Source organism: Periplaneta americana, chromosome 9 (genome assembly GCF_040183065.1).
Source record: "Periplaneta americana isolate PAMFEO1 chromosome 9, P.americana_PAMFEO1_priV1, whole genome shotgun sequence".
Taxonomy (NCBI): Eukaryota; Metazoa; Arthropoda; class Insecta; order Blattodea; family Blattidae; genus Periplaneta; species Periplaneta americana.
Genome location: NC_091125.1, coordinates 162,275,269 through 162,541,362, shown reverse-complemented (window position 1 = coordinate 162,541,362; position 266,094 = coordinate 162,275,269). Strand labels below are relative to the sequence as shown.

Here is a 266,094-nt window from a genome sequence, read left to right as displayed (position 1 = left end):
TTCTGTCTCTTACAATATCTGTAGTGTTGTGCTTTGTTATTTTACTTCTGTCCATAAGACAATAATATTTCTATTGATATTTTCCATTTTGAGATTGAGCTGTATTAAAAAAAATTACATCTTTGAATGTTACGTAAAATTGCAAAACTACTTCTTTTCCGTTTCTTTAATATGTGTGCCCTCATAATCTTTTGTGACGTAAAATGGACATTTTCAGATATAAAATATTCTTCAAGGATAGATTTATAAGCAAAATATGAGAATTATTGTCTTCCTCCGACGAGTTTAGCACTGGGACCTGAAGTATTCTTGCCATCGGTGCGGGGGGGTTACAGGTAGATTCTTTTGTTGCTACAGCCAAGCTGATCTGAGCGGAGTGGGAAGTATTAATCGTCCAAAAATATGCAGTCTTCAGTTTGTAGGAGTGTGTGAATATTTCATATACATATTGTTTACCTAGGCCTATATGGTTTTGTTATTAATATATTAAATACATTGTTGCAATTTTTGCTCAAACAACTCCCTGATGTTAGCTATGTTAATATTATATGAATTACTCATGTTAAATATTTCACCGTTACAAGTCATTTTAAGGAAATATGCTGTGGAAAATTTTTGGTTTTATTCTATTGGAATTTTAGAATATGTGTGATTGGTATCGTGAAAAACAGATTCCTATAATGTCATGCGATTGTTGGTGATATCTTAAAATACAAATTAAGTAGTTTTACTTCTCAAGTGAGTTCAGCAGTACAGTATATTTAAATTGATTACAAATTTAATTCAATTCTACTAATCACTAAATTTTATAGTATGATTCTTCTTTTCATTTATATTATTGTAGTTTTATTATGAATTTTCTTTTTATTTATTTTATTGTATTTGTATTTCTGGTGGTGTGATGGCCTTAACTTCACCAGAATAAATAAATAAACAGACAAAGAAATAAATAACATTTTCTACAATACAATACTTTCCACATAAAATCCAGATGTTTGAGATGGGCAGGACATGTAGCACGTATGGGCGAATCCAGAAATGCATATAGAGTGTTAGTTGGGAGGCCGGAGGGAAAAAGACCTTTGGGGAGGCCGAGACGTAGATGGGAAGATAATATTAAAATGGATTTGAGGGAGGTGGGATATGATGGTAGAGACTGGATTAATCTTGCTCTTGCTGGCTTATGTGAGGGCGGCAATGAACCTCTGGGTTCCTTAAAAGCCAGTAAGTAAGTAAGTACAATACTTTCCTTCTCTGAACACGTAAGTACGAATGGCTGTATCCCTATCTCGCCAAAAATACGTTGGAAAACTAATAGGCATACTGCTCTCGTAAATTGGGTGAATGTTTTCAGTATGATTGCACTTCCTTCCAGACTGCCGCTGTCACTGTTCCCTCCCACTCCAGTACCGCGCTAGACTAGTCGGAACCGCATTCCTCTCAGCACTAAACTCCTCAGAGGATGACAGTACTTTCATTTGTGTTGCAATAGCAGAGGAGAAGCAAAATTAATTGACATGGCATCCATGTTATAGTGAACAATAATTGTGATTTATTATAGTGTACATTTTAAAACATTTATGTTGTGCTTACTTGCATAATATTTGTTTTGAGTACATGTCCAGACTCTAGTCATGTCTGAATGAATGCCATGAAACATATTCAGATTAAGTACTTCTGATTTGAAGACCGATGGATGATGTTAGAATTATATTAGTTCTTTGTACACCCAGATCCTTTAATAAGTGAAGTTGCTTTCATAGATTTCTGTGAAATTCAGTTTCGTATATGGTCTGTGCCATTGCCATAGTCCCCCCTCCCCAAGATCAAAAAGTGGCTTTCTTCAGATTACCCTCTGCTGCATGTGTCGAACTTTCACAACATATTGAAGGAATATAGCATGAAATGGGTTCTGAAATGTTTCGCTATTATGCAGAATTTCCATCCTCAGAGCGTTACAGTGATTCAGACGAGACGAATTTGGATGACGATTTATAATATGTACCAAGTAATGAAGAAATGAGTGATTGTGAGTGTAGTAGTGACAATAATGATGTGAGAAGTTAAACTGCGGGATTACATGATAATTTTATTATGGCTTGAAGTATTCAGATACTACTGTTCGATATTTGTGTTTTATTGTATGTAAGCAGAAAATTAAAACTATACGAGGGGTACAATATTTCATGTTAAAACTTTTTGTGAATATGCTAATATTTATGCTTGGACACCTGAGCCATTAAGGGCAAACCACCGAAAGGAAATACATTGATTGCTTTGGAACTGTGTTTGATCAGATTGTAAATAAGTTTGCTGTTTCGGTATTTAAGCAGTTGTGGAAAAATGACAGAAAAGAAAAAAATAGAATGTATGAAGAATTCCGGGAATGATATTTGGCTAGCAGGGGATGGACAATACGACTCACATGGATATTCTGCCTATGACACACACTGCCATGAATTTGCGAACAGGTACTAAAGTGGACTTCCAACTAGTGCAAAAGAGTATGATAAAGGGCGAGTTAGAGAGACCTATATGCTCCGAAGAATCTTCGTGGCCTTGGTTTATTTAATGCTGAATGGGAAGTACACCTCCAACACTATAACATTGCCAGAAGTATTCTAAAAATAAATGACGAACATCTCCATTTCTGCAGGAATCTTGAAACTGAAAACAAGAAGCTCTTTCACAATTAAACATTCCCAACAATGCAGAAGCACATTCGATGACAGGACGAAGTTTAAGATCTGAGTTACGGCGGAGGTCGTTTAATAATTGGTGTCGTCTTCCACAAAAAGGCAAAGGAGTGGCAACTTACAGTGAAAATCCAAAAAACAACTCTTGGATTAGTAATAGAAGAGGGATATCATCCTCAGAGTGGACCAATGCCATAAAGATGTCCACAAACATCGCAGCAGTACGATCGGTGCCAGGTCGTTCCTTTCAAGATCAAAACTGTCGTCATCCAGGATGCAGCGAAGTAGAAACCCTTGGACATGTTTTGGGTTATTGCCCTGAAGGAGAACTACTGAGGAACAATCGCCACCATAAAGTGAGAAGCTCCATCGCAACCACTCTTAGGGAGGCAAAGTGGGAGGTTTATGAAGAAGTGCACTGCTTGGCTGAGAATGAGTCAACGAGAAGAGCAGACATTATAGCCATCGATCGCCGGAATCAAAGAAGCCTCATTCTTGACCCCACTGTCCGTTTTGAGAAGGGTGATCAACAAACCAATAACGTTAACGATGAAAAGAAGTCTATTTACAATCCATGTATTCCTCACTTCAGTGAGAGAGACAAAATGAATATTAATACATGGAAAGTGAAAGGACTTCTTTTTGGCGCTAGGGGAACTTCATTTAAGTTAACCAAAACCATTTTCCTTTCTCTTAAATTTTCTAATGAAGACATTAACAAAATTTGTCTAATGGTATTGAGAGATTCAGTATCCATTTTACACAATCACTTGTAGAATACTATGTAATTTTTTTTTTTACTTCATTTCATTACTCTTCATCTCATGTTTCTCCGAAATCAAATTGTACTTTATTTTTAAATTTATCATTGTTCTGTATTCTTTCCGCAATCATATTGTATTTTTAATTTAACCTCTGCTTTGTATTCTGGATCCTAGTGGTCAACTGTAGATTTCGGCCAGATGTCCCAAATTGTGGAATTTGTGTGAGAAATTACTAAACAGGTTGATGGAGGAAGAAAACTGTCTTATACAGATATTTCTCATAGGTAGACATTGAAGTGTCAAAAGTTTAATCAGATCTCAGTACCCCAGTATAGAACACGCCTTTCATGTATGGCATATGTCGAAAACTTAATGAAGAAAATTAAAAGTGTAGAGAAAAAGTATCCTGGACTCCAAGAATGGAAGAATAGCATTAATAATCAGTTATGGTGGGCAGCAGAGCTGTGTAATGGAAATGATTCCTTACTGATTGATAAATTCGCATCACTGCTGCATCTTATCAAAAACGAAGCCATAATTTTACTATATCTACATTTCACGACAACAATCACCTGTATTGCAGTCATTAATAAACTAGCAGACAGGCTATGGCTAACAAGAAAGACAGGTTACAGCACGAATCGGAGTCACATGGTTATCTTGGTCTAGTCATGCCCATCATGACAATTGCCTAATATAAATACATGTTCAAAGTTCTAAAAAACAAAGGAATTGCTCTATTAAACCCATGAACTGAACAAGATCTTTGAGCCATCCACTAAAATGATGGAGTGAGACCATAACAGGCCACCAGGCTTAATACGTGATCAGAAGAAGATGAAACTCACGTTAAATGTGCATTTATATATAAAACTTGTTCAAGTTGGCCATGTTATGACTAAGAATGTGATGTTGCACCATAGTCTGTCTTTCTCATTAACCAAGCAGACAGACTCAATGACGTCACGCTGCAGCGAAATAGGAACAAAACTGCTGGAAGGATCGATGGCTGTCATGGCAACTGTATAAGTTGTTGTCTGTGCTATCCTAGCAAAATTTTGCGAAATTTCCGTACTTCCATCTCGTTCAAAGGAAAGAGAGCATAAACAATTTATTTCTTGAACCAGTAGTAATAACTGGTCCGTTGACATGTTCACTCATAAGCCATTAACATATTGTTTTTACGTTGTGCTCATTACAAACAATACAGCAGAACACACCGCCATGACACAACAGTGCACGATGTCATTCGTCTGCTAATTCCCGCCCTATACAAGAACCAATCAGATTCACTGATGGATACTGCCACCACCTCTGCAAGCTGATGACACCGGTGGAACATCAGTGACGCCATTGGTGAAATTCAGAACACCATGATGCCATCAGATTGCTCAGCGCTGAGATTCGGAATATGCTCTTATGAATGTATTTTTTAACCTAATGGAGCCACGTTTTCACTGAATGCCTCGTAATTAATACCACCATTAGAATTTATGACTGATTCAATTTATAGTCTTGTATTGTGTTCCCCTTCAAGGACAGTTAGCATTACTCGAAATAAATATTCATTAGGTATAGCTTGTATTTCTTGGGTAGTATTTGTTTGTATTAGTGAAACCCATTCTTTTTATAATTCCAGAAAGTTATTTATAAATGAATTTGTGACTTCGTAAATACATCAATAAAATAGAAACAGTATGAAGTTTCACTGTATAATTTATTGAACAAAATTTATAGACTTGGTTTTTATAAATTTCGTAAACAAGATTCAAAGCAAGTTCTGTGAAATTCACAGAACAGTGCCTTTCCAGCAATACTGACACGTCTTATAATAACTACTAAGTATGCATGCAGAATTTTCCCTTATTCTTCCAGTGCTTTCAATTTCTTTATTCACTACATTCTTGGTCTTTCTTTATTGATAATCTTGACCATGTGTGTGTAATGTAGATGACTCATGTGCTGCACATTTTCAGGATATTTTATATTTATTTTCTCCGAGTATTGCAGAATTTGAAAGTAACAAAAAGAGAGAGAGAGAGAATTGAAAGAATAAAAACAAATGAAAATTGCTAACAGCACATTGTTTGTAAAAAAATATTTTCACATTAAACAAAACAATCAGCGTAAAAGATTTCCTACACACATTTTTAATCTAGATTTAAATTGCTTACAATCTATGCAAAAACTGTTGATCTTGCTAGAAGATTTCCTATTAATGGCATGATTTAGTTCTTCACTTATTAAGTGTTCTTATCTTAAGATTTAAGTAATATACTTCAGTCTGGCTGTAAGAGTGTTTTAAGTAATAAATGAATTGCCACAGATATAATGAAAGCAGAATAATAATAAAAATAATTATGTTTATGATGATGATGGAATAATAATAATAACAGTTTGTATCAGGCAAATTTAATCAAGTTGGTTGGCATTCTAGATAAAATGTGTATTGAACACAAATGATATTGGTGATATTCACTCCAGTTCATAACTGAACCTTGGGTTGTTAAATGAAATAATGCACTGTGTTGACTGAAAGCTATGAATAATGTATAGAATATTTTATCTTTTATTACTTTAGTGTTTTGAAATTAAAAAGAAAAAAATATATATCATACATTTTGTTTGTCTGCTTTGTTAAAGTTAATTATATACACATAGGTAAGATGTTTTAAGTTCTTTTAATTGTATAGACTGGAATAAGACTTTTGCTCATGTTCTTTTTTCTTAAGTTATTGGTGTTAAGGGTAGTTGGAAAGTTTCAGTTGATATTGAAATTGATCATGAATGTTTATAAACAAACATGAATAATAAAAGACGTTGATGAATACACTTACTGTTGAGAACTCTGATTGCCTCGTGACTGCCTTCCTTTTGCTTTCCCTGCCCTTTCTTGGTTCCATAAACTGGGGTTACTTTGAACACAGAGAAAACTTTGACCATTTTTTCAGAAAATCATATTTAGGTTTCTACATGCTGCACTTGTTATAGATGGAGGTAAATTTGGTATGAGAATGATTTTATGATAATTTACCTCCATCTATAACAAATGCAGCATGTAGAAACCTAAATATTGTGACAGTCGGGAGTCGATCGCGTCCCACAGAGGTCTGGGGCACACGAGAAAATGAGCAATGCAGCAAAGGTTGTGGCCACTCGGGTCTGGAGGGGGCAGACGTAAGAGGGGGCACGAGGTGGTGGCGCAGATGCAACAAAGGGTGAGGGGGAAGTAAGCAGCTGGTGACAGGGGAAAAATCCAGAGAGGTCTGGATAGGCGTCGTCATCTCGACATCTGAAGATTGTTCGCGAGATCGTAGCTTCTCGTAGCTATGGTTTGGTTATAAAAGAAGAGACGCGAGTGAACTTGAGCAGTTTAGTGTTGTTGTAATCGTTGGACAGCAAGCCAGCCAGTCTTGTGTAGCAGTGAAGCCAGCTTCGAGACCGGAGTTCGACTTGAGTTGTGTCCATAACTGTGGAGCCGGAAGCCCTGAGTTGAGTGCAGTGGACCGCAGTTGGGGGACCTGAGTTCGAAGTTCAGCGGATTGTCTCTGAAGTTCTGGGGTTCGAGATACTGTGAACTCGAGTGACTGAGCTAGAAGAACTAGCCAAGGCAAACGAACTGTGAACTGAGAACTGACAGTTCTGATTTGTGAATAGTGCTTTGTGAACATTAGTTAAAATTAGCAGTACATTGTTGTTCTCAATAATTCAAGTAAATTTTCATTGTCGTCTGTGGAGTGCAATAACGAATACTGTGTTACTGTGTGGAGTGGAAATCCCATTGTTGACAGAAGCAGAATTAAATTGTAGAAAGTGATTATTATTGGTGTGAGGATAAAATTACATTATTGTTTTGTAATAAAAGTTACAATATGATTTTCTGAAAAAATGGTCATAGTTTCCTCTGTGTTCAAAGTAACCCCAGTTTACGGTATTAAGTGAGCAGTAGTTTGTAGTTCAGTCTGTTAATCTGGGAATATCCAATACTAACTGCCATGTTCTGGTGATGTTGGCTTCTGAATGGGCTAGTCTGGATAAGGAGTGGATCAGGACAGCACGTTTGCACATCTCCTTTTTATGTTAGGTTAGGTTCTTTTCAAACTGAAATGACGAGTGAAGATTTTGTCACAGTTAAAATTACTCTAACCTAACCTAACCTAACCTAACCGTTTAATATGCATATGTTTTTTTAACAAAGCAGGGATATCCAGATTGTATATTTTAAATTCTTACATATTTTTCAAGATACTCAAGAACACTGGAAATATAAGATAAAATACTTTCAAAGCTCCTTTTTATGTTATGTTATGTTAGGTTAGGTTAGGTTAGAGTAATTTTAACTGTGACAAAATCTTCACTTGTCATTTCAGTTTGAAAAAAACCTAACATAACATAAAAAGGAGATGTGCAAACGTGCTGTCCTGATCCACTCCTGTCTGGATATTCCTAGTCATAAAAGTGGAGAGATTTCAATCATTTGATTGGAGGTCGATCCCTGGGAAAAATAACCAAACTGTAGAAGAGGAATCCTGCTTGCGTATTTTAAAATCTCTTGTGCTTCTTCTAATGGTGACTCACGTGCTTCCATTTCTAAGACTGCAATTCTTGGTATTTTTTGGAGTAGAAGAAAATGAGAAGGAACATACGAGAAGATAATAGGAGTGTGTTGGAATGGATTTGAGCGACGGTCAAATTTGGGAAGCATTTAGAATAGGGAGAGGGAATCAAAATCGAAATACAGAAGTTTGGCCTTTATTAGTTAAATTCAAGAGCAAGATGATGAATAGGATTGTGAGAAACAGGGAACACTTCCATTAGAATTGACAATGACTGGGTATGAAGTAAGGAGCCGAAGACATGTTTTGGCAGTGGCGTAGCATGAAATTTTGAGCAGGGGAAGCTAACTCAAGTTGTCTTTCGTGCACATATGAGAAAACGTATTACAAAAATATAGTCTTAAAATAAATAGTAGTCAATGTCAAGTTAGCAGTCCGAAGATTGGTTGGAATCTCGTAAGTAACACGACCTCAAATGGTAAAATATGATTTCATGGTTTACACATATCTCTAACAAATAGACACGGTCATTTGTCTTTTAAATCGCACTTTTGTTCGTAAGTCAGTCTTGATTATAGAATTGTCCTAAAAATTCAAGTAAATTGGTGTCAGGAACTGTTATTTCACTCATTATTTATTATATCAGCCACAATGCACACTAACACTTCAACTGAACACAACTGACGAAAAGGGATAACTCGGAAACTTTCAATGTAAAAGCTAGCTTCTTCCATGCCTTGCGAGCAGGGTAGGTTAGTTAGAAAGGGATGGAAATTCTGCGGGGTGGGTTACACAGAAGAATGAGTGAAAGAAACCAGTCTGCTTGGAAGCTGGTGTGTGCAGGCTTCTTGTTTACTGCTGCATCACAAATCATCCAGAACTGCCGCATCACAGTATTTAACGCATAAATATAAACTCTATTAAAATTAATAAATAATTTTGTTCATAAACTGCAGGTTTATTATGAAATTATTATTACCTGGGGAAGCTGAGCTTTTTAGCTTACATTGACGCTACGCCACTGTGTTTTGGTCCCTTTTCTGGAAGAAGTTAGAAAAAGAGGTCAATTTGCAAAACTATGTAGAGAGATTAAAGATTAACAATTTGGTCTTTAGTGTGAAAGAGTGTCTTGTAAGCATAAAATTTCCGGAAGTGATTTCAGAAGAAATGAAGAGGAATAGAAAAATCCTGAAGGAGAAAATTAGGGGATTAGTGTTGAGGAGCATAGGGAGTGATACCAGCTTGGACAGCATTCAAGAGAATGGAAGGTAAGCGTGCAACAGCAGAGGTCATTGTGGAAAGAAGAAACCCCAGGTGAGCAGGATCAGCCAGTGACGTCATCGAATAAGGAAGCAGTATCAAAACACTGAAATACTACAAACAGAATTCTACCACAGCAAAACCAGAGACGATTAGCGATCAGCAGTTGGGGGCTATATCAAAGAGGATAAGAGAATTACAGTGTCAGAAGAAAACAATGGAGAGGCGTCAAGGAGGAGTGCAACTGATCCAGAAGGCAGTGGTGAAGAAAGAGGGGATAAGAGCAAGAAGAAACAATATGATTTGAGGAGTGGTGTGGTGGGGAAGTAGTGAGAGGAAAAAGTAGATAGTAAGAGGTGGGGGGGGGGGGTTAAAAGATGTCAGTGGCAAGTGAAGTGGAGTGAAGGGGGTTGAAATAAGTGTGGGTGCCAGTAGTGGATCATCAGGAGTATGAGAAGTGGGGAAGTAATTGATTGGCAGTGGGGGAAGTAAGAGGTGACAAAGATACATTTATAAGCAACATAAGTGGAAGAGTGAATAAAGTTGTTGTTTTCTAATGCCAGGCGTTTGACAATAAAGTTATTTGACCTCTTGCACTCCAATATTTTTCAAAGATATTATCATGGTCAGCCACTGAAACACAGATTTTGAGGTGTTCCGAATCCATTTCTTGGTTTGAGTTGCACAATGGGCAGTTAGGAGACTGATATCTTCCAAGTCTATGCAGGTGTTTGGCCAAACAATCATGGCCTGTTGCCAATCTAAATGCAGCTACAGATGATTTTCGTGGTAAATCGGGAATTAACTGTGGATTATGACCCAGAGGGTTCCATTTTTTCCCTTGAGAGTGAATAAAGTAATGATATGGCTTGCATAAATGGCTATGTAATAAGGTGGGACAATACTGTGTATAAAATATTGTGAAGTACCATCTCGCAGAAGAGTTTAATGACAAATATATTACTTACTTACTTATTGGCTGTTAAGGAACCCGGAGGTTCATTGCCGCCCTCACATAAGCCCGCCATTGATCCCTATCGTGAGCAAGATTAATCCAGTCTCTACCATCATATCCCACCTCCCTCAAATCCATTTTAATATTATCTTCCCATCTACGTCTCGGCCTCCCTAAAGCTCTTTTTCCCTCCAGCCTCCCAACTAACACTCTATATGCATTTCTGGATTCGCCCATACGTGCTACATGCCCTGCCCATCTCAAGTGTCTGGATTTAATGTTCCTAATTATATCAGGTGAAGAATACAATGCGTGCAGTTCTGCATTGTGTAACTTTCTCCATTCTCTTGTAACTTCATCCCTCTTAGCCCCAAGTATTTTCCTAAGAACCTTATTCTCAAACACCCTTAATCTCTGTTCCTCTCTCAAAGTGAGAGTCCAAGCTTCACAACCATATAGAACAACTGGTAATATAACTGTTTTATAAATTCTAACTTTATATGGTCGTCTTTCTCTTCTGTAGGGGCGTGAGCATTTATAACTACGATATCGCACCATCTACCCTTAAGTACTAAATACGATAACCTGTCACTGATAAATTCGACCTTTTTTATTGCTGATTTTCGTCCTCAGGTTGCGGATAGAGGAGACGGCCTCCAGATATGGAGGGTAGCTGCGAATATATTGAATAAGCAGTCGTGGACAGCCGATAAGGGGTGGTCCTCCAGCTTGGGGGTTGGGCGAAGGACTAACAACCTATCACCGTAAAAAACAGCTTGTTACGAATCCTTCAAATGACAAATATATTACGATTATAAATTCAGGTGGCCCAAATTTTATTTCAGGATCTGTACCAGTGGCGCATTTCTAATCAAAAAAGTGCCCTGGCTCTGGGATTTTGGTGGTACCGGTAATAGTTGTCTTTGCCATTGCCATCATCAACATCACCATTTCTGCAGGAATATTTATAGAATGTGAAACGAAAATACATGGGTTCGAATATAGATATAGAAATAGAAGTAGTTAAGTCTGCGGAGTTACACCTTACTATGAAATTGTTTAAATATGAATAAAATATTACTTTTTATATATGCAGAATTTTACGAAAATATAAAAATCGTAAAAGTGCCCTGGCACTGCCCTGGCTTCGAAAAATAGTATCCTGGCGCCACCGGGCCTGAAATACACACCCATATGGTACACACGTAATATAATTCTAAGAGCGATGTCTTCTAAGGTGTTCCTCAATATATAAAAAGTTCAGGGATTTAAATTTAAACCGAAATGTGGGGAGGTATTTAAGCAGACCAAAAATGGCGGTTAATCGTACAAAATACTATGTCTTATCAATGACCATGGCTATGCAAGAGGGAAAGATCGTGTGTGGTGTTGTCTGAACTGAAATATAAATTTCGATTCGCCATCTAAAGTAAAAATTTGTTACTATCAACGAGTTAGATACTATAGAGAGGACAAAGACCTCAGAAAGTTGAAGACAATTGAACATTGGTCCGCCATGTTTCGGTTAGTCAAAACAAAGGGGCGTGGCTCGGATGTTGTAGGAAATGACTATGATGAAGTTAGTATTATTGTGAATTGAGTTACATATTAAGACTATGTTAATAAGTAAAAGGTAAAATACACACAAAACTTTACGTTTTATAACAGCTGTAGGCCTATGTTTTATTAGTTTCACTAAATATATCCCAGATATTAAATGACAAGCTATACTCGATGCAACCAAAGCAAAGCACCTAAAGACGGATGAATGTATTCGGCAGAAGAAAAATAAATAATTTTTTGACTTCGTCACAAATTTAATTACCTTACAGCTAATCTAACCTAATATGAAATTATGTAATTCAGTGCTCACCAGGTGATATCAAGACAGACGACGTATGTAACTAATAGCAGTAAAATATAGGAAAGGTAGTGGCGAAAATTTAAAAAAAATATCCAGTAATTAAGTTATTGAGAAAAATTCATTTGAAATTGGAATTAACACAGAGAACTTTTGAAAACTGATATTATTAAAACTACAAATAATCTCTTAGCATGCAACATAATAATTAAAGAATGACACTAATAGAAAGTTACTCATGATCATAACTCACCACATTTATTGAAACGATAAGATACTTACGATTAACATTGTTATCAGAAACAACAGGAGCCACAGCTAGGTACACTTCTTTTCGCGTGATGGAGACATCATGTAGTCTAATATAGTTTGAAACAAATATTGTCGCGTGATGGAGACATCGTGTAGTCTAATATAATTTGAAACAAGCATTGATCTCACACGTGTCTCGCAACTAAGCAGAGGCTTTTACAGAATAAAACTCTTCTTACATTATTTTGAACAATAATGACAAATTGTGTGTGATGCAAGTGCTAACTTTCCTCTTTGGTAACAAAAAGAGCCCTACGCATTAATAAAAAGAAAATTGGAGTAGGCCCTATAAACACAATAAATACTAAACTCTTGATGGTACAAACTTATTAATACAGATACTTCGCTTATGCTCAGTCCGTCTTATCTTATAATTCTCTGCGGCAATGGTACCTGTATTGAGAGGGTTTAATTATCCAGCAACGAATATTATGATTTACGGTACATTTCATTTAAATCCGAGGGAATGAGACATTTTTGGAAATTTGAAAGTCTTAATTATTACTTTTTCATTTATAAATCAGCTTTTTACAAAACCTATAGCGAAATGTTTAAATTAAATATTGATGTATCTGAAAAATATAATACATGTAACAACTCGTTACAGTGTACCTTTGATAAGCACTCCTTGCGGAGGCTGGCGGTACTATAGACCGCCATGTTTTTTAGGGAACGATCCATATTACTGTTGGCCTCCGCAGGGAGCGCTTATCAGAGGTCTTTAGCCTCTCTATAGTATCTAACTCGTTGGTTACTATGAATAAATTGGCTCATTGGCTGTTTTCCATTCTCCATAAATCATAACCGTTCATATGTGATGATTGCGCCAAGTTGTTGCTGTATGTGCTGTTTTGTTGGAAGATAAGTGCATAAAACCCATATAATCTTACGGAAGCCTGTATATATATTTTTTGTATAACACAAATGACTAACAAACCTACTAATCTCCAAATATAAGATGTACCATTTTACATTACTGATAAGAATGTACTCCCATACAGCAAAGTTCAAGTGAAATGTTTAAAAACATATTCTAATTTATTCAAAAGGAAACCGCAATGACTAATCAAAGATAGCCACTCTCCGGTGTGTTTTCGTGTTTTGTCAGTTTGTCAAAGTTATTGAATGGCGGGAGTGAAGCGAGTGGAGTTATGATTGATTTATTTGGTGTAGTTGTGCCGTGTTTTAAAATACAATGGAAGGAAAAACATGAATATCGTTCCTTGTTAGGCAATATATTTGTATTATAATTCTTAGTGGGAATTTATATTTCATTCGTGTATAATATTTGTTTTTATACAAACGTCAAGCAATGGCGACGAGATGGAGTAGTGAATTTATAGTTGCGGAACACAGAGACTTGCAGGTAAATTCTGATGAACTAAGTATGTTTATACTTTTGCCATATTATTTTTAATCTGTATAAGCGTCAACGTTTAGCGACTGATGTTCGTGTAAAATCATGTAATGCTTGTATTTTGTATTGAATGGTATGCAAAGAACTGAAGTGTCAATAAATTGTGTTTAAGTTCTATGAACAATGGCACAGTATTTAATTTATTAGTCACAATAAGTATGTGATGTTTTCGTCATATTTGAAATTGATTTTATATCACTTCGGCTGTGAATTTTATAAATTAATTTTATGTTACGTAACGGTATATTTTCAGTGTGTAAAATGCAGTGGCGGCCCGTACAGTTTTGTTCTTTAGGGGCTCACTTTTAAAAGATCAAAACGACAAATGAAAGAATTTTTTAATGACGTATCATAATTACAACATAAACTTACAAGTTAAACTCCCCAGTCATCACCACTGTGCTTGATAGCCTAGCTAATTTATGTTAACCATAATCTTTATGAAATATTGACATTAACTTACCTGTCTGTTGTCCTGCATTATAGTACTAGGCCTATAACATTATTGTATTTCTTCACAGGCCAGTGCAATGGCTGTAGATTGGAGTGGAGTTTATGCATTACTGGCTGGGTAAGTTGTATGCTATAGGTGAACTTATCGTTATTGGGTGGAAGTGTCTGATCCCGAGGTGTTTGCCTTTTGTAAAGATATCAGCTGGGAAAAAAATAGGGATGCACTAGAGAATCTCTTAACACGATCTAGGCTACCAAATGTACTGATGTTGAACTAGTGCTCAAATATTGTGGTGAAACCCTAATAACAGCTCCAAAAAGAGAACTAGAAAAACTTAATCAGCTTCAAAATCAGGCTTTACGATTAACAACTGGATCAATGAAGACAATTCAAAATACCGATGTGAAAGTATGTAAAAGGAGATTGAAAAAAATTCTTTAATTAATACAGTATGAAAAATTAATTAGAATACCTAACATTTGGACAAAAGGGGTATCAGTAAACAGATTGAGAAGTGTGAAAGTTTTCAAACAAGAGATAGAAATCTCACAGCTGGCTGTAAATCTCATATTAGTAGAGAACCAACTTATGAAACAATGGAACATAACTTATGTTTAGGCCTAGATCAAACAAAATCGATACTGACACAATAGTAATGAGAGCTTTAGCACTAGAAACCATCAGTTCAAAATATCCACGTACAGAATATCTGCATATCTTTACAGACATCACTCAGATCACCTGGAGAAGGTGCTGGAGCTGGAGTTACATAGCCTCTTTTTTTCAGTTTACTGTAATATTGGTCCACATTCAACAAATTTTTATGGAGAAATAGCAGCTATCTACATAGCTTTATAGGATTTGTTATACAGAATAAATAAATTTCAAAATGTTTTAATTCTGTCGGATTTGCGAGCCTCCATACAAGCAATAGCAAGGTCATCAATTTAAAAAAATATCAAAATCCAGGAATCTGTAAAAATTATAAATCATTTGAGCGATTTAAAAAGATCATTAATATACAGTAGATTCCCTCCAAAATAAAATTGTACTCTATTTTTAAATTTATCATTGTATTGTATTCTCTCCGCAAATCATATTGTAAAATTTTTAAGTTAACCCTCTGATTTGTATTATGGATCGTAATGGTCACTGTAGATGTCGGCCAGATGTCCCAAATTGTGGAATCAGTAGTAGATATGGAAATAGCAGATGTATTGGCAAAAAGAGGTACAAGAGTGATAAAGAAGTGAAGTCAGGCATTTCCTTTCCATTCTATAAAACAAATCATTCACAACAAATCCAGAAGAAAGAGATAGGGGACAAAATTAAAGGAAAATCATAGATAATAATATTAAGAAACTCTGAAGAAATTTCACAAACACCTAGAAACTCTGCAGATAGACATGCAACAAAAATTTAAAAATTGCTATTTTCTGTCGTAGGATAATTAATTATACGTCATGTTAACACCAATTATTTTTTAGAAAGGTAAAATTACCGGAAAAATGTAGGTTACAGATTTATTATTGGTATACTAAATTGCGTGTATATTATTATTATTATTTATTTATACTGGCAGAGTTAAAGCCATGCCTTCTCGTACACTCTACCAGGTCTCAATGTACACAAGCAGTAGGCCTAAAATTTGAAGAACAAAATACTAGCATACAATAGGTCTATTACATAAAATAATAACATACCGGTAACAAGAGTTGACACTGTACAAAATGAAAATAATACCATAGGTTAATAGAAAAAAAGTAAAATACAGATTTAGACTGGAATATAACATAAGCAACTCAGTTAGTACAAATAGTTAACAGGAAAAACATAAGAATGCAACAAATTAAATATAATATGATAACAAAGAATCTAAATTTAAATAAAAGCCACAATAAAAATGCTATGTTAATAAATTTATCTGGTATTGTTCTTGACAATGGAAGAAGTGGCTCAAGGTGTGCTATTCAAAGGGAAAGATAAGTAGAACTTGTTTAGTCAAAAATAGGCCTACTTAAAAATTAGGTCTGTAAGTGCCAATATAATTTTGTGAATGACCTCTCTTATTTATGATATTGTTTCAGTCGCAGGTATTTAGCAATAAAGAATCTTGATGATTCTTCAGACACACTTCATAAAATTCCCCGCCATAGTAAATACGAAGTTGGTGCTGCTGAATGGAATCCTAGTTCAGCCAACAAGAACCTCTGTGCCATATCTGTAAGTGATTGCTGGTAATTATTTACGGCTGACGGCACTTTTACTTAACAAAATTTATCCAGAACTCCTTGTTTTGACTTTGAGAATATATTCAAACTACTAAAATTGAGTGGAAAGCAATAATAAATAATTCTAGAGTCTTTGTCTCCTGTCACTTTAACTCATTTTAACCTGGTCACAATCCTCGACCTCGTGTCATTTAGTTATCCCCCCACCTAACATAACCTAACCTTTAACTCACAATAGCCTATTTGCGGAAATCTGAGGGTAAAAACAACATGATCTCCATGATCAAACACCAACACTGTTGTACATTCCTCCATTATTACAGAAGACAAAATGACAGATCAGCTTATTAATACAGTCATATGTCGTTTTAACGAATTTCTAGAAACCCTGTCATTTTCGTTTTACTGGAAAAGTCGTTTTAACGAATTTCTATGGACCCTGTCGTTATACTGAAAGTTCGTTATATTGTACTATTGATCAATGCTACTTTTTACATAGATGTCATAAATGTATGTTTTACTTAAAAATGATATTCACCCAGAAATAGAAAAATTCCGTTTCGACCCGATGTTGCATCTTCATCAGTGTCTCCTGAATTACTGGTGATCTTGAATTCTGCGATGTACATTCGTCAGTTGTAGGAGTGGGGGTGTGTTGCTCTTACCACCATAAGAGCAACACACCCCCACCCCTACAACTGACGAATGCACATCGCAGAATTCAAGATCACCAGTAATTCAGGAGACACTGATGAAGACGCAACATCGGGTCGAAACGGGCCGTCTGTCCAAGGTATATAACCTTTTTTAAAAAATTTTAATACTTTTTAACGTGTGACTAAACAATTTTATGTTTTTAACAAACAAAGTGTTAACGTGAACTAGAATCAATGAGAAAAATCCATTACTCTTCAGACTGTTAACACAAGATACCCACAGGATGACTCGTTACATATTTACACAGATGAAGGAGCTGGAGCAAGTGCTATGTGTCCATATTTTTCATTTTATAAAAATTTTGGCAAATGTACAACAAATTTTGATGGTGAACTTGAAGCTATTTAAGCAGCTCTTCAAACTTTTTTCCATGGTTACAGAAATGCAAAAATATAGTTCTCTTATCTGATTTCAAAGCTGCAATCCAGGCAGTTATTAGTACAACTACGCTTGCTAAATAAGAAACAATTAAGGAAATCCATTGTAGATTAAGGCAGATTCAAAATTTAAATAAGCCCTTAGTACTCCAATCGATCCCAGCCCATTGTGGAATATATGGTAATGAGAAAGCTGATTTGTTGGCCAAGAAAGGAACTAGAATAAACATGAAGAACTACAATTTTTCATATGAGTCCATAAAACGAGCTATGAAAAGAAAAATTAACAGCAATCACCACACTAATTCTCCAAGTGAACATCAAAATTCAAGATGGAACAATTTACTACAAGATTTAAAAATCCATTCCTGATCTACCACGAAAATCTGCTGTGGCCATGTTCAGACTGATTACTGGTCATGACTGTCTTAAAAAACATCTACATCGAATTGGCTTATTGGACTCTGCTAAATGTTTATGGTGCAATAAGGAAGATGCCATGGACAGGGAACATCTAAAAATCTTTGAATCTCTGGAAAATTTTATGGACCTTACATTTAAATATTGGGAATCAAGAAGGAGAATGACTTCACTGTTAAATATTGAGCATTAGACACATACGCACGCACGCCAGCGCTCTCTCTCCCTCCCCTCCCCTCCCTCTCCATCTCCCCCTCCCCTCCCTCTCTCCCCCTCTCTCCCTTTCCCCCCCTCTCTCTCTCTCTCTCTCTCTCTCTGAAACATTTTTTTTGTCCAGCTGAAAATAGCTGTAAATTGTTAGCAACATTCACAGCTTCGAGAGCCTTTTTTTTTTCACTATCACTGTCATTACATACAGATCTTCGTCACTTTCACTCACACACCTTGCATTTTGCTACTGACAGTGCCCTCTTATGTAACCTCCTTCTCAACAGTCACTGCACTGTCGAAATCACGTCTATAGGTGTTATTCTTCTCACATACATGTCTCCAGAGTTCTGGGTCCAACTCTCCGATGTCACCAACAGGCTGTTCTTTTTCTTCTTCAGTCACTGACAAAATTTCGGACTTCCACCTGCAATTCACTATAACCATAGAGGCAAGCTTGGAAATGGGTGATTCCAGAACATAGCATACAAATTCCAGGACATCATTCCAAAAATGATCCTCCATACCTTGTTAAGTTAGATGCCATGGAACTACTCTGCAGGACATATAAGGATCACCTTTAAAAGTTATACAGATGGATCTCTAAATCCTAATAATGGGACATCAGGAGCAGGGTATTATATTCCAAAATATCAAGAAAGTTATTTCATACCATGTTCATCCTCCTCCAGTCTTGACACTGAATTGCTAGCTATTGATGCTGCTCTTCAGTGTTTTACTCAAATTTCTGAAAAATCTATTTGCATACTTACCGACTCCAAGGGGGCTATATTTAATATAATTAAATATGTACCGAACCTATATGCACATAGAATTATTCCAATTCAGAAACAACTCAATAAACTAAAAAAAACTCCAAAAGGAAATAACATTTCAATGGATAACTAGTCATTGTGGAATACCTGGAAACGAGAAAGTCGATAATATTGCAAAACAGGCAACATATTTGCAACCAACACCTCTTCAAGTGATATCTCTATCCAGTGCTTTTGCTTCAGTAAAGTCTCATTTTACAAACCTATGGACAAACCTTCTGACAAAGGAAAAATTTTACAGTCTGTACAATAGAAACCAGATGACCTGGATATGTACAAAAACTTGCCCAGACATGTTGAAACATTTTTAACAAGAGCCAGAACAGGTCACATTGTCACTCAATTGTACCTACACCGATTTCACATTTCTGAGAATCCTACTTGTCTGTGGTGTAATAATCATGATGAAGATCTGGAACACATTCTTCTATATTGTCCATCCATAAACCACAAAAGAAGTAAATTAAAATCATCAGTACCAGTTGCAGAAGACACAGCCCTGCAGTATATATTGACTACACCCCACCTCTGGCTACTAGCAACAGGCATCTAAAATGAACACCGATCAAAATACCCCTCATTTCTCTTGGAAAACAACAACTGAATAGACTACAGTGGACTTTATGTTGTCAGCAAACAGCTGGATACATTAAGAAGATTGATTGATAGAAGCAAGCTTCTCCATACTGAAGTGAATATTTCTGTGGCTTCTAAAATTGATGTTGGTGTTACCACTTCATTGTAATGATCATAATGTATCATGAAGAGAAAATTTTTGTTGTAAGGAAATTTTCGTTATATTGACGTTCGTGCAATTGAAATAATTTAACATGGAACCTTATGCAGGTAAGGAAGGGAAATACAATTTTTTTCGTTGTACTGACGAATTCATTAAGCTGACGTTCGTTAAAACGACATTTAACTGTACATCACAACGCCCTCTATACATTAAAACAAACTATACCGTACACTAAAGCCTAGCCAAGAATACATACCTTAAGTCGTAAGTACTGACTGTTTAAAATGAAAGTTATTGCTATCTGCTGTATTTTAGTAGTTTCTTTGTATTTCCCAAGTCAAATCAAAGAGTTCTGCATAAATTTTGTCGACATAATGTGCAATCAGCTAAAGTAAATTACTTAATTTTCTATACTTGATATATTAATTTAGAGATTGAAGAGGTGTGAAGTTTTTAAATTTCACTCATTCTTATTCCAGAGTAATCAACGAGTGGAGATCCTTTCCTGGCAGCCAAGTGGAGATCTGGTTCAGACTCACACATTACGCTCTCATACTCGAGTAGTTAGTGACATTAATTGGCATCGATTTGACCCAAATTTGCTGGCAAGCTGTTCAATAGACACTTTCATTCATATCTGGGATATTAGAGACCAAAGGAGGCCTTCGTTATCTTTGTCTGCTGTTGGTAAGCATGTAGAATGTTACAGTAGAACAGTAACAAATCTCTCTGAGGGATTACTTTCTTTTTTTCTTAAAAAGAGATTTATATAAAATGGGAAGTACGGGCTAAAATTACTGGTACTAACATGTGTGTATATACCAAACATTATAATCATTTAGTTAGTTTAGGCCTACAATTATTATTTACTATACATTTTATAATATTTTCTAACTCCTCAAATGGTGCGGTAAAAATGTTTTTCTGTTTGGTTGAACCCGAACCACACTGAAACTCAGCATTGAAAATTTCTTCTTTCTTCTTCATTACTCCTCATAATGAAGTAGTTGATAAACCATGTCTTGCCATATGCGATAGTGTTATTTGAGGATTAGCCTCGACATCCCTTAATATTTTCACTTTCCATCTGATAGTTACGAGGCGTGTTCTTAAAGTAAGTTCCAAAAGGGTGTAGTAAGTAAATGGGAATATATTTACAAACCATTTTTGTTGCATTGTATTCTCCACAGTTCAATTACTTCTCAACATGATCTCCACCATTATTGAGGCATTTATCGAGTCGTGGCACAAGTCTTTATATCCCCTCATTGTAGAATTCGCCCGCCTGCAATGCAAACCACTCCCGCACTGCTGTTTTCACTTCCTCACCATCAAAACGTTGACCACTGAGGAACTTCTTGAGGTGCAGGAAGAGATGAAAGTCACTCGGAGCCAAATCTGGACAGTAGGGGGGATGGTCAATTTGTTCCCAGCCAAATTTCGAGAAGAGATTCTGGGTGTCGTCGCCATCAAAACGTTGACCATCGAGAAACTTCTTGAGGTGCAGGAAGAGATGAAAGTCACTCAGAAGCAAATCTGGGCTGTAGGGGGGTTGTTCAATTTGTTCCTGTCCTTATGAATTTTTTCATCGACAGTACGCACCAAATTGTCATTGATGTGATGTGTATACAAACTCAAATGTAACACCTGCAACAACTTCTACATAGGAGAGACAGGCAGATCATTTCAAACACGTTACAAAGAACACATCACAGCCATAACAAAATTACAAAACACCTCTACATATGCAGAACACATCACAAATGCCAACCACACCTACAGAGACATCAACACAGACATGGAAATACTGCACATCCAACCAAAAAGCCAGAAACTCAACACACTAGAACAATATGAAATATACAGACACATGAAAACACACCCCAACGATATTCTCAACACACAACTCAACTTCAAAACACATACACTCTTTGACTCTACACTACGAACGCACCCACACAGGAAACAAGAGGCTCCAAGACCAACAACGACCAGTTCTGAAGATGACCGAAAATAGGTCGAAACATGTTAACAACGTATGTTAATATTTAACACAAGAAAGTTCTTATCATACATATTCCGAAGTGATACAGTGTTAAAAGTTGTGTAATCAAGATGTATTATTACTTACATTAACAGGAGGTACAAAGTACATTGCAATTGAAACTGTTTTGTCATCGAACAAACACATTTCTGATTTGCTCACCTGATAAAACTTGCCAGCTGTTCAGTAGTTACTTTCATCCATATTTTGGATATTAGAAATAAGGGGAAATTATTCTTTCCTTCTGGTGTTGGCAAGATTTGTAAAGTCAGTTAAAATTATGGTAATTCTTCAGAAGAAGTGTGGGCATTCCTCCACCATAGGTAACATTCGTTTGATGGGGAAAGAGGGGGTTTAAGAGTTGAGAGGAGGGGAGCTATCTGTGAGGAAGTGAAGGAAGCAGGTGTAAGATTAAAAAATTTAATTTCTAGATGTCACTCGCATCTTGCATTTTCTTTCTCTTTCTTTGTGATGTTCCTGTAATCAGAAGTTAGAGTCGCATAGAACTTATTTTAAATTCCTTAACTTAAACAATCGAAACCTTGGTCCACGGTCCAATGTCTTATCCACTAAGCCACCATTAGAAATGCTGGTAAGATTTCAAATCTTTCTTCTATGTTGTCGTTTCGAAAGGTTCAGGGGACAATGGAAGAAGTAATCTTATTCAGTGACGTAATGAAAGGGAATTGTTGGTAGTAAAACATAGTGATAACATTGGCGTAAATTCGGTGTAATCTAGGATTGCTTAATCATGTGGAAATAAACAAATCAGTATTTGTGATCTGAAATTTTTCGACTGTTCAATAATTTCGGCAAAGTGGATTATGCAATAGTGTGTTGGATTTGAATGGCAATGTATGCATGTGTGAAGTGGAGTTCAGTGAAGGGAAAAATCTTGAGGGAGGAGATATCTCAATATGGCGGAGCTACAGCTATGCATAAGAACATATAGGTGAATATTTTTCGGTCGTTGAAAGCATTTGCAAGGAAAAAGTAAGACCACGTGTTTACCAATATATACATCGCAAAAGGCATAATTATATAAAATATTTTTTTTCTGTGGTTCACTTCTTCTGAAGAATTACGAAAATTATTGAATGGTTGAGTAGAAAATCTTATAGCTTTGTTGAAATTAGTTAACTTTGATGTATTGCACTTGTTGTTTTTCAGCTGGTGCAACACAAGTTCGGTGGAATCGCTTGTCAAGATATCTGTTAGCCACTGCACATGATGGTGATATCAAACTGTGGGACCAAAGAAAAGGCACGGCTCCAGTGCAGTACATAGCAGCGCATTTGTCGAAAGTGAGTGGTCTTACTTACTTACTGGCTTTTAAGGAACCTGGAGGTTCATTGCCGCCCTCACATAAGCCCGCTATTGGTCCCTATCCTGAGCAAGATTAATCCAGTTTCTACCATCATATCCTACCTACCTCAAATCCATTTTAATATTATCTTCCCATCTACGTCTCGGTCTCCCCAAAGGTCTTTTTCCCTCCGGCCTCCCAACTAGCACTCTATATGCATTTCTGGATTCGCCCATACGTGCTACATGCCCTGCCCATCTCAAACGTCTGGATTTAATGTTCCTAATTATGTCAGTTGAAGAATACAATGCGTGTAGCTCTGTGTTGTGTAACTTTCTCCATTCTCCTGTAACTTCATCCCTCTTAGCCCCAAATATTTTCCTAAGTACCTTATTCTCAAAAACCCTTAATCTCTTTTCCTCTCTCAGAGTGAGAGTCCAAGTTTCACAACCATACAGAACAACCAGTAATATAACTGTTTTATAAATTCTAACTTTCAGATTTTTTGACAGAAGACTAGACAAAAGCTTCTCAACCGAATAATAACAGGCATTTCCCATATTTATTCTGCGTTTAATTTCCTCCCGAGTGTCATTTATGTTTGTTACTGTTGCTCCAAGATATTTGAATTTTTCCACTTCTTCGAAGGTTAAATCTCCAATTTTTATAGTTCCATTTCGTACAGTACTCTCGTCACGAGACATAATCATATACTTAGTCTTTTCGGGATTTACTTCCAAAGGTGATGTAATCTTGATCATAAGTCTGTTAGTAATTTGTGGGGCCCAGATTTATGTGCACTATAAATTGCAAAGATATTGTAGTTTGTGGAATTGAACAGGTTACATCAGCTTCTTGTCTATGTGGATGACGTGAATATATTAGGAGAAAATTCACAAACGATTAGGGAAAACACGGGAATTTTACTTGAAGCAAGTAAACCGATAGGTTTGGAAGTAAATCCCGAAAAGGCAAAGTATATGATTATGTCTCGTGACCAGAATATTGTACAAAATGGAAACATAAAAATTGGAGATGTATCCTTCGAAGAGGATGAAAAATTCAAATATCTTGGAGCAACAGTAACAAATACAAATGACACTTGGGAGGAAATTAAACGCAGAATAAATATGGGAAATGCATGTTATTATTTGGTTGAGAAGCTTTTGTCATCTAGTCTGCTTTCAAAAAGTTAGAATTTATCAAACAGTTATTTTACCTGTTGTTCTGTATGGTTGTGAAACTTGGACTCTCACTTTGAGAGAGGAACAGAGATTAAGGGTGTTTGAGAATAAGTTTCTTAGAAAAATATTTGGGTCTAAGAGGGATGAAGTTACACAACGCAGAACTGCATGCATTGTTTTCTTCACCTGACATAATTAGGAACATTAAATCCAGACGTTTGAGATGGGCAGAGCATGTAGCACATATGGGCGAATCCAGAAATGCATATAGAGTTTTAGTTGGGAGACCGGAGGGAAAAAGACCTTTGGGGAGGCTGAGATGTAGATGGGAATATAATATTAAAATGGATTTGAGGGAGGTGGGATATGATGATAGAGACTGGATTAATCTTGCACAGGATAGGGACCGATGGCAGGCTTATGTGAGGGCGGCAATGAACCTCTGGGTTCCTTAAAACCCATTTGTAAGTAAGTAAATATTGTAGTTTGTGTGTCTCATGTTACTCTGATAGTTGAAATTCCAATCTCGCAAACTCAAGAGAATAATTTGATCACGTGTGTAACACTTCGAGTTTTAGGAGAGTTACTCTCAATTATTTGCTTGCTTCCAGTCTTCACAGCTTGTGAAAAATTTTTAGTTTGATGAATTTCATTAAGGATAAATTAGGATAAGACTTAATGCAAACAAGAAAACGCAACACAAACACAAGAACAAAACAAATACATCACACTAACATACAAGATTGCATCATCTTTGAGGAAATTAAAATACAATATTATATACAGAACACACTACAAAAACATCTTAACACACAGACAAGACACACAAATACAACTTAACAGGAATATACAAACTATCATGCAATAGTTGCAACGACTTCGAAGTGGACAGACTGGAGGATCATTTCGAACACGTTACATTGAACATACCACAGCCATAACCAAACTTATGAAGAACACATCACAAATTCCAATCACAACTACAGCAACATAGACACTAACATGGAAATATTACACATCCAGCCAAAAAACCAGAAACTTGACACTCTAGAACAGTGCTACTCACTAGAAATTAGAGGAGAGCCAAAAATGTGAAACAGTAATTTGCTGAGAGCCACAATGCCTTTCCTAATATTGAAGCTTAACGAAATGCGTAGATTTTTAATTATTTTATTTATTACGATTATTATTATTATTATTATTTGACGTTGGGAGAAAATCCACCAACGATAGGGAAAACACGGAAATTTTATTTGAAGCAAGTAAAGAGCTAGGTTTGAAAGTAAATCCCGAAAAAACAAAGTATATGATTGTCTCGTGACGAGAATATTGTACGAAATGGAAATATAAATATTGGAGATTTATCCTTTGAAGAAGTGGAAAAATTCAAATATCTTGGAGCAACAGTAACAAATATAAATGACACTCGGGAGGAAATTAAACACAGAATAAATATGGGAAATGCGTGTTATTATTCGGTTGAGAAGCTTTTATCATCCAGTCTGCTCTCAAAAAATCTGAAAGTTAGAATTTATAAAACATTTATATTACTGGTTGTTCTGTATGGTTGTGAAACTTGGACTCTGTAATATGGCTCATTGAGTTAAACTCTCAGTTAGGTTTAACTTTAGGTTAACATAATCTTAGATTAACCGTATTTATAATATCTGGCCTAAATGTACGTAATTATGCTTTATGATTATGGTTTCATATGGTGTGATGAAGATGGTGATGAGTTCTTACTGTTAGAGTCATAAGACTTTTTGGCAGAGTAACTCTTGTCAGTTGTACTGTGTGTAATTATAAGCAGTTTTTTATATTTATTATTGTTTTTTGTTATTCTAGATTCATGGCCTAGATTGGAGTCCAACCCATGAGAATCAACTAGCCACTTCTAGTCAAGATTGCACTGTAAAATTTTTCGATATTACAAATCCAAGACGTGCTGAAAGCATTCTGAATACCTCATCTCCTGTCTGGAGGGCCCGTTACACAGTTAGTATTGTTTCGTGATACAAGTCATAATTCACCAGTTTTACCATTAGTACCATTTTATCATACTGTAGTATATGCTTGGAGTGTCAATTGTGAGGTGTGTACTCTTTTATCATTATGGTCAGGTGGAGTAAGTGTAACCAAAAAGTTGCGTAGTTGAAGTTGAATAAAACAAGAAGGAAATGTCAAATTTTGAGAAAGTATTTCGACATGTATTTTAAATGACTTAATATTATTAGAATTTTTTCTTTATACAGGGTGATTCTGTAACTTTGTTACAAACTTTTAAGAATGATGGAGATCATTATGAATAACTTTCATATAGGAACCGTGTTCAGAAACATTTCATTGGGTAATTACAGAACCTATCTAAGTGCAACTGGAGGATCATGGTAATTTTTTTTTTTTCAATATATCTCTTGTTGCCCTTGTGATTTTTGTAAGCATAACAAAGTTCATGCAGTTGGGTACAGAATCTTGTTTACAGCATCAATTGAAATAGCCATCTGACATCGAACTTATAGCCAATGCACTGAAACATCACCTCAGTTTATATGTAGCTGTCCTATAGCACCAGTGAGTAAGGAAGTTTCTTGTTATTGCAAAAAGATTCACAAGAGAACTTGCTGTTACGCATTTCATTTATGAAAGGGCAAATGGAAATGGAAGAAAAGGTGCAAGGCTTTAGCAGTCAAAATGTCATTAATGATGCTAGCTAGTCCACAGCATGTTTATAAGAATTCACCAATGTTTGCAGAAAAATTTGTCTGTAACTAAAGTTCAGAAAGATGGCCTTGAGTGTAGTGCTTGCTGGCTATACTGACTGCATATATCAAGGCTTGCAACTGCCAAATGTAACATTTCCAGATATAGATATCACCTCTTTCACCCCTAAAAGTTCGTAACAAAGTGACAGAATCATGAGATATGATTTATTATTTGAAGCATTGTCTGTACCTCATGCTTGTTTGGCCATTTGGGGAAAGAGTAATCTGTTATATACTCATAAATAGACATTCATAACGTTAAACCGCTTCTGGACCGAGCTTGTCCTATTTTTTGGAGAAAACAAACTTTATTGCCTAGGAACTCGTAACATCTGGAATAGTACACTGATTTTATTTTATTTTTTGTACGAAAAGAGGTAGTTAATAATGCGGTGTTACGAAAAACAAGAGTTCTAAATTGAAAAATGGCACTTTCTTATTCTCAGACTTTTTTATGCTGTCAGATCATCACTGGAAATACTGTTAAAGACTTCAGAAATAATGACAGTTGTACAATATAATTTTTTAAATGTCGAACAGTAATTTGCTGTGTATAAATCTGTTGTTGTTGTTGTTTTCTAATGCCAGGCATTTGACAGTAAAGTCATTTGACCTCTTGCACTCCAATATTTTTCAAAGATATTATCATGGTCAGCCACTGAAGCACAGATTTTGAGGTGTTCCGAATCCATTTCTTGATTGGAGTGAAAATGGCAAGTTGTAGCTGATTTAAGTGAACACCATATTTTAACGTTTTGGTGGCTACTTCATTCACACACAACCCCCAGAATGTCTGGAGGACCACACCTGCTGTTGGTCGACGGGTCCACTGGACCTAGCTGGGAGATCTTGTTGATCACCAACTTTCCCTCCTTAAGCCATTGGAGGACGATTTTAGTGCCATAGCAGGTCAGCACTAGGAACAGAAAAGTAGAAAGAGGAGGAAGGAAAGTGAAATGAACCCCTAGGCCTTGAATGCTCTAATGCCATCGGGGTCGAAGAAAGTAAGAGTTCAGTCAGAGGACTGGACAGGAAAGGGTAAAGAGGGTATTAGGTATTGAATAGAGGAAAATTATACCAAATTCAGTCATTAACTCATCAAGCTGACCAGTGCTAATTGATGAGTAGCCCCTCCCTTTAGTTCAGCTTGTAAAATTATGCTTACTAACAGCTGCACCACGGGAAGGTAGGGATGGGACATTGGGTATTTGTCCAAGTTGGTTCCTTAAAGCCTTCAATGGGAAGTATTAATGGCTCTCCCCCCTGTATCCGACAGATACCTAAATTGTTTTTGATAGCTCTGTGCAAGGTGACTTATATCCCATACTGTGTGATCATACTTGAAAAAGACAGCAAATCACTTGAGATGAGGCAAACAGTTTCATTTGATAAAAATTCGTGTATTTTCTTGCATGCAGTTGCATGCAGATCAAAAACATCAGTCTGTGAACCAGAAAATTTTGATGGTGTATGGACTTAAATTTTATCTGGAGTAATTTTACTGAGGGACAAGAGTTTTTACACGTTACATATGAAGAGTCCACTGCAAGAATGATGGATGTCACTTTCTTGTCGAAAATGAACCAAGACTGTCAATGCATAGCTTAAGACACATAGAATGTACATAGAGAGTTATATGGCATTAACATTGATAGTCATTGTCCAGTAATGATCGGAAAATCACAGTTAAGCTTTGAGCACTAAGCATTTCAAACTTTTAATTGCTTCTCCTCAAAAATGTATTCCAAATGACATCCATCATTCTTGCAGTGGACTCTTCATATTATATATGACGTAGGATTAATCGCAGCTTATTTTAGTTCCAAATTAAGCCATGCTAAGAAGACCAGCCCATGCATAGTGTAAAATTCCGATTTTCAGCATTATATTAATCTTATATGTCCTGCTTCGTGGCGTTGCGGTCTAAGGCATCCTGCCTAGGACTCGCGTTACAGAATGTGCACTGGTTCGAGTCTTCATGGGGGGGAAGAAATTTTTTCATGAAATTTCCATCAGTGTATGGGACCAGTGCCCACCCAGCATCGTGATGCACTTGGAGAGCTACAATAGGTAGCAAAAATCCGGTTTTTCAAACCAGCTATAACAGCTGGGGGGATCATCGTGCTAACCACACGATGCCTCCATTCTAGTTGGATGATCGTCCACCTCTGCTTCGGCATGTGGACGTGAGGCCAGGAGCTGGCTGGTTGGTCTTGGCCCTGCAAAGGGCTGTAGCGCCATGGATTTACTTTTTTACTTTTATTAATCTTATATTGTCACACTCTAAATACTCGTGCTTTACTAATCTTTGCAGCCGTTTGGTGAAGGCTTAATCACAGTAGTTGTGCCGCAGTTAAGAAGAGGGGAAAATAGTCTTCTGTTGTGGAACATTGCAAACCAGACTACTCCAGTTCACACTTTTGTAGGACACACAGATGTTGTCCTGGAGTTCGAATGGAGAAAACACAAAGAAGGTCAGTAAACAAATGTTTATTCAGGAATTTTATTATTCATTGATAACATTCATATCTGTTCTTATTTTGTCCAGTTTATAAAATTATCATACTTTGTAATACTGTTATTATTGTGATGTATATTTATCACATATTATTTCAGATACCTCGGATTACGAATTAATAACATGGTCAAAGGATCAGAGTCTCAGGATTTGGAGGATAGAACCATTTCTCCAGAAGGTATGAGTTTCTTACATGTTCAAATATTGGAAATTAATTGCGATTAATAGTTGTTTGGTTTCCATTACCTCAGATATGGGGTTTATTCCACTAATTAAACTTTCCAGTAATTGAAAAGTGAAAAATTTTTCTGTTTTTACATGAATTAGAGACTGCTTTTTCACTCTTAATTCCATTCTGCAAAGTCTTTGCATATCGATTGTCATTATTATGCAACTCCATGTTGTTGAGCTCCATTTCCTAGCCAAAGAAGAGATATGTATGCGAATCTGGCTTCCAAGTTTAGCTTCCTGTAAAGTTGGTTTGAATAATATTAAAGGGAAAAATTGTTTATCCATGACCATAACGAAAAACATGCCTTTACTAAATACTTTTGCTTTTGTAAAGTAGGCTTTTATTCAACATTACTTTATTCCACTAGTGAGATAAAGACTTTACCTCACAGTTTGAACTTTATCTCACAGTTCATTAGTATTTTCCTAGTACCCGGGTACACACGTATACTTTTCCATTCAACTATTACTCAAGAAGTTAATATATTAGTTACTAGATGTCACTACCTCTACTTCTTTATTACCATTTCTTAAATATACATACACTCAATCTCCTCTTTTCTCTATCTACTACGTCGTAATTTGTGCATTGCATCCATATCTAATATGTATTTTTTTTTAAATTTGTAATAATTTACCTTTTGGGAGGCGAGGAGACTTGAACCTGCAAAGTTGGGTTTATAGGATTTATAACAACATGCGTTAGTCAACTGAGCTAAACAGACATGATGATTAATATTCCTCTTAAATTTACAGAAGTAAAATGTGAAATTATTTTAATCACATTAGTCCCATGAACACTTCTAAATAATCCCTGAAACTTAAAAAAGATGAAAATGCACGTTTAAAATGAAAAAAATTTATATTAAAATTATATAATTAATTATAATTTGTTATTTATCCAATGCCTTAGATAACATTCTTCACTAATCATGGCTTCCTACATCATGACCTACCTAGTACATGTATCGATTCTAAAATCCATGCCATGATATATGATTATATGAGGACTTATTTTCAACATATTTTCTTTTATAAAACAAAATTTTTTGTTATGGTCATGGATAAAATTACGTATGGTACTTGTGAGCGTGATCTTTATTGCGCTCGTGTAATTTAAGCACTCGGTTGACGCCTTGTGCTTAAATCTTTCCACTCGTGCAATAAAGATGCACTTACCCCACAAGTACCATAAATAACTATTTGGGACCTTTGGCTATGAGTGCCAATGCTCTACCACTGAGCTATCCAGGAACGACACAAGACCACTGTCCAATTCTTCCCTTTATGTCCACATACCTCAAGTGGATTCACAGCATCAAAGACCCAGCATAGAGTACACACTATACTGTTGACTTTAAATTGTGGTTTCATGTTAACGAACAGGGATACTAATCTAAACTAAACTTGGAAGCCAGAATCGCATAGTATACGCCCCTGTTCGTTAACATGAAACTCTATGCAGGGTCTTTGACGTTGGCTGGGTTTGAACCCATGAATCTAGGACGTGAATGGAAACATATAGTAACCATTCGACCACCAAGAAGTGGTAATTGTTTCAATATGAAAATACTTTGTATATTTATTTAATTTAATTATTTTTTAAGCTTTGTGGCCATGAACGTGATGTTGACCATTCCTTGGACACACAGGAGACAGAGGGCACCAGTGCAGTCAGAACAACAATAGGTGTGTAGGCCCAACAACATAGGGAGTAGGACTTTCGTCTATTTATTCAAAGCACAAGTTCTGTGATTAAAGAAGAATTAACTTCGATTATTTCAGTGGTGGAACCTGCACTGACACATCCTTTGCAAGATCTGAGTCTGGAAAATGGATCTGGTGTGTCGGATATGTCCAGCAGTTTGATACTGGATGAAGGAACTGATGCCAGCCTGGGTAACCCCTCCGATAGGGAGGTGAACCCTTCTCCTACGCAGCCAAAAACTCTCCAGCAGGAATTCTCCCTTATTAATGTTAATATGCCTAATGTTAAATTGGATGTGGTAAGAAGTTCATTCTTTCTTTTATTTTCGGGCTGTCATTTGTTTGCTTATTTGTAGTCTGACTTCTATCACCTCACAGTATCAAACCTTCTCGTGCTTGTTCTTTTTCTTCATCATAACTCACATCAGAAGTTAGCCATTTGGTTTAAGGGGTTATGTACAGCTTACAGCAGTAAAATTTTGGAAATATTCAACATTTTTTTTTCCCTCCATTACTGTATCTTGTACAATAATGAAAATTAGTATGTGTAAAACGTTGTCCTACTGCTATATGAAAAAAATATTGATACGATTAAAAAAATTATTTATTTATTTTTTTCTTTTCTCAAAATTCAGTTCACTGTGCAGTGATGCAGCGTTTCCCACATAGCTCAAAAACTATCCAACATTCTGTGATGAAATTTTTTGTGTATTTATGCATGTCATATCTACAATATGATGCAAGATCACTTGTATACCTTTGATAGATTGTCTGAAAAAAATAAATTCATCTAAAAAATGATCAAATATAAAAATATATATATTTATTGAGGAATGTAGTTGAAAGAGCATGATGTAAACATGAGTTTCAGCAATAAAATAAAAGAGAGAGAACATGAAAAAGTTAACAAGCTTATGAGTTATGAGGGAAAAACTTGATCACTGCACAGTAAACTGCCATCATTTTAAATTTTGAAAAAAAAAAAAAAAATATATATATATATATATTCATTTATACACCGACGGATCCTTGATCTCCAGAGAACAAGGTGCCGGTGCAGGTGTTACGTGCTGTCTCTTCTCACTTTATAGATCTCTTGGGTATGGAACAACAAGTTTTGATGGAGAAATCATTGCAATAAGTGAAAGTCTCAGGAATCTTCTATGCCACATCAGTAAATTTAAAAATGCAGTTATATTGTCAGACTCCAAAGCAGCTATTCTATCAATAGTCTCTAAACACACACCTTCATCTCAAACAGCAGAAATAACTAAAATGCTCTCTCAATTAATATCACTCAATAAAAGAATTGTATTCCAATGGATACCATCCCACTGTGGAATCCTGGGAAACGAGAATGCGGATGCACTAGCAAAGAAGGGCAGCACTGCTACTTACAGACCTGTTACTAAATCTACGTATTACTCTGTGAAAAGATTTATTAAATCTACATACTTAGACTTCAACAAACAAAATTTGATAACACAATCTCCAGGGAAAAAATGGAACTCTCTGCATGAAAATCCACAGTTAATTCCCGATTTACCACGAAAATCGTCTGTAGCTGCATTTAGATTGGCAACAGGCCATGATTGTTTGGCCAAACACCTGCATAGAATTGGAATATATCAGTCCCCTAACTGACCAATGTGCAACTCAAACCAAGAAATGGATTCGGAACACCTCAAAATCTGTGCTTCAGTGGCTGGTCATGATAATATCTTTGAAAAATATTGGAGTGCAAGAGGTCAAATGACTTTATTGTCAAACGCCTGGTATTAGAAAACAACAACAACATATATATATATATATATATATATATATATATATATATATATATATATATTATATTATATTATATATACACACCTTTTTTTTTAATGTAAAAATATTTTTTCCATATAGCAGAAGGACAGTGTTGTACACATACCAATTTTCATTAATGTACAAGACATAGTAATGGAGGAAAAAATGTTGGATATTTCCAAATATTTTACTGTTGTAAGCTGTACCTAACCCCTTAGCATGTAGTCTCTTGAATACATGTCAGGATTAAAAAATTAATTGTTCTATCAATCTTTCTTATGAGTGTTCCTGGGACCTTTTCTTGGCTTGGATTATTTATGGAATTCTGGACTTAGGCATGCTTTCTGTATGGATCTACCATTTTTCTCCATATTGTTTTGTGTTGATAGCATTACATGTAGTTCACCTGTAATTTCATAATGTGATTGCCCTTCTGTAACATGCAACTGCTTGTAGGAGTGTATTTTTTCCGCATCCAGCCTTTTCATTTTTTCAGTGTTAAAAGTCCCATGTTCTGCCTCATGCAGCGTTGTTATAGCAACTACTTCGTAGAATTCCAGTGGAGTTTTTAAATTTCTTTAAGAGCTTACGTTAAGTTTGTTTTTTTTTTTTTTAATTTTTCTAAAAGACTGCGTTTCAGTATCTTACAATATCTTTAAAATATTGTAACTTTTATTACAAAACAATAATGAAATTTTATTGTTTCAGCAGTAGTCACTTCCAATAATTTAGTTTAAACTCTTCCGTCAACAATGGGATTTCCACTACACACAGTAACACACTATTCGTTATTGCACTCCACAGACGACAATGACAATTTACTTGGATTATTGAGAACAACAATGAACTGTTAATTTTAACTAATGTTCACAAAGCACTATTTACAAATCAGAACTGTCAGTTCTCAGTTCACAGTTCGTTTGCATTGGCTAGTTATTCTAGCTCCGTCACTCGAGTTCACAGTATCTCGAACCCCAGATCTTCAGAGACAGTCCACTGAACTTCGAACTCAGGACTTCGGACTCTCACACAGCTGCGGACACACTCAAGTCGAACTCTGGTCTCGAAGCTGGCTTCACTGCTACTCAAGACTGGCTGGCTTGCTGACCAAAAACTAACAACGACTGCTGCCAGCTCACTTGCGTCTCTTCTTTTATAACCAAACCATAGTTTCGGGAAAGTACGATGCTAGAAATTTCCACGGATGTCCAGAAGATTGCACCTCCCGAATTCTCTGGATTTCTTCCCTCTCTGCTGCATTCACTCTCTCTCCTCTCTACGCCACAGCACATGCCCCAGGAAGCAGATGCGCGCTCATTTCATTTGCCGCACCGAACTACGGCCGACCTTGTCCTCCTTCTGCCGGTCGTGAGATCGTATCCCAGCTCTGTCACAATATGTTAATGTCGAGGTCTATTTCATTTCCAACATTACAACCCATATAATTGAAATTTGTCATCTGAGGCTTCTGTTGAGACTTGAAAGCAATGTAACAATGACGCTCAATGGGTTGCTAGCCCAAAGAGGTGCAATCGGTGGGGTTCCCACCTATACAGCATTTCCTCTGCATATGACATTTCAGTTATACCGCTGATACTCGGTCCCCAGAGCCTCGTTCGTTCAAAACGGGTTGCACCACGGGAAGGTGAGGATGGGATCATCACCTTATGATGAAGTAGATATTGCTGAAAAAATATGTAAATATAATAAAACAATGGGGATCATTAATAAAATCATGAAACCTTCACTAGTACAAAGACACACAAGAATAGGCTTGTATAAAACCTTAGCACAGCCAGTATTAAGCTATGGTAGTGAAGTGTGGACTGTGAAGAATAAAGATGTCAGTAGTATAACAGCAAGTGAGATGAGGTTTATGAGAGCAACAGCTGGATATACTCGCTGGGATCATAAAAAAAAAATGAAGACATAATGCAAGAACTTCAAATAGAACCCATTATGCAGTTCATCAGCAAATATCAACTTCAGTGGAAGGGTAATCTCGAACGAATGAATCGATGCAGAATTCCAAAAGCACTGTTTCGTTACCATCCATATGGCAAAAGATCTCTAGGCCGTCCAAAGAAGAGATGGACTGAAAATTCTAGTTTGAGACCGTAACAGGCCACTTGGCCTAATACTTGTTAGGAAGATGATGATGATAATTGAAATTTGTTACTTGTGCCGCTATTCGATTATTAAGACAATTTTCACTGTAATTGGTTCTTTTCCTATATAAGCAATTACTTTTATTTTTGAAATTGAAATGTTAATGTTATATTTTAGTTATATGTATGTTGCAATTTGGATAGAGCTCTCTGAAAATTCTTTTCGTGATATTTGGCACCTGCGAATCAGTCAGTCAATCAATCAATCAATCAGTCATGTATTAGGGAGCACTTTGTCTTTGCTTCAGTCCCACAAAGTGCCTCCACTCTATTCTGTTCATCATTATGTTTTCCCACTTTGCTCCCAGCATTCTCTTGTAATCTCATTCTTCCATCTATTCTTTGGTCTTCGTCAAGGTTTTTTGCCTTTGAATGTTTCAGATTATTTCTACTTAACACTTCCACTGTCATTCATGCAAACCACATGTCTTGTCCACTAGATCACAATCTTTTTGCAGTTCCTATGTTTGTGATTGACTGGAGATATATTACATAATTCATGAATATCATGGTTACTATTTTTCAGCTGACTGGACCAAAAATCTTTCTTTTATAAACACGTTTCTTTAACATGTTTTTCTTGCCTGGTCAGGTTCTGTGTCTTCGCACATACAATAGCACTGGCTGGATTACTGTTGTGTATGCAATTAATTCAAATTTTCTTGAGTGAAATTTCTGTACATAATAGAAAACATTGTTTGCATTATGCAATGTATTTAAGAATTCATATTTTCTGTGATTGCATCTGTCAATGAAAACACCAATTGTACAAACAGCTTTTTTATTTCCGAATAACTTTTTCCGATTAATACAAGGTATTGGAGATATTTATGTTGTCCACTTATATTTATTTCTACGTGTATTATTTTCATTATCTGCAAATGAAATAGAGTTTAAAAGAGTTGTGTTTATATAAAACCCTTTTTATATCTCATTCTGTCATTTTCTAGTGGAATAATATTTATACTAATATGAAAAAGTGTGGGTGCTAACAAAAATCCTTGTTGAACATCCTAATTAATTAATATTACTTTTTTTTTCTCCCATTTTGTTTCAATACGTATTCCAGTATATTTTACTCACAGGTTCTGTACTGCCCTTTTTATATGTTGGGGGAATCCTCTATCTTCATTATAACATATTTTATTTTCGATCCATCTTATCGAATGCCTTCTCATAATCCACAAATACTTTTGTTTCTTACTTTTTTGATTTTGAAGGCACTGGATACATTGCAGCCTATTCATTCATTGTACGTACCATCATAATTTCTTCTTTGTTTCCTAGTTGGTCCGTCAGAGACCTCTGCTGTTTCATGAGATGTCCTGCAGTGACATCTCTCCACAAAGCAGGGAACTTGTGAGTGAGAACTAGTTGGCTGGAAATCTACGAAATGTCGCCCTCGTTTCACATTCATTTCAAAGCAAGCTATACAGAGATCTTTTATTGACCTTAACATTTAATGCCTTAGTTAGGTTTAAAACTACAAATTTCAATTCTAATGATGTGATTAGTATATTTATAAGCAGTCTCGTCTCTCCAGTCTGCTCTCAAAAGAACTGAAAGTTAGAATTTATAAAACAGTTATATTACCAGTTGTTCGTATGGTTGTGAAACTTGGACTCTCACTTTGAGAGAGGAACAGAGATTGGGTTTGAGAATAAGGTGCTTAGGAAAATATTGGAGCTAAGAGGGATGAAGTTACAGGAGAATGGAGGAAGTTACACAATGCAGAACTGCACACATTCATGTAGTATGTATGGGTGAATCCAGAAATGCATAGTGTGTTAGTTGGGAAGACAGAGGGAAAAAGATGTTTGGGAAGGCCGAGGCATAGATGGAAGGATAAAGGTTTTGAGGGAGGTGGGATATGATGGTAGGGACTGTAGTAATCTTGATTAGGATAGGGACCGATAGTGGGCTTATGTGAGAGTGGTAATGAACCTCTGGGTTCTCTAAAAGCCATTTGTAAGTAAGTTTCGTAGCAAAATGGTTAAAGTTCTGAACTGGCAATCATACAGTTGATAGTTCGAGCCTACCTATTGTCAGGGTTTTTTATTTTATTTATTTTTTAATTATCTTCAGGTCTGTTTTCCATTTTTTAGTTCACTGTTTCATTATATATTTTATGCTCGACCATGCCGAAATGTAGTAATTATACACCTGGTAGCAGTCCTTTAATGCATGTCATTAAAGTATACCTATTCATTAAAGTTCAGGTTTTTCGATTATTCTCGGATATGCAATCGAAAGACGAGGGAAACGTCACGGAGGCTGGAAATCCAATACTGTGGCAGAAGATTTTGTTCTGTTACTATAATAATTAGCGTTAATTGTAAATAATATTCAAATAAATTCATTTTGTCATCTCGTTTTTCAATTCTAAATCAATTTCCAGGTTATATCAAAATTAGTTCATGTTATTCTCTAAATTATGTCAAGGTCAATAACATTATTGTACCTTGGAAAAAGTCAATACTTTTGCGTCTGCGCACATCTCACAATTTACGAGCTTGCACAAAGTCACTTCTGCTCTTCAGTGAGATGCGAATACAATGAATACTTCTGAATAATTTCAAGTTAGAAATATGGTCGAGTATAAAAAGTCGTATGAAACTTGCCTATAATGGTATTTAAGACGCTCATATGAAAATTATGAAACTCGCTTGCGCTAGTTTCATAAACAAACATACTCGCGTCTTAATTACTATCATTATAGGCTCGTTGCATAATGTACTATATAAATTTTTATTTTTCTATTTATTTTATTATTGTAATATGGAAAGATATCATCAGAGTACATACATAAGTTCAACAGCATGAATAAATGATAAGCTTATCTAATAGGAGTTCTTAAAATAAGTGCAAATTGTGTAGAAAAAACATTTGAATATATAAAATGAAAGTAATGTACCGTATTATAGAGAGTAAAGAAATACATGACATTGGAACATTTCCAGTGTGTCCATAATAACTTGTTTATCATACTTTTTCCAGCACATGTTTCTAATTGAACACCACTTGTTGAAGCTTTATCATCAATGTGTCCTTCACTTAATGCCAACACGCTTCTTAAATGTTGTTGCTTTGCTTATCACAGAACTGGCTATCCTTAGCATCTCTCCCGTATTTATAGGGAATCTGTTAGAATGGATTGTTCGAAAAAATGGTTCTGGAACTGGACTTTCCTACAATAGTTTTGTAATTGAAAGAAAAAATGAGAATAGAAAATAATAATAAAAAAAAAACTGATTTGTGACAGGTAGGCTCGAACTGTCAACTTCAGAATTATCAGTCCACTATCTTATCCACTATGCTGTTCAATTGCTGCTGAATTCTTCTCCGTACTATAATGTCATAAGGGCTGTAAGGATATTCGAAAGCTGGTATCTCGAAAATTTAAGACCATTCGACAGGATTTTCGAAGGGTTGCTTTTTCTTCTATGTATATTGACCTCATGAAAGTTCAATAGAATCAGTGTCTGGAACACTGTGGACTCCCTTTGTGAGCCAATTTCAAGTTACTGGTAATTGATATTTTACATTTTATCCATGACCATAACAAAAAACATGCCTTTACTAAATACTTTTGCGTTTGTAAAGTAGGCTTTTATTCAACATTACTTTATTCCACTAGTGAGATAAAGACTTTACCTCACAGTTTGAACTTTATCCCACAGTTCATTAGCATTTTCCTAGTACCCGGGTACACACGTATACTTTTCCATTCAACTATTACTCAAGAAGTTAATATATTAGTTACTTCCTTATTACCATTTCTTAAATATACATACACTCAATCTCCTTCTCTTTTCTCTATCTACTACGTCATAATTTGTGCATTGCATTCATATCTAATACATATTTTTTTTTTAAATTTGTAATAATTTACCTTTTGGAAGGCGAGGAACTTGAACTTACGAAGTTGTGTTTATAGGATTTTATAACAACACGTGTTCAACATGCGTTAGTCAACTGAACTAAACAGACACGATGATTAATTACGTTTTAATATTCCTCTTAAGTTTACAGAAGTAAAATGTGAAATTATTTTAATCACATTAGTCCCGTGAACACTTCTAAATAATCCCTGTAACTTCAAAAAGACGAAAATACACGTTTAAAATGAAAAAAATATATACATATATTAAAATTTAATTAATTATAATTTGTTATTTATCCAATGCCTTAGATATCATTCTTCACTAATGATGGCCTCCTAAATCATAACCTACCTAGTACACGTATCGATTCTAAAATCCATGCCATGATATGTGATTATATGAGGACTTATTTTCAACATATTTTCTTTTATAAAACATAATTTTTCGTTATGGTCATGGATAAAATTAAGTATGGGGTGAGCGTGATCTTTATTGCGCTCGTGTAATTTAAGCATGAGGCTGACGCCTCGTGCTTAAATCTTTCCACTCGCGCAATAAAGATGCACTTACCTCACAAGTACCGCAAATAACTATTTTTGTTTTAAAGATAGACTTATTTACTAATTACACATTTCACGTACATGATTTCCAGATAAGATGACTCATGATACAGACTAAATCCGTTCAATAGTTCAGGGCAAATTGCTGTGCACAGACAGCATGTTCAAAATAACTTTTATTTCATACTATGTCTCATTTCACTACTTTATGCTTCAGTGGCTGGCCATGATAATATCTTTGAAAAATATTGAAGTGCAAGACGTCAAATGACTTTATTTTCAAATACCTGGCATTAGAAAACAACTACTTTATGGTCTTACAAAATGGCTGACAAGCAGAACATGACAGTACAATGTACAATCCACCTTACTTACTTCCAAATTACCTTATTATATTTAAAAAAGTTGGTACAATTTGGGCCAATCCATTCTCAGCAGATTTCAGATGTGTCCTTATCTATCAGTTGTTCAATGACTGGCCCCCACAATGGTCATCATGCAGTAACTGAAAAAAATTACTATTAACAAACAAATGCGACGTAATGAATTAAAACAAAAATAAGGTTATTGTTGAATTTTTAACATTTCATACTAGAGTATTTTAGAATTCGCCTACAACACTATAGAATAATAAAGAAATCAGTAAATAATATTAAGCCTATATCTACACCATGTTTATATTTATTGTGTAGTTCACGTTATCCATTACACAAATTGACGTAATATCACTTCTATCGATTGTGTAAGTCTTACATCATACCTGCGTCCATTTTCCTTGTAAAACTTCTAAAAAATTTCCACATCCTTGGATCATTCGTCCATCGCTTCATTACATTTATCTGATACTTCTTTTCGAACTTCAAAATATCCATCCACATCTCCTTCCATGATTTTCCGTCTGTCAACTGTTCTTGCATGTATAGAGTGTAATGAGTGTAATTCGTTCTCCAACTTCAATACATGCAGACCAGTTTATTCTGGACATATTTTAGGGGTGTCTTATTCTACTGGTTGTTTAATACGTACATGTTAATATTCATTTATTAAAAATAATGAAATTCGACATAATATGAAATAAAATATTGTACATTACAAGAATTGTAAGTGTTTTACAAATTGGTTTCGAAATTCTGGCCTCAGCTGTACTTTGCCGTAAACATCTCAACTCATCTGTAAAACCTCACTTTCAGTCCTTGTGATATAAATATTTCAGTATCAGGGATATGGATCTGTATTTCTGCAAAAATTTCAACATCTATTTTTTGCAACATTACAATATTTTCGTTTTAAACTAACTTATATGTCTAATCACAAAATATGTAATGTTTCATATTTCACACACTGATTTAGTCTTGTTGCGAGATTTTTTCATAATTTTTTGTGTCCACCTAAAATATTTGAACAATGATAAATAAGTGTGATGTTACGTAAATTAATATTTTACATATTTTTTTCAGATGGATGCTGTTAGAAGAAGTTGCACTGTTACTGCCCAAAGAAATGCTCATGTTGTCATACTGCAAGTTAGTTTTCCTCCAAGCTATCCATATAATGCTGCTCCGACGTTCCAGTTTGCCCAAGGGACATCTATTGATAATAACACAATGGCTAAATTACAAAAGGTATTTTCACCTTCTAACCACATTCACAATTGACAAACACCCATCTGTCCATCCATCCACTAAATGAGATTCCAACCCAGGATTGTGGCTTCCACACGATGTCATGACTGTACACAGGGTTGTGAGATGTCCTGGATGTCCTGGATTTTAATGGTATGTCCTGTGTCCTGGACTGATGTATATTTGTCCTGGAATGTCGAAAAAAATTAAAAAAATACATTTTTTTTTTGCTCATTTCTATAAAATTATTAAGAAAATTCCTTATTCATTTTTTCAAGGTCCCGTCCAACCTATTTTTAATGTCGTCAACACTGTCTGATGCCTCCTATTGGAATGTATAGAAATAAAAACGATAATACTATAGTATGTATTAGATATTATGCAGTATCTTTATTCTTAACTCTCTATGGAAGTTGATTTATCATTGAAAGGTTTTAAACATTGTAGCATTCATTTTTCTGTATTAGATCAGATGTATCAGTAATTCAAATGGAATTTCATAATGCAGCAAAAATGTAACAAAATTAAAAGTTTAAGCCCTGTATAATTATTTTAAATACATAAAACTAATAAAATCAGTTGTATTGCAAATTTAATTAATTAAAATATGTAGTCAAGACTATGGCCTATCTCCATTACTTTTCATCATATGTATGAACAGAATCGTTAAAGATTGGAAACAGACACGTCGTGGTTCAATTTCTATCAGTTGAAATTTACAGTTTGACAGTCTACTCTTTGTTGATGATTTAGCCCTAGTTGCATGCAATGAAGATCTTCAGTATTCAGTGCATAATCTAAATATGATCAGCGCAAAATACGACATGGAAATCAATATTGAAAAAACAAAAGTCATGGTATTTCGTGGGAAATACCCTGTCGCAAGCAAAATTTGTTTAAACAGCAAATTAATAGAAAGAGTAAATGAGTTAACGTAACTTGACTATAATTTAACATTTTTTGATGAAACATATAACTTACAATTTGCAAATACAATAAAACAATGGGAATAATCAACAAAATTATGAAGCCTTTCCTAGTACAGCACCACACAAGAATACGTTTGTAGAAAACCTTAGCTAGACTTGTACTATGTTATGGAAGTGAAGCATGGACAATGAAAAGTATGGATATCAGCAGAATAACGGCCTGTGAAATGAAATTTATGAGAGAAACACTAGGATATAGTCACAAAAGAAATGAGGATATCATGCAAGAACTTGAATTACAACCAGTTTCACAGTTTTTAAACAAGTATCAACTGCAGTGGAAAAACCATGTCCAACGAATGAATCAGAATACACTTTCAAAAGCCATGCTTCAATACTGTCCCCAAGGGAAGAGATCATTAGACTGTCCAAAAAGAAGATGGACTGAGAATGACTCACTGAAACCGTAACAGAATGTGGCCTTATACTTGTTTGGATGATGATAAAATATGTAGTCACTTTAAGATACGCAGTATCATTGCTTGTCCTGGATTTCTGATGAGAGAACCTAGCAACCCTACCTGTACAGCTCAGCCATTTTACACTCTGCAACAGACTTCCTGTTATATTTATTTTAATGTGTGATTATAAGACCTGTACAGTTTTCACACAGCTGTTTTTATTTAAAAAGACATTGTACTAGATTTGGGCCAGTATGGTAAACTGACAAGCTTTTCATTTTACTGTTTATTCATATTGTGGAATATTATTTTCATAGTGTAGTGTAATGATAATTCACTCAAGTGTTATCCAGCATAATGTTGTGTAGTATAAAGCCAACACTAATTATTCCAACTCTTTATTACAGTAAATCATCAAGATTCTACTATATGATACTTTTTTCTCTGCAATAATAGTAAATACTTTTGATTAAGTCTCTTATATTTCTTACATTGCTGTTGTCTTTTCATATAGGTTCTCAAACAAACAGCACAACAAAGAGTACGAAAAAATAAATCCTGTCTCGAACCATGTTTACGTCAGCTTGTATCTACATTGGACCAGGTATTTAATTGCACATTGTTATATATTTTCCTAATCAAGATATTAAAATGCATTTGGATTCTTGAAATTGTATTAACATATGTATATTTTTTTATAGATTGCTTTAAGTGACGAATCAGAAAACAAACCATTCATAAGGCTGCACCATTCTCAAGCTTCTCCTTACCTTGAACCATCAAGTATCTACGGCAGTTTCCAGGATGCATACATACCATTTCCAAGGACGTCAGGAGCTAAATTCTGCAGTGTTGGTCAGTAATATTTGTATTAATTTATTTTACGTTTATTCTTAGATAGAAATAAAGTACAATTAGAGGCTGAAATTTGGTACTCATTGGCTATGATTATGTACAGAGCTCTGTGAGGTCATGAATGTCACAGTAGCTGTGATACTGATTTATTTATACCGAATTTTTTCGATACAAGAAGGCTAATAAAACATTACACAGTCAAACTAGGGAATTATTTATAATGTTCATAAATTTATGAAAAACGAAACAGGCTCCGCTTGTAACATAAGGAAGTATATACAGATTAAAATAAACCGACCATAGTACCCTAGTTATCGGAACATTTTAATAAAATCATATAGTATTAGTGTTCTATTACAACGTCAAATATCAATTATTACACGATTACATATTTCTTATAACATCTTTGTCATTTCATTCAGTGATTTTTTTATGTTAAAAAAATTCGTGTTTCTGTATTTTCAACAATGTTATGTTACTAGTTACTCTGCAACAAGGTTTAGGTTACGTTACATGCGCTGTGATAAATCTCACTCGAAACATCAAGCCAGCAGACGACTGAGAACTGTCGACAGTTTGCCAATTGAATCAAAGCGAGGTCGAGTGCACCCAAACGTTTCCGAAAGTTCGCGCAGCTTACCGTGGCAAGCTCTTCTTGCGTCTACTCTACTTATTTACTGATTCCATAGGGGCTATATTTAATATAATCAAATATCAATTTTATATGCTGATTTTATTTCTATACAGAAAACTGGGTAAACTCAAGAATCACCAAAAAAAAATATTTCTATGAATAACCCTACAAAACACATTTGCAAGCGAAACCTTTGGAAGTGTTAGCTTTATCTAATGTCTTTGCTTCAATCGACTCTCATTTTATAAACCTGTGGATCAACAGTTGACTCTCTTCTGACAAGGTCAAAATTTTACAGGACATATAAAAGAAATCAAATTCCCTGAAAATGTACAAAAACTTCCCAAGAAATATTCAAGCATGAGCGAGATTGAGCGTATGTAATCTTTACAACATGTGTAATTGTCCACATCCAGGAGTATTGGTGTGTTTTGGACGACCGCCATTTGCGAGGCGGCAGTCAACGCGTTTGGAAAGCCCAACACCGAGATCGTTGTCAGCCCTCGGTGGGAACTTGAGCAGTTTTACTCTTGGTGGGTCATCCAGCACAAGCAGCACTCAGTATTCCCTCATGTATCCACCAGTGACTCAGAGCCCCACAGGTGACCCAAATGTGTCCATCACATCTTTTTACTTTCAAGATAGGGTGAGTATTGGAACTACTTTCCTTATTTTGCTATGTTGAAAGCATTACAAGCTTCACCACTTTCAAATACCAGAAATATTTGAATGAAGAATATGCGTTTATAGTAGAATTAACATTTCTTTCGACTTCTGACAGCTTGCTAGCTGCGTGGATGGCAACAAAGATTAACCTTCGAAGTGGCCAATTATTGTTTGATGATCTCTTCACCCAAACTTGCGAGCAATCCTGCCACATTATCGAAAATATCTTGTATTGACTGACTGACCGGCTGCTGGCAATAGCATCAAGTTGGCAACATTGCCATGACATAAGACCTGTAAGCTACATGGCTAGTAGTGTCCACACCTGTGGAGTAACGGTCAGCGCGTCTGGCCGCGAAACCAGGTGGCCCGGGTTCGAATCCCAGTCGGGGCAAGTTACCTGGTTGAAATTTTTTCCGGGGTTTTCCCTCAACCCAATACGAGCAAATGCTGGGTAACTTTCGGTGCTGGACCCCGGACTCATTTCACTGGCATTATCACCTTCATCTCATTCAGACGCTAAATAACCTACATGTTGATACAGCGTCATAAAATAACCCAATAAAATAAAAAAAATAAATAAAAATACGTGGCTAGTGAGCTATCAGAAGTCGAAAGAAGCGTTGATTCTACTATAAATTATTTAGAAATTAATGACGTCATACACCACTTTATAGTAAATAAAACTAATTTTTATATCATTCGGCCTTAATTAAGGATGACCACGAGGAATGGAAAATTAATAGCAAATTTAATGAATTAAAGATGAATATTGTTGTAAAAATAAATTGTAATAATTTAGCAGCATTAATATTAATTATAAAATAAAATCTTAAAAGGTAACCTTAAAATTAAACTTATAAATAAAAGATTTTAGTTAAAATTAGCATATGGCATATCCTTAATTAATTATAAATGAAATTGTATAATCTGCAGGGAATCTTGAAGAATTTGGGTGATTTTTTTATTTTCAAAGGATGGTATTGATTATTTTTTTTTAAATACTTGATTAAAAGTAGTGTACGAAAGATTCAAAATGGATTATTTTTTTTTATTATATGTAAATTTTGGTAAAGAACCCCGAGCACTAAAAAGTAAACCTTTTACTGTCCAATTGAAGAGAGGAATGTTATACTTGGCATTAAGGTAGGGAATAAAAGACTCATAAATGGCCTTCTTTTCATGATCAACCTGATGAGCATGGTTGAGATCTGTCTCCATGCATATAGTTGGATCTATAATAGTCTTTTGTTGTTGCCTATTTAATGCTATTGTATCTACTCTTCTGTGAGAGTCATCTTCAGAAATGCAGTGGACCTCTTCATGAACTTCCCAACCCTTGTTCCGAAGAAGACAGGCGACAGCTTCACAGACTATGATGCCTGTTGTTATGCAGTAACTCTCCTTTCTGACAAATCCCAACACGTGGCCGAGGGTTTCTATCTCGTTGCAGCCAGGTTGACGGCAGCAGATCGTGTTGAAAGCTCTGCCAGGAACAGAGCGCACTGCAGTAAGGTTGCAGAATATCTTGATTACATTAATGTATTCCGTAGGTGACAAATTCTTTTTGGTGCTGACCCATGAATTGGCTCTCTGATATTCTTCGTAGATGACTACACCTTTCCCCTTATGATGTAATTGGCACCAGGACTCAAACGATCTCTTTCATAATTCATCACGTAGATGTCTTCCAGTAGTTCGAAGTGTTATGCTGGCGTCAGGAATTTTCAGGCGTTTGAGAGCAGTTTTATTCTCCTCTTCAAGATTCCTGACAAGAAGGAGATGATCATCACTGACTTGTGAGAGTCATTTACAGATGTTAAAATGCTGAATATTAGCTTTCCATTCAGCCTTAATAAATCCTATGTAACGGGTATTAATGTTGTAAAATGAAAGTACGAGTATATGAATAATTTAAAATTAATCATATTAAATAATAACATGAACAGGTTATAAAAATCGTATTTACATATTTAAAAAAAACTGATCTCAGGAAAATAGCTTTCCACCTCGGTTTGCTAAAGTTCCGAAAAACTATGTAATTTCGTATCACCATTTCTTTTTCAGCTCAGTGTACAAGGTGTAGCAGAAATAGACTATTTTAATTTCGAAAAAAGAACTCTTTAATTATAAAATAAATATTTTTTAGTACTTAACCTACAAACGAAACACAAAGGAAAACATAGTTACATGATCACTTTTTGAAGGTGAGCTCTATGAAACTTAATGCAAGGTCATTAATATTTATCAAATGGAAAATAACTTCGTTAGCAGTTTACATATATCTGATGTTAGAGGAGGCAGGCATACTAGAGCTCATTATAACTGAAGTACCATACTAATCAATCTGTAGTCAATTCTACAATTAATCTGTTTAGAGCTTTGTTCCTTATCTTCAAAGAACTGATTTTTGCGTTCGAGAAATTCGTCAGTTTAAAAGTGACAAAGAAGGCAAGTTATGGGTTTTGACATTGCACAAAAAAATGTAACAAAGAAATTTTTATTAAGGAAGGAGTACATTGTTGCATAATATAATTAAAAATTTACATATAGGATTAACAAAGGTGTAGCACATTACACTTTTCTTTGATTGAATGGTTTCGGGTTGATGTGATAAGTGATGACTACACAAAGTCATGGAATACACAATATTCGATAGAGATTGGCTAGATCCTCAAATTAGAATACTCTGAATTAATGTTGCTGCATCACATGTTTTCTTCCTCCGGCTCCTGAAAATGTTGTTTTTGTATATCAGTGAAGGCTGGTTCACAATAAACCAGGAACGAGAACCAGAATGAAAACAAGAAGCAGAGGACGTGAATATGAAAATTTTTGATTCACAATAAACCGAGAACGTAGACGACTATGCATATCGATATGTATGTCAATAACGATATGTAAAGTCGATATTACGCATTCTGATGTTATTTGTGCATAATGAACCAATGGCGTTCTCTCATGAGTACAAGGCAGCCAATATGAACACAGGTTAACCAACTTCGAAATTTCAACTGAAACATTTCATTAGGTACGGTACTATAAATATGCCCATGCATCTTTATTATCACAACCTATTTTAAGTCTACCATAATGTAAAATAATTAGAGAAGAAACAACAAAAATGAACACAACAGTAATTATTGAATTGAAGCATGAATATGTAGTGTGTAATACAACCAATACAGTAATAAAATATGATTCACTTATGATCGGTGTTCAAAGATGCAGCTATTGAAAGTCACATATTCTCCTTCATTTTCTCATTTTTATACGAGGTGCGCCGCTTATGGTAAACGTGAGGATTTTCCTCAACACTCAATATTAGAAACTCATCAAATAAAACTTGCTCCATGATGCACAGCACAGAACAAAATAATGCATAGGTTATATCACGGTCTTCTTGCTACAAAATATACGACGACAAAATAGCTTTTAGATGGCAATAGAATGAATCTAGTGGGCTGTGATCGGAAACGTGAACGCCAAAGTTGAAACTTGGTCAACTCTCCGTTCCCGATCCTGGGCCCCGGCAAGCTTTTCGTTAATTGTGAATGCTCACATTTAAATGTACACATTTTATCAATTTTACCATTTTCGTTTTCGTTCAGATTCTCGTTTCCGGTTTATTGTGAACCAGCCTTAAATGAAGGTAAATAAAAGATTGAACAACTGTAGTTTTCTAAATTTGAATATGAAAGAAATTATTAGAAATTACGTTGGAGTGATGATTGTATGGGAAAATGCAGTATTGTGTTTGATAATTAAATCGTTAGCAACTGATTTATCCCACTTCCAGATTTTAACCCACAAACAGAACCATCCAAATTGCACTTTATCAAGTGATGTAAGTACACAGCATAAGAAAACTGAATAAGAGGTTACACTTCATGAATAAGCTTTATACTACAAAGTTGTGCTATTTAGTGTATCATTGAACTCTAATTTAAATTACACAGACGTCCTTAAATGAACACAATATTAAGCATTCAAATGTAATATACAAGGTGTTTAAAAAATACGGGGCATAATTTCAGGTATGTATTTCCCACATGTAGACAATCAAAATAGTTCATTACAACATGTGTCCAGAAATGCTTTATTTCCGTGTTATGGCCTTCACAACATTGAAATTCACCAGAACGTTTTTCTTTCCGCAGGTCGTTGCCGTCAAAGGAGACATTAAGAGGGCACTCTGACAGTTCATTCCGAGGCGAAGGTTACATTCAGTGTTGTGTAGGCGTTAGACTGTGCGACATTTATTCAAATCAAGAGCTGGCAGAGATACACTTCATGTACGGTAAGGCGGACGGCAATGCTGCGCTGGCTCGTCGTTTGTACCAGGAGAGGTACCCACAGCGACAATGTCCAGATTGGAAGACATTTGTATGTCTCCATTACCGTCTGTGCGAGTATGGAAAATTTAACTCTCCTGGTTTGGGAAGGGGACGACCAAGATCTACAACTCCAGAAGTACAGGAGGAGATTCTGGAGGCTGTGAACATGACTCCTTCTATCAGCACACGAAGGGTAGCGTTGCAAGTCAATGTTCCTCATACGACTGTCTGGAGACTGTTGAAAGAGTATCAATTGTATCCTTATCATTTGCAACTTGTACAGGCCCTGTCACCAGCAGATTACCCTGCACGAGTTAGGTTCTGTCAGTGGTTCTTGCAGCAGTGTGGTGTAAATCCGAACTTTCCTGCCTTAGTATTATTTACAGATGAAGCACAGTTCACACGAGATGGCATAACAAATTTCTACAATCAGCATGTATGGGTGTATGAAAACCCACGTGCAACTGTTGCATCTCATCACCAGGTGCGGTTCTCCCTCAACATGTGGGCCGGTATCATTGGTGATCGATTAGTTGGACCCCATGTACTTGTAAACAGACTTACGGGGCAGGCATACACAAACTATCTGGAAAACACCATACCTCATGTTTTAGAAGACACTCCACTGATCAATCGTCAACACATTCACTTCTTGCATGATAGCGCTCCTGCACACTTCAGTCGCACGGCTCGCCGGTACTTGGATCGAAGGTTTCCTGATCGATGGATAAGTAGAGGTGGCCCAATTGCTTGGCCTCCACGCTCACCTGATCTGAACCCTCTCGATTTCTACTTGTGGGGCCATTTAAAATCATTGGTTTATTCGTGTCCGGTGCCTGATTTGGAATCCTTTCGGAATCGAATTGTGGCATGTTCTGAGGACATACGCAATACTCCTGGAGTTTGGGATCGTGTTCGCAGGTCAATGAGACATCGATGTGAGATCTGTATTCAAGCAGGAGGTGGACATTTTGAACATCTTCTGTAATGACAACGACCTGCGGAAAGAAAAACGTTCCGGTGAATTTCAATGTTGTGAAGGCCATAACTTGGAAATGAAGCATTTCCGGACACATGTTGTAATGAACTATTTTGATTGTCTACATGTGGGAAATACATACCTGAAATTATGCCCCATATTTTTGAAACACCCTGTATAATTTACAGAATGGTCCAATTAACATTGAGATCTTATGCTTCTCTTCACTTTGTCATAATGTCCATGTTTCTGTCCGATAAAATGCAACACTCCACACATAAACCCATAAAATGCATTAGCTTTTGTTTTGGTTTACAACCCCCAACGTGTGCCATATGTTTCCTGTAGGAATGCTTATCGGAAGGTGAAATCATAGTATATCTTAAAAACCTTACATGATACGAAGAAAAGAGATGCATTTTCGGATTCAGCGCACATCAAACCATGAGGGACACATTGTTTTAAGTCAGAGCAAAATTCTTGTTTTTCAGTGTTATAATTGTTTCAAAATTCCTCACACTTTTATTCAACGAATTAAATGTGATAATCGAAGCTCCGCTGTACTTTATCTTCAAACGTGCAATGTGCATAGGAATTCTTGTGATGTAGTGTGGGTAATTTGTGTTTTCCCATTCTTGTATTTAACACTGACACTGTTTGCCAGAAGCAGCCTACCCGATCAAGAACCAGAGGAGTCCATGGTAGCTCAAGGGGAGTTCAGAATGCATCAAAAACTACAGCCAAGAAAGGTTCTCGAGCTACTGTAACGATATATGATGCATCATCACTGTTTTTCATACACAGGGAGCTTGGGGAGAAGTATGTGTAAGTGCACTTTCTGTGTTACGTGAGATCTCTTCAAAAACTTCTGGAACTATTTTTAAACATTTTTTTCGGACATACCTGGAACCTAGTGATCCTGAACAGCTTCGAAGTACTAAACATTTTTACTGCCATATAACGCACTCCTTTTTGATAGCATGATAGTTGCCAATGGAGTATGAAAGTCATTTTTTGACACATATATTTGCTATGAATTGTTGAATTAGTTAGTTTTCACGATTACATATGAGGAAGTTTATTAATGAAAAAATATGTTGTTGTTTTCTAATGCCAGGCATTTGACAATAAATTCATTTGACCTCTTGCACTCCAATATTTTTCAAAGATATTTTCATGGTCAGCCACTGAAGCACAGATTTTGAGGTGTTCTGAATCAATTTCTTGATTTGAGTCATAAATTTGTCATAAATTCACCTACAGAATAGAAGGCATGAGAAATTAGGTACAGTACTACTTTAATTTGACCTTAAATAATCATATGTTTTGAGTTTGATTTTTTTATATCCATAGGGAGGCTATTAAACATTTTTACTGCCATATAATGCACTCCTTTTTGATAGCATGATAGTTGCCAATGGAGTATGAAAGTCATTTTTTGACACATTTATATTTGCTATGAACTGTTGAATTAGTTAATTTTCACGATTACATATGAGGAAGTTTATTAATGAAAAAATATGTTGTTGTTGTTTTCTAATGCCAGGCATTTGACAATAAAGTCATTTGACCTCTTGCACTCCAATATTTTTCAAAGATATTGTCATGGTCAGCCACTGAAGCACAGATTTTGAGGTGTTCTGAATCCATTTCTTGATTTGAGTCATAAATTTGTCATAATTCACCTACAGAATAGAAGGCATGAGAAATTAGGTATGGTATTGCTTTAATTTGACTCTAAATAATCTTATGTTTTGAGTTTGATTTTTCTATATACATAGGGAGGCTATTAAACATTTTTACTGCCATATAACGCACTCCTTTTTGATAGCATGATAGTTGCCAGTGGAGTATGAAAGTCATTTTTTGACACACATATTTGCTATGAACTGTTGAATTAGTTAGTTCTCACGATTACATACGAGGAAGTTTATGAAAAAAAAATTAATGTAAAAAATATACTGACAAGGCATAGGAATTATTTGTAGTTTTTTGAAAATGATCCTACACGATTCCCTAGATTTGGCACCTACTATTATTCTAATTACTCTTTTTTTTTTAGTAGGAATATACTGTTCTGTAGTCCCGTCGCTCTAATTTCTGGCAGCCAATCGCATTGCAGGTCGGCTACATCTAAATGTGTGTGTCTTGTGATTTGCTGAGGAAGACGTTATTCATTTCTTAAGGCTCGATAAACACGTAATATAATCGCCCGCCATTTTGGCTCTTTCGTTGCCGTTCGCAGAAAGCACACGAAGACGTTATTTGCCACTCAGTTATTTGCTGAATTACAGTGCGTTTGATTTATTATCATAGGAGCTATGACATGATAATGTTTAACGGTGTGGCAAATAGATTCCTCGTATGGTAGCTTGGCAACGAAAGAACAAAAATGGTGAACGATACTACCTACCTAGACTTTATAGAGCCTTGACTTCCTAAGACGTAAGCAAAGAGGAGGAGTCATGCCGGGAATAACAGCGTCGCGACTATAGCTGTAGAATTTCCCCATAATATTATTCCAAAACTCATTACAGAGTGGGTGATTTATGTCAGTACATAATTAAATTTACCTATTTGCATAAGTTTCCTTATTCCTGCATTTGATATGTTAAGAGTTGAAAATGAAACAAGAAGTAAATAGTGGTAAAACTGTGCTGTATTTTTGCAGGTTTGACAGCAGTGATCTGCCGAGCATGTGTCACCGCAATTCAGCCATAGCAGCGTCTGTTGGTCGCCGTGACCTTATGCAGGCCTGGACCCTGGCAGCTCTTGCAGCCACTCCCCTCTTACAACCACCACCAGCATCAGATGACGAAGATGAAATACCGTGGCCTCATCACCCCTTTGGCACGGCCATGGTCGAGTCTCTGTAAGCCAGGCATCTTACTTAGCAGGATGCAAAGTTGATACAGCTCTTGAGTCACAATCAGATATAACAAGTTAATAAACTCTGTCACAATTTGTAACATACTGTTCCGTATAAAACTGAGTTGCTATTAATTGACAGATGCAGGAACACTTTAATAATATGATGTATGTATGTATTTATTTACACTGCGAGTGGGCAAACACTCAGTGGCAGTGATAACTTGGTTACACACAAAAATTACAATTAATACACAATAAAGTCCACACCTGTGGAGTAACGGTCAGCGCGTCTGGGTGCGAAACCAGGTGGCCCAGGTTCGAATCCCGGTCGGGGCAAGTTACCTGGGTGAGGTTTTTTCTGGGGTTTTCCCTCAACCCAATACGAGCAAATGCTGGGTAACTTTCAGTGCGGGACACCGGACTCATTTCACCGGCATTATCACCTTCATATCATTCAGATGCTAAATAACCTAGATGTTGATACAGCGTCGTAAAATAACCCAATAAAATAAAAAAAAATAAATACACAAACAATCTCCTGGCCTAGTTGTCTCATGAGTGATGTTTTGTTGGTGTCACTTCTTCGGACAGTTGACTAAACAATAACAATAAACAATACACAATACAAGAATTAATGCACAATAAACAATTAATACACAACAAAAATCCTCTGATTGAGGTTCTGGCTGATACGCACATCTATTATCAGGCAGTACATCTCACTTGACCATATGTCTTCTTCTTCCAGGGATTAAACCTTTTCGGTTCGTTCCGGCTCCAATTATTAAAGCTGTTGTATCCATCTCTTACGTGGACGTCCTTGGTCTCTTTTTCCTTCTCTCGGTCGTTAGTTTAAACTTCTCCAAACCATTCTATTAGTATCCATTCTACAGACATGTTCATACCATTGTCTCCTATATTCTATTTTGTCTGTAAGGCTAAATATGTTCAATTCTTTGCGAATATCTTCACTTCGTTTTTATCCATTAAAGTGTATCCCGCCACAAATCGTAAATATTTCATTTCTGCAGCTTCTATTCTTTTAATTGTTTGCTTATTTAAAGTCCATATTTCTGAGCCATACAACATTGCACGCACAGCCAACCCTTTGTAAAATTTTAGTTGTTTCTTTTCTTACTTTCTTTCCCAATGTTCTCTTCAGAGTACCACATAAATACTGAAACTTTTGTAATTTACTGTTTATATCTTTTTCTCTGTTATATCCTAATGAAACACGTAGATAGTTGAAATCCTTTACTTGTTTTAATGTTCTTTCATTTAAAACTATTTTTGCTCTTTGTAATTCTTTGCCACATTGGGCCATCACTTTTATTTTTGTTGAGGAAATTTCTAAGTTATATTCTTGCGCAATCTTGCTTAATTTAAAAATGGCTCTTTGTAGGTCATTATCTGAAGAGACCATTTTGGCCTGATCGTCAGCAAACATTAGTGTATCAACAGGAATTGTTTTTTTGGAATTTTTTAAAGTTAGTTGCCATTTCCTGACAACTTCGTCTGTATATAAATTAAAACGGGTGTGTCAGAGGAAAAACAATTATTGTTTGTATGCATCTGAAGTCTGACTAGTGTAATATGTAGCTAGTAGGCAATGTATGTAATGGAGGGGGAAAGGAACTGGCCATCCTACCCCATTATCTCCTGGCCCAGTTGCCTCGTAAGTGATACTTCTTGGTATCACTTGTGAGGTTTAGACCTGTCTTTGGGCAGTTGACTAAATAACACAATAAAATAATTAATACACTATATAATTACAGTAATAATAATAATAATAATAATAATAATAATAATAATAATAATAATAATAATGGTTTTATTTAACTTAGCAGAGTTAGGCCAAAAGTTCTTTAACACTCAACCAGGAATAAAACTTCGATACAAAGAACATTACAGATATACCAAATATAGTACACAAAAAATTGAAAGGTATCAGCGTAATAGCACAGTTTAGTATATACAGTTGCGAAGCTTGGGATGATTTTTTGCAAATCTCGCGATAGTTGCTAGATGCTTGGAGGGCTGTGAGTACTAGGAACAATAGACCGTGTCACTGCCATCGTGATCTAATACAGGCCGTAAGGCAGACCATGTAACTGGCTTAACCTGATCACGAAGGGCGGCATTTCAACCATATAAATTAGTTGGAATGCATAAAGAGTAACATATATTTCTCTAAAATGTAGTGTAATTGCATTAATAACATTTAAAACAATGATTATGAGATACTTCAGACATAAATCACTTGCGAGTTAAGATGAAATATTTTTGGTGTGAAAATTACGTTATTCGTATGTGTAATACCTGCCTTTATTTCGATTAAATATTGCGAAATTCTTGTACATTCATTTATGCATGATTCAATAATTTTCAGTTGCACCGTACGGATATTTAGATATGTTGAAATTATAGGTTATGTTTACTGTTCCATTATCCCTTTCTGTCTAATTTTAGTGGTCTCCAATGCCCTGCCATTCATATGGAAATATTATAGGTTATGTTTACTGTATCTTATATTCCTAAATTCGCAATAATTATACATTATAATTAAGCATAATGTCATGTATGATACTCTGCACATTCAATTTGTCTGTATTTTAATACTACAATTTAGTATTGAATTATTGTATTTATCTACTACCTAAGAGACGAAGTAACAATCGTATGTAGGCTACACTAATTTCTGTCTTTATTAAGGAAGGTAGATGTGCTATATTAAATCACAATATAAATTCTTTTTTATTAAACCTCAAAATAGCTTCCATTCTAAACGTAAAATGTTGATGCGAAAAGATTATGTTAACATGTAAAATTCTCTTCACATTAAAATAACACAGTTTTGTAATTATTTCATCCACATAGGCTATTATGCAACAAGAAGTAAAGGGAACTTATGGACACATTACACTAAATAAAACTTAGCTATGATATGCAATAAAGTTATAATATAATAATTCACTGAGCTCCATACACTGAAATAGAAAACCCGAACATATATTACTGCCTGGTCTAGATCGAAAAGGCATTGACCGTGCCGTATTTCGCATTGTTGTGAAAAGTTGTGTAAATTGTGAAATGTTCGTTATCAGTTGTAATAATTGTAAATGGCTAAATTACAATAATTCCAATAATAATATGGGACAAGGAGACGTTTGTAGCACTATAAATTCCAAGAAAAAGAGGTCAGAGTTATCCTCATTCCGAAAGATCCAGGAAGGTGAGTTTATAAAATATAATATATACTTTATGAAAGTAATATATAAACCTTATTTATTTCGTATTTCAATAGTGGAAGGAAGGTGTTAACTTTTCAAAAGAACATGATATCAAAAGTAGAATACATTTTATGGTCTGCTAGGGAAAGAGTCTGTGATGAGGCGATAGTAGCGATCCTGGTGGTGAGCAACTATCTATAGATGCATATTTCAACTGTCTATGTTTGCATATTTAGTAAGTATTAAGCTTCGTGACTGTATAGTTCTGAACTGTGGTAATTGCATGTAAACAGTAGGTCAGTAGACATGAGATGTAACACACAGAAATAAAGAGAGAAAAAAAAGCATAATGTAAACAGTGATTTGAAATGAATGAAACATACAGGGTGAACCGTAAATAAAGTCATTAATCAGAGAGTTATTCTTTGAGATATTTCAAACAAAAAAGTTGAATATAATTTTGCTCGTTTTTGCTTCTTTTTCGAGATAAAAATTGTTTTATATGAAACATTTCATAGCATGTTTTGGGAAAGTCATTTATTTAATGCCCAATATGCTCAGTCAATTTAAGAGAGCAGTGTATTATGGTAATAAGTGATTGAAAGAATTGTATGTCTGTCCTTTAAATGAGCAGAAATATGATCTGAACAAATGTAACATTTTAAAATTCCTTTTGAGAACAAAAAATTACATTTGTTCGGATCAAATTTCTGCACATTTAAAGGACAAAAAAATTACTGGTATTTCAGTCATTTATTATCATAATACACGTCCACACCTGTGGAGTAACAGTCAGCGCGTCTGGCCACGAAACCAGGTGGCCCGGGTTCGATTCCCAGTCGGGGTAAGTTACCTAGTTGAGGTTTTTTCTGGGGGTTTTCCCTCATCCCAATACGAGCAAAGGTTGGGTAACTTTCGGTGCTGGACCCCGGACTCATTTCACAGGCATTATCACCTTCATATCATTCAGACGCTAAATAACCTGAGATGTTGATACAGCGTCGTAAAATAACCCAATAGAAAATTATAATACACTGTTTTAAATTCACTGAGCATATAGGAAATTAAATCAATGACTCTCTCAAAATACGCTATGAAAAGTTGCAAGAGGAAAAAATGCAACGCAGTGCTTTATGGCATTACAAGAAGCTTGTGTAAGAGAAGTTCTACCATACCTAACTATTGCAAGATGGGTGGAAGTGAGGCATTCACTTTCAATGAAGAGTTGGCATCTGAACAGCTCTAAATCAATCGGTGAAAAATAGATCCAGAAGTGATGCTGCAGATGGAGTCTGCTGTCTTTCAAGGATTTGTTAACGTACTGTTGACATGGCTGGGGTCTGTATTAATTTGAAGTGTTAATGTCAAAAGTAACCTAAATAAATTTATTGTGAAGCAGTAACTATGTTGCCATTTCTTTTCGAATGCCCTAGTGAAACAGTTTTTATCTCGAAAAGGAAGCAAAAATGAGCAAAATTGTATTAAATTTTTTTATTTGAAATATCTCAAAGAATGACATTACTTACGGTAATTGTCAGTGAGGTCATGTCGAAACATCCTCTCAAACTGGGTGCACACAGTTCCTCATAGAAGATTGATAAATATATGTAAGTGTAAAAGGTTGTGAAAACTTACAGGAATGTTGCATTAAGAAACAGCAGTGAATATTTGGCAAGAATAGTTTAGTTGCTACCCTCTATGAATACCTCTGTCATGCAGCATGTGAGATGATCCTGTGCGTTCAATATTCTTCGCCAAATGTACTCAAGGCCAAGGGCTCTTCAATTTTTCTATAATCTTTTACTCAGACTTTAATTTCACAATATCAAATATCAAGAAAGTTATTTCATACCATGTTCATCCTCCTCCAGTCTTGACACTGAATTGCTAGCTATTGATGCTGCTCTTCATTGTGGTACTCAAATTTCTGAAAAATCTATTTGCATACCTACCGACTCCAAGGGGGCTATATTTAATATAATTAAATATGTACCGAACCTATATGCACATAGAATTATTCCAATTCAGAAACAACTAAGTAAACTAAAAGAACTCCAAAAGGAAATAACATTTCAATGGATACCTAGTCATTGTGGTATACCTGGAAATGAGAAAGTCGATAATATTGCAAAACAGGCAATATATTTGCAACCAACACCTCTTCAAGTGATATCTCTATCCAATGCTTTTGCTTCAGTAAAGTCTCATTTTACAAACCTGTGGATCAACAATTGACTCTCTTCTGACAAAGGAAAAATTTTACAGTCTGTACAAAAGAAACCAAATGACCTGGAAATGTAGAAAAACTTGCCCAGACATGTTCAAACATTTTTAACAAGGGCCAGAACAGGTCACATTGTCACTCAATTGTACCTACACCGATTTCAGATTTCTGATAATCCTACTTGTCTGTGGTGTAATAATCATGATGAAGATCTGGAACACATTCTTCTATACTGTCCATCCATAAACCACAAAAGAAGTAAATTAAAATCATCAGTACCAGTTGCAGAAGACACAGCCCTGCAGTATATATTGACTACACCCTAACTCTGGCTACTAGCAACAGGCATCTATAATGAACACCGATCAAAATATCCCTCATTTCTCGTGAAAAACAACAACTGAATAGACTACAGTGGACTATAGTGGACTTTATGTTGTCGGCAAACAGCTGGATACATTAAGAAGCTTGATTGATGGATTTAATTTCGCAAACTTACAGTCAGTATGGACAGCTATTTTTTTTTCTGTCTCTTATGGAAAACTAAGTACCCAGTTTGAGGAGAGAGCAGCTAATGTTTTTATATTTGCCTAGCGGCTATGGAGATGTGTTTGCGTAATTTGAGGGGAGGTTTCGACGTTATTTATGAGAATTGTTTCTTCAAAAGTGTTCTTAATATTGTGTAATTAACATTTATATGCTTGCTGTAAACTTCAAAATGAAATACAGTTTTGGGTCAATATTACAACGCAGCTACAATAAATAAAATGTAACTTCATGTACTTCCAGAATTGAATATTATGCCAAGCAGTCTGATATTCAGATGGCAGCTATGCTTTGTTGTACTTTTGGGTCGCGGGCTGAGAATCACGACTGTCACAAGAACAGACATCTCAGCAAATCTGTTAATGTCAGTGTAAGTATTATAAATATTTCTCACATTCTTCTTGCTAAAACAATGTGCCCATTGTTCAGTGTTTACATTAACAGAATTAGAACTGCGCCATTGTATTTTTTTTTCTTGCAGGGTTAAAACTTTTCTAATCCTTACAAAACAGTTGTCTAGTTACGTTATTGCTTGGGGCTTCAAAATGTTTTATCATGGCATAGTTCTAGTTCGACCTGGTATTGTAACTTTGTAATAGTAATCATACAAATAGCATGGGATATTGCCCCTACTTCCTCCTCCCACATAAAATCTTATTGAAATTCAGTCGATTGTTTCCTGGTTATAACATATATTCTAAATTATTCTTGCAGATGTTTATCAGACTTTATGGATTTGTAATCAGTGAATCTTCGTTTGGTCTCTTGGAAAACACCTTTCAAAGACAGAATTTTTGCTTTCTGTATCTCGATTAGCTCTAAATTCAACAATTTTTTCGTCCCTTCTTTTATATTTCAAGAAGGTCTTATTTCGTTTCCAGTATGATTCTATACCAAAATTCGGAAGACAATTTTATTCTAAGAATTTTCGTGGTTTCTAATTAAAGTTGCCAACTCTTTTTAAGAAAAATACGGGAGATTAAGGAATCGACAAAATTTCACATAGAAAATAGACAAATTATTCGGTTCAGTTACTAAAAATCAACTTTATTCTACACTTCGACAGCCAGGCTTAAATTAAGAGTATTTTGAGACAGATTTTGTCTCACGTAATAGTTGAAATCTGCTGCAGTTTTTAGCTCTGAATGTTTTAGCTCATTTTTCGAAATCTAATTATTATTGTTCATGAGATGAAACATCTTCTTTGTATGAGCATTACTACTTGGTATGCTTGGAACAAAACTAGCCAGTTTTTCCAAATGTATAACATTAACACTGTTTGATTTTAAACGGGTGAGCACTAAAACGCATTTTTGGCAAGCATTATGTCTATAAATACTGCACATTTTATTGCATCTCTTGAACAACAAAATTCATCATATAAATCATCATCATTCACGGCAAAATAAAATGTTTAGCGTTACAATTTTTACATGACGCAAAAATAAGGGAGAAAAATGTTCGAAATGAAGAAAAATACCGGAGTCGGGAGACTGTTAAAAATTAGGGACAAATACAGGAGATCCCGGGAAATACAGGAGGTTGGCAACCCTATTTCTAATAGAGTTGATCTCCTAATAAAAATAATACAATTGGAGATTTAGAAGAAAAGTTTTGGGTTTTACACAGTGTGTTTAGACTTGATATCTTCGAACTACTTACTGTTTCCATCATCAAGGTAAAATACTCGTAGTGAAGGGTAGCATAGTCAGTTGGGCTATCCAAGCAAATGGACTCAATAAAGTATGTAACTCTTGGGGTCTACTATATTGTCTTGATGAAGGAATTTGTAAGCAGTTCGAAACATAGAGGTTCTCGAAACATAAAACTTTTATCCTAACACAAGCACCGTGACTATCAAATATCTTTTATCTACTTGGGCTTGTGTTTGTCAAACATCTGTTTTGAAGTATTCGACATTATATCAGAGTTGTAAAGAAAAAAATAGGATTAATCAGACCCCTATAATTTCGTGAAATGTTTGTCGTTCGTGATTGTTATTGTGACCATGGTTGGGATTGTAAGGATGTTTGGGATTTGAAATAAAAGTTTGATATTTCTTTTCATTTCTGTCTTCGTACTCCCCGCATTTAAATTTAACAAGGTGGAGCCTTCTCACTAATTACTTCATAATTGCTTCCTCATTCCATGAAGCCTAGTCTAGAGACAACAATGCAATTGATAGTCAAAACAATTTACACATCAGTATGACACCAATTAGTTGTTTGAAATTGTATTGAATAATAGTACGTCATTACAGAGAATTTGATTCATTTTGGAAATTAACACCACAGTTAAGTACTTTAGAATTACGGTCTTACTAATAAAAACTCTATATACAGACGTTTAACTGTCTTATGGCCAGTTTTTCCAAGTAATGTTTAATTTGGCGTAACAAATGTTAAATTAACAGCTGGTTTATTTTTAACGTTTTGTTAAGATGTTTTCCATTTTTCCAACATAATTTTGTTTAAAATAACCAACACTTAACTTTAACTGTCGTTAATACTATTCTGACTACTGAACAGCAGTTGGTAATGATTTTGCATATATAAGACAACTTCTTATTGGCTGATATTATTATTTAAATTCTGTACTATGGAGTAAGTCATGAAACATGTGTAAAATCGTAACCTATTACAGTAGCCATGATTCATACAGTACAGAGAATTGATAAATGAAAGTTGCATTGAATAATAATAATTATTATGTATGGTTACATTTTATAATGCTAAATATGAATTTCTGTTTAGAAAAATCTCAGCATTATGACCAACAGGTGACAATAATTACACGAATGTGTGTGTAGTCAACTGCACAGAAAACCCCGAGGAGAATTCCGTATCATATAAAATTCTCTAATTTAGGTTCATGTATAAATTATATGTAATTTCGTCCTAAAGAAGCAATTGCTGCTGAAACATTTTATTATTTACTCACTGCATATTTTGAAGCACTATTGACATCGGCTATAGTTGAAGAGCTAGTAACATAGAATCTAGAGTTAATAGTAGCTAGTGAATTGGAACAAGTGGCCTATTTCAACTAGGTAACATACAACTGAGTTTTATTTTAAGACATGAAAGTGATTATTATAACTACATACCGGTACCTAAGAAATATTACTAAATTAATACATAATGTACATTCAGACATAACAAAACTTAATTGGTATATTAACTTTCGTTTATTAGAATTATATTATAGGTAGCGATAAGATATGTTTGCACTGGCCTTAAAACAGAAGCAAAAGAGCTGGATTCTTGGAATTTATAATCGTTTTCTCTCCGATGGAAATTTAATTTTCCAGCAGGATAATCACCCCGCGCATACTGCCATAAACGTTCAAAGACGGTTCACGGAAAAGCATGAAAAAGAGGAGGATTGACAAATATCGAGACATCCCACCTCAAAATCCAGATCAGTTCTGGGATCAAGTTCTGGCTACCTGGGAAGATTTCGCTAAGGACTAGAACTGTTTCCAAGATCTGGTGGACTCAATGCCCCGAAAATGCCAGGCAGTGATAGGCGCCGATGGCATGTGGACAATGTATTAGATCCACATGTGTATTTCTTTTATTTTTCTTTAATTTGTTTATCTTTGTTTTATTTCGGGAAGAAAATTGATCTCCCAAGAGTTTTTTTAAATTCTCCTAGTGGAGCCAGAGTTGCGAAATAATAAGTTCCACTACACAAAATTATAAAAATGAAGAAAGGTAACATGTATAAAAATTAGTTACGTTAAAAAAAAAAAAAGTTATCGCCGAGAACCGAACACGGGCCACTGGGATGGCAAGCCAACACACTACTGACTACTCCATCGGGGTGTCATGACGTAACCAGCGCGACGAGGCACATATAGCTGGTAGGCTTCAAGTCTACGGACACAGCTCACATACAAACGTAATCGTGTAAATATTTCAATGTTCAGTACTAGTTAATGTTTCATTTGGACTGATTTACCGAAGCTTGGTGAAACAGGCCCTTACTGTAAACATTCCTCAAAGAGAAACATTACATGTTATTTTCACAACTTTTGTCTGAACAGCTGTGGTGTTATCCGCCATGTTTAACTGTGTGTTAAATGAGTTAACGGCCTGAAATCCTACATTTAAAGTTAACAAACGGTTAAGGATCTGTTAAGCCAAACTGGTGTTGAACAAATGGAAAAACTGTATTTAACAAACTGTTGAAGGTTTAACAGTCGTTAAGTCTTCTAACAATACTTGGACAAACCGGCCATTATACTTATACAATGAGTAGCTTGTTTATAAGTTGTGTGTAAATTCCTTACTAATAATCACTACATACGTCGTGTATAACAGTACAACTGTTACACAGCTACGTCATAGTTTCGTCATTACTTCGTTACGAAAGGTTCTCTACTGCATCCGGTAGAGTGCTCTAGTGTTGCGTGTTAAATATTGTTAGTACAACTGGCTCTAATCGATTACCACACTACATTTTGGTCAAAGAGTACAAGCTACAGCAATATTATTCTAATAAACCTATGATCTTTGGTTTGTTCTTCTGTGGTTACAAGGTAAACATCATCATAAAATGACAGTCGATGCAAACAGCTGTTAAAGGGACAGCCATTTTTTCTCTATATACAACGCTTAAACAAGGGGTTTCGTGTCTGTAACTACTGCAAAGCAATTCCCATTGTATAGTTACAGGCTGTTTATACGTCCATCACTTGTGCATGGTTTATTAGTAATGTTTTCTGTCTCAACTCTGCATAAGTCTCGTATAAAAACTATACATGGTTTATTAGTAAGACTGTTATTAGATAATGTTAAATTAACTATTTCTATCTTTATACTCCTCGCATTTACTAAGCATTCCCAACATATGTACGAATAATAATTTTTTATTAAAGTAAAATTAAGTTCACTATTCTGTCGAGGTTTTACATGCTAAGAAACGTTCCTTCTATTTTTTTTTAAGTTCATCTGACAACGAAATCACAGATCTACGGCAACTGTTTTTAACATGGGCCCCATTGTATAAGGATAAAAATCACTGAATTAAAGAATCGTTAAAATTATTAATTTATTAATTAATATGTCATTGTTATTGTTGGAATTGACTGTACAAAGAGACATCATGAATGACTGGGTATAAGCGTTTACGCATTCCATTTGATCATTGTTATAGTAGAAGCATAATCTGGGCCATGAATGAAGGAATGAAGCTCTTTAACTAATGAATACATTGCTGGCAGCATCAACGCAATTTTTATAAGGGCCAATGCTGTAATTTTTGTTACAATTTTTCTTGAGTGGTATACAGAAAAATGTTCTGTATCTAAAAGAAAGATTAAACTAGTTTTTACTTGAGTCACGTTTCTGTTTTTTTAATTTTTAAGTTGAGAGGATGCGAAGGCATTTCTTTCCCCTTCTACTTGCCCTGAGTCCGTCAGTAACAGGGCGGTAGCTGTTACCTCTTATACCTGCACCCCCCCCCCCCCAAGTTGTACACGCAAGAAAATAAAATATTAAATAAAGTACATCAGTGGATATAAAATACATTGACACAGATGTTTGACAATTACATGTATCAGTATATTTTAGTGTCCATTCATACAGTCCTCTCTGTAGATTGAAAACTCAAAAAAGTTTCATATCCATTGTTCAAGAATTAAAACAGAAAATCAATATCCCGAATTTAAAAGAATACTTACAAATTAAACCAAACCCTTTAACTCTATTAAATATAGAATATAATCTAAATTTAACAGAAGAAATATTGAATTCAGAAGTAAACACTGAAATACTGAAACAATTGTCTTTAGAGACAATTAATATTAGGTACCCTCCACAAAACTGGCTTCATTTATACACCGACGGATCCTTGCTCTCCAGAGAACAAGGTGCCGGTGCAGGTGTTACGTGCTGTCTCTTCTCACTTTATAGATCACGTGGGTATGGAACAACAAGTTTTGATGGTGAAATCATTGCAATAAGTGAATGTCTCAGGAATCTTCTATGCCACATCAGTAAATTTAAAAATGCAGTTATATTGTCAGACTCCAAAGCAGCTATTCTATCAATAGTCTCTAAACACACACCTTCATCTCAAACAGCAGAAATAAATAAAATGCTCTCTCAATTAATATCACTCAATAAAAGAATTGTATTCCAATAGATACCATCCCACTGTGGAATCCTGGGAAACGAGAATGCGGATGCTTTAGCAAAGAAGAGCAGCACAGCTACTTACAGACCTGTTACTAAATCTACGTATTACTCTGTGAAGAGATTTATTAAATCTACATACTTAGACTTCAACAAACAAAATTTGATAACACAATCTCAAGGGAAAAAATGGAATTCTCTGCTTCATAATCCACAGTTAATTCCCGATTTACCACGAAAATCGTCTGTAGCTGCATTTAGATTGGCAACAGGCCATGATTGTTTGGCTAAACACCTGCATAGAATTGGAATATATCAGTCCCCTAGCTGCCCATTGTGCAACTCAAACCAAGAAATGGATTCGGAACACCTCAAAATCTGTGCTTCAGTGGCTGATCATGATAATATCTTTGAAAAATATTGGAATGCAAGAGGTCAAATGACTTTATTGTCAAACGCCTGGCATTAGAAAACAACAACAACATATTTTAGTGTCGTTCTTACAGTATTTTCAACTAATAATTAATTAAATTAAGGGATGTTAGTTTGTATTATGAAGTCAGGGGGGAGTGACACAGTGCAGATTGTCCTGTTGTGTATGCTTAGAGTAACAACTAACGGTGAAGAAAACATTTATCTTCTGCTGTCAGTAGCTTTTTAATCTGCCAGTTGACATAAACAACGATAAAATAAAACACAAACGCTTAGTATAGATTTTCGAAATATAGATTATCGGTAAACATTTTCAATAATAAGAATTTTCACTATGTTCAAAGTCAATCAGTCGAACGTTAGTAAGATAGACAGTAGCATCTTCCCCTTCACGGATGGTAAAGAGTGTGAGTAGAGGGGAAAGCCTATCAACCAAACTGAAACGGGGATTAGTTCCTACTGAGAATGTGCTGGCTTCTACTTCTAAATTTGTGTTTCTTCTTTGATGCTTTGTAGTTTAATACGAAGTAGTGTATTGTTACTTTGTCATTAATGCAATAATCAGGAATTATTTGACTGATATTTCAACACCTCACTTAGTCAGAGCCGCGGACCTAGAAGTTCTGCCCTGAGACAGTGGCACTGTCCATAAACACATGATAAGTTAAATTATTTTAATTCCACACTCGTTGCATTTGCCTTGCATGTTTTATTTATTTGTGATTCGTCATATATTTCTTTTAGGAAACTAGTAACAGAAAATGTCTGAAAATATGTTTAAGTGCATACATTTTCAATGTGTAAATAATTAACCAAGGTAAGAATGGATTAATGCTGGCTATATCTTAGGTTTATGAACCTAGTTGTAAGTTGTATAGTCTTTAGGCACATATTCTTGGTTGCAAAATGATATAGATTTAACACTTGTGAGTCATCCCGGTTAAGTTTTGATGCAGGTAAAGTATGTTCATTCTCCTGGTACTTTTTTTTGTAATACTCTTTACTGCACATGGTTTGAAACTGTGAGGAACAGCCCAGATGGACTTCTGACATTGGTGAGCATTTGTTATGTGGTGTGTCTGGAAGCATTCCTTTGCCTAATGTACTGTTTGTGTTTTTGGCAGAAAACTTTTTTGTGTTATTGGTTCTGCACTTATCAAAGTAAATATTTTTTATCTACTATTGTACTTGCATGTATTCTTTATTGTCTTAGAATCAGAATAACTTTTGAGAAAAATTGTACAGTCATATTCAATCGTGCAGTGCGAAATTTATCATTGAAAAAGTCACAAATGAAAGATAAGCAATTCAAATTAGATTAGCTCAAAATGTTAGCAAAAAATGGGAGTATCTGTAATTGTGTTAACTGCATTGTTGCTTGTCTATGACTGTACCATTAATGCAGTTCATTTTTATTTTTCAGTTGACCAGATATGGTAGATAGGTTCATGGAGGTTCCATTTTTCACTATCACACTTAAAACAGTTGGTCATTTGCCAACTGATTACATGTGCTATTGACTGCATGCAGTGAATTGTTAATTCTTGTTTTTTTTGTCTCCCAATTAATTTCTTCATTTGTGTGACGGCGCACCCCTTCCAGTTGTGAATAAGTGTTTTTTTTTACTAACAAAATTTTAAATTTGTCATAAAATTTAATACATTTAGTTATATAACATAATTGTTACTAAGTTTTACAGTAAAATCACATAGAAAGTGCAAATATTGAAACTCTTGACTTCCCATATTCTTCTTTTCTTCGTTAATGAAATATACATATAACAGTAGTTATGTACAGTAAAATGTCATTACAACGAACGCCAGTATAACGAAATATTCAGTATTACGAAATTATTTTTTGTCCCCTGCCTTTTTTCCATGTAATTTGATGTTAAGTTATATCACTTAACGAATTTTGTTTTTACGAAAAAAAATCAGTGTAGGCCTAATGAAATAAAACTTTCGTTCCCTTGCCAAAAAAAAATGTACATTTTTAATGAAGAAATTCAGTTGTGTCAGTCTTTTTCATGCAGTTGTTACCTTGTTCTCTCCATTTAGTTTCCTTCTACCAATCACAGGTCACTAATCCCATAAAATGGCATCCCAAGCAACATGACACCTCTTGTTCTACAAAATGCTTCGTGAATCTTGAATTTTGTACTTCTTTTTATGTCTCCCTTTAAACTTATTCTTTTCAAATGCAATGCTAGTTAAGGTACGGTCACACATCGCTACTTTTACAGTGCTAAGTACAAAATACTGCGCAACTCTCGTGCTGCGATGTGTGAACAATGGTGCAACCCGAAAAGTAGCAGTTGCCCACTACTTTTTCATGCTGTGTGCAGCTTAAAAATAGCGACGTGTAAACAGAGCTCTTAGGGTTGCAGTTTCAGCATTTTTTATATCGGTTTTTTTGAAACTTTTGCATAAAGCCTGGTCCAGACAGTGCGTGTTTCTGTGATGGATTCCAAGTTGGCTGCACTGATGGGTAGCCTGCGTGCTCACTTGCCGGAAGTAATGTGCTCTGGTGGCTCCGTGGATGGCTAGCTTGCTGGATTTCGAGGGTAGGTTCCTTGCTATTTTTCGTGATGGTTTGCAGGCCGGAAACCAAAGATGATCATATAATATCACCACTGAAACCATGTCGCCATGTTCGTTGTTTTCCAACTAAACCTGATTTTTCTATATCCTACAGTTTCTAAGAAACAACAATTAAATATTGGACTTTAGCTGTTTTGCACTTATGGCTTAATTACTTTATTACGACATTTACTACTGTTAATGTAGGACTTTAGTTGTTTTCCACTCACGGTTTAGTTTCTTTTTGACCGTGAGTGTTGGCAACAGATGAAGCAGCAGATGATTTTCCAATTTGAACTGTGAAAAGAGCCAGCTCCGTGTGAACAACTACCATCACCGTAGCCAATACGGGAGCCAGCAAGTGAGCATGCAGGGCAGCCATCAGCGCAGCCACCTTGGAATCCATCACAGAAACTAGCACCGTCTGAACTAGGCTTAAGTTGCGACCAGTGTTGCCTAATTCATTTTTTTTTTTTTTTTTTCATAGTGTAGTTTCAAACAGGATGGTTGCCACCATTGCTTACGAGAATATGCTGTTGGTTATCATTGAAGTATATAGCTTTATAATAAAAATAATAATAATCTGAAACTCTGATGTGAACATAACCACAAAATGTTTATTGAAGAATCAACATGGAGCTAGACCGTGGCTGCAAAAGTAGTGCCTTGTGTGTGAACAGACTGGCAACCTCCAGTTGCAACTTTTGCAGCGCTCGGGTTGCACAGCACGAAAATTAGCGTGCAGCGCGCTACTATTGACTTACATGTGAACATGACACGCAACTTTTGCAGCTGCAGTACAAAAGTTGCGCAGCAAAAGTAGTGACATGTGACTGTACCTTTAACCTTTTCATTTTAGTTAAGGATATTTTCCACACCTGCACACAAAATATGCGGAATTTACAGTGTGGAGGTAAATATACAAGCTTGCTTTTTAAAGAAAAGTAACGTATTTCGATATAACAAATTTCACTATAACGAGGTAATTTTAGAGGTCCCTTATGATTTCGTTATACTGGTATTTTACTGTATTAGGTTTAATAGTTAAAAGTTGAATTCTACATTAATTTCATATAAACCACATTTCTTCCACTCAGTTTTTTATTTATATATATATGTTCCTCCCTCCCCCTCAACCCTTCACTTTTGATCCAGCACAAGATGCCACAATAGATAGCTCCTTTTGTGTTGTGGCATGTAGAGTAAGCAAGTGTTTTTGGTTATAACTCCATTCAAAAAATAATTGATTCTAGCTGTACGATTTGGTAATCTACGATACTCGATTAGGACTGATGTGTTTGTTTTATTATTATAGCGTCTTGCAACTGGGAAGTGGTGGCTCAAGGTAAAGTATGGGTGCTTTATCACTAACACAAATGGAGGGTTTTATTTGATATGTTTTAACAACCACAGTTCATATGACATTGCTGTACATCAGATTCCTAGATATCCTCCTTGGCATGAAGGCAGCATTTTCTTTGGCTGGATCATGACGATTCTTATTCCGCTTTCTGTTTCATTATTGCTTGCATTGCTTTAAATGTGTTAGTGAAAGGCATTAGTGTTACTGAAAGCAGTCCCAAGCTATTATTATCTTATCCGCATATTAGTTTTGTTAACTGTACAGTAGCTGAAGTTTGTACCTGAATGTCACTAATTTGTGCACTTCTTTTGTTATTTATTGCGTATTAACATTGTGTCTTGTGTAAGAATTTAAAATCTGTTGGAAGAAGCTTTCTTGCTCTGATATAGATGCTCATCTGTCAATAGTGACAAAGAGAGCTGCATGCTAAGTAGTGTCCTCGGTTAGTGTGCAACATCACATTCAATAAACAAGCAGAAAATATTAGAAGGGCTTCAATAAAGATTGATTTTTTATTATTATTATTATTAGCACAGTTCTCATTAGACAGTGAAAATTCAGTTAGCCATTGTTTAATTCATCAATAACTTATTAGGCCTACTAGAGATGCGAAATTATAACTTTAAATTTTTGTATTTATAACAGAAATGTTTTTAAGAATTGGTTTTATTAGCTAAAACCAGGGGTAATTGAAAATAATATATACAGGGTGATTCACGAGGAGTTACTGCCCCTTATGGAGCACATTCCCGAAGACATTTTGAGCAACAAATGGCATATACATGATCCTAGTCTCAGTAATTTCAGAGTTACACTGATTAGAAGTTGTTAAAATTCCTTTTTTTCTTTAGTTTTAAGGGTAAAATAATATTACGAGTAAAATTAAAGAATGAACTATTCAGAAGTATAATTTCTTTAATTGGCTAGTATTCTGAAGCAAAATATGTGCTGTTAATTCCCTAGTTGTTTTATACAGAACTTTTTTTCAATTTTCAACTACAAAATTACAGTTTTCTTACACATTTATTGTCCACACCTGTGGAGTAACGGTTAGCGCGTCTGGTCGCGAAACCAGGTGGCCCGGGTTCGATTCCCGGTTGGGGCAAGTTACCTTGTTGAGGTTTTTTCCGGGGTTTTCCCTCAACCCAATATGAGCAAATGCTAGGTAACTTTCGGTGTTGGACCCCAGACTCATTTCACCGGCATTATCACCTTCATTTCATTAAGACGCTAAATAACCTCAGATGCTGATAAATTGTCGTAAAATAACGTACTAAAAAAATTCACATTTATCATAACAATTGTTACATATCACGTCCTTCTTGTGAACTCTTTAAGACTGTACATTAGGATGCAAAATTGAACTGTAAAGAATCAAATTTCTAACAGTCGTGTGATCTGTAACAATTGTTGTGATAAATGTGTAAGAATAATGTAAGTTTTAGTTAAAAATTAGAAAGAAAAAAAAAAGCTGTACAAAGTACCGTAACTAAGGAAAATCAAGAACACATTTTTAGCTTCAAAATATTAACCAGTTAAAGAAATTATACTTCTGAGTAGTTCATTCCCTATTTGTAACATTCTTCTGCCCTTAAAACTAAAAGGGGGAAAAAATTATAAACTTCAAATTAATGTAATGCTGAAAATAAGAGAATAAACACATGTTTATATGACAGTTTTTGCTCAGAATGTCTTCAGAAATAAGTCCCTAAGTTGCGGTAACTCCTTGTGAATCACCTCGTATAGCCTAAATGGTAATGGACATACCTCATCAATGTTAGTGTTTAGTTGAAAAACTATAGTTTCAATTATGTTGCCAAAAAGGAAAAGATAGAAACAAAAAACAAAAACCATGTTTTTATTATGGGATGCAGTTTTAATATGTTTTTAAGGTATCTTTTTTCCGCACTAAAGTCGAGTATTGTCCCACACATTAAAATGCTACTGTCACATAAAATGTACTTCTGTGCTCCTTTAAGCACTTGATCATACGTTGAGGATGACCCATTTTGCTGTAACTGTATAACACTGAATGAACGTTCATATCTAAATTCAACAGCAATTTACAATCATTATTAGGACTAGGATTTTGATGACCTATAAATCATGGAAAAATGTCTTAAAAACAATGCATTTAGGAACTAAAAATCTTTAAAAAATGCCCTAAAAATTGATCTTACATAATTGGCTTAGAAGGAATATTAATATTTAAACTAGTAATTAAATTAAATTGTAGTACCAACATTCCCAACATTCAAGTTTATTTAATTTTACATAATTTTCCTAAGTAGTACACTTTAATTAATTATTTTACCTGATGTAGTTCCATGTAGTCCACCACAAGGCCACTCTTATCCGGGACTAGTAGGTATAGAGGAGTCTATATTGAAGGGGTAGTTGGACTGATCCATTACGTGGGGTGTACTACGTTGAAAGGGCAATATTTGTGTAGAAAAACGATTAAAATAATATACAAAATAATGGGTATTAATTGAAAAAATATGTAGAGACAATATCAAAGGAAATAAATAATATTTTACATTAATAATGGGGATTTATGGCCAAAATTAAATGAAAATAACCCAAAAATGACCGAATAAAACAAAAAATGCTCTTATGAGTTGTAAGAGGTAAAAAATGCAATAAAATGCCGTAACAGGTATGTTTTAAAACACTCAGTTTATCACATAACATATAAATACTAAAGCAGCAAAGTTTCTGACTTACTAGAAAAAAGATGCAATTTCATCAAAATCCTAGCCCTAATTATTATAATTAAAAAATAAGCAATCGAATATTACAAACTGCTTCACCCCTGCCCAGGAACAGTTTCCATGTTCATGTCAGAGAGTATTAGAGTTATATTCTCTGGTTCACATACTCCGTGTAAGAAGAAAGCAGATTGCACATGCATGGTTACGGTATGCCAGACCACAAAAACAAAGTTTTTTTGGCCACATCCCGAAGAACAAAACGAAATCTGAAAAATTTATTAAAAAAACATTATACTTTTTTTCAAAATCATTCATATTTCGATGAAAATACAGTTTATCGTGGAAATATCCATTTTTAACATTAATTCAAAATAATGAAACTGGCTTCAAAGGGTTGCAATTGTGATGAAATGTGAAGAAAACTGAAAAAAGGAGCAAAAAGCAAGCTTCTTACTTCAATCACGTTTATTGCAATTGCTATATTTTCATCTCTTATTACTTTACAATCCACAATTGTTTCAACTCGTGACATGTATTAATGGTAGTTAAAAAATATTTGGTTTTTGTCTCTATTACAATACTTAGGTAGAGGTAACATGTGAGGAGGAGTATGCTAAATAAACTTTGAATGTACTGCCAAAATAATTGCCAGAAATGTTCTGATTCACTTTGCAATCCAGACCTTGTGATGTGTAAGAAGCAGCATTTTGACGTTCTTAAAAGCTTGCCCAAATAGAGTTCTTGTGTATTCCTGATTCTCCTTACAGCCCAGATATAGTGGTTATAATGCAGATCCCAGTTGTATAGCCTTGACAGAGGCCTTATCTTTCATTAATTGGTTTACATTGTGACATCGAATTTTCTTTTTCAGTCGGTATTTCTGTTTTAAGTTTTATTACTACTTGCATAAATACATTTTGGGTCATTAGTGTAAATTTAGAGCCTTTTCGGGCTATTCCATATGAAATCGATCAGTAAAAAACCTCGCATTTTTTTATACTCTAATTTTTTCCCTATTTATACAAGGTGCTGAGGAGAGTGCATTTTAAAAAATATACTATCAAAAGTCAAACGGTTTTCATATTATTGAGTGACAAATTTAGCGTATTTTATAAAAACAAGCCTCTTTCAGCGCTCAGACCTCTGGAACCATTTACTGCAGAACATTGAACGAGAGCTTATTTTGAAGCTGACATTTGGTAGGTTAGGTTAAGAAGTAATCCTTATTTTTGTTGTACACAGAGAGACAGATAATCTGATTTTACTTACTTTTAGGCTTTTTGCTAATTTGTAAAAATGTAAAAAAATATTGAGAAAAAACCTTGCATTATTAAGAGGGATTCGGTATTGTTTGCATAGTGGTATGGCAATAAGTTTCGAGGGTATTAAATAAATTATTTTCACATGTCTAGACTTGAACGGTGCAGTATCGCATGCACTGGCCGAGAGCTGAAGATAAGCGAGCGTTGGGCATCATTTTACTCCTGTGTTTATGAAAACCTGTGATAAAGCTAGTTCAGCCATGACTGCTAGATGACACATCACGTGTTTGTCTCCTGGCCTTGGTTGTCTCGGCTAGCTCCCGTCTGACAGTCAGCTGGTTAGTTCACGCGCGTACTATTTATTTTTTTTATTTGATATTTTCAATACTTTCTTATCAGCATACCATCAGAAAAAAATACGTGTTTATTTGTACTTTCTATGCGGAATCTATATATTTTTAAAATATTTTTTCCTAGCCAAAGGCATCTTAATGAGGAAAAATCTAAATTTCTCCATTTCCATAAAAAGTAAGAAAATCTGTTTATATGTCAATATAAACTTTAATTTCTCAGCATCAAAATAAACCATGATTTTGATCATTGGGTGAAAGGGTTTCGGAGCTACAACAGTTTAAAGTTGCTGATTTCATGAAAATACGATAAATTTAAATATTTTTAATTTAAACACTATGAAGGTCTGATGTCTCAAACTTTGCACAAAGCATTGCATCACAGTTCTCTACGTACAAAAAAAGTTTCATTGTATTTAGAAATTGTAAGGTCAATTTTCTCTATATTTAGGTCAATTTGAGATGGAATAGCTCTTTCGTCTCTCAGATTCCTGTTATTGACACAGATTTCTGAAGATTATCAAATGTTCTTTACAGTCTTTAGAAAAGGAATGAAACTGGGTTAATGATACATGGTATCCTGTGTTGAAGTATGGGGAAAGGGACTAACCTAACTTTCGTAGGTTCATTGTCCATTTTGGTGTCCCTGTTCCCTGTGATTACTATTCCCAAACTTAATGAAATATCTTTGTGGCAGAAATAATTTTCATTGATCAAAAGAATTGATGACTGTCACATAGATCATTCTTAATGACTTAGAAAATAAAAATAATACAATTTTTACACTGTGTGTGTCTGAATATGGCGAAAATACTGAGAAAATACATTGCGAACTGTTTGAACACTTTGAGAACCATCAAAATCATAAAATGAAGGAACATTGATCAGTCTTTAATGAACAGCCCACGTATTTTATCTCCTACAGATTTTACTGTCATGAATATATGCATCATGTGCTTCCAGTTGTTTGACAATTTGGTAAGTTCAATAAAGTGACAGAGACATCTTACACATTAATGGAAGATGGCTGCATTTTAGTGGTTTACCCGAAGGAAACTGGTACCGGACAGGAAATGTGACTGCAGTTAATGGTTCACAATTACTGTAATTCTGTACTCTGTTGGTAGCAGCACTAGTGGAAGTTACAAACCCCAGTGTTACAGATTTGTATGTTTAAACCAGAGCTGCAATAATCTGTGGAGCTTGTTTTTTTTATTCTCTTATGATGCTTTGTTAGTGTATAGTTCCTGCTGGGCTCTCTCTGTTAAGTTAAACATAAGGTCCGTCTGTGTTTATCTGTTTGGAACAATTAACTAGAAGTTATTTTTTTTAATGAATATTTAACGTTTTCGACTCAACTGAGTCATTTTCAGAAATTGTGCCATGAGTACATAAATACATCTGTTTAAATGTAATGTACATATGTGTTAACCAATACAATGTGAAATACTAATAAAATTAAACAAAGTGTAAGCATCTATTATGAATCAATATGAATATAAAATTTAAAACATTGATAAAATATTATGCATGTATGAACTGTTATGTAAGTAAAGTATTAAAAATGGAGTACTGCGATATGTTGCACAGTCTATGGCAGAACATGAAAATTCATAGGATTCTAATATAGTTAATTGTTCGAAAATTGAACACAACTGCAATAATAAACATTGTATGATAAATATATGGGCTATTCCATATGAAATCGATCAATAAAAAACCTCGCATTTTTTTAATACTCTAATTTTTTCCCTATTTATACAAGATGGTGAAGAGAGTGCATTTTCAAAATTATACTATCGAAAGTCAAATGGTTTCCGTACTATTGAATGACAAATTTAGCGTATTGTATAAAAACAAGCCTCTTTCAGCGCTCAGAACTCTGGAACCATTTACTGCAGAACATTGAACGGGAGCTCATTTTGAAGCTGACATTTGGTAGGTTATGTTAAGAAGTAATCCTTATTTTTATTGTATACAGAGAGACAGATAATCTGATTTTACTTACTTTTAGGCTTTTTGCCCATTTGTAAAAATGTAAAAAATATTGAGAAAAAACCTTGCATTATTAAGAGGGATTCGGCATTGTTTGCTTAGTGGTATGGCAATAAGTTTCGAGGGTATTAAATAAATTATTTTCACACGCCTAGACTTGAATGGCGCAGTACCCCACACACTGGCCGAGAGCTGAAGATAAGTGAGCATTGGGCGTCATTTTACTCCTGTGTTTATGAAAACTTGTGATAAAGCTAGACAACACATCACGTGTTTGTCTCCTGGCCTTGCTTGTCTCTACTACCTACAGTCAGCTGGTTAGTTCACGCACGTACTATTTATTTTCTTTATTTGATATTTTCAATACTTTCTTATCAACGGTGCACCAGTAAAAAAATATTTGTACTTTCAATGCGGAATCTAACCATATATTTTAAAAATATTTTTTTGTGGGCAAAGGCGTCTTAATGAAGAAAAATCTAAATTTCTCCATTTCCATAAAAAGTAAGAAAAACTGTTTACATGTCAATATAAACTATAATTTCTCAGCATCAAAATAGACCATGGCTTTGATCATTGGGTGAAAGGGTTTCGGAGCCACAACAGTTTAAAGTTGCTAATTTTATGAAAATACGATAAATTTAAATATTTTTAATTTAAACACTATGAAGTTCTGATGCCTCAAACTTTGCACAAAGTTGTCAACGGACAGAAAAAAGTTTCATTGTATTTAAAAATTGCAAGGTCAATTTTCTCTATATTTCGGTCGATTTGAGATGGAATAGCCCATATGTAGTTATCATATGGGTAAACAAATCTCATGTGGTCAAGTCAAAATGCACAAATCTAGAAGTTACAAGATACAGTGGTACAATGTATTATGTTTTAAGCAGAAATATATGGAGATTATTTCCACACTTCGTCATAGATTGTGCAACACATTGTAGTTCTTCATTTTCAATACTTTACTTACATAACAATTCATACATGCATAATATTTTATCGATGTTTTAAATTTTACATTTTAAATTATGTATTTGTATTGACTCATAACAGATGCTTGCACTTTGTTTAATTTTATTAGTGTTTCACATTGTATTGATTCACACACATGTACATTATATTTAAACAGATGTATTTATGTATTCATGGCACAATTTCTGAAGATGACTCAGTTGAATCGAAAACATTAAATATTCATTTAAAAAAAAAAATCTACAAGTAACTTCTAGTTAATTGTTCTAAACAGATAAGCATAGACGGACCTTGTGTTTAACTTAATAAAGTAGCTTACCGGATTTCCAATATGGCTTTTAAATTTTCTCTCTGTTAATGCAAATATAATCTTCTGAGAAAGTTATGATTACAATAACAGGGAGTAAATGTATGAGGGAAGGAGAATGCTCGGGTAATTATGGTTAAACTTGTTCCATTTCATCTGTTCCTTTCAGAGTATATTCTCATTTCCTCATCGAAAGTCTCCCTGTTTAAAAGTCTTCAAGGTAATAGATATTTTGTTTCCTTGTAGACATATGTATGTTAAATTTTTATCTAAAAACAAAGCAGGGCACAGTGTGTTTTGATAGGTGGCTTTCACTGGAGGAAAACTGTGATTTTTCTAGTCTGTGATTCATCATCTTGCAACAGAGATGTTAAACACGTTGAAAATCACACTATTGCCTCTATACCATATTGTGTGATCAATGACTGTTTTAATCATTTGCCATCATAATTGTTGTATGTGTCTATTTTAAAATTGTTTCTTTTATTATAAATTAATACATCTCTTTGTTCCGTTTTATGTGTATGCATTGTGCAATATAGATGGATGTAGGGAACTGTGTTACCCAAGTTTTGTTTGAAATTGGAATGAAAAACAACTTGGGCAACATTTGTAAGGAAATAAAATATTTCTTGTCTGGCCTAATTTTGAGATAATTTTAAGGTATTTTCTTACTGTACAACACTTCTTTTTGAGGGCTGAGCAACAGTGTTTTCTTGCTTGTCGATATCTTGTCTTGCCTAGACTTCACATACATATTTCTGTAGCATGTACTTTGTATGTCCTCACAAATATCTGTTAGGCTACGCTAAATCTGAAACAGACTGTGAAATAAGCAACACCATTTTAAAGCTTTAGAGAAATTCAGAGTACTTCACTTAATATTGTACCCACTTACATTTTCCATATTGATAAAAATGTAGGGATGCTCTTTTTGTAGACATGGCGACAGTTCAGAAAGATGATGCTTTTAGATATTCCATTGTTTCCTGGAACTTGACATTTAAGTTGCAGGAGGTGATGGAATACCCAAAAGTCTATTTCTGAACACATTCATTGCAAAAGCTTAAGACAGTTGAAGATGCAACACGACATTTGAACCTTTGATTGACTGAGTAAATCTAAAAACAGAAAGATACAGTTTTTTTTTATAGAACATACAATTTTAATACAAAATTATAGGTAGAGGGAAAGATCGTATTACTAGCAATGTTTGTTTTAATTTTTTGGACCATATTCTTTCAGATGTATTAATAGTATTGTCAGGAGTGGACACAGGATTTTTTTTCGGGGAGGGATTTGAGGAGATAGTAAAAATGGAGTAAGGAGAAATAAGTTTATATACTCACAATTTGTTTCTGAGTCACAAACATTTACAAGTTGGCCTGAGTAGCGTAGTCGGTATAGCCTTCTGTGCTCGAAGTTGCGGGTTCTACCCCAATCCAACTCGATGGCATTTAAGTATGTTTAAATGCGACAGGCCTCATATCAGTCCATTTACTGGCATGTAAAAGAAGTCCTGAGGCAAAAAAATTCCAGCTGATACAACCTCGGAAATTGCGAGCATTGTTAAAAAACCATAATTTTTTTATTTTAACATTTACAATGACTGCAATACAAAAACAATGACAGAATGACATTTACAGAAGAAGGCGACGAGGCTTCTTAGACATTTCATCCAGTATTTCATGAGCTTTTACTTCCACATTTTTATGTATATACCTACATCAAGGCCAGTCCATTTAATCTGTGTGCCCTCATCGTCTCAAGTAAGTCTTCAAACACCGCAAAGTTGAGAACGACCGTTCTGGTGTTGCTGTAGTTACAGGCAACATGCAGAAAAGTTTCAGTGCCTTGCGAGTGCAGGGAAAAATAATTTCATTGCACCTGTTCAAAGATGATATAAAATCAGTAGGTATTAGGTGAAGATTTTTCTGATCAAGGAAATTTCTTCTCCACATCTTCAATTCATTGAAGAAAGACTCTGGTGATGCATCAACATCATTGGGCCACTGATTTACTACAGCCTGAACAGCAGTTTCTCAATCTTCATCTGATGCTCGCACTATTTTTAGGCAGAAAAGTTTGTATGGACTTTAGGATTCCCTTATGATTTAAAAACCTGCCCTTGAGCTGACTAATGAAATAGTCTAAGAAGAGAAGGAAAATTAAAAGTCTAAAATACTCTTCATGACTCTCTATCTTGAAGTAAGAACTCTGTGTGTTTGTCTTCCTGCAGTTTTTTGGGTGGTTGATTTGGATATGAAATTTCTAGGATTAATATTGGTAATAAATTATTGTCTATTAAATTTTAGTTCTTGGAATTTAACATTTTAGCAAAGAGAATTAACGTGGAAAACTTTCTAATTCCTATATACATTCTCGAATTAAAATTAATATTATTTTTGTTTCTTGTTTCGTATTTTCTCAAAATTTCGGGAGGGGATATATCCCCTTAATCCCCCCCCCCCTTGTATCCGCCCCTGAATATTGTGTACATGTCAAATAGCAACAGTATTGATTCCATAAATGCTTCTGTAACAATAATGGTTTATATATGAACTGAACGTCTATTATCAGGCAGTACATCTCACTCGATCCGTGTCAGAGGAAGAGCAATTGTATGTATACATCTGAAGTCTGATTAGTGTAATATGTTAACTAGTCTAGCAATGTACGCAGTGGAAGGGGAAAGGAACTGGCCACCCTATCTCATTATCTTCTGGCTTAGTTGTCTCAGGAATGATACTTTATTGGTGTCGCTTATGAGGTTCAAACTTGTCTTAGGACAGTTGACTAAACAACAATAATTTAAACTGAGTGTTATGCATTTCTCGGCACTAGTGACATCTCTGACCATCATGCTCTTTAAATCTCTAATGGCAATATTACTTATATTAATTATTTTATGTACTAGATTCGATTTACAATTTCTCGTTATACTTCTGTCAGCAACATGGAAAGACATGTTGCTAGCAAAAACCGTAGTATGTCCCACAATAGATTAAAAAAAAAAAAGAATTGAGGTAGGTTCTGTTGGTGAGACATCCATGGGGCTTTATGTACGTGGATCTGTGTTGGACAGTAAGGGGTTTGATGTAGAAGTTGCTTGTGAAATGAAAAAAAAATTAATTAGTAGAATTTCATTTATTAAAGGTCAGTGGTAAGAGAAGCAACAAACATAATATATGATTTATTTCCCTGTAATTTAATTTAGTTCATTTTTGTTATGTTATTTTTTCTTGACATCGAAGTTTATTAGTTGTCAAAGGCTGCCGATGGTTTTCATCATTTTATCACTGTTCCTACCGGCATCTTCTATCTTTATATTTTATGCTGAACTCATATCACTGATATTGTGTAGTGGCTTTATGCGTAATGCTGACTTCATTTATTTTCCTTTATCCGCTGACCAAAGAAATTCCTCACAAAGGGCATTATTAAAAGAGAAAATACTTTCTCAGAGGTGGCACCTTTGACTTTTACTACACACATGCTGTAGATTGTTCGTGATAATATTGTGATCTGATCACCTAGGAATTTTAAAAGGTTGGAATGACAATCACAGTTCACAGCATAGTTCCGAAGCATTCAGTAAGAGTTTATAAATAATCAATAATTTTGAAGTTAGTAAAATTCTGTATTAAAAATAAAAGTTAAAGACAATATGTCGTACGCAGGAGTACTTACCTTTGCATAGGATATATGACGAACTTGGTTTTATTCCCACAAAACTTTAAAAATAAAAACTGCGTAAAGTATACGTTTTGTGACTCGATAATATTAAAAATACAGCAACACAGTGTCTTCAAGCACATAGTAGAGTATATAACTTAATAATTTATTATCCTATTGGTTGCTTGACAGTTATCAGCCCGCTTTAAGGTCTGTGGAGGGAAAAGTTGGATTGGTGTCTGGTAGAGTTCCCAGGTAGCTCAGTTGGTAGAGCATTGGTATGTTTAACCAAATGTCCCGGGTTCGATACCTGGCCCTGGAACAATTTTTCCCTCGAAATTATTCAAATCAACTTTACAGGGAATTATACCTGAAAGCTTGATTTGCATAATACATGTCACTGTTCGTTAACAGAAAACCACAATTTAAGTCGCACAGAGTTAGTGTGCACTCAGTGTTGGTTTCTTGACGATTGTCAGCCTACTTTTGAGGTCTGTGGATATAGAGGGTCCTCAGGTTGCGGATAGAGGAGACGGCCTCCAGATATGGAGGGTAGCTGCGAATATATTGAATAAGCAGTCGTGGACAGCCGATAAGGGGTGGTCCTCCAGCTTGGGGGTTGGGCGAAGGGCTAACAACCCATCACCGTAAAAAACAGCTTGTTACGTATCCCTATAATAAGCCTCGGAATAGGACTGATTCTCTGGCACGACCACAGCAAAGGAATAAGGTTTTGAGATTTGGCAATTGGAACGTAACTAGTCTTTATAGAACTGGAGGGGTAACATTAGTAGCTAAAGAACTAGCTAGATATAGAATAGACTTCGTGGGAGTACAAGAGGTTAGGTTAGATGGGAATGGCATATCACAAATAGGAGATTACTTGTTGTATTATGGGGAAGGAAACAATAATCACCAATTAGGAACAGGATTCTTTGTTCATAAAAGAATAAAATCAGCAGTAAAAAAGGTCGAATTTATCAGTGACAGGTTATCATATTTAGTACTTAAGGGTAGATGGTGCGACATCATAGTTATAAATGCTCAAGCCCCTACAGAAGAGAAAGACGACCATATAAAGAATAGCTTCTATGAGGAATTGGAACATACTTTTGATCATTTCCCTAGATATCACATGAAAATTTTATTGGGGGATTTCAATGCTAAAGTAGGACGGGAGGATATTTTTAGACCAACTATTGGAAAAGAGAGCCTACACGCAATTAGTAGTGACAATGGAGTTAGATTAGTCAACTTTGCCACATCGAAAAATTTAATTGTCAAAAGTACAACATTCCCCCATAAGGATATACATAAATATACTTGGACTTCTCCAGATGGATTGACACACAACCAAATAGATCACATCTTGATAGATAAACGGAGACATACTAGTATAGTAGATATTCGAACTTTCAGGGGTGCAGACTGTAATTCTGACCATTATTTGGTGATTGGAGAATTAAGAGAAAGATTATCAGTAGCCAAGCGAGTAGAGCAACAAGTTAATATTACTAAATTCAATATTTTGAAATTAAAGGACGAGGAAGCTAAGCAAAATTATCAGGTCGAAATTTCGAATAGGTTTGCCACTTCAGAAAGTTCCGACGAAGTTGAGAAAGAATTAGATGTTAATAGCGTGTGGGAAAATATCAGAGATAGTATCAAAATTGCAGCTGAGCAGAGCATAGGTTATTATGAAACTAAGAAAAAGAAACCGTGGTTTGATGAAGATTGTTGCATGGTAGTAGAAAGAAGGAAACAGGCAAAATTGAAATTCTTACAGGATCCAGTCGAGGAGAAGAGAGATAATTATTTCAATGAAAGACGGGAAGCAAGTCGTACACTTAGGAATAAAAAGAGAGGTTACTTGAAGGAAAAACTGAATGAGGTAGAAACAAATAGTAAGAATAAAAACATTCGAGATTTATATAAGGGTATAAAGGAATTTAAGAACGGATATCAGCCAAGGGTAAACGTGATCAAGGATGAGAATGGTGACTTGCTTGCAGACTCTCCATCAATCCTAAACAGATGGAAAAACTATTTTGCGCAACTACTAAATGTACATAGGCCAAATAGAAATGATCGGGACGAAATTGAAATACAAACTGCTGAGCCATTTATACCCGAACCCACGCTTTCAGAAGTCGAAATTGCGATAGAAAATCTGAAAAAGTACAAGTCTCCAGGTATCGATCAAATTCCAGCAGAATTAATACAAGAGGGTGGAAGCGCATTATATAGCGAAATTTATAAACTTGTACTTGCTATTTGGGAAAAGGAAATTGTACCAGAACAATGGAAGGAGTCCATAATTGTGCCTATTTTTAAAAAGGGGGACAAAACCAACTGTGGTAACTTTCGAGGAATATCACTTTTGTTGACGTCGTACAAAATTTTGTCCAATATTCTTTTGAGAAGATTAACTCCGTACGTAGATGAAATTATTGGGGATCATCAGTGCGGTTTTCGGCGTAATAGATCGACTATTGATCAGATTTTTTGTATTCGACAGATAATGGAGAAAAAATGGGAGTATAAGGGTACAGTACATCAGTTATTCATAGATTTCAAAAAGGCATATGACTCGGTTAAGAGGGAAGTATTATATGATATTCTTATTGAATTTGGTATTCCCAAGAAACTAGTTCGATTAATTAAAATGTGTCTCAGTGAAACATACAGCAGAGTCCGTATAGGTCAGTTTCTATCTGATGCTTTTCCAATTCACTGCGGGCTAAAGCAGGGAGATGCACTATCACCTTTACTTTTTAACTTCGCGCTAGAATATGCCATTAGGAAAGTTCAGGATAACAGGCAGGGTTTGGAATTGAACGGGTTACATCAGCTTCTTGTCTATGCGGATGACGTGAATATATTAGGAGAAAATACACAAACGATTAGGGAAAACACAGAAATTTTATTTCAAGCAAGTAGAGCGATCGGTTTGGAAGTAAATCCCGAAAAGACAAAGTATATGATTATGTCTCGTGACCAGAATATTGTACGAAATGGAAATATAAAAATTGGAGATTTATCCTTCGAAGAGGTGGAAAAATTCAAATATCTTGGAGCAACAGTAACAAATATAAATGACACTCGGGAGGAAATTAAACGCAGAATAAATATGGGAAATGCGTGTTATTATTCGGTTGAGAAGCTCTTATCATCCAGTCTGCTGTCCAAAAATCTGAAAGTTAGAATTTATAAAACAGTTATATTACCGGTTCTTCTTATGGTTGTGAAACTTGGACTCTCACTCTGAGAGAGGAACATAGGTTCAGGGTGTTTGAGAATAAGGTGCTTAGGAAAATATTTGGGGCTAAGCGGGATGAAGTTACAGGAGAATGGAGAAAGTTACACAACACAGAACTGCACGCATTGTATTCTTCACCTGACATAATTAGGAACATTAAATCAAGATGTTTGAGATGGGCAGGGCATGTAGCACATATGGGCGAATCCAGAAATGCATATAGAGTGTTAGTTGGGAGACCGGAGGGAAAAAGACCTTTAGGGAGGCCGAGACGTAGATGGGAGGATAATATTAAAATGGATTTGAGGGAGGTGGGGTATGATGATAGAGACTGGATTAATCTTGCACAGGATAGGGACCGCTGGCGGGCTTATGTGAGGGCGGCAATGAACCTTCGGGTTCCTTAAAAGCCATTTGTAAGTAAGTAAGTAAGTAAGTAAGGATATAGAGGGAAAAGGTGGATCGGTGTCCGGTAGAGTCCCCGCATCTGCATCTTCCTTTATTCCTTCACTTAAGGATTCATATAGTGCTTTGTGCTTTCTTTCATATGTTGAAACGTTATAAAATCAGTATCTTAGTATACTGACCAATATGGAAAATATCAGTGGTCATAATGTTCCGTGAATTCCCTTGGTAAAATGATTTTGATTTGTGTATTATTGGTACCCTGAGATATGCATAGAGATATGCTTTTCCCTTCCCTGTTTGATGTTGAAAGTACTGTATGCTGCACAGAAATGTAGTACTTAACTGTATTAAGTTAGTTATAGGTACAAACCACTTCTGCAGTCACAGTTAGCTCAGTGTATGCATAAAATATACATCTAATTAATCTCTTAAGATTTTTGTAGTCGTTTTAATGGTTAATACCAAGCATACAATCCTTTTAGAACAAAAAATTGAGTGCTTATTTGATAATCGTATGAAGAAGGTGAATCTCAGGATCATTATTTTATATTAAAGTTTTAAAAATGAAGATTTTTGTGTTAATTTGTTATTGTATTAGGATCTCTTGCACATTAACTCTTTTGAAGTTCTTTTATGCATATTTTATAAAATTCTTGCACTATTTTACGTCTCAAATGCTAGGTTTTGATATAAATATTGGAATATAGTGTGGCATGCACCTTTTCTTTTTAGTATTGCTCGTTTTCACTTGCATTGTAGTGTACTTTATGTAGTGAGGAAGTATATATTTTAAGATAATTCATAAGCAAGTGGTTTGTTTCAGCCCGGAGGTTCTCCATATCACACCATACACCAAGTTGATACGAGTTTGGAGGGCTGGAACTACCCAATGTTGAAGCAGAATCGCTCCAATTCTTGGTCTGATTCTTTGGACGATTTCAAATTTTCGTCGACTATTGTCGAACATAGAGAAGTGAATGATTCAGATAGTGAAAAGAATGTAAAGTAAGTCGAGGTTATATAAAATAATGAATCTGTTTTAAAATAGTATGCGAAAATTAAACAAAACTTTTACGCCATATAAATACTTTTCTCATAATTTAATTCTCCCTTTTAGGATTCTTCAAGACAAACATTCATATCTTTATGACATGTACAAGAAAGCATATGCAGAAGTTCTGCATAGGTGGAATCTTTTGGATGCTCGAGCCCAGGTACAGTTTTATACATTATTATTATTATTATTATTATTATTATTATTATTATTATTTAAGAAAATTTATATCCTTATGTGCATATAGATTTTTACCTACTTCCTCTGATTTTAACTGTGAGGTAACTATACTTGTTTTTTTGAAAGATGGGACGTGACAGGAGCATTGCGATCGGAAAAACAACTGAATGTTGCATAGCGTGGTAGGCCTGTTGCTATGGTAACAACGGTTGAGTTGCCAAACTTACCATTCCCACATGGTGAGTGCTTAATAGCTCTCTTGGCGAGATTTTGTGCACACAATGTTAGCATTGGTACGTTTCATGTTTGATTCTCTGTGGATTTTTGTATTGTTTTCTTACCTTTACGTCAATTGTCAATGAATGTTTTGTCAGCCATCTTAACGTCAATTGCTAGCTTCCATCAGTTGGCAGCATTGTAGTCCATATTGGCAACATAGCACTGTAGTTCCAAACTCGGCCGCTAAACTGTCAAGTCCCATCTTTCAAAGAAACAAGTATAGTTAATACTTTAAATGTCGCAGCCTACATGCAGGACGATATGAACTTGATTAAATATTCTTTTGTAAAGTCATCAGGGGTGAATCTATCATAAGAAATGTCAGCTTTTGTATTCCTACAAAAGAATTTAGAGTTCACAAAATTTTCTATACTAGAAATTCTAAAATGGGCGAATCCAGAAATGCATATAGAGTGTTAGTTCTGAGGCCGGAGGGAAAAAGATCTTTGGGGAGGCCGAGACGTAGATGGGAAGATAATATTAAAATGGATTTGAGGGAGGTAGAATATGATGGTAGAGACTGGATTAATCTTGCTCAGGATAGAGACCAATGGCGGGCTTATGTGAGGGCGGCAATGAACCTACGGGTTCCTTACAGTAAAAGCCAGTAAGTAAGTAAGTAAGTAAGAAATTCTAAATCTCTTTCTTGTACAAAAAATGCCAATATGCATGGTTGTAATTTTGATTCATTTAATGTATAGTAGTGATTAATTGACACATATTATATAATCTGTAAATTTTGACAATTGTGTTATTATGTTTCTTTATTAATTCAACTGTGTCAGTTGGTATTATAGGTTATGTTTATTCACATTAACCATCTAAATCAGGTTATGTTTATTCACATTAACCATCTAAATCTTTATTATTGTTATATCTTCTTAATGTATTTATTATTTGTTTTGTATTAAACTAATGTGCTGGACTATAGTTGGCCTATGGCTGTTGTCCAGCACACAAATATAAATAAATAAATAAACTATTATAATTTTATCATTGTTTTATTTTATTTTTGTTTAGTAAATGTTCAAGACTAGCATGTTCATCTGATAAACATTCGCTCTGAACTTCAAAATCCCTCACATTTTTCAATATTACAGGTATTAAAATATATGTCAACAACTGCAGAAAGTCACAGAGGTGTAGAGTTCTACACAGAATGTCCATATTGCAACAAACAAGTCAGAGGACCAAGTTGTTTGTTCTGCAAGAGGCTAGCTATGCAGTGCTCCATATGTCATATTTCAGTTAGAGGTCAGTGGTCATGTGTTTTCTTCCTTTGGTCCAGGTTAAATATGCTGTAAGAATACGTTCATTTACCATAAAGAGTATATATAATTAATATTTAGTTTGACCTTAACAATAGAAATATAAAAATCTGAAAAATGATTACAGTTAGATTCTAAAGTGAGGGGATAAAATAATTACTTTTATGCTCGACCATGCCGAAATGTAGTAATTATACACCTGGTAGCAGTCCTTTAATGCATGTCATTAAAGTACACCTACTCATTAAAGTACAGATGTTCAGCCAGTGACAAGTCAGCTTTGTACCATTATAAAACTGCAAGTATCGATTATTCTCGGATATGCAATCGAAAGAGAATTAGCGAAAAGTCACGGAGGCTGGAAATCCAATACTGTCGCAGAAGGTTATGTTCTGTTACTATAATAATTAGCGTTAATTGTAAATAATATTCAAATAAATTCAATTTGTCATCTCGTTTTTCAATGTCGAATTCAATAATCAAGGTTATATCAAGTTTAACAGGATTACATCAAGGTCAATGACATTATTGTTCCTCGGAAAAAATCAATACTTTCGCGTCTGCACACATCTCACAATTCACGACCTAGAACAAGGTCACTTCCGATCTTGTCAGATACAATAAAATGTATACATCTGAATAATTTCAAGTTAGAAAAATGGTCGAGCATAAAAAGTCGTATGAAACTCGCCTATAATGGTAATTAAGAAGCTCGTATGAAAATTATGAAACTCGCTTGCGCTCGTTTCATAAACATCCATACTCGCTTCTTAATTACTATCATTATAGGCTCGTTGCATAATGTACTATTAGAACAGTTCCCAAAATGGAGCAGTTCCAAGAAATAGAAGATGGTCAAAGAAGCATGCTGTTTCGAAGTAACAGTTGTTCTGAATAGGATGGAGACTGATTTGGGAAACCAGACTCCATCTCAGATATTAAATCGCTCATTTGCTGCAACAGTGACACATCTAAAAAATTTCAAGTTTTTTAGTTGATAGTATAGAAAGAACCATTATGTCACAACAATTCTTTCTGCACTATCAACTCAAAAAATTGCCATTTTTGAGATGTGTCACTGTTGCAGCAAATGGGCGTTATGTTCCCTTATATATATATATATATATATATATATATATATAAATTATATATGGTTTCTGCAGAGTGCTCTCTTCAAGAGCATTGTTAGATTAATGACTGAAATACGCAAAAAATGTCGTTATTTAACTCCACTAACTCTCTCAAGATCGCGCACATAAATCAATCTTCTTAATGTATCCAGCTGTTTGCCGACAACATAAAGTCCACTATAGTCCACTTTAGTCTATTCAGTTGTTGTTTTTCACGAGAAATGAGGGGTATTTTGATCAGTGTTCATCATAGATGCCTGTTGCTAGTAGCCAGAGTTGGGGTGTAGTCAATATATACTACAGGGCTGTCTCTTCTGCAACTGGTACTGATGATTTTAATTTACTTCTTTTGTGGTTTATGGATGGACAGTATAGAAGAATGTGTTCCAGATCTTCATCATGATTATTACACCACAGACAAGTAGGATTATCAGAAATGTGAAATCGGTGTAGGTACAATTGAGTGGCAATGTGACCTGTTTTGGCTCTTGTTAAAAATGTTTGAACATGTCTGAGCAAGTTGTTGTACATTTCCAGGTCATTTGGTTTCTTTCGCACAGACTGTAAAATTTTTCCTTTGTCAGAAGAGAGCCAATTGTTGATTCATAGGTTTATAAAATGAGACTTTACTGAAGCAAAAGCACTGGATAGAGATATCACTTGAAGAGGTCTTGGTTGCAAATATGTTGCCTGTTTTGCAATATTATCGACTTTCATATAAAGAAATGAGCAAGAAACTGTTATTAATTATTTGTGGAGTTCTATTTGTCTCCATAGCCCTCTGCTACCTTTCAGTGTTGTGAAGTTTCATGTCGAAGTTCGTTAAATTCAGTGCTATGAACTGTGTAAAGTTGGAATTTTGTTGGTTTTTTTATAAAGACTAGAAGAATTCATTGCATACCGTTGGTTTACAAAGAAAACATATGAAATCAAAAATATTCCTTCTGAGAAAAAAAGGCATATGTAAGGTACATAATGTATATGTATAAACTTAGAATTGGAAAATGAAATACTCATAAAGAGAAACAACTTAATAAAAATAATATTTTGAGGATTCAACTTTTGTTTTAGGGCTATCCAACTTTTGTATGGTATGTGGACACGGAGGTCATACAGATCACATGATGTCTTGGTTTGAAACAGAGACTGAATGTCCAACAGGCTGTGGTTGCAATTGTTTGATAGAAACGGCCGGCATGCTGGAACCATAAGGTAGGATGATGGCACATATTAATATTTTGTAGTATAAAGGTACGGTCACACGTCGCTACTTTTGCAGTGCTGCAGTACAAAAAACTGCGCAACTCTCGTACTGCGACGTGTGAACAACGGTGCGACCCGAAAAGTAGCGGCTGCCGAACCTGCTGCTCGCTACTTTTCCATGCTGCGCGCAGCTTAAAAGCAGCGACGTGTGAACAGAGTTCTCAGGGTTGCAGCCGCAGCATTTTTGATATCGGTTTTGTTGAAACTTTTGCCGCAGTTGCAACCAGTGTTGCCACCCAAATGTACCAATGATACTTTTATTGTTTGGATGTACTTTAATGTTAGATGTGATGAAAATAAATTATTTGTAAGAGTTATTAAATGCACAACACAGTCTAAGCATATTTGCTGACAATATAATTCATTTTTTTCATTTTCCATAGCATAGTTTCAAACAGGAGGGTTGCCAACATTGATTACGTGAATATACTGTTGGTTATCATTTAAGTATATTGGAGTTTTTAAAAGCTTTATAGTAAAAAAAAAAAATGCCAATTTCTGAATACTAGTTAGGACAGAAAAGCAAATAATAGATAAGTAAGCTTTCGCATGAATTTCTTAATAATGCGAACATAACCACAAAATGTATATTAAGAAGTCAACATGGAGATGGAAACCTGCAGCATGACTGCGTCTGCAAAAGTAGCGCCTTGCATGTGAACAGACTCACAACCTCCAGTTGCAACTTTTGCAGCACTCGGGTTGCGCAGCACGAAAAGTAGCGTGCAGCGCGCTACTTTTGGCTTACGTGTGAATACGATACGCAACTTTTGCAGCTGCAGTACAAAAGTTGCGCAGCAAAAGTAGCGACGTGTGACCGTACCTTAAGTTATATATGTGACGTCTGTCATATTACAACAGCTGTTCGACAGGATTGTGTCACTATGGATGGAGGACAGTTTAAAAATCTTGTATCACTGTCACCTTCCAAATTACTCATGATGGACTTTTTTTTTTATTATTTTAACCTGCCTAGTCTCGAAGCATTTTAACCATAACTTCAGATTAAACCATCTGCGCATGCGTCAACAATTCAGAATTCCCAGTTCCTGCCCTTAATCAAGAACCAATTTCACTCGTTCCGAACAAGTTCTGAAACACATTGGAACTGGGAGTTCAGTATCGGTTCGGAATCAGTTCTAGTTTTGTTGGAATGCATACGAGCAGACAGTTCAGAATCGATTCTGAACCGTGCTGGAATAAACCTACAGTATTGCATGACAGCAAAATTTATTTTGTTTTGTTTCAGACTGTTCTAAGTTCCTACATTGGAGGACAGCTATCTATTATGAATGTTAATACAAGTGATAGTCACTTCAGAACACATTATAGTGTGTGACCAGTGAACGAAATGTTAACATGAAAATAGTGGTGAGATCACAACCAGCCTACTCTTTTGGATGAAATTAAAGGTGAAAATACATATTAGTGTTAATTGAATGGTAGGTGAATATTTATTGAAATTAATATTCTCTATCATCTTTATGCAGCAACTGTGCCCTTGTGTAAGAAAGAGGTTTAACGTCATTGCAAGTATTTTTAAAAATATAATTTAATTGTTTCACTATTAAGGTAATACCAGGAAGTTCTTTACAAACGTCGTTGTCCAGTGTCTCCAGTGCAAGTAAGTTGTATTCCACTTTCATTCTTGAAAAAGATAAGACTAAAAGAGTATAGGCCATTCGTTAGCTCGTGAAACCAACTGACATGTGAGGGGAAGAAGAAAGTGTACTGGGAAGCTTTCCTCCCTTGCTACGCTTCCACTTACAGCTAGCTAGCAAACAAACTAAACTATCATAATGTTCTGACTATGAGCTACAGTGCATGAATTTGGTTTCATGAGATAACAAATGGCCTGTACACACATTTTTTATGTAGCAGACATCAAAGTGATGACATATAATGGATTAGCATCTTTGGAAAACCCTCCTCAAGTGGAATTCTTCATATGAAATGTTAAGAATTTAACTTGTTTTAAGCACATTTACTCTCAAGCACGAGTTTCGTCCAATAATCAATATTAATAATATCTAATAATGGTTCATGCTATTGCTGATAAGGATGGAATGCTAGTGTGGGGTGAGGTCTTGATTGTAGACACTTTATCATTTTTCGTGGCATTTATAAGAACTGTTCTATATGTCCAGAAAATCGTATTAAGGTCTGGTTTTATAAATACGGTTAATATGAAGATTATGTTAAATCTTAGTTAAACTGTACTGAAATACATTTGGTATTACTCCTAGGAAAGAAAAAAAGATGATCGCAGCTGTTTAAGTATATTTTTTATTTAGAATAGCCGACGCTCGCGGAGAATCTTCATTAAGAAATATCTTTGTTCTTCGATAAGAGAGAGAATATCGTAAAAAAATTTGTAGAGAACTAATATCGTCTACTTCAGTATGCTTGTCGGACTTAACTTCAAATAGTTTCTCAACTCTGACTATCACCGATATACTCCCAAATTCACTGTAAGCAGACTTAACCAAGCATGACCATCCGTGATATAACTCCATACAGAATCAACTGACTATAGTCCATTTGGCCAGTTGATAGATTTTGCCCGCATTGAATTCTGATGATGAGATTATGGACATTGTGTGCAAATGATCCAGCAATACTCAGTGAATATCTTTACAGCTGACTTTGGGGAAAATTGAGCTAATCTAAGGACGATTACGTACTTGCACATTTATATTCTTCCCAACATGTATTTTCTTTTTGTATTTACATGTAACAGTCCACACCTGTGGAGTAACAGTTAGCAAGTCTGGCCGTGAAACCAGGTGGCCCGGGTTCGATTCCTGGTCGGGGCAAGTTACCTGGTTGAGGTTTTTTCCGGGGTTTTCCCTCAACCCAATATGAGCAAATGCTGGGTAACTTTCGGTGTTGGACCCCGGACTCATTTCACCGGCACTATCACCTTCATCTCATTCAGACGCTAAATAACCTAAGATGTTGATAAAGCGTCGTAAAATAACCTACTAAAAAAATACATGTAACATTAACTTACTGTACTTACAAATTGCTGTTAAGGAACCCGGAGGTTCATTGCCGCCCTCACATAAGCCCGCCATCGGTCCCTACCTGAGCAAGATCAATCCAATCTCTACCATCATATCCCACCTCCCTCAAATCCATTTTAATATTATCCTCCCATCTACGTCTCGGCCTCCCCAAAGGTCTTTTTCCCTCCGGCCTCCCAACTAACACTCTATATGCATTTATAGATTCGTCCATATGTGCTACATGCACTGCTCATCTCAAACATCTGGATTTAATGTTCCTAATTATGTCAGGTGCAGAATACAATGTATACAGTTCTCCATTCTCTTTTAACTTCATTCTTCTTATCTCCAAATATTTTCTTAAGCACCTTACTCTCAAACACCCTTAACCTCTATTCCTCTCTCAAAGTGAGAATCGAAGTTTCACAACCATACAGAACAACCGGTAATATAACTGTTTTATAAATTCTAACTTTCAGATTTTTTGACAGCACACTGGATGACAAAAGCTTCTCAACCAAATAATTACAGGCAGTTCCCACATTTATTCTGCGTTTAATTTCCTCCCACTGTGGGCTAAAGCAAGGAGATGCACTATCACCTTTACTTTTTAACTCTGCTCTAGAGTATGCCATTAGGAAAGTCCAAGATAACAGAGAGGATTTAGAATTGAACGGGTTACATCAGCTGCTTGTCTATGTGGATGACGTGAATATGTTAGGAGAAAATCCACAAACGATTAGGGAAAACACGGGAATTTTACTGGAAGCAAGTAAAGAGATAGGTTTGGAAGTAAATCCGAAAAGACAAAGTATATGATTATGTCTCGTGACGAGAATATTGTACGAAATGGAAATATAAAAATTGGAAATTTATCTTTTGAAGAGGTGGAGAAGTTCAAATATCTTGGAGCAGCAGTAACAAATATAAATGATACTCAGGAGGAAATTAAACGCAGAATAAATATGGGAAATGCGTGTTATTATTCAGTTGAGAAGCTCTTATCATCCAGTCTGCTGTCCAAAAATCTGAAAGTTAGAATTTATAAAACAGTTATATTATCGGTTCTTCTGTATGGTTGTGAAACTTGGACTCTCACTTTGAGAGAGGAACATAGGTTAAGGGTGTTTGAGAATAAGATGCTTAGGAAAATATTTGGGACTAAGAGGGATGAAGTTACAGGAGAATGGAGAAAGTTACACAACACAGAACTGCACGCATTGTATTCTTCACCTGACATAATTAGGAACATAAAATCCAGACGTTTGAGATGGGCAGGGCATGTAGCACGTATGGGCGAATCCAGAAATGCATATAGAGTGTTAGTTGGGAGGCCAGAGGGAAAAAGATGGGAAGATAATATTAAAATGGATTTGAGGGAGGTGGGATATGATGATAGAGACTGGATTAATCTTGCACAGGATAGGGACCAATGGCGGGCTTATGTGAGGGTGGCAATGAACCTCCGGGTTCCTTAAAAGCCAGTAAGTAAGTAAGTAAGTTTAATTTCCTCCCGAGTGTCATTTACATTTGTTACCGTTGCTCCAAGATATTTGAACTTTTCAAAGTATAAATTTCCAATTTTTATATTTCCATTTCGTATTAATGTATGGATAATTCTTTGATTAAACTAAAATTAACATTTTAAAACAGGACATAAGCAGTTCTTATTTGGTCACATCTAGGAACATTTTAGAAGTCATCCAATGAAAAGAATGTGAACTAGTAAACTACTTCATGTTCTTTGAATGAAAGTACCGGTGTAAACTATCCATAGTATAAACTAATGTGATGTGAAACAATGTATGATCTCTTTCAGTCTATAAGATTTGACAGTGAACAATGTTGAAAATTGTAGTCTTGGTTATTTAGGTCCCATAATGACACATATTGCATTGAGCGTCTCAAGTGTGGTTTAGTATTTTGTGTGTGTAATTGTTGAAATCTGAATGAGAAGGCTCCAGGCAAAATTCACCAACCACGAAGTTCTCTCTGATTTGTAGACAGGCCCTCATCTCCTTGAGGCTGTCGTGGACAAGCATAATTCAGAAGTAGAATTCGTGACAGGGGCTGTTAACATGCATTTTGCCCAGAGCTGGATGTTGTTGAACTCTCAAAAATATTGTTTATTTTAATGAAAACTGGTTATGAATTGTAATTGTAAGATATTGTACATTATAATTCACCTGTCAGCTGTTGGTACAGTACTTAGCATATTATGTAGTATTTCACCAAGTATACGAGACATAAGCACTTACATTGCAATTCTCTTACAAGCTTAACACATTTAAATGTTGTGTTCAAACAGGGTTATTTTTTGCACTGATACAGGTAATTTTCTTTAGTAGGGATGCTCTGTGTTTCAGGCCTATGACATTGTTTTGTTTCCCCACATAAGTTTGTTGAACTTTTTTAATGCTAAGTCATGTACAAATACGAACTTATAACGTGAACAAATTATATAATGTTGTGTAGATTGTATAATATATTATAATAATGCTAAGTACTTCCCTGAATTGCTCAGAATATGTTAAAACAGTGGTTTCCAAACTGTACATAAATCTCTGTATTTGAACTTCTCTTTCGTCTTTTGATCATTGTGCAAATAATAATAATAATAATAATAATAATAATAATAATAATAATAATAATACTGCGGCCTTTCACCATTGCCAGCCACACCAATGTATTTGCGGGGGAATTGCTGATATTTATGGTTATCATGCACTCAGCTGTGCGAGGAGCAAGGGTCGCATTCCCAGACATACATCACTCAATGATATAATTAAAAGATCTCTGACTTCTTGTGGCATCCCGTCTCTTTTGGAACCACCAGGTATTCGTCGCGCAGATGGTAAACGACCCGATGGTCTTACCTTAATTCCATGGTCTAGAGGAAAATCTTTAATTTAGGACTCCACTTGCGTTGACACTAGCTCCATCTCACTTGCCGAATACCTCCAGACGCACAGCATCTGCTGCTGAATTAGCCGTGAAGAAGAAAGTCAATAAATATGCTCATCTTTTAGACAATTATGTCTTTGTCCCATTTGCTGTGGAGACCTTCGGTCCTTGGAGTCATGACGCTAAAGTTTTGGTATCTCAAATAGGCCAAATTTTGATCTCCATTACTGGTGATCGCCATTGCACTACTTATTTGCGTCAACGCTTAAGTATTGCTATTCAACGCAGAAATGCAATGAGCGTTTTGGGTACTCTTCCAGAGTCCAGCCCTTTGGACGAACTTTTTCTCCTGTAAAATTTTTTATCTCTATGTAAATGTTTATATTTAGTGTTTATATATATATATGTAATTGTAACGGTGGAAATATTGTTAATCCAATAATTTTTTATTTATTTTTTTTATTTTGTTTTTTTCATAAAAAAAATAAATATGTCTTATATATATGAATCAAATAATTAGAGAATGGAAACAATTGCCTCATGGATATATACAACTCAATAGACATTTATAACTAGACTCATTACTTTTTGCAGACGATTTAGCTCTGGTGGCATCCTCAGAAGATGAATTACAACGTTCAGTTTTTAATTTTAACAAAATTGGAATTAAATATGATATGAAAATCAATCAAGAAAAAACTAAAATTATGGCCTTCTGCAGAAAATACCCTGTGCCTAGCAAAATATGTTTAGATTAAAAAATATTAGAAAGAGTAAATTATTTTACATATCTCGGATACACATTATCTTTTTTCAATGAAGTAGACATTTAACAGAAAATTTCTAAATACACCAACACAATAGGAATAATATTAACAACATTATGAAACCTTCCCTAGTACAAAATAAGTCAAATGACTTTGTCAAATGCCTGGCATTAGAAAACAACAACAACAAAACATTTGTTAAAGGTTTATGTCTGACTGCTCGCGGTCCGTTACGTAGCGCACGCATATATGAACATTATTTATCTTCAAAACCCAACAGTGCTTTAAAAATAAGCATTTATTATTTTGATTGATTTCATTTACTTACGGGCCAGACTAAAATGTTTAATCAGTTGTCTCCAGTCTTTTCAATTGGATTTTTGCGTAAAGGAACGATTCTGTTGCCGCTTTCTCACAGAATATGGAAAAGACAAGTGGAAGAAATGTGTTGATCATGTTAAAAATAACTAAGAACAATATTTTTGTAATGCTAATATATTAGACAGTGAAACTGACAGAATAATTTCGTTAGAAGTTTAAGTGGCAGCAGTGATGCATCAGATGACTTGTCAATCAGTGCGATGGTGATTCAGATTAATGGAGGAAGACTCTGCCTCCAACACAGCGGTAAGGTTTAGTAACCTCCTATAATGGAGTTTTGGTAGTTGTTAACCTATAGGAATATGCAGGTTTGAAGAGGAATTTTGCTAAAATCACATGACCTGATCATTTGGAAGTTACCGTCTTGCAGCTGCAACTGAAGAAAACCAACTGGGAAGAATAAATAAAAAATTATTGGATTAACAATATTTTCACTGTTACAATTACACATATATAAACACTAAATATAAACATTTACATAGAGATAAAAAATTTTACAGGAGAAAAAGTTCGTCCAAAGGGCTGGACTCTGGAAGAATACCCAAAATGCTCATTGCATTTCCGTGTTGAATAGCAATACTTAAGCGTTGACGCAAATAAGTAGTGCAACGGCAATCGCCAGTAATGGAGATCAAAATTTGGTCGATTTGAGATACCAAAACTTTAGTGTCATGACTCCAAGGACCGAAGGTCTCCACAGCAAATGGGACAAAGATATAATTGTCTAAAAGATGAGCATATTTATTGACTTTCTTCTTCACGGCTAATTCAGCAGCAGATGCTGTGTGTCTGGAGGTATTCGGCAAGTGAGATGGAGCTAGATTGTCAACGCAAGTGAAGTCCCAAATTAAAGATTTTCCTCTAGACCATGGAATTAAGGTAAGACCATCGGGTCGTTTACCATCTGCGGAAGTTTGTTTTTCTCTACATGTATGAAATTTTAATGTGAAATGTGAACTTTCACTTCTTTTTCTACAAAATTTATGGTAAATTATAATGAATTTACGGATATCTCTAACTGATGAGTTTGGAAACTGCTCTATTAAGCTGACATTCAGGGCTGTTCAACACATGTCAGGTGTTGGTAGAAGCGTAAAAAAATATAAATATTAGCAGGAGACATAAAATAATATTTTTAAATTTGCTAAACTGTTATGTATAGAACACTAGTTCCAAAGATTAGAATTTTGTTATTTTTAGTATGTGTAGTTCTTGTGAAACTTTCCCAAAACAGTATTGATGTAACATATCTCTTGGATTTGTTTTTCTGTTATTAATGCTTTTGTAGTAATGTGTGATTGGTATGTTTCTGATGTGTTTTTTTTTCCAGGGTTCAACTGAAAACTGTTGTTTATTGTAGATGAAGTACATTTGTGTTTAGTACCCACTCCTATCTTGCTTTAGATTCGTATTACATGCATTATTTTTATATATTTTTAGAATTAGATCTTAATGGTAGAAATTTATATGTAGAAGTATTAAGAATTAGGTTTCTATGTCAGCAGCTATTCTAGTTGGCCAGCTGTTCTCGGCAGAAATAATTTTGAGTGATACAAAGGTCAACTGGCCAGAGAACGTGTCTTGGTATGTGTCCCTAAGGGCCGTAACACACTTGAAGAGTTTTCGCTAGCAAGAAATGTGTTGCGAGAAAGAGGCGAAGAGCCTTCCTCCACACACTTGGCGAGTTCTCGTTATCACAGATCACACCTCGCTATGATCATCTATGCACTGCTTACCCATAACCCAGTTCAGCGAGTGCTGACAATCACTGCTCTAGATGAAAAAATTGAGTTCCTAGAAGCAAGTGACATTCAGAAGCAATCTATTCTGCAATTGGAGAAATTTCCATTAATCGCAGATAATTCGGAATTATTACTATGTGTTCATCAACAAAATGGGGATGTAATTGGGAAGGTTTTTGTATCTGGAAAATATATCAGGCAAAAAACAAAGGAGGGACTTCTGAAAAAAAGAATAATACTATACAGTTTTCTTCTTCTTCTTCTTCTTTAAAGATTCTTGCAATTTAAATTTTAATGCGTGTACTGAAATAGCAGCACAGAGAGATAAAAAAAAAATTTGCGAACCTCCCTAAAACTGAAATTATTTTTGGTCCCAAGCACTTCTGACTTAGACAGGTTTTACTGTATAAATAAGTCTTAAAGAAAATAGGTAAAATTCTCCAGTAAAAGAACTAAAATACAACATTGTTAAAGCTGGTGCATCATGGATCAGATTGAATAGAGCACCAGTTTTCCAAGCTGGAGACTGGGTTCAGATCTCAAGAAGTGTGTGTTGCAGCTTGTTTCCTCGGTCTACTATTCCGTCATTGTATTTGTTCATTCACTGTCATGCATGAAACTAAATAATGGTTGAAGCTGTACTGTCACTGTGATGTTCTCACAGATGTGATGACCAGTGGCAGTTGGCATCAGCGATACATCTGTGAGAGTTACCTGCAGATTTGGTCTAGTGGACCTGAGAATGTCACACACACACACACACATGTTGTGTAAGGTTGAAAGCTCGTAATCTGATCCTTTTCTTCTAGGAGTAGTTTTATACTGTATTGCAGCATGTAAATTCCGAATATCATCCTTAAAACATAGCTTAAAAATTCAAGATTATAAATAACACTGTGTGACTGAAATTTGTATGTAACATAATTCTCACAATGGCCCTTCATTACCATTTGTATATTTGCCCTTGCATAACAATTTTAATTGAATACTTCAAGTTGTATTTTGTTAGAATTGATAGTGTCTGTGTCAATTTACTATCTTTTTATATGCCATAACGTAGAACTGTAATAATTTAATTGTAATAATTTGCTACTATTGTGATGAAGCGTATGTATATTTCGAGGTGAGAATCATTTACAATATGCAGTAATTCAAATTCAAACCAAGTTTAAAATAGATTGATCCAGTGGGAGATTTTTCATTTGAATACAGTGGAAAAGTGAACCATTTGCTTTGATTGGTTAATTATAATTTCTCAATTTTATTTCCATTGTGTACTTTACGTGTATTTATCCTTGGCGTGACAGTCCATGGAGGCCTCACGTCCACAGGCCTCAGCTGAGGTGAACGATCATCCAATCAGAACGGAGGTATTGTGTGGTTAGTACGATGATTCACCCCAGTCATTATAGCTTGTTTCTGTAACTGGATTTTTTAATATCACATTTTCAGAAATTTAAGATCATATTATTGGTCATTTTTCTGTGATTTTTAGGTCATCAACTTCCAAGCTCTAGTGATTAGGCAGGCTGTATGAGTTCGTTAAAAATGTGGCAGCATGTAAAAAAGAAACTATTTTCTGTCATCTCGTGCACCTGTTCAAATTCCTGTCCTTTAATTCATTGACAATCAAAGGGCGAAAAGTTTTAATTTCCAACGCTTTCTTCATGTGGTCATGTTGTTCATTGGCGATCTATCCACTGACTTGGCGACAGTAGCATCAGTTTCTTGCTGAGTGGAAGGTCTCCCACTTCGCTTTGCATCTTTAACACATCCTGTGCTGAAAGCTTTCCTCTCCCACGTCAACAAGTTATCTCTACTTGGTGGTGCCTTACCGAAACCTGCCCAAAATCCTACATGATTTCAAATTTTTCAAATTTATTCACAATTTAACATTTGAAATTATACATATGAATAGATACCCGAAATGAGCATATGCTCATACTCAGGTACAGTCCAGTAGTCTACATAAATTTTACAGAGATCAATGATAATGTTGATGATAGAAATAATAGTAACAATAAAAAAAAAAAATAATAATAATAGAATAACCGTGACGGAGATGATACAAAGATAGTAATACAAATTAATTCATTAATAATATTGGTAATAAAACAAAAATATTTACAATAATAAAAGAAATACTAAGACTGATAAAATGAAATATAAAACCACTTAGCGAGAGTTAACACAACTTAAATAAGCATATAATAACCAGGAAAAAAATGACGAACTCGAAAATCAACAGAAAAGTTCGTTGTGTCTCAGACGACAGCTGTATTGACATTGTGTTATGCATTATTGGTAGTAGGGAGGAGCCGAAGATCTACATCCTGACATTCTCTTCGAATCTTCTCATACAATCATGGGGAGTTAATGCTGAAAAACAAAATGTCTACGAGTCAAACTGTTCATTATTACCAGGATAAATACAAGTAATACTGAAATATATTAATCAAGTTTCAGTTACTCAAGGCTTATCTGGTATGTGGCCACTCGTGTACCATAGAAGCCACAAGTTTCTCCTACAGACTGAAAACTCTCGTATTTGTCTAGCCATCTTGCACTAATGGAATGGCTGGGAATTTCTGTGTTATGGTTTCTCTCAGGTTCACCAGATCATTCCCACTATAATCACTTCCAAATATGTCGGCCAGATGTCTTACGAGTATTACTGACACTTTTTCATATGCACAGGTTTGTTTTGCAGGAATAATTAATAGTGGTAGTGTGCCTTTTCACCTCTCTGTACTGTATGATTGATCGACGTCACAGTTTTGCATCCTTGTATGTGATTCTCACTTCGAAAGCATACAGATTGATGAAGTCCTTATTACGTAATATTATGTTCTTCTTAGATTGTTCAGTATTGCCTCATTTAGAGGAAATTATTTATTTTAATTATTAATGACATTGTATGTTGTAAAATAACTGTAGATTATGTAACATGATAAGACTGACATTTTATGAGTTGTACCAGTATGCAAGAGAGAGTGCACAATAATCCCTTAATAGTTGTAAAAGAAAATGTTAATATTCTAGTTACAGGCAAATCTGTGATTTTTAGAAACCGCCATATTTTTATTTGTGTCTGTTGTAAAATATTTTCAATAAAGTATAAAACTATGTAGTTTGAATCATTTTCATTGTGATATTGAAATGTTTTCCCATTGTCCTTTCCTTATATTCCGCTCAGAAACTACAGCGTGTTATAACGCGTGCGTCTGCTTCGTTTGTAATGTTCGATACTATGATCATATCTCACCTTCTTTCGAGAAGTTATCATGGCTTAGGTTACATGAGAGGAGAAATCTGCACTCACTTTCTCTCTTATATCGAATTATGCACACTTCATCCCCCTATTATTTATTCGCTTGTTTTCATACTCTCTCTCGCTACCATAATATTAATACTTGATCACAACGCGATAACATGCTGGAAATGCCACTTCACACATCATCTCTGTATTCCTCATCTTTCACTGTTGCTACCTCTCGTCACAGGAACTCTCTGCCGCCTGAAGTCAAGGGCTGCCGAACATTGAAATCTTTCAAATCCAAGTTAGAAAATTATCTTATGACGAGTTGCCAAACTAACTTACTATTATGACAAGTGTTGTATTGCATGTTTCCACGTATTCAATTTTTTTTTTTAATGTTCTAGTCATATTTAACTTATTTTATATTTTTGTTTTCATATTTTCCGATAATGGTATATCTATAATGTGATAAGTTGAGCTATATATAATCATAATTTTCCTTACTGTGTGTACTTAAAAATATTGTATTCATTGTATGCTTTGTACTGCACTATTTTATTACTACTATTAGTATTAGTATTATTATTATTATTATTATTATTACTATTCTTATTTTTTATCATTATTATTATTATAATAATAATTATTATTATTATTATCATCAAAAATTGTCTTATTTTTTTATACTTTGTATGTCTCATTTATTTTGACCTTCTGTTCACATTTTATTATGCTTTTTCCTTTCTTTCTGTATGTTATATAATTATGTCTGATTTCTACTTACACGTTGTTTATATTTTATTATTATTATCTTATTCAGTTTTGTGTGTAAAATTGTAGTGTACTTTGTAAATTTGTAGTGTTTTTTGTAACGCAGTTTTACTCCTGGTTGAGTGTTAGAGAAGGCCATATGGCCTTAACTCTGCCAGGTTAAATAAATCATTATTATTATTATTATTATTATTATTATTATTATTATTATTATTATTATTAAAGGTAAAGGTTTTCCAATTGTAACTGATTTACCCCCACCATCGACTTTGGCCTGTGCTCGGAACTCCGAGGACTGGGAGTCACGACTGGATACAGACCTCTGTTGTGGATATCGTCCCCTGCACCATTATGTACAGTGGACTCAGCCATACATATCGGGGACTATATGAACTGGCCGGCTGACGCATTGGCATCATGGAGCAGCCCGTGTTATGTGTTGTGCTCTTGAGGACGGAGCTAAACTTTACATGGAAATTCTGCTCTGATGTACGGCGCTTTGGAGTTGGGAGTATTCAAGACGTGCCATTATTAACCAAGAAGTTACTTTGCCGAGTCATCAGTGCCTCCACTGGGGTTATTTAAGGTGGCTTACATCGCTATATTGGTTGGTATACCCATTGGCACGTGGTATTGGAATCATTTTTGTTAATCAAGAAGCTGTTCTCTGAGTCATCGGTGTCGACATCGCTGTTATCCCGCAGTTATTCTTCAAGTCATCTGTGCGTGCAACGAGGTTAATTATAGTGGCTTATGTCGCTGTACTGATTCATTCTATGCACTGGGGCATAGTTTTGGGTTTCAACTCTGCTAGTCTCGCGCCTGTTTTCCTGCTTGTCTGCATGGGACACAGATAGTATTATTTTATGAAATACCAGCTAGCGGTGCTGTGGCATTATTTCATCTTGTATGGCGTAAATCCGTTCCAAAGTCAAGTTGGTTTACTATTATTTTTCACAATTATTCTGGTTACCTCAGTCTGAGCTGTGAAGTTGTTACTTATTGGTTATATCTGGAATGTTTCCCTTTTAGGGGTTCCAGGTTTGTCATCCCATTTAGCCGACTATTTTAGGCATTCATCATCATCATTAGTCATTATTGTATTTATTATCATTCATGATTATTAGTATCATCTAGTCATGTGTCATTCAGGGAATTTTAGGTTGGGTTCTTTCATGAGTAAGAGTTTATATTGGTAAATTGTTAATATATTGTATTTGTACTTTGTCGTAACTATGTTTAAAGATCATATGCACTAATGTACTATGTTTAAAGATCATATGCACTAATGTATAAGCTCCTGAAGTGATTATTAAATGAATAAGTAACAGAGTTGGTGTACGAGGAAATCACTGTTGATCCATCAGCTGTATTTCTTAATTATGTGTGCTTATTAATTACCTATGGGCCTTACAGTATCTACTTCAACTTATGCACTTGTTCACTTCAGCCTCTTTCTATGATTTTTAGGCAATATTCAAGAAACCACTTCTTTACTAAAAAGAAGCAAGATGAACTTACCTTCTGTTAAGTGTTCATGAAGAATTTCTCTTCTGCAACACCATCACTACAATTTGCAGAGAAATAGAGGTCACTTATGAAGGAATGGTGGCTTTAGAATCTCTTAGTTGGGATGTAGTGAAATGGAAGACATAAAATGGCCAGCAGTACGTTTTGTAATCTGTAATGAATTTGGATCACTAATATAGAAGACTAAGGGTGTGATATTTTTTTGTGTGTGTGTGTGTGTGTGTGTGTGTGTGTGTGTGTGTGTGTGTGTGTGTGTGTGTGTGTGTGTGTGTGTGTGTGTGTGTGTGTGTGTGTGTGTGTGTGTGTGTGTGTGTGTGTGTGTGTGTGTGTGTGTGTGTGTGTGTGTGTGTGTGTGTGTGTGTGTGTGTGTGTGTGTGTGTGTGTGTGTGTGTGTGTGTGTGTGTGTGTGTGTGTGTGTGTGTGTGTGTGTGTGTGTGTGTGTGTGTGTGTGTGTGTGTGTGTGTGTGTGTGTGTGTGTGTGTGTGTGTGTGTGTGTGTGTGTGTGTGTGTGTGTGTGTGTGTGTGTGTGTGTGTGTGTGTGTGTGTGTGTGTGTGTGTGTGTGTGTGTGTGTGTGTGTGTGTGTGTGTGTGTGTGTGTGTGTGTGTGTGTGTGTGTGTGTGTGTGTGTGTGTGTGTGTGTGTGTGTGTGTGTGTGTGTGTGTGTGTGTGTGTGTGTGTGTGTGTGTGTGTGTGTGTGTGTGTGTGTGTGTGTGTGTGTGTGTGTGTGTGTGTGTGTGTGTGTGTGTGTGTGTGTGTGTGTGTGTGTGTGTGTGTGTGTGTGTGTGTGTGTGTGTGTGTGTGTGTGTGTGTGTGTGTGTGTGTGTGTGTGTGTGTGTGTGTGTGTGTGTGTGTGTGTGTGTGTGTGTGTGTGTGTGTGTGTGTGTGTGTGTGTGTGTGTGTGTGTGTGTGTGTGTGTGTGTGTGTGTGTGTGTGTGTGTGTGTGTGTGTGTGTGTGTGTGTGTGTGTGTGTGTGTGTGTGTGTGTGTGTGTGTGTGTGTGTGTGTGTGTGTGTGTGTGTGTGTGTGTGTGTGTGTGTGTGTGTGTGTGTGTGTGTGTGTGTGTGTGTGTGTGTGTGTGTGTGTGTGTGTGTGTGTGTGTGTGTGTGTGTGTGTGTGTGTGTGTGTGTGTGTGTGTGTGTGTGTGTGTGTGTGTGTGTGTGTGTGTGTGTGTGTGTGTGTGTGTGTGTGTGTGTGTGTGTGTGTGTGTGTGTGTGTGTGTGTGTGTGTGTGTGTGTGTGTGTGTGTGTGTGTGTGTGTGTGTGTGTGTGTGTGTGTGTGTGTGTGTGTGTGTGTGTGTGTGTGTGTGTGTGTGTGTGTGTGTGTGTGTGTGTGTGTGTGTGTGTGTGTGTGTGTGTGTGTGTGTGTGTGTGTGTGTGTGTGTGTGTGTGTGTGTGTGTGTTTTTTTTTTCAGGACTGTGACCCATTTTTCAAATTGCACACCACTTTGGCGAGCCATGCTGTGCATAATATGTATCTGTGGAGAGTTACATCATGTACTAGGGTGAGTTTATGTGTAGGTGTAATGTATAGTAGATGACAGAACATGGCGGCCTTCCCTCATACCATTCCATTACACCCTCATTGACGATTTCACTCGCAATTCACTTCGATGTACAGGCTAGGAGTGCTATAAGAAAGGAATGTCCCCCACAATGGAAACTCTTTGAAAAATAATACAGGAGTGAGTATTTATGACCTTTCCAAGAGAGAAGGCCATTATGTTTTGTCACGAAGTATAAGTGTAATGTAGGGAACAGGTGAGGATGAATATGAAGGGAGAAGGGGAAACCTGGTGCTGGCACATAGCCTACTCCTGTAAAATAGCACCAAGGCAGCCATCAGGCTTAACATCCTCTCCCATAGCCACCAGTGTAGCTCAGTCGGCTAAGGTGCTTGCCTGCCGTTCCGGAGTTACCCTCGGGCGCGGATTCGATTCCCGCTTGGGCTGATTACCTGGTTGGGTTTTTTCCGACGATTTTCCCAACCGTAAGGCAAATGTCAGGTAATCTATGGCGAATCCTCTGCCTCATTTCGCCAAATACCATCGCTATCACCAATTTCATCGACGCTAAATAACCTTGTAGTTGGTACAGCATCGTTAAATAACCAAGTAAACAAAAACAACCCCTCCCAATGGACGAATCACTATCAACAGTGACATTTGCCTTCTCTTGATATGCACTGTGAAGAGAATTTAACCCAGACATATTGGTGCACATGGCCGTGGTCCCGAGGTAGAAATTTTACACGAAAATTTCTGGTCCCACCAGGAATTCAACTCAGGCTTGCTAGTCTGGAGGTAGACACGCTACCACAGAGCTAACGTGGCAGAGTTGTAATTATGTATGTTGTTGTTTAATCAAACGTCCGAAGACAAGACGTCTGAACCTCCTAAGTGATACAAGAATACCAAGAAAGCACCACTTATGAGGCAACTAGGCCAGAAGGTAATGGGGTAGATCAGTATTTAATGTTCAGGATTTAACAATGAAGTCCTTAACCTCTTCCTTTCCGATATTTAATAAAAAATATCTGGATATTTCTTTAAACTTTAATATGTGCTTCAGTTGTCTGTAGCAATCTTCAGTTATTTTCTATAAATAAATGATTTAGTGATAACAGTAAGCCAGTTCTGTGCCCAAACAGTCAACCCACAACTGTCAAATTAATGACTGTAATACGTGGCAATTTCTGAATTAGTTTAAGATTGGAAATGTCTTTCTATGTACAGTTTTCATTATCCTGCAGGATTGTAGAAAAATAACTAAAATTGAGCCTCTTCATTATGATTCATTACAAAAAAATACAGGATATGTCTGACGGATGTATAACTGCATACTTACTTACTTACAAATGGCTTTTAAGGAACCCGAAGGTTCATTGCCGCCCTCACATAAGCCCGCCATCGGTCCCTATCCTGTGCAAGATTAAGCTAGTCTCTATCATCATACCCCACCTCCCTCAAATCCATTTTAATATTATCCTCCCATCTACGTCTCGGCCTCCCTAAAGGTCTTTTTCCCTCCGGTCTCCCAACTAACACTCTATATGCATTTCTGGATTCGCCCATACGTGCTACATGCCCTGCCCATCTCAAACGTCTGGATTTCAAGTTCCTAATTATGTCAGGTGAAGAATACAATGCGTGCAGTTCTGTGTTGTGTAACTTTCTCCATTCTCCTGTAACTTCATCCCTCTTAGCCCCAAATATTTTCCTAAGCACCTTATTCTCAAATACCCTTAACCTATGTTCCTCTCTCAGAGTGAGAGTCCAATTACAACTGCAACTGCATATAATTACAAATACAGTAGAACCCCGATTATCCATCACTCTATTAACCGATTGGTGGATTATCCGTCTTTCTCTCGCTTTTCTTCTGCAGAAATATATTAAGTACTGTACATTATATTAGCACGTTATTTTTTCTATATAGTGTTATTACAAGCCTTTTTCCTTACAGAGTATGGTCTACTGTTCGAATTGTCGTTCTGTATAACTTCTATATAAAATGTCTTCTACACGTGTCAAAAAGTATTAAAAAAAAGTGTAAACAATGGAGTGGTTTGGGGAATGAGAAACTGTGGCTCACCTCGCATCAGAATACGAGATTGACGTGTATAAAGTATGTAAATCTACAACATGAGACCTCCATTATTAATATATTTCCAGAGACAATCATTACAAGGTGTTTTGTTGGCCCTTATAGCCCATCGTTGACAACCAGACTTAAATTAGTGAACTTCTCAGCCACTACATAGTGCGTTAAGTACAAGATTATGGACGAAATTACGGAAATGTAAATATTATTCACTAAATTTACGAAAATCTTTTATGGTACGGATTATCCGATTTTTTCGATTAACAGTTCAGTCCACCCCGTTCATTACCACGGATAAGAGGGCCTTAGAAGCGTGTAAGAGGGCCTTAGACTAGAAATGTTTAGTTTAAATGTAGTTCTGTTTATAAGTATGCATAAGAATGCAATTATTTGACTTATTTGAACTGTTGTATCAGTGAAGCGAGGTGAGTCAGTGAAGTTATGGTTTTACAGTGCAGTGAACAGTTCCGATCAGTGATAATTTATAGCGTCAATGAAATGTGTTCTATAGTGTCAGTGAAATATGTTACAGAGTGTCAGTGAAATGCGTCATAGTGCCACTACAGGGAATGAGATGAGAGTAAAGTGAAAGACTATTGAAACTTATGTAGGACCTATACATAATTATGTAGGTTGTGTTGTAAAATTAGGTGTTTTATTTTATGTTTTATTATTATTGTGTTAAATTGTATTTTGTATTCTTATTGTATTGTGTATAAAATTGTATATGTGTTGTAAATTGTATTATGTATTGTAAATTTTATTGTGTATTGCTGATCATTTTAACTGTGTATTGTTAATATTGTATATACCACTGCCACTGGGTGCTTGCCCACTTGCAGTGTAAATAAATACATACATAATAGAGGTTCTACTGTACCAGACTGAGAAAGATAATTGGGAATAATGCTCAAGAAGAGCGGTACTGGTAGTGAGAGTAGTTGTAAATATGGTGGTCATGAGTTACCATGTTGTAGTTGTTTGTTATTGTTATTTTAAGGTAAGGCACTACTGAAAATAGTCTAATTTTCACAAATTTTATCATTTTTTTTTATTTTCACGCTAAAAAAATGTATGATTTCATGTGTATTTTCGTGAATATTTTATGGCATAATATCAGTACATTAAATCTACAAATGAATTTGATGGAAGTTGTGTTAATGCACGAGTCATGTGTGACCAAAACTTTAAATTTAATTACCTCAAAAAAGAATTTCAGTTTTCAATGACAAGTACTCATTTTATTTCTCCGTGGTTAAAGCTAGAGTGATGAAACTTGGCATACTTATTCATTAATATCTCTTGTGAACTGTAGCATTTGATTGGCTCTATTCAGCATAGTTTTATTGCTAGAGAATTATACGTAAAGCAGTATTATTTTTTTTTTATTAAAGTTCGAACATTGAAGATGATATATATATATATATATATATATATATATATATATATATATTTTACAAATGAACAAATTAGAGTACCTAGGGCATTACTAATGCTCCATTACACAATATGTAGTTTTATCTTACTTATGGCTTTTAAGGCACCCGGAAGTTCGTTGCTGCCCTCACATAAGCCCGTAATCGTCCCTATCCTGAGCAAAATTAATCCAGTCTCTACAATCATATCCCACCTCCCTCAGATCCATTTTAATATTATCCTCCCATCTACGTCTTGGCTCCCCAAAGGTCTTTTTCCCTCTGGCCTTCCAACTAACACTCTGTACACATTTCTGGATTCGTCCATACGTGCTACATGCCCTGCCCATCTGAAACATCTGGATTGAATGTTCCTAATTATGATGAAGAATGGATAGAACAGAGAAAAATTCTCTCCAGGAACAGGACCAGAACCCAGGTTTTTAGCTCTATGTTCTGACACTTTATCCACTAAGCCACACCGAATTCCAGTTCCGATGCCAAATCGAATCTCCTCAGTTTAAGTTCTACCTCTCAGTTTTCCCTTTGGTGGCCTGACCTACCCTCACGTACTGTGTCCTAATTATGTCAAGTGAAGAATACAATGTGTACAGTTCTGCGTTGTATAACTTTCTCCATTCTCCTGTAACTTCATCCTTCTTAGCTTCAAATATTTTCCTAAACACCTCATTCTCAAACACCCTTAACCTCTGTTCCTCTCTGAAAGTGAGAGTCCAAGTTTCACTACCATACAGAACAACCGGTAATGTAACTGTTTTATAAATTCTAACTTTCAGCTTTTTGAGAGCAGACTAGATGACAAAAGCTTCTCAACCGAATAATAACAGGCTTTTCCCATATTTATTCTGTGTTTAATTTCCTCCAGGGTGTCATTTATATTTGTTACTGTTGCTCCAAGATATTTGAATTTTTCCACTTCTTCAAAGGATAAATTTCCAATTTCTGTATTTCCATTTCCATAATATTTTCATGTAGCATTATCTTTAAGGAAAAAATATATATATATATATATATATATATATATATATATATATATATATATATATATATATATATTTAGAAATAGGATTTTTGCTAAGAAAATTAAAACAAAACAAAGTAAGGTTATTTTTTAAGTGTTTTTAAGAAAAGATTGGAATTTACAATGTGTGATTATGATATTGATATGCATATTCAGTAAAACTTTCAACTCTCTAGCTCAAAAATGGTGGATTTTAGAAATGTCAGTAGCACATTGCCTTATTTACATTTAAGTTTGTAGTTCTATTGTTTGTGTAGTGGTGGTAGTTTGTTGTTTTAGTAGATGTAGTAATAGTTTTGTAGTTTTAGTTGCAGTAACAGTAGCAGTAGTAGCAATAATGTAAGTAGTAGTAATGATGGAGATGTGGAATGATGACAAAAAATAAATATTTTAGATCATGTCTTTAAGTCAGGCTTTCACTTTGAAGTTTTTATTCCTTTAACGTTTATCTCGTTAAATATTTAACATAGGTACCGAAAAATGCTTCAGTTAAAAATTATATAATTTAATAAGATGGATATTTCAGGTTATGTACATTCTTGGTTTTAAAAGAGTCTTCCTTAATTTGTAAAAGTATTATTGTAGTAGCATAATAAACGTCTCTATAAATTCATAATATGTGCAGTTTACAGTAATATACGAGTATTTCCGCTATTCCTGTATTACTTCTGTGCTTGATGTAAATAGTGAACATAAAAAATAATCTGTTGTGCCTTGCTTCGTAGAGCAAAAAGAAAAATAACAGTTGTTTTCTGATGAGTATTCAATTCAGAAATCAGAATTAAATAAACATTTTACAAACACACATGTTAAACTTCTGCTTTAATACAGTATTGTAAAATTTTTATGACATGATAATGATGGTTCTTTGCAAAGGACATTTAGTTAGCAGGTTACTATCTTATGTACTCATTAAAGTTATTCGGCAAATGTATGCACTTCATTAGTTGTTCGTAATATCTAAATTTGTTCTCGAGCTTCTAGTAGCTTTAAAACATAGCATCTACGATAACAAATGGTTTATAAACATTAAATAATATTACACTAATACCATCAGTAGAAAATAATCATACAAATATCTGTCCCAAATCACAGAGTATATGAAATCTAATAATGAGAGCCCGGATTTATATGCAAAATGCTTTATGTATATAGCATTATACAATTTAATGCTAAATTGATATTCTTCGAGAATTGTGTCAAATTTACTTGTGCTTCATTGTGCATATACTGTAAATATATATTTCGATGGAAAATATTTTGCATACCGGTACCGTACAATATTTTTTATTTATAAAAATGCATACTTTTGCGCATATTTTCTCTTTAAAATGTCCTAGATTTATAAGAACGCAGTATTTTGCTTTGGCTACTGGAAGAAATCCCTGTCATTAGTACTTCAACTTATGTTTACATAAATTTTACAGCAATATTTACATTTCGGTAAATTTTTGTGACATTTAAACCATTGCAAGAACATTTTCACGTATAAATTGAGTGACAGACACAGAAGTTTACTGAGGAAAATCTCAGAATGGCTTTTATTACATACTTCAATAGAAATGCTATAAGGAACACTCATTAGCATATCAGTTCACTTATAATGTTAGTAATTGTGCAGTAATTGAAAATTAATTAGGCATTTATTTTGCAAATTTTTGTGCATATTTGTGTTCATATTCAATATTTTATTCGTTTTGCGTACATATCTGGGCTCTACTGATTATTTTGAAAGAGGGGGAAGGGGCAAGAATTTAAAATACATTAACGTTTCTGTAATTATATAGCTCTGCTTATCATTACATATTTGTACATTGTAAAGAGAAATATCTATGTCTAGATTACAATCATTCATTTTCTCTGCTTGACAAGCTTATGCACCTATTTGTCTAAAAATTGCTAATATAAATCCATGCCTGAGAAAATTGTGCATGATGAAAATTGGTGCTTAAAACATAAAATGAATTGCACGATACCACTGTAGTTTTCATACTTCCTTCTCGTGTATATTTTAAGTAAAAACCCGAAATTCGTTTATATTGTTGATAGTAAACGCTAAAAGCTCTAGAGCTGTTGGATAAAACAGTTTAGCATTCTTGTAGAATTAGTAGTGTAACCTAAAAACATTTTCAGTTTTACTATTTTTTTTTTTTTTACTGTCAGTATATTGATTTTTAGTTGTTTCTAGAAATCACCATCTTGCACTTCAGTATTTCAGTGTGATGTCATGATCTTGTAGCAATACTATGCATCTTTTGATGTGCTTTAGGTTCATCTCTTCATTTGCATCACACAATACACAGGTGGATGTATGGGAAATTTCTGTCCTGTGCAGGTGGCTTGCCAGATAACCCTGACCTTTTACCAACCTGAACATAGCAAATTTACGTGGCCCTGGTGATTATCTCAGGGTTAGTCAATAAAATTACTCAGGTTTTTTTTTTTTTTTTTTTTTTTGCTCCATCCGAATTTTGATGTTTTTGGGCAGACCTGAATTTATTTTTGATTAATTATTTTATAGAATAAAATGGAATTCTGTTATTAGATGTTTGTAAGTTTCAATGCTCTTTTAGTCTACTGTTTCATTTCTCTTTATATCAGTGTGGGAAGGAATCTATTGTAAACTATTTTTTCTCTAGTTTAGTTATGTAATAGATCATTTTCTTACAGTCCTCAATTTTAGCACCTTCTGTGGATCATTAATGTTGAGGTGAGGGGTTTGGACTTTTTCCATTGCTGCTTGTCACAATCAAAATCGATCAGTTATATGTTATATTAAATTGAATTAAATTAGCTCACAAATTAAGTTACTACTTTACCTTATAGGTTTATCTAAATTTAAATAAATACATATGTAGTCTACTAGTCGTTAAAATTGAAGAATATTGCTGGAGAACCTTTTAAGTGTAGTGTAAATATTTGTAATTTAAATATATATTGTATTGATTAAGGCTGGTTGAGTGGAAGAGAAGGCCTTATGGCCTTAACTCTGCCAGCTAAAATAAAACATTATTATTATTATTATTATTATTATCAGTCATACAGAATAGCTGTACGTAACGATCCCAACAGTAGGTTTTTTCCTTTCTCTCCTTCCTTCCACCTGAAGACGAAGGGAGAACCACCCTTCTAAACGTTGTGTCTTAATTTTTTGATTGTGACAACCAGCAATGGAAAAAGTCCAAACCCCTCACCTAAACATTAATGATCCACCATTGCTTTCCAACCCCTCATTTAGATCACCTTTTGTGGACTGTTGTGAAATTATAGCTTGTATAGCTGTCCTTGATCCTGATGGTATAAAAATAAAAACATTTAATGTATTTATTTATGTCAACAAGAAAATAGTAAAACTGAAAACTTATCTGAAGTTAGGTTAGTCAAACATGTAGTGAATTTTAAATTCGTATTTTTATCAGACACATCGTGGTTCCATAAAATGGGATGAATAGGAACGAATTTTATCTTTATTATTTCTTCATGGCAAAGATTAAATGTTAATACTAAGAGTGTTTATGTTCTTATTCATGACGAGTGAACAAATGGACACTCTTATTATTATATTTACTCTTTGACACAAAGAAATAAAAAGTAGTAAAAATTTGTCCCTATTCACCCCATTTTATGGTACCGGTACTTAGTTCTCACTGAGGAATATTAAGTTCGACTAACAACAGTTGGAGATTCCTTTAATGAGTAAGAAGTAGTAAACGAACTTCGGGTTTTACAAATGACAACCAGAACAAGAGGTACAGTTCAATCAACAACTTATCATCTAAGATAATTTCCAAATCATTGATCCACATTATTACAGCGAAACTTGGTTATCTGGGAGTTGGTCAAAATATAACTGTAATCAATATACGCACTCCATACTATATAAATAAATAATATTTGGTCCCAGTATGCATGACATTACACATTGCTGTAGTATAACCTGATTTCTATATCAGAGCTTATGGACATGTATAATTCCTTGTGTAAATTAAGGCGTAAGGAAAATATAAACTGTTTCCATTTAGAAACTTCCTCTGATTTTTAGAACATTTATTTCAGTTCTTCAAAAACATTTTTACTGGGAAAACTAAGAAACAAATAGCGGTGAAAACATTTGCGTACCAGTACTTACCAGTACTAACAAAATAACTCTTTTCTGTCATTTGAATACTTCGAGAAAAACCAGTACTTCGTTCTGTAGAAATAGACTATGACTTGTGTCTGAGTTTTATTTCCGACCTGTATCACAGTTTGTCTTGTTGGGCCTCGAACACTTCGATCAAAATTCAAAATACAATATATTATTTTCACTGTCATCGTCGTCATGTTTCTACTGTCATAGATTATCCCCAAACAACTCATTGTTCTCAGTTCTCTCTCTTCTTAGCTGTTAGTCTGTTCTTTCTGACATGTGTTCCTGATACTCCTATCATAAGAAATTTTTTAGTCATTAAACAGATTTCATAATAATGTTTTTTTTATTTAATATCATATTTTTGAGATAATTTATTGAAAAAGATTTTGATCGCAATCTTTAAAATACATTTCAGAACCCTTGTTGTATATACATATTGTAATTCTAATTGTACTTGTGTTGTTTAAGTAAACGAGCATTCTTAATGTCTCTGGAAGTGTCGATGCCTAATTATATTTCTTGAATCACTAACTATCTTTCCTTTTATTTTTACATTTACTTCGTAAAATGTGTACCGGTATTCCAATTAAAATTTCATACCAGTATACCTTTGATTTAAAATAATATTTTCTCGTTATTTAAGGGTTCACAGACTCACATTACCAGTACATTTCCTTTCAGGTGTCTAAATGAGAAATTGGTATCTACAAAATACAGTAAATACACAGTGAGCCAAAAGAAACGGCACAAAATGTAAATGGTTATATTCCAGTAGCTAATGATTTCACTTGAAAATTTATTTCACAGTCCTTGTAGACCGAGAAAGTACTGTAATATTAAATTTTTTACCATTCACTAAACATTTTTTATTTTCTGTAAGGCCGTGCAAAATCGATCATTTATGCCGAACTAAGCATTATGGTCTTACGAGTTCAGCAGGCCAAGCCTTTTGTTGTGCTATCATCATTTGTTTTCTTCCATTTTGAGTTTTCATTTTGTGAATAATGGGTCGCTTAACGAACGAAGACAAGATTTTCATTAAACATTTGCACCAATATGACAATTTATCTTCCCATCAAATTGTTGTTGTTGTTTTCTAATGCCAGGCATTTGACAATAAAGTCATTTGACCTCTTGCACTCCAATATTTTTCAAAGATATTGTCATGGTCAGGCAATGAAGCACAGATTTTGAGGTGTTCCGAATCCATTTCTTGATTTGAGTTGCACAATGGGCAGTTAGGAGACTGATATATTCCAATTCTATGCAGATGCTTGGCCAAACAGTCATGGCCTATCCCATCAAATTGTAAGGAACTACACTCAGCGAGAATTGTCTGTTTCAAGTGTACAATGATTGAATAGCATGATACGGACATGATATCCCTTCTGGGAGATTATTGCGTGAAAGATCGCATTTCTCAGATTCTCTGATGGTTTCTGCTGGAGTTTCAAACGAGATCTTAATCCTATGGACTATTTTGTATGGAGTGAACTACAAAAAGCAGTTTACTACAAAACAAGAATTAGTAATATTGAACATTTAAGACATTGCCTTCTTGAATGTTGCGACCGGCTTGATCAAAGGCCAAAGACATATCCAGTGCTATTGGACAATGGAGAAGACACCTAGAAATAGCTGTTCAGGCAAATGGCGGCCACATAGAGCATCATTTTTAATTTTGATTATTTGAAAGATCATTAATTATTATTAATTTTACCAACATTCAGTTTCTGCATTTTGAAGTAATAAATTGTCTTCAAAAATCACATTTTTCGTATCATTATGTATTGATCTTCACAAGATTTTAATTGAGCCTCAAAAAACATAATAAAAAGTCGTGCTCATCTTTAAAGTCTACTCTTTCCAACAGTGTCATTATAAATTAATGTTACGTATTTCCGAAAATAGAGTATTTCTAATTTTGTGCTTTTTTTTTGGGCCCACTTTGTATATTATATTGGAAAATAAAAGATTTCGTGAAGTTAAGTGGGACAGTTAGGATAGTAAACTGTATTTCATATTGCATTTTATAACCAAGTTTTGCTGTATTGCAGAAATTACACATAGTTGAAATGTTTAAGCCACAGAATTCGTTTAAAATTCCCATTTACGCAATCCCTGATAAGGTGTTAAGAAATATTAAATATCTCTTTAGACCTTACTGCTAGAAATGACTGATGATGATTAGAGGAATGTGCATAACACATACACAGTAATGTACATATGTCCACTAGCACTCATTTACAAAATGAACAACACATTCTTCCTCGAGAAATATTTCTTCAGTCCTTAAATTCAAATTTACGATATATACATATAACAAAACATCTGCAATGGTGAAGCATGGTATGATGTCTGATTACTTCACGAAGTAGGAACATCACATCGCAGTGTAGATAACATTAAAGATTACCTATTGTTGTGTAAACTTATGGATTCATTTTTATATTCAATTTACTTAAATTATTTTTGTAACATTATTATTACAACATTTTCGGCAATTTTTTAAGATCTTATTCAAGAGAACATGCGATTTTTTCTTAAAACCCTAAAATATGCGTATTTACAAATCCTACATAGTGCAGGTCCAGTCGAAATATTTATTACCGGTACCCCATATGTATAATTAAGTAATGTTATAAATGTTATTTCATAATATCAATAGGTACACTATACAATCTATGAATTGAGGGGCCCAGTCAGGTAAGGAGTAAGCCACAATATTAAGATACCAGTATTTACATAAATTGGAATGCTCTGTCATCTGTGGTAATAAATAAGGAGCGGATTCCTATGTAATTAAATATTATTTTTGCGTGTGATAAAGCACAATTAACAAAGTTAAAAATTCCGAACATGAAGTTTCAAGTTTAAAGCCCGAATTTTATTTCACATAAAAACACATTTTCACAAAAAAAATTATGTAAATACATATTTTCAGGAAGTCTATTATAAACACATAAATCTTGGAGTTTTTTTTACAAGAACTTTTAAACATTTTAAAACTAAATCAATTATGTAACTCAGAAGTACATTATCTTTTTAAGAATTCTTGGTTGCTTTGTGTTTCTAAGCGCTGTGTGGTGTATCCGTGATCCATTTTTGTAATAGTATCGCCTCAAGTTCTGAGAACTGCTAGGCAGCATATCAGTGTTATTATTAGAGAATAAATTAACATGGACAAGGAGGAGAGATCTTGCAACACACAATTACGAATGTTTATTGTTGCTGAAGATGATTTCATTCAAGGCTTTGTTTGTAAAACACAACAGATAAGAGCTCGGGTATGAACATTATTTAATTTAAACAAATCTCTCGCTCATGTCCATCAAGTAAGGCAATACGTCTTGTTGTGATTCCCTGTTATCAGCCTCGTCAATCGATATCCTTCAAGATATACTGAAAGATGGTTATTTAAAAAACGATTTGGCTTTCCTATTAGCAAATCTAAGTTTTTGTGTGACACCATAAAAAAAACTCGAAACATCCAAAAACCTGTTGCCTGAAACAGAGAGGTGCGTGCCGTGAAAATTAAACTAGACTCGCTACCAGGTTCAGAAGTATAAGTACTAAGGGACAAATTCCAGAATGTGTTTGGGAAAAACAGTGGATATAAAAAAATGTGTAAAGTTGCTCAAGTATTGGAGGATGTGCCTGTAGGTGAAACTGACGGTGTATGTGTTTGTGACATTCCTCTCTTTAAATATGCACGTCTGACGTCCTGTGATGTGGAAAGATCGTTTTCACAGTATAAGTTGTTGTTCAGAGATAATCTGCATGCATTTGTGATGGAGAATTTGGGGATGACTTTGTTGTTCACTGCAATTCTCGGCCAACTACTAGCACTCAAGTGTGGTTGGTGAGTACCTAGTAACTTTTTTTTTCCAAGCTAAGTAAGGTATTTTTGTCATATTTAAAAAAAAAATATATTTTTTTATTTTTAGTAAATATTTTCGTACTTTTTAGCACATAAAAAATAAATATATTTTAATTTTTTAGCACATAAAAATCCGCTTCCTAGTAATAAATCCCAAATTTTACAGATGTAAATTTATACCACTGAAATAATATTTTTGTATAGTGTTTAGTCTGATGACATCAATTCTTCACATACCCGTAAAATAAAGAGACAATCTACATATCAGGATTTGTGGCTTGCTGCCTTCCCTGACTGGACCCCTCAATTTATTTCATAATTAGAGTTTTAGAGATTAAGAATAATATAGCATACTTCACCAATGCATCTACTCATCTCTTTAAAATGTAACATAATATGGAACTCACATATTTGTTGTGCTGATTTTGCCAGTGGAGTGTGATGTTGAAAATAAAAATTAATTTATATTTGCTAATATCACAATTATTCATTAATGTTAATTAAATTTATTTAAATATATTTATCTGATTCAAACTAAAAGTAAATTAAATGAAATTATTTGAAATAATTGTATCAAAATATAGGCATAATTTCGAAGATTTTAGTCCATGATGCACTATATATTATACTGTATACATGTTACAGTAAAAACCTGAAATTCGTTTGTAATAGCTATTATTAGTAAAAACTACAGGTTTTTATTATTGTTGGTCGAACTTAATATTCCCTAATAAGAACTGAAAAACAAAGGACTGCGTGGTAAAAACACGAATGTTAAGTTAATTCTCACTTCCTTTCTTAACATAAGATAGGTTAGATTTCCGTATGTTAGACTAGTTTAGTTTAGATTTAGTTAAGTTGATGTCCAAGACAACGATTCCTCACATATTTCTGTTAGTAAATTTAACACTTGCAATATCTTTTCTACCGTACAAATACTAAACGAATCCTTGTTCTGAATCATCAACTAAATGTAGGTAAGTAAGATACCGGTAGCAGTTAAATTTTAACTTTATTGATTTTACCAAATAGTCACATTGTTTCCAGTTATTTCTACTTTTGTTCAATAACAGTAGAAGGATTTACAGTTTTTATTAGTAATAACTTGTATAAAAGTGCTTTGGTTTTTACTGTAACATTATAATTTGTCATATCATTTACTATTTCATGAAAGATAACACTATACGTAGTTGTTTTCTTATTTCTTCAGACTAAGGGATAAAAGATTCACTTACTATGTTTTACTTGAAACTTGTGTAAATGTTTTGATTTTCTTTTGGATGTGGAAGATTTGAAGAGGATTAAATTGGTCGGTTTTGTGCTTCACACCATGGTGTAGTTTACCTGACTACTAGGTGAAGATGGTAGGTAGCATATCCAAGTGAGAAGGTTAGGCATGAAGGTTATTACTGTTTTGCAATATCTCACTGGACACGCCAAAGAGAAGAGGTCTGAAAGAAAGATAACATCATACTTGGAGAAGAATTTTGTCACAAAAATAAATATTTAAAATTTAACAGTTAATTTATTAATTTATGTTTACATTGCAGAATGCAGAATATAATATTAAATTCGTTTATTAAATCTATCTATTGATAATTCACTTTACTTTATTGTATATTTTATATACCGGTACTATATCCTTTAGAATAATACAAGTTCTGATGCGTATTTTCGGGGTAGAGGGCCGTGGTCTGTCGGTGTTACAACCAAACGTTTCATCCACTGCTCCGGTGGACATCAGTGGCGTGGTACACGTGTGCGGAGAGATCTGCTGTGTGTATCAGGAACTGGCATTGAGACTGGTAGCACGTCGATATTTAAGGTGTGGGGCTGTTGTTGCTTGTCGTTGCTGTTGCTGCGGTCCGCACCAGTGGCTTTGGTGTTCTGATCGTTTGTCGTAATGTGTAATGTCTAATTGTCGGAGAAAGGGTTTCTCCGCACACGTGTACCACGCCATTGAAGATGTCCACCGAAGCAGTGGACGAAACGTTTGGTTGTAATACTGACAGACCACGGCCCTCTAGCCCAGAAAATACGCATCATATCAGCGCCGGCCGTGAAAGCCTACATTCCAAGAATACAAGATCTGTCTGTTCAAAAATTTTGAGACGAAAGTTTTTGCAAGAATTGGCACTACATGTCAATCACAATACTTCAAGTACCAGTACCGGTACATAGTGCAACTCTTGTACTAGATTTGTAGATTAGTTCTAGAGGCAGATTGAGTTAGCTCTGAGCACATCAGTTCCAAGGCCCAGTGTACCTGTTCCTTAATATTTGATACCGTACCTAACACTATTAACTAACCCCTGCAGTGGCTGAGTGGTTAGACCTTCGTTAAAAAAAATGTTATGGTTTATTTAACAACGCTCGCAACTGCAGAGGTTATATCAGCGTCACTGGATGTGCCGGAATTTTGTCCCACAGGAGTTCTTTTACATGCCAGTAAATCTACTGACATGAGCCTGTCGCATTCAAGCACACTTAAATGCCATCGACCTGGCCCGGGATCAAACCTGCAACCTTGGGCATAGAAGGCCAGCGCTATACCAACTCGCCAACCAGGTCGACTATAGACCTTCGTCCTGTGACACAGGAGGTCCAGGTTCGAATTACAGTCTGACCATAGTGACCATAGTGACATTTGTGACATTGTCACACTTGAAATTTTTCTCGGAGTTTTCCAGTTTCCTCATGTTAGGCACTTGCATGATTCCATCCGATATCCATTCCGTCATCATTCCATAGCATTTCCTGAACTCCAATGCACAGATGGTGAAATTGCCTGCTCGAAACCTGGATATGCAGCGAACCTTAGTGTAGTCTGCCAGTGTGGGTTGGGAATATGCCTAGTTGGAGGGTTAGTGCAATTTAACGTCTAAGTTCCCTTCTTAGTTCTTTAAGAATCTTGTAGAAGTATTCAGAAACTTAATGATGTGGCTGGGTACAGAACAGTAAAAACAAATTGCAGCACTGTATGAATATATTGGGGTTTTACGATTTTTGTCTCAAAATTTTTTTTTTTAGATAGATCTTGTATTTAACTGAAAGACAGGCCTAAAAAAAGATTATGAGTACGAAGGCCATTTTTAATAAATTCTTATGTCTCTATATGTGCATTTGAGAGACTTTTAACTTAAAATACATTTTTATTTCTTACTGATATATAATATTTTTTATGAACAAAAGCTTCATGAACATTTTGAAAAGTTAATTTCTAATCATTTTACTCACTCACTCTTCATTCGAAACTTAAGATTTTCTTACCTTAAATTTTAGGATATTTAATGGTAGTGTTATGTATGATTTGATTTACTGTTACTTTCGTGGTGAAAATGCATTATAAATACATAAATGCAAGAAAGAAAATATTTATGGTTTTTGCAGAATTATGTAATATTCTCTTTCACTAGGTATTTCTATCAGTTGTTTTACACAACAATTATGAGCTATTTATTGCTTAAATTTACTTAAGTTAAAAATCAAATTTTGGACCTCTGATCTTAGTATGCTATTCAACTACATATAATACTAATTTATTGAGAAGGATTATTCTTGAATCTAGAGTTTAGAATTTATATTTAAGTCAGAAATGCCTATTTGTCCTGACTCAAAAGTCCTCATTAACGCCATACTCTCATTTTTAGTTAAATTATTTTATTTTATTCTATTTTACCTGATCTATAAACATGAAAAATGTTTACGTCAACTTCAATATAAGCTACTATCAGCTGACACATGAACCTTGCTATAATTAATTATAATCTATTACCGGTAGGTATGCTATAAGAGAATTTCTCGAAAATCATCTCTGTGTCGATTATTTCCCTTTGCACTGGGATATTTTAATGAACAGTAAACGTAAGTATAAAAGTATAAGTAATTATTTAGTTGTGTACTTATTTTTATTTATGTTCACTTCTCTGGAAAATATTCACCAATGTGAGCACACTTCTGTGAACAATAATGAATTTACTGAAGTCACATAAGAAGTCCAGAAGAATGCGTTTATTACTCACTTACGTCTTGAAATTACCTACAGTCCACACTTGACACCATGTGGCTGTGCCTTTTCCCAGAAATGAACGAATACCTATACGTCCATTTTAATAACACAAAATGGTGGAAAAGAGAATCAGGTCTTTATTGACAAATCAAAATTATAATTTCTTTCGTGACAGTTATTAGAAATGTGTTTGTTGTTGACAGAAATGTGTGAAGATGTGAACTTAAATAAAAAGAGTAGAGTTTAAGAATTAGTTTCTTGTTTATTTATTAAAATAACCTAATTCAAACAAATCTTATCAATATAAAAGTATTACACTTTAGTTTATCTTCGTATTGCCACAAAAATTTTACCATTGTGCTTATAGTTTAACGAGAATTATTAATTCAGTGTATGTCGTAAGGGTTTTGAATCCTGTCTCTTGTAAAACTTAATCTTTCAGACTTTTCTAGATGTTATCAAACTGACATCATGTATATGCATAATCTAATGTGAACTACATATTGTCTAATATCATTACCTGTTCACTATCACAAATCAAGCATTCACTTACACATGCAGCTACAGTTTACTTACAGCCCTGTCAAACCTGAAACTAATCTACACTGGTAAGCAATATTTGGTGTTCGCAGCAAGTGCAAGTTTGTACGACATATCAGATGCCCACCCACATATTGCTTGTGATTTGCTGCTGTGCTATGTGCTGCTAATTTGAAGTATTTAATAAAATTATTGTGGTAACAGGCATTGGAATATAGATATGTAAAGCTATACAGGGACATCATTTTATTTTTACTAACATTTTTAATATTGCCTATACCTCTGGATCAATGCCGTTTGCTACCCCTTCCACGACTGGAGTTCGATGATACTGGCGTAATATATAAACAAATCACTTTACTAGGTATAGGAGGGAAGAAAAGTAGTTCATCCATTTACGTAAACGAGGAAATATTGCGCTTTTGAGTTTGATCATTTTCATTAGGTTTTTGTTTAATCAAAATACAGTACTGTATTAACAATGAGTGTTTTTACTCACGAACTGAGCTGTCCATGTGGACGTATTCATTATGCAGTGTATAATTATACTATAGAGAATGAAGTTAAATTGAAAAATAATCATAATAAGGATATTAAAACACTTTTTTTTTAATGGTGGCCGTTCATTTCGATACAGGCTTCAGTTCTTTTGTGTATATTATCGCACTATAGACTATTGTACCTAATTCCAATTACCAGTTTCTTTCTTCGTATTAGTAACTCATGTTGAAATAATTCTGTACAACTCTACAAAAGAGTACCTTACGTATTGTAAATTCAATCTTCACTTCTGCCCGATCCGAAAAGACATACTCAGACATACTATCTACTCTCCGTCCAAGTGGTTATGTCGTAGGGTTGTAGAAAGGGAGGAAATCACGTGACACTGAATTACTTAACGAGGCCCTTTTATTTAAGTTATTTTAAACAGTTGTGTAACATTAAATAGACGTCAAATTCCTAACAGAAATTAATGTTCTCAGAAAAGAGCTAAAACAGCCCAGCCACTAGCTGGCGAATAAAAGCTGGTGGGGGAAACCGGGATACGACGTAGGCAAATGGACGACAGTACCTGTGCGAAAATGATTCAATATTGAAAGCTCTTTCGTCACTGGAAAACGCGAACATATTTTTAGAACGTACTGTTTACTATGACTGTATATGTGTAGAGGATGGTTGAACTTCATTAGTAGAAGGGGTGAGAGTGAAGTACATTCAAAAACTCAGGTACAATAAAAATTGAAGTAAAAATAAAATGATGTCCCTGTATTAGTTGTATAGACTGATAATATTACATACGTAAGGTATGGAAAAATTATGACCTCAGAATATCTGCAAGAAAGATTGAAGTTTAGCATATATAGGCATAAAAATCTTATCATCAGCAATAGACATCATTATAGAAGTTGTTCATTTTAAAAGTCTAGGATGTGATATTAGTTATAAAAATGACGTCATCCCAGAAAAATTACCTCATTGTTATCATACAAGGTGTTCCAAATGTAACCATAATTGATATTGAAATTGATTGTGGGAATTTCGGACAAAGCTCAGACATATCAAACTTTGTATTTAGAAAGGATTTTATTTTATCGAAACAAAATTTTTTGCTACTATTTTTTGTGCGAGTAATGATGTAGGTACTACAGAGCACAGATGACGAAAAAAGGGGGTGGTGGTGGTGGTGATGATGATGACAGATTGTTTCGAGTGGAGTAGCTATATTGAAGATGTGCTATATTTAACTTAACCATTGCACATGTTCAATACAGAGAAGGAATTCTTTAATTGGGAAATCCTGTGTAGAAATGACAGAAAAACAAACATTTTGATTTTCGTATTTCACGTATTTGCAACATAATATTGTTTTGAAAAAGAAAAACATTTCTTTTTTTTTTATTAATGTAGGGCAGTAAATTGCGAACAACATTATATTGAGAGAGGTACAGTAGAATTTCTCGTATCCAGCAACTGTGGGACAAAGCCAGTGCCGGATAATTGGAAAATACGTTTATAGGTTATGTAAAGACATACTGTACTGCACAAACTTTTTTTCCATGTTGAAATTTAGTAATTTTCATATAGATATTTAAAAATAAAGTTTTGAAATATGTATAATGTTTATTTTTAGTACTGAATACGGTAATGTACATTCATTAGTTCATAATTATTGTAATACATAATAGTGTAAAAAATACTAAACGTTTTCGTAACTTTATGACAATTTTAAATAGCAACCATGTGACGTGAAGAGCAGTGTAGCCAACATCGCATCTATGAAGATGAAATAGCGGTTGATGATTTGAACCTCTTTAACATATCTCTGATGTCTTCTTGTTTATATATTATACTATCTACCACTCGAATGAAACTTTTGCGCGGTGTAGGAACAGAGAATTTTACACTTTCCTATTTAGACTCGTCCGACACCCCTTCGAGATGGGCGAGTTCAAGTGGTAAATTTAAAGATATCGTCTCTGCGCATTGTTTGCAAGGCCTAAGTGACAGCTTGCTGATGCTACTCGATCTACTCCAGGGACATAATGGGGTTTTCTGTCTATGTTTTCACATGTGAACAATGTAAAGAGTAAAAATATGCGACATGTGCAATTCACGAAAACCACTCACATTTTCGTCCGACTCTTTCCTTTTGCATGAATGGCCTTTTTTTTTTTTTTTTTTCGCCTAGCCAAAAGTGCAGTTATTTTGGTATTGCCGGTTATTTGGGTGGCGGATACGAGGGATTTTACTGTACCAGTACTTTACCCATGTCTCATACTGGAGTTTTCTGGCGAACTAAAGATCTTCAAGCCTAAATTAGAGCCTCTGCACCAAATTTCTCTCTCTCACGTCCTAGTAATACCTTAGTTGCATATTGGATGGTGTTTAAGGCAGTGAGCTTACCGTATGTCCCTCTGCCCCTGTCGGCAAATAAGTGTAACTAAATTCCTTGTAGGTGCTGAAACCTCCTTCAAGGAGTACTTATGTTCTGGCATCGGAATGATGGGATACATACAAACATTATATGAGACATAGTTAAGAGAAAGTCTGGAAAGGTGTCACATATTTTTCAAGAATATATGTAATCAGTGATACTGTGGAATCAATAAGAAGTTTGTTGTTATATTACTTTCATGAATTCTTCATTTTTTTTTATATCCTACACTTTTAACATTAGGCTTTGGACAATGAAGCACAAGACTTCGAAACTAGTAAAGCAAGGTAAATCCTGAATATTAACATGGTAAAGAAGTTGGAAATTGAGTCAGTTTTATAAATTGTCTGTAAAATCAGGAGCAACATACATCTGATTTAAATTGTAATACAATTTTGTGCCGTATGGTAGCCATTATTTGTAAATTTCAACCAAATTTATTGAAACCTATTAAGAAATTATGTGGAATAAAATCAAATATATCGTCGTTTCCCCTATTATATATTGTTGTTTCTAAGAATTAAGATTAATTTTTAACATATTGTGTGCGTTATTAAGTGAATTTTTTGCCAACATTTTCCAAAATGAAAGAATTCTTCAACTAGAAGTGTGGAAATTACTAAGATTGATAAATTTTATTGTTGTATTCCATCATTTTGAAATGTCTTTGTCTTTTGCTTCCACCCCTGTACCAGATATACATTCTGGTGTGTCTTTCTTCAAATACAGTTGAAAATATAACTAAAAATATGGTTTTTTTTTTTTTTTTTTTTTTTTTTTTTTCAAGTGGATAAATACTGGTAGTGTATCTTCAGAAATTCATATGCAATGTTCTGCAAATAAATATTCTGGGGATATGCATCTTAGGCCTACATAACGTTCTGTTTGTTAGATGAAAATTAGTGTAAAATGTACAGCCTATATTTAATGCAAAATAGTTTCTACATTCATCCTAAAATCAATATTATTCATATAAATTATTTAATGTGTAATTACAATGACGTATTAATTTGTGTCACTTTCACAGTATGAATCCAAGTAAGTAACATGACATCATCGAATTTAATATTTTACTAATATTAGATTTTCGGTTTAACTGCCCACCATTTTATAACGGAACCAAGAAAAGAAAAACAGATCAAGAATTAAAAGAAGCCAAAAACGAAATACGAATGAACTGATACCTTAATGTAAGTCTAAATGTTACATGTTCGTGAAAATGTTTATATTTCGATCATTTATATAGATCCAACTTTAATCATGAGATTCACCTTGTTATTAAAGTGTGGAAGATTTACGAGAAACTGTGATATGGGAATGGCATAAGATTGGGAAGCATTTCAAACTTGACAGGCTCTTTTGTCCTGTAACGTCTATATAAACACAACCAGCTGAGTCTATAATCCAGCTAACTCTTCCAGTTCAGAAAAATTAGTTAATTCTGAGTCACAGTATATGATCATGGAACGATACATTCATCTTTTCACTTTTTATATTTTACACGTATTTACAGTAATAAAATTTATATAGTACCGTCATTTGTTTTTCTTATTTATCACTTAGACGCTTCTGGAAACTATGGATAATTGGCAATTACGGATACTCACTATTTTGTCCATTGAATCGAGGGTCGATTGTAGTTTTTAAAGCTATTAGTTGTTGATCAGTTGAACTGAATTAAAAGGCTTCTTTAGCCATACACAATACCGATGATCTTCTTGAGCCATACACATGATGATCTGAATCATAAATTTAAATAATATCTTAATTGATTAAATGACGACAATTTAAAATAATTATTTCATTTGAGTAATAAAATATCATGGTAATATTTATATTATTACGTATGAGTTTTTACAGTGTCACAGTTATGGAATTTTCTTAGTTGTTAAAGAAAGAAAAAAAAAGAGTTTCTTCTGTATAGTATTAAACTGTAATGTGAAAAACTAATACTTTAAAGAAATAATTATTAAAAGCGTCCTGTTAAAATTTCTCAATGAACCGAGAAATAAATTCTGGTGTGCATCACAAGGGTATATAGAATTATTTACACATAAAACACGCAAGATGAGAACAGCACAAAACAAAAATGTGTTTCCATGGTCCTTACACTTGACTTGAGAATAGATGTTGTTTAGTGATTTTTATAAACATTGTACTTGTTTACAGGGATATCGTAATCTTCATAGAAGAACTACAATGAGAGAAATGATAGGTGATGTGCATAACAGTTGTGAGTGATTGGATGCACTCCGGAAGTTATCATGCACATTTACTAACATGTTATCTAGTATAAAAAAATTTCAAATGGAAGTGAGATATAAAACCATTGAAGCAGTGATGAATATTAGAAAAAGTAAGAAGCAACTTGTATGACAGATGTATCACCTTCTTGTCTATCGGTTCCCCATTCTCGTTGAGCACTCTGTCACAGCCGTGTCGTTCGATTGTAGCAGCTAAACAAACAAATTTGAAGAATCAGTCTCAAAAAGACATATTTGTGTTATTTTGCAATGCATAGAGCTCGGATTTATATGCAAATGCAAGCGTTTGTGATGTAAACATACCATGTCCCTTAAAAATTATTCCTTGGTCGTTGATTTTACATGAATTTAATTGGGTGCATACAGGACTGCCGAGAAGGGGGGGCAAAGGGGGCGAGTGCATATGGGCCCTTGAGCAATAAGGGCCCGTCAGATTAAGTGAGTCTGATTACTTTTTAATACCATGAATAATTATTCGTAGATACGTACGGGTACTATAAAATTTTGTAAGAATATTTGTTACATAAATTTGACATATTAATACAAATTACCACTTCATATATAAATATTTGACTTTTATATAATAGAATATCGGTTTCCTGCATTAACGTTCACCGACACGACAATTGAGGGCCCTGAAATTTGCCTGATCAATCTTCCCGTCACGTGTACCGAACACGATCAATTATTTATTGGCTTGTCCTTTTTAACCACCAACTACTGGCCCACCACAATATGCTAATGGACTATCTCAAACCAAAGTCGTAGGATACGTTTCCTTTTTAGTACATTGTATGTTTCGTCTCAAAATTTTCGTTGTTGTTTGTCTAGTAAATTCTGTTTATTAGTATTACTGGTTATAGTTTAACTGCACAACGGACAAGTACAGGCATAAGTCGGAAGCTGAGAAGCACAAGGAGAGATAGAAAAAATTGGAAGATATTAAAGGGTGCTAAATTGCGTGAAAAATATTATGGAGATATTAACAATGAGATCAGTGATGAGCCGACAAATTTAAAATTAATTCATGCCCTAATTTAGGGCCAACCCCTCTGAAACCTATGAATCTCCTAAATAGTCTGAGGGAATTAAAACTGGACAGTTTATTTCCAAATATTTGCATAGCCTTAGAATATTCTATACAATTCCTATGACAGTTGCTGATGCTGAAAGATCCTTCAGCAAAATGAAGGAAATAAAAAATTTATTCAGATAAACAATGTGTCAAGAACGAGTAACTGGCCTCCTTAAGTAGTCTGGACCGAGATCTTGCTTGGTCTTAAATTTTGATGATATAATTGATGATTTTGCATCAGTGAAGTCAAGGAGAGTTGTTTGTTGATGTCGGACTGCAAGTTAGAAATTACAGGTGTTTAGGAATAATGTTTTATGAACATAATATATTGTGCTAATGTGAAATTTTGCTAAAAGTTTTCAATGTAATAAAAGTGTGTATTTTTAAGTTCGTATCTGTGTATGGGGTTATCTCATTTATTTTACAAATAATAATTATTATGGTTAGGATAACTGGTAGCTTGTAATTGTTACTTTTTTCAATGGGGGTCCGAGTACAGTATTGCATAGGGGCCCATAAATTCTGTCGGCGGCCCTGGGTGCATACATTAAATACGTATGAAAATGGGGGAAAAAAATTGCATACCGATGCTTATTCTTCTCTTCGAGTAAGCAAGTGCATATTTTTCATTTAATGCTCATATTTATTAACCAAGTAGATTTTGTTTCATTGTAATAGTTACTGGAGGAAAAAATGCTTAATGTAAATTTGCCGAATACTGTTGCACCAGTGGCGGCTCCTGCATATTTCTTAAGAGGAGGAAAGAAGGTAACAGGACGAAATGACACCTTCTTGAATGAAACATGCTACAAATTAGCCAACATGCACACATGTAAGACCAGGTAGTGTTGGGGTTGGCCTTCACTTCTGTATAGCAGTAATCTGTTCTTGTAAACTGAGTTTCCTACATTTTCCGAAATATATCATGTTTTCACTTCCATTCATTGTTGAATAATTGCACAAATTAACAATTACAAGGAAATTCACCTCGCAGCATTTTTCGAGCACACTACAGCATCACACGTGTTGGAAGAGACTATAGCTACTAACACATAATCGGAACCGCGGAAATGGGAATGGGAAATAATCTGAGGAAAGCGAGAACACTGCACCCACCCACGTGGTCTGTGTTGTCACATGTACATTTTACAAGTTCAGTATCACATGCTTTTCTGAAGAATGTCAGTTCTTGTAAGTCATACTACCATTATTGTTCAAAGTTGCCGGTGGCCAATTAATTTTTTATGTTAAAAAATAATGTAGTTTTGAGTACTACTTTCAATTTCAAATATATTTGTACAAAACTGACAACTTGGCTGTTGCCCTGTCTAGTAGACAATGAATGGAAGTGAATTTCAGGGGCCAAAAAGATCTACGATACTAACGTAGAACTACTTCATCTTTGTTTTATATAAACCCGACTTTAACTTTCAAATATCCTTGAAAGTTTCAAACCATGAATAGTAGCTTATATAAAGTGCAATGAATAATATTTTTGATTTATAATTAAAAAAAAAAGTTTATATGGTGTCTTTCATAGCGTTGTGTTGAAACTGTTTTATTGTGCCTCCTCCTAGATGTGTTATAGTCTGGTTGAATGCAAGATCGTTAGATGGCAGCGGTAGCGAGCTTGCTGCACGACCAGTCAGTTTCTATTTCCCGCCCATGCGCTGATTCAGAGGAGAATCTCCTCCCTCTCTGTTCATTTACTCGCTTTAAAACTCTGCTTCTTTCTCTGGCCGCTAGCGCACTGTTGTCTATGTGTGTTAACTGCAGTAAAGGAGGAATGGATTGACTTTCCCCACACAAACAATCTCGCATCTTTCTCACAGTATTCTAGCAGCACGTGAGCGCGCATCATTTAAAACTCGATCAACCGAGGTTTTCTTATAGCTATGAACTTAAAAATTGTCGAATCTTCCTTGAATTTCAAGGCATATATTTTATTTGCTATTTACTTTCAAAAGAAGAAAAATGTGAGGAGGACGTTCCTCCCTTCCCTCCCCTGAGGAACCGCCACTGTGTTGCACTCTTTTCTATTACTGGTAGGGTTTCCACCTCTCAGGGTTTGACCCCAAGTCTGCAGATTTTGATATATCTCAGGGCTTCGGGTTCGACTACAATTTCTACGGATAAACTTGAATTGTTTAGAAACTTGGAACAAAGTAAATATGTTCAATTTCATTCAACGAAACTATTAAAGCTAAGAACTCTTGTCGAATAAATGTAGATGAAGATAGACTTTATGATGAAGTTTCTCTTTTAATGAAGGATGAAGTTTCGAGTCAATTTGATACTAGGCCCAATTGTTTCAATGATCTGTCTTTAGATCAAGGTAAGTGAAAATATTTCAAAACTCCAATTTTCCCCAACTTCTTAAATTGGTGTCAAAGATAATGTCTGCACCAGTCAGCAAAGCTTTCGTTGAGCGCGTATTTCCCCTCATGTCCAATCTGTGGACTGACGAGCGCAATACATTAAGGGGTAAAATTTTTGGAAATATTCAACATTTTTTTCCTCCATTACTGTATCTTGTACAATAATGAAAATTGGTGTGTGTAAAACACTGTCCTTCTGCTATATGGAAAAAAAAAAAAAAAAATTTACGATTAAAAAAATTATTTATATATATTTTTTTTTACAAATTCAAAATGGTTGCAGTTCACTGTGCAGTGATGAAGCGTTTCCCTCATAATTCATAAACTTGTTAACTTTTTCATGTTCTCTCTCTTTTATTTTATTACTGAAACTCATGTATACAATATCATATTCTTTCAACTACATTCCTTAATAAATAATATATTTTTTTATTTTGTGTTAGAAGAAAGTACTGATACTTGACCATTTTTTAAATGAATTTATTTTTTTATCAGACAAGCTATCAAAGTTAGAGAAGTGATCTTGCACCATATTGTAGATATAACATTCATAAATACACACAAAAAATTTCATCACAGAATGGTGGATAGTTTTTGAGTTATGTGGGAAATGCTTCATCACTACACAGTGAAATTAATTTTGAAAAAAAAAAAAAATAATGTAAATATATTTTTTTAAATCGTAAAAATATTTTTTCATATAGCAGAAGGACATTGTTTTACACATACTAATTTTCATTATTGTACAAGATACAGTAATGGAGGAAAAAAATGTTGAATATTTCCAAAATTTTACTGCTGTAAACTGTACCTAACTCCTTAAATGTAAAATTAGTTAAGACATAATTATGCCTTAAATTGAATTTCAAGATGACATCAGCAATTTTCAGAATATCTAGCCAGAATATCTACATATCGGTACTAAAATGTTGTAAAAGTAATCAGAAACATAGCTTTAAGTTTAAGAGACACTAGACAATTTATGTTTACTATTCAACATTGGCCCATATAATTGTTAAACTTTATTTCCATGTTTATAACATAACCGTTACTATAGAATTTGTACACAATACATTTCAATTACCTTAATTTTGCAATAGTAGCTAAATACAAATATATTGAGATTTGAGAATAATGAAAGCTATATTATTTTTCTCATGATTAAGCTTAACTGAAAGGTTGTCACTGTAGTTACCAGTACGGTACATCTTCTGACATAGAACTAACATTAGATCTAACGACAGGCACAGTATTTTCAACGAATGACTTTGGTAACGTACTGCAATAGCAAAGAATGAGGTGAATTCATTGGGGAATGGTTTCTGTTATATTGTAATCATCTTAATTAGAGTTTCATTAATTCAGAACTTGTTTTTGCTTACATATCCGAGCTCAGGTGTAATTGTGCATTGAATATACTAACACATGAAACTTAAATATGGATACTCTGTGGAACTAATTTTTAATCATAGACTCCGACTCCAGCAGGGCAACGAGGATTGTTGCCCCAAGCTCGTTTGAGTACCGGAAGCAAGCAAATCCTTTTGCCCTGGACGTATTTTTTTTAAACAGTGTCTGAACATGTTATGTGAAATACATAATTTAGCTTATAACAGTTAATCAATTATAAAATAATAATAATACCGTAAAGTGGGGTGACTTTGAATGCCGAGGTGACTTTGAACAGTAATTTAGCGCCTTTCTAAATTAAATGCTGTACCCTATTGCGATAAAACTGAACTAGTTTATTGACAACTTAAACAGTTTTATCGCAATTGGGTACAGCATTTAATTTAGAAAGGCGCTAAATTACTGTTCAAAGTCACCTTGGCGTTCAAAGTCACCCCACTTTACGGTAATAATAATAATAATAATAATAATAATAATAATAATAATAATAATAATAAAAATAATGCTTTATTGCTTATGAACTTGAATACAAGTATTAAGCATTGTCAAAATAAAGTCTAATATCAAAATATAATAAAATTAAATAATAAAAGAAGAAACATAAACATGAATACAATATAACTAAATACAATTCTTACACTTATGCTTATAACTTGACAGAATAATTTATATATTTATAAAAATGCAGTAAATATAACTACAGTATAATTAATACAATGTATGAAATATGTAGGTACTCGATGCAATAGCTCTTGTAGTCTGTATGAGTATTTTTCTTTGAAGTATATTTTTAGGTTAGGTTACAAGTATTATCCTGTATTGATTTTAGATGTTAAGGTAATTTGTTATATATGATTATTCCTATGATATATGTTTTTTTTTCTGTTGCCGCTTCTCTATAATAGTTCGTGTGTCCTCTTGTATTATATGAATATAGTTATTTATTTACTTATAACTTTTTTTTAACTAGTGTTATTACCCATATTAAAAGTTAATAAAAATTTTAAAATGCGCCTTTTTCTATCACCAACACCAACCACAATTACAACAACATAGAAATAGGCATGGAAATTCTATATATTAAACCGAAAAGCCAGAAACTAAACAGTACGAAATATATAGACATACAAAAACACATCCACAACATATTGTGACAGCGAAGTGAGATTCGAACTCACGACCAGCAGAAGGAAGTGCAAAGTCGGCCGTGTTTTGGGCGGGTTGCGCGCGCATCTGCTTCCTGTGGCATGTGCTACGCGTGGTGAAGGAGGGGAGCAGCAGCGTGCGAGATTATTCGAGAATGCCATCCTGACATCCGTGGAAATCTTCTAGGCATCTGTCGATTATTCGAGATCGCGAACTATCCAGAACTCGTACTTTCTCGCAACTATGGTTTGGTTATATAAAAGAGAAGACGCAAGTGTACATTCAGTCAGTCAGTAAGCCAGTCTTGTGTAGCAGTGAAGCCAGCTTCGAGACCAGAGCATGACTTGAGTTGTGTCTATAACTGTGGAGCCTGAAGCCCGGAGTTCGAGTGCAGTGGACCGCAGTTGGGGGGACCTGAGTTCGAAGTTCAGCGGATCGTCTCCGAAGGTCTGGGGTTCGAGATTCTGTGAACGCGAGTGACTGAGCTAGAAGAACTAGCCAAGACAAACGAGCTGTGAACTGAGAACTGACAGTTCTGTGTTGTAAATAGTGCTTTGTGAATATTAGTTAAGAATAACAGTTCATTGTTGTTCGTAATAGTCCAAGTAAATTGACATTGTCGTCTGTGGAGTGCACTAACGAATACTGTGTTACTGTGTGGAGAGCAAATCCTATTGTTGAGATAATAAAATTACATTGTTCAGTATAAAACGTTACAATATCCTCAACATAAATTTCAGAATGCACACCCTATTTGACACAACACTTCTGATCATAAACGCACCTCCACCAAGGCACCAAACAGAAGAAACCGGAAACAAGTGCAGGACCTCACTAGAAATCTAAAGGTGGCAGATATCAAGCCGAAACTAGTTTTTAACTAAGTTAAAATACCGGTACCATTTGTAGTTTCAATTAACACAGGAAAGTTAAAAAAGTTTATGTAACAGATTTACCAAATCATTAGTTATAAGTTAAGTTTTAGTAGTAGTTGCATTAGGCCTGTAAGTTAAGATTTGTTACAATTCAATTAGATGATGTTAAATTGCTCACCTCTCCAGCAGTCTTCTTTTAAGCTCCGGTGGATACGTCACGTAGATGTAGTGCTCATTCTGCCCCATGTCGTTGAGATCTGGCACTGTGTAGTACTCCTCGGAGTAGCAGGGTCCAGCGTTGGTGGAGTTGGCGTGGTGCACTGGGGAGGATGTGGCAGTGGCAGTGGCGCTGGTACTTGCAACACTCATGTCATCCGAGCTGCAATGCGTCATCATTTACAGTTACTGTGAAAGCTTTCGACCTGACATGTACAGAGGATAAATAATAATAATATATTACCGGTTGTTCTTTATGGTTGTGAAACTTGGACTCTCACTCTGAGAGAGGAACATAGGTTCAGAGTGTTTGAGAATAAGGTGCTTAGGAAAATATTTGGGGCTAAGAGGGATGAAGTTACAGGAGAATGGAGAAAGTTACACAACACAGAACTGTACGCATTGTATTCTTCACCTGACATAATTAGGAACATTAAATCCAGACGTTTGAGATGGGCAGGGCATGTAGCACGTATGGGCGAATCCAGAAATGCATATAGAGTGTTAGTTGGGAGACCGGAGGGAAAAAGACCTTTAGGGAGGCCGAGACTAGATGGGAGGATAATATTAAAATGGATTTGAGGGAGGTGGGGTATGATGATAGAGACTGGATTAATCTTGCACAGGATAGGGACCGCTGGCGGGCTTATGTGAGGGCGGCAATGAACCTTCGGGTTCCTTAAAAGTCATTTGTAAGTAAGTAAGTAATAATAATAATAATAATAATAATAATAATAATAATAATAATAATAATAATTGTCAGAAACCAGTATAAAAAGCTGTAAGCAGTTTGGGATGAAGGCAAATACAAACAAGACGAAGACCATGGTTATCGAAAGAAAAATAAAGAAGGTAAACGCGCGAATTGTAAATGAGGCATATATAATTTATTTCCAAGAAATAGTCTGCCCAGACATCCTGGGTTGCCAAAAACGCAGAATAATACACATATAAGAATAATAACGATTACAGTGAATAGACGAGTCAAATTAAATGTGAACTTTGAGCTTACATTTAAGAAATAATTAAATTGTACATATATTTGTAACAATCACACACTAACGAATAGAAAAGGGGGGGGGGGAGGGAATTATGATATTCGGTATAAATGACTTTTCAGAATTGTCACAGACCCTTTAATGCTAGAAGTAATTATTTTAGGAATGATATCATGGATTCCAAATGTTTTGAGGGTGTTTAGAGTTGATCATGAGATAGTGCCCCTTGCTTCGATCATTAAACCATGTACTTCCCAGGTGCCTTCCATCTGATATTTTTTACAAAAATACGGAATAGTAGGCTCTAAATATGTTGTTTCTCTTTGTTGACCTCAGATGGTTGGGTCTGACTCATCTCAAATCTAATAGTTGGGTCCAAAATAAAGCCTTTACTATTAGTCTTGTCTAGAGCCACGATGTCCGCTCTTCTAATTCCGCTGCCTTCATACGCAATGTAGTGCACTTCTTCATGGACCTCGAAGGATCTTTTCCTAAGGGTCTGTGCTATTAGTGGACAACTTCAAATACTTGGGTTGTAACATGAGCTGCTGCTAGGAAGTCAAAAAGAGGATAGCAATGGCAAAGTAAGCTTTTAATAGAAAAAGACATCTGGAGAAAGAACTAAGGAAGAGACTAGTGAAGTGTTTTGTGTGGAGTGAGGCATTGTGTGGCGGCATTACGACGGAGTGAAGAGAAGCATTTGAAATGTGGATATGGAGAAGAATGGAGTGTGTGAAGTGGACAGACAGAATAAGAAATGATGCTGTGTTGGAAAGAATGGGTGAAGAGAATGATTTTGCAAATGATCAGGAAGAGATAAAGGAATTGGTTGGGTCACTGGCTAACAAGAAACTGCCTACTGAAGGATGCACTGGAAGGAATGGTGAACGGCAGAAAAGTTGGTGGCAAAAGAAGATATCAGATAATAGACGACATTAAGATTTACGGATCGTATGCGGAGATTAAGAGGAAGGCAGAAAATAGGAAAGATTGGAGAATGCTGGGTTTGCAGTGAAAGACCTGTTCTAGGGCAGAAAATTATGAATGAATATTTTTGGGGAAATTTTTGCAAATTATTGTGAACTCTTTTGTTTTATATTGTTATTGTTGTGTTATTGCTAGCTGTAAAGTGATTAGCATTAGAAACAAATCAAATAACCAACAACCATTGTTCTGTTTGAGAGATAATCTCAGTGAATCTTAGATTGTATAGAACTGTAGTGTATGCCTGTACTTATTATTACATTTGAATGCTAAAAATGGCAAGTTGTAGCCGATTTAAGTGAACACCATATTTTAACGTTTTGGTGGCTACTTCATTCACACACAACCTCCAGAATGTCTGGAGGACCACACCTGCTGTTGGTCGACGGGTCCATTGGACCTAGCTGGGAGATCTTGTTGATCACCAGCTTTCCCTCCTTAAGCCACTGGAGGACGATTTTAGTGCCATTGTGCAACTCAAACCAAGAAATGGATTCGGAACACCTCAAAATCTGTGCTTCAGTGGCTGGTCATGATAATATCTTTGAAAAATATTGGAGTGCAAGAGGTCAAATGACTTTATTGTCAAACACCTGGCATTAGAAAACAACAACAACATTTGAATGTTATGAAGGCACTTAGCACTTAATTTCATGTGTATAATTTGACCAATTACTGATAAAAATAACCGAATTTTTTTATCAATCCTCTGTTAGGCCTATTAGTGGAAGAATGCAAGGGTATACAAGTTTAATGGATACAATGAGGTACGCAACAGTAAAAAAAGAACTTACTCAAAAAGTACCCAGATGATGTAGTAGCATAAACAGATGCCGAGGGATAAAACCATGACAAGAACGAAAACCAGACCCCATGGGAAGTGTCTGGTTTCTCCTGGTGTGTCTTCCCAGTAGCGGTCACATGTTAGGTACCAACAGACAGCACGATTTAATTCCTCTGAGAAGTTGGAGATAAGACACATAATCAGTAATTATAATTCAGAAAATATTTATAGAATCTTATATTTATTTTAACTTCATAGAAACATACTACACCTTCAACCTCCTTAAAGTCTTGAATTGAAAGATTAACCAACAGACCAGCTATGCAATCTCGAACTAGAATCTGGAAAAAAATAAATAAATAGTGAGAATTCTTGTTATAAAGCCTTACAAGAACATTCACACGCTTTTCCAGCTTCTCTTCCTTTTGTAATGTGAACGAACTATTTCAATCATTCGAGGTTGATTTCGAAATAAATTATGTCCCCTATATCAATTATAAATGTCTTTATTGTCACCATCATCAACATCATTTCCGCAGACGAAAATACATGGGTTCGAATCTAGATATAGAGGTTGTTAGGTCTGTGAAGTAGACCTCACTATGGAATTATGAATAAAATATGACTTTTAATAAATGCAAAATTTGATGATATTATGAAAATCATAAAAGTGCCCTGGCGACACTTGGCCTCGAAAAATAGTACCCTCCGCCAGACTGGAAATACACCCCTGTTTCTAGTATTAGTAAGTTAATATGTGAAAACTCTGATTTGCGATAAAATCACTTCAAAGTTTATAATATGCCTTCTGAAACCTTTTATATGGGATAAACTGAATTTCTAAGATAACGCAATGAAATGTGCGTGCTTGCGTCCACTTCACTTTGCGTGATTCGGATTCCACATACTGCGGATAGATGGCAGCACTATAACCCATTTTCAAATTGCACTCCACTTTGGTGGGCCACGTTATGCATGATGTGTATCTGTGAAGAGTTATGTCGTGAACTAGGATGAGTGTATATTAAATGTTCGTGTAAGTGTAGTGCAGGGAATGGGTGAGGATGATGATGAAGGCGAGTAAGAGAGAAGGGGAAACCCGGTGTCGGCACGTAGCCTACTCCTGTCGAAGAGCACCAAGGGAGCTGCCTGGCTTAATGTCCCCATCCAACCGATGAATCACTATCAATGTTCAATGTCATGTTTTATTTAACGACGCTCGCAACTGCAGAGGTTATATCAGCGTCACCGGATGTGCCGGAATTTTGTCCCGCATTTAAGCACACTTAAATCCCATCGACCTGGCCCAGGATCGAACCCGCAACCTTGGGCATAGAAGGCCAGCGCTATACGAACTCGCCAACCAGGTCGACTGAATCACTATCAACAGTGATATATGTACTGCGGAGAGATTTAGGATTTAACCTAGGCATATTGGTGCACAATTTAGTGATTAGAAGTTGTGCACCGCCATCTCTCCTAGTCCCGAAGTAAAAATTTTACATGGAAATTTCTAACTCCGCCGGGAATCGAACTCGAGCCGGCTAGTCTGGAGGCAGACATACTACCATAGAGCTAACTTGGCAGACTTTTCGCAATGAAATATTCAGTATAGTATTCCTCAATAAACTGTATATATAGCACAATATTAAAAAAATTAAAAGACTGACTAAAATTGGGCAACTCAGTAGTCCGTAGGATAAAGCAGGGAAGTGAGGTCTCTCGAAGGCAACAACGTTCTAAGGCCCTAAACTATAGTGCTTTACCTCACATCGTAGCTTAAGCTTCTGCAGCTCTTCAGGCTTGCAGTTGGCCTTGAGTTTCTGCAACTCGGTAAGGCGCTGTTGCTTGTGGTCGGCCGGAGGCAGAGCGGAGTCCACAAGATTGCTGTTGTCACATATGTCCGCCGTCGCGTTGCTGTCGTCTCCGGGCGGCTGCATCGGTTGGTTTGGTACCGTAGTACTGTCGGGAGCAGCTGCCCTGGGGCAGTGGTGGTGTTGGGGTTGAGCCGGGGGTGGCTGTGGTTGTCGGCCCGGGGGGAACAGTCCCCCTCGCAGCAAGACGCGCGCCAGATCCCGGGGTCCCGATGGTGACAGAGCTGTCCGATATGCCGTCGCTTCGCTCCAGATTTCTATGTCCGTATTGACGTGTGCTGGGTCTCCCATGACTGGACTGCCCACTTCTTGCGCCATGAGCACCTCGCACCTCATGATATCACAGTAATCAGCTAAACAGACTGCATCCTCCGCCTGTTGTAACAAGTGAAATCCATGTCTTAATTAATGTTCATATTTCTTACCCAGACTTATAAAACTGAGTATCTCTCAGTGGTCAAGAAGTCACCAAGCTCGCTATAATAATAATAATAATAATAATAATAATAATAATAATAATAATAATAATAATAATAACAGTAATAATAATCATATTAGTCATAATAATAATAACAATAATAACAATAATAATAATAATAATAATAATAACAGTAATAACAATAATCATATTAGTCATAATAATAATAATAACAATAATAATAACAGTAATAATAATCATATTAGTCATAATAATAATAATAATAATAATAATAATAATAATAATAATAACAACAATAATAATAATAATAATAATAACAATAATAATAATAACAGTAATAACAATAATCATATTAGTCATAATAATAATAATAACAACAGTAATAACAATAATCATATTAGTCATAATAATAATAACAATAATAATAATAACAGTAATAATAATAATAGTAATAATAATAATAATAATAATAATAATAATAATAATAATAATAATAATAACAGTAATAACAATAATCATATTAGTCATAATAATAATAACAACAGTAATAACAATAATCATATTAGTCATAATAATAACAATAATAATAATAACAGTAATAATAATAATAGTAATAATAATAATAATAACAGTAATAACAATAATCATATTAGTCATAATAATAATAATAACAACAACAGTAATAACAATAATCATATTAGTTATAATAATAATAACAATAATAATAATAATAACAGTAATAATAATAATAATAGTAATAATAATAATAATAATAATAACAGTAATAACAATAATCATATTAGTCATAATAATAATAATAACAACAGTAATAACAATAATCATATTAGTAATAATAATAATAACAATAATAATAATAACAGTAATAATAATAATAGTAATAATAATAATAATAATAACAGTAATAACAATAATCATATTAGTCATAATAATAATAATAATAATAATATATTTATTTATTTATTTAGAATATTAACGTGCAAAAACAACAGCACAAGGCCAATTACAGTTTAGCACGCTACAAAACAGAACAAAACAACAAATGATGATGAGAATGAATGATAGAAAATGGCAATGAGATGAAATATAAACAATATAATAGTCTATATCAATCATTGATCAAATAATAATTATAAAATTATAAATTTAGTACAATGAGATAATTGAAATAATGGAATAGTCTACATTAATCAATTGACCAAATGCAAGAAATAACAATAATAATAATAACAGTAATAACAATAATCATATTAGTAATAATAATACTAATAATAATAATAATAATAATAATAATAATAATAATAATAATAATACTTACTTACTGGCTTTTAAGGAACCCGGAGGTTCATTGCCACCCTCACATAAGCCCGCCATTGGTCTCTATCCTGAGCAAGATTAATCCAGTCTCTACCATCATATCCCACCTCCCTCAAATCCATTTTAATATTATCCTCCCATTGTACGAGAGGACCAGGTATTTAGAATAATTTTTTATTTATGATTATTATTAATTACCGGTATTACTGTTTTGGCAGATAAGTGCAATGGATTTAGAATCTTTGAATATAGATTTATTCTATAAATAGTATTTATGTTTAAGGAGATTTTTGGTTTATTTATTATGATAACCGAATAATAACAGGCATTTCCCATATTTATTCTGCGTTTAATTTCCTCCCGAGTATCATTTATATTTGTTACTGTTGCTCCCAGGTATTTGAATTTTTCCACCTCTTCAAAGGATAAATTTCCAATTTTTATATTTCCATTTCGTACAATATTTCCGTCACGAGACATAATCATATACTTTGTCTTTTCAGGATTTACTTCAAAACCTATCTCTTTACTTGCTTCAAGTAAAATTCCCATCTTTTCCCTAATCGTTTTTGGATTTTCTCCTAACATATTCACGTCATCCGCATAGACAAGAACTTGATGTAATCCGTTCAATTACAAACCCTCTCTGTTATCCTGGACTTTCCTAATGGCACACTCTAGTGCAAAGTTAAAAAGTACCGGTAAAGGTGATAGTGCCAGTGGTATATACTGGTTAAAGGGTTTGGGCTACCGCTGACCCTATTATTACACAAAATATATCTAACAATTACTTTAATTTTAATTACTATGGTAAAACTAATAATACAAAATTATTACATTATGTTATATTATAAACTTTTTCTTTTGTAATTTCCTTGGGCTACCACCGGTAGCCCGCAAAATACGCCCCTGGATAGTGCATCTCCTTGCTTTAGCCCACAGTGAATTGGAAACGCATCTGACAGAAACTGACCTATACAGACTCTGCTGTACATTTCACTGACACACATTTTAATTAAAACCCAGATAAGCCCAAACATTTTTTGTGATAAAAATACAATAGCACCAGAAATGCTACGGCGCATATAGAAGCTAACCGCCTTCCGAAATGACGTCTAGTTCTAGTTACTCTCAAAAATCGGTTCAATGATGTTGAAATAAACTGAAACAAGGAACGTATATTTTCTAAAGCTAACAAATCTACCAACATTATCACACAACTTATAAAATGCCCCTAACACCAACAATGACATAATATCCGAAGGCACTGCAACTGTCCTTAAAAAAGGACGGTGGGAAAATCTGGGTTAATCGAACTAGTTTCTTGGGAATACCAATTTCAATAAGAATATTATATTAAACTTCTCTCTTAACCAAGTCATATGCCTTTTTTAAATCTATGAATAACTGATGCACTGTATCCTTACACTCCCATTTTTTCTCCATTATCTGTCAAATATAACATATCTGATCAATAGTTGATCTATTACGTCTAAAGCCACACTGATGATCCCCAATAATTTCATCTACATATGGAGTTAATAATAATAATAATAATAATAATAATAATAATAATAATAATATAATATATAATACCATCTATATTATAGCATATAGAATTACGGTACATATCTGATGAGCAGTGAGATTTATGAAATCATCTAGGCCTACCATGTTGATTTGGTTTTTGTGCCTGTTGTCGAAGTGCATGTCAAGGAATCTCTCCTCATAGAAAGATTTCCCGCAGATGCCACAAGTCCACTGTGAAGGTCGGTGCTGCTGTTTGGCAGATTCTTGTGGCCAGTATATATCGCGAATTGGGTGAAAAGGGCATTCGACAGGAATCTGAACTTGATACTTCTCCAGGACTGGAATCCATTTCTAAAACATAATAAATATCATTTTGATACTTCTCCAGGACTGGAATCCATTTCTAAAACATAATAAATATCATTTTGATACTTCTCCAGGACTGGAATCCATTTCTAAAACATAATAAATATCATTTTGATACTTCTCCAGGACTGGAATCCATTTCTAAAACATAATAAATATAATTTTGATACTTCTCCAGGACTGGTATCCATTTCTAAAACATAATAAATATAATGTTGATACTTCACCAGGACTGGAATCCATTTCTAAAACATAATAAATACAATTTTAATACTTCACCAGGACTGGAATCCATTTCTAAAACATAATAAATATAATTTTGATACTTCACCAGGACTGGAATCCATTTCTAAAACATAATAAATATCATTTTGATACTTCTCCAGGACTGGAATCCATTTCTAAAACATAATAAATATAATTTTGATACTTCACCAGGACTGGAATCCATTTCTAAAACATAATAAATATAATTTTGATACTTCACCAGGACTGGAATCCATTTCTAAAACATAATAAATATAATTTTGATACTTCACCAGGACTGGAATCCATTTCTAAAACATAATAAATATCATTTTGATACTTCTCCAGGACTGGAATCCATTTCTAAAACATAATAAATATAATTTTGATACTTCACCAGGACTGGAATCCATTTCTAAAACATAATAAATATAATTTTGATACTTCACCAGGACTGGAATCCATTTCTAAAACATAATAAATATCATTTTGATACTTCTCCAGGACTGGAATCCATTTCTAAAACATAATAAATATAATTTTGATACTTCTCCAGGACTGGAATCCATTTCTAAAACATAATAAATATCATTTTGATACTTCTCCAGGACTGGAATCCATTTCTAAAACATAATAAATACAATTTTGATACTTCACCAGGACTGGAATCCATTTCTAAAACATAATAAATATCATTTTGATACTTCTCCAGGACTGGAATCCATTTCTAAAACATAATAAATATAATTTTGATACTTCTCCAGGACTGGAATCCATTTCTAAAACATAATAAATATCATTTTGATACTTCTCCAGGACTGGAATCCATTTCTAAAACATAATAAATATCATTTTGATACTTCTCCAGGACTGGAATCCATTTCTAAAACATAATAAATATCATTTTGATACTTCTCCAGGACTGGAATCCATTTCTAAAACATAATAAATATCATTTTGATACTTCTCCAGGACTGGAATCCATTTCTAAAACATAATAAATACAATTTTGATACTTCACCAGGACTGGAATCCATTTCTAAAACATAATAAATATAATTTTGATACTTCACCAGGACTGGAATCCATTTATAAAACATAATAAATATAATTTTGATACTTCTCCAGGACTGGAATCCATTTCTAAAACATAATAAATATAATTTTGATACTTCACCAGGACTGGAATCCATTTCTAAAACATAATAAATATAATTTTGATACTTCACCAGGACTGGAATCCATTTCTAAAACATAATAAATATAATTTTGATACTTCACCAGGACTGGAATCCATTTCTAAAACATAATAAATATCATTTTGATACTTCTCCAGGACTGGAATCCATTTCTAAAACATAATAAATATAATTTTGATACTTCACCAGGACTGGAATCCATTTCTAAAACATAATAAATATAATTTTGATACTTCACCAGGACTGGAATCCATTTCTAAAACATAATAAATATCATTTTGATACTTCTCCAGGACTGGAATCCATTTCTAAAACATAATAAATATAATTTTGATACTTCTCCAGGACTGGAATCCATTTCTAAAACATAATAAATATCATTTTGATACTTCTCCAGGACTGGAATCCATTTCTAAAACATAATAAATACAATTTTGATACTTCACCAGGACTGGAATCCATTTCTAAAACATAATAAATATAATTTTGATACTTCTCCAGGACTGGAATCCATTTCTAAAACATAATAAATATCATTTTGATACTTCTCCAGGACTGGAATCCATTTCTAAAACATAATAAATATCATTTTGATACTTCTCCAGGACTGGAATCCATTTCTAAAACATAATAAATATAATTTTGATACTTCTCCAGGACTGGAATCCATTTCTAAAACATAATAAATATAATTTTGATACTTCTCCAGGACTGGAATCCATTTCTAAAACATAATAAATATCATTTTATAAATCATTATCTTAATCACGAATAATCTGTGGATTTGGTATCAGTTTCTAATTAAATGTTAACAGACTTTATATTAAATTGAATTTGTCCATTCTGATTGAAAAGTGTAATTTTATTAAGCTTCCATTGGAATTCATTCATTCATAGTTTTCTGACCAAGGGCAGATCCTTCACTGCAAATCCAGCATTCTCTAATCTTTCCTATTTCCTGCCTTCCTCTTAGTCTCCACATATGATCCGTATATCTTAATGTTGTCTATAATCTGATATCTTGTCCGCACCTGTGGAGTAACGGTTAGTGCGTCTAGCCGCGAAACCAGGTGGCCCGGGTTCGATTCCCGGTCGGGGCAAGTTACCTGGTTGAGGTTTTTTCCGGGGTTTTCCCTCAACCCAATATGAGCAAATGCTGAGTAACTTTAGGTGCTGGACCCCGGATTCATTTCACCGGCATCATCACCTTTATCTCATTCAGAAGCTAAATAACCTGAGATGTAGATAAAGCGTCGTAAAATAACCTACTAAAAGAAAAAAATAAAATAAAATAAATCTGATATCTTCTGGCACGAACGTTTCTCTCGTTTACTGTTCCTTCCAGTGTATCCTTCAGTTTTTTCTCAGCCAGTGACTTAGTCAATCTTTTTCTCTTCCGATCAGTTTCAGCATTATTCTTTCTTCACCAACTTTTTCTAGGACAGCTTCATTTCTTATTCTATCTGTCCATTTCATACGCTTTTCTTGTATTTTAATATGAAATATGATTAATTTTGAAGGGCCGCGGTATTTTGATTGCAATTAATTGCTTCTTATTTAAGATAGATTGAATAATCAATACTTTTTTAAATTGTTGTCGTTTAGTCAACTGTCCGAAGACAGGTTAGAACCTCATAAGTTACATCAATGAGGCATCACTCATGAGGCAACTAAGCCAGGAAATAATGGGTTAAGGCGGCCAGTTCCTTTTTCCCTCCATTGCATACATCGCTGATTAGTTACATATTACACTAATCAGACTTCAGATAATACATGTACATATCAGCCAGAACCTCAATCAGAGATATGTAGTATTAAAGAGGAATATATATTTTGTCTATGTCCATACCGGTACTACATTTTAAATACTTTGTGGATCCTCTTTTCTCTTCAGTTTCTTTCTTTCTTCTACGTGGCATACTCTCAATGCAGGACTGTATCAACTTAGATATGATTTCGAATCACATGTTCTTTGATTGTAATACACTGTTGAATCATTTCTCTTTTCATTAATTTCCACACATTTTCAATCGGGTTCAAATCCGGAAAATTATCAGGTCATGGCAAAAAAAGAGATATTTTTCTGAACCAGAAGGTCTTTCACTCTTTCAGAAGTGCGACAAAGTGTTTTATCCTGCATAAAATAATAATTCTCCTCATTTCGAAACCAATTTAAACTACAGAATAAGTCATTTCTCCAAAACATTAATGTATTGGTCCTGTTTTATTGTCCTCTGGACAATATATAGTTTACCAGAACCTTTTTGTAAGATGACTGCCCACATCATAATACAATAAATATAGAGTGCTTCACAGTTCAACCATTTACCAGTATTCAGGTTCCCATTTTTCTTCTCTTTCTTTCGGCAAACTTTGCTTCATCAATCAATATTGGAAAGTTGACTCATCTGAAAAACAACCTGGGAAGGATAGAAATATAAGTGTATAAACTTCGAAACTTCTTTATTGTCAGAAGTATACTTTTTATTTTATTGATTAAAAGTTTAAAATTAAAGATTAGAATATACACAACAGCTAGTTTATCATTGAGGAATAAGGAAAACCTGTTAACTTGTATTTACTAGAAGCAAAGCTGTTGTAAATGCTTATGCAGCAAGGTACGCGATGTTTGGATTCTGTGTCTCAACTGTTATATTCAATCATTATCGAGGAACTCTAGAGCAAGGTATGCTATATACTTCTGTAGCCAATAGTCGATCAAGTGCGTCTTTGGCTTTGGCTGACCGTAACAGATTGCGGATCAGTTTAGTTGGCAAAAACACTGTTTCTATGTTATGGCTTTTGAGGATCTTGCTAATCTCCTGAGACTATTTTTTGTTTTACTTTTAAAGTTCAATATAGTTTTACACTCCAAAAAAGTCACTGGAATGAGGTAAAGTGCTGAAAAAATTCTACAGGTTACAGTTAGGGCACAAATGCAGGTATATTATACTATTCTTCGGGTCTCTGCACATACATCTTATATCATATTTTTTTTACCCCTAAAATATAACGTTTACTGTGTACTTACTTCGAAAGCATGTCCTATAGTGCCTTGGCGTTGAGTTGCTGGTCGCTATTTTCATTTAAAAATAGTTGAAATACGCACTGTAATGATCGAATCGATCTTTTTGTGCTCTTGTAAGTCCCAAGAGATGTCAGGAGCTTGACAAGCACAGAAAAGAAGTGATCGATAACAGTTCCACCTAGTGGCAAATTTGAAACTAAATGCATGTATGAAGTATAGTATACTATACTCCAGGCGGTTCCGGACAATTGGCCACAGAAAATTGGCAATTGGGACAATTTCCCACAGAAAATTAGTAATAGGGACAATTCGCCACAAGTAGACAATTCGCCACAAATAGACAATTTATTTAAATGTGAATTAGTGGCAAATATGATAACTTCACGTTGTCCTCCGGTTCAAAATACAACAACCACCTTTCTCCTTGTACGGTCTTAGTGTATCTGTCGGCTATAATGTTCAGTTCGTCAATATTCCTTGGCTCAGGTGGTAGGTGCAGCTTCCTGGCACGGTGCACAGTTTTTTTTAATAGATGGTTTCTTCGGTAGATTCACATTGACCTCGCTTGCAATACGCTGTAACTCATTTTGAATAATGACAGACGTTGGTTCTCGGGAAGTCCCCGCCCTTGCCTTCATGTTCTCTACACATTCCTTTGCCTTAATCCTTCCCCAGTCTGCAGAATGATTCTTGTGTTCAGACGGTTCTTTGACGACACTGCTTCCATCTTCTGATAATGGGACTGTTGCATTACACCCACCACGCATGTCAGAGTGCCAAACAACTCCATTCTTATTTTCTCTAAGTCTCGTGTACATGTACCCAAGATATATTAATTTGTCAGAGCCTCTTTCTGATTTTGTGAAGCAAATTTCTTCCGCCATAGTTCTGAATTAGTTTACAGCTTCTGGATTGTCTTATGTTACCATAGAAATATATTATAAATTTTTGCGAATTTGAGTATTGCCTTGAATTTTAATGTGTGGCTAATTGTCTTTGATACGAATTTCAATTATGTGGCGAGTTGTCCCCAACCGTACTCCAGGATCCAGGAAGCTAATGTGGTCTGTGGAATTCCTGACGTGTGGTAGAAAGCCGTGCATCTCTTTGAGATTTGGTCTTGGCTTCGGCTGGGCGCTGTCTTCCTTCTTGGGTTTAAGGCTCTCCTGATTTCCTGTGAGGAATAGCCATTGACCTCCAATGTGGAAGTAAGAAGGTCTACTTCTTGCTCCAGATTTAGTGGCTTAGATATAAGTTTGGCGGGATCAAAAAGAATTTTCACCATGGCTTGCTTTTGTGTCTGGGATGGTGGTTCATGTTCTTATTCAGATATGGGTCTGAGTGTGGATTATCTGAAGACTCTATGACCTAGAAACCGACAGCACCATGAGGATATGAACCAACCAGACACTAAATTTAATTGGTCATTACCTTTTGCACCAACTTCCTTACGACAGACGCGTGGTCTCTTGGGCAGGATATCTTGAACACGGTGGGACCTGGCCACGGTATCAGCGTCAACACGACAAGCGCGAGCACCTAGGCAAACAGATCATGATTTAATTGTTGCGTCACTTCCATGTAAAAATGTCTTGTACTGTGTGTGACTGATATCTGTGGTCCTTAAATAATTCGGTAAATATGAATATAATATAATAATCCTTGCTGCTACAGCCCGTCAAGGGCCTAGACCGACCAGCCGGCTGCTGGCCTCACGTCCACATGCCGAAGCAGAGGTGGACGATCATCCAACCAGAATGGAGGTATCGTGTGGTTAGCACGATGATCCTCCCAGCCGTTATATCTGGTATTCACAACCCGATTTCGCTACCTATCGTAGCTCCCCAAGTGCATCACAATTCTGGGTGGACACCGGTCCCATACACTGGCCGAAATTTCATGAGAAAATTTCTTCCCCCATGAGGACTCGAACCAGCGCGCATTCCGTAACGCGAGTCCTAGGCGGGATGCCTTAGACTGCGACGCCACAGTGCGGGACAAATATGAATATAAATACGTTATTATAAGACTAAATTGGGCCTAGGTTGATAATATTCTGAACAAAAATAATTTTAATAAATACCGGTACATATAAAATTTATTATTACGATGATCAGAAATTTCTTGACAAAAAAAAAAGAGGACACTTTATGCCTTGGTTAAGGGAAATCAGCAGATCGTCCAACTGTGCGTGAAGAAACAGTTGAGCCTCTATGTGCCAATTTCGCGTTCGCATTCATGACTTAAACACTAGACTACGAAAACCGATGGAATGGTCGTATCAGGAATGTTTATCACGAACTACTATCGTGGCCTCCACGCTCTCCCAACTTAGCCCCTTGTGATCTTTTTTGTGTGTTTGATTCAGTGTTTGTGCCACGATTTGCGACTGATCTGACCAAATTTCGAGCTTGCATCATTAAAGCCTTTGCTGAAATTGACAGAAATATGCTACATCGAGTGTGGAGCGAACTTTATTACGGAGTTGATACGTGCAGTCACTAGAGAGGCACATATCCTGAACCTGTAATATGTAAAAAAAAAAACTTGGTGGTTTTTCTATGTAGGCCTAACTGTACAGTTTTGTGACCATAATGTTATATAATATACTACAGAGATTCTTTGAAACCACTTCAATCATTTGCAAACACCCTGTACGTAAAACTGATGCTGCCTGACTAACGAATAGCCTAAGCATGCGGAAACGGAAGTTGATCTTAAGCTGCTTCTACACGGTTCAATTTTTCATGCGTGTATGCATGCAATCTGGAAAGAATATTGAAAGAATCAAGTTTAAAAAACGTGCGTTCAATTAAGATGCATGAAGATTTTGTGTCTACATGGTGCGCCGTTTTGAACATTATCTTTACTTACAATGTAGGTTTTCACGCCCGGCGTTGATAGGATCCTATCATCTTTACTATATACGTATATATATACATACACATATACATATTAGGTAATTAATATTAAATACCGGTATCAATCTTGTATATATTGTTTGAATGCGTAAAGTTGAAAGAAAAGTTGCACTGTACAGCTGCCCCTTTATTGCAGACAAGTAGGTCTAACATTAAAATTAACTGAATGACTCATACCTATGCATCTAAATAAACTTAGTTCAGGATCTGGTAGAGTTCCCGGGTAGCTCAGTTGATAGAGCGTTGGTACGTTTAACCAAAGGTCACGGGTTCGATGCCCGGCTCCGGAACAATTTTTCCCTCGAAATAAATCAACTTTACAGGGAGTTATACCTGAAAGTTTGATTTGCATAATATACGTCACTGTTCGTTAACAGAAAACTACAATTTAAGTAACACAGAGTTAGTGTGCACTCAATGTTGGTTGCTTAAAGGTTGTTAGCCCACTTTGAGGTCTGTAGATATAGAGGGAAAAATTGGATCGATGTCTGTTAGAGTTCCCGAGTAGCTCAGTTGGTAGAGCTTTGGTACGCTTAACCAAAGGTCCCGGTTCGATGCCCGGCCCCGGAACAATTTTTCCCTCGAAATTATTCAAATCAACTTTACAGGGAGTTATACCTGAAAGCTTGATTTACGAAACTTAAATTAGATTATGATTAACTTTTAACTACATTTTGTGAAATGTATTCAGAATTTAAAATCACTGATGAATTGTTTATCAAAGAATGAAAACAAGACGTTTAATTAGAAAATACGTGAAGAATTTGTAAAAAATGAAGACAAGAGTACAATTGAAGATATTTTCAGGAAGAAAAGAGGGAACAGATGCATTATAGGTACCGCCAGTTACTATATCTCCTAAAATAAGGCCAACGGAAGTAGTAGTTCGATAGTTATGGATAGCTTTTGTTTGAATAATTGAGAACCAAAGTTTGTTTGTTTGCATATCACCATGACGGGTATTTAAACACTACAAGATCAAGGGAAAATATTTGCGTAAAAAAACTATAATGAATAAGTTAGGAGAAGACAGTAACATTACGTATTGTTGAAATATATATAAAAAAATGAATTAATTTTTAAGTTGGCTATATTAGAATAGCAATCGATAATATACTATTTCCAGATAAGAATATGAATCGATATTATCAAATAGGCTGGCGGTACCTATAATCCCTTATCTATAATCCATGCCGAAAAGAATTCCTATAGAGTATTTGAACTTCTAGAAGAGTATAATACCTTGGATCAATATAATGTGTCTAGTCACCCTATTTATTACAAAACAATCACCTAAATTGTCAGGTTAAACCATTATTGTTGTTTAATTTTTAAAAATAGATAGTAACAATGGTATACAAATTGTAGGCTATAGTTTTACAGCTTACACTTTTGTACCAACTTTTGAAGTGTCGTTATGAATCTTTTGTTCGATATTCATATATTGATTCAACCAATGAAAAGACGAGATTACTATGAGGGAAAACTTTTGAATATCGGTACCGGTAGCGGACCTAACTTGTGCATATAAACGTATGTTTCATATTTAATCTTGACTTTTATATCGTTTGTGAATTTCCAAATAAAGCGATTTAGGGAGTGTTAAATGATAAACGATGTAAGAGTCGAATTACGGTACTCTTTTTTGGTAGCACTTCTAATTAAAGAATATAAAGTTGAAGCAGGACAATACCCCAAATGAGTAACATGTAACTTAAATGAGAAAGAATTAAAGCATAGTATAATTATGTAGTACCGAGAAATAGTGTTAAATAAGGGCTCGCAAGCGTCTGTGATCCAACTAGCTCATGCAGCAATCACGTGACGGTTAATGGGTAATGTACAGTTTACACACAAATTGCTTTGCGCCTGCAATTGGCGCAAATTATCTCTATTGTGAAGATCTGGTTAGAGATTTATTCCGTGCGAGAGAGTTGGCTCTACCATCGATCTCTAACCGCTTATTGTCCAGTCTGTCTACTCCAAATACTAGCTTCGGTTTTAGCTAACGGTTACGCAGTGTTGTATAGACCTTTGTAGCAGACGTAATGTGAAATACTAGTTTGCAGAAACCCTATTCGTTTTCTAATTGTGGAAGAAAACATACTGGTACCGGTAATGTGGTTTCTACAAATGCCTCTGCGTATATAAGAAATAACTCTCTTGTTATAAGTTTTTTTTTTTTCCAATAACTTTGGAATAATCTAATCCGTTAGTGAGTTTTTAACCTGTTAGGGGAATTAAAAAAAAAGCTAGAATTTGTGCCAATGATAATTTTTTCTGGTAAGCTGAATTTCGAGAGAGAAAAAAAAGCTAAATTAGAGGAAAAAAAGCTAAATTGGCAATATTGACATACTAACCTAATGTTTCTGATGAATCTACTCTGGCTATGAATAACAGTGACACTTTCAGTACCGCTATCCAGAATGTTGATTTTTACCATCCCTGACTTCGTCTTCTGCGAATTTTCCAACGATAGTCACAATCGGAACCAGCGATAAATTTATGTTGTTTCGTGGTGACAAGCAATGTGTCGTTATATAGCCTATCTGTGGCCGGGAGGAAAAAGGTCTTAAGTAAAAATTTTATACTTTTCAGGAGAGCAGTAGAAAGATTGAAATTGGTGTCAATTATAGAGTTTTTTTAATTAAGAGGTTTTTCCTGGATATTATTTGTTTATATTTCTTCTAAACTAGGTAATGTTGCTCATTTAACAATTTTGTTGATTATTTCCAAAAAAAGACTAGAACTCAAACTGAGAAGAAGGGACTGTTTAAACATAAGACATTTTTAATGTCAAAATAAATGGGAAATGTAAATTATTAGGAATGCAAAATAGGTCTTAAACAATATAGGTCTGTTTACCTGGTGCTTAAAGTTTTAAAAGTAAAGGGCATCAATATGTGATAAAAATACAAGTTAGACCTTTTTAATAGGGAAGCATGGAAAGTAAACATGTGATGTTTGTAAGACATAAAGTATTAAATATTCTTAAGTCCTTTATTCTGTGTGTGCTCGATTCAAAAAGTATTTAGGACATTTGGTAACGCTCTATAAATCCAGTCAGGAGTCTTATTTGACTTTAACCGTTTTACAAGATTGTAGAGAATTGTTTCCGCTTTCAGAATATATAAAAATCTCATTTTCACAAAAAACTTACTTAAGACCTTTTTCCTCCCGGCCGCAGATATATATATATACACACAGTGTATACGTGTGTATGTATGTATGTATGTATGTATGTATGTATGTATGTATGTATGTATGTATGTATGTATGTATGTATGTATGTATGTACGTATGTATGTGTGTGCGCGTGCGTGCGTGTGTGAATTTTATGTTGTCCAAGGAATCATACAAGATGATGCTGGACACGTCAGAAGAAATTAAAACTTGAATTAGTTCTAAAAATAAAACACATTAGCAAAATAATGTATACAGAGTGAACCATAAGTAATGTCATTAATTTCAGGGGTTATTCCTTGAGATATTTCAAACAAAAGATTTAATACTATTTTGTTCGTTTTTGCGTGCTTTTCGAGATAAAAATTGTTTTATATAAAACATTTCATAGCGTGTTTTGGGTAAGCCATTGATTTAATTCCGAATATGCTCAGTCAGTTTATGAAAGCTGTGTATTATGATAATAAATGATTGAAGGAATTTTAGTTTTGTCCTTGATTAAATGTGAAGAAATTTGATCTGAATGAATGTAACTTTTCGTTCTGGACAGGAATTTTAAAGTGATACATTTGTTCGGATAAAATTTCTGCACATTTAAAGGACAAAACTAACGTTATTTCCATCATTTATTATCATAATACACTGCTCTCTTAAATTGACTGAGCATATTGGGCATTAAGCCAATGGCTTTCATAAAACACGCTATGAAATGTTTCGTATAAAATAATTTTTTTTTCTCCAAAAGGAAGCAAAAACGAACAGAATTATATTACACTTTTTTTGTTTGAAATATCTCAAAGAATAACACCCAGAAATTAATGACATTATAATGGTTCATCCTGTATAGGCTATTATAATGACATGGTGCATAAAATTGACAAATGATTGGAAACTATAACTAATACAATGATATTAAATACACAACTAAATTCATATAGCAGCAAAGAAAATGTCACGTGGATAAATTAAGGCAAAACAAATTATCAAATGTTCATATAATAAACTTTAAGCTAATGTTAAAGACATACTGTACGTACGAACATAACATTTTTTTTTTTTTTTCCGTTGTTGATAACTCTATAGCATCTATCAGATGCTTTATGGTTGTGTTGACAGATGGAGTTACTTGTCAACAATGTGACGCTGAAACGTGTGTTCAGGTTACTGCCCAGCGACAGTCCTGATGTATTTTTATATGTGTGATGATTGGTTAATTAATATTAACCCGGCACACTCACATTCATACAAATTTCCAGACTCTAGACACCCAGGGAATTCCTCTTCAAATAACAACATTTACTAATTGTAAAAACTAACATTAAATATATTCTTGTACTGAATAAAAAAGTTACATTCGGGATAACTCGGCAACATTCCAATCGCCATGAATTAGCCGAACACAAAAATCACAATTTGACAAAATCGCCATTATCTGTCGTAGCGAGAGAAATCGCCATCTCCGCCCAATATGTGACTCATAGCGATGTTGGCGACTGTGATTGTTTGAATTATACGTGACAACCGCATTCGCCAATAATCAGCCGAGTACAATCAGCAATAATCACACTGTGACAAATCGCCATCATGTCACAGTGATTTTTCCGGAGCTGTCACAGTTTGGAGTTGTGACAGCAAAACGCTGTCACACCCCACCACAATTATTAGTAATATTACGAACATGTTATATCATAAAGGTGGGCGCTCACTTACAAGAAAAAAATTGTTCGGCGCGTTCGGATTTTTATTATAGTATCGCTCACTTGTTCGCATTTCCGAATTGATAATCAAATAGTGTTGTAATTTATCACTAGAGCGCGTTATTTCATTGTATATTCTTAACTGAACCTAGAAATAAAATGAATAGCTCTGTAACTTAAACCATGAAGAACACAACTGGTTGATACATTATTTTCCCAATCTCAACCCATATGCTCTTTTTTGCAAATTGCATTCCTATAATTTAATATTATAAATTGTAAAGCTCTTCATATTGTTGGGCTAACAAAGTACACTTCATGCCCTTCAATATTACCGCGATTGGAGGCCTTACAGTCGATATAAATTTTCATGGCATTCTCTATTTCAATCTTGGACCGTACGGAAATCCGTTTAGAATTCTGTGGACGGAATCCGGTCATGCAGACAAAGGCGATACAACCAAGTGGGCGATGTTCCATTTAAAATAGTGCAGAGAATAAAAATCGGAACGTGCCGAACGAATCCGTTTTGGAAAGTGAGTGCCTACCTTAATTCTTTATTCTAGAGATATAATTTTGTTACATTCATTGGAATTAAAAATAGTATATTGTCTCACCAATGAATTATGAGAATATACGTACGCATACTATTCTGTTATTTACTTACTGGCTTTTAAGGAACCCGGAGGTTCATTGCCGCCCTCACATAAGCCCGCCATTGGTCCCTATCCTGAGCAAGATTAATCTAGTCTCTATCATCATATCCCACCTCCCTCAAATCCATTTTAATATTATCTTCCCATCTACGTCTCGGCCTCCCTAAAGGTCTTTTTCCCTCCGGCCTCCCAACTAACACTCTATATGCATTTCTGGATTCGCCCATACGTGCTACATGCCCTGCCCATCTCAAACGTCTGGATTTAATGTTCCTAATTATGTCAGGTGACGAATACAATGCGTGCAGTTCTGTGTTGTGTAACTTTCTCCATTCTCCTGTAACTTTATCCGTCTTAGCCCCAAATGTTTTCCTAAGCACCTTATTCTCAAACCCCTTAACCTATGTTCCTCTCTCAAAGTGAGAGTCAAGTTTCACAACCATACAGAACAACCGGTAATATAACTGTTTTATAAATTCTAACTTTCAGATTTTTTGACAGCAGACTGGATGATAAAAGCTTCTCAACCGAATAATAACAGGCATTTCCCATATTTATTCTGCGTTTAATTTCCTCCCGAGTATTATTTATATTTGTTATTCTGTTGCAGGAGCATTTAAATGAAAGTTTTAAATGTCTGACTTTTTACACTGATGTAGTATTGTAAAGGCCAAGTTTCGCAATTGATTTAGAGACCTGAATTGAAAATGTTCATGTTATGATTCCAGAGTGAGGAAATGCATGAATTTACAAAGCGCTAAGTGAAGTTACATTTATTGTTTATGTAATCAATATTGTGAAAAGCTTTGCGTGACTTTGTGAAGGGCGGTAGCTTTGCAAGTCTGTGTATTCTCTAAAGCTTTGCGTCGTCAGTCTCTCTTACAGTTTTTATTTTCATCATGTATAAAAAAAATCTCAACAGCCTTCACGTAATCTACAAAAAATAATTTAATAAAATCTACGTATACATGGAATAACTTACTGAAACTACGTAAAATACCGCAAGCTAATCGATTTATATTACGCAATTACGTTGGTAATTCATGCAGATGGAGAACAAACGAATGGGAATAACAGTTAAATTTGAGCAATATGGCGTTGGACTACCACTTTCTTAACGCACAGTTTTTATTCGCGTGAAACATAAATAAATTATTAACAATTGCGAGTATAATATTACACTCTTCTAGATGCAGATAAGCTTCAAATTCCTTTAGTTTCTGCCTACCAATAGTCTGTGATTTTTTAAGTCTGTCAGATCTGTCATGTTACCACTTATATATACGATTTTACTGCAACCTACAATTTTATACAGATATCTAAAAAAATACACGACATAACAAATGATAGTCTGTGATTTTTTAAGTCTGTCAGATCTGTCATGTTACCACTTATATATACGATTTTACTGCAACCTACAATTTTATACAGATATCTAAAAAAATACACGACATAACAAATGGTTTCCTCATGTGTAGACAAAAATGATTTACATGAACATAGGGCAGGAAATGCTTGGTTGCATTCTGAGAGGACAAAAAAGAGTTGCATTATAGGGGCCAGCCTCCTGATTGGTTGAATGGTATGAACTACAATCTTTATGTATTGTTGTTACAATCGATATAAAATATGTTGCCAACTTCTAAATGAAGTTTTATATTGTTGACTTATTCTATACTTAAAAATGGAAATAACGGCAGTAACCTAAAATATCAGAATTTGTTAAAAAAAACCCTGTAGGTATGAAATGCAAATCTATGCACAGTGAGTATAGCATCATAAATAGAAAATTTTAATGTACTTAAGTATTAGTCAAAACATAATTTGGTAGCACTTAATGCTTATCGAATATCGAATACTAAAAACGCTAATCGAACCATTACTTCCGCTGACTTTTTTTTTTTTTTTTGGACGTATAATGTGTGATGGATGAATGGCACCTATAATGTATCTGTTCCGTTTCTGAGTTTAGGAAGTCTATCTACGACACTTAACTCTTCACATCACCTTACAATAAAAACTCTAAACGTCCATCTTCTGCCTGAATACAGACCTCACATAGAATCTCATGACCCTCCGAAGATGATAGCAAATTCCTGGTGTGTTTCGTATTGTCTCACAACCTTCCACAGTTTGATTGCGGAAAGTTCCAACATCAGCCACCAATGATTTTAAATGATCCAACAAAAATAAATCTAATGGATTTAAATCAGGCGAGCGTGGAGGTCAGGCAACTGATTTACCTCTACCAATCCATCGACCTTCGGTTCAGGTAATTGCGGGCATTTTGACTGAAATGAATGTGAGCGTAATTGTGCATGAATTCTGATTGTCAACGAATGATCAGGGGCGTGTCGTCTAAGAAATTAAGAATGTTATTTTTCAGCAGATTTCTGTACAGATGCCCCATGAGTTTGTTTGAAAGTACTTGGAAGCCAAGCATTTCCGGCCATATATTCAAATAAATTATTTTTATTCTCTACAGTTAGGAAACTCATTCCTGAAGTTAAGCCGTGTATTTTTATACATCCTATTACATGCAGAAAAGTTCAATCTGTAGGCAACGAATTAGCCACAAGATTCACAATTCATATGAAATCAATTTATTGGAATCTCTGTAAATATATATATATATATATATATATATATATATATATATATATATATATATATATATATATATATATATAGGTGTAAGATGGAAGTAATACTCAACTGTGCAGAATTTAACTGCCTTTTTCTTGAATAGAGTACAAAAAAAATTCTAATCTCGTTTCAAACCTGTCTTCGGACAGTTCACTGAACAACAACAGTCCAAAATTAATATTTTTCTCAGAAAAAATAATTCTCTCCTAAATGTTAAGACTGTTTTACTCGAAAAACATTTTCCGTACGATTCTGATTTTTACTCTAACCGTTACAATTTTTCAATAAAATAGGCGGTTTTCTTGAAGACTAAATACAAAATTATTGTGTACGTTATTTCCTGCGCTTGGGAAGTCTCGCAACCCTACCACGATGACTATGTAAGGGACGGAACACTGTTCTTCACGCCGATTGCGTGTGTGTATTAGTAGTTGAGCGGCGATGCGCTGTTGCCAAACTAGGCAGACTTTTAGCCTAATTTTATTTCGCATAAAATGTTTGTTTACCTCAATAGTTTTCTTCTTATTTTTTTAGTTTGTTATTCAACGACACTGTATCAACTAGTAGTTGAGCGGCGATGCGCTGTTGCCAAAGTAGGCAGACGTTTAACCTAATTTTATTTCGCATAAAATGTTTGTTTACCTCAATAGAATTCTTCTTATTTTTTTAGCTTGTTATTTAACGACACTGTATCAACTAGTAGTTGAGCAGCGATGCGCTGTTGCCAAAGTAGGCAGACGTTGAGCCTAATCGTATTTCGCATAAAATGTTTGTTTACCTCAAGAGTATTCTTCTTATTTTTTTGTTTGTTATATAACGACACTGTATCAACTAGTAGTTGAGCGACGATGCGCTGTTGCCAAACTAGGCAGACTTTTAGCCTAATTTCATTTCGCATAAGATGTTTGTTTACCTCAATATTTTTCTTCTTTTTTTTTTACTTTGTTATTTAACGACACTGTATCAACTAGTAGTTGAGCGGCGATGCGCTGTTGCCAAACTAGGCAGACATTTAGCCTAATTTCATTTCGCATAAGATGTTTGTTTACCTCAATATTTTTCTTCTTATTTTTTTTTTACTTTGTTATTTAGCGACACTGTATCAACTAGTAGTTGAGCGACGATGCGCTGTTGCCAAACTAGGCAGACTTTTAGCCTAATTTTATTTCGCATAAAATGTTTGTTTACCTCAATATTTTTCTTCTTATTTTTTTAGTTTGTTATTTAACGACACTGTATCAACTAGTAGTTGAGCGGCGATGCGCTGTTGCCAAATAGGCAGATATTTAGCCTAATTTCATTTCGCATAAGATGTTTGTTTACCTCAATATTTTTCTTCTTATTTTTTTTTTACTTTGTTATTTAGCGACACTGTATCAACTAGTAGTTGAGCGGCGAAGCGCTGTTGCCAAACTAGGCAGACATTTAGCCTAATTTCATTTCGCATAAGATGTTTGTTTACCTCAATATTTTTCTTCTTATTTTTTTTTACTTTGTTATTTAGCGACACTGTATTAACTAGTAGTTGAGCGGCGATGCGCTGTTGCCAAACTAGGCAGACTTTTAGCCTAATTTTATTTCGCATAAAATGTTTGTTTACGGTACCTCATTATTTTTCTTCTTATTTTTTAGTTTGTTACTTAACGACGCTGTATCAACTACTAAGTTATTTAGCGTCGATGGAATTGGTGATAGCGAGATGGTATTTGGCGAGATGAGGCCGAGGATTCGCCATAGATTACCTGACATTCGCCTTACGGTTGGGGGGAAACCCAGCCAGATAATCAGCCCAAGCGGGAATCGAACATGCGCCCAAGCGCAGCTCGAGATCGGCAGGCAAGCGCCTTAACCGACTGAGCTACACCGGCAGCTAATATTTTTCTTGTCTACAATTCAGTACACTCATATAATTTAGCAGTTTTATTAATCTTTTGTACTTTATTCATAAAGTCGCAATTAATGTGTCACATTATAAGCCAATTATATTCAGATCCCTGCTCCGAAAGTTTGCTTAGGGTCTCAACTTTCTCCACGTTTACTTTCTCATTACATATGAATAAACGTTATAAAATAAATGTGCAGTGTATTTATAGATTATTCGTCGCTTCTTTAGGTCCTATTAATGGTGAAGAATATCGGAAATAGAAACAACTACTTCAAGGCCAACTGTAGTCATACGCAAATAAGACGAGGACATACACGGCATCATTTATGTGCTGGTGGGTTGACATAGCCTTCGTATTTGAACAATTCATGATGTGACATCTATAGGTACTCTACTCAACAATGATATTTATCCATTTATGAGTCTAATTTCAGCGTTCAAGTTAACTTCAGGGATGAAAAGGATATCGATTTTAATGCTTCGACCAACACTGAAATAAATTGAAATCTGTCCGTCCTTTTCTTTAGCTTTTCGCGACCCAGACTTTTCAAGACTTGATCAGCGTTTTCAGACAAGAGATTTGTTTTCACTGCTTCGAAGAATTAATCATTTCATAATTTTCTCTATCTTCTTCTCATTTAATGGTTTATTAGTTAGTTCCATAATTAATGCATTCGTCCTCTAATTAAACAAATATACAGAGACATCATTTTATTTTTACTTCAATTTTTATTGTACCTCCGTTTCTAAATGAACTTGACTCCCACCCCTTTCACTAATGTCCTTGCTAACATCAGTCACACAAACTTACGGCCGCTGTTGCTAGCAGTGAAATAAACAGTACAGAGTACAGTGTGTTTCACAAATATGTTGCATTTTCTATAGAAGAAAGAGCTTATATTATTGAAGTTTATTTTCACACAGGTATGGTGGGTAGCATAACTGAATTTATCTGTGTGGACTGAGCACAAGTGAAGATTAGAGTTACCGAGAATACGGTACCCTATAATATGGTACAGTACTTAACAGCATTATTTAAACAAGAGTTTTGTTTTACTGTTTGTAGGTATGAAGGACGATGATGGAAACTGGAATTACAATATAACCGAATGTGAACATCAGTTTTTCTTTTTTTTCACAATTTCCTGATTATGTCATTACGGAATATGTTCGTAGAAATGTCATTAATCTGGTAGATAAATTTAGAGCAACAGAGTGTACAGAAAGGAAGAAAAGTGTAAGATGGCCAACAGACAGAAGATGCTGTAGAACATGCTAGAGAAACGATGCAGCGAGGTCCTAATAAGTCGGTCAAGAAGTTAGCTGTAGAAATTGGGGTTTCTTACGGAAATGCTCACAAAATTCTCAGGAATAAATTTAGGTTAGTAATATGCTGAATAAAGTAGACATTACATAATGAATATAACCGCCTGAAGACTTGAGTTTGTGAAAAAAAAATTGTTACTATTCTACTGTTTTTATAAAATACTGTAAAGTAATGACCAAACTGAAAATCGTAATACTATATTTCCCTGTAAAATAAATGGATACACTGTTTCCGAGTATAGCCAGGTTAATGTTAAAAATGTTAGTAAAAATAAAGTGATGTCCCTGTATATCGTTTATTTATCGACGCTCGCAACGGCTGAGGTTATATCAGCATCCCGGTGTGCCGGAATTTTGTCCCGCACGAGTTATTTTACATACTAGTAAATTTACTGACATGAACTTGTCGCATGAAAGCACACTTAAATGTCGTCGACCTGGCCCTAGTCAGGGATCGAACCTGCAACCTCGGGCGTAAAAGGTCAGCACTCTACCCACAAATGATTAGGGAAAACACGGAAATTGTACTTGAAGCAAGTAAGGAGATAGGTTTAGGAGTAAACCACGACAAAACAAAGTATATTTTTATTTATTTTAGTAGGTTATTTTACGACGCTTTATCAACATCTAAGGTTATTTAGCGTCTGAATGAGATGAAGGTGATAATGCCGGTGAAATGAATCCGGGGTCCAACACCGAAAGTTACCCAGCATTTGCTGATATTGGGTTGAGGGAAAATCCCGGAAAAAACCTCAACCAGGTAACTTGTCCCGACCGGGAATCGAACCCGGACCACCTGGTTTCGCGGCTAGACGCGCTAACCGTTACTCCACAGGTGTGGAGTTAAGAAAGTATATGATTATGTCTTGTGACCAGAACATAGTACGAAATGGGAATATAAAAATTGTAAATTTATTCTTTGAAAACGTGGAAAAATTCAAGTGCCTTGGAACAACAGTAAAAAATATAAATGGCACTCTAGAGGAAATTAAATGTAGAATAAATATGGGAAATGTCTGTTATTATTCGGTTGAGAAGCTATGTAATCCAGTCTGCTTTAAAAAAGCTGAAAGTTAGAATTTATAAAACAATTATATTACCGGTTGTTCTGTATGGCTGTGAAACTTAGACTCTCATTTTAAAAGAGAAACGGAGTAACGAAAAAGATGCTTAGGAAAATAGTTTGGGCTAAGAGGGATGAAGTTACAGGATAATGGAGAGAGTTACACAACGCTAAACTGCACGCATTGTATTCTTCATGTAACGTAATTAGGAACATTAAATCCAGATGTTTGAGATGGGCAGAGCATATAGCACGCCATGGATGTATCTAGGGATGCATATAGAGTATTAGTTGGAAGATCAGATGGAAAAAACCTTTGTGGAGACCGAGACGTAGATGGGAAGATAATATTAAAATAGATTTGATGGAGGCGGGATATGATGGTAGGGACTAGAATAATCTTGCACAGGATAGGGACCGATGGCGGGCTTATGTGAGGGCGGCAATGAACCTCCGGGTTCCTTAAAGGCCATTTGTAAGTAAGTAAGAACCCATATCACAATTTTATTGAGGCTGTTTTAGGTACCTAAAACCTAAAAATTTGAAGTTTACTATAAACTTAATGTGAGGAAAAATATGTGAATAGACATAGCTTACTTACTTATTGGCTTTTAAGGAACCCGGAAGTTCATTGCCGCCCTCACATAAGCCCGCCATTGATCTCTATCCTGAGGAAGATTAATCCATTCTCTATCATTATATCCCACCTCCCTCAAATCCATTTTAATATTATCTTCCCATCTACGTCTCGGCCTCCTTAAGGTCTTTTTCCCTCAGGCCTTCCAACTATATATGCATTTCTGGATTCGCCCATATGTGCTACATGCCCTGCCCATCTCAAACGTCTGGATTTAATGTTCCTAATTATGTCAGGTGAAGAATACAATGCGTGCAGTTCTGTGTTGTGTAACTTTCTCCATTCTCCTGTAACTTCATCCCTCTTAGCCCCAAATATTTTCCTAAGCACCTTATTCTCAAACACCCTTGACCTATGTTCCTCTCTCAAAGTGAGAGTCCAAGTTTCACAACCATAAAGAACAACCGGTAATATAACTGTTTTATAAATTCTAACTTTCAGATTTTTTGACAGCAGACTGGATGTTAAAAGCTTCTCAACCGAATAATAACAGCCATTTCCCATATTTATTCTGCGTTTAATTTCCTCCCGAGTATCGTTTATATTTGTTGCTGTTGCTCCAAGATATTTGAACTTCTCCACCTGTTCAAAAGATAAATTTCCAATTTTTATATTTCCGTTTCGTACAACATTCCAGTCACGAGACATAATCATATAGGCTACTTTGGAATAGACATAGCTTATATGGGAGAAGTTTCATATGTATCCCCGTTGTGAAAAATCACTCTTCAATCACTATAAAAAAATTCTGTTTTTTTTTTAATTGAAATGTTAAGAAATTGTAAAAAAAAATCGGAACTTTTTTGTCTTCGCGACTATGTCGTGTGCTTACTGGAAAAAAATTGACAAGTCTCGTGCTTTCCTGTATAGTTACCAACTTTCCCAGCAACCCCACGATATGTTAGAAAAACACTTGTCACAGGACATTCGTATTCGGCCAAGACACTGCTGCAGCTGCGAAATGCCACATGGCCATTGAAACGTTGGGCCACGAGAGCAGACAGTCTACACTTCTCTGGTTAATTATTCATCCGCAAGAAAAGCGCACATGGGAGTTATTGAGGCTCGAGTGACGATTCTCTGGTGGGAGGAGAGATATTGATTTCGTACAGAATCGATTTTGCCGAGATCAGAAACTGGAGCAAGCATATAAAAAAATAACTTTACAGCCGTCAAAGAGGATCGGACCAAAATATCTTAAAACACTGTCAGGCAGGAGTGGGAAGGTCGCTCTTGACGTTATGGCTCTGCCTCAGAGCGGAGCGTCTAATGACATACTTTATGAACTCGAATATCATTTCACTACAGAGTCGTAGCACAGACTGATTTTACTGACGAAGTTCTGGGCGTGCAGTTGTTACTGATACATTTATAATAGAGGAAATGTTGTAATTAAATACTTCTCCAGAGACTGCAAGTAGCAACCCTACCAGTGTGTTGCTCAGTTGCTGTCATACGGGACAGAATTTATTTAAATTAACTTTATGTTTGAATATTTAAAGCGTTCCGTTGTGTTTATAGTAGCCTATATAGCAGTAGCGGTCGGTGATCCAAATCCTCGGTGAGGCCAGATGCAACTAGTTTAAGTGCCTCCGATACTTACTTACTTACTTACAAATGGCTTTTAAGGAACCCGAAGGTTCATTGCCGCCCTCACATAAGCCTGCCAGCGGTCCCTATCCTGTGCAACATTAATCCAGTCTCTATCATCATACCCCACCTCCCTCCAATCCATTTTAATATTATCCTCCCATCTACGTCTCGGCCTCTCTAAAGGTCTTTTTCCCTCCCATCTCCCAACTAACACTCTATATGCATTTCTGAATTCGTCCATACGTGCTACATGCCCTGCCCATCTCAAACGTCTGGATTTAATGTTCCTAATTATGTCAGGTGAAGAATACAATGCGTGCAGTTCTGTGTTGTGTAACTTTCTCCATTCTCCTGTAACTTCATCCCGCTTAGCCCCAAATATTTTCCTAAGCACCTTATTCTCAAACACCCTTGACCTATGTTCCTCTCTCAGAGTGAGAGTCCAAGTTTCACAACCATATAGAAGAACCGGTAATATAACTGTTTTATAAATTCTAACTTTCAGATTTTTGGACAGCAGACTGGATGATAAGAGCTTCTCAACCGAATAATAACAGGCATTTCCCATATTTATTCTGCGTTTAATTTCCTCCCGAGTGTCATTTATATTTGTTACTGTTGCTCCAAGATATTTGAATTTTTCCACCTCTTCGAAGGATAAATCTCCAATTTTTATATTTCCATTTCGCACAATATTCTGGTCACGAGACGTAATCATATACTTTGTCTTTTCGGGATTTACTTCCAAACCGACCGCTTTACTTGCTTCAAGTAAAATTTCCGTGTTTTCCCTAATCGTTTGTGGATTTTCTCCTAACATATTTACGTCATCCGCATAGACAAGCAGCTGATGTAACCCGTTCAATTCCAAACTCTGCCTCTTATCCTGAACTTTCCTAATGGTATATTCTAAAGCGAAGTTAAAAAGTAAAGGTGATAGTGCATCTCCCTGCTTTAGCCCACAGTAAATTGGAAAAGCATCAGATAGAAACTGACCTATACGGACTCTGCTATATGTTTCACTGAGGCACATTTTAATTAATCGAACTAGTTTCTTGGGAATACCAAATTCAATAAGAATATCATATAATGCTTCCCTCTTAACCGAGTCATATGCCTTTTTGAAATCTATGAATAACTGATGTACTGTACCCTTATACTCCCATTTTTTCTCCAATGTCTGTCGAATACAAAAAATCTGATCAATAGTCGATCTATTAAGTGCCTCCGATAGAAAATGTTTATTTATGATATTAATTATTATTGTTGTTATATTATTAATATCATTATTACTGTATTATTATTATTAGTCTATTATTATTACTAGTAATAAAAATAATAATTTCACTCACCAAATAAGCTGTTATGCTGTGAGTTTCAGTGATTGTTTCAGTGTGATGAAGCATCCCATATTATGTGTTGAAATTCCCCTTTCTTTCTTTTCTTTTTATTTTTTTCCTTTGACAGCAACAAACAAGGCCAACAGAGAAGTTTATTTTGCACCACATTGCCACATAACCATTTATGTTGCCCATACCAGGATGCAATAGAAACTCGCGTTTTAAGATTATCTGACAGAAAAATTGTAGCGATGTCGTAGGTATCTCGGTCGGCTCTCTCTTTATTTAAAATTCCTTTCTTTCAATATCATTTCTTCTCGAAAAAGGACAATCTAACAATGAATTAACTACACTGGCATTATTTCTGGCATTTGTTTCTGTTTATATGTTCCCGAAATACATAACTACACGAAGTACAATAGTACAACACCCTGGCTTAAGTCGTAAACTAAGACATAAGAGGAGAGAATAGTGTGGGTCTCTGCCTGCCAAAGAGCTGGAATGTTTGTTATTTGTGGCCTATTTAGGAAGACAAGTCACCCTATTCCCACCCCACTCTACCCTTGAGGCCGGCCCATGGTTGAGAGGAGTGAAACCTGACCAGGCCAGACGAATTGTGCCTCAGTTAAACGTTTAAAGCGCAACGTCAAAAGCCCGCGAAGACAAACGAAAATCCAGAAGCAGACCCGGCACGAGCGATCCCGGCCTCAGGAACAAATTTTACTGCAAAACAGGTCTATCTACATCACAAAGTTTTCAAATGCTTCTACAGCTATATATGCTTCATTCAAATAACTAATACATCACATAAAAACAAAATTTGATTTCAGTTAAGCCAAGTGACTGAGGCCCGGCCTCACTTGCCTCAGTCAATCAGCCGCCACTGCTATATAGGCCTATTGGGATACAAGTGTGCTAAGTGCATTATAACAGAATCGAGGATACAGTTTGAAAAACAAGGCGAAGCAGAGTGTATCGCACAATACTTTTTTGTACGATCGTCATTTAAATAAATATTTTTTTTTTTATTTTGAATATTGCAAAAATTTGTTTCATAATTAAAAATTTCTCCTATAAGAAAGTTTAAAATGTCGTTACCAAGGCAGTATGTAGGTTATTTTGTTCCAGTGTAAACAGTCATTGTAGTTACGCATCATTTAATGATTATGGTAAAATAATTGGTTGAGGATTTAGTGAATGAAGAGATTGAAGAAGCATAGAAGATCGGTTACGCCGGAAAATTCTAAAAGAATATATGAAAATGTGTATTTTTCTAAATAAAGCATCCAGTTTTTCTACTTATCTTACTTCAGTGCGATAAGGAGTTATACCAGCACTATTATTTCTTTTGTTTGCATAGCAACCAGGCAATGTTTGGTATTGTCAACCTACGAGACATCTAAACAGCAACGACAAAAGAATGCGATCGTTTAAACATTTATTTAACAGCTAGCCGTACCCGTGCGCTCCGCTGCACCCGTTAGAAATAAATATAAAGTAATTACATAATTAAAATAGGACATTTGATCCAGGGAACATTCGTGTTTGATATAAGGATAAATCGTTTATTATGTTACTTAATTTAAATTGTATTTGCATAATTAAAATGCGATCATTTTGATCCAGAGACCACTCATTTGGTCATAAAAATTATTTTAGGAAATACAGGAAATGAATGTACAGAATAGCCTATCAAGTTTTCTGTGCATAAGAAGCTATTTTAATCTTACCTGTCCTCGATTCACTCAGAAGTTACTGTAATAACATTATAGTATTATGTCCATCTAGAGAAAGTACACTTTCTAATTCACAATTAATTATACAAATCGGTTAATTTAGCTTCCGATATTACTTCATAGAAACGCAGAAACAATCTGTAGGCTATCTTTCATAGCTTTCGATTGTCGCTGTCCAAGGCCCCTTATAGATGAAGTCATTTGTTTTTTTAATTCATTAGACGGCCTTAGATGGGAGTTATTTTAATTTTAAAACTCATTTATCTCATTAAATATCAGTCCTATCAAAATTTTGTAAAGAATAAAACTTATCGGAAATCATTTTTAAAGAAACTTTTGTTATGTAACATTTTTCACAAAAATCAATAATAAGCGAGATATTTCGATTTATTTAATTCAGGCCCACTTATAACCCCCCTTTTAAATGAAGTATTTTGAATGCCATATAACTTAAAATCTAAGTTACAACGAACTTAATTTATATTCCAATTTTCATCGAAATGCGTTCGGCCATTATCGCGTGAAAAGGTAACAAACATACAGACAGACAGACAGACAGACAGACATACAAACAAAAATGTCAAAAAAGCGATTTTCGGTTTCAGGGTGGTTAATTATATATGTTAGGACCAATTATTTTTGGAAAATCGAAAATTACCAGAAAAATTTCGGCTACAGATTTATAATTAGTATAGATTGAAGACTTGAAATAAAAAAGGCTCTAAGTGCCATAATAAGGAATTTTGAAATTGTGTGCAAAATGGAATCTATATGCCAAGCCATATAATGTATAAAAGGCTCGAACTGCCACGAATGAAAATGTAGTACGAAATGCAATCTACAGATGTCATGCAGTTTAACTGCCGCTGCTGTTAACATATGAAAGGCTCTATGTCCCGCGCGCTTCCTTCTCATAGTTAGATTAAATGGCGGATGCGGCAGATATTTGTAAGCGTTTGAGTGGAAAGAAACGACGAATTAAAGGAGAAGGTACTCCGGCTGCAATGAAAAAAAAAAGCTGAAAAATGGAGGAAATTACTACATAAGTTCAAATAATAAACATGTTCCTGCAAAAGCTCGTCCAGCACAGGAGGCTAGTCTCATTACTGATCGCTAACCTACACCATACCTGGACAGACTGTTTATTCTTGTTCTTTTTGCATGAAAGCAACAATAAGGTCTAACTAAATTATGTTGGTTGTGACAACAGAAAAACTGGTAGGCCTAGTGAGGTATAGTGCACAGGGTTCTCCATCTTGCTTTCAGAGTCGGTGTGCATGCAAGTGTAAATGCAAGAACCTCAGCTATGAACACAAGGTCGGGCTGTTTGAAGATTTTTATGACCTGAAAGATATTGAAAACGCGGGAGTTACGTGATGGGGCTGATGCAAGTATCACATGTTAAAAGAGGACGTCATGGTACCTACGATGACTCTTCACAGAGCAGGAGACAAGCAACTATTCATTACTCTGTTCCAGATGGGCAAGGTGACTTAGTGCAAGTTTGCAGAGGAACATTTTCTGAAATATTTTCGTTAACTTAGAAGAAAATCCAGGTATTAACCGAAAAGAAGAAGAATTTGACTGAAATGATACAGTACCTGACAAAAATGATGACCACAAACTGTTTTACAGAAGCATTACAGAAAAAACTTTTATTTTATGAACAAAAAACCATTTTTGTTTCATTCGTTTGTCCTCTTCACTATCTTTTTGCTGATTCTGAACTATGGAACTTAGAGCCTTTCATTAAATTTCCACTTTCAGTACGTTTTTCATACTATTGCAATATTACGTTTGTAAGTTCCTTTGGACACTACCTCCATACTATGCTTATCTTTCAATTAAAACACATTAATATTGAAATTATGACCAATAATTACCTAGTACACTTAAAACTCATTTTCCTCAAATTCATGATTATGGCACTTAGAGCCTTTTTTATTTCAAGTCTTCAATTTTTGCACGTCATTCTTTTGTTTGTATTGTAATTTTAATATTGATTGTAATATTTCAATGTTGCTGGTCAAATATTGTGTAAATTAAATTAAATTTATGATTAGTTTTTCCCATAAAATTCACAACAATAATTTTCTTCTAGTTTATAATATTTCGTGTTTTATAATCATGAAAATATTTGAGAGAGTTCTAATAATCGACTTTTGTGGCTCGTTATTTGTGTTTGTGTTTCTATATGCTTGACTTTATTTCTGTTCCACTTCTTTCTAATTGGTTATTTAACGACGTTATATCAACTATTAGGATATTTAGCGTTGATGGCATTGGTGATAGCGAGTTGGTATGTAGCGATAAGAAGCCGAGGATTTGCCATGAATTACCTGACATTTGCCTTACAGTTTGGGGAATCTCGAAAAAAACTCAACCAGGTTATCAACCCAAGCGGAAATCAATCCCACGCCCGAGTGCAGCTCCAGATCGGCAGACAAACGCGCTAACCGCCTGAGCTACGCCGCGCCGGTATCTTTATAATATAATAATAATAATAATAATAATAATAAATATTATTTTATTTGAAATATAATAATAGTACACTTTGGTTGGCACTCCTGATGAAGCAAAAGCTTGTGGCCGGGAGTGGAGTTTACATTGAATAATGAAAAAGTAATGTTAGACGCTTAAGCATACATTAAAATAATTGTTTAATTTAATTAAACAAGTATAAGTAAGCAAAAGTAAAGTGAAAAATACTGAAATAATAATACGAGAAATAAATACAATGAAATTATATCAGGTAGGCCTAATACACAGGAGAGTAGGTTAACTAGAAAGCCCAAGGGGCGATGGCCCTTTTAGACAAAATAAAATTAAAAAATATTAAATAGTAAAATTATTGTATTTGCATATGATAGTAGGCCTAACCAATACCTTCTTCTTTAATTGGCTATTTTAACAGCAGTTGAATGAGATGAAGGTGATAATGACAGCGGAATGAGTCCAGGATCCAACGCCGAAAATCACCCAGCAATTGCTCTTAATGGGTTAAATTAAAACATTCAGATATGTTTGACGCCATTTAATCTCTTTAAAATGAGCAAGCAAGGTTAAATTTTTACTTGTGTTTTATACGTATTTTTTATCTTTATATCTTTTCACCTACGTTCAATTGTACTTGTTTGTTAGTAAATTACATCACCTGAAGATGACTTACATAAAAAAGTCGAAAGTATTCGTGATGGATATTAATATATTGTAATTGATGTAACAGAATCTATTTCTGCTGCCACAACTTGATAAATGATAGACTGAAAATAAAACAAACTATTTGATATTATAATTCACGAACTTATCTGAACTCTCAACATGACATTTAAAAATTGGAATTAGACCTACTTCTTCACCACTTTGTCCATTGTGCAGTCTTCAGGAAGAAATGTATCAGAATGGCATTCAGCAATGTCCAGCCTTTTTATCTAAACCCATTGTGTGCGAGAAATATTGGAGAACAAGAGAGTTAATAGCTTTATTGACAAGAACTCAGCATAGTTAACAACAACAAGAATAATTGGTATTACATTTGTTTCTCCAAGTACCGAATGAATAGGAAATCTTTTTCTGTTCTATCTCTCAATGCAAGGAAACTTCTAACGAAGTATTCTCGTGATGAGAACCGATAACACAATACAATTGTCTGTCTGTTGCTGCATTGTAGCTACAGTGACGGCAGAATATTGTGTATTGTTTCCTTCTTCCTGCCAGAGGCCTCTTTACAGAGTAGAAAGGAGTGGGCATCCCTCATTGAAGCAGGAAATGACTTCTTGAGAAGGTGTGTACAGGATTCTGTAGCCGGAGTGAAGGAAGCCCGTATAAAGGAAGGAAAACCCCAAAGAAAAGCCCAAAACCCCAGCTGTATTGGTGAATAGTTGGATGGCCTGTAGTCTACACAATAATATACAGAGTGTTTAAAAAATACGGGGCATAATTTCAGGTATGTATTTCCCACATGTAGACAATCAAAATAGTCCATTACAACATGTATCCGGAAATGCTTCATTTCCGAGTTATGGTCTTCACAACATTGAAATTCATCGGAACGTTTTTATTTCCGCAGGTCGTTGTCATTACAGAATATATTATATATTATTTCAATGTACCGAAGTACATATGATATTTCCATGCAGATATTCTGCGTCATCATACGATGAAAGAGTAATGGAACGGAGCTGAAAACCCGGGTTCAAATCCCGGCGCCGGAGAGAATTTTTCTCCGTTCCATTACTCTTTCATCGTATGATGACGCAGAATATCTGCATGGAAATATCATATGTACTTCGGTACATTGAAATAATATATGATATGCGAAAGACGGCGCTTATTCCGTCGGATCACGGCCAACTAGTCACTCATAACGAGTGCACCTCAGCACATGTGTGGACTTCGGTCCTATGTTCATAGACATCTATGACGTAGTGTAGAGGGCGGCCACTAGAGGGAACCCAAGAGTTGGAACTCAATCAGAGACAATTCTTTCCGACGCCGGGGTTGTATCCGGTGTGGCTTAGTGGATAAAGCATCAGCACGTAGAGCTGAAAACCCGGGTTCAAATCCCGGCGCCGGAGAGAATTTTTCTCCGTTCCATTACTCTTTCATCGTATTACAGAAGATGTTCAAAATGTCCACCTCCTGCTTGAATACAGACCTCACATCGATGTCTCATTGACCTGCGAACACGATCCCAAACTCCAGGAGTATTGCGTATGTCCTCAGAACATGCCACAATTCGATTCCGAAGGGATTCCAAATCAGGCACCGGAGACGAATAAACCAATGATTTTAAATGGCCCCACAAGTAGAAATCGACAGGGTTCAGATCAGGTGAGCGTGGAGGCCAAGCAATTGGGCCACCTCTACCTATCCATCGACCAGGAAACCTTCGATCCAAGTACCGGCGAGCCGTACGACTGAAGTGTGCAGGAGCGCCATCATGCAAGAAGTGAATGTGTTGACGATTGATCACTGGAGTGTCTTCTAAAACATGAGGTATGGTTCAGGTGAATTTCAATGTTGTGAAGGCCATAACTCGGAAATAAAGCATTTCCGGACACATGTTGCAATGAACTATTTTGATTGTCTACCCAATGTGGGAAATACATACCTGAAATTATGCCCCGTATTTTTTAAACGCCCTGTATATATATATATATATATATATATATATATATATATATATATATATAGCCAATGGTTATTCAAAAGTAAATTACATTTTGAAGTAGATGAAACATTTAAAAAAATTAACAGATACACAAAATGGTAGCACATTTGTATGTATCAAAGAACGGATTTGTTTCATTTATCACACTCATGTGTTTTGGTTAACATGGTAACAGATTTTGTTTATAATGTTATTTTGACATGCTACAGAATTCTGTTACACTAAATTTACGAAATCGTGACATCCAGGAAATAATTTTCATGCAATATGATGCCCCTCTCCATATTTATACACCAGTTAGCGATTGTTACGTAATACATTTGGTGATCGTAATATAAGCAGACATTTTCCTAACACCCGGCCAGCACGTTCCCCTGATATCAATTCAGCAGATTTTTGACTTGTTTACAATTCATATACTTACTTACTGGCTTTTAACGATCCCGGAGGTTCATTGCCGCCCTCACATAAGCCCGCCATAGGTCACTATCCTCAGCAAGATTAATCCATTCTCTATCATCATATCCCACTTCCCTCAAATCCATTTTAATATTATCTTCCCATCTACGTCTCGGCCTCCCCAAAGGTCTTTTTCCCTCCGGCCTCCCAACTAATACTCTATATGCATTTCTGGATTCGCCCATACATACTACATGTCCTGCCTATCTCAAACGTCTGGATTTAATGTTCCTAATTATGTCAGGTGAAGAATACAATGCGTGCAGTTCTGTGTTGTGTAACTTTCTCCATTCTCCTATAATTTCATCCATCTTAGCCCCAAATATTTTCCTAAGCACCTTATTCTCAAACAGCCTTAATCTATGTTCCTCTCTCAAAATGAGAGTCCAAGTTTCACAACCATAAAGAACAACCGGTAATATAACTGTTTTATAAATTCTAACTTTCAGATTTTTTGACAACAGACTGGATGATAAAAGCTTCTCAACCGAATAATAACAGGCATTTTCCATATTTATTCTGCGTTTAATTTCCTCCCGAGTATCATTTATATTTGTTACTGTTGCTCCCAGGTATATGAGTTTTCCCACCTCTTCAAAGGACAAATTTCCAATTTTTATATTTCCATTTCGTATAATATTCTCGTCACGAGACATAATCATATACTTTGTCTTTTCGGGATTTACTTCCAAACTTATCTCTTTACTTGCTTCAAGTAAAATTCCCGTTTTTCCCTAATCGTTTGTGGATTTTCTCCTAACATATTCACGTCATCCGCATAGACAAGCAGCTGATGTAAACCGTTCAATTCCAAACCCTCTCTGTTATCCTGGACTTTTTTAATGGCGTACTGTAGAGCAAAGTTAAAAAGTAAAGGTGATAGTGCATCTTCTTGCTTTAGACCACAGTGAATTGGAATCGCATCTGACAGAAACTGGCCTATACGGACTCTGCTGTATGTTTCACTGAGACACATTTTAATTAATCGAACTAGTTTCTTGGGAATACCAAATTCAATAAGAATATTTTATAAAACTTCTCTCTTAACTGAGTAATATGCCTTTTTGAAATCTATGAATAACTGATGCACTGTACCCTTATACTCCCATCTTTTCTCCAATATCTGTCGAATACAAAATATCTGATCAATAGTTGATATATTACGCCTAAAACCACACTGATGATCCCCAATAATTTCATCTACATATTGAGTTAATCTTCTCAAAAGAATATTCGACAAAATTTTGTACGACGTCAACAAAAGTGATATTCCTCGAAAGTTATTACAGTTACTCTTGTCCCTCTTGTTAAAGATAGGCCTACAAATTAAGTTTGTTTGATATCATATAAAAAACTCTGTTGTGTATTATGTTATTGTAATATGTAAAACAATAAACGTATCTGATGATGTCGCAATTAAGAGCGATGAAAACGTTAAAACGAACATTTAATTATGTAATACTGTATAAAGGAATTATAGGCCTTCCTATGGCATGTTAAGTCAATGACAAAAAAATAATAAATCTACTTAACTGTACAGATAAATTTCCAATTAGTCTTTGCATGTTTGGGGTCTCAAGCTTGGACTCGCATTACGAAAAGAGTCCTGGTTCGAGTCCTCATAAAAATACATTTTCTCGTAAAATTTGTCAGTGTATGGAACCGGTGCCTACACAGCATTGTAATGAATTTGTGGAGTTACGCTAGGTAGCGAAATCCGGTTTCGAAAACCAACTATAGGCTAACGGCTGGGGGGGGGGATCATTGTACTAACCCCACATTGGCCTTCGTACTGGTTGGGTGATCGTTCACCACTGCTGAGGCATATGGACTTGAGGCCAGTAATCGGCTTTAGCCCTTCATGGGCTATCACGCCACGGATATAAAACAATGAGCTCATACGAGTGACCGAGTTTGCACCCTCCATAATGTATTGGAAAATATCGTTTGAAAACAACGTAAAAGACAGAATTGGAAGCGAGATACAGCTATGGGCTTCATGACTTAAAAACCAGTCATATTAAATTTATTAATCTTTCTTTACATTCGTCAGGAACGTCCTTCCGCCTGAGCACACAGGCAAACCCGCTCTACTAATTATGACGATATGTTGCCTAATGTTTCAGGCGCTTTTACATTTTTACTTTAGCTGAGTACTGGGTGTTCAGTTCAAAGTGTGTCATGGCTCGCTATATGCCGTCATGTGGCCAGCCGATGAGCCTAGAGAATTCAATCTTCCTACACTTCCGCAGAGATGTATTACCTAAGTGCCAGAGAAGTTGCCTAGCAAGTACGGGGTTCATTCTGAAGAGTAGTTACCGGTACGTACGGTAACGCCGGTAATGGCAGGAATACGAACTGTTTCGAAACATGTACTGAGGTGAGTTTTTTTTCTTACTGTCGGGATATGAGGAGAGGGTTAATGGCGAAGTGTATCAACATCGGTTAAAAACGCAGTAATCGTAGATTATGAAACGACGGTTAAACAGTAACAGTGGTTAAAATGTAATTTGTGTGCACCATTCATAATCACAGATTACTTAAACATGGCTAGTTGACACCTCATTTAACCAGAGTAAAGTCTATGCTGGTGTACTGTTTCTACAAAATGACTAAAGGAAAGCATCCATACCGCTGTAAAGATAATAGTCAACGTCTAAAAATGACTGCGCTCACTCAGTTCTACATCGAAATGAACGTGTCCTACATTTTCGCTTTGCATTTGTTTGCCTTTGGGCGCTGTTATATTTGCGAGTTGCACTTCTTTGCTGTTAGGTTAAAATCGTACAAAATAGAAAATTGAATGCAAAAATGATTATATCCCAATGTGTGGTTGAAGTGTCGCTAGACTTAATTACTAGAATTTAAATATATTATATAAAAAGATGGAATATCTATAAAGGAAAAGGATGCAGAAGATTAATAGGAATGTGTATACGATCAAGCACCTCATTTACACGAGGGAACTGTTCATTATCCTAAGATCCATAAATAACCTCTCTTTGTTCAGCCAGTGACATAGAGAAACAGATATTCGAGTATTCCCTCTTAAAATACAGAAAATATCAGTTACATAGAATCGTAATACAAGCAGCCGAACCATAGGAGAAATATGACTTTTTGTGTTATTTCAAGTGATCCATTTGTAGATTTTGATAAACGAAATCCCTCCTGAAATTTTCTGTCACCTAATTCCTCGTGAGAATTCTCTCTTTCCACTATAGAAACTTCACGCTCACGCTCTGTCCAAGTAATTCAAGTACTGTATAATAATAATCGTCTTCGAAATAAACATCTGTGGCTCTGGCCGCCATTTTGCTTTACTTGCTCTACTAATCACTGGTTATCTCTTCTAACCGCTCGAATATGGCCGGTTAGAGATTACTGTGGTTAACTTCCTATTTAAGTCGTAACCGAGGTCGATCCACTGTAAAAATGCTTAACCAGAGGTTAGGTGACAATTTTAACCGGTGGTTACACTAACTGACGTTGATGCACGTGGGCATAAGACGATTACTTATGTATTTGTTGACGTAATTTCGACGGTCAACATGGACACGGAGCATTTGATTTGTATTGTGGAATGTTGTGGTACGCAACCGATGATAACAAGCACCCTGCGTACGACTTGTCCGCGCAAAACACAGTTCGAAAGAGGTTATAGCAGCACACAGACCGAACAGACCGCCATCTGTTGCTACGACGTTCAAGTTATACTGTACACGTTCTCAAGTTCAGATTGAACGCCTTGATTAATAGGCAACTTCTCTGACATAAAAGCTGAAACTCGCTTCAAATCGCTGGCTCATCAACAGTGACGTCATGACACACTTTGAAATGAACACCCAGTATTACATAACTTCTAGTTTAAGCGTCATTGCGAAATGTTCTGCCTTGTAGATAAAAGCGTAGGAGTTTTCCTCATTTGCGGTATAGTGTTAATGATAACACTACATTTTATTTTAAATTATCATTCTTAGTTTGTACCTACACCCAGGCTTGGTAACTTCTCACCAAAGACATCATGTGAATAGAGCGGCTATAAGTTAAGGTATGTTAACTTCAAGCATTTACTTTCCTCATTATAAAATAGGATGATCGATCATACATTCTGTTTTGAACCGGATTGCCTCGTTTTAAAACAACTGATCGTTATTGCGATTTGATCTAAAATCCTACTTTGTTCATCTTCAATTTTAAACGAATTTCAAATGTAACTCAAACTGACGTGTTTCTAAGGAGACGATATCACATCTTAGTAAATACTACCAAAAGCAATGTTCCATTACATTGTGCATATACAAAGTGAAGATTAAGTAATATACAATGACTGATTTCAGAGAGTTATTCTTTGAAATATGTCAATAAAAAAATTTAAAAGAATTTTGCCCGTTTTTGCTTCCTTCTCGAGATAAAAATTGTTTTATATGAAACATTTCATAGCCTGTTTTGGGAAACCATTTATTTAATTCGCAATATGCTCAGTCAACTTATTTTTTTTATTATTTTATTGGGTTATTTTACGACGCTGTATCAACATCTAGGTTATTTAGCGTCCGAATGAAATGAAGGCGATAATGCCGGTGAAATGAGTCCGGGGTCCAGCACCGAAAGTTACCCAGCATTTGCTCGTATTGGGTTGAGGGAAAACCCCGGAAAAATACCTCAACCAGATAACTTGTCCCGACCGGGATTCGAACCCGGGCCACCTGGTTTCGCGGCCAGACGCGCTGACCGTTACTCCACAGGTGTGGACTAAGTCAGTTTAAGAGTGCAGTATATTATGATAATAAATGATTGAAAGAATTTTAGTTTTGTCCTTTAAATGAGCAGAAATTTGATCCACTGATAAAAACAGATTCAACATTCATTGTTTGATTTTACAATAAAATAATGAGTCAGCAAGTATTTTCTTGCAATTTAGTGACAAAGTAAATGCATTTGAATTTGCACTGTTTATTTTAACCGGGTTATAGTTTATGATACAATACCAGCCCCAGACAGAACTATTGGGCGAACATACGCCTACGCTATGCTAACGTCTATTAGAATGGTGCCACGTTGCTGTTCATCTGGTTAATGTTCTTTTACAACATAGTAGCAAATAATACAACAGCAATAATATTTTAAATAGGTAGTGTAATAGATTAGGGTGTCCACACCTGTGGAGTAACGGTTAGCGCGTCTGGCCGCGAAACCAGGTGGCCCGGGTTCGATTCCCGGTCGGGGCAAGTTACCTGGTTGAGGTTATTTCCGGGGTTTTCCCTCAACCCAATATGAGCAAATGCTGGGTAACTTTCGGTGCTGGACCGCGGAATCATTTCACCGGCAATATCACCTTCATCTCATTCAGACGCTAAATAACCTAAGCTGTTGATAAAGCGTCGTAAAATAACCTAGTAACCTAACCTAGATTAGGCTATACGTCGTATTAGTAGTATTTCATATCCTGAAAAGCTTTATTCATATAAATAAAAATAGTTAACGTTGGTAAGATGGTTATTAAAGAAATTGGTTTAGCCTATTATTTGATTAACGTATATTGAAGCATTTCTGTATAGCATCATATTTGAGCTTAGAGTTTGCATGAAATAGTTATTAACCAAAAACGACAGAAGAATCAAGCAATGACTAATTGAGAGGTGAAATATCGTTAGTTAGGGTGACGTATGTCCCGGTTTTACAGGGACGGTTACAGTTTCAAGGTCCTGTCTCGGTGTCCCGGTCGGTTTGCGAATTGTCCCGGGAAAAAATAATAAAGGTATTAATCATGGGCATCAGGAAGGGAAAGCAGGCTGAAACATGTTAACGAGGTAATGTAAAATTTAACACGTGAAAAATACATAATACGTTTTTCGAATTATTATTATTATTATTATTATTATTATTATTATTATTATTATTATTATTATTATTATTATTATTATTGCTTCTTGTCGTATTGTGAAATTAATATCGGACTCACCTGCGCACAGATCTACGGCAAAATAAAAACAATACGCAGTTGTTAAAGAAGGTTCAATCAAGTGGTAAGCCTCCACTAAAGCCATTAAGCAAAGAAGGAATAGACTCATGGCCAGTTTGTCCAAGTAATGTTGAATTTTGCTTAACGAATGTTAAATTAACAGTCTGTTTATTTTTAACGCTTTGTTAATGTATTTTCCATTTGTTCAACATAATTTTGTTTAAGATAGCCAACACTTAACTATAACGTCTGTTAGCACAATTTTAACTACTCAACAGCAGTTGGTAATGATTCTACACATGTAAGACAATTTTTGATTGGCTAAAATGAATCTTTAAATTCTATATTATAGAGTGAGTCATGAAACTTGCATAAAATGACAACCTGTTATAGTAGGCCACGCTCCATAAACAAACAGTTGACAAATGAAAGTTGTAGGTGACGTACTGAATAATAATTGAGCCGTTCAGACTTACACCACTTTTGCTCTGAACAGCTCAAATAAATAATATACAAAATACAATTCCTACTTTCTCTTTGTTTTTTTTTTCTCTTTCTCAGTCTCTGTTCTTCGTATATACATTTACAGGCAAAATATATATTCATGTCATTTAAATTTGTATAATAACGACCGAATCATTAGCCTAGTTTATATGAGCCGCTTAGAGCAAAGGTGGTGTAAGTCAAAATTGACTTACACCACTTCTGCTCTGAACGGCTCAATTACAAAGTAAGGTTATATTTCCTCATTGCTATTATGGATACGAAATACGAAAAGAATTAAAATTACACTGATGTATTTAAATAGTCCAAAGTATTTTTTAAATGTTATATTACCAGTCATATGCTAAACATTCCCTACAGAGAGACACAAAATATTAATTTCGCAACTTCTGTTCAAACAGCTGTGGAGACATCGGCCATATTTAACTAACTGTTAAACGAGTTAACTGCCCGAAATCCTACATTTAAAATTAACAAACTGTTAACAATCTGTTAAACCAAACTGGTGTTGAAAACATACAATTTTATTAATTAACAAACTGTTTAGAGTTTAACAGTCGTTAAATTTTCTAACAATACTTGGAAAAACCGGCCAACAGTGCAGTAACATGTATGTATGTACGTATGTATCCAATGCCTACCCACTTCACTTTTACGTGATTCGGGTTCCGCATATAGCGGATGGATGGCAGGACTGTGACCCCTTTTCTAGTTGCGCACCACTTCTACGGGCCACGCTGTACATGATGTGTATCTGTGGAGATTTATGTCGTGTACTAGGGTGAGTGTATGTGTAACTGTTCGTGTAGTGTAGTGTATGGAATGGGTGATGATGATGAAGATGAGGAAGGGAGAAGGGGAAACCCGGTGCCGGCACGTAGCTACTCCTGTCGAATAGCACCAAGGGGGACGCCAGGCTTAACGTCCCCGTCAGACGGACGAATCACAAATCAACAATGACATATGCCTTCTCTTCATATGCATGCGGAGAGATTTGGGATTTAACCCAGGCATATTGGTGCACAATTTAGAAGTTGGTAGAAAGTTAGAAATTTTACATGAAAATTTGACCCCGCCGGGGATCGAATCCGGGCCGGTACGCTACCACAGAGCTAACTTGGCGACTAGTGCAGTAACATTATTTAAAATAATTCTTAGCCTTCATAACTGTTCATAGGGAGGAAAAACTGTTTTTAAAGTTTAACTGTTTTATTCTAAAAACAAAAGAAACATTTAAAAATACATGACTCATAAAATACTTTCAATTTTTAAGTTAATAATAGACCTGGGAAGAGCCTGCTTAAATGTACAGTTATTTTTATGCCAATCATTCACTTAAAAGTTAACATTAATATCAGGGGTGTAGTCATAAATAGTAGCCTACCAGGGCGCATCGCGAAAAGTTTATTGTTATTATTATTATTATTATTATTATTATTATTATTATTATTATTATTATTATTATGTTTTATTAGTAGGCCTAATGCCGCTGCTATTTTACTAGTAATCCATACTTATAAAATATAAAGTTAAGTAACAAGCAAGTAAGACAATATTATTACTTTAAAAAGTAAAAATAATGAAGTAGGGCGCTTCCAGGCTGCAGAAAACAGTACCGGGGAGGCGCCCTGGCCCGTCCTGTCACGACTACAATCCTGATTAATATATTTTTCATAAACTTATCAGTTATTGTCTTGTACAGAATTATTCTTTAGCTTAGCAACCTGCACCCGTGATTATTGAATGCCGCCTGGAAGATAAATATTTACGTATATAGGCCTACAGTCAGCATCCCAGTTTGGGGAAATCAAAATATGGTCACCCTAGCGTTAATTTATTTTTTTATAGGTAGAAGACATCCGTACAGACAAATCATTAATGAGGCAATTATAAAAATATGGCGTCTATGAATTAATTTGCTTTAAAATAAATAACTCGATCTTTTCAGTTTATTAGTTAGGCATGTTCATTTGTTGTTAATTTTTAAGGCCTTTGTTTTTAATAATAACAGGGTGGTGTAACATAATTTGTTATGATGTGATATACACGGCAAATGACAAGTAAGTTCGTCTAGTCTTAGTGCTCAGAGGAAGGGAAAGAAAATAATAAATACTTTTTTGTATATTTTATGCTAAGTTTGATAGCTTAATGCTTTATACATGTAAAAGCACGTGTGGCTGGAATTTGAATGTGTCTCTTTTGAACCATTGAAAGTAGCTTTACGTTCCATAGATTTTTTGTAGCCTACATGTAATTACTAAAAACAAGGAATCGAATTAATATTTAATCAAAAACGTAAAAAATAAGTCATCCAATTAACTTATTTTAAAATTAAAATTGAGCTTGCTCTCATTCTGTAAGTCAATATATTTTGTGCATTAATATTGAGACATTCTGAGTTAGACTAACGATTCGGGAAAATGAAAATTCGACTACATCATTAAAATTTTACTTCAGAAAACATTTCTTTAAAAGTTTTTCTCTCGGTGCTTTTTCTAAATCGTTAATAATAAAAATTGGTTTGCTTCTGCACGCTTGAAAATATTGATTGCGTGAATCCTACACTGTAGTGGTTTCATATCATAAATTAATGATCTTTGCAATACTAATGAAGATATACTTTGACTTTGTAATACAGTAATATTACAATAATGATCTGACTAATGAATATAAGCCTGAAATTTGACGTTTTTTACAATCTTGTCGCTATTTTGACGAATTCAGAATGACATTCCTGTCAAAAGATAGAAAATAAAATATGAAATTACATTCTGGGTTTGACTTACTTCCAAGTTAAATGATGTGGTCCTCATTCATATTCTTCTGATCTTAGCCGCTTTTAACACAATATTTTTTCACCCGTTGTTCATTTTCAGGTACAGAAAATATTATATAGCAGACCAAATGCAATGCGTTTTGCCGTCCACAGGCGCAACCACAGTAAACTGGGAACCATGAATGAGCATGTCAAAAGCGATGTTAATGAAGACAAAAATTACAGATATAGTCTAAATAAAATTACGATGTGAATATTTTTGTGTATAAATTTTTGTTTGTTCTAACCGAAATAGAATGTTGAATAATATGATTAAATTTAGAGATTGTATTCATCACATAGTACTTTGCAGGTGATTACGTCACACAGGTGTACATGATGGCGGATGCGAAGAGAGACGGAGGTTGCTGAAAGTGTATCGCAGATAATAACACTTAGTTTTTTCAACGTTAGTATACCAAAAGTGTGTGAATAGGCAGGAAACGCATGCTGTGTATATGTGTTGCAGCTTTTTATACCCAGAGTAGTGTGCACATATTTTATCATTGAATGTCAAAATAGGAAACAGGGTCCCTCCCTTTCATAGGTTGGACACATACGTTTTCAATGTTTCTATGTATATCTTTGTGAAATATCATTCATCCTTCAGTAGAAAGATCTGAAATTAAACTTAATCCTACCAGGGACAATGGATTGAAGATTGATAGTTGGTTTTAACACGTTATTAGATTCTGTTTTATCCATATGTGTGTGATATAAAGATTACGATGAAAGTAGCTATGTGATTTATACGATATCAGTAAATTAAAATGACTGGACTAGATTATACTAGTGTTTCACTTGGTAGAAATGTCGGTCATTTCTGTGTGGCGAAAGAAAATATTTTAGCTAAAAGACTAGTAGTTGACAAAAATATAAACTTAAATAGGCCTAACGACGTAGACAAGTTAATTTTGTTAGGGTCAATTCTGGAAGTTAAGACCATGAAACATGATACAGTGATAGTCAGACTTGTTTCTAATAGGAGTTTAAATGAAGGGCCAGAAGAAATGTGTGTTTGTTCCAACAATAATATGCTGCCTATACACGAAGACTTGTTGCCGTCGCTTATTGCTGTTTTCGAACCATCTCTCCGAGTTAAAATAGTGCAAAATGAACATATTTATCGTCAGTTAGCGATTATAGAAGTTGGGAAGAGAGTGATGCTTCTCCCTGAAACCCAGGATTCAAGATGTGAACAACTTTGTATTGTTCGTTACAAAGGACCAATTCCTGAGATGGGGCCTGGTATCTATTTTGGTCTTGAAATTTTGGTAATTTTCTTATGTTCTAATTTTAATTTATTTTCTGTGTTCGTAATAAGCTATTGCGATTATTATAATTGTGTAATAATGAGTAGCCTTACCTACATGTAATCTAATTAATAGGAATTAAATTTAACAGATAGTTGGAAGAATAGTATAGTTTTTGAAATGATGACACTAATTAGGCCTACAGTTTATCAAATGTAATTATTAGGTTTTTATTAGCTCAGTATTAATATGTGGAGCCCATTTCTCATTAGTTAGACCTAACTTTTATGTAATACTGCTTCTGATTCATTTTTCAGGTAGGCCTATTTCCATGTGTAATTACGATAATATTTCGTTGGATACGTACTTTTATTTATTCAAGTCTTACAAGATTACAAAAATGTGATAACTCGGACATTGCGACTGTTGTAGTATTTTAAGCTATTTCGCCGCGTTATTTATTAACTAATGCAGATTAACTGTCGAGTCTTCTTGTATGTTGTCAATAACAACAGATTGATAAAATTGTTACTGAAGTGTTTATAATATGGGTAGGCAAGAAGTAACAGAAACACTGTCAGTGACAGATAGCCCCTCTGTCAGTGAAAGTTGTCCCAAAGTCATAAATAGTCCCACTGTTACTGACATGTAGGCCTAACCCAGTGACGAGTATCCCGTTGACCCACTAACGGTTTAAAGTAACCCCACTGTTAAAGACCAAGATTAGTTAGAAATTTAGTCTCGTAATTAAAGAAGAGGTATTTTGTTTAGACTTTTTACTTTTAATATGTTTGTATTACGTCTTCACGCAGCAGATGATATTTTATTTACAATAGAGGTAGAGACTAGTGAAGTGCTTTGTATGGGGCAGAAACATGGACATTACGACGAAGTGAAGAGGAGCAACTAGAAGCATTTGAAATATGGATATGGAGAAGAATGGAACGTGTGAAGTGGATAGACAGAATAAGAAATGAACCTGTGTTGGAAAGAGCGGGTGAAGAAAGAATGATACTGAAACTATCAGGAAGAGGAAAAGGAATTGGTTAGGTCACTGGCTGAGAAGAAACTGCCTACTGAAGGATGTACTGGAAGGAATCGTTAACGGGAGAAGAGTAGACGATAGATGACATTAAGATATATTAATCATATGCGGAGACAAAGAGGAAGGCAGAAAATAGGAAAGATTGGAGAAAGCTGGGTTTGCAGTGAAAGACCTGTTCTTGGGCAGTATAATATGAATGAATGAGGGGTACCAGTACTTCTATTTTTTATTCAGACTGCATTCTTTGTAGCCTTCACTTTATTTTCAGACATTTAAGGAAGGCGCCAATTATTGGGGCTGGCAGATTGTGACCCCAGCTTTCATAGAAGAAACATCTCATTTCCACCCTTCTTCTGTGTGCAAAAGTCTTTATTTTGCGACATTTTGTTCTGCCAGAGTACTGAACTGGTACCATAATGTAAACATTACACGTGTATATTACAACTAGCCACCCCATGCACTTTTCTGCACTTGTTACAAATAATGTCATTGACTTAAATCCATTATACAGGGTGTATCTAAATTGGTGTCAAATATTTCGGGGACGTGTTCCTAACATCAAAAGAATTAAAAAAGTTAATAAGAACATGGGTCCGAAAATCATTAGTTAGGGAGTTATTAAAGAATTTGTCCCTTCATTGACCGCTGATTGTTTGGTGGTTTTTTTTGTGAAGAAAATGTATTCTGTGAGTGAACAGAATGAAATGATTTGCATCATTTAATTGAAGATGTGCTTCTGGACGTCATCCAACGAATGTGTTTTAACACGATGCTGCTCCAGCTCATTTCAGTCTGATAGTTCGTAATTTTTTTAATGATCGATTTCCCCTAAGATGTATTGGTCGAAGGGGATTCATTGCATGGCCTGCTCGATCGCCTGATTTGAATCCAATGGATTTCTTCGTCTGGGGACATTTAAAGTCCCTGGTTTATGCGACTCCTGTACTTAATGTTGATATTCTGAGAGTGTATCCAAACTGGATTTGACGAAATACGAAACACTCCATGAATTTTCAACAGAGTACGCCAAAGCATGTAACGCAGGTTTAGGGGACACATCGAAGCAGAAGGAAGCCACTCCGAGCAATTTTTGTAAGATTAAATTTTGTCTTGTAACTCTGAAATAAATTATTTTGAGACCAATGTTCATATGAACTTTTTGTAATGTTTTGGTGTTAGGAACACCTCCCCGAAATATTTGACATCAATTTAGATACACCCTGTATTTTCAGGTACAGCTTTTTTATTATGCCTATTTAGTGAAAAATTAACTTATTGGAAGTTGAAGGCATGCTTTGTGTTCAGTCTAGCACAGGTATAATTTAGTTGTGACTTGACTGATGTCACGTTTGATTTAGATGAAGGAATTGTACTAAATAATGTTAAACTAGATTAGAAATAAAAACTGATTTTTAGTTGGCATTTATTCAGATATTTTGAAAGGTGAACTTGATACAATTTTATACAAGGGTTTATGCTATGCAACTAAGGGAAGTTGCCTTACTCCGTTTTCACTGGAGTAATATCCTCGCCCCTTGTTCGAGGGTAGTTATTTGTTAAATACACGACGAAATGCACGTCGTACGAGAGTCACAGATTCAAATTGTGCCAGCCATGAAACACATTGGACTCTTCTTTGGACTTCCATTTTGTATAATTTTAACAATGAAAATTATTGCATTTGTTCGGTTGTTGCCATCTTTTGTTTTCTTCAGTGTCTCAAACTTACAGACGAAAAACTTTGAGAGTTTTATCTTTATCTAGCACCAATATTACATTACTACTTATATTCATTCAGAAAGTCATTTGACCTCTTGCACTCTAATGACTTTATTGTCAAACGCCTGGCATTAGAAAACAACAACAACATATTCATTCAAAAAATGTAATCCTCTGAAACCCCATCATGACTTTTGGGACACAGTGTATGTCTTGCACACAAACACTCTTACTTCTAGAATCAAATAGCGAGCTATTCTATGCCGTATCTCACACGAAACTGCACTCACCACAATCACACAATTGCACAAAATGTGTGGGAGTGTTCAATGTGAAGCAAAATTGGGAAGCGGAGTAGGCGGAGAGATGGTAGACTAAAGTCTGTGTGATGTATCTTGTCTCACTGTGAAAAGAGAGAGAAAGGAGATGTCTTACCTCGTCTGTGTTGTTATGGTGATGGGGGAGTGGAACAGTGCCGTCCATCCATCCAGTGTTGGAAGGGACTAATTGATACATTCTGTAGCGCAAAATAAAATAACAAAATATCTCTCTTCGTACTGTGTAGTTCCGTCACTGAGCTTGTCTTTCAAGAAACTGAGTTCCGGCAGCCTGTACAATAACAAGATTTTGAAAGGAATCCTGAAAATTTACAACCCTCCTATAATCTCCACCCTCATTTGAAGGGACTTGGTTTTATTGCTACTGAGACAAGATAAACCTTACCAGGTATAGTGCTGGTTAGTCCACATGCCATAGGTCAGTAAAGCAAACCAATAACAACTCTGTATTAAACACTTCAATGTATGGCATAAATTCCTGACATCACTAGTTATAAATCGATCATACAGCTATGAAATCTATATAATTATCAATTGGTAGGCCTACCTAAAGTATTGGATATCTTTTATCCTTTATGATGATGGTTTGCAATTTTAGAAGATATGTTTGCTCCTCACAATTGGCCATATATGGAAGAAAGCCATAGTCGTGAATGAGCACTTGCTGAACACCCCATTGTGCTTTCCTGAATATTTCGTTATTGATTACTTTTTTTTTTTTTATTTTTTTTTATTTAGAATGTCTCTGGATTTGGTCTTTTGAGAAAGAGGGTAGGTAGTACGGAAATTTCTGTTGTACTGGTGATATGGATGATAGTGAATTATAGTGAGATGGAGGTTTGGTGAGGAAATCGATGATACCCTGATAGGGAATGCTCCAGAAAGCTTTTATTCCCCATTTTTTTTATTAACATTCCATGGTATTCATACATTGCTTACAGCTAGAATATGGAACAAGTTAAAAAACTTAATATAATCTACTAGTACTAGTTTTAGTATCAATTTCATGAAGTGTTATTGAATGTCATGAATTCACCTACAGAATAGAAGGCGTGAGAAATTAGGTACTTCTTTAATTTGGCCCTAAATAATTTTATGTTTCGAGTTTAATTTTTTATATCCATAGGGAGGCTATTAAAAATTTTTACTGCCATATAACGCACTCCTTTTTGATAGCACGATAGACTTGCCGATGGAGTATGAAAGTCATTTTTTGACGTGTATTTATGCTATGAACTGTTGAATTAGTTACAAAGTTTTCACGATTACATACAAGGAAGATTATTAATGAAAAGATATACTGACAAGCCATGGGCATTATTTGTAGTTTTTGAAAATAGTCCTACACGATTCCCTAGATTTGGCACCTACTATTATTCTAATTACTCTTGGACTTACCATGATTTGAAATTGATCTCTTGCAGAAGAGGATTACATACTAACATTTCGTAGATTTGAGTAATATTATTTTGTTTTCATTAGAAACAGTGTTAGTTATGCACTGTGTGTGAGTAGTGAACTGTATTGGTTATAGAAGCCATAATAGCACAGGAGATATATGGGTTTGTATCCTGATGAAAGAGAACTGCCTTTGTCAACCTTTCCATGCTGCTTTCTTTTAATTTCTTTTTGCGATTTTGCTATTACTTTTGAGCAGTAAGTTCCTATGATTGTAGCTTATTTTGGAAATAATCGACTATGATCAGTCCTTTAGCATCTCACAAAACCATAGCCATAACTGGGGCTCGGATTTTTAGGTGCTAAAAATCGGAAAAATATATATTTTTTATCGGGAGGATATGTAACGAAAAAGAAAAAAATATTTAATTATGTTTCAGTTATTTTATGTGAATATAAACAATATGCAGTACTCACCAGTATAAATTATGCAGTCTCGCCAACTGATGAAGAATTATATTACACAATGAGATTCATCCTCATGTTCTCCATCACAATGACTGACAATTATCACAGAACACTGCCTTCTATTGAGAAAAAGAGTGCACTGGCCATTGAGAAACAACATGCACCTCCTAGAAACATGTTTATTATTGAAACGAAAACACAGGCAACTGATTATGAAATTATAAATGCTTCCTGAATCAGCATTATAACTTACAAGGCACTCCTAAATGACACATCAATGTTTATGTGTGTTAGTTACAGTACCGTACAATGTTTTTAGTGGTGACAGCTTTTATCACTTGTGGTGAGAGAGTCCAAAATATGTGTTTTTATGTAAAATAAAATTTGAAATATATGCTCAGGTGATCTTGTCTGAAATTTAAAACACAATTATGAGTTTCTATTACAATCCAAATAAAATATTTATTTACCTAAGAATCCTAGCCCTAGCAATAACTTTGCCTGCAGATGGTTGTGCTTTGAATTTATGGGCATGTGGAGAATCTTGATGTTTTCACTGCACATTTTGAACTTTGTTTTCCATGCCATGGTAATGTACTTGTACCCAAGTTTCAGCCATAGTTACAAACTTTTCAATGAAAGTTCGTTTATTTTCCCTGCATATTATTAGCAGATGCTGAATAATCATGACACAAGACTAATCGAAGCTGAAGTCAAAATTCTTTGCAACTTACCTTGCTATTAATATTTTGAAAACCAATTCATTGGTAAAATTTTTGTGCGCTGTAAGCCAGGATAACTTTTTTTACCTTACATTTTGCCTGATATATACTCACTGTCTTGCATCAGGAAATCGTGGATTTTATTAACATTTTTCTTGCGTGACTATGGTCACTGATGTATCACCAGCATGTTTGTCTTTGCATGATTCTCTGTCACAGACTCATAACACCGTTTACTTATGTCATGTGATACTGCATAATCACCTAGAGTCTTACTTAAATTGCAATGGTTTTGAGTTGACCCTGGCCTTTTTCTGCAGGTAATGTATTACAATTCTGCTCTGTATGCTCTGTTTTAGAACTGTTCTTTGATCCTCTCAGAGTTATGACTTATGATGTAACCGAAAAGGCGGAAGTCCACACCTGTGGAGTAACAGTCAGCGCATCTAGCCGTGAAACCAGGTGGCCCGGGTTCGATTCCCTGTCGGGGCAAGTTACCTGGTTGAGGTTTTTTCCGGGGTTTTCCCTCAACCCAATATGAGCAAATGCTGGGTAACTTTTGGTGCTGGACTCCGGACTCGTTTCACCAGCATTATCACCTTCATCTCATTCAGACGCTAAATAACCTAAGATGTTGATAAAGCGTCGTAAAATAACACACTAAAAAAAAAAGAAAAGGTGGAAAGTTATAACTCTGTAATGTTTATGGTCAGACATAGTGACAGGATTTAAACAATGCTATCTTCTTTGGAAATGTGTCAGGAATAGAGCAAATGGATCAGTCCTACATTTCATGGAAGTGAAAGATATACTTTAACCCCAAAGTAGGTTCGCTGCACACAGAAGAATTCCAAGATGTTCTGGAATAGAATAATAGATCATTCATAACTCTTTATTTGAGACGTTCTCTGAAACAAGAACTGAAGAACTACGAAATCTTGAATTTGAGATACAGAGTATCATTTTATATGTGTTAAAATGGCTTTGCACAGAACGATGTTCAAATGTTTGTCGAAGGGAAATAACATTTTGTTAGGCAGGAGATGTGTTATTAAAGATTCAATATATGCTGGAAGCGGAAAAGTGATATAATGTACGTTAAGTTGTTGTTCCAAGAAACACGTCAATTGCTACCCTACCACTGTCTGATTAAGACTCATCCTAACATCGTAGTTAAGGCATTGTGGTGCAAACCAGATTGTTCCAGGTTCGATTTCTGGTGGGTCGTGAATTTTCTCCATTGATTAATCTTTCCACCGCACTATGACCTTGGGATTCATTCACACTACTGTAATAATTTTGTCTCGTTTTCACTACTGTAATAATTTTGTCTCGTTTTCAATGTAATTATATTTTTATTACACACTTTTATCACTAAAGATTTGGTTAATTTGTTATATAAACAACTTTCCTGTGTTAATTGAAACTATAATGGTAATTTACCTTAATGACTAATTTCGGCTTGATGTCAGCCATTTTCGCATTCATAGCAAGGTACTTGCTGTTTTCGGTTTCTTCTTTGGGTATTAAAATCCGAGACACATTAAACTAGGAAAACTTTAATTGTCTTACAAGCAAACATTGTGATGGGGGACAGATAAAAAAAGTTACATTTTTTCTTTCACCATGTTAATACTGTCAAAAAAAGTGCTTATACAAATTTTGGCCACTCGACCACAATAACGAGGGCCATAAAAAATAAGTTCGCCAGGGGCTGTTAACAGAAAGAAAACACAATTTCATTGGAAAAATTTATTGGAACAGACACAACAATTGTTGAGCTATTTTTCAACATATTCCCCACCGGTAATGAGACATTTGTCATATCACGGGATCGACAGATAGGTGTAGACGGCTATCAAAAGTTGGCTCTGGTCTCAGGTGCCAGACTTCGACACAAGGATACAAAAATTGATCCCATGGTATGACAGATGTCTCAGTTCCAGTGAGAGAATTAGTATATTGAGAAATAGCTCAACAATTGCTGTATCTGTTTCAATAAATCTTTCCATGCAATTGTGCTTTTTTTCTGTAAAAAGCTCCTGTCGAACTTATTTTTTTTGCAGCCCTTGTAATTGCGGTCGAGTGGCCAAAATTTGTATAAGCACTTGTTTTGACATTATTAGCATGTTGGAAAAAAAAAATTAACTTTTTTATCTGCCCCTATCAGAATGTTTGCTTGTTAGTTGTGGGTGCGGACATCGGACAAACTGGGAGATCTTTTCAAACACATACAAGGAACACATCACAACCAAAACCAAATCACATAATACTTCCACATATGCAGAACACATCAATACCAACCACAACTTCAGCAATATAGAAACAGACGTGGAGATCCTATATATTGAACTAAAAATCCAGAAACTAAACATGCTAGAGCAATATGGAATATACAAACATACAAAAACACATCCACAACATAGCCTAAACACAATTAAATTTCAGAATGCACACTATTTGATACAACACTACCAATCATAAAAGCACCCATCACCAAGACACCAAAAGAAGAAACGAAACAAGCAAGAACCTCGTTAGAAATCTGAAGATGGCCGACATCAAGTAGAAACTAATCATTAACTAAGACAAATTACCATATAACGAATTTATCAGATCTTTTATAATAATTTCATTTAATTTAAGTACTGTATTACTAAAATGAATTGAAATAAAATGGTTGTATTTCCATGCCAGGTTCACAGTACAGAAGGCAACAATGATGGAAGTGCTTTTGGCAAGCGGTTCTTTCGATGCCCCAGCAATGCTGGCATTTTTGTTGCCCTGAACAGGCTTGGGCCCTACCATAGTCCAAAAACCTTGCACATTAAAAAGTCACCAGCTGGAGCAACAACGTGTAGTGGTACTGACGTCATTCCAACAAGCTCATCCATGCCATCCAATGAGAGAAGGGTGCATCAGAATGGAGGGAACCATGATGCGGGTAACTTTAAAACCACCCTTGTGCTGCACTTGAAGGAGAAAGAAAGCATGCCCAGAAATAACCAAACCACCAAGCTTGAGAAGACAGAGAAGTTGATAGGTATGTTGTTATGATACATGCAGTGAAAGACAGTTGATTTTTTACTGTTGACAATCACATAAGTGATTGACATATACTGTTTTCACTGTAAGAAAAATCCTAATGTAAACATAAGCACGTTGCTGTCATACCCGTGATTGGCTCCCAGTCGAAACACTCACATGACGCAGGAAAATATAGTTCGTATCTGGAAACCATAATCTTGTATTATTTGAAAATAAAAAATTGAATTCTAGTTGTTAAATACGATGAAACATAATAACTTCACTCATATGTATAACACTATGTAAAAGAAAAAATACTTTTATATTTTGTTATGTACTATGAACACGGATGAATACCAACAGTAATACCGAGGTAGTCTGTTCTTGTAACAAGCTGGCATTGCTTGAGCTCGTAGTTGTTCACGTAAGCACATGGTACTGAAGTATGGCTTCTGCATCCTCGGTGTGTGTGGTTATTAAACATAAGAGTGGAAACCCTCTCAAAAGCGGGTATATAATGTATATAATAAGTTAAGTGAGTTTTAATTACAGTAATTATAAAGTAAATGTTTCCTAAGCAAATGAATGCATAGTAGTGAGGTTAGGCCTACTTGACGAGTAACTGGAAATGTTTAACATGAAACAGAATGTACAACAGTAGGTGGGAACACGTACTGAGAATCTGTTGGTGCCAAACAGCGGCCAATGAAGCTCACTTCAGTCACATGCTATTGTTTACATTAGGATTTTTCTTACAGCGAAAAGATTATAGTTTTGATTCTTTGACAGCTATGTTTTAATTAACGATTTTACACTTATTTAATTGTGTATACAATTGGATATTTCATTAGAAAAATATATTGCTTGCCTATTTTATATTTCAATAAGAAAACGTATTATTTATATTGGTAATGTATGATGTTTGAATTGGTTGAAATGGTTCAGCTGGCTGACCATTAACATCAACAGATTTTACTTCCTAGACTTGTCACTTGGGACCTTATGAAAGACATAATTTACAGAATGTCGTTACGAATATGTAGGACTTGTATAACAGAATCACAGATACCACAATTAAAATCACAAAAGCATACTAGAATATATTTGGGTCGAAATTGGTTTATCAATTGGGCATTGTCTGAATAACAAATGCTGCACGTGTTGTTGTTGTTTTCTAATGCCAGGTGTTTGACAATAAGTCATTTCACCTCTTGCACTCCAATATTTTTCAAAGATATTGTCATTTGATTCTGTACCATTAAAGTAGTCCCCACCCGGAGATCCGATTGGGGGACTATTTTACCTCTGGATAATTTTACCTTAATGGTACTCATTTCATATTGGAGTGAGAATGGCACATGTAAAAAAACAGAAACTGCGAAAAAATACCCAATGTTTATATCAGTATTACATACCAAAAGAATCAAAATATGTTCAGAGGTTATCAAGTTATGATAGATTAATTTTGTAACATTTTTTATAGACAGCCTGTACTATTTAAAAAAATTAGTTTTGTAGACACACTGTACTATTTTGAAAATGAGTTTTACATTAAATTTAAGCGAAATTAGCACCATGACGATAAGGATCTTGATATGAGACACGTTCTTTGGTCTGAGCACTGGGAATCATAGATGAGGGGGTTAAATTTTATTTGTCAGTGAAGTTTGTTGAGGTCGTAGTATAGTTTTATTTTATGCAGAATGTCTCAAGAAGTGCTATGAATGTGAAAAAAATGAAGAGGTCTACAGGGGGGAGAGCCATTAATCCTTTCCATTGAAGGCCTTAAGGAACCAACCTGGACAAATACCCAATGTCCCATCCCTACCTTCCCGTGGTGCAGCTGTTAGTAAGCATAATTTTACAAGCTGAACTAAAGGGAGGGGCTACTCATCAATTAGCACTGGTCAGCTTGATGAGTTAATGACTGAATTTGGTATAATTTTCCTCTATTCAATACCTAATTCTCTCTTTACCCTTTCCTGTCCAGTCCTCTGACTGAACTCTTACTTTCTTCGACCCCGACAGCATTAGAGCATTCGAGGCCTAGGGGTTCATTTCCCTTTCCTTCCTCCTCTTTCTACTTTTCTGTTCCTAGTGCTGACCTGCTATGGCACAAAAATCGTCCTCCAGTGGCTTAAGGAGGGAAAGCCGGTGATCAACAAGATCTCCCAGCTAGGTCCAATGGACCTGTCGACCAACAGCAGGTGTGGTCCTCCAGACATTCTGGGGGTTGTGTGTGGATGAAGTAGCCACCAAAACGTTAAAATATGGTGTTCACTTAAATCGGCTACAACTTGCCATTTAACAATCTGTGCTTCAGTGGCTGGTCATGATAATATCTTCGAAAAATATTGGAGTGCAAGAGGTCAAATGACTTTATTGTCAAACACCTGGCATTAGAAAACAACAACAACAACATTTCCCCTTTAGGAGGAACACACCAAAGCTCTGTATTACTTCACCATTGTAGATTATCTATATCAGAAATCTGATATTGTTGGATGATTATATTTTTTGTAGTACATAACTGTATTGAAAGTTATTAGCTATAAAAATGTGTCGATAAATACTGTAATTCCATGTATTGTGGGTCCCTATCACCATGGCATAGCGCGTCCATCAGGTTGTGGAAGAGGAGACAGCCTCCCCTTTTTTTGTAGTAAAGATATAGGAAAAGTAATGCATGATGTTTTTTTAAATACACCACTGGTCTTGCAAAAAATTTTTCAAACATTTTACTGAAAATTTGAGCTACAGATTTACAGTAATTTTGAAATATGCAATTTTTTTAAAAATATTTTTGTTATTAACTCGGAAACTAATTGACTCACAGGAATGAAACTTCACCACATTATCATCTATCACACCGTGATTATGTGTATAGAAAATCAAGTACTAAGCTTTAAAAAAATGTATAAAGTAGAAATTTCACCATCACCCTTCTTAATGCGAAAACTGATGATATTTTGTAGATTTGGACATAACTGGTGAGAATGGCGACTCCTGTAATGTGCCGCTCAAGGAGGGGGATCGAGTGGTGTGGATCTCAGACACTCGCCCAGAGCAGGGTGTTGTCCGCTGGATTGGCCACTTGGATGGTAACACTTCAAAAAATGACTTGAGGGCTGGAGTTGAATTCGTAAGTATCAGAATATTACACATTTTCGTTATTTTAAGTTAATTCTTTTTTAACATTTTCTTTTTGTACTTTGCAGTGAAACTATTTTAATTGTTTAACTTAAATTCACTCAAACTGCATGATTCATTCTTGAATGCTATTTTGAAACTCCGTCATTACTCCGTTTTTTTGTGTTAAACTCTGAAAAGAATTACATAATAATAATAATAATAATAATAATAATAATAATAATAATAATAATAGAGCCCGCACTTGTGGAGTAATGGTTAGCGTGTCTGGCCGCAAAACCAGGTGGCCCGGGTTCGATCCCCGGTCGAGGCAAGTTACCTGGTTGAGGTTTTTTCCGGGGTTTTCCCTCAACCCAATATGAGCAAATGCTGGGTAACTTTCGGTGCTGGACCCCAGACTCATTTCACTGGCATTATCACCTTCATCTCATTCAGACGCTAAATAACCTAAGATGTTGAGAGAGTGTCATAAAATAACCTACTGAAATAATATAAAAAAATAATGATAGTAACAGTAGTAGTAGTAATAATAATAATAATAATAATAATAATAATAATAATAATAATAATAAAAAAAAATGATTTCCTATGTTTTCTTGTCATTTATCTTAATGTTTTTTTTTTTTCCTTTCAAATTGTCACATACATAATTGTTTTTAATCATTGTTCGTTGTGAATTGATTAGTAGGCCGATCTATTGAACCCTTATTTAGGGTGGTTTTTGTTGATACAAAATTATTATTAATAATGATAATAGTAATAAACTTGGTGTGTTTACATTGCCTTGGACATCTTTCTGCATCCAAATTATTCTTAATAGTGCTTTTTAGTTTTTATATTCTTATATTGATCTTATTAATCCTAATCTTTAAGTCCCTTGTCTTGTATCATATCTGTTATTTTCTTACTTCCAGTTGTCACGGATGTTACATTTTCACTATTTTAAACTCTGTATATTGAAAATGAAATGACTTTTGTTAACTTTTATTATTAGAATCGATTTAATAGATCAATAATATTTTACAGAAAAAAAAAGCTCTTGAATAAAATGTATTATTATTTCAGAAAATAAGGAAAAGGTTCCGTCACAGATGTTACAAGATTTGTGAACTCAATTCACACCTTATTAACAAAGAGTTTAAAACTCAGGTCTATACCTCAAGTAAAAAGAGATTCATTCTCATTTTGTCCATGTGAAAGTCATGCAAATCTCATGTCATCCAGTTAGTTCACAAAATAAACATAATCGGTAAATATTTTATAGTTGTTTCTTCAATGTCACATGTTACAGATGAGTTAATGTCTATTTTTTCAGTTTCAAAATAACTGTGACATTTTTAAGTCAAAATATTCGGACTCGTGTTAAATATTATTGTACCTGGTTAACATGTTTCGGTCTGTTATTGACCTTGTTCAGAGTTCTGAAGAGACCGAAACATGTTAACCAGGTACAGTAATATATTTAACACGAGAAAGACATATAATGCATATTCTTAAGTGATATAGTGTTAAAAGTTGTGTAATCAAGATGAATATCAAAATATTCACTTGAAATGTAAGATTAATTGTTATTAACCTAAATTACTTAAAATAAATGGCAGAAAGAATATAGTGCAGAGTAAACAATTGATTCTGGAGCTCTGGAATTAACAGTGCAGAGTCTCAAAATATTTCTTCAGCAATAGCTAATTGAAAAACATACGTTAATAATTGATCTCTCTGTGAGTAAGTGCTGCAAACTTTAGGGAAACAAAAAGAACCTATTACCCAGCCAAGACCATTAAGATTCAATGCCCATAAAAGTTGTGAAATGTATATTTTTAAAATAAAATATTAGAATATTTAAATTTAGAGTCTTATCTAGTCTGACACTAATAATAAACAAATATTTCTTGAAAGGACTTTTTCATTGGAATTCCCAGTTTGCCTGGAATGGCTGTTTAGTTTTAGTGAATTTGGATTGTGTTGGCTTTGTTACTTCTGGTGGAACTCATTCCGATACTCCTTAGTAAGTGCACTATTTTTCAGCCATGTTATGTATACATGACAGTTTTTCTTTATATACTACTTTCTGTAAAAAGTGCAACACCGTGAAGCAACGTAGATAGGCATGTGAAAATTATACTAAATATAACGCAGGGTACGACAAGCAAGTGATTAGAATTTCAAAATGATTTTGCATCCCTGAACCCAGCAGTGCCCTCTGAACTGTCGTGCTAGGTGCGTAAATAGAAGGCTCTTGTGCAGCCAGACGAGCTGTGTATTATAGTCAACAGGCAGTAAACCTGTCTTTAAGAGTCACTATGCCTCGTCATGCTAACAGTGAGCAGTTTTAATGCACTTCTACTGTTCTTTTTAGGTTATTTCAGTTAATCCGACTTTGGTTAAACTGGTCAACTTAGTCTGGATTAACAAAGTTTTACTGTGTTATAAAAAACTCAGATGTGTGATTGGATGCTTGAAATTGCGCGAAAGTTGCTACTAGTACATGATCTGATGATCAGTACAGTATAATTTCGATGAAACTTGTATTTAATGATACTAAAATAGTGAATGATGGTTAGCAGAAACAACATAGTCCAAGATAATAATGGTCGAAGCTGTATTGTGAATACTTACACATTTCGGAATATGTATGATAAGAACTTTCTTGTGTTAAATTTTAACGTACCTTGTTCACATGTTTCGACCTATTTTCGGTCATCTTCGGAACTGGTCGTTGTTGGTCTTGGCGCCTCTTGTTTCCTGTGTGGGTGCGTTCGTAGTGTAGAGTCAAAGAGTGTATGTGTTTTTAAATTGAGTTGTGTATTGAGAATATCGTTGGAGTGTGTTTTCGTGTGTCTATATATTTCATATTGTTCTAGTGTGTTGAGTTTCTGGCTTTTTGGTTGGATGTGCAGTATTTCCATGTCTGTGTTGATGTCTCTGTAGGTGTGGTTGGCATTTGTGATGTGTTCTGCATATGTGGAGGTGTTTTGTAATTTTGTTATGGCTATGATCTGTTCTTTGTAACGTGTTTGAAGTGATCTGCCTGTCTGTCCTATGTAGAATTGTTGCAGGTGTTACATTTGAGTTTGTATACGCCTGTGTGGTTGTATTTGTTTGTTTGTGTTGTTTGTGTGTTGAGATGTTTTTGTAGAGTGTTATTTGTTCTATATGCGATGTTGTAGTTTAATTTCTTGAATGAGGTTGCAATTTTATGTGTGTTTTTGTTTTCGTATATTAGTGTGATGTATTTTTTGTGTTCTTGTGTTTGTGTTGTATTCTTCTGTTTTTTGTGGTTTTGTTTTGTCTTATGTATTATGTTGTCTATTATGTTAGGGTTGTATCCATTTTCTTGTGCGATGTATTTGATTGTGTTTAGCTCTTCGTTGTAATCCTGTTGGTTCATTGGTATGTTGAGTAGTCTGTGTACCATTGTTCGGAATGCAGCTTGGATGTGTTGTGTATGTGTGTTGTTGTTGTTGTTGTTTTTATGGGTTTTCTGTAAACTTTGAATGTGTGTTTGTTGTCTACTTTTGTTATTGTGATGTCTAGAAAATTTGTGGATTTGTTGTTTTCAATTTCTAATGTGTACTTACACATACACACTTACTTACACATTGCTGCAGTGAAACACTCCACATCTGTTATCTTATTTTCAGGACAAGCCAATCGGAGATTGTTGTGGTTCATACAAGAAAACTACTTATTTTCAAACTAAAAAGAATCACGGTCAATTCATACCTTTAATGGGTCTTGTGAAAGCAGAAGATTTCTTCGGATTACCTCCAGGTAATGCATGTTATATTAATTGCACTTGGTTTTAGAGCATTAATTGCAAAACTGCGACTTGCAGTACTTTGCATTGCAAAGCACTTAATGCATCACCGTGGTTGTCAATCCCCAGACCTAACGTAATATATAATTCACTGTACTAGAACCTGTGTCTGAACCCCACGACAGTTCTGGGCACACACTACCAAGACAACAACACTTACATTCCCCACGATTGACGAAGCGGAGAAGTTCACTAGGGCAATTCCCCTGTACAACTTCGGCCCGTCCGCAGAAATCAACATTACTGCGCCCAGTGAAACAAGACAGAAACAGACCAGAAATAAAGAGATCAGTGTTGTCATGAAAAATGTCGACACGCTGATCTCTGAGGACGAACTAATGCAGATCCTGGCTGTAATGCATCCAGGTATCACACGCATTACGAGAATTATCTTCGCACAGACTGACAAACCCACGAACTTAGTACGAATATTCACAAAAGACATCACTACAGCAGACAAGTTACTAGCAGGAATTAAACTCGCAGGACGATACTACAGAGTAGAGCCATCACATGAGACAATCTTCCACCGACCGTGCCTTAACTGTGCGCAATACGGCCACACAAAGACAAACTGTGACAAGCCCAAGACTTGCTTTAAGTGCGGCAAGAATCCCGACCTTTGCAACCACAACCGCCTATCCCAGGTTAGGTATTGTGCCACGTGCAACAGCGACACCCATTATACGGGCCAAGCTCGCTGTCCAAAATATCCAAGGACTAATCTCATAACCTCCACCGATCCCACACATGTTCCCATAGACACTCACAAACCAATACCGCCACCTATACCCAAACCATCACAGTCCGTCTTCAAACCAACACTTCCCAAACCCGAATTGTCTTATGCAGATGCAGCTAAGACTATGACAACCAAGACAACCACTACAGACGATCCACAGACAGCAAAACAACCACGGAACAGCTGGTCGAGGGGGTTCTACGTTCTGCTATGCAGAAAATAGAATCCTACATTGACCGGCAACTAAACAGACTACAGGACGAAATAGTGACATTCACTATTTCCTTACTCACTACAGACACAAACCCCACGAAATGACACACGACACTTGCCACAGCCAACCAGGCAGCCAGACCGCTTCTACGGAAACGAGTAGCCCACCACTTTGTTGGTAACAGGTTACGAGTCTCCCTAGAGCCACTACAAAAACGTGACTAGGACAGAACTGACCAGAGCACTGGACTCTCCACCTCTCATTAACATCTGCGAGGCATGGTGCTAACTTCACTTCATTCATTTCATTCACAATTCAACTGTTAGCGTGTACATGTTTCATATAATCATTTACAGGGGAAAATACACTACTGTTAGATGAGAGGGCAAATGGCTTTTAGCTGGGAACCTCGATCTAAAGTTAGTGAATTGCAAGTCGGGAACCAATGGAGGCATGGGATGCTTACCCTGCCTGCCATTTTAAACATCATTCATTCTTTCTTCGTCACCTTTCATTCATCATCATCATCAACCTGTGTCTGACAAGTGCACTCGTAATAAATCGTAAACACACAAATTTGATTTGAACAAATGTAACATTTTAAAATACCTTTGCAGAAAGAAATGTTATATTTGTTCAGATCAAATTTCTGCACATTTAAAGAACAAAACTAAAATTCTTGCACTGCTCTCTTAAATTGACTGAGCATATTGAGAATTAAGTCAATACTTACTTACTTATTCGCTTTTAAGGAACCCGAAGGTTCATTGCCGCCCTCATATAAGCCCGCCATTGATCTCTATCCTGAGCAAGATTAATCCAGTCTCTATCATCATATCCCACCTCCCTCAAATCCATTTTAATATTATCTTCCCATCTACGTCTCGGCCTCCCCAAAGGTCTTTTTCCCTCCGGCCTCCCAACTAACACTCTATATGCATTTCTGGATTCGCCCATACGTGCTACATGCCCTGCCCATCTCAAACGTCTGGATTTAATGTTCCTAATTATGTCAGGTGAAGAATACAATGCGTGCAGTTCTGCGTTGTGTAACTTTCTCCATTCTCCTGTAACTTCATCCCTCTTAGCCCCAAATATTTTCCTAAGAACCTTATTCTCAAACACCCTTAATCTCTGTTCCTCTCTCAAAGTGAGAGTCCAAGTTTCACAACCATACAGAACAACTGGTAATATAACTGTTTTATAAATTCTAACTTTCAGATTTTTTGACAGCAGACTAGATGACAAAAGCTTCTCAACCGAATAATAACAGGCATTTCCCATATTTATTCTGCGTTTAATTTCCTCCCAAGTGTCATTTATATTGCTGTGGTCGTGCCAGAGAATCAGTCCCATTCCGAGGCTTATTTGAAGGATTCGTAACAAGCTGTTTTTTACGGTGATGGGTTGTTAGCCCTTCGCCCAACCCCCAAGCTGGAGGACCACCCCTTATCGGCTGTCCACGACTGCTTATTCAATATATTCGCAGCTACCCTCCATATCTGGAGGCCGTCTCCTCTATCCGCAACCTGAGGACGCGCCATGCCGTGGTGATAGGGACCCACAATACATAGGAATTAATTCAATGGCTTTTTTAAAACACTATTAAATATTTAATATAAAACAATTTTTTTCTCGAAAAGGAAACAAGAACGAGCAAATTTGTATTGAACTTTTTTGTTTGAAATACCTCACAGATTATCCTCCTGAAATTAATGACATTACTTTCGCTTAACTCTGTATAGGTAAACTAATTCAATTAAAATAAAATGTTCAAATGTGCAGCTGAAATAACTACCTAACGAAATAAATAGTATTTACCTGGACTAATTGAATGTGATGATTGTTTTATTGTATAGAAGGATTGATAGAAAATACAAAATATTTATTGATATCCACTTAATTTGATGTCTATGTCTGTTTTCATTTCAGATAATGTAAAAAGGAAAATAAAGAATTTTAAGTACATTGAAAACTGCAACAGTTCAAAGCCCAGTCACCATGGCAACTTGTCAAGATCTCAGCCTACAAGTTCGCGGAAGTCAGAAGCTGTTCCTACAAAGACGCAGCTTTCCGAATCATTTCTGTGGAGCTCTCCCTTAGTGGAACTGTCAGATAGTGCTACGAAAAACTCGCAATCCAGAGAAAACCTGATTCCCAAAGATGGGGACGACAAAATTTGTAAATCAGAGTATGTCTTCTCAGAAACAAACATTGATCATAATTCAGTGACTTCAAAAATCGAGAACATTAATAAACGTAGCAGCAAAGATTCCAAAAACAACAACATCGGGAAGAGAAGTGTACATAATCTTAGTAGTTACCCGATAGGCGAAGCTAACCCGAGAGATTATTTCCCAAGTGAAAACATTCCTGGCAACAGACGCATTTGTGAGGAGCGGACGTCAAAGACTAGCAAACCGTCTGAAACAAAGATCAGACATTCCTACTCCCAGGACTTGCAGGCACATCACAGTCAAGATGACATCCTGAGTGATATATGGCCTCCAATTAGTGACAACAATCAGCATAGAAGTCGTGTCAAGGAGGACAAGAAACCCAAAGCAACATCTACCGCAACAAGTGGGAAACCAGCCAAGTTGAACAACGGTGCTGAACCTCAGCTGGAAGTCGTTGGTGAAAGCATCCAGAACTTGCTGGCAGTTCCAGGGCAAGGTAAGACTAAGGCCTGGTTTTATAAATACGGTTAATCTAAAGATTATGTTAAACCTAAGTTAAACCTAACCATGAGTTTAACACAACGTGCTGTATTACAGAGTCTTGTTAAGTTAAACCGTAGTGGAGTACGATTGGTATTACTGCTAGGCAGCGGCGGCTCGTGAGTATTGAATTAAGGGGGGCTGCATACAAAAATAAACCAAGCAACTTACTTTATTTAAAGATTAGTTCCATGCGCCTTGTCTTGTAGGTTGCAAACTTTTGAATCATCATCTTATTAAAATCCGATATGTTGTTTAACATAATCTTTACAATGGAAAACATAGCTAATGCAGTCAGTCTCTCTTCTCTCATTGTGTTTGTAAGATAGGACTTTACTCTCTTCAAACACGAAAAGCATCATTCTGGTTCGGAAGTTGTCATTGGTTTAGTGATAGCTATGCGTAGTAGTTTCACAACTTCTGAAAATGAGACCTGCAAGTTCTCAGATAGAAGAAACTGCAAGAGCTTGACTGCACCACTGATATTTCTGAATTCTTGTCTCTCATACAACACAGTGAGTTCCGTTTTTAATTTGTCTTTATCGAGCATTGGAAAAAGCTTCACACACATACATTTAGGTCATTTTCAGGAAATGAGCTTTTGTAGCATTCAAATTGCCTCATTTATTGTTATGTTTTTAGATATTGTAAATTTATTTCCACTCAACAATAGGATTTTATTCTTCCAACAATAATTCCTTTCTACAATTCGCCTTAAACGCTCTCGTCAACAATTGGATTTTCACTCAACACAGTATTCGTTATAGCACTCCACCGACGACAATGACAATTTACTTGGACTAGTACGAACAACAATGAACTGTTAATCTTAACTAATATTTACAAAGCACTATTTACAAATCAGAACTATCAGTTCTCAGTTCACAGTTCTTCTAGCTCAGTCACTCGAGTTCACAGTATCTCGAACCACAGACCTTCAGAGACAGTCCACTGTACTCGAACTCAGGTCCCTCCAACTGCGGTCCACTGCACTCGAACTCAGGTCTTCGGATGCTGATACAGTTGCGGACGCACACTCGAGTCGAACTCCGGTACACAAGGCTTGCTCTGTTCACTGGTTTACTGACTGAACTAGAGTCCACGGCAATTCGGAAGGCGGGTTGTCTGCTAGCGTTTGCGTCGAGAGAGACAGATAGAGAGAGCAAGGCAGCGTACAACATTGCCACATCGTACTTCACGCACGTGCAATACAAATAGCGCAGGAGAGAATTTAAATTATCAAAAGATAATAATGTCCTTAGCCGTTGATTACTGTAAGCATGACACCAAACAAACCCTCTTTCCTTCACTAACAATATTCTTTGCACGTTTCTCAATCCCACACCACATGCTTCTGCAGTTGTTTCTTGCACGTTGGCAATGTTGCTGCCAGCATCAAGATGGCCGGCAGCGTTCTGCTCGTTAACGTTTTTATAATAATTATACACCTTAAACACTATTTTCCGCGCCTGCTTGTGTAATACTTGTGTTTTTACAGTCTCTTCTTCCATTTATTTACCTTACATACACACAGTAAATGTTAGTTTTACTTATTCAATGTATTGAAACACTCGCACGTGAACAAACAAACTCAGGAAGTGCTTGTTATAGACTGATTCTGATTGGTTCTACTGTACAAGCTTGTGACGTCACATACCAGAAATGCTACGGCGCATATAGAAGCTAACCGCCTTCCGAAATGACGTCTAGTCTAATCATGAATGACCTCACACTCCTTCGCGTCTGTAATTTATAACCACAGCAACGTAACCGAGAGACTTCGAATTCGCGATTTTTCCACTTCGACGGGCTTCTGGAAGAGTCTGGAAGGTCTATTCCCCTTTACTCCGCATGCAGCAGTTGCGCGTGCACTCTCCCCTCATCGCGTGGACCCTTTCCCCTGTCTTCTCTCTGCCGCGCGCCGTCCCACAGTGTCCGTGAAGCCCGCGTGATATGCTCTCTCGTGGGACGCTGGTCGTGAGTTCGAATCTCACGTTGTTGTCACAATAGTTCAGATTTCATTATGGCTTGAAAACATTCTAGCAATGGCTCCTTCTTCTCATGAACAACATTTACTGTTCTTATTTAAAACTCCATCTTGTAGCCCCAGCTGATGGAATTGTCTTTCAAACACATTAATTTAATATAGACTGTGTGGAGATCGAGAGGAGAAAGCAGGGCTACTGGATACATTAGCAAAAAATATTCGAGCTTTGTAGGCTATTTTGTTTAGAGGCTCTTTCCATTATGAGATTCAACTGATGGGCACTTAATTTCACATTTCTCCTGAATTGTTAAGGTACTGAACTGAATAGACTGTAAATATTGTACAGAATTAAACATTGTTGCACTTGTTATACTCACAACATTAAAGAAAATGAATTTAAAACTGCGCGCTACTGACAAACTGCTGCAAATTTTGCAGCGCCTGGAAACTGGATTCACGGCAAGGGGTTAGCAGGGGGAGGGGTAAAACTGCGCAAACCTTCCGAGACGAGACTGGCAGCTCCAGGGGAGGAAGTGGCTTCACTCTATAGTCCTTGTCTCTGGTTTCGCTCTGGCAGCACCAGGGGAGGAAGTGACTTCACTAATGATTGTGTGTATGTCAATGAGAGCGAAATTTAAAAAAAAATTCGAGCTGCTAAATAGAGACTGTATAATAAATGTATTTCACAACATGAAACGAGACAAGTATCACAAATGTCTGGGGGTGGTGCAGCTCCGCAGCCCCCCTTCGAAATCTGCCCCTGCTGCTAGGAGAGAAAAGAAGAACATCGCAACTGTTTAATTATATTACTGATTTAAAATAGTCGACGCTCGTGGAGAATCTTCATTAAGAATCATCTTTGTTCTTCGATATTAGAGAGAGTATCATAATAAAACCTAAAGAGGACCAATACCTCGTACTTCAGTATGCTTGTCAGACTTAACCTCAAATAGTTTCTTAACGCTGGCTACCAATGTTATACTCCCAACACAATGCAACCAAACTAAACCTTGCATGACCATCCGTGACGTAACTCCATATAGAATCAACTGAGTGATGAAGTAATAATATTACTTACTTACTTACTTACAAATGGCTTTTAAGGAACCTGAAGGTTCATTGCCGCCCTCACATAAGCCCGCCAGCGGTCCCTATCCTGTGCAAGATTAATCCAGTCTCTATCATCATACCCCACCTCCCTCAAATCCATTTTAATATTATCCTCCCATCTACGTCTCGGCCTCCCTAAAGGTCTTTTTCCCTCTGGTCTCCCAACTAACACTCTATATGCATTTCTGGATTCGCCCATACGTGCTACATGCCCTGCCCATCTCAAACGTCTGGATTTAATGTTCCTAATTATGTCAGGTGAAGAATACAATGCGTGCAGTTCTGTGTTGTGTATCTTTCTCCATTCTTCTGTAACTTCATCCCTCTTAGCTCCAAATATTTCCCTAAGCACCTTATTCTCAAACACCCTTAATCTATGTTCCTCTCTCAGAGTGAGAGTCCAAGTTTCACAACCATACAGAAGAACCGGTAATATAACTGTTTTATAAATTCTAACTTTCAGATTTTTCGACAGCAGACTGGATGATAAGAGCTTCTCAACCGAATAATAACACGCATTTCCCATATTTATTCTGCGTTTAATTTCCTCCCGAGTGTCATTTATATTTGTTACTGTTGCTCCAAGATATTTGAATTTTTCCACCTCTTCGAAGGATAAATCTCCAATTTTTATATTTCCATTTCGTACAATATTCTGGTCACGAGACATAATCATATACTTTGTCTTTTCGGGATTTACTTCCAAACCGATCGCTCTACTTGCTTCAAGTAAAATTTCCGTGCTTTCCCTAATCGTTTGTGTATTTTCTCCTAACATATTCATGTCATCCGTATAGACAAGAAGCTGATGTAACCCGTTCAATTCCAAACCCTGCCTGTTATCCTGAACTTTCCTAATGGCATATTCTAGAGCGAAGTTAAAAAGTAAAGGTGATAGTGCATCTCCCTGCTTTAGCCCGCAGTGAATTGGAAAAGCATCAGATAGAAACTGACCTATACGGACTCTGCTGTATGTAGTAATAATATTAGTGTGTGTATTTTATGTGCTGTCTAGAATATTTTTTATGAAACAGAATTCAGTCAAACAATAAAATTATGTTTACGAGTCTTGTAAAATTAGGCAATATTATTAGTGTGTTTATAAATCAGGCCCTATAGTAATATACGAATATTAATTCGTGCTGAACTTGGACAACCAGGTTCACTAATTGGAGACTGTCTACCACACACAGTACAATGCATAATAGGTTTATAGTAGATTTACGGACACCTCCAAAAACTTCCATCGTTTTCAATATGTCTACTACTAGAGGAAAAATAGCTCAGCACAACTAGTAACTGATGCAGAGATTCAACAGAATGTTTTCAAAAATAGAAAAGAAATTATTTAGCTTTTCAAATAATCTTTAAATTCAAACCCTAAAACACATATTTTTGCACTTTCTCATTTTTCTGTTGCATGTTGTATCTGAGTTTCAATTTTTCGAAACAAGGTTAGGACTATAAGCCTAGTTCTGAAGGTTAGGACTGTCTGCTTCGAAAACCTCAATCTGTTTTAAAACTTATGTTCATTTATGTATATTTCAAAGTGGTGCACTCTATTTCGAAAAATTCTTGGCCGCCGTGGTCGTTCAGTAATATTGATCACTCACATATTGTCACTCACAAGTTCTTAGAAAACATCTGCAATATCCATGTGTAATGCGGGAACCTCCATCTTGCACTGTTGAGCCTTGAACTGCAGTTTAAACGGCAGAGAACTGTCGATCTTGTTAAACTCAAGTTAACTCAAGATTAATTGGTAGTTAAGTTTATAATACGAAGCAGAACGAAAAACTTCAGTTTAAACCGAACGTAAGGTTTAAACAGCATTTATAATACCGGCCCTAAATAATTTGTAATGGTAGTTTCATTTAAGTGCATTAAATGTAGCGATCTTGAAAAACCAGTAAACATTACTTTTTGAAGTGTCAGAAGTATGGAACCCTGAAGTTCCAGCTTCACTTTCCATGCTGGGAAATTTGTATTATTAAAATTTACTCAACTGGAATTAAACCTACAAACCTCAGATCTGTTGACGAACATGGTAACCACTTTACCACTAAAGATAATCACTTTGATTGGTTTGTGTCCAGTGCTTCCAGGTCTCTATTCCGCAGTTGTATGGTATAATATATTAAGACGCAAATTCATCTGTAATTTGTACAAATTATAAAGGATTATGTTCCACAAAAGTATCGTGTACAATTGTACTTTATTATTCCATACATAAACAGGAGTAGGCTATGTGCTGGCATCAGGTTTCTCCTTCTCCCTTCCTCATCCTTACACATTTCCTACATCACACTTACACGAACATTTACACATACCTCTCCACAGATACATTATAATGGATAGTATGGCCCACCAAAGTGGTGTGCAACTTGAAAATGGGTCATAGTCCTGCCATCTGTTTGCAAAATATGGAACCTGAATCACGTAGGTGCAAGTGTAGACATTGGATACACACACATATGCACACACCAGGGTTGTCAGGTTTTACGTTTTTCCCATATTCTTATGTTTTCTGAGTGCTAATGTGGCCTTACGTTTTTTATTCCCCAGACAACGCTTTCTTCCTTTATTTCGAATTTGGTGCTGGGTAATAGTAAAATACTGTATAACAGTTTATATTATTTTTGTTATTTTATCGCTGGGATTTAGATTTTGGTACTATTGCAGAGATGACTCCATTGCTTACAATCAATAGTCGCAGAGATGACTCACTGCTACACTCGATACTGCTATTGATGGATGTAGTACTGGTAGTAGATTACTGTCTGGTTTGCTAAAGATGGTGATGTTGTGTCGAAGTGGGTCAAATTCTTTACATTGGTGCCTCAGCAGAAAGTGCGAAATATTTCCCGAATCATATGTTTCATACTACGCATACCTGGATCGAATTGCTTTTGTGGAACGAGTGTTTTCAATGATGAAGAACAAATGGACTGATGTGAGGAGCAGATGCTCACCAGAACTGATAAATTCAGAGCTTCAAATTGTTATAAATTTTGACATGCCCTGCAAAGAGTTTTTTAATATATTAAAAAATTATTGTAGCCTAAATTGCTAAATGAAGATAGGCCTAAATCAGTTTCAAAATATGAAAGTGTCGTTAAAAATTAGATACTAAGACACAAAATGTGAGCGTGCGTACAATGGTTTATGTGCAATCCTTTAATATGTAATTTTTTTAATAGAATTAAGAAAGCATGAGTCACTAAAACATGTTGATAAAATCGTGTTTGTGTGTGCTTTTTTTTTTGTTTTTGTTTTGTTTCATCAAACAACATGTTCCATTACACAGCGTAATACTACATGCCTTGGTTTTTTTATTAGGATTTTATAAATATTTTTCTTATTTATATACTACGCAGTAATAATAATTAATGTTCGGAAAGTTTGGACAGGTTTATAGTTCATATTCATAAATAATATTGTTGTAGTCAAGAAAATAAATATAAACACATCCGTTATCTTATCATTTGATTGCTCCAACTTATACACTACTTCCAAATTACATTAAACTAAGTGCTTAAAAAAAAAAGGCCATCTCATGTGTGCGTGCGTGGGTGTGTGTGTGTTTTTTTTTCCCTATTGGTACAAAAGAATAAATTCCAGTTAAAAACAGAATTTGAGTATATTGAACATTTTAGGCTAAATATTATAGAGGTGGAAAAATAGAAGATTGGTGCTAGTGCGGTTTGTTGTCCAAATTTGTACTAATACAATTAATGTGGAGCCAGATACTAGGATTACCGATCTGAATTGCAAGGTCATATGATAACAGAGTTCAGAAAAAAATATTTTAGTAACATTAATTTTTACCACAGTTTCTTAAATACGATATTAGACATAAAGGAGATGAACCTAACCTTAAGGTACGTAGAATGGACTCATTTGGCTTTTTATTCTTTGCACTATTTTAAATTGAGTTTCACCTCTTGACTGTATCGCCTTTACCCATATACAGTAACTGGATTCCATCCAGAATTCTGATCAGAGAATTCTAGTTGGATTTTCATCTTGTCCAAGATGAAAATAAAGAAAATCATGACAGTATGTCCATTGCAAGGCTTCCAATCACTGTAATACTGAAGGCATAAATGAAATGCATGATGCAAAGAAGTTTTTTTTGGGGGGGGGGGTTAGTTAGCCTATGTAGTAAGTATTGGCCAGACCATCTTCCCTCAACAGAGGTTCAGGGCACATATATTACCAAATATATACATATATATTAATTAAATTTTCAACATTGTCTTATGATAAACATATTGTCAATCCTCTTTTACACTTCAATGGGAAAGTATGTATGCTGGACCTCTGTTGCAGGAAGGTTGTGGCCTGATGCTTACAACATAATTATTGTTTTTTTCTTCTTCCATAGCTAATCCAATTAATGTATTCATTCTATTGATAAATAACACTATTTCGGTGATCATTTCGGGAAAGCAGATAAGTGAATGAAATCCGAAATTATATATATTAGAAATGAGGGAGGTGAACATAACCTTATTAGGTTGTATTGTAAGGCCGTTCTCGCACCAGTGCTACACTATGCTACTACAATGATACCACTACTCACTACCACAACTGCTTTTAAGTTGCTGCACGTGGTTTTAAATGGAAGTTCTCCTACTATCGTGATGGATAGATCACAACGCCACCTGCTGGTGACGAGTCGTGTGCAACTCGACATGTCAGTCTTCTCCTTGCCTTGCTCTGACCCGTCACTTGAGATTGTTGAAGAAAAAAGAACAGTATTGCCTATACAACCATAATTTGGCGGAATACACAAGGAGAGATGTGACTACAACAGAGTAGAAGCTCCAATTATAGTAGTTAAATGTGTTATGTTATAAACAAAATAAAATAATTGCAATTAATAGAAACAGAGAGAAAACAAGAAGAGTGGTAAGAAATTGAAGGGGATTCAGAGAGAGGGAGGGAGAGAGAGAGGAAGGGAGGGGGAGAGAGAGAGAGAGGGAGAGAGAGAGAGAGATGTGCTGTTTATAAATAATGGTTGGTACTATTCATTTGAACTAGGCTATCCACAAGCCTGTGTCAGCAGGAGCTCTAGCTAATGGTATGTAATGGCACGAACTTCGTCAATTAAACAGCAAACACGAAAAGTTTCATCATTCATTACTGTTGGCTACGACAAGGCTGTTTTGAAAAGTTTTGCCTCCTAATTTTTTATTTGAAATTGGCTATAGTTAATTGAGTAAAACAAAAAGTGGTAACTTCCACATAGTCATATTGGCGATCAATACATCTCTCCCTTTGGGAGACCAATTTCTTGCCTGTTCTTTGTTTTCTGCATTTAAACTTCCTAATATGATCAGGCCTGGCTAAGTGTGATGGTGTCACTAATCTAGCATTGATGTCGGTCCATGCTTTGTGTCCCATTTGTACCTTAAACAATGTGGTCAGTCTGGTTTTTTGTCTCCTTGATTTGAAAAATTCCCATTCTAAGTCTTTTACATCTCTTCGCCATGTCCCTTTCCCATTCTGACATATTTTGCATATTATATTTTGAAACATATTACTAGGGAGCGGATTTTTATGTGCTAAAAATTTAAATATATTTATTTTTTATGTGCTAAAAAGTACGAAAATGTTTACTAAAAATAAAAAAAAAATATTTCTTTTAAATATGACAAAAATACCTTACTTAGCTTGGAAAAAAAATGTTACTAGGTACTCACCCACCACACTTGAGTGCTAGTAGTTGGCCGAGAATTACAGTGAACAACAAAGGTAATTTCCAAATTCTCCATCACAAATTCATTCCGATTATCTCTGAACGACTTATACTGTGAAAACGATCTTTCCACATCACAGGACGTCAGATGTGCATATTTAGAGAGAGGAATGTCACAAACACAAACACCGTCAATTTCACCTACAGGGCACACCCTCCAATACTTGAGCAACTTCACTCATTTTTTTATATCCACTGTTTTTCCCAAACACATTCTGGAATTTGTCCCTTAGTACTTATACTTCTGAACCTGGTAGTGAGTCTAGTTCAGTTTTCACGGCACACACCTCCCTGTTTCAGACAACAGGTTTTTGGATGTTTTGAGTTTTTTTATGGTGTCTCACAAAAAGCTTAGATTTTGCTAATAGGAAAGCCAAATAGTTTTTTAAACAACCATCTTTCAGTATATCTTGAAGGATATCAATTGACAAAACCCGATAACAGGGAATCACAACAAGACGTATTGCCTTACTTGATGGTCATGAGCAAGAGGCGAGAGAATTGTTTAAATTAAATAGTGTTCATACACGAGCTCTTATCTGTTGTGTTTCACAAACAAAGCGTTGAATGAAATCATCTTCAGCAATAATAAACATCCCTAATTATGTATTGCAAGATCTCTCCTCCTTGTCCATGTTAATTTATTCTCTGATAATAACATTGATATGCTGCCTAACAGTTCTCAGGACTTGAGGCGAAACTATTACAAAAATGTACCACGGAACACTACACAGCGCTTAGAAACACAAAGCAACCAAGAATTCTTAAAAAGATAACGTACTTCTGAGTAACATAATTGATTTAGTTTTAAAATGTTTAAAAATTCTTGTAAAAAAATTATTTAAGTAAAAAACTACCAGATTTATTTGTTTATAATAGATTTCCTGAAAATATGTATTTACATAATTTTTTTTTGTGAAAATATGTGTTTTTATGTGAAATAAAATTCGGGTTTTAAACTTGAAACTTCATGTTCGGAATTTTTAACTTCGTTAATTGTGATGAAAGAGAGATGGAACGGAGAAAAATTCTCTCCGGCGCCGGGATTTGAACCCGGGTTTTCAGCTCTACGTGCTGACGCTTTATCCACTAAGCCACGCCGGATACAATCCCGACGCCGTTTAGAATCGTCTCAGATTAAGCTCCATCTCTTGGGTTCCCTCTAGTGGCCGCCCTCTGCACTACGTCATAGATGTCTATGAACGCAGGACCGAAGTCCATACATGTGTTGAGGTGCACTCAGATGAGTGACTGTTTGGCCGGGATCCGACGGTATGGGCGCCGTCTTTAAATCACAAAGTGATTTATTACGCATATCATATATATTTTGATGTACCGAAGTACATATGATATTTCCATGCAGATATTCTGCGTCATCACATGATGAAAGAGAGATGGAACGGAGAAAAATTCTCTCCGGCGCCGGGATTTGAACCCGGGTTTTCAGCTCTACGTGCTGACGCTTTATCCACTAAGCCACGCCGGATACAATCCCGACGCCGTTTAGAATCGTCACAGATTAAGCTCCATCTCTTGGGTTCCATCTCTCTTTCATCATGTGATGACGCAGAATATCTGCATGGAAATATCAAATGTACTTCGGTACATCAAAATATATATGATATGCGTAATAAATCACTTTGTGATTTAAAGACGGCGCCCATACCGTCGGATCCCGGCCAAACAGTCACTCATCTGAGTGCACCTCAACACATGTATGGACTTCGGTCCTGCGTTCATAGACATCTATGACGTAGTGCAGAGGGCGGCCACTAGAGGGAACCCAAGAGATGGAGCTTAATCTGAGACGATTCTAAACGGCGTCGGGATTGTATCCGGCGTGGCTTAGTGGATAAAGCGTCAGCACGTAGAGCTGAAAACCCGGGTTCAAATCCCGGCGCCGGAGAGAATTTTTCTCCGTTCCATCTCTCTTTCATCATGTGATGACGCAGAATATCTGCATGGAAATATCATATGTACTTCGGTACATCAAAAAAAAAAATATATAAAATATATATTCGTTAATTGTGTTTTATCACACGCAAAAATAATATTTAATTACTTAAGAATCCGCTCCTTACATATTACATTGAATTAGTTTCCTATCTCTATGAGTCTACACCCCTGATAAGGACAATTGAAAATTTTAAGCAGACACTAGAATGTTGTGATCTAGTAGTTACCATGCTTGCAACTGGAGCCGAGGTCCATGGATTCAGACCTGGCTGACTGTGATGGGTAAAGCCTCCTAGGCAGTGTAGCAGGTCACAGCATGTGAAAGAATGCTGTTCATCATTGTTTAATTCAAAATTCAGCTTTGTAAGTAGCACAGTGGGTCCTTATGTATATGACCCAAGTTCGTCAGGGTTTGTTCTTCTCTTCACCTGTAATCTACTTATGGCAAAGATAATTGAATTTCGGGAGGGAGCGATACGACCCAGGACTGCGACTTTTCATAATCTATTGCACTGAACCTCAAGCTAGACGCATTCCCAACTCACACTAGCTGACTACACTAAGGTTTGTTGCATATCCAGGTTTCTAGCAGGCATCCCTTCTCATCCATAGACTATCATCTTCCATCCTTTGCCAGCTGATGTTTGGGGAATGCTATGGAGTGATGACAATGGAGATTGAACACAATGATGTAGATGTTTAATGTGGGGAAATAGGAGAACCCCGAGAAAAACCCCAACTGTGACCTTGTTCGCAACATGCCCCAGACCAGGACTCGAACTCGGATCATCTGTATGACAGGCTGAAGGTCTCAGTCACTGCAGAGGTCTATAGCAGAGGTAATGAGAGTATCTTGAGAAAGCCTATTGCCAAATACCGCCTTTGTCCACCACAAATTCCACTTGAAGTCGTATGTTTTTTCGAATTTTCAGATTGGACTCTGCAGAAACAAAAACTCTACTGTAAATGTTGATAGTAAGCAGTCAAAATAAGAAAGTTGAAAGATGAATTCTTACAATTGGAGGTATTTTTCTTCCACCTAGATTAGGGTAGGTTAGGGTAGGAATGGAATTTTGTAGTCTCCCGACCATTTCAGCAAGATCTCTTAGTAGGATAAAATGATTTTACCCTCTACATTTCAAGCCCTACATGCAGCAGCTATACCAAGATGCTATGTCTATTGTTCGAAAGCATAGCAAACCTGACTTTTTTTAAACTTTCATCTACAATCTACAATGACCTGAAATAGCTATTGCTTTACTCCCACATGAAAAACCCACTGATTGTCCTGACATTGTTACTTGCGTTTTCGCATTGAAACTCAAAAACTGAAGGTGGATAGGTTCAAGAAAAAGTATTTGGCATAAAAAAAGCATTCAGAGGGAGTATGTTTCATTATTGTGGAAGCAAATAACTTTCAAAATGTTGTTGTTGTCTAGTGCCTTGCATTTGGCAATGAAGCCATTAGCAGTCATGCTTTCCATTACTTTTGAACTGTAGTTTCTTCTGATCTTAATGCTTCACAGATCTTCAAGTGATCCTCATTCATGGCTTTCATGTAACTGTTTTCCTAACGGGCACCAGTTTTTACAATGTGGCAGTTACATGACCAGACTTAAACCCCCATTATGCAAGGGGGACCGCACCTGTCGTTGGTCAACGGGTCCTTCGGACCTAGCCGGGAGGACTAAATAGATGTTATTTAGATCCACCAACCTTTCCCTGAAGGACGCTGTTGTGCTGTGATAGGCCAGCACATATGTAAATGGCATTTCCTCCATTTTAGATGAAACAGTTATACTGCTGTGACTCGGTCCCCAGATCCTCATCTGTTAAAAGCAGGGTGTACCACGGGCAGGTTGAGGTTGGGAATTGGGTAGGAGAGGCTATAGGAGGCACATCACTACCCCTTACACCCCACTTTCAAAGTGTCTGGTATTCTTCATTGAAAATAAATCTGAAAAATTTTTATTTGAACGTCTAATGAACTTAGTTTGCAGCATTTGCTGTACAAGCCGTGCGCGGGGGGGGGGGGGGGGGTGCGTGTGTGTGTGTGTGTGTGTGTGTGTGTGCGCGTGCGCATGCGTGCGTGTATGTGGTATTTTTTTTTCCAATGAGTTGATGTTTAATGTGTGTGTGTGTGCGTGCGTGCACGCGCGCGCGCGCTCCAACCACCTATAAATTACATTATGAACAACCACTGAAGAATAGTCTGATATAATATGTTAGAGCTTCAGTGGTCGTTGTTAATCACTTTTACAAAACTGTGACACTTATCAAAATGATGATAGATGAATAGATAGGCCTATTATAATAATAATTTGTTCCGAAAATATAATACAGCATAGCTACATATAAACATCATTCTTGTAGGTTTTTAATGGTGGCTACATACGCCATTTACCCATATGAAGCCAGTTATATAGACCAGTCCACACCTGTGGAGTAACGGTCTGCGCTTCTGGCCGCGAAACCAGGTGGCCCGGGTTTGATTCCCGGCCGGGGCAAGTTACCTAGTTGAGGTTTTTTCCGGGGTTTTCCCTCAACCCAATATGAGCAAATGCTGGGTAACTTTCGGTGTTGGACCCCGGACTCATTTCACCGGCATTATCACCTTCATCTCATTCAGACGCTAAATAACCTCAGATGTTGATAAAGTGTCGTAAAATAACCTACTAAAATAAATATATAGACCAATTTATCAACAGAGTCGTTGCCCAGGGTATGCCATAGGAGGCTGGTCTACACTATACTCGTGATGATTATGGAGATTTGTTGAGATGTCACACAGGCATTGGAGCTCCCAAAGAAAACTCCGAACAAAACAACTGTTATTACAAGAAATCGAAGGATCATTAAATCCAATACATTTCTTATAGGACTTAAAGAGGAAAACTTAATAAATTCTTCAGAATTCCAATAAAACCGTATTTAACGTTTATATTGTGCTGTATTTTCACCATAGTGTCATCACTAGCTTTGGTGAATTTAACTGTTCATACACTGCTAATTTTGCCAAATTTTAAAATTTTGATTATTGTCGTAATAAATTGTACACAAAGTATTTTACATATGGTTATGTCCACAGTTTCTCTCTTTCAAAATCATTCATAATATTTAATTAAACTGCTAAACAAATATTTCTGGATATCTTTATTTTTTCACATTTCCATCACATTTTTGGTACCATTTTGCCAGAAATAAAACCACCACTCCATCTGCAAATAATGAACGAATTTCACTGACAGGTATTAGATTTGTTTCTGCAGCACTTTCCAACAGCTTATCAAATTCTGCAGAAACAAACCTAGGATTTAATTCTCCAATTATCCCTGAAGTTCAGACCTGGCTGAGTGACTTTAAAATTTACGAAACACTCAGCTACATGATTGGGTGGATGCTCGAGATTGTTCGAACTTCAGTTGTCTAGGAAAATGTGTGGCACATCATCCTGCAGAAATTACGATTAACAGAATTTAGACGTAGTGCAGAGGACGGCCACTAGAGGGAACCCAAGAGTTGGAGCTTAATCTGAGACGATTCTGTCTGATGCCGGGGTGGTATCCGGTGTGGCTTAGTGGATAAAGCATCAGCACGTAGAGCTGAAAACCCGGGTTCAAATCCCGGCGCCGGAGAGAATTTTTCTCCGTTCCATTACTCTTACATCGTAGAATTCATTAGGCTTACCCCAATAATATGGCAATAAGTACGGATAAAATGATCAGTAAATCTTACCTGGAACATTGTTCTTTTATTTACGGTACCGTAAACGTGCAGTATAAAACCCTTTGCTTTACTCTGCTTCTGAAAAGAGTGTCACTGAGAATTTTTATTGCTTTCAAACTACCCATCTGCCTTACCAATGTTTAATGCCACAAACAAATTCCAGTAATAAATTCTTCAGTCTTCATTACACTCTTTTAACTGTTACACTGTCCACCACTGTGGAATATCAGCATGTCTGACAGTGAAACGAGCAGGTCCGGATTCGAATCCTGGTTGGGGCAAGTTATCTGGTTGAGGTTGAGTGTGCTTCCCTTCCCCTCTCCCCCCACCTGGAAAGTGTGACTTACATGTAACTTTTATTCTTAGCGTTTTTATGATCGAATTTGTGGAATATTTTTCGTAATTTTATTTTCCATTAATATGAACAACCTACCACTGCACACATCATCTCTTTATTCTTCATCTTTCACTGTTGCTACTACTCGTCACTGGAATTCTCTGCCGCCTGAAGTCAAGGGCTGCCGAACTTTAATTTCCTTTAAATGTAAATTAGAAAAATATCTTATGATGAGTTGCCAGACCTAACGCGTTGCAAATATTTAATGGAATGTGTTCCACTGTATATATATATATATATATATATATATATTTTTTTTTTTTTTGTTTCTTATTTTTATTATCTAAATCGTGTTTATTTATCACTTAACGCCAATATGTATACCACTGTGTTGTTTTTTTATTGTTAATCTATTTTTTTGTATACATTTTATTCAATTGTCGGTTTCTGGTTTAATTATGTAAATTCTACTTAATTGTAATCTAATACTAATATGTATACTAATGTGTTTATTTTTATTTTTACTGTGTACATTTTTTTTGTATTGAATTATCGGCTTCTGTTTTTATGTGATTCGTATTTGATTCTAACAACATTAATATGTATTCCACTATGTTTATTTTTATTTTATGAGGTAATTTTTATGTAACTACCTCTTTTGATCTCATTATGTACCTAAATTGTATCAGTATGTAATTACTTAATTCCGATCCAGTTTTATGTTCAACTGTGTAAGCAAGTTTTAATCCTGGTTGAGTGTAAGAGAAGGCCTTACGGCCTTAACCCTGCCAGGTTAAATAAAGCCATTATTATTATTATTATTATTATTATTATTATTATTATTATTATTATTATTATTATTACCAGACACCAGTCTAATTTCTAATCATAAAAGATCATAATAGAATGTAAATCGACCTAGGTAACGCAGTCGGCATAGCGCTGGCCTTCTTGTTCGAGGTTTTGGGTTTGATTCCGGCCCAGGTCGATAGAATTTGAGTGTGCTTAAATGTGATAGGCTCATGTGAGTAGATTTACTGGCATGTAAAAGAACTCCTGCGGGATAAAAATAGAATGTATTCACATATTCATATATTATCTTGTAATAGGTAGGCAAACTGTTGAAAATTTATCTTGTTATCTTTAAAAAAAATCATTTTTTGATTTGTGAAGTTGAATGTATACCTCTTCTAAAACAAATGGATTCTTCCATGTGAATGCTTTAAATTCTTTAAACAATAAGAGAAATAATACCACAGTTTCAATTTGTATGAATATATATATTTCTTTAAATAAAATTCGTACACTTTTAATATTATCAGAATTTTATTTATTTTTATTTATTTATTTATTGGGTGCTCGTGTTACTCTTCATTATCTTTGGTGTTAGGTCAGTAGGCTGTTGAGCGAAATTTTGCCATTCTAGTACTGAAATAAACATCAGTTCTTAGTCTTGGCATTTTGCCCAACACATGGGAAGCTTTGGAACACATGTAACTCCAACTTAGGGCCAATTAGCATGCAGGTGTAAAATGATTTTGTATTACCCTCGTTGTTTTTGTATATAAAATTGCTGAATCAAAATCATCTGAAATATGGGAATATTTAAAAGTTGCCAGAGAGAGATAGTATGTCTTTAAGGTTACTGTTTTTTCATTCCTATATTTAGCAAGCAGAGTTTAAAATAGACAAGCTGGGGACAGTCTGAAACAAGGAAGGGACATGAACCACTTCTCAGTCTTTCCTTGAAAGCTGCAAATATGCTAGCCATGTGAAGAGAAAGAGTGACCGGTCATGTGATATAGGTTATTCTCAGGGACTTCACAGTTCGTTCGAAGTTGTAATATTATTAAAGCAAATTTAATTTAAAATCTTGTCAAGTGCTTCAACTGCCATGTGCTCGGTGTTATTTGTTATTGTTCACGTACCGAAGTGGAAGGAATCAGTCAGCTGGTAGTGTTTGTGTGGTGTTAGGGAAGCTACATTGTGTCTTATATGAGAGTTGAAAACTTTGTTGTTTTTGGAGTTTAACATTATGAGGAAATTGTAGAAACACAAGACTTAATAACATTGAAAAGTTCAATGTAAGTACAGAATATCATACTTTTTGTAGTGTGTGTTAAATTCAGCAGTTTTGAGAAACTTGATAATATCAGAACTGCTGTTTTTACATATTGTAATTAAGAATTCTCTTTGCAACACATGACAAAACATGCTTTCGTTAACTTTTCAACAGAATGTTTGAATTTCTTATGTAAAATAATCCCTGCGTTGTAATATAAATTCTGAATTAATTTAGTCTTAAAATTGGACTAGTTTATGGTACTAATTATGGACTAACAGAAACATAAAATTAAACTTTAATGCTTTGAGAAGAGACTGGTACATAAACTATTTCTGATGAAAGATTTAAAAAACACAGTTGTTGTTGTTTAGTCAACTCTCCGAAGACAGGTTTGAACCTCATAAGTGTCACCAATAAGGCATCACGCATGAGGCAACTAAGCCATGAGATAATGGGGTAGGTTGGCTAGTTCCTTTCCCTCTCCATTCCATATATTGCTGACTAGATATATATTACACTAATCAGACTTCAGATGTATACAAACAATTGTTCTCCCTCTGACACATATCGTCAAGTGAGATGTACTGCCTGATAATAGGTGTACAGTCTTAGACAAAAGTTTTGCCACACAGATACTTTATAAGTCCCAGAAAAGAAGCAGTGCTCATGATTTGTCGAATGAAGGACTACCTCGACTCACACATATACCTGTGTATTATATGGTACATGTTTAAAAGCCACCAGTCTCTGTGTTTGAATCGCATTATTTCCTTTAAAATAAGTATATCTAATCTATACTAATAATAAATCTGTAGCCGACATTTTTCTGGTAATTTTCGATTTTCCAAAAATAATTGGTCCTAACATATATAATTAACCACCCTGAAACCGAAAATAGCTTTTTTGAAAATTTTGTTTGTATGTATGTCTGTCTGTCTGTCTGTCTGTCTGTTACCTTTTCACACGATAATGGCTGAACCGATTTCGATGAAAATTGGAATATAAATTAAGTTCGTTGTAACTCAGATTTTAGGCTATATGGCATTCAAAATACATTATTTAAAAGGGGGGGGTTATAAGGGGGTCTAAATTAAATAAATCGAAATATCTCGCTTATTATTGTTTTTTGTGAAAAATGTTACATAACAAAATTTTCTTTAAAAATAATTTCCGATAAGTTTTATTCTTTGAAAAATTTTGATAGGACTGATATTCAAAATTAAAATAACTGCCATCTAAGGCGGTGTAATGAAATAAACAAATGAATTCGTCTATAAGGGGCCTTGGTCAACAACAATCGAAAGCTATGAATCATAGCCTACAGAGAATGTTTCTGTGTTTGTATGAAGTAATATCGGAAGCTAAATTAACCGATTTGTGTAATTAATTATTATTTCACCATTGGAAAGTGTAGTTTCTCTGGACATAATGCTATTATGTTATTACAGTAACTTCGGAGTGAATTGAGGACAGGTAAGATTAAAATAGCTTCTTATGCACAAACAACTTGATAGGTTACTCTAAGTATTCATTTCCTGTATTTCTCACAACATCTTTTATCTCAGAGAATTAACGAACCACAAGAGTGTATTGATTTAGTATGCAGTAATAATATGTTAGCTTAGCATTCCATTATTTTATAATCCAAATTTTAACTATGCTCAATTGAATCGTGTTAAAATACATAAAATACATATGCATTAAATGCAATGCAAAAAATTGGGTAATGAACCAAGTAGATTATGTTGCGCTGTTGTAAAATAAAATTTGTTCCTGCTGAGATTCAAGAGCCCCCATAACAAATTAAAAACTTACTTATCGGTGTACATCCGTTATCAACACATTTTTATATAATATAATATAATGTAATGTAATATATAATATAATATAATGTAATATAATATAATATAATTTAAGTTATTTAAGGGGTTCAGAACCATAGTGGCCCAAGTGCCATTTACTGAATACGTAGAAAGCAAGGGTTAAAATTAAGTTATTATCATAATTCAATGGAAAAATATATGAAGTAAAATAAAGTATACACATTAAATCTAAATGATGTCATTGTTCATTAAACTATGGTTGCATCTAATAAAAACTAAGAAACATGTTAAAGGAATTATCATTGCACCAAATGAGTGGTCTCGGGACCAAAATGATCGCATTTTAATTATTTAAATACAGTTTAAATTAAGTAACATATTAAACGATTTATCCTTCTATCAAACACGAATCTTCCCTGGATCAAATGACCTATTTTAATTATATAATTACTTTATATTTATTTCTAACGGGTGCAGCGGAGTGCACGGGTACGGCTAGTATATTATAAATCCATAATGTGTACGTATATAAATTCTATGTTATAAGCAGGGAAAGGATTTATATGTAAATACATATTTACTTATAAAGCTAATATAATTTATATTTTGCATTATCTTTATGTTTCACAATGTGTAGGGTTGAAAAATCCTACTTTTATTTTCCATATTTTTCCATATTTTAGAGTTTAGTACATATTTTCGTTAATTTCCATATATTTTCCATATTTCATATAAAACAGTCCATATTATATTAGGTTTAACAATAAAACAAAACAAAATTCCATTAACTTTTAAAAATACATTTCAACAATAGAGATTTAAACACATGTTCAGTAATCCCTTTAACATCAGAGTTATTTGAAAATTAGCAGTCCTATCAACAATGGGAAAGTAAGTTACAAAACTGTATTAATTTAATTTAAAATTTTTAACAGACTTCAGTTGTGCAGCTCAACAGTTAAATGCCAGTCAGAGTACACATAGGTTCAGTTTTGTAAATCATACTATAAAGACGGTAAATATGCCAAAAGTACGTCATTCAGTCAATTTAAAATCAAAACTAACAAGTTACATTTCAGAATTTAAAGAAGATGGTTTATCAACTGACAATAAAATATTATTTTGTAATTTGTGTCAGTGTGCAGTATCATCTACACAAAAGTTCCTGGTGCAACAACACATTACAACTAGTAAACATCAGGCCAACAAACAACTAAATTCCAAGCAGAGACAATTGTTTTTAACACAACCAACAACATCGAATGTAAGATCTGAGTTTAACATCGACCTGTGCCGTTCTCTCATCTCTGCTGATATTCCTCTCTACAAACTAAAGAATAAGGTCTTCAGGGAATTCCTTGAAAAATATACTCAACATACAATCCCGGATGAGTCAACACTTAGGAAGACGTATGCTCCATCCATCTACGATGAGACAATACAGAAGATAAGAGATGAAATTAAAGATAGTTCAATTTGGGTTTCCATTGATGAGACTCCCGACAAAGAAGGTAGACTTGTTGGTAATGTAGTTATCGGTTTGTTAAGTGAACAATATTCTGAACGAATTCTTTTACATTGTGATGTTCTAGAAAAGTGCAATAACAAAACTATAGTTAAACTGTTCAACGAAGCTATGGGTATCCTGTGGCCAAAGGGTATTATGTACGATAATGTGTTATTCTTTATTAGCGATGCTGCCCCTTATATGGTCAAAGCTGGACAAGCATTATCTGTTGTATATCCTAAATTGACTCATTTTACTTGTGTGGCGCATGCATTTCATCGTGTGGCAGAAGTGGTCAGAGACAATTTCCCTAAAGTAGATTTGTTGATTTCATCAGTGAAAAAAGTACTTCTCAAAGCTCCCAGTAGAGTTAACGTGTTGAAAGAAATGTACCCTGAAATTCCATTGCCACCAAAGCCAATTTTAACTAGATGGGGTACATGGCTAGAAGCAGTTGAATATTATGCCGAACATATAGACTCTATTAACAATGTTCTCCTTGCATTGGACTCTGAAGATGCAGTCTCAATTGATACTGCGAAAACAGTTACCTGTGACATAAGTGTGAAGAATGACTTAGCTCACATTCAGCATACATTTTCATGCATCATAAAAACGCTCAAAAGTCTCCAAAATAGGCACCTTTCACTATCTGAAAGTTTTGAAATTATAAATAGTACTGTGGAACAACTGAATCGTGGTAGAGGTAAAGTTGCAGATGCAGTAAGAGCTAAGGTGGACACTGTACTTTCAAAAAACCCTGGATATGAAGAACTACAAAAGGTTGTTGCTGTGATGAGTGGTGAATCAACAGTGAAGATTAACTTGGACTTATCCCCAGCAGACATTGTGAAATTGAATTATGTACCAGTTACTTCTTGTGACGTCGAACGCTCTTTTAGTCAGTATAAATCTATCCTCAGAGACAATAGAAGAAGATTCACTTTTCAGCACTTGAAAGAAATGTTTGTAACCTATTGTTATGGTAACAGACAATAAAAATTGTGTTTTGTTGAAACTACATTGGAAGATAAGGTACGTCCATTATATTTTTTGTTTAGTTTGATTAAAATGTACCAATATTTAACGTACATAGTCATTTTTTTATAATTTTAAGTCCATATTTAATTCCATATTTTGGTAAAAATCCATATTTAATTCCATATTTTGGTAAAAATAACTACATATATATTTACATATTTCATATATTTTTAGTCCATATAAATCCGTTCCCTGGTTATAAGTAAGTTTTATTCACTCCTTGCGTAATTGATAGTTTGTATAGATTCTGATATGAATATATCCAATGACATTAAATTATTCTGAAGTACATTTCTTTCTCTCTTCTCAGTACAAAATTGTTTTTTCTATTTTTTTACTTTGTTTATAATAATATTATTATAATAAATGGCCTTTACTACTATTAAACATTCGTATGCTATGTAAGTTCTGAATTTTGCAGTTACTTCTTTTTGTTGTGACGTGTGAAAGATTAGCATCAGAGTCTACAGTATTATGTAGTGAATGTTTTTGTTTATGGTTATAAACGCAAGCCTTTTTTTTTCTTCACATTATTATGCTTCCCAGCTTTAAAAGCTTTACAGGTTATGTTTAAATGAACAATAATTCTGAGAATAAAGTCCAAAGAGAGAGAGACCATCGAGCCTTTTTGTAATCTAAATCTATACAATATTTTTAATTCGTTTTTATTATCCACTCCAGTACTATTGTACAATATGCTCTGTCTTTGTGGCAGCCTGTTAATACAGGAAGCTGTTATCCTTTAGATAAATAAATAAAAATGCACGATTTGGATGGTATTTATGGTAGGAAGGAGGCAGGATTGGGCGAGTAAATTACCTGTACATATTTTACGTGTAATATATATACAGTGAAACCTGTTCAAGACGGAAGTGACATGGTCCTAATTTTTTTTCCGTTGTGGACAGGTTTCCGTATTATTCAGGTGTGACATTAAAATGGAATATTTTGTCATTCATATACATGAAAAACAAAATGGCATGCAGCAAACAAAAAGAAGTACAAAATATTCCATTTAACACTCATCACATTAAATCAGCTTTCTGTCGCTTATTACGTTGATGAATCATCTTGATTAAAATCTCATGTTCTGTATAAATATTATCGTAACTCACTCATTAGTCATTAAACATTACTAAAGTTTACCAATCTCATTCTATTTAATATCTAACACTATACTCTAATACTGTACTGTATATCACTGCACATTATTAATTAATTGGACTAGAAGCCATCTATTAGAAGCCTTGAATTCTGGTTTATTTAATTTCTTTCCCAGTTCAATAGGTTGCTTTGCAGAATAGATCCAGAAATTGACTTGTTCTTTGAAAGGTCATGAAGAACCCACTCCACAACAGTTCATCTATTTCTACATAAACAGTTGCTTTCTGGTTCCTTTTGTGTCGCCAATATTGGCCGCACGCCACTCACTCATTATGATCTTTATTTTTTAAAGTGTCACACCTGAGTTTTCCACAACTGTACTTCAATATTATTTCACATAGACATTGTTTCTAATTTTCCTTCATTTCGATAACTTTTACTTCATCACTTAATGTTAATGCCACATTTTATGCAACTTTTTTTTTTACCTGGAAATCACTACACTTGCGCTCTGTTTAGCTACGACAGTATATGGGTGTGAAGCATAGAATTTTGCAAAGAAAACTTGTTTTTATATTAGTGACCTACATATTTCATATATTCCTTGAAATTACACGCTGTTTCAAAATATAGTTACAAATATAGTGTGTTTCCAAAATATTGTTTCCGTTTTGAACAGTAGCAGACAGTTTCCGTTTCCGCGTTGGACAGTTTCCGTTTTATTCAGGAAAAATTACACATAATACATACAAATTTCGCCGGGACCAATAAATTGTTCCGAAATAGATAGGATTCCGGATTATTCATGTTCCGATTTGTACAGGTTTCACTGTATATATATATATATATATATATATATATATATATATATATATTTGTGATTTTATACTGTAGTTTTTACATAGATTATAACATTTGTTCATACATACTTTCATTCACTGTAATACTTAGAAAAATAGCAATGCTTTGCTTACTTTCAGTTTTTTTTTTTTTTTTGGGAAGAACCCCGTAACATCCTAAATATTTTTTTGGGGAGACTTTATGTATCATAAAACACAACTAATAATGAATAAACCTAACATAGCAACCAATACCACTCCTTAAATACATTTTGACAATTGAAATAAAATTAATTAAACTAACAGTTTTATTCATTTCCCAAAAGTTTTTTTTTTTCACTTGCGGGGTTTTAAAAATAAACGATTCTAGTGATAAAGGCTTTCTTATAGTATAACAGTTTAAGGTAAATATGATTTGAACATAACTCGTTAAATGTAATAATTTTCCAAATTTTATTTGGTAAATGACTAATCATCAAAAAGTTGGGAAGCATGGCTGAATAGACTTTTTGTATGTCAAAACATTAATAAACTTATTTTTTCAATCTTCCCTTCCACTGGCATTACTACGAGTATCTTTGTTGGTCATAGACCATGTGTACAGCTCTGTGTAGAAACCTTTCACTTCATCCGGTATGAATTGCAAAATCTTCTTAACATTTCCATTTTTTTAATATTAATTGGTAACCTCGAGTTATATGCTAGGTTTGTTGACAATTCAAAAGGTAAATTTTCATCACAAACTGAACAAAGATAGACTAAAATTAAAGTTGTTGGAGGTTTTTTTTACGTATTTTACATTTATTAGGTTAATTACGCATTATTTACGCGTATTTTACTGTAATGTAAATAACCTTTTTACGCGTAAAGTCCCAAGCCTGGAAGGAGGCCTTGGTTATGCATACAAACTTTTACTAACCACAATTATTTTCATAATATACTGCAGTCTTCTTTTATGTCGCCATATTAAACCAAATGAATTCATTTCCATTGTTAAAAGCATTGCTTTTATGCGTTTAGCATCATTAGCAGTAAGGAAATGCGACTTTGTGTTATATTTTATTTTGATAATGTTTTAACTTAAAATATGATTACTGTATGGATAAAACTTGAGATTAAATATGGAAAGTTCATAATTATTTGCATATAAGCCATGAAATGTATATCGAAAAATGTAATTAATTATAATTTTATTATTATTCCTGCTTGTACAGTACTACTGTTATATGGGTATGTAATAATGATGATGTTGATAATAATAATAATAATAATAATAATAATAATAATAATAATAATAATTTACAAGTCTGTATAAAAACATTATTCGGATTATGTAGTAGTCCACAGGCCAAATACGTACTTTACATGTATGGGTACAATAATAAAGAAAGAAAAGTTTTTTTTTTATCCAATGCCACCAGGTTGTCTTTTCGATATTTCTGGTCTTCTCTCCTGGCCGTGGCTTGTAACCCACTTCTGAGGTTGGGGCGCCTGGAAGGCGGAGTTACATTACCCCGATGATGTGATAGGATGATTATGATAATGTGGTGCCAGGAGAGGTCTTAAATCTAAACTTAACCTAAATTCCAGACCATGGACGAACACAGGAATGAAAAGTATGTCCAATGAAGTGGCTGTGCCTTAAAATTATACCATTCTATCTATATAAGCTATAAAAATGAACAAATACCTCATGAGATTAAACATGCGTTAATGTTGAATACTCCATGGGATCTTATAGAAATAACTCATTCAGGTAGAAATGTTGAATACTCCATGGGATCTTACAGAAATAACTCATTCAGGTAGAAATGTAGAATACTCCATGGGATCTTATAGAAATAACTCAATCAGGTAGAAATGTTGAATACTCCATGGGACCTTATAGAAATAACTCATTCAGGTAGAAATGTTGAATACTCCATGGGACCTTATAGAAATAACTCATTCAGGTAGAAATGTTGAATACTCCATGGGACCTTATAGAAATAACTCATTCAGGTAGAAATGTAGAATACTCCATGGGACCTTATAGAAATAACTCATTCAGGTAGAAATGTTGAATACTCCATGGGACCTTATAGAAATAACTCATTCAGGTAGAAATGTTGAATACTCCATGGGACCTTATAGAAATAACTCATTCAGGTAGAAATGTTGAATACTCCATGGGACCTTATAGAAATAACTCATTCAGGTAGAAATGTTGAATACTCCATGGGACCTTATAGAAATAACTCAATCAGGTAGAAATGTTGAATACTCCATGGGACCTTATAGAAATAACTCATTCAGGTAGAAATGTTGAATACTCCATGGGACCTTATAGAAATAACTCATTCAGGTAGAAATGTTGAATACTCCATGGGACCTTATAGAAATAACTCATTCAGGTAGAAATGTTGAATACTCCATGGGACCTTACAGAAATAACTCATTCAGGCAGAAATGTTGAATACTTCATAAGATCTTATAGAAATAACTCATTCAGGCAGAAATGTTCAATACTTCGTAAGATCTTATAGAAATAATTCAACATTTTTCTGGCAGCTGTTAAGCATTATGCTGAATTATTTGTAGTTTCACATTCAGTGTATATTTTTCATTGTATTTATTTACCTAACACGCGTGGAAAATCAACAATTTTGGTACAATGAGGGACATAATTGTTGAGTGGACGAAAATGTTTCAAGATCTGTAGTGCGGGTCGTAAGAGACCATAGTTTAAATTCCTTTGCAGCATAGGTATGTAATATGTTAACAAAAAAGCGAAGGGAATATCTTGTCAACATGACTGAAAACTTTCGGCTTAGAGCATGCACAGTGTGATATTCTGTGACAGGAAAATCTGGAGTCTCTCAACTATTATGTCCTTCATTGTACACGTGCGTCATAATAAATTACACCACAGGCATCATTCCAAACTACTCGTACATAAAGATAAATTTACCAATAGACTAAATAGGCAAATTTTAGGGGCAGCAGTTTTCAAGATCATTCTGTTATAACAGGTTTGCACATAAGATGAATGCTTGTCGAGATGATTATGTAGTAATGATCTGAAGGGGGAGGGGGATGTAGCCCTCACTATCGTATGATATTCCTTTACTTGAATTAAAGAAATTATTGCTCTGATGAGGGTAGCTTCCTTGTATACATCGAGTTAAGAATTATTTGCTTTAAAAATGAAAGAGGACAGACTTAATGCTCTAGCCCAGGTGCTTTCGTCATGCGAGTAAGAACATGCTCACAAGCACGAACGCTTCTGAGATCCTTTTTTTTTTTCAATTCAACATTTTTTATACGAACAAAATATAAATAATATAATTGTTCCATCTTTAAGTTGTCCTTGATGTATGAGCCGGAATATATAGTATTCCTATCCATCCATTATATCATCTTACAGACCTATAGGTCTTCTCTTATTTCTTGGTGGATAATCCCTTTCAATTCAGTGTGGATTCTAACAGAAATCAAAGGTATTCAAGAGAATAATATGGCTCCACGTGAGGAACTTGAATTGATATAATATATTATGTCCAAACGACATTTCATACAAGTTGTGAGGATGCGAAGGCATTTCTTTCCCCTTCTACTTGCCCTGAGTCTGTCAGTGACAGACTGGTAGCTGTTACCTCTTATACCTGCACCCCCAAGTTGTACACACTAGCAAATAAAATATTAAATAAAGTACATAAGTGAATATAAAATACAGTGTCACAGATGTTTGACAATTACATGTTAGAGTATATTTTTGTGTCGTTCTTACAGTATTTTCAACTAATAATTAATTACGGTACATTTAGGAATGTTAGTTTGTATTATGAAGTCAGGGGGAGCGACACAGTGCAGATTGTCCCATTGTGTATGTGTAGAGTAATGACTAGCAGTGGAGAAAACATTTTTCTTCTGTTGTCAGCAACTTTTTAATGTGCCAGTTAATATAAACAGCAATAAAATTCAATATAAATGCTTAGCACGGACTTAGAAATCTGGAGTACCGGTAAACACTTTCAGAAATAAAATTTGTCACTATATAGAAAGTCAATTAGTCGAACATTTGTAAGATGAACAGTAGCATTTTTCCCTTCACTGATGGTAGGGAGTGTGAGTAGAGGGGAAAGCCTATCAACCAAACTGAAATGGGGTTTAGTCCTTTTCAGCACTGATATATTTGTTTTAAAAGGAAGGAAGAATCATAGTCTTTGGGGAGCAGGAGATACAAAAAGGCTCCAAATACTAGGGAGTGTTTCCTTCAAATATCTGGGTATGTTTGAGACAATTTGCCTAGGGGGAAAAAACTTTCTCACTTATGAAATACCACAAAAACAAAGCACGATTCACATCTGTAGATCTGTTTATGTATAACTATAAGCGATTTCTCCTTGAGCATCACTGAAATTCCGAGTAACATTTAATTTCAAGGATATCATTATCCTGGTGAGTGTTTCAACAATTGATTGATTGATTTACATTTATATATGTATGTGTGTTATTTATGATTCATATAGGCCTATTAAACCTACTCTATTTCATAGTGCTCGCTCAATTAATATTACATGTGGGCAGTGCACACAATCTTCAAAAGGTTGAGAACACCTGCTCTAGCCAGTCTTTAACATTGGGTTACAAGTTTTGGAGTCGTTGGGATATAGTGATCTAATAATCAATTTGCTAGTTAAAAGTTAAGATGTCAAAAATTGATAGTATATGTATTTTGGTCTTACCATATAATAAGCCAGCATAACTGACCTAGTATTATGTATGTCTATTTCGGTGATAGTTCTTTGCATAATTATTTATTGCAATATGTTACTGACATAAAAGAAACTTCTCTAATTTTTTCCTACTTTTGTGATGTCGTCAAACAACTTTAAAAATGTTTCAGTTATCAGTCCTTTTGTTATTAGATCAATTGAATCGGTTGGAGCTAGAACGAACTAAGTCAAAATATGCAGTTTTGGGTTATGCAACAACTTGAACAACAGATGTCATGTGCATCGAACGGTGAAGGAAGGAACTAAGACTTTTAAATATTCTTTTGTCTTCTATAACATAAAATATATACATTTGTGTTATTAGTGGAATGTTTTTTGCTCCTCCTGAAAAGTTGTGAAAAGTGACTTAGTTCCTTTTAGCTCCAACTGATTCAATTGTATTAGTGTAGTAAACATAATTATCATTGAATCGTTTTTAAATTGTCTTAGTTGTTTAGAAAAAAGGTGTGTTGTGAAAAACAAGTCATATGTGAGCCTTGTTGTCAGCATCTTGGAGCACAATACCACATCACACATTGGACAGTTTTTGGGCTCATGTTCGGTGCCCGTGGCACAATCCCACGAGAAACTTTAAATCAAATTAAACAATTTAAAATTTCTGATGCAACGATTGATGCCATAGGATCTCATGTGTTAAAATCATTCTTAGCTATAATTAGTAATCATTTGTACCCAACAAACTTTTATTGTAAATGATTTCCTATGTTTTCGTATCATTTATCTTAATGTCTTCTTTTTCCTTTCAAATTGTTACACAATTGGTTTTCATGATTATTCTTTATGAATTGATTAGTACAGACGTGGACAAATTATTAGCAAAATTGAAGATTTTTATTACATATTTTTACAAAATATGATTCTTCAGCTTAGACTACAGTTGACATTTTTGCGTATTTCGAAATTATTAGCAAAATTGAAGATTTGTATTGTATATTTTTTTGTTACAAAATTTGACTCTTCAATTTGGACTACATTTGATATTTTTGCATATTTACAAATTATTAGCAAAACTGAAGATTTTTATTATATGTTTTTTACAAAATTTGACTCTTCAATTTGGACTACAGTTTACATTTTGGATATTTCCAAATTATTAGCAAAACTGAAAATTTTTATTTTATATTTTTACAAAATTTGACTCTTCAATTTAAACAGCAGTTGACATTTTTGCACATTTACAAATTATTAGCAAAGTATGAAGATTTTTATTATATATCTTTACAAAGTTTGACTCTTCGATTTAAACTACAGTTGACATTTTTGCATATTTCTATCTATTGTAATGATAGAAATATGCAAAATTGTCAACTGTGGTCTAAATTGAAAAGTCAAATTTTGTAAACAGATTTGTCATAAAAATCGTCAACTTTGTTAATAATTTGTCCACGTCTGTAGGCCGATCTATTCGAACCCTTATTTAGGGCGGCTTTTTTATTAAAAAAATAATTAATAATGAAATTATTTAAGAAAAAACGTGGCTTGTGCTCAATAGACTAGATCAGCCAAAGTTTCAGATCAATCTCTGCTCGTACAGCACAGTCTGGTACTGAATTTGAAACACCGGATTCAAATTCTTTAAAAATCCGCGCCACTTGATACCAACCGCAGCATGAGAAAAATTTCAACGTAATGACAGTGTATTATTTACCTATGCCTGTAACTGATAACATGAATACAATTGTTACAATATTATAATGATGCCAATGATTAAGGTGATTTATTTATTGCTAATATTCAAGAAGATGACAATATTAGTAATACAGAATAATTATTACTTGTTAAATAGTTGACTGTGTGTATTGAAGTTGGAGTCAATTAATACTTCATATTCTAATAAATTTATAATCTGAAATTTATATGAAAATTCTATTACAAAAAAAAATTATGAACAATAACATAACGTAGGAGTGTTGACGCTTTTATTAGTTTGGTATTATATAAGAGATATATAGCCCTAAATCTGGCTTCGTATCAAGTCTGTTATATTTTTACTCCACCAAGGCATATTTAGGAAACTTCTTTTATGAGAGGGTGAAGTACTGATATATAGTGAACTTTCGTTAAATTTGTTATTCATAAAGCTTTCAGAATTCCGTACAAAATAAGATAGGAAAATATTAGTTTCTGATTCAGCGACTTCAGTAGCTTTTATAATTCGTACATATAAAATCAATTATTAGTTGTATCACTTCATAGAACCCAAGAACGTTTGCGAAAACCAAGTTATGATGACGAGAATTGTTCTGTACGTAGTTTTTGACAGATGGCTTGAAATATTTGCTTTTATTTCATCATCACTATCATCTACGATCACGATTTAGGTAAAGGTTATCTTATCTGCTTAAAATACTATTGATTTCTTATTGTCGACATTCATTTATTCTCACTTTAGGTTTAAATAATGTAAATTAAGTTGTGGAAGGTAATATGGATCTGGTTTTTTAGAGGTTTTTCTGTTCTTATTTTATTGTTCGTAATTGATGCACATCATTTTTAACACATAAAATATGACGAAACGTCGAGACTTGTTAAATTAACAATGTTTAATTGCGTATTATATTAATCATTATTGAAACAAGTCACAAAGGTATAGTAGCCTACCTTCTTAAGTTTCAATAAGTAACACAGTACCTAATTAAAAGTTATTTATTGTGTTGAGTTTTACGATGTTATATAAACAGTGTCAGATTTAACATTTGGTTATCTTTCGAGACTGCTTCAACAGCGTAAAGAACTTCATTTCAGCTGCCATAATTCTGATTTCATCACCTCCCCTAACTCTTCTCCACATTTTAGTAGCCAGGACCTTATACAATTATAATTTTTTATACTTTATTTTTTTTTTTAATTCTTTTGTGTGATTCTTCCACACATCTTTTTTATTGTTGCAATTTTTGTTGTTGTTTGGATGATTTCTTTTTATCGAAACCGTTCTGCACGTTGACATTTTTCTGTTTATTTAGAGAACATATTGTTTTTTTTTTTTTCGTTTATTTTACTTTATTTAAAAAGTAAATTTGGCAAGTTAGTCATGTACTTAGGTGTATCAGTTTCTCCTTAAGTTTCTTTTATTAAATTTAATATCCACGAGTCAATTCTCCCATGAATGATGCATATGACATACTGTATAGTAATTGTTGCTAAAATTGACGGGATTTTATTTAAATGAATAAAACAAAATTGCTTCTTATTCCAAATTTGTTGACATTGTTTTCTTGTCGAGTTTTTATTACACAGAATGAAGTGACAAATTTTAGTCCATATCATTTTGGAAATTATTGCAATTATTTAATATAATAGGTATTTAAGAAACAGGGAAAGTAAAGGCTGGTTCAAAGTAAACCAGGAACGAGAACCAGAATGAGAACTAGAAGTGAAGGATGTGAAAGTGTAGATTTTTTATTCACAATAAACCGAGAACGGAAACGGCTATGCATATCAATATGTCAATAATGATTAAGTACCATTAAGGTAAAATTATCCAGAGGTAAAATAGTCTCCCAATCGGATATCCGGGCGGGGACTACTTTAATGGTACAGAATCAACTAAACATCTTACAATGGAATGCTGGTGGTATAACATCAGCTAAGAAGACTGAACTCGTCAATATACTTTCCGATAATAATGTAGATATCTTCATTATTTTGTAAATGTAATTCATACAACAATTTGTTACAGAATCTCAAGATCATCTTTTGTCAGCTAGTCCAAGTGGGAGCAGTGGAGACGGCAGCTATTATGAACAACCTGATCCTACAGGAGAGTCTCCAGAACCTGAACATTCTCACGATTTGGGCATAGGCTCAGTCGTGGAGGTGACTGTGAGTGGAGAGCCACGATACGGTGTTATTCGTTGGATTGGAATCGTACCTGAAGATAAAAAGTCACGGAAAGTAGCTGGGATAGAAATGGTATGTTGAAGCATTTGACTTTTCGGTCTTCATAAACATTATTTATATTGTGGGTTTGAAAACTTGATGTAATACATTGAATCAAACTGACAGGATAGCCTATCACATTTCTGATCTTTTGTTTTGAATTACATCACATTTCATCAAATTAATGTTATATCAGTCCCAATTCCAAATGTACGACATTTTAATTTCTATTATTATTTTTGTTTTTACGAAAATTGGCATTTTAAAGTGATATAAATGTATAGCTATGTAAAAATGTGTGAAAATTCCCAAGTGAAACTAACTGTCTATTGCCAGTGCTGAGAGATTCCCAGCAACACATCTCTGTGAATAAAAATAATTGATTAAATGACGATCTTACTCGTGTTAATTGTGTAAGCATATGCGGCTTACAGCTGTTTCGGTGCTTCTTCACACCATCCTCAGAGTCTACTAGATCTTGGCGTCATCTCGAACTTCGCTTCCTGTTGTGTGGTTGCGTTCTATTGTTGAAAAGTGTTGAGAATTTGATCAGGGTGTGTTTTAGTGTGTCTGTATATTTCATATTGTTCTAGTATGTTGAGTTTTTAGATTTTGGGTTGTATGTGTAGGATTTCCATGTCTGTATTTATGTTATTGTATGTGTGGTTGGCATTAGTTATGTGTTCGGCATATGTAGATGTATTGTGTCCTCTGGTTATTGCTTTAATGTGTTCTTTGTATCGAGTTTGGAATGATCTGCCTGTTTGTCCAATGTAGAAACTGTCGCAACTATTGCATGTGAGTTTGTATATGCCTGTGTGGCTGTATTTATTTGTTTGTGTGTTGAGATGTCTTTGTAGTGTGTTTTCTGTGATAGTGTGGATGGTGTGAAGAAGCACCGAAACAGCTGTAAGCCGCAGATGCTTACACAATTAACACGAGTAAGATCGCCATTTAATCAATTATTTATATTCAAGTGTTAAAAGTATTGTATGAAAGATTCAACATGGATCTTTGTGAATATTGTATAATTGATTGTTAAAGACAGGGACAAGATGTTCTAAGAAGTAAGTTTTAGAAAGATGCTAATATTTTTTCATTTGCTGTGTTTTACAGGAGGAGGAGCATATCGGCCTCAGTGATGGCACTTTTAATGGACGCAGATACTTTCAGTGTAATCCAAGGAAAGCCATGTTCGTCAGCCTTAACATGTGTCAGAAGGATGGCAGGTTTCAAGACATACTTCCAGCCCTTAATGACACAAAAATAAGAAGTAATTTAATTCTGAGTTTATTATGAATATTATTTTACATTAAGAATTTCAGTAGTTCAAAGTTTGTTCTCAGTCTTTCACTTTATTAGAAAGTTATTTGAAATAATGAGTGACATATCGGAAGACTTCTTCATATGCAAAATAGCAGAAAAACTTTTCTTTGATGTGCATTATACAGTACATACAGAGTGCTCTGAAAATGCCATGCTAGAAGCACAAGACTTAATGGAAGGGATCAGGACATGTAAAATCGAATAGGAACCCCATAATGTGCAGTTCACCGAAAGTGAATTTGGGCACATCATAATGTCTTTCACCTTAGAGCAAACAGAAAATGTTAACAACAGACTGTTCAATATCCAAAAACTTCCCATTCTTAGCTGACATGTGACTCATAGTGAGTGCATACACATGCAGAGATTTGTGTAGTGTTTGAGTTGGTATTGGTGTCAGTATATTTGTGTGTATTGGGGAGGGATAGCTGTTGGTACACGTGTGTTTTTACTAAAGTCAATACTTCTCAATAGCAGTATAACATTGTCTATGTGTTTCTCTTTAAGGATATTGATAGTTAGAAAAATTGTGAAATTATGTGACAGAAAAATGGGATTGTTGACAGAAACTGTCTTATCACCTGTGCCAATTGTAGAATGTTACACCAACTTTTAATCTAAAAGAATTATTCGTCCTGTACACTAAATTGTCTCCGTAAATAATGAATTTTTGTGTGAAGTGTTATTAGATTACTGGCCAGTTTGTCTAAGTAATGTTTAATTTTGCTTAACGAATGTTAAATTAATAGTCTGTTTATTTTTAACGCTTTGTTAATTTATTTTCCATTTGTTCAACATAATTTTGTTTAAGATAACCAACACTTAACTATAACGTCTGTTAGCACTATTTTAACTACTCAACAGCAGTTGGTAATGATTCTACACATGTAAGACAATTTTTGATTGGCTAAAATTAATCTTTAAATTCTATATTATAGAGTGAGTCATGAAACTTGCATAAAATTACAACCTGTTATAGTAGGCTACGCTCCATAAACAAACAGTTGACAAATGAAAGTTGTAGGTGATGTGCTGAATAATAATTACAAAGTAAGGTTATATTTCCTCATTGCTATTATGGATACGAAATACGAAAGAAATAAAATAACACTGATGTATTTAAACAGTCCAAAGTATTTTTTAAATGTTATAGTACCAGTCATATGCTAAACATTCCCTACAGAGAGACACAAAATATTAATTTCGCAACTTCTGTTCAAACAGCTGTGGAGACATCGGCCATATTTAACTAACTGTTATATGAGTTAACTGCCCGAAATCCTACATTTAAAATTAACAAACTGTTAACAATCTGTTAAACCAAACTGGTGTTGAAAACATACAATTTTATAAATTAACAAACTGTTTAGAGTTTAACAGTCATTAAATTTTCTAACAATACTTGGAAAAACTGCCATACGTGTTTTAGAAAATTTAACGAGTTTTACATTTCACGACTTCAGCAGTGTGATTTCACATTTCTAATTTTTGTAGAATTTGGGCAAATACAATGTCCTGTAATACCCGGTGCAGTTCAACCTATCAGCAGGAAAGGAGATCTTGAAGCTATATGTGGCAAGTACCGGGGAATTCAAGGTCACCACAATTCTTGTTACCTGGATGCCACACTGTTCAGTATGTTTACATTCACGAGGTGAGTTTATGCATACAGTATGAGTATGACAACAAAAATATTTAATTTTGTGTAGGTCATTCGTTACCTTGTGAAACCAAATGCTTGTATGTGCCATAGCATGTAGTAAAAACATTATGGTGGGGGTAAGTGAGCTCGCTTGCTATGAGTGGAAGCGTAACGAAGGAGCGAAGCTTGTCAGTCCACTTTCTTCTTCCCCTGACGTGCAGGAAGGTTTCATGAAAGACACTGAATGGTATAAGATGGTTTAGTAGGGGTGTGATTTTATGGTGATTATTTTACCCTGATTTCTATGATTAAAATGGTTTAATTTCGGTGAATATTTCGTAAAAAAAAAAAAACCAAGTAATTTTGCGCATATTTCGAGCCCTAAATAAACTTGAAATATAATAAAATAACATTTTTTAAAATTATTATTCAAACAATTCCTTCGAAACTAACAGAAAATGTTTGCATCATTAATTTCATAATTCACTTACATTCGACTGTGAGGGGGCGACAGCACTGCCTTCTTGATCTCACGAAGGCAGTTGTTGCGGGAAAGAGAAATGACCATTGTCTTCTTATGCTGCTCCCTGGAAGTAGTTCTTGAAACTGTGTGTACTGCATTGCATGTAATGATGAACGATCAAATATGTAGAAATATTCATGTATATTTTATAACAACTGTAGCTCAGTTTGCTGATGACATTGCTGTCCTCAGCAAAGGAGATACTGATGAACAAGTGACAACCATTCTACAAAACTTTCTTCAAGAAATTTAAATATGGAACAAAAAGTGGAGAACAGTGATGAACACAAATAAGTCATCAACAGTAACATTCACATACCTCAAAAAAGAAAAAGCACTTCCATTATACCTCAACTGTTCACCAGTACCACAGCATGAAGAAGTACGATATCTTGGACTCATCCTAGACAGTCCCTTGACCTGGAATAAACATCTCACTTACACCCTCCAGAGATTAAGATACAGACTTCATCGATTGAAAGCAATACTTTCCAGCTCTTGTCTTTCCCTTTCCAACAAAAGGTTAATATATGTAATGCTTCTTAAACCTATTTGGCTCTACGGATGTTCGTTATGGGGATCTGCTTCTATAAGTCAAATCAAGCGTATTGAAACATTCCAAAATCGTGCACTAAGGATAATCACTGGAGCACCACGGTACATAAGAAATGAAACACTTCATTCAGATCTAGATCTAGCCAAAATAGAGACTGTAATTCATTCTTCCTACACACGGTTATTTGCAACATTGTCAACACATTCTAACAACTTAATCAACCAGATTCCTCGGAACCTACCCCCTGCACGGCCTGATCGTCGCCTCAAGAGGAAAAGACACACTGATTTGTTGATGCTTTGAGGAGCGTTAATGGACGTCACCCTCTCCACAAGTCTCATATTATTGTAACGTTAATTATTTAAGCACAATTGATAATACTAATGTACAAAAATTGTCAAATAAATAAAAAAATATAAAAAAAAATTTCAGGTTTTATTTGGAAGAAAGAGTCATTTTTCGTGTGGATTTTCCATAAAACCTGTTTTTGTTGAAGATAAAGTGTTTATGAAGTAATTGTGTGAATTTATATCAATTTCGCGGAAATTCAATGATATATTTCACTAAAGTTGGATTTTCATGAAGGGATTTGCATTTTCCACGCATAAAATTAAGTTTTTATCACATTTTGCGTATATTGTTAATATAAAAAAATCACACCCATATGTATTAGTATACTTCGTTTCATTTTACATGTTGTTGTTGTTGTTTTCTAATGCCAGGCGTTAAGCAGTTAAATGGCAAGTTGTAGCCGATTTAAGTGAACACCATATTTTAACGTTTTGGTGGCTACTTCATTCACACACAACCCCCAGAATGTCTGGAGGACCACACCTGCTGTTGGTCGACGGGTCCATTGGACCTAGCTGGGAGATCTTGTTGATCACCAACTTTCCCTCCTTAAGCCACTGGAGGACGATTTTAGTGCCATAGCAGGTCAGCACTAGGAACAGAAAAGTAGAAAGAGGAGGAAGGAAAGGGAAATGAACCCCTAGGCCTAATGCCGTTGGGATCGAAGAAAGTAAGAGTTCAGTCAGAGGACTGGATAGGAAAGGGTAAAGAGGGAATTAAGTATTGGATAAGGAAAATTATACCAAATTCAGTCATTAACTCATCAAGCTGACCAGTGCTAATGGATGAGTAGCCCCTCCCTTTAGTTCAGCTCGTAAAATTATGCTTACTAACAGCTGCATCATGGGAAGGTAGGGATGGGACATTGGGTATTTGTCCAGGTTGGTTCCTTAAAGCCTTCAGTGGGAAGGATTAATGGCTCTCCCCCCTGTATCTGACAGATACCCTTTTGCAGCCCTTTTTTTTTCATTTTACATGAATGTCATTATTTATTATAGTTCGAGAAATCTTGTTTAAAATAATATCAATTCCAAGGGAAAAGCAGTGGTGCTCTTCTTGAGGAAAGGGGATCATATTGTATTTTTTCCCGTCATTTCTGATAGAATATTAGAAAACATGCATTTTGAAAGGTTGGATCCGCCTTCATTTTCATGTGAGAAGAGGTAATAAGGTAAGGTAGCCCAGTCACATGCCATGAAGTTATTTGGGGGGGGGGCTTGGAGATAGAGCCTCAAGGTTTGCTCAGTCTCCTATCAAATTGAGTACGAGGTCTTTCCCAGGATAAAAAGGTGGTCATAGTCTGGTGCCGACAACACCACCTCATTTTAGTGCCGAGGTCACAGAAAGCATGGGGAGAAGAGGTAGTAGGAAAAGAAATTCCTAAGGAGAAGAGATTTGTGCCTACAATACTTCTTTCATTGCTGATGTAAATTTAGAAAATACAGTGTTTCGAAGATTGACTTAAGTTTTCATAAGTTGAAAAAGTGGTAGAAAAATAAATCCTATTCATTGGAGTTTTTGCCTCATGGTAAGAGTGTAATTTCTTTTCCTCCTCTCTGATTTTAGGACCAGCCAAGTGGGTTTAGTGAGTTGTAGTAACTTCAACAAGTTAGATTTCTTTTCTTTCTTACAATTTTGAGGCTTATTGAGTAGGTTTCATTTTTCCTTCAATACCATTTTTACCTGAAGACGATCCAGTCTTCAAAATGTCTTTCTCCTACCCCCATCCCACCAAAATTTCATCACTGGTGCAAAAATCATATTGGATATTGGAAAAAAAGTTATTCCCATAAAAATGTAATACCGACAGTATTGATATCGAAAAACAAGTTACCAATCAAACAATAAAAATACAAAACAAATTGAAGTTTTTCACATTATAATGGTTTTATATTTTTTGTGTGATTTCAGCGTGTTTGACAGTTTGCTGTTCCGGCCACAAAATGATAAAGATGTATCCCAGTATCAAGAAGTGCAGAGGGTTTTACGGGAAGAAATAGTGAATCCCCTGCGTCAAAATTTGTATGTTAGAGCAGACAGAGTTATGAAGCTGCGAACACTTCTTGAGAACCTGAGTTCTGTTACTGGACTCACGAGTGAAGAGAAAGGTAATTTACATGTGTACACATTTATTTGTCTGTGAGTTTATCTGTTCTTGCAACTAAATTTCTGTTATCAGAGATCGCAAAATGATAGACAAGACAAAAGAAGGAGTTGAAGAACTTCAAAAACACGAGCAATCAATATGTCCTATGGCTTCCCAGACAACATGGCACTTCTTGTCCAACAAAGTGCTTCATAATATTTGGATTTTGTACTTTTCCTATGCCTTTTTTTAAACATCTTCTTTTCAAATCCAATGCAAGTTCAGCTTTTCATTTTATTTAAGGATATTTTCCAGGCCGACATGCAAGACATACAGAATTTACAGTATAAGTAGAGGTAAATGAACAAGCATGCTCTTTTCTTTAGAAACATAACGTACTTCGATATAACGAAATTTCACTACAACGAAATAATTTCAGAGGTTCCTAGATTTCGTTATACTGGCATTTTTTTTTTTATGTTATCCAGTTGGCATCAAAATACATATTTTCTAACCAATAAACAATAGTAAAATTATAATATAAAATTGTGGTCACAGTTACAATTCACATGAATTATGTAGAAGAATGCACCTTAATGAAAGAATGGATCCTGTTAAAGGTTAATGAGATGTTTGAGGAATAATCAATGCAAAAGATATACAAGAATGTGTAACCGTTTCAGAGTAAATACACGACCTTAAAAAGATAAACAATAGTACATTAATATAACAAAGTTTGACTTTAACTTTCAAATTAATTCTTAATTCATGAACAATGGAACAGTTAAGAGTAATAAAAGGATATTACAAGCAATGATTTACGGTTACAAGTTACATACGTGTAACCGTAAATCATTGCTTGTAATATCCTTACTTGCTTGTAATATACTGGCATTTTACTGTACTTTTATGCTGATACATAAATGAAAATTCAAAGGGAATATGAAGGAACGGTCCCGTGCCGTGGCGTCATGGTCTAAGGCATCCTGCCTAGGACTTGCATTACGGAATGCGCGCTGGTTTGAGTCCTCATGGGGGAAGAAATTTTCTCATGAAATTTCGGTCAGTGTATGGGACTGGTGCCCACCCACCATCGTGATGCACTTGGGGAGCTACGATAGGTAGCGAAATCCGGTTGCGAATACCAGCTATAACGGCTGGGGGGGATCATCGTGCTAACCACACGTTACCTCCATTCTGGTTGGATGATCGTCCACCTCTGCTTCGACATGTGGGCATGAGGCCAGCAGCCGGCTGTAGCGCCATGGATTATTATTATTATTATTATTATTATTATTATTATTATTATTATTATTATTATTATTATATGAAGGAACAAATACATGAAGTGTATAGCACTATTATTCACTGTACTCGTAAATGTTAGAAAGTGCCTTCACAAAAGAATTAATAAGTGCTTAAATGTTAATGGAGGTTACTTTGACCACTTAATAAATTGACACTAAGTAGTAGTTTAGTTAATTGTTGTATCTTTACCTGCTGTACCTCATTTGAAACGTGCTGTAACTTCTTAAAATATCACTTCAGAAAAAAAAATGTTTCAAACATTAAACAAAAGTTGCCTAATTTGTTGATAATCAGAATATCCGAAAAATGTCCATCATTCCATTCAAAATATAAGAGCTGTCCTTCCTCTTTCTCTCTCATTGCTCCATTTCTTTTGTCATATGAATAGATATTTCATTCATGTGAATTTGCGAGTCTATGCGAACATTGGAATGTGTATCAATGTGTGTATGCTTGATCAAGCAAGCTAACGGAGATTGAATGTAAAGTATAATGTAAGAATGTGGTTATGTAACTGATGCCATGAGAAACGTACCGATAATTCTTTTGGAATTCACAATATGTATTGTATAATAACGGTGAAGTATTGTCATTGTCGTGACAACCATTTTGTTAATGTTACAGATCCAGAAGAATTTCTTACGTCTTTAGTAGCTCAAATACTTAGAGCTGAGCCTTTTCTGAAGTTGAGCTCAGGTCAAGAAGCTTATCACTATCAGTTGTTCGTGGAAAAAGATGAGCACCTTGTTTTTCCCTCAGTCCAGCAGTTGTTTGAACAGAGTTTTCTAGCTAGTGATATTAAATTGAAGGAGGTAAGATGTTGTGTATAAATTACAATACCATATCTCACTCCAAGTTTTAATGAGAATGTTTTACTAGATATTTACGATATAAGTGGGATAAGAGCATTATTATTATATGCTTGTGTCCACACCTGTGGAGTAACGGTCAGCGCATCTGGCTGCGAAACCAGGTGGCCCGGGTTCGAATCCCGGTCAGGTCAAGTTACCTGGTTGAGGTTTTTTCTGGGATTTTCCCTCAACCAAATACGAGCAAATGCTGGGTAACTTTCGGTGCTGGACCCCGGACTCATTTCACCAGCATTATCACCTTCATTTCATTCAGACGCTAAATAACCTTTATGTTGATACAGCGTCGTAAAATAACCCAATAAAATAAAAAATATGTGCTTGTGAAGTATATTAATAGGGTGTTATCACACATCAAGGGCTTAATGTGAAACTAACATAACTACAAAAATGGACATTTTTAGGTTTTTACACCAATTGATAACAAATTCGTTCTTCTACTTGGTCACAAAAAATCGTAACTCAGTTCTATAGAGTCTTGTACTTATTTACTTACTTACTGGCTTTTAAGGAACCCGGAGGTTCATTGCCGCCCTCACATAAGCCCGCCATCCATTCCGAGGCTAATTTGAAGGATTCGTAACAAGCTGTTTTTTACGGTGATGGGTTGTTAGCCCTTCGCCCAACCCCCAAGCTGGAGGACCACCCCTCATCGGCTGTCCGCGACTGCTTATTCAATATATTCACAGCTACCCTCCATATCTGGAGGCCGTCTCCTCGATCCGCAACCTGAGGACGCGCCATGCTATGGTGATAGGGACCCACAATACATGGTCTATAGAGTCTTGTATATAATATAATTCGTAACTACTAAACATGATGGTATAGTTCTTGTGCAATAAGTGTATTGCTTGTTAAGAATTTTGTTGTGAATAAAACATCGATTGTAGTTATGTTAGTTTCACATTAAGCCCTCGACATGTATTGTACAATATTTTATCTACACTCATTCAAAAATAAAAAAATAAAATGAAGTGAAAATAATTTCAATTTTTTTTTTTTTTTTTTTTTTGTGAGAAGCAGAAAATTGAAGTTAACTATCTAGATAGCAGTGTACTGAAAAAACTGACGCACCATTATCATTTTTTCTTTCTCTTATTAGCTTTCATTGCTTCTTTACTTGTTAACTTTATTTTATTCTGGTAAACTGCCATTGTTTGTTTGTTTATTTGTTTGTGTACTTGTTTACTTTTTTTCTTACTCTGTTATCTTTCATCATCTATTTGTTCTTGTATTGTTTCGTATGCTTTGTCTAATGGGAGCCTCTAATTTGAGGAAGCTCAATAAAATAAAATAAAAATAACGTAAATTCATAACAACCACAGTGTTACTATAAACAAAAGTTTGTTTTTACTGTAAATTTGTAATTTGTAAGTTTTAAGAAGAGTGATTCTGAAAGTTTGCCTTCAGATATTGAAGAAAAAGCTTTAGAAACAATACCCAGATAAAATTAATATAATTATTGCGTTGTAATATTATATTATACTTAGTTTCAATACATTTTGAAATATACTTCATGCTATCATTCATTACTGAAAACAAGTCGGATAAGAAATGGGATAAGATGTAATTATGTTAAGTTTATTTATGTACAGGGGGAAAGAGAAAATAGGGAAAACTACGCAGTTTAGCATTGTGTGCATTTATATTGGCAGTACTGTTACAACAGTCCTTGTGATTGTCTTTTGTTATTATTGTGCTGTTGAGAGTCTTGGACAATTCGAGATTTTCAGGAGCTTACGAGTATTCATATGTAAAATATAAATATGTTGTTGTTGTTGTTTTCTAATGCCAGGCGTTTGACAATAAAGTCATTTGACCTCTTGCACTCCAATATTTTGCAAAGATATTATCATGACCAGCCACTGAAGCACAGAGTCATTTCAGGCTGCTACTCAGAAACATTTTAACATTTTTAATGTGTGTGGGTTCTCGTGTGTTTCACAGCTGTTACTTCAAGATATTTATAACAAATACATTTCAATATAAATATGACAAAACTGTCACATTTTGACACGAGCAAGAGCTGAAGAACTGTAAAAACATGAGCAATCAATATTCTATCCGATTTTGTTAATATTTTTTGTAATTTCCACATGATGCAACCTGTTATGTACAATCAAGACTTAGAGGACCTTGCCATAGTGGTACACCTGTTCCATGCTGTGTAGAGGAAATGCTACATTGAATTAGGGTGCTGTAACCACCAAGTATATGGTGTCATCAATAGGGTTCGGATTTTTAAGTGCTAAAAGTCGAGAAAATAATTATTTTTTATGTGCTAAAAATCGGGAAAATATGTAACAAAAAAGGAAAAATATTTAATTATGTTTCAATTATTTTATGTGAATATAAACAATATGCAGTACTCACCAGTATAAATTATGCAGTCTCGCCAACTGCTGAAGAATTACAGTACACAACGAGATTCTTCCTCAAGTTGTCCATCACAAATGACTGACGATTATCGCGGAACACTGCCTTGTACTGGGAAAATGAATGCCCTGCCCATTGAGAAACAACATGCACTCCCTAGAGACATGTTTATGATTGGAAACGAAAACAGAGGCAGCTGATGTGTATGAAATTATAATGGCTTCCCGAATCAGCATTTTGATAAATTACAAGGCACTCCTAAATGACACATCAATGTTTATGTGTGTTAGTTACAATACAATTTTTTAGTGGTGACAGCTCTTATCGCTTGTGATGAGAGAGCATACTGCAGATCCACAGATAGGCAATTCCAAGAAACAGTTGCCAACTGTCACGTCTAAGCAATGCAATGAACATTCGGGTGGTGATTAATCTGAAATGGGGCTTTTGTCGAAAATTATTTGATGAAAATGTAATTTTTGTGTGTTTTTATGAGAATATTTGAAAATAAGTATTTATATTAAAAAATTCAAAATATGTTTTTATGTGAAATAAAATTTAAAATATATGCTCAGGTGACCTTGTTCGAAATTTAAAACACAATTACGAGTTTCTATTACAATGCAAATAAAATACCTATTTATTTACCTAAGAATCCTAGCCCTGGTCATTGATTAATAGTTATTTTGTTGTTTTTCAAAGCATTCAGTTTTCCAGTCTCTTTGCTAAATATGATGTGCAAGAAAGTGAATTGTAATATCATCCACTGTTGTAACATAAATACCAACCAGCCATTTGTAATATATTTAGTTTACAAAATTTATAATACAGACTTAGTTGAAGGAGATTGTAGACGAACATAATATCCTGCTGCTGTCTTCATTTTTTCTCCAACTGCCATAAATTACAGCCCTAAATTTTGACATTTTTATTTCATTTTTTTGTAGGTGCCTTCGTGTCTAATTATACAAATGCCAAGGTTTGGAAAATCTTTTAAGATGTATCCTCGCATCTTACCATCGCAGCTACTTGATGTCACAGACATTATTGAAGACTGTAAGTATATAATGTAAATTAAATGTGACGTATTAAAATTGTGAAATAAAATGTACAAGACTTTCTAAATATCTTTTCAGCTCCACGACAATGCACAGTTTGTGGAAAATTGGCTGAATATGAATGCAAGGAATGTTTTGGTGAATGTGGAATCGGTTTGGAAAGCATTGCTTTCTGTGCCAAGTGCCTAGAAACAGTAAGTTTCATTTCTATTGTGTGAGATATTATTCCTTGTAGTATAATGTAAAAGCATAAAATGCAAACCATTATTAGTCATTCTGGGTGACTGACAGCATAAGCATGCTTCTTGCTAGTTTTAAGGTTAGATAGTTGAAATCTATTTATAAGGAGTGGATTTTTAAGAATGATAACAATTCTTAGCAAGACTTCTTTTGAAAAGTAAATAAAGTCGTTAGTAGGCCTTACTTACTGGCTTTTAAGGAACCTGGAGGTTCATTGCCGCCCTCACATAAGCCCACCATTGGTCCCTATCCTGAGCAAGATTAATCCAGTCTCTATCATCATATCCCACCTCCCTCAAATCCATTTTAATATTATCTTCCCATCTACGTCTCGGCCTCCCTAAAGGTCTTTTTCCCTTCGGCCTCCCAACTAACACTCTATATGCATTTCTGGATTCGCCCATACGTGCTACATGCCCTGTCCATCTCAAACGTCTGGATTTAATGTTCCTAATTATGTCAGGTAAAGAATACAATGCATGCAGTTCTGTGTTGTGTAACTTTCTTCATTCTCCTGTAACTTCATCCCTTTTAGCCCCAAATATTTTCCTAAGCACCTTATTCTCAAACACCCTTAACCTGTGTTCCTCTCTCAAAGTGAGAGTCCAAGTTTCACAGCCATACAGAACAACTGGTAATGTAACTGTTTTATAAATTCTAACTTTCAGATTTTTGGACAGCAGACTGGAAGATAAAAGTTTCTCAACCGAATAATAACAGGCATTTCCCATATTTATTCTGTGTTTAATTTCCTCCCGAGTGTCATTTATATTTGTTACTGTTGCTCCCAGATATTTGAACTTCTCCACCTCTTCAAAAGATAAATTTCCAATTTTTATATTTCCATTTCGTACAATATTCTTGTCACGGGACATAATCATATACTTTGTCTTTTCGGGATTTACTTCCAAACCTATCTCTTTACTTGCTTCCAGTAAAATTCCCGTGTTTTCCCTAATAGTTTGTGGATTTTCTCCTAACATATTCACGTCATCCGCATAGACAAGCAGCTGATGTAACCCGTTCAATTCCAAACCCTCTCTGTTATCCTGGACTTTCCTAATGGCATACTGTAGTTAGTAGGCCTACTTGTATTAAATTAAACTGCTGCAACAGACATTTTTTTTATCAGGATTTAAAAGGAATGAAGTAATTGATGTTTAGATTGTCAAAATCAATAAATGTTAGTTTATTACTCCATGTATAAAAGTTTTCTACATTACGTATTTTACGTGTAAACTATATGGAAAATACGTACAGGTAATTTACTCTCCGAACCCTGCATAGGGCATAACATATCATGTTCTGTGAAAAAGCTGACTTCAGGAGTGTTCAGTAAAAGCAGTGAAACATTGTTGTCGCAGCTCAATCGAACTCTATTTATTTATTGTATAAATTAGATTCAAATGTTAGGTTATTTTTGAAAATACCTATAAAATTTTTAACACAGACACAGGCTGTGATGAAATGTTTCAGCATGAAATATATACAGTGTGTTGTAGTTGCAAACTGACAAACTTTATCGGAGTATTTGGAAGGCCAATTGATATTTTTTAATGAGATAATATGGTGGAATTCAGTTTCATTAAATCATAATTAAGGTACGGTCACACATCGCTACTTTTGCAGCACTGCATTATAAAAAACTGCGCAACTCTCGTACTGCGACGTGTGAACAACGGTGCAACCCGAAAAGTAGGGGCTGCCGAACCTGCTGCTCGCTACTTTTCCATGCTGCGCACAGCTTAAAAGTAGCGACGAGTGAACAGGGTTCTCAGGGTTGCAGCCGCAGCATTTTTGATATCTGTTTTGTTGAAATTTTTGCTGCGGTTGCGACCAGTGTTGCCACCCATATGTGCCAATGATACTTTTATTGTTTGGATGTATTTTAATATTAGATGTGGTGAAAATAAATTATTTGTAACAGTTACTAAATGCACAACACAGTCTGAGCATATTTGCTGACGATATAATTCACTTTTTTAATTTTTTGTAGCATAGTTTCAAACAGGAGGGTTGCCAACATTGATTACGTGAATATGCTGTTGGTTATCATTTAAGTATATAGGCGTCTTTAAAAGCTTTATAGTAAAAATAATGTCAATTTCTGAATATTAGTTAGGACAGAAAAGCAAATAATATATAAGTAAGCTTTCGCATGAGTTTATTAATAATGCGAACATAACCACAAAATGTCAACACGGAGATGGAAACCTGCAGCATGACTGCGGCTGCAAAAGTAGCGCCTTGTGTGTGAACAGACTCACAACCTCCAATTGCAACTTTTGCTGCACTTGGGTTGTGCAGCACGAAAAGTAGCATGCAGCACGCTACTTTTGGCTTACGTGTGAACACAACACGCAACTTTTGCAGCTGCAGTACAAACGTTGTGCAGCAAAAGTAGCGACGTGTGACCATGCCTTTACAGTAGCGTGCAAATTAATCCGAACAACGTAATTACTTATGCAAAAACACTCAAACGGGATAAAAAAAGGATCTAAGACATACCTCAGTAATCTATGTGGCCTCCCTTGTTCCTAATAACAGCTCTGAGACAATTTGGCATGGATTCCACTAATTTCCCACAAATATTCTTCATTTCTTCATCGCGAAACCAAACACCAATGAGGGCAGAAATCATCTTCTCCTTTGTAGAACAATCCATTTTTTGCATTCTTCTTTTGCAAATTGACCACAAGTTTTCAATGGGGTTGATGTCGGGTGAGTTGCCTGGCCAGGGGAGTACCTGAATATTCTTCTTGTTGAAGAATTCTGTAGTTTTTCGTATGGCATGGTGCCAGGTCTTGTTGGAACACACCTCTGCCATCCGGAAATTATTTTTGCAGCTGGGGTACGATTCTGGTTTCCAATAAGTGAATATATTAGTCAGAATTCATCATTCCTTTGATAGGTATTAATGCTCCAGGCCCTTCATGTGTAAAACAACCCCAAAACATTACTTTAGGGGGGTATTTGGGTGCTTGTTGGAGATGAGCTACTGTTACTTTTTCGGATCCTTTCCGTACGTAAGAAACACGGTGGCCGTGGACCTCGAAATGAAACTCATCGGAAAAAAGTACATTCTTCCAGTCATTCACTGTCCAGTGTTGATGTAATTTTGCCCACATGAAGCGTTTTTTGCACATAACAGGGGTTAGTAGTTGCTTCTTAAGAGGCTTACGAGCCCTTCGTCCAGCTTCCAAAAGCCTATGCCGCACTGTTGTGACGTGCATATTCGCCCCAGTGGTAGCCATTAACTCGGTGGTTAAGTCGACAGCAGTTAGTCTAGGATTTAATTTACTTTTCCTGACAATTAAACGATCATCTGCAGGTGAAGTCTTCCTTTTCCGGCCACAGTTTCCTTTTTTCTGGGGTGTGATGGATCCAGTCTCCCTGTATCGTTTTATGATCGAATTAACAGTAGCCAAACCAATGTGACATTCTGCAGCAATTTGCCTCTGTGTCATAGAAGAATGCTCTGCTAATGTTATAATTTTAGTCCGTTTTCGTGGAGTTGTATCCATTTGTGAAGACGACAGAATGTACACAGGATTGCAGTATTAAGTCTTCAACACAACTGAAATGCTTATAAGTACAAAACGACAGGCAAAATGTCACATATTATAAAAAAAATTATTACGACAGACCTTCAACAATGGAATTACACGTACTACAGATGTCAATTAAAGTGGTATGAGCAGCTGTGAGGCCAACAATGACAGAAAATGTAAAAATATGTCGTGTTCGGATTAATTTGCACGCTACTGTATTTATTGAAGTTCGTCTTATTAATTTTGTATTACTTCTCGCACCATTGCATTGACATTACTGTCGCAAATGTCGTTCAAAATGCCCATCTCGTATCCCTAAACATTTAGGATTCATTTCATCTGATACCACTGAAACCAGTCAACCAATTTAGTGCCCTGAGATGTTGTTTTTGAAGTGTTACGGCGATTTATATTAAAGAGGCTGTGAGATAATAAAATAGTGTAACTTAACGGAACAACGAAGACTTAAATTGTACTTCAGAGTTGATCTTTTATATTGCAGGCTCATTGCCATCAGCGACGAAGTAGCCATGCCTGTCGTCGTCTTCCAGTGCCCATTGAATTCTCCATTCTGCAGGATCATTGTCCAGTTCCTCGGTTGTACATGGAGTTATTTGCTGTGGTGTGCATTGAAACCTCACATTATGTGGCCTTTGTCAAATGTGGCAGTGGCTCTGATGCACCTTGGTGCTTCTTCGATTCTATGGCAGATAGGAAAGGTATTTAGATACAAATGTGTACATTTGAATAGAAAAGATCTTCATTTGTATTTCGGCGTAGGTAGTCAATAAATATTACATAGGTTGGATAAAAATTAATGGCAACACTGCTGTCACGTGACGATGGTGCGTTCGAGAGCTGCCAGCTGTGTGGACATGAACAAGGACTGTTAGATGAGTTAGTGCAGCCAGCGGCGACAGTACTCTGTCAATCTACTGCAGTGTGTAGAACGTTGATTTTCTTAGGGGTAGTGCGAGCGCCCTAAGACCACGTTTACAAAACTAGAGCAGTGTTCCTGGATCAAAATTGAAGTGACACGGGGTCATAGTGCACAAGAATGTTTTCAGGGACTGCATGAAGCATATGCCAATGCAGCGTTGCCATATCGCACAGTGGCACGATGGGTTATAGCGTTCCGGGAAGGCAGGGATGCCGTTCAGGACAACCTCCGTACAGGACGACCCCGCATGGAGGACAACACAGTTCAACTCCTTGCTTCCTTGTTGGATGCTGATCGCCAATGGACTGCGCAGCAGAAGTCTGAGTATGTCACAAAACTGTGCTCCACATTCTGCAAGACATTGGTGGTACAGAATCCCATTATTCTTCATGATAATGCAAGGAGTCACAGCTGCAGCTGTCAAGGACCTCTTGCACCATTGGCAATGGAAGATTCTGGAACATCCACCGTACTCACCCGATATGAGTCCATGCGATTACGATCTTTTCACCAAAGTGAAAGAACCACTGCGAGGGACCCGTCACAATACCAGAAATGAACTTAATCTGTGCTTTAGGGCGGTCAATACGGAACATCAACAAAGATGGACGTGCTGATGGTGTACGACGCCTTCCAAACATTTGGCAAAAGGTAATAAATAAGGGAGGCTACTATATAGAAGGTATGTAAATGTTGTACCCCTGTGAATAAAGCCATGTCAGAAATATCGAACTGTTGCCATTACTTTTTATCCAACCTATGTAGATGAATATGACATCAAGACAAAGGTACCTTCTCTAGAGCTATTTTTAATTTCTGCATTGAAAATGCTGTATGACATTGGAAGTCAAATTTTCCAAAATTAAGTATTGATGGGGAAAACATGAAATATATTTTTCTATTCCTAAAATGCACTGATTCTCAAAAAGCCATGGTGGGGTTTCAGTAAATTTTTTGAATGAATAGAGGTAGGAGTGTAATATTGTTGTCTGTAAGTTTGAGGCACTGAAGGAAACAAAAGACTATAACAGTCGAACAAATGCAATAATTTTCATTGTTAGAATTAATTATACAAGATGGGTGTCCAAAGAAAAGTGCAATGTGTTTTGTGGATGGCAAATTTGAATCTGTGACTCGTGTACAACTTGAATTTCGTCGCGTATTTAACAAGGAACCACCACATGAGAATAACATTTGTCATTGGGATAGACAGTTAAGAGAGACTGGAAGCATATTGGAGAAAAAGCATTCTGGAAGACCATCAACAGATGATGAAACGGTAGAAGCCATCCGAAGAGCATTTGTTCAGATTCCAAAGAAATCAATTCGTTAATGTGCCCAACAATTAGGACTTCATAGCTTTAAAGAAACGTCTTCATCTGACTTCTTATAAACTTCAATTGTTACATGCACTTCATCCAGATGATTGTCACAAAAGTTTTGAGTTTGCTGTGAATATGCTTAATGAAATTGACATGATGAACAACTTTTAGGTCTTATACATCTTGATTACACAACTTTTAACACTGTATCACTTCGGAATATGTATGGTAAGACTTTCCTGTGTTAAATTTCAACGTACCTCGTTTACATGTTTCGACCTATTTATGGGTCATCTTCAGAACTGGTCGTTGCTGATCTTGGCGCCACTTGTTCTGTTTCCTGTGAGGGTGTGTTCCTGTGGTATAGTGTAGAGTCAAAGGGTGTGTATGTTTTGAAGTTGTGTGTTGAGAATTTCGTTGGGGTGTGTTTTTGTGTGTCTGTATATTTCATATTGTTCTAGTGTGTTTAGTTTCTGGCTTTTTGGTTGGATGTGTAGTATTTCCGTGTCTGTTGATGTCTCTGTGGGTGTGGTTAGCATTTGTGATGTGTTCTGCATATGTGGAGGTGTTTTGTAATTTTGTTATGGCTGTGATGTGTTCTTTGTAACGTGTTTGAAACGATCTGCCTGTCTGTCCTATGTAGAAGTTGTTGCAGGTGTTACATTTAAGTTTGTATATGCCTGTGTGGTTGTATTTGTTTGTTTGTGTTGTTTGTGTGTTCAGATGTTTTTGTAGAGTGTTGTGTGTTTAAGTCATGTGCTGTTTAGTGATGAGGCCACTTTTCATGTTTCTGGACATGTCCACCGACACGATGTAAGAATATGGGCAAATGAACTGCCACATGACTTTGTTGAGCATGAGCTTAATAGCCCTGAAGTTAATATGTGGTGGTTCTTCGCTAAATACATGACGAAATTCACGTCATACATGAGTCACAGATTCAAATTTTGCTAGTCACAAAACACATTTCACTTTTCTTTGGACATCCATCTTGTTGTAACAATGAAATTTAGTGCATTTGTTCGAGCCAAGAGCCAATTCATGGGTCAGCACCAAAAAGAATTTGTCGTCTTCAGAATATATTAATGCAATCAAGATGTCCTGCAACCTTACTGCAGTGCGCTCCGTTCCTGGCAGAGCTTTCAGCAAGACCCGTTGCCGTCAACCTAGCTGCAACGAGACAGAAACTCTTGGCCACGTGTTGGGCTTTTGTCGAAGAGGAGAGTTATTGCGTAACAACAGGCATCATAGAGTCTGTGGAGCTATCACCTGTCTTCTTCGGAACAAGGGTTGGGAAATTCATGAAGAGGTCCACTGCATTTCTGGAGACGACTCTCACAGAAGAGCGGATGTAATAGCAATAAACAGGCAACAACAAAAGGCTATTATCATAGATCCAACTATACGCATGGAGAGAGATCTAAACCAAGCTCATCAGGTTGATCAGGAAAAGAGGGCCATTTATGAACCTTGTATTCCCTACCTTAGTGCCAAGTATAACATCCCTCTCTTCAATTGGTCAGTGAGAGGTTTATTTTTTGGTGCTCGGGGTTCTTTACCAAAATTTACATATAATTTTTTAAAACAATTATCAATATCATCTTTTGAAATTAAAAAAATCACCTCGCAAATTTTTAAAAATTCCCTGCAGATTATACAGTTTCATTTATACCACTCAGAAGGCCTTAATTAAGGATATGCTAATTTTAAATAAAATCTTTTATTTATAAGTAGAATTTTATAGTCATCTCCTAAGATTTTATTTTATAATTAATAATCAGTGGTGCTTAATTATTACATTTTATTTGTATAACAATATTCATATTTAATTAATTATATTTATTTGCTATTAATTTCCGGAACCTCGTGGTCATCCTTAATTAAGGCTGGATGAGTTATTTCTCTCTCTCTCTCTATCGTCTTTTGTTTCCTTCAGTGCCTCAAACTTAGAAACGAAAAACCTTTGAGAGCTTTATTTTCATCTGGCACCAATATTACATTTCTACGTCTATTCATTCAAAAAATATAATCCTCTGGAACCTCACCATGACTTTTGGGATACAGTGTAGATTGTATGTTGCGTAATTAGAGGGAAAAGTATATGGTCTGATTAAAATGTCTCTTCATTGCAGAAAATACGTAATTCTAAATGTTTCTAATGCGAAATGGTTTTCTATAGGCTATTTATATTATTTCGTGTTTCTGTTTTCAGGTGAGCAGAATGGTTATAATATTCCTGAAATGGTGTCTTGTCCAAACCTTCCATACTGGCTATCTGACGAGGGTGCCCGATCTCTACAAGAGATGCGCGATGATCGCCAGCTGCCGGAACACGCCAAGCGTTTGTTGTGCGATGCCTACATGTGCATGTATCAGAGTCCAGATGTCATGATGTACAGATAGGAGGCTGGCTGCACTGGTACCAGGTAACAAGGCATCTCATGTCTCTAAATCTGGTGGCATTTATACTTGTTTCACCCTGATTTTGTATAAAATGTGAGTGGTCTTTCCACTGGTATTGGGGAAATGTTGTGTGTTGCTGAAAGCTGTTATTTGTGGAGCAAGAAAGAGATTGTATGAAATTATTACGAGTTAAGTTAAATACTTGTAAAGTGGAAAATAAAACACGTTATCAACAACAGAAAGATGTGTGCCTTTATCTGTATTCCCTAAGCATGCAACACAAGTGATTTTTTTGTATATGGTTGTGTAAATGGCAAGTCTGTATGTCTCAAAGTAAGTGGAAGTACCTATAGATTGAAAGGTTTTGACATTTTGAAATTTATTTGTAATGTTTGACTTAGCATATTGAAGCTTCACCTCAGACATTTCATCTTTTTACTGGTAGTTAGTCTACTTGATAGTATTATAATCATTGACCCAGCATCTTCTCTGGAGGTAACAAGTTGAAGTTCTAGATTACTTTTCCATCTCAGACATAGCCATGGAGGTGGTGTTGATTACACTGGTATGCATTTCAAAAAATGTTTTCTGCTACAAGAGAAAAAAATTACTGATTCTAGTTAATTGAAGTGCCCTTAATCCGAATCTGTGTTCATATTTTCTGCATCACGTCAGATTTTTCTGTAATTTTGAAAAGAAAAATAAAAAAGAAGTCAAAATTGGCAAAGTTCATGATTTAAAAAAAAAATAGTAATATGCGTTACAAGAGCGGTATGTTGAAGTTTTCATGTCCGAGGAAAAGTTTGAAAAAGTGAAACGTAGTTGAGCTTTTTTAATTTCCGAGAATTGAAAGAAAACATACCGCTCGTACATTATTTTGTGCGAAGATCGTTTATTACATACCTGAAAGAGGAATTTCTAATTAGTTGCAATGAAATCTCCATCTTGGTTTCTTGTTAATGACTGCAAATTTGCAAACCAAAAATATCTATCTTCAACATTGTTGCTTTAAAATGTTTTCTGTGTTTACTATACTCGAGCAGGCCGTGATATACGTCTGTCTTTTTTTTCCCCCCAGTCTATAAATGCGAACTTAAAACAAACGGTAAGGTTATGTAGTGATTTAGAGTTTACTTAATTTTTGCAAATATTTAAAAACAATAATTAACAGTGCAATTTAGGTGAAATTGCAGTGGTAAGTTTCCAATTTATAATCGTTGCTTTATTGAACGTCTCTAAAAATAATATGTTAAAAGCCTAAAGCAGTAAAATCAATATGTCACTTAAGCGGTAAGAAGAGGGAAATTGTTATGTGTGTTAGGTTGGGAATACTGAATGTGGAATTTTAGACTTTCCGCGGATTGGTTTTGTGCAGAAACCAAGCAAATATGCAAGATCTCGCATAAAATAAATTTAATACGATAATCTAATTTATATGTGTGCTTTTAGGTATCGAAGGTTGTTGAATCTGAGCCTGTATTCAGATTTTCTCTACGCAACCAGGTTTTTCTGTAATTTTTGGAAATAATGAAAAACTTCAAAATTGAAACAAAAATTTCAAAAACGTCAAATGAGGTATATTATTTTTAAAAACATATTTTAACGCCGTAATATAACATTCGAGAGTGTAAAATTAATTATTAAACCGTAAATATTATTAATAAGAATAATACATCTGTGCAGTTGTTCCCGGTTCCATTACCTGCTTTTGGATTTTTGCTCTTTGGCGGTGTACTTCAACAGGAAGTAATTTTATTGCACCACTTAAGAGACTTTCTTTTCACAAAATAAACACACTTTTCAGGCTTATCCCTACCAATTTCAAGGAATGACATACGAATAAATGTAGAAATGAAGTGGGAATTTTTTTTTCAAGTTTCCTAGCAATATTAAGCAAGAGAAATTAAGTTTTAGAGATACTTTGTTCATAATTTTTAATTTATGTTATTTTATAACATTTTAGTGATTCCATTATGTCTAAATTACCAGCTTTATAACGATATAATTTATGATATTATAATGATGTAATTTATGTAAGGATATATACTAATTTCAGTATTAGACATTTTCACGAATTAAGAAAAAAAAACTTTATATTTAGAAATTTATTTAATTTATTCGTCTGACCCAATATTTTGGGTTTGCCCTGCGGAACAGAATGGCTCACAAAAAAATTTAAAATGAAAAATTATATAAACAGGTTTCAGACAAAATTGATTAAGACATAAGAAAAAAAATAGAACCAAATATAATTTAAATTGAATGTACACCATAAAGATGCTGATAAAATATCGCTACAGAAAATTTTATTATGGTGGTGACGATGGCATCTTGAAGATCTCTCGTCAGCTTGTATTTTTCCCTCCACTTTACAAAGGCTTTCGGAATGGTGCCTCTCGCTCCGAAGAAGAGACCGGTAACTGTGATTTTTTTTATGTTGTATTTCGCTGATAGGTACTGAATCGTGGGCTCGTAGATTTTCTTTTTCTCTTTGTTCACTTCAGATGGTTGAGTGGCTGAGATTTCAAATCAGATTGTAGGATCAATTATTTCGGCTGTCTGTTACATATGGCCTTTGTAACTATCCATAGTGGGGAACTGAAAAATATAAACACAGTTTCTCTGTAGCAAAATGGTTGCATACCAGTGTTATTAGGGATATTTGTGAAATAATGAAAGCAAAGTGGGAGTACAGTGCGAGAATCTGCCAAAGCAAATCTTTGTCCACTATACATTACAATTAAGATTTATTTGAATTCAGATTTGTAGTTTCTAATGTGAGATGTCGACACATCAGCTTTAAAACAATGAAGCTTCAAATTTAGTGGCTGACTATAAAAATGATGAGTGTTTTAAGTTGTAGGCAGCATCTACTTAATCAGTGTCTAAACTTAGTCATAATTAAGATTGCAAGAACATTCTTATGGTTGAATTTGAGCAAAATCTTGGCCAAAGAAATAAAGCACTGAATTTCTAGTTTATTGGCCAGTATGGACGTGGACACATTAGTTCTTTTATGTAGTTATATAATTTTGTTGATAATTAAATAATGACAGTAATATTTGACAAATTATTCCTGAAAAAAAAAAAAACTCTATAATCATAATACAGAACTCTACTGACAAGGGAACTGTTAGGAGGTCATGTAGAAACCTTCCCTGAAAGTGAAGAAGAATAGAAACAATAAGCTGTCCTTTACTGGATGTAAGGTTGCAGAATTAAAGCTTAAATAAAAGACTATCGAAAAATTCAGTAGCTCCCAGCTGTGAGTAGATAATCTCGCTTAGCTAGCAGAGTACATTGAATGCACATGGCCATCTTGCATTGCATGTGGAAAGGGAAGGATTCACGTCAGGTGGAAACTAAACTACTTCCTCTAAGTATGCACCATTGCTTCTTAAGTTTTTAATCCTTACAGTAAGTGTAAGTATCTAATTTTTATACAGTGCAGACATTTTGAAAGTCCAGAAACATTGCTCAGCTGGTTGGAGACCTGAGCCCAATGTAGTCAATGGCATTTTCCTCTATAAAAGTGCTGTGCTCTTCCAGCCTGCAGTCACTCGTGAGTGAGATTTCATTGGAGTAGGACAGTTTTGTTGTGCAGTCGTGAGTGAGATTCATTACGAAATACAGTAGTGTTGTGCAATGGTGAGATATTCACTGCATTATCGTATATTCATCTTGAAGAGTTACATCAAGTGCAGAAAGTTGTGTGGCAGAACAAGACAAGCATTTAAATATAAATTCCCTGGCAGCCCAGTTCCAACACAAAAAGCAGTATTAAAGTTATTGGATGTGGTTCTGTAACTGACTGGAAAGAAAACGAAGACGTCATGTGCTTACAGAAGAAAAACTTTATGAAATAGGAGCTGCCTTGGAACATACTTGTCAGAGTAAACTCCTTTACCCTGGCTGCAGCATCACTTTTTCCTGAAAAAGATCTAAAGAAACACTGGCTGCGGAAATTATGTCCTCACCTGTGTAGGATTCCAAAAGAGGTTGAACTAGTTTGCATTTGGTATGTTCAGGACTTTCCTCGAATAAATTTTAGGTTTGCCTGCTTTAGAAATTGATGTAATATAGTTGCAAAAAAAATTCATAAACTGCCTGAGGAAAATTTAAACATTTATCTAGCCATTTACAATGTTTTTGACGTAAAATGCATCTTATTCCTGTGACACTCTCTTCACAGTTTAGTAGAATGAGACACAAATGTTTGCACTATCATTCTTAATACACTTCATCACACACTTGCAAGGACTTTCCTTTAGCACTTAATTAAATAATATGTCTTTAGTCTCAGTATTGTCAGATGACACTTCAGAGAGACGTTGGTGACCATGGTGAGTTGACCAAGCTATGAAAAAAGACTTGTGTGCATAATGTTTCTAGTCTTCCTTAAACTAAATTAGTTTCTTAACATTTTCCTTCAAGTTTCATCATCCCTGTCCATCCCATGCTTTTTGTAGGTCTATGACATATTGTTTTATTTACCGGTATTGTATTTTATTTATTTATTTTTTTCCACTTTCTACATCCTGTGAAATCATATAGGCTATACAGTGAAACTTCTCAGTAGTGGAAACCCTCGGGGATTTTCAAACTCTCAGCTATAAGAAAATGTCCGTTGTTTGGAAAAAAGGAATGCAGTACAAGAAAAATAAGATTTAATCAATATGTAATAATTAATTTCAATACAGTACATGAATGTTACTACACTACATACAAAGCTATAATTGACATTGACAATTAGGGTTGCCAACTTTTTTTGAAGAAAATATGGTCGACTAAGGAATCGACAAAATTTCACATAGAAAATAGACAAATTATTCGGTTCAGTTACTAAAAACCGACTTTATTCTACACTTCGGCAGCTATGCTTAATTTAAGAGTGTTTTGAGACAGATTTTTTCTCTTGTAATAGTTGAAGTCCACTGCAGTTTTCAGCTCTGATTTGATTACATGTGTCATGCTCATGTTTCGAACATCTGTGCAATTACTGTTCATGAGATGAAACACCCTCTTTGTATGAGCATTACTACTTGGTATGCTTAAAATAAAATTAGCCAGCTTTGCAAATGTATAACATTAACACAGTTTGATTTTAAACGGTGAGCCTAAAACCCATTCTTGGCAAGGATTATATTCTATAAAGACTGCACATTATTGCAATGCATCTCTTGAACAACAAAACTCATCATATAAACAATAATAAAACAAGGCAAAATCAAATGTTTAGAATAAAAATTTTTACGTTAAGCAAAAATAAGGGAGAAAAATGCTCAAAGATGAGAATAATACAGGAGCTGGGAGACTGTTAAAAATTAGGGGCAAATACGGGAGATCCCGGGAAATACGGGAGGGTTGGCAACCCTATTGACAATACATAGTAAAATAAAGATGAAAAGTTAAAGGATATTAATAAAGCATGCCTCGCTATGTTTTAAAAGAGTCTGATACTAAAGTTGGTACTTTGGAGGCTCTTTGAAGCTTAGTTTTTAGATGAATTTTTACTTCTGAATTCATTGTAAGTCCTTCTGCATGTTCATTGTGAATTAAATATGACCTCGATTTTGTCAATTAATGTCAATCCTTTACACATTTGAAACATTTTAAAAGAAATCAAGTTGCATAAGAACTGAAACTCAAGATCACACAAAGACAAAAATAACTGCTCACTTGTAACAAAAAATCTGTACTAGTGTACTGCTTCAACCCAGACTTTCCACGGGAGATATTGGAGTGTATTCCCCAGTAAACAATCCCCTCCCTTCATTTTATGACTTGTAACATTCTGCCAAGGTCGAGGGAGACTACCAACCTGCCACAGAGTTTAACGACCTTTCAGAGACATCAAAAGAGAACGCGATCTGAAGTAAATTTCTCATATTATTTGAATCCGTGTCCGTTATATGGAGAAAAATTGTTCGGTTATATTTATTTTGTGGTGCCCGCATCTGTTATTGAGAATGCCTGCTTTTGGGAAGAGTTTTCCCCATAAGAATCAATGTTATTTTTCAGGGGAATTTTTAAATGTCCGTTAATGAGAGGTGTCCGCTAAGGGAAGTTTCACTGTAATAATTAAAACAAATTCAGCAAAGATATCTGCTTATTTTTACATTAAATAGTAGTACATGTCTCTGGCTTCACTAACCATATTGAAATTACCACAGTTTCACACAATACACAGCACAGGATTCTTTTGTATCAGCTGTAAAGCTAGGACTGTGGTGGGAATTGAAGCAGCTGAGGTTAGAGCACCCATTAGGTTGGATTCTGTTCGCCTGTTATGATATGATGACATATGAGTACGAAAATAGGCAGGATGGATCAAGATGAAGGTGGTGATAACAACTAAATGAACCCAGGATCTGATGCCGAAGTTACCCAGCATTTGCTCTTGATGGGTTGAGGGAAAACTCCAGAAAAAACCTCAACCAGGCAACTTGTCCCAATCAGGATCCGATCCCAGACCTGCTGATTTCACAGTCAGACATGCTGACCACTACTCCAAAGCAATAGACACAGGACAATATTATATAGAGTGTTGCATAAAAGCACAATACTTAATTTTGTATTAAAGATCATAAATTATTGAAAAATTATAGATAGCTATTTTTAATTTATCAAAAGTGCACTTATTATGATTAATAGTGGAAACACATATCAGATAAATGTTCTTTATCACTTTTTTTTTAAACTAATGTGGTTACTTGACTTATGTCATTTACCCATATAAAGTCAGTTATGTAGACCAGTTTACCAACAGTCATTCCCAGGGTGTGCCATAGGAGACTGGTCTACACTACACCTGCGATGAGATGATTATGGAGATTTGTTGGGATATCACAGGGGAACCGCAACTTCCTGGAGAAAACCCCTTTGTTACCTGGACCATGGGCTTGCCCAACACAAGTTATAAATCGGGGGTACACCAGGGGTTGAACCCTGGTCTACAGGATTATAAGTCTCTTTCGACAAAATCTTCAGTGATCTTCCTACACAGTTGTGGCTCAGTTTCGCCAGTGACATGTTATTATTATTAAATATCCGCGGAAACAACCCTAATTCACCAAGCGGTATGCTAGGATCTTAGTTTTTTGTTATGGGTAAACTACTTATCTATACTATTTATTTTGACACAGATAATGGTGAAATATGTATCTAAAGTCTTTTAAAGATGAAGTTTTGCAAGTCTATAAATTGTCTGTAGCAACAGGGTTTTTTGATCACTTCACATAGTGGAGTCCTGTATTCGGTGTCGCAGTCCAGAAGATGTGTCTTTATTTGAAATCTCTTTGCTTCAATAATAGGACAGTCAAATAGAAGGTGTTTCACACTGTGAAGGTCTTTGCGGCAGGAGCTTGTAGAGTCGATGTCTGCTGGAATGTTGAATCTGTCGAAGTAAGTACCAAATTTCCCATATCCAGAAAGAAACTGCATTGTCACGAAAGTAGGTTTGAAGTGATGGCTTTTGAGTCGGCCGTGGATTGTTGGGAAGTAAGTGTCTCTTGTTAGTGATCCGGTTGTGCTTGTCCATCTAGTATTCCAGTTTTGATGAATCTGTTGTCGTATTTGTCTCTTGATGTATGATATAGGTTGTAGACTGTAGGTCGGAGTTTCGCTGCTGGAGGCTGCTGCTTTCGCTAGCTCATCAGCTCTTTCATTTCCTCTTATACCATTGTGTCCACGGACCCAAGTAGCCAGTGACATGTTGAAATTCCTTTTTGAGCTCAGGGATTGTTCGTGGATTGTTGAAACTTCGACCAGTTATGGTTGCAGGCCACAAGAACTGCATTATCATGTTTCGGTAATGTTTGCCATTCACTGTTACTGCATTTCTGGTCTCATTTTCGAAAAAGTAAGGTCCAATCACACCACTAACCCAGAATCCGCACCAAACAATGGTCGTTGCATATGCAATGGCGTCATATGAGTCACTCATTGGTTATCTGCACCCCAAATTCGACAATTTTGTTTGTTCACTTGACCATTAAGTTGAAAGTGTGCCTCAGCACTAAAGATGATTTTCTTTGAGAAATTGCTGCCCACTTCTTGGTTATTGAACATCCAATAATTTGACATATTCTCTGTACTTCATATTATTTCTTGTGTTATTTGAATCTTATATGCATGCAGATCTTTCTTGAGAATTTGCTGCATGGTACTTTTTGGAATAGCAACAAGTTATACTAAATACTATGTTTAGGATTAGTGTAAAACTGGCCTATGTCTCCTATAGTGGGTGGGGCATAACGACACCTAAGAATGAAAACCTCATATGTCTAATTTTCTAAATTTTACAGGAGAGCAAAAAATCGACATACAAGGTTTTCACATTCAAATAGATGGCTCGTAAGTCGGATTTTCTATAATGACTAGAGATACGCGCTTTTCATTTTAAAATTAAAGCATAAAGAGATACGTGGTTTTCAATTTTTCTCTTTTTTCATGAAAAAAAGTTAAAAATGAAAATTTTGCAATTGTAGATCATAAGAGCACGGGCTTTCCTATAAATTTGAGTGAAAATCGCATTTTCGAAAAAAAAAGTCGACTTACGAGGTTTTCATTCTTAGGTGTCGATAAGTAACATTCACCGCTGATTGTTGTGAATGACGACAAATTGATTTCTTTGGGCACACATTAATATTTTGTCTCACGACGATGTTTTAAAGAGACCGGCAAGCACAAAGACACCCAAATGATTTAATATCCACAATTGATCCTTTGTCCTCGAATTTCTGAATCAGCCTCTGAACTGTCATTGACTGAAAGTTCCAAGAAGTTTTGGAACTGTCTTTGCATAACATTCTCCGTACCTATAATGTGTTTTCACAATAACAATGCTTTGCTCCACATTTGTCGAAGAAATTTCATTATGCTTCATGTTATGTTTTCACAATAACAACACTTCATGGCAACTAATAACAACAAAAACAGATGATAAATGTTTCACTACAACCGCAGTAAATACACCTTGTATTAAAATAAAAAATTTGTAATTTTTCAATAATTACCGGTAATGATTTTTATTACAAAATGAAGTCTTGCGTTCTTTATGAGACACCCATTTGTATTCCCTTTTTTTTTCTGAGTACAAAATACACTGAAATAGAGTTTAGTTGTGCTGGTTTTAATCCAAAGATTAACAGTAAATTGTTTCTTTAAAATATAAATTTCACTTTAATTATTTATGGTTAGAAATAATCTTTGCCATTAATATTATAATATATTTACCAAAAAGGATAATAATTTAATGTGATAGCTTTCAAGGACCCGGTGTCTCTCCCAGTTCCAGATATCAGATGAAGAGGGATTCCAGTGCTTCAGAGAGTAACTATAGTCTGCACAAGATGTCTCAGAAATATACCGACAAAATATTCTGGAATGTTC

At 35.2% G+C, this 266,094-nt stretch overlaps 3 protein-coding genes across 10 annotated transcripts; 2 read left to right on the top strand and 1 right to left on the bottom strand.

The window, feature by feature from the left end:
* The first annotated feature begins 13,180 nt into the window (after positions 1-13,180).
* On the top strand, positions 13,181-101,891 carry Wdr59 (WD repeat domain 59). Of its 5 annotated transcripts, none has more exons than XM_069836267.1 (23): positions 13,181-13,243; positions 14,343-14,392; positions 16,363-16,498; positions 20,282-20,489; positions 23,017-23,150; positions 26,182-26,331; positions 29,413-29,572; positions 29,715-29,794; positions 31,455-31,536; positions 31,633-31,853; positions 41,430-41,594; positions 43,499-43,588; positions 43,686-43,839; positions 44,890-45,119; positions 51,120-51,280; positions 53,127-53,327; positions 59,570-59,696; positions 69,793-69,822; positions 85,609-85,790; positions 85,903-85,999; positions 87,399-87,552; positions 89,768-89,908; positions 91,209-101,891. In XM_069836267.1, exons 2-22 carry the CDS (start codon positions 14,352-14,354, stop codon positions 89,905-89,907), a joined length of 2,943 nt encoding a protein of 980 aa, XP_069692368.1. In that variant the 5' UTR covers positions 13,181-13,243; positions 14,343-14,351; the 3' UTR covers position 89,908; positions 91,209-101,891. The 5 variants fall into 5 exon arrangements, with proteins under 5 accessions (XP_069692368.1, XP_069692366.1, XP_069692365.1 ...); XM_069836265.1 differs by lacking the exon at positions 13,181-13,243 and adding an exon at positions 13,256-13,770 and having other exon boundaries at positions 51,126-51,280; XM_069836264.1 differs by lacking the exon at positions 13,181-13,243 and adding an exon at positions 13,256-13,770 and having other exon boundaries at positions 51,123-51,280.
* An 8,893-nt stretch (positions 101,892-110,784) lies between these two features.
* On the bottom strand, positions 110,785-183,743 carry LOC138706686 (uncharacterized). 3 transcript variants are annotated; one of them, XR_011334048.1, is made up of 10 exons: positions 183,590-183,743; positions 149,451-149,558; positions 143,322-143,531; positions 139,769-140,251; positions 138,274-138,343; positions 138,013-138,175; positions 135,199-135,399; positions 128,261-128,328; positions 127,480-127,611; positions 110,785-119,839 (listed from the first exon to the last, which is right to left on the bottom strand). XR_011334048.1 is itself a non-coding variant. In XM_069836261.1 (9 exons), exons 1-8 carry the CDS (start codon positions 183,614-183,616, stop codon positions 128,301-128,303), a joined length of 1,290 nt encoding a protein of 429 aa, XP_069692362.1. In that variant the 5' UTR covers positions 183,617-183,743; the 3' UTR covers positions 110,785-119,839; positions 128,261-128,300. The 3 variants fall into 3 exon arrangements, 1 of the variants encoding a protein (XP_069692362.1); XR_011334049.1 differs by lacking the exon at positions 110,785-119,839 and adding an exon at positions 124,259-124,269; XM_069836261.1 differs by lacking the exon at positions 127,480-127,611.
* Positions 183,744-183,935: 192 nt separating this feature from the next.
* Positions 183,936-256,943, top strand: CYLD (ubiquitin carboxyl-terminal hydrolase CYLD). 2 transcript variants are annotated; one of them, XM_069836254.1, is made up of 14 exons: positions 183,936-184,027; positions 193,259-193,604; positions 196,564-196,730; positions 200,383-200,512; positions 203,447-204,190; positions 235,951-236,183; positions 237,267-237,423; positions 238,971-239,130; positions 242,460-242,656; positions 244,567-244,754; positions 248,135-248,243; positions 248,324-248,439; positions 252,539-252,755; positions 256,511-256,943. In XM_069836254.1, exons 1-14 carry the CDS (start codon positions 183,965-183,967, stop codon positions 256,699-256,701), a joined length of 3,018 nt encoding a protein of 1,005 aa, XP_069692355.1. In that variant the 5' UTR covers positions 183,936-183,964; the 3' UTR covers positions 256,702-256,943. The 2 variants fall into 2 exon arrangements, with proteins under 2 accessions (XP_069692355.1, XP_069692357.1); XM_069836256.1 differs by having other exon boundaries at positions 184,006-184,892.
* Positions 256,944-266,094: the final 9,151 nt, after the last annotated feature.

Bases quoted from the DNA above. Each gene is read 5' to 3' on its own strand.
- Wdr59 (XM_069836262.1), top strand. From the start codon at position 13,717: ATGGCGACGAGATGGAGTAGTGAATTTATAGTTGCGGAACACAGAGAC. The intron at 13,771-14,342 runs GTAAATTCTGAT...ATTTCTTCACAG, and splicing joins CGGAACACAGAGACTTGCAG to GCCAGTGCAATGGCTGTAGA. The intron at 23,151-26,181 runs GTGAGTGGTCTT...TTGTTATTCTAG, and splicing joins TAGCAGCGCATTTGTCGAAA to ATTCATGGCCTAGATTGGAG.
- LOC138706686 (XM_069836261.1), bottom strand. From the start codon at position 183,616: ATGAGGACCACATCATTTAACTTGGAA. The intron at 149,559-183,589 runs GTAAGTCAAACC...CTGTTTGCCTAG, and splicing joins CCACATCATTTAACTTGGAA to GTGCTCGCGCTTGTCGTGTT. The intron at 138,176-138,273 runs GTGTAGTATGTT...CCAACTTCTCAG, and splicing joins AGACTTTAAGGAGGTTGAAG to AGGAATTAAATCGTGCTGTC.
- CYLD (XM_069836256.1), top strand. From the start codon at position 184,389: ATGACTGGACTAGATTATACTAGTGTTTCACTTGGTAGAAATGTCGGT. The intron at 236,184-237,266 runs GTATGTTGAAGC...TGTGTTTTACAG, and splicing joins AAGTAGCTGGGATAGAAATG to GAGGAGGAGCATATCGGCCT. The intron at 242,657-244,566 runs GTAATTTACATG...TTAATGTTACAG, and splicing joins ACTCACGAGTGAAGAGAAAG to ATCCAGAAGAATTTCTTACG.